The sequence below is a fragment of the Thamnophis elegans genome, chromosome 13 (genome assembly GCF_009769535.1).
Source record: "Thamnophis elegans isolate rThaEle1 chromosome 13, rThaEle1.pri, whole genome shotgun sequence".
NCBI classification, from domain to species: Eukaryota; Metazoa; Chordata; class Lepidosauria; order Squamata; family Colubridae; genus Thamnophis; species Thamnophis elegans.
The window spans coordinates 13872024-14147407 of NC_045553.1; the positions used below are offsets into that span (position 1 = coordinate 13872024).

The 275384-nt window shown below is 44.5% G+C and overlaps 1 protein-coding gene across 1 annotated transcript; it reads right to left on the bottom strand.

Moving 5' to 3' along the window:
* Positions 1 to 66354: 66354 nt before the first annotated feature.
* LOC116516812 (transmembrane protein 132B-like) lies at positions 66355 to 243074 on the bottom strand. Its single transcript, XM_032229438.1, has 9 exons — positions 243065 to 243074; positions 239914 to 240823; positions 215906 to 216052; positions 137995 to 138181; positions 96911 to 97054; positions 83001 to 83206; positions 72511 to 72784; positions 70981 to 71172; positions 66355 to 67473 (listed from the first exon to the last, which is right to left on the bottom strand). Exons 1-9 carry the CDS (start codon positions 243072 to 243074, stop codon positions 66355 to 66357), a joined length of 3189 nt encoding a protein of 1062 aa, XP_032085329.1.
* Between the last annotated feature and the right edge of the window lie 32310 nt (positions 243075 to 275384).

A 275384-nucleotide genomic window follows, 5' to 3' on the forward strand; every position in this document is an offset into this window, starting at 1 on the left:
AAAGAGGGAGTGTGTGCACAGGAGTGGGGATTTTCTAAAAGTCCCATTGAATCCAGAGGAGGAGTGTGTGTGTGTGTCTATGTTTGTGTGTGTGTGAGAGAGAGAGACTATCACTAAGTGTTGTAGCTTATGATCCTTGATGAATGTATTCTATTTTTTTTTATGTACACCGAAGACAAATTCCTTGTGTGTCCAATCACACTTGGCTAATAAATTATTCTACTCTACTCATTTCTATTTCAATTCTAATAAGGAGTTTAGCTTCTCTCTCTTGAAAATGTAAGCTAGCATAATGCAAGCTAGCTTTAGCTTTCAAACAGTTCATTTAGTGACCAAAGTTACAATGGCATTGAAAAAAGTGACTGATGACCATTTTTCACACTTAGTAACCATTTTTCACACTTAGTGACCATTGAAGCATCCTCATGGTCACGTGATCAAAATTTTGATGTTTGGCAACAGATTCATATTTATGATGCTTTCAGTGTCCTGGGGTCATGTAATCGCCTTGTGTGACCTTTTGACAAAATATAAAATTTTTAATCAAGCCGCCCCCCCCCGCCCCCGGTCAATGTTGTCCCTCTTTACCAATCTGAAAATCTGGTCACCTTAGCCATTTTTCACTCTCTTCAGGCTCCAGTAGCTTTATAGAGGCCTTCTGGAGGCTTCAAGAGCTTCCTTGAAGCCTCTGGAGCACAAAAAAACCTGCCCTATGGGCAAAACGGAAGTTCGGGAACGGAACTTCAGGAACGGTTTAAGCCCTCCGGAGGCTTCAGGGACCTTCAGGAGGCTTCCCCGAAGCCTCTGGAGGACTACAAACGACCCTACGAGCAAACCGGAAGTCCTGGTTTGCTCGTAGGGTCATTTTAAGCGCTCCAGAGGCATCTGGGAAGCCTCCTGAAGGTCCCTGAAGCCTCCAGAGGGACTCCGGGGGGTCAAGGGAGACTGTTTTCACCCTCCCCAGGCTCCTATAAAGCCTCTGGAGCCTGGGGAGGGCGAAAAAAGCATGCAAAAAATGGGGGGCTGTCATGTGTGCATGCACATTGGAGGGTTGTGCATTGCATTATGGGTGTGGCACGCCTGCGCATGACCCCCCTGTGCTCCCCCCACTTATGGCATGCGAGCCAAAAAGGGTTCGCTATCGCTGCCCTATCCCATTCCAAACAAATGTTTGTTCAATCTTTTTCACATACAACAGCTACAAATGTACGTATTTTTCAGAGTATAAGATGCACCTTCCCCCACCTAAAAGTGGGTGAAAATTTAGGTGCATCTTATAGACCAAATACGGGCATTTTTGGCCTCCTGAACCCTCTGTGTGTCATGTTGTTTCCCTCACCAACTCCCAGAAGTGCTCCACATGGCCCATTTTAGTGAAAATGAGCCATGTGGAGCGCTGCAGAGTGCTTCTGGGAAATTGGGTGGGCAAAAACACGATGCGCGGAGGCCAAAAATTATTTTTTCTTGTTTTACTCCTGTAAATTTAGGTGCCTCTTATAGTCCAGTGCATCTTATAGTCCGAAAAATACAATAATTGGGGAAACGAGATTGCTAATTTTTTTAACCACTTCAGGGCAGGGTTGAGAGACATTTCAATGGGGATTTTTACACCGTCACTGACATTACTCTCCACGGCCCCGTCTTCGTCAGCTTCCCCTACGCAAAGCTCACCTTTCAGGCAATCAAAATGGGAAAACAAAGAGGCAGCAGAAAAGAGGGTTGTGTGATGTGATGGCTCTTGTCAGTTGCTAATCGAATTTCTAACCATCTTCCTGTTTTGTGTCTCTCTGGATTTAATCATTGTGCAAATGTGGATCTCATAATTGGAGATGATGAAGTCCAACAAAGAAGGGGGAGTGAGAATTTGTCTGGAGTTCTTCCTGGATTTTATGGAAGAACAAAGACAAACATTTGCTGCGATCATTCAGGGGAAACATTGGAACTTGGCATTAATAGAGCAAGCATTTAATATGTTTTAGATATCTGGGGATATGTCTCAGCTCCTGTATTTCAGAGAGAAGGATCCAAGTCCTAATTCTCATGTTGTTGTTTTTTATTTACTAGCTGATAACCTGGTGTTGTCTGGGCATTTATTTATAGGGGGAAAATGTCTGGCCCAAACGTAATTTCCAATGTTGGATTTTCCCCCTTACCAGAGGGAGCCCCTTGTGGAGTACTGTGAAGCCATTACAATGGCAACTCCACTGCGCTGCACAGTAGAAGCCATTTTACAGCAGTACAGTAGAAGCCATTTGAAGGCACAACAGGCTGTATCATAACAAAACACACACTCTGAGGAGTGTTAGGGGTGTCTTACCCCCAGAGTATTTGTTTCCAGAGAGTAAGTCATCTGTGTACCAAGTTTGGTTGAAATTGCTTGAGGCATTCCAGAGTTATGCTGGAACATACACACACACATAGCCATTTTTATATCGATAACTTTTTTATTAATATAAATAGAAATAGCAACATGTTCAAAATCTATATAGACAGTGTGTTGTGTGGTGCCAATTCCTTTGAGTAATATTCATCATAGTAATAACAATAGCATTGTCTAATAATAATATAATAACAGTGTTTCCCCATAATATTAATACATATTATTTGTTAAAGCTAATCAAATTCAATAAGTTACAGTGATCAACCCTAATAATAAAATTATTCTTTCTCTTGTAATTTTATACATTCTAACTCCTGTTTCTCTTCTTTAATTCTCAGCTTTCTTGCAGGCTGGAGATACCTAAATAATACAATGGCAGTTTTGCATGTTTGAATCCTACCATTAGGAATTGTTATCTACGCCCAGGGTTGCATATATCCTGTGAATCAGGTCAGTGAAAAATCTCTGTCAGGCCTGCAGCCATCTTTTCTTTTGGGTCTTTGGCCTGCCACACTTTCTATTATTATTTTACTATGCATTTTCTATTGTGGGAAAATGGGAGGGGGGATTGTACGGAGTTAGATGCTATGTAGCCGTAACAAAATTCTTTCTAAAAAGCCAAGGTCATTTTTTGTCTCTGCACCTCTGCACTTGACTGGAACTGGATGGGTTGAACTGCCAGCATGGCAGTGGGAGATTGGACCATGGGATGGACTTGTGGGTGTTGGGGCAGGATCTTGAATTTTCAACTGGGTGTGGAAAACCGGGAAGCTGTCAGATTCGGGTTTTCCCAGATGTGCCAACATGGCTCTCTTAATAAATTGGAACTTTGAGCAATACTTTGCCTTGGACTCTGATTTACTTTTGGATGCCATTTGGAACCCTGACAATCTCCTTGCTTCATGAATATGGGGTTTTGATCTTTCTAAAGCACTCAACTCTGTTAAGGATTCAGAGGCTTTGGGAAGATGGCATCTCCCAAGGGCTACAGTGGGGTTGATTGATACCGTCACGTGGAAGGCATCCACGGTTCCACAGGAAAAAGCTCCAGCAAGACTGTTGCATCACTCCTGCAGTCGTCGTCATCCTCTTCCTCCTCTCCCTCCTTTCTGCAAATCTCACTCCCTTCTAGCACTGATGACATTACCTAAATGGGTAATGAAACATCTGCAAGAAGCTCAGAAAGCACCACAGTTGTCCTCCTCCTCCTCCTCTTCTTCCTCCTCCTCTTCTTCCTCCTCCTCCTTCTCCTCCTCCTCCTCTTCTTCCTCCTCCTCCTCCTCCTCCTCCTTTTCTTCTTCTTCCTCCTCCTCCCGCTCCTTCTCCTTTCTGCAAATCTTACTCCCTTCTAGCACTGATGATATTACCTAAATGGTTAATGAAACATCTACAAGAAGCTCAGAAAGCACTACAGTCATCCTCCTGCTCCTTCTCTTCTTCTTCTGCTTCTTCTTCTACCTCCTCCTCCTCTTCTTCTTCCTCCTCCTCCTCCTCCTCCTCCTCCTCTCCACAAACTCCTCTTCCTTCTAGTACTGATGATGTTACCTCATTGCATAATGAAACCTCTGCAAGAAAGCAACCAAGCTCAGAGAGCATCCGGGACTCCTCATTTGAACCCTGAGCTGCAAATCTTCTCCTTTATTGTCACCAGACTATATCAGGATCTGTGTTTGACCTTCTTAAGAGTCTTACAGATTAGCAGAATTGGAAGGAACCTTGTAGGTCATCTAGTCCAACCCCCTGCCCAAGCAGGTGACCCTACATCATTTCTGACAAATGGCAGTCCAGTCTCTTCTTGAAAGCTTCCAGGGATGAAGCTCCCACAGTCCATTGCATAAATTTCCTTACATTACTCTTCCCCATGAAAAACAACCCCCACGTGCCAAATATGCCTGGAGTTAAACTCTTGTAGGTTGTGCCTCTTCTGTATTTATTTATTTATCTATTTGTGGCATCGTTTTCCTTCATTGCACCAAAATCAATAGTATTCTTTTTCTCTCTGAAAGCCAACCATGATGCGCCGTTTCATCTCCTGAATTCCAATGGGGTCCGCTGACTGAGAATTAATCACTTCTGAGTTTGTTGGGAAAGTGCGGGGAGAAAATGTCACTTCTAAACATCTGGCTAGGGAAAAAAAGATATATCTATTCTAAGCTCAAAGTTCTCTTACGGCAGAAATTCCTGCGAAAAAAAGGAGTTTGTGGAATGTTCAAAAATCCCAGTTTAGATCTTGTTCTTTACACAAACTATTTTATGGGGTGTTCTAACAGAATAGCAGAGTTGGAAAGAACCTTGGAGGTCTTCTAGTCCAACCCCCTGCTCAAGCAAGAGACTTAGCTCTCCTCCTCCCTCTTCCTTCTCTTCCTTCTCCTCCTTCTCCCTTGCTTCTCCTTCTCCTTCTCTTTCTCCTCCTTCTCCTTCTTCCTTCAACCTCTTCCTTCTCCTCCTCCTCTTTCTCCTTCAGTCAGTTTTCACCAGCCTGTGCCAATATGCTATATCCAATAAAACTATTATTTGAGGAATCTACCTGCCTCGGACTTCTGTTTGCTGTGGGTGTATTACTTGGAACCCTGACATCTCCTCCTCCTCCACCTCCTCCTCCTCCTCCTCCTCCTCCTCCTCCTCCTCCTCCTCCTCCTCCTCCTCCTCCTCCTCTTCCAAACAACAGAATAACAAAGTTGGAAGGCACCTTGGAGGTCTAATCCAATCCCCTGCTCAAACAAGACAATATTTTCTCCTTCTCCCCCTTCTCCTTCTTCTCCTCCACCTCTTCCTTCTCCTCCTACTTCTTCCTTTCTCCTCCTCCTCTGAATAACAGAATAACAAAGTTGGAAGGGACCTTGGAGGTCTCCTAATCCAACCTTGTGCTCAAGCAGAAAACCCTATATCACTTCGGAAAAATGACCATCTCTTTTTAAAAAATCTCCAGTGATAGAGTAACCACACGTTCTGAAGGCAAGCCATTCTACTGATTCATTGGTCTAATTGTGAGGAAACGTCTCCTTAATTCTAGGTTGCTTCTCTCCTTGATGAGTTTCCATCCGTTAGGTCTTGTAAAGCCTTCAGGTGCTTTGGAGAACAGGTTGACCCCACCCATTGTGGCCGATATTGGAAGGCTGCTATCATGTCATCTCTAGACCTTCCCTTCATTAAACCAGACATACCCAGTTCATTAAAATAGATATGCCCCTACCCAATGCTATTCATGGCTGCCAGAAGGTATGCACCAGCATAAAGCTTAGCCAATGAACCTTGAGTGTTTTGCAAGGAGAACCACCTGACCCATGGATCCCATTCCAAAAAGACTCGGTGGAACTCAGAGGCCTGGGTGGGCAAAGGACTAGATTTCTGCTGACAAGAGTATCTATTTCTGTTGTGTTTCATTCTAAAAAACATCCATCCATTAGCTGCTGGCTCTGGACCAATGGTTCACCAGGACCCCAGAGTAGCAACTACATGATTGCAATGACTAGAGGGAAATGAAGTCCCCTCTTCCGTCCTAAAAGCATTTTTGAATGTTAGCCATGACATTCTGCCTCTCCTGCTCCCAAAGCTTGTTGGAGTTCTATAAGATAATTTGTTTTACCTCCGGAGATCATGATTTTCCTCCCGACATTGCGGATCCTTAAGCAAAAAAAACAAAATAATTGGAAAGGATGAATAAGCTTAGATGGCTGGTTTGAAGGTCAACCATGGCTAAAGAGTTGAGCTTGGCCAATACACAAAGTACATTTGTGTTCTGACCTAGGCTTGCAGAGAAAGTATAAGTCACAATCTTAGTCCCAAAAACTCTTTTTTATTGATATGGCTGTAAATTATGGTGATTCACAGCCCGTGAGGCTTCACCAACAGTCTGTGAAGGTTCCCACAGATGTCTGCTCGAGTTGCCAGAGTCTTTCAGGGGAATGTTGATAAACAGCCACCTTATCTCAATGTGAATGCTGCCAGAGACCTAATTGCCAAATGCAGAGCAAGGCCAAACTTAGCACAGAGTCAAATAGAACTTTTCAAAGCTTGAACCGACCAGATGAACTAATTGCTTCCTGCAAAAGCTCACATCCCATTCGCTCCTCTTTTATGTCTTATGGGAGGGGCCAATATCTCCAAGCCTTACTCCCAAGTCGACCCTGGTTTCTTAATTGTTCTTGCCTTCTGGCAGCTCTGAACATCTCCACACTGGGAACAGACCCCTGCTGTTCTTCTGCTTCACTGATGTCAGACTCCAGAGGCTCCAGAGGCAACAAATAACTACTAGATGGCCTTGGTCCCCTCTGTGCCTCAGATGCAGAGCCCTCATCTGGCCCTCCCCAGACTCCAGGACTGGCCCATGCTCCTCCCCCAACCTCCTCACTGTCCAAATCTGCTGCCAGCTCTGCTGCCCACTGGTGGGCCACAACAATTTGATGCTGAAGAACTACCAAGTTGAGGTGGTCATGTGCGCAGAAAAAATGGACTTGGTAAGTCCTGGTGGGGTAGAAAAGAAAGTAAGAAGGTGTCCGGAGTTCAAATAAGGAAATGGAAGGAATCAAATCAAGGAGACCTGCAATTAGATTCAGGGCCCAGCAGAGATTATACGACCTGAGACTTCTCAGGAAACAACGGAATGAAAAGCCACCGGTGACCTATTGCTGCACCATAGAGAGTATTTTAACTCACTGCATATGTGTCTGGTTTGCCAATTGCACAGGAGCAGATGGGACAGCACTCCAGAGGGTCAACGTCATTGCCCAGAGGACCATAGGATGCCCTCTCCCCTCTTTGGAAGAGCTTTATAGCTCCCGCTGCCTTAAGAAAGTCAAAAGCCTTCTTAAAGATCCACCTCATCCTGGGCACCCTTTTTTTTTGAACTATTACCATCTGGCAGCCAGTACAGGGTAATAAAAACAAGGACAAATAGGCTGAAAAAAAGCTTCTACCCCAGGGCAGTAGCTATATTGAATTCTACTGTATAGTGCAATATCAGGTTTTCATTTTCAATTATATAGCATGTGAAGGATGTGTGTTTGTGTTTTTATTTTTATAGTTCTAATGCACATTGAAGACAGCATTTAATTCCATTGTATCATGTGCAATGACAATAAAGTAAACTAACTAACAAAAGTGAAAGGTTAACTCCCTAGATAAATAAGAGTCTTTGGGAAATCTGGTAGGCCAACCCATGGATTTATGCAACAAACTTACTATGGCAGGAACTCTGCCTGATGGACACTCAAGATTTTACTGGGATGAGATCCGGCTTGCAAAATTTCACAGGAATTCTTCCACTTCAAAGATGATTTTCTATTTAATGCTTGGGACTCTTAAGAATCTCTGTGGAATCTCTCTCCTGGAAAAAGAAAACTGAGGAAATAAAGGTGTTGTGGCCTCTTGGCCGCCAGCCCCTCCAGCAGCCAAATCAGAGGAGGAGGATGAGGAGGTGTCAGGGAGTCAGGGTCAGCATCAAGGCAACCTGGAGCTCTGAAGGGGAAGAGGAAATGGAACTGTCAGAGAGAAAGAGACAGAGGCAGAGCCTGGGCTGTCCGTCAGCCCTCAGATGGAGAATCAACAGCCCACAGGTCTGGAGGTGGTTGATGAGAAGATGAACAGCTGGGTCCAGTGCCTGATGTGCAGATGCGCAGAAGACAGAGGAGAGGAGAGCAGTGGAAATCTATGGGCTGGTTCTTGGGACAGAAGAGCCACCACTCCTAGCTCTGGGGATAAAAGGCAGAGATAAATAGATGTGGCAGACAACTATTCATCTCCCAGCCAGATGGACTTGTTAGCCTTCAATGAGAGAGAAACTTTTTTGCGGACGCTCCTCATAAAGGAATCATTGATTTAACTACAGAGAGTTTGTCGTGTTTTTGGAACTGGGTGAGAACAAAAGGACTGTCCATCTCTCTTGAACGCATGTCTTGATGCTCCATTGAAAAAGTCTCGATAGATCATTGCAATCCATTTCTAGGAAACTTAAGGGGTTGAATATAATCTACCAGATTTTGCAACTTATCCAGGTTAGGGAAGAACTAGAAACTTTCCTTTCTAGGGTGACCTCTCCTTCCAAAACTGAAGTCCAGCATATGAATTGTGGATGCAAATGGCTCCTTGGAAGGCAAGCCATGACCAAGAATTTCAGCCACTCTCCTTCCAGGAATCCCACAAGGGCACAATAAAATTCCTTCGAATCTTGGCTGTTGGACAATACAAAAATAAATAAATGTATACCTTTGCCCCAAGCCACTGGGGAGGTGGCCACAGCCACCTTTTGTGGTCCGTTTGTGGGGCTGGCAGCAGAGTCAGACAGTGAGGAGGTTGGGGAGGAACATGGGTCAGTCCTGGAGTCTGGGGAAGGGGACTAAGGCCATTTGGTAGTTATTTGCTGCCTCTGGAGTCTGACATCACCGAGGCAGAAGAACAATGGGAGCCTGTTCCCAGTATGCGCAGAGCTGTCAGAAGGCAAGAACAATTAAGAAAACAGGATCGACTTGGGAATAAGGCTTGGAGATGATTGGCCCAGAGATGGGTTGCAAATCCCAGTGCTATTGGTTTGCTCATGCTCATGTGTGTGCTTGCGCACCACATTTCTGAGCATGAGCAGAAGCATCTGGGTGAGTAGGCAGAGTCTCCCGCCTCTGCCACTACTGGTTCACTCGATCTGGGCTGAACCAGGAGCAACCAACCTCTGGATTGACCCCCCCATAACACATAAAAGAGGAGCAGACGGGACATAAACTTTTGCAGGAAGCAATTAGTTCGTATGGTTGGCTCAAGTTTTGAGAAGTTCTGTTTGATTCTGTGCTAAGTTTGGCCTTGTCGGCATTTGGCAATTAGCTCTCTGGTAGCATTTCAAGGGAGATAAGGAAGCCTAAGTAGAACACCATAGTGAAAGAAGAAGAGCCGTAACTCCGCCATCATCTAGTTCTGAGTTCTGGAAGTTCTCTCTTGAGTTCCAGACCTTCGTAATATCTCTGAAAATCACGTCAGCAGCTCTGAAGAGCTGTTGTGGAAGGTGATCCCAAAATAGACAAGTCAAACGTAGGAGACACTTTCCTATGACTAATAATGGCGCTTTGTTTCCCTAATGGTAATGGCCAGAATAATTCTCTGCTTTACATTTGGGAGCCTATAGCAAAGATGCCCAATTATCTGTGAATCTGTAGGCATTTGCTTGGTGTCAGGAGCAGCTGGCATTTTTGAGGCAATCTTGTTGTTTTCTCTTCATTAGAAAGGAAAGGATTCTCTTTCCTTTATGTCCACACCAGAGGTGGTATTCAGCCGGTTCTGACTGGTTCTGACTGGCCTCATTCCAATCTATTCTCTGCCTCCCAAGTCCCAGCGGATTGGGAAAAAATGAGGATTTTGCAATAACCTTCCCCTGGAGTGGGGTGGGAATGAGGATTTTGCAGCATCCTTCCCCTGGAGTGGGGAGGGAGTGAGGAGGGAATGGAGATTTTACAGTATCCTTTCCTTGGACTGGGGAGGGAATGGAGATTTTGCAGTATCCTTCCCCTGGAGTTGGGAGGAAATGGAGATTTTACAATATCCTTCCCCTGGAGTGGGGAGGGAATGAGGATTTTGCAGCATCCTTCCCCTGGAGTGGGGAGGGAGTGAGGAGGGAATGGAGATTTTACAGTATCCTTTCCTTGGACTGGGGAGGGAATGGAGATTTTTCAGTATCCTTCCCCTGGAGTTGGGAGGAAATGGAGATTTTACAATATCCTTCCCCTGGAGTGGGGAGGGAGTGAGGAGGGAATGGAGATTTTACAGTATCCTTTCCTTGGACTGGGGAGGGAATGGAGATTTTGCAGTATCCTTCCCCTGCCATGTCTACCAAGTCACACCCACCAAACCACACCCACAGAACTGGTATTAAATACATTTGAATCAGGGGTGGGTTTCTCGGCGGCGTCCTCATGCACGCATGCGTACTAGCGTCTGTGCGATGCTCCAGCTGCTCCTGGAGGATCGCGCAGGCGCTGTATGCATCCTGCGCATGCGTGGAAGCGCAGAACTCGTCAAAACCGGGTAAGGAGCGCGGGCGGGCGGGTGGGACCTTCGCCGTTCCCGGAAGTTACTTACTTCCGGGTTCGCCGACCAACCGGTTCGCAGGGACTGCCGCGAACCGGTTGAAACCCACCCCTGATTTGAATCCACGCTCATGGTTTAATGGGAACCGATGAACACAGATTAAGGCTAGAAGGAGGCCCCAACTGGGGTTCGTGCCAGCTTTGGTTACTCAGAAAGGGGTGTAGTAACCTTGCCAAAGTGTTTTTGTTTGGAGCAATAAGAAAACAGCGTGTTGCCATGCCAAACCATGTCAACACTATTGCGATGCTGACCTATTGCCATTCTGAATATCAATGAACTCTGAATAATGTATAAACATGTAAACTTTCTCCAGCTGAGCTCAGCTCCTAGCAGCTAGTCCTGCTCTTATAACCGTCATTTAACCCGGAATTACAATTCTGAGTCACGCTGGTCATTAAGCGGGTTGCCCTGCAACCACACCTGATATTAGGATATTTTGTATGTGTGTGCGAATGCGTATGTGTATGTCTGTGTGTGGTGGCGGTTAAGGGAATCCATTGTCTGCAAGGGGTGTTACTTGCTAGAAACTGGAACTAAATATCTGTTTTGGGCAACAACAACAAAAAGTAAATTGCAATTATGTGATTGTGGGACAATGTGAATGGGTGGGAGGGAGGGAAGGAGAGAGGAATGAAAAAGAGATGGGAGGGAATGATGGAGGGAAGATAAAGAGTTGGGTGGCAAGGAGGAAGGAAGGAAAGAAAGAAGGAAAGAAGGAAAGAAGGAAAGAGAAAGATGTGAAAGAGGGAGGGAAGAAGACAGGGAGGGAGGAAGGAAGAGGAGGGAGGAGAAAGAGATGGGAGGGAGTGATCGAAGGAAGATAAACAGATGGGAGGCAAGGAGGGATGAAGGGAAGAAAGCAGGAAAGGAAAGAGAAAGAGATGTGAATGAGGGAGAGAGGGAGGGAGGGAGAGAAGAAGGAAGGAAGGCTCTTGGTATGTTCATCCAAATTTATTTCAGTGTACTTTATGGAAAATTTCTGTGCGCATGTATGCCCTGATCAAATACATCAAGAAAAGCAATATTGCTCTATTTGTAGTTGAGTTTCAACTTTATTTTTGCAAGATACTTTACTAAAATACAGATAGAGCACAAGGCTGAACGTATAGAATCTCACATGAGGAAGTAATTCTCATGCGAGTAATTTTTGCCCTGTTTATTAATGGTCACGTGCCTATTATTTTAAAAAATGTAAGAAACCCCAAGCCACAGGGAACTGTACCACACGGGGACTGCAGGGGAAAAAATGTATTTAAGTAATCTGTAAACCGGAATGCAATTATGAGCAGACAGTTGCATATTTCCAGATAATTCAGAGCTCTTATGCAAACACAGAGCCTGCAGAGCAAATGGTGCTTATTAGGGAGAAAAAAAACTGTGTGCAAATCTATATGCATAATTAGAAATAGCATATAATGTACTTTGGACCAAAGAGACTTGCCTGCAAAAAAAGGGGGTTGGGATATATTACGCATTAAAGGGGTCTAACTGGGTGAAATGCATGTGGAAAGGGGTAAAACAAAGGCAGGTTTTTCAACTATCATCAATGATACCATATACAGCAATAGCAGTTAACATTTGTGTTTTCCAGCCCTCTCTAAGCGGTTTACAGAATCAGCCTCTTAGCCCCCAACAATCTGGGTCCTCATTTGACTCACCTCAGAAGGACAGAAGGCTGAGTCAATCTTGAGCCTGGTGAGATTCGAACTGCCAAATTGAAGGCAGCCTTCAGGCAGCAGAAGTTGCCTGCAGTACTGCACTCTAACCACTGTGCCACCTGGGCTCATATCAGGCTTATTATAGTGTTTCCTAACCAGAAACTAAGGATTAAAAGTCCATTTCCGTTAGTCTGGAAATTCCCAACCTGCCACAGACATTGGAAGCTCTCTGTATCCAATCAATACTTCATTATCATCTTGGGACTATCAAGCTCCCGGCGTCATTAGAGAGGCTGTCACATTGAATCTTGGTAACGACTCGTCTTTGGATGCTTAATAGCAAGTTGGTTTAAGGAAAATAGCTTTACTAATTTTCTAATGATGCAGGTGGTTAGAGGGCAAAATGAGAGGGAAAGAAGGCCCTAAAGGGGGCGGGGGAGAGAGAAAGGATTCCCAGAGTTGATTTTAGGTAGGGAAAAGGGCACATTCGAAATTAAGCGATGATTTCTAATTCTTATGATCCAAACCCATGCACTCTGCTCACTGCTCTGTCTGCTTGTATGTGCACTTGCCTTCAAGTCAGGTGGAATGTTAGTTTTCTTGCAGGGGTTTTCAGAAGTTGAAGGGGTAGGAAGGACGGGAGGGAGGAAGGAAGGAAGAGAGAGGTAGGAACAGGGAGGGAGGGGGAAGGAAGGAAGGAAGGGTGGAAGGGGATAGGAACACAGGGAGGGAAGGAGAGATGGGGAAAGAAGGAGATAGGAATGTAGGGAGGGAGGGAGGGAAAGAGGGGGAAAGAAGGAAGGAAGGGGGTAGGAATGTAGGTAGGTGGGAAGAAGGGAGAGAGGGGGGAGGAAGGTAGAAAGGAAGGAAAGAAGGAAGCAAGCAAGGGGTTAGGAATGTAGAGAGGGGGAGGGAAGGGGGGATTAAGGAAAGAAGTTGAAGGGGTAGGAAGGAAGGGAGGAAGGAAGGGAGGAAGAGAGAGGGAGGAACAGGGAGGGAGGGGTTAGGAAGGTTGGTAATTAACCGCACTCAATTAACTGCACTCAACCTGTAGTCCTCAATGGAACTGTATCTTCATGGAGGGAAATATGCAGTGGAGTACCCTAATGCTCTGTTTTATGCCCAGTACTCTTCAACATCTTCCTCAATGATTTGGATGAGGGAATAAATAGGGAACTCATCAAATTTGCAGATGACACCAAGCTGGCAGGAATAGCCAACACTCCAGAAAACAGGCTTAAGATACAGAAGGATCTTGACAAACTTGAACATTGGGCACTATCTAATAAAATGAAATTCAATGATGAAGAGTAAGGTTCTACATTTAGGCAACAAAAACAAAATGCACAGGTACAGTATAGGTGCGACCTTGCTCAACAGTAGTAACTGTGAAAGGGATCTTGGAGTCCTAGTGGACAACCATTTAAATATGAGCCAGCCATGTGCAGCAGCTGCCAAAAAAGCCAACACAGTTCAAGGCTGCATAAGCAGAGGGATAGAATCAAGATCACGTGAAGTGTTCATACCACTTTATAATGCCTTGGTAAGGCATACTTAGAATACTGCATTCAGTTTTGGTCACCACGATGTAGAAAAGATGCTGAGATGCTAGAAAGAGGGCAGAGAAGAGCAACAAAGAGGATTAGGGGACTGGAGACTAAAACATATGAGGAACGGTTGTAGGAACTGGGTATGTCTAGTTTAATGAAAAGAAGGACTAGGGGAGACACGATAGCAGTCTTCCAATATCTCAGGGGTTGCCACAGAGCAGAAGGAGTCAAACTATTTTCCAAGGGACATAAGGGTAGAACAAGAAGCAATTTGTGGAAATTAATCAAGGAGAGAAGCAACTTAGAACTGAGGAGAAATTTCTTGACAGTGAGAACAATTAATCAGTGGAACAGCTTGCCTCCAAAAGTTGTGAATGCCCCAACACTGGAAGCCTTTAAGAAGATGTTGGATAGCCATTTGTCTGAAACAGTATAGGGTTTCCTGCCTAGGCAGGGGGTTGGACTAGAAGACCTCCAAGGTCCCTTCCAACTCTGCTATTGCATTGCATTGCATTGGTGTGTAGGAAGGAAGGAAGGGGGTAGGAATGGAGGGAGGGAGGGAGAGTAGGGGAAGGAACGAAGGAACGAAGGAGGTAGGAATGTAGGGAGGGAAGGAGGGAGGGAGGGAGGAAGGAAGGAAGGAAGGAATTTCCCACCTTTTTGTTCAGCGTGAATCTTTGATGCCCAAGTTTCTCCTGGTTCTTCCCCAGATAAAGAGTCCTTGGCTCCCCTCAGAAATCAGACAGGGCCTGGTGAGTGGGCTGGCATCCAATTATTCTTCCACCAGTTAGATTGAGGTGAACCGCAGCACGAGTGAGGTCAAGTGAGGGCAAGCAAGTGAGGGTGAAAGAAAGTGAGGGCAAGCAAAGGCGTTGGACTCAAGCACTCATGAACAGAATTTACCTCTTCCCTCCCCCACTTCCAAGAATAATAACAAAAAAGCAATTTTTCCCATCAAAAAAATCCCTGTTCCCAAATTACTCCCAAGAACGCCTGGCGTCCACATCAAGAAAATTTAGGAATACTTTTTTAAAAGATACCCTTTCCTTCTCTCATTGTGGCATCAAAAAAATGCTAAAAGGCTCAGGATGCTTGACATGTCAGAATTATCCACATCCTCCGGCATGAAAAGCAAGACAGAAAAAGATTTTTTCTCTAAGTCAAGCACTTAAATTGGTCCGATCCCCACCTTACCCCTTCCTCTTCTTTCTTTTAAAGGTGCTTTCTTTTCTGTTATACAAGCAATTATCATCAGGTAGTGTAATGCACCGAGAGAATAAAAAAGGAATGCCATTTGATACAAAAAGTGATTTTTCGGAGGCAAAGCTGGGTAATGAGCAGAGAAAGACGCACTCTTGAAACCCAAATTGCACTCCACGTGGACGAGTTAAGAAGACCAACTAGATGAGGCTCATCAAAGCAACAGGATGGCCAGGTTGTGTTGGAAATCTATTAGAGGCCGTTGTGGGAACAAACAGCTCGCTTGGAGAACCTGCTTCTGGGAGGGGGATATGTTATTGTGACCCACTCCTGCAAACCTGGATGGGCTTCCAACATCGATTTGGGGAGGGGAGAGAGGGTCAATTCCGAATGATGAGATGAAGAAAGTGTTTTTTTAAGAAAGAACACTGTAATAATTCACACTGGATAATTCTCCCCTCCCCCCATGCTTACAAACTGCATTCTATTGTTCCGAATGGATTTTGAGAAGAAGAGAATATTTGTATAGGTCAGAGGGTTGAATGGTGGAGTCCTTGGTGCTCTCATGACCCAACTAGGAAACGTTATGAAGAGAGAGGAGGAGGAGGAGGAGGAGGAGGAGGAGGGGGAGGAGGAGGAGGAAGAAGAAGAAATGGAGGAGGGGGAGGAGGAGGAGACATCTCATGACCCAAGTAGGGAACATCATCACTGCTAGAAGGGAGAGGAGGAAGAGAGGAGGAGGAGGAGGACTGTGTGGTCCTTGGTGCTCTCTGAGCTTGATGGTTTTCTTTCAAATGCCTCATGACCCAAGTAGAGAACATCATCAGTGCTAGAAGGAAGAGGAGGAGGAGGGCGACAACTCTGGAGTCCCTGGTGCTCTCTGAGCTTGCTTTTTCTTGAAGACATTTCATAACCCAACTAGGGAACATCATCAATGCTACAAGGGTGTAGGATTAGCTTCCTGTCTATATATGGTAGCTTCTCCTTTCAGTTTTGTTGGAAGGGTGATTATCTCCTCAGTCATTCCTTGATTAAGATATTGTTTTCTGCTGGATTGTTTGTCTGGTGTCAATCCCTGCTTATCTATTTATCAATTGCTGGTTTCAGGGCAAGCTACTGACTAATAAACATGAAGCAATGCCCACACTCCTTGCACTGGTAATGTTCCCTAGTTGAGCCGTGAAAGGAGAACTTTTGCCATGCAGCTGAATTGCCACGTTGAGGCTAATATCGAAGCCACCACCTTGGAAGGTTTTTTTTTGTGCCACCTGCATTTTCTGAGCCGAGTGTGACCTGTGTTGGCTCCCTGTTTTGAAAAACACAGACTTTTCCTAAATCTCTCCCCTCCCCTCTTTCCTCCTGCAGCCCCCTTTTTCTGTGCAAAGTCAAAGAACAGCCCCCTCCATTGTTCTTACCTCTCATTTGTTGCGGAGCTGCCAATGATTAGAACATCATATGAGTCTTCTGTTGACTTTCAACTGAGACACTCAAAAGAAGAGCAAGCAAATGAGCGGAAAGAACAAAGGTGTCTCTGGAAATGAGGAATATTTTCTGCTGGCAGGGCTTTGTCGAGGGTGGGGCGGCACTTGAATTTTGTAGAGAAGATGAAAGAATTATGAATAATGCAAAGGGAAGGGAAGAATCTGGTAGGAGCTGGCACATTGAGTCCAATCTCACTTTGACAGCCCCTACAAAGAAGGAAAGAGATGTAGTTCGGAGATAAAGAACTTAGTTTGCCCACAGAGGGTCCCATGTTCAGCTCTGGGCATCTCCAAGAAGACTCTCAGAGGTCAGGGACCGAATTATGAACATCAGAATTCAGGTCAAGCTCCTCAATTTCACAATTCAGTGTCTTTTTCTGCAAGGATTCCAAGCTCAGCCCTCTCTTAACACCTTAACACAGGGGTCCTCAAAGTTTTTAAATGGGGGGGGGATTCACAGTCCCTCAGACTGTTGGGGGGGAGGACTGGCTGGCTGGGTGTGGCTAGGTGGCCACTTGACTGGGTGGGCGTGGCCAATTTAGTCCATTTTGCCTTTGTCCTTATTCTACCTGTCCCTTCCCTACTCACCCACTGGCCCTGAGTTATATGGCTGTGAAAAAAACATCCCGAAAGGCTGTTTTAAAGTGTTTTTAAAAGACTTTTAAAGCACTTACTTTACAAGCTGGTAGCTGCTTTTTGAGCCCCTCCCCTACTCACCCACCAGCCCTGGATCATGTGGTTGCACTGGCGAGATCACCCCTCAGTCAGCTGGCCCTCCCCCACACCCTTCGGCAGCAGTGGTGTGATCGGAAGTGCAGCTCAACTGGTGAAATAACTAACCAGAAGTGCAGCTGGAGTGGATGCTCACTGGAAGATAATTAAGGCCGACGGTGAGGGGTGAGGGGGTGGGGCTGAATCCCACCACTCCGCGGGCCAGATTCTTTCCATTGGTGGGCTGTGTCCAGCCCGCGGGCCATAGTTTGAGGATCGGTGCCTTCATTAGGCTTAAGATACAGAAGGATCTTGACAGACTTGAATATTGGGCACTATCTAACAAAATAAAATTCCATGGTGAAAACAGTAAGGTTCTACATTTAGGCAACAAATTGTATGTAGTACCTGGCTCAATGGTAGTAACTGGGAGAGGATCTTGGAGTCCTAGTGAACAAGCATTTAAATAGGAGACAGCAGTGTGCAGCAGCTGCCAAAAAAGCCAACACAGTTCTAGGCTACATAAACAGAAGGAGAGATTCCCAATCACAAGATACCACTTTATAAGGTCTTGGTAAGGCCGCACTTGAAATATGGCATCCAGTTTTGGTCACCACGATGTAAAAAAAATATGGAGACTCTAGAAAGAGTGCAGAGAAGAGCAACAAAGAGGATTAGGGGACTGGAGGCTAAAACATATGAGGAACGGTTGCAGGAACTGGGTATGTCTAGTTTAATGAAAAGAAGGACTAGGGGAGACATGATAGCAGTCGTCCAATATCTCAGGGGTTGCCACAAAGCAGAAGGAGTCAACTTATTCTCCAAAGCACCTGAGGGTAGAACAAGAAGCCATGGGTGGAAACTAATCAAAGAGAGAAGCAACTTAGAACTGAGGAGAAATTTCCTGACAGTGAGAACAATTAATCAGTGGAACAACTTGCCTCCAGAAGTTGTGAATGCTCCAGCACTGGAGATTTCTAAGAAGAGATTAGACAACCATTTGTCTGAAATGGAACAGGGTCTCCTGCTTGAGCAAGGACTTGGGCTAGAAGACCTTCAGAAGACCTTCAGAAGTTGTGAATACTCCAACACTAGAAGTTTTTAAGAAGATGTTGGATATTCACTTGTCTGAAGTGGTGTAGGGTTTCCTGCCTAAGCAGGGGGTTGGACTAGAAGACCTCCAAGGTCCCTTCCAAACTCTGTTATTCTATTCTATTCTATTCTTATTCTATTCTTATTCTATTCTATTGGAACATTGCTATCATGTCACCTCCTTCCAGTCTTGTTGGAGACCCCGCCATATTTTTAGTCATAAAGTTGGCTTAAGAGCCCTGAGTGCTTCTAGTAATCATGGATTTCAGTCGAATAGTTTAGAATATCTATCAAAACAAGGTCTGATTATTGCCATCATTCGTCTGCTAATCCTCTTTTAATCAATTTTCAAAGTAACGTTCATGTTTTCTCATTTTTGGCTGCAAAGCCAGAGGTTGGTGGGAGGGAGTAGATAGACATCCTCCCAAAGCCCATTAATCTCTTGTAATAACTGTGTATAAAGATAGCATTTGAGTAGCTATGCGCTATCAGTTTTACGCTTCTCTTTTTATTTCCCCCAAATAATCCTTTTTCTTATCTCATTTTAAAGAAAGGTTGGAGGCATTGTTTTTTTTTTAAAAAAAAAAAAAGGCACCAGCATTTGTACCGCTCTCCACTTAAGTACAGATAACTAGCACAACCTTTTCCATTCCAGGGAAAAGTGGCTGTGTTTTCCCCTTATTTATTCATAATTAAAAGGTTCCCATTCATGACAGTGTTTTAAATGTGATTTGACATTTTTATAATCTTGTTAATATCTCAAAAGGGTTTTCCCCCCCTGAATTGCAGGATAGAGTTTATGCAAATGAGTTTTTTGGGGGAAGGCAAGAATGGGGGGAGAGGAAACAGAAAATGCCATCTCTCTGATTTTTACTTAATCATAAAACACCGAGAAAAAAAGACGATTGCTTTTATAATTATTAGGAGTCATGGGATTGCTTTCTCTGTCTTCTGTTCTAATTTTTTGCAATGGAATCCAGGCACATTTGTTACCATCGGTTTGCCGTGCTAGTGTTCGCTCTGGCTTTGTGCGCGTGCACCAACTTCATGGGCACATGTGCCCTAGTGATGGGATTCAAACTTTTTTACTACCGGTTCTGTGGCCGTGGCTTTGTGGGTGTGGCTTGTAAAATCTCCATTCCGTCCCCACTCCAGGGGAAGGATACTGCAAAATCTGCATTCCGTCCGCACTCCAGGGGAAGGATACTGCAAAATCCCCATTCCCTCACCACTCCAGGGAAAGGATACTGCAAAATCTCCTTTCTTTCCCCACTCCAGGGGAAAGATACTGTAAAATCTCCATTCCCTCCCCACTCCAGGGGAAGGATACTGCAGAATCTCCATTCTTTCTTGATCAGCTGGGACTTGGGAGGCAAAGATTAGATGGAGCAGGGCAGCCAGAGGTGGTATTTATTGGTTCTCCAAACTACTCAAAATTTCTGCTACCAGTTCTTCCGAACTGGCCCGAAGCTGCTGAATACCACCTCTGACATGCCCCTTCCACATATGCGCCTGGCATTCCATGCATGCTATTTGTTCATGCACATGACTTACATGCATGCACCCAGCCTCCAAAACATGCCTAAATAGGATGGCATAGAGCCAGGGTGGGTGTGCAGGTCCACCCTTGATTTCTGCTACCAGTCCGAACCGGCTGAATATCACCTCTTAATCTGGAGCCCAAAATCTCATCTTTAAGTTGTTGCCTCAACTACACAAGTTAACTAAGGTTGGCTGGTTCCATCTTTTCTTCCAGACTCCAGTTGCATGGAAGAACTGGTGTTCAACAATGAAATTCTCCTTCCAAATGTAAAATGAATTTCTCCATAGGGACGGTGGTAAAAGGAGAAACTACACATGTATGTTAAGCTTCTAAGAGGCATAACGCATGTATTAATTTGTCAAGACCCGAGCGCTCGAGAGGTTACATTAGTTGCCACGAAAAAATTACTGTCCGCCAGTGAAAACTGATTTTTTAGAAGGGATGGATAGCAACCAGAGAGAGAGAGAAGTATGGCTCATTTCTGTTTTAAAAGGGAAGTCTTTCCGATCACCAGTGTATTAGAATAGGAGAATAACAGAGTTGGAAGCAGAGCTGGCATTTAGCCAGTTTGGAAATTTTTTGAATTTGCAGTATCCTTCCCCTGCCACGCCCACAGAACCAGTAGTAAAAAAAACCTTTGAATCCCACCACTGGTTGTAAGGGACCTTGTACGTCAAACTCAATTTCATTGAGGGCCACATGAGGGTTGCGTTTGACCTCGGGGGGCCAGGGTGGGTGTGGCCAGGGTGGGCATGGCCAGGGTGGACATGGCACAATGTCACTGATGTCAGAGGCACCTGTGGTGGCCCAAGTGCACTGCCAGCGAAAACTGGCTCCCAAGCTCCATTTTCAGTTGTGACAGCTTCCTGCAACCCTCTGCCAGTGAAAATGGAGCTTAGGTTGCCTACCTGCAACTCTCCTGAGCTCCATTTTCATTGGTATAGGCACCGTGGGCCCCTGACCTGACAAATGTGCGCCTGACAACAGCATGCCGACAAAACCATGGCGATAAAACCGACAGTGCGCCCACAAAGGTGCACCGACAAAAGAGCGCTGACAGAAACGCGATTAGGGTTAAGGTAAGGGTAAGGGTAAGGGTTAGGGTTAGGGTTAGGGTTAGGGTTAGGATTAGGGTTAGGGTTCTTACGTTGTTTTCACGTTGTTTGTTGATGGCACGCTTCTGTTGGCGCTCTTTTGTCGGCGCGCCTATGTGGGCGCGATTTTGACATCGTGGTTTTCTTGCTGCGGTTTTGTCGACACGCTTTTGTCGCACGTGCATTTGTCGGTGAACCCCGTGGGCCAGTCCTTTGCTGTTTCCAGGCAACCCCGCGGGCCAGATTTAAGTGCCTTGAGTTTGACACCCCTGTTGTAGGTCATCTAGTCCAATCACCTATTCAAACAGAAGACCTTATGCCATTTTGTCCACTCTCTTCTTTAAAGTTTCCAGTGATGGAGCACCCACAATTTCTGGAGACAAGTCATTCCATTGGTTAATTTTTCTCACTCTGGAAATTTCTCCTTAATTCTAAGTTGGATCTCTCTTGATTGGCTTCCATCCATTGCTTCTTGTCTTCTGGTGCTTTGGAGAATAGGCTGACCCCCTCTTCTTTATGGCAGCCCCTCAAATATTGGAGGGTTCCTACCATGTCACCCCTAATCCTTCTTTGCTTTAAACTGACATTCCCAGTTCCTGCAACCGTTCTTCATATGTTTTAGCTTCCAGTCCCCTCATCATCTTTGTTGCTCTTCTCTGCACTCTTCATACAGTCTCATGTTCTTTCACTAAGTTGGATTCTATTCTCCTTACAAGCACATCTGAATTTCTCCCTGAAGCTGCCATAAGAAATATGCAGCCATGAATCAGCAAAAGGATATCCATCTAATCCAGAATCATCCTTGACAACGCATTGTGCATTTGGAAAAAAACACACACTGACATGCATTTTCTCCTAAGAAATTATTATTGTTCTGTGTTTTTTGCACAGCTCTCAGGATTATAACTGTAGCTAAGTTAACAGCCAAGAAATGATATATCTGCAACTTCATGTTTTCTCTTGCCAACTTCAGAATAACTCAAGTCCATTAGAAGGCACACAATTAGGCAGCAGACTGGAGTAACTACTAAAGTGGTATTTCATGTTTCGAGCAGCCTAAAATGCGCCCGTTTTAATGGCCAGTCATATTTCAAAAGGAGACTTAATCTATTTCATTCTATTTATATGAGTTTGCATCATCAATCAGGTGCCCCTCGAAAGCCCGAGTCTAAAATGAATTTAACGGACTTTATAAGTAATGGGTCAATCGTGAGTTTGTCATAAATTCATTTCAAATTTTGGATACCGGCCCAGGAGGCACTTTGGGGTATTGGTTTCTCACAAATCACCCATAATTCCGGAGTAATTTTGATGTACAAATGCAGTGACGAGACTTCCTTTTGTCAAAGGCAGGAGTAGATCTTGGGGACTCCATTACAGTTCGGGTCTGAATAATTAAGACAGACAGACATCTAAAACAGGGTAAATCCATATGTACCTTCCTCCTGTTGACCTTGGGAGAAATTAAATTAATAAATTCCAATTTAGCTTGTGAAAGGGTCTTGAGAATGCTAAGGGAAGATGCCTGAAAAAGCTAACCAGAAATGAAACACTTAGATCAGTCTTCCCAAAGCTCCTGGCGTCCAAAATTGGTGGGCTTTGGGGCTAATCCCAAACCTTCAGGAATTAGACTTGAGGATCACCTTTGAATAACAGAATAACAGAGTTGGAAGGGGTCTTGGAGGTCTTCTAGTCCAACCCTCTGCATAATCAGGAGACTCTATACCATTTCAGAAAAATGGTTGTCCAATTTCTTCCTAAAAACTTCCAATGATGGAGCACCCACATCTCTGGAAGCAAGCCATTCTACTGGTTAATTGTTCTCACTGTCAAGAAATTCCTTCTTAGTTCCAGGTTGCTTCCCTTCTTGACTAATTTCCATCTATTGCTTCTTGTTCTGCATTCAGGTACTTTGGAGAATAGGTTGACTACTTTGACTCTGTGACAGTCCCTCAAGTACTGGAAAACTACTGTCATATCACCTTTAGTCCTTTGGATTAACCAAATCTTTCTCTATAAAAGTGAAATACCACTTACGCATCATCATGAAATCTCCAGAACAATAAAGCCTACAAACTTGAAATTTGGCACACATGTCCCTTTTGGCTTCTAGGTGTTCGGTAAGAAATGATCTTTCTAAATGACATCAAATTATTAGCATTTCTTATATTATTATTAACACACTCTGATGCTAAGGAGTTAGATGTTCTACTCCCCCTCCCCACCTGAAAAGAATTCTGTTCCAACTGCCACATGGGCATGGGCATTGCCAGGGGGTGGCTCATTCGGCCTGCAGGCTGGGAGTTTAGACATTCTACTCCCCCTCCCCACCTGAAAAATGCTCTGATACTAAGGAGTTAGACTGAGGGAGAGAAGAGAATAAGATAGGAGAGGCCTCTGTGGGGCAAGCCTGAGGGAAAGAAGGGGATAGGAGAGGATCAATTGGGCCAACCTGAGGGAGAGAAGGAGATACGATAGGAGATGCCTCTGTGGGGCAAGCCTGAGGGAGAGAAGGGGATAAGAGAGGATCAATGGGGACAACCTGAGGGAGAGAAGGGGAAAAGATATAAGAGGCATCTCTGGGGCCAGCCTGAGGGAGAGAAGGGGAATAGGAGAGGCTGATTGTAACTAGTCATCAATTTTCAAGCTGTAAGTGTCGATTTATCAAGCCCGATCACATAATTTCACAGCGGAGCCAGCTAGTAACATAATAAAAGAATTGGAAAGAATCTTAGAGGTCTTCTTGTCGAGCCCTTTGCTCAAGCAGAAAACCTTATGACATTTCAGACAAATCTAGTCTCTTCTTAAAAACCTCCAGTGATGGAGTATCCATAACTTCTGGAGGCCAGTTGTTCCACTGATTGATTGTTCTCCCTGTCAGGAAATTCCTCCTTAGTTCTAGGTTGCTTCTGTCCTTGACTAGTTTCCATCTGTTGCTTCTTCTCTGTCTTCAGGTGCTTTAGGGGAATCGGTTGACACCCCTCCCCCCTCACGCTTTGAGGGTCTCGTACTCTCTATCTGAAAAGAATTCTAACAAGTTCACTGAGATTTGGAGCAGCAGAAGAAAACCCAAGTCGAGTATGGCTCCCTCGATTCAATCCCAGGGCTTCTATTACTTTTATGATTATTAACTCACTTGAGTGTACCAACTCTGATGCTTCATCTCCATCGCTTCGCCTCGTCCTTTCAGCAAGGAGGATGATGGATTTAGGATGAAGGGACCCTCCACTTATTTTTTCTCCCTCTCCGATGATCCATCTTGGTGGGCTGGCAGCTGTGACAGGAGTGACGGAGAAGGGGAGGAAATAGGAAACCAGCAGCTTGCATCAGAGATGTTCACAAACAGCAAATGGCAGATAAGCTGACACTTTTTAAAATGTCCAATTAATCATCTTTTCTTTTTCCTGGCCTGCGTTCAGCAGGGAAATGAAGCGATATTCAGGCTCATGAAAAGGAGGCTGATATAGCGAGGAGCAAAGGAATTTATGGCAGAGGATACTACAAGGATAGATAGATCCCCTACTTGGAAAGTAAACGGAAGTGCAAAATGCATTCTCTTATTATCTTGTCATGTAACGTGTACATGTAACGTGAAGCACCTGAAGGCAGGACAAGAAGCAAGGGATAGAAGCTAGTCAAGGAGAGAAGCAACCTAGAACTACAGATAAATTTCCTGATAGTGAAAACAATTAACCAGTGGAGCAACTTGCTTTCAGAAGTTGTGAATTCTCCAACACTGGAAGTTTTTAAGAAAAGATTGGACAACCATTTGTCTGTAATGTTGTAGGGTTTTCTGCTTGAGCAAGGGGTTGGACTAGAAGACCACTAAGGTCCCTTCCAACTCTGCTATTACGTTATTCGAGGTGGTGCAGTGGTTAGAATGCAGTACTGCAGGCTATTTAAGCTGACTGCTAGCTGCAGTTCGGCAGTTCAAATCTCACTGGCTCAAAGTTGACTCAGCCTTCCATCCTTCTGAGGTGGGTAAAATGAGGGCCCAGATTGTTGGGGGCAATTGGCTGACTCTGTAAACCACTTAGAGTGGGCTGTAAAGGCACTAAGTCTAAGTTCTATTGCTATTCGGTTAATCCAAAGGACTAGAGGTGATATTACAGGAATTTTCCAGTACTTGAGAGGCTGTCACAGAGAAAAAGGGGTTAACCTATTCTCCAAAACACATGAAGGCAGAACAAGAAGCAAGGGATGGAAACTAGTCAAGGAGAGAAGCAACCTAAAACTATGAAGGAATTTCCTGACAGTGAGAACACTCAATCAGTGGAATGACTTGCCTCCAGAAGTTGTGGATGCCCCAAAATTGGAGATTTTTAAGGAGAGATTGGACAACGATTTGTCTGATAGGGTATAGGGTTTCCTGCATGAGTGGGGGGTTCGACTAGAAGACCTGCAAGGTCCCTTCCAAACTCTCTTATTCTATTCTGTTCTCCAAAGCAACTAGGGTTGGTCAAGAAGCAACGGATAGAAACTAATCAAGGAAAGAAGCAACTTTGAATTAAGGGGAAATTTCCTAACAGTGAGAACAATCAATCAGTGGAATGGTTTACCTCCAGAAGTTGTAGGCACTTCATCACTGGAGATTTTTAAGAAGAGGTTGGGCATCCATTCATCTGAAATGGTATAGGAGCTCCTGCCTGAGCAGGATTTTGGACTAGAAGACCTCCAAGGTCCCTTCCAACTGTTATTCTGAATGTTTGCTTCTTCAAAAGGTCCTCATGGGTTATGTTGGGGTTGAGTAGAAGACTGGGAAACCAGGAAGACCATGGCACAAAGTTTGCCCAGTGATTGGTTGGGTGTTTGTATTTTGCTCCCCTTGGGCACTTACTCAATGCAGGTAACACCCTGCTCCACCCACAAACATTCCATCCAATCACCTCTTCTTTGGAGAAAACATCAAAGAAGACCAGTCCATAAAGTTCAACAAGAACCACAAATGGAGGAGAAAAATATAAGAGGAAATGCTTCTGCATGACACTCTCTGTTTTACATTCTATGGGAGATTCTCTGGTCTTTGTTTCACTCAAAATTCTTCCCAGGTATTCAAGCTGTGTGTTATTATCTTGCATTCCCTGAGCCAAAGGGCCAAGCATTCATCATTATGTCTTTCCCACTCTTTTATTTCCATTCTTTTTTTTTTCAGAGGGGAGAGCCCCTGTTTTGCATACCAAAAGTTCTCAGTTCAGTTCCCAGCAAGATAATGCTGGAGAAAACTTTGGCCTGAATTTCAGAAGATCGGTTGCGAGGTTAAGGGTGTTGAACTCTCTCCCAGATCCTGCTTTACATGCAGGTAAGACATGCGGACAGCAGCACTGAAAAGCAATGTCTCAGAGAGATGCTGAATCGACACAACTCATTAAAACACAACTTGACTACCTTCTGATAGAATCAGTGGTGAGAGTCAAATAATTTAACAACTGGTTCTATGCCCTAATGACCAGCTGGGTAGGTGTGGCTCGGTGGTCATGTGACTGTGTGGGTGTGGCCAACTCAACATCACTAAGGTCGATGGGTGCTTCACCTTAGCGTTACAATGGAACAAGGGTTAACCGGAGAGGCAGTTTCTGTAAGCAGGGCAATAAAGATTAGGCTAGAAACAACGCCAGAATGTTTCCTGCCTGCCTGCCTTCCTTACAGGATTAACCTTGTAAAGTGGGAAAAAAACAAAAGGAGATTTCTTCCAACAACTGTTTCTCCGAACTGCTTAGAAAGTTAACAACCGGTTCTCCCAAATAGGTGCGAACTGGCTGAATCCCACCACTGGGTAGAATGCACTAAGTGGATAGTTGATTGATGTCCAAGTAACAGTCAAAAAAGCCAATACAATCCTAAACTGCATTAACAGAGGAACACAGTCAAGCTCAAGGGAGATACTAATACCACTCTATAAAGCCTTAGTAAGACCACACCTAAAATATTGCATCCAGTTTTGGTCACCACACTATAACAATATGTTGAGACTCTGGAAAGAGTGCAGAGAAGAGCAACCAGGATGATGAGGGGACTGGAGGCTAAAATATATGATAAATGGTTGCAGGAACTGGGCATGGCTAGTCTAGTGAAGAGAAGGACCAGGGGAGACATGAAAGCAGTCTTCCAATATTTGAGGGGCTGCCCCAGAGAGGAGGGGGTCAAGCTATTTTCCAAGGCACCTGAAGGCCAGACAAGAAATAATGGATGGAAAATGATCAAGGAGAAATTCAACGTAGAAATAAGGAGAAATTTTCTGACAATGAGAGCAATTGACCAACAGAACACCTTGCCTTCTTAAGTTGTGGGAGCTTCATCCCTGGAGGCTTTCAAGAAGAGACTGGACTGCCATCTGTCAGAAATGGTGTAGGATCTCCTGCTTGGGGATGGGGGTTGGATTAGATGACCCACAAGGTCCCTTACAACTCTGTTAATCTGTAATCATATTGGTACTGGCAGGCCAAAGATGCAAAAGAAAAGATAGACTCTGATTTAATTTTGGATGTTATTTGGAACCCTGACAGGCACAGCTTCAAAGGAAAATCAAATTTAAACCCTTCCCGTGGTTACAGTATAATTAAACTAGGAAATAAGTTTAATGATACTAGAATTACAGGCCACCTTGGCCATTTTGGTTAATTGGCAGGCTCTTCAGGCACTCCTTCCCCAACCTTATTGGTTGCCCATAGAGATGACCTTGGTTCTCATGAGAAAGTTCTTTGTTTTGTCTAGTAATGCATTCCAACCACTTACTCCATCTCCCCGCCCCCATGTAGCCACTGACAACCAGAAAGATGCCAGGTTCAATTCAAAGTTGACAGCAGCCTTTAAAGAAAGAACAGAGGGGAAGACCTTCCTGTGGGATGCAAATTTTGCCCTAAGCTTTGCAGATTCTGCTTGCCTCCTCAAGTCATCCTTTCAAAATGATGCAAACTTTGCCAATTCTTTTCCACCAGCTCAGCAAGTTTCCCCTCTGTTTCTCCATCTCAGAGCTGTGCTATCTGCAAAGTCTCAGTCTCTTATGAAAGCCCTGAGTTCATCCCCCTCCCTTCCACAGTTTTCAAGAAACGTGGCAATCAGACATGAGCAATGCCTTTAATATATCAAATGTCAAAAAAGTTTGTTTCCAGGGAAACCATCCATAAAATGACCAAGCGTAGATCCAAAACAAATGACAGCTCATCTCCTCTCCTGGGCATTGACCGAGAACTGCAAACTGATGCATTCCATTGGATGGCTTAAAAAAAAGAAGAAGAGTGAGCTGAAAAGGTCCTCCTCAGATTGGTTCATTTCAGGACAGGAGGATATTTGGTTCCTCCCCATCCAGCATCATATCCATCAAGGGTTGTTCCTTCTAGCATGGTTTAAAAAATATCAGAGAAATCTGTAGAAAGATTTCTAGGGCATACAAAACCTTTGCCAGACCAATTCTCAAATACAGCTCATCTGTCTGGAACCCGCACTGCACATCGGACATTAATACAATTGAGCGAGTCCAGAGGTATTTCACGAGAAGAGTCCTCTACTCCTCTGCTCACACCAGAATCCCTTATGTCACAAATTTGTCCAAATTTTGGGCTTGGACAATCTGGAACTGCATCACCTGCAGTTGAACCTAAGCATAGTACACAAAATTGTCTGCTACAACATCCTACCTCTCAACGACTTCTTCAGCTTCAACCACAATAATATACGCGCACACAATAGATACAAACTCAAGGCAAACCACTCCAAACTCGATTGCAGAAAATGCGACTTCAGCAACAGAGTGGTCAATGCCTGGAATGCTCTACCTGATTCCGTTGTTACATCCTCAAACCCCCAAAGCTTCAAAACATCCTCAAACCCCCAAAACTGTCTATGGTGGACCTCACCCCATTCCTAAGAGGTCCGCAAAGGGGGCGTGCATAAGCACATCAGGATGCCTACTGTCCCTGTCCTACTGTCCCCATTCATTTGTATTCATTTCCTTTGTTCATGTCCTTATACCTGCTATCCTGTACATGTTTGACAAATGAATGAATGAATGAATGAATGGATGGATGGATGGATGGATGGATGGATGGATGGATGATGGAGGGAAGAAGCACAAAGATGAAGGAGGTTGGACGCTAAAACGTGTGATGAACAGTTGCAGGAACCAGGTATGTTTAGTCTAATGAAGAGAAGGATTAGGGGTGATATGATAAGAGTCTTCCAATGTTTGAGGAGCTGTCACAGAGCAGGAGGGATTGACTTGCTGTCCAAAGCACCCGAGGGCAGGACAAGAAGCAACGGAGGGAAACTAACCTAAGGATAGAACCAATCTAGAAATAAGGAGAAATGTCTTGACAGTGGGAAGAATAAATCAGTGGAATGGCTTGCCTCCAGAAGCTCCACCAAGCTTCTTCTGCTAAAATGTCTCGGGGGTCATTCCAAGAAGCATCTTCTAGTTAGTGAAACATAAATGGTCATCTGATTCTTTTTAACCAAAACTGGTCCATTAAAGGATGCTTAGATTAATTCATCATTAAGAACAACAGGTTTAATAGCAAAAGCCCTTAGACTTACGTATTTTTCAGATGATAAGACGCACTGGAGATAAGACACACCATGATTTTGAAGAGGTAAATTTTAAAAAAAGGTTTTTGCATTCTGCGGGATCCCCCAAACCTCTGCATGCCTCGTTTTTTCTTTTCTTTTTTTTTCTTTTTTTGAAAAAAAGGGGGGATTCAGAGCTTTAGGAGGCTGGTCGAGTGCTCCTGGGGCTGGGGGGGGGGGGGCAAAAATGAGCAAAAAACAACCCGTTTTTTGCAAAAATGGCCCAATTTTTGCAAAGAAAAGGGGAGCATGCAGGGCCTTTGGGAGGCTTGTAGAGTGCTCCTGGGGGCTTGGAGAGACAAAAATGAGCAAAAGCGGTCTGTTTTTTGTTCATTTTTGCCCTTCCCAGCCCCCAGGTTCACTTTGCAACCTTCCCAAAGCATATGAACGTCCATTTTTGCAAAGGCTGCAGGGTTTCGGAAGGCCAAAAATGCTGTATTTAGTGCATGACACACCCAGATTTTCACCCTCTTTTGGGGGGGGGGGGGAAATGGTGCGTTTTATATTCCAAAAAATATGGTATATACTGCTTCATAGTGCTTTCCAGCCCTCTCTAAGTGGTTTACAGAGTCAGCCTATTGCATCCAACAATCTGAGTCCTCATTTTACCCACCTCAGAAGGACGGACGGCTGAGTCAACTTGAGCCTGGTGAGATTCGATCTGCCAAGCTTCTTGCAGCCAGCAGTCAGCAGAAGTAGCCTGCAGTACAGCACTCTAACCATGGTGCCACCATGGCTCAATATGGAAGGAGAAGTCCAGCTTAGCAAGGATCTGGGCAACCAGTTGGATGCTCTCTGTTTTTTTTTATGGATTGCCAGCTACTTTAATTGGACATCGTGATATTAATTGCCTTGGTTTATAAATGAAACAGGTGCTTTAGCCACTCTTGAGCGCAATAAAACAAAGTGGTACTCGATCCTCTATTGCTGGCATCACTCAAACAATGGGACCTTGCCAAGGACGAACTTGGCTCATGTAGAGGACACAACGTTCATAAAATCAAGGTTTCATCCTGGTGGTCTTTCTGCAAAGATCTGGCCTAGAATCTTTGCAGCCCTGAGCTACCATATGGGAAATTTTTGAATTTGGTAAGGTAAAGGTAAAGGTTCCTCTTGCACATATGTGCTAGTCGTTCCTGTCTCTAGGGGGCGGTGCTCCTCTCCATTTCAAAGCTGAAGAGCCAGCGTTGTCCGAAGACGTCTCCGTGGTCATGTGGCCGGCATGACTCAATGCCGAAGATGCATGCAACATTGTTACCTTCCCACCAAAGGTGGTCCTTATTTTTCTACTTGCATTTTTTTTGCGTGCTTTCAAACTGCTAGGATGGCAGAAGCTGGGACAAGTAACAGGAGCTCACTCCATTACGCGGCACTAGGAATTCGAACCGCTGAACTGCTTTCTGGTTGTTAAGCTCAGTGTCTTAGCCACCGAGCATCAAAAAGTCCATTGAGAGGGAAAGTGAAGATGAGAAAGGAAACAGTTCGATTATGCCATTAAGCTCCCAGTGACGGTATTTGCATATTGTATTATATCCTATAATCTTTCGAACGGATTGTTCTTTTTCTTCTTTTCTTTTCTTTTTTTTCTTTTTGGCTAGGTCGTTAACTTTTCATCTACCCAGGGGAGGAAGGTTTGACATTTCCCCAAATGACATTTCTCTCTTGACAAATTTCACCCAGCTTGAATTGTAAATGTCAGAATATGTCTTAAGAACAGTGGAATTCAGGAGGTGGGGATGGAAGGAAGTCTTTCTCCACCAATTTAGCGAAAGGGGAAACATCTCCAGCAGGAGTGGGGATGTCATAGGGTGTGTGGGAGGTCTCACCAGTGGTGAAATCTTAATTTTTTTCCCTTCCAGTTCTGTGGGTGTGGCTTGGTGGGGTCATGTAACTGGATGGGTGTGGCTATCTAGTAATGTGACTGGGGGCGGGGGTCAAAAGACAGAAACTCACTTTAGCAATGTCCTGCTGGAGCAGGGGGTTGGACTAGATGATCTCCAGGTGCCTTCCAGCCTTGGATTGTTGTGCTCTTTCAAGGCATCCTCTGAAGTTGAGTCTAGTGCCAGGTTTGTAGTCCTCCCTCCCTCTCCTTTTCCCCTCCCTCCCTCTCTCTCTTCTCTCTTTCTTTCGCAGTACCGCCCCACCACTTTTTAAATCATTTTTCCCTGCCTATTTGCCCGAACCAGCAGAAAAAAAATGTGCTGTGGGGGGGAAGCTTCCAACGATCGTGTGGCTCATAGCTTTTTGCTACTGGTTCAAAGAACCAGGGACAATCATTCTTATTGGTTCGGCCAAACCAGGCCAAACTGGAAGGATTTTACCTCTGGGTCACACCAAAGTTGGCTGCCTTGGGAAGGCTGGACCTGGCTTTCAAGAATCGAGAATAAGATTCTGTCCATTTGAGAATCGAGAATCAGAATAGAGACGGAAAGGACCTTGGAGGACTTCTAATCCAGCCCCCTGCTCAAGCAGGAAATTCTATACGATTTCAGACATATGATGGTTCTGCCTGACCACTAAAGGACCATCATCCTTTTAACTGGTCCCAAAGATGCTTTTTCAGAAGCTAATGGGACTTCCTTTTTTTTTTTCTTTTGAAGACGTTTTGCTTCTCATCCAAGAAGCTTCTTCAGCTGACAGGATAGTTGGGAATGGAAGCAGTGGTGAGATTCAAAAAAAATGTTACTACCCATTTTGTGGGTGTGGTTTGGTTGGTGTGGCAGGGGAAGGATACTGCAAAATCCCCACTCCCTCCCCACTCCAGGGGAAGAATACCTCCTGAGTCCCAGATGATCGGGAGGGAATGGGGATTTTGCAGTATACTCCATTCCCTCCCCACTCCAGGGGAAGGATACTGCAAAATCCCCACTCCTGGGGGGAGGATACTGCAAAATCCCCATTCCCTCCCAATCATCTGGGAGGCAGTGAATAGATGGGGGCGGGGCCAGCCAGAGGTGGCATTTGCCGGTTCTCCGAACTACTCAAAATTTCCACTACCAGTTCTCCAGAACTGGTCAGAACCTGCTGAATATCACCTCTGTATGTAAGAATTTATATTCCTTGGAGACAGCTGGTAATTACCCGCTATCCCATTATCCTGTCAGAGCTGAAGAAGCTTCTTGGGTGAGAAGTGAAACGTCTTCAAAAGAAAAAAAACAAGAAAGTCCAGTTGCCTCTTGAAAAAGCACCTTTGGGACAACCTGGATGGTGGAGAATGTCTACAAACTCCCTTAACTTTGAACGAGGCATTCTGGCTCATTACATGATCACCCAAGTGCTTCGTGTTTATTTTCTGTTATTATGATTTTCATTTTATTTTATTATTTTTGAGATGGGTGGTAGAAAATAGCAATTTCAGAAAATAATTCTTTTCAATTTTTTTATGACCTGGCATCTTTGCATATTTGACTTTTCTCCCTCCATAAACTTTGATCATGTTGCTATCTGCCATTGCTGCTCTTTTTCTGTAACATTCCTAGACACACACACCCTCACCTTTTTTCTTCTAGTAAAAAGGGGAAAAGAAACCAAATAAGATGAGTGGATTCTTAACATGGACACCCCCAATGCCTGAAGATGCAAATTTAATATGTGGCTGAATGTTACAGGGAATTGAGTTGAGTTTTTACAAGGCTTCTGGAAAGTTTAAGCATAAAAGGATGTTCCTCTCTACAAATCATCAAAGGATTTACGGGGTGGGGAGAGAAAACAAGCCAAGCCAAGATCTCAACTATCAATAGTGGCTGGAGAAGAATCTTGAGAGAGAGAAACAGAGACAGAGACAGAGAGAGACAGAAACAGGCAGAGAGACAGGCAGAGAGAGAGACAAAGAGACAGAGAGACAGAGAGACAGAGAGAGAAAGACAGAGAGGGACAGAGACGGGGACAAAGAGAAAGAGAGAGAGAGACAGAGAAAGAGAGAGAGACAGAGAGACAGGGACAGAGAGAGAGACACAGAGAGAGAAAAAACAGACAGAGAGACAGACAGACAGACAGACAGACAGAGACAGAGAGAAAGAAAGCATTTGAGCTTCTCAAATTCTGGCTCTAGTCAAAGTCTCTTTTGAAAGCTCAGGAAAGAATCCTGTTTTCTTTTCCTAGTGGACCGAGGCCCAAGGAGATTGGATTGAAAGATCGTTTTGTACATCTGAATAAAAAAGATTGAGAAGAAACCAGCTCTGGCCAGTTCCACTATTAATAGCAATAGCAGTAGCAATAGCAGTAGACTTATATACTGCTTCATAGGGCTTTCAGCCCTCTCTAAGCGGTTTACAGAGAGTCAGCATATTGCCCCCAACAATCTGGGTCCTCATTTTACCCACCTCGGAAGGATGGAAGGCTGAGTCAACCCTGAGCCGGTGAGATTTGAACCGCTGAACTGCTGATCTAGCAGTAGCCTGCAGTGCTGCATTTAACCACTGCGCCACCTTGGCTCTTAAATGCCTTTGTGGCTTCTCCTAGAGGCTACAGGAAAGTCTTTTCATCTGCCTCAGGCAAACTGTGCCTCAAACATAAAATCTGGCCAGGTTTTTCTCTCATCACGGTGCCTGTTGGGCTCCCTCGACAGTAGCAGAGGGTTCAGAAACTTTGTGCTTGCTTCTTCATCCAGATCATAATGGATTCAACTTCATCGTTGTTTCCTCCTCAAATTTTGACTACTGGAGGAAAACTTTCTCCTCCTGGGAATCCAGAGTACATTCTACCACAGGAACTCTTCTCACCACAGGATATATGCCTAGACCAAACTGAGCTCTGTTCACTGCCACCTAGGGACCAAACCATGGAATGTCAGTGTCCACTGACATCTCTTCTTGAAGATAAGACCAACCACTGGCTCTTCTCTCTCTTCCTTAGTTGAAGTGGGGCAGAGGAGAAGAGCATTTTAAAACCATTTTTGCTGCACTCGATGAAAACTCCTTCTAACAGATAAAATGATGCTCTAAGGAGTCAGGATTCCCCCAGGCTGGAAGGAGGAAAAACAAGAGGAAGGAGGGGTAGGCAATTATGAGAACTGCAAGGTTTTGATCAAGAGCAAATATAAGAAAGACATTGCTTGCCGTGCCATAACAATTGGAGCGCCTCCCGCAGAAAATGCTGCGGGGGCTGGAAGAGCAAATAGAAAAAGGAAGGCTTCAATAAGAGAAAGGAGCCATTCCACAATAATAATAAAAAAAATCCAATTAAAACTATTGACTTTTCATTTGGCATGAAAAATGAGTGTTTGGCTTTTAAAAAAGAAAAGAAAATGTGATGTAACTTCCTTCACTCACCATCTGATGATTGCGTTTTATATGAATCCCGGTGGCAAATACATATAGATGGCCATTCTCTCTAAAATAAATAAAATTATTTGTCTTCAAATAACAGTGATAATAAGGCAACTATGTTTTTCTTTTAAAACTTTCTAAAAGAAAGTGTGTGTGTGTGTGTGTGTGTGTGTGTGTGTGTGTGTAGCTTTGTGATGAACTGACCTAAAGAAACTGCCCATGATGGGACAATATTACAAACTATACAACCCTAAGATTTTTGATGTTTGCAGAAGTGAATGGAGGATTTAATAGCAATAGCAACAGCACTTAGACTTATATACCACTTTTCACAGTGCTTTACAGCCCTCTCTAAGCAGTTTACAGAGCCAGCATCTTGCCTCCAACAATCTGGGAAGCATGGAAGATTGAGTCAACCTTGAGCCAGTGAGAATCAAACTGCTGGCACTAGGTACAGTTAGCCTGCAATACTGCATTCTAACCATTGTGGGAAGGAAGGGAAGGAAAGGGAAGGGAAGGGAGGGAGGGAGGGAGGAAGGGAGGGAGGAAGGAAAGAAGGAAAGAAGGAAGGAAGGAAAAGTAATAGTAGTAGCACTTAGACTTAGTTACTGCTTCACAGTACTTTACAGACCTCTCTAAGCAGTTTACAGAGTCAGCCTATTGCCCCAAATAATCTGGGTCCTCATTTTACTGACCTCGGAAGAATGGAAGGCTGAGTCAATCTTGAGCTGGTCAGGATTAAGCTGTTGGCAGTTGGCAGAGTTAGCCTGCAATACTGCATTCTAATCAGTGCACACCATGGAAGGAAGAAAAGAAGGAAGGGAGGGAGGGAGGGCAATAGCACTTATATACCACTTTACAGTGCTTTACAGCCCTCTCTAAGCGGTTTACAGAGTCAGCATATTGCCCCCAACAAGTTGGGCCCTCATTTTTACGCCTCTGGAATGCAGCCCCTGCCTTCTGGGAATCCACACTCCACTCCACCACATCTTGCTAGATTGAGGGCTCTACTGTCTGCCTCTACAATATACTCTGGGGGCTATTAGGGAGAGTCTGTCATCACCCTCTTTCACTCACACATATCTTTTGTTCCTCTGGAATACACTCCATCCCTTCTGAGGATCCATCTCCTCACTACATCCATCCCATCACCAGATTGGGAGACAGACACAGTGAATTTCCCACAATGCCACACCAACCATGTCTTCAATGTGCTGCTGAGTTTGATCTGGGCAGGCCTTCAAAACCCGTATTCTCCTCCTATAGCTGAAAGGGATAGAAGCATCTTTACACAACAAAGAATATTCTTTCTGCGCCAGTTCAGGAAGCTCAAACTGCCCAAGGAACTGCTGATACAGTTCTACAGAGGAATTATTGAGTCTGTCCTCTGCACCCCCAAAACTGTCTGGTTTGGCTCTGCAACCCAACAAGACAGACAGAGACTTCAGAGGAGAATCAGAACTGCAGGAAAAACAATTGCTACCAACCTGCCTTCCATTGAGAACCTGTACACTGCATGAGTCAAAAAGCGGGCTGTGAAAATATCTACAGACCCCTCGCATCCTGGACACAAATTGTTTCAATTCCTACCCTCAAAACGACGCTATAAAGCACTGCACACCAGATCAACTAGACACAAGAACCGTTTTTTCTCAAATGCCATCCCTCTGCTAAGCAAATAATTCCCTCACCACTGTCAAATTATCCACTAAGGCTGCATGACTATTACTATTAATCTTCTCATCGTTCCTATCACCCATCTCCTCCCACTTCTGACTGCATGACTGTAACTTTGTTACAAACTTTGTTGATAGTTTCCTAGTATGATTTGATTTCTTATTTGTACCCTATGACTCTCATTAAGTGTTGCACCTTATGATTTCTTTTATGTACACTGAGAGCATCAGCACCAAAGACAAATTCCTTGGGTGTCTAATCACACTTGGCCAATAAAGAATTCAATTTTATCTTTGTCCTCCTCCTTCATCTCACTCATTTGCTTCCAGGCTGTTTTGTCCATGTGTGGCTGTCAGCTCTAGTCCACAGGAAGCCATCTTCAATCTAAACCAACCCGGAAAACTTGCTATGTCTTCAGGTTATTCTTAGAAAAACAAAACAACGAAAAACTAAAAGTCGGTAAACAGCCAACAATGTGGCAATTATATAAGTCCACCTTCTGAAATGGCGGCAGTCCCAGCTCGGCATTCCATACCTATAATCATTTTGTAATGTAGGATATGATTATCTGCTGTCAATAGAAACTCCGCATTGGCTGAGTCAAAATGCATTTAACTCAACCCGAGAAGTTATTGTTCTGAGGCCAAAATGTCTCCAGTTCATATCTCTGCACCCGTTTTTCTTTTTCCTATATATGTAGGACATTAATTCTCTGCCTTAGAGTAGAGCAAAGCCTCCTGGCATCCGTGGATGAAAAAGCCATATATCTGCAGAGGGTTCCCTTGGCATATATTTTCATTCCGGTAACAGCAAAAACAAAATATTACCGCCTGAGCTTTATTTCCCCAACTAATCTCGTAAAGAATGGAGAATGTTCGTTTTGGGGTGCAGTGAAGTTTGCACTTTCTTTTCCAACCTTGATCCATCGTTTTCTTGATGGCCTCCCCCACCGAGGAAGCCGAGAAAGTCAATTGGCAACAGAAGAAGACAATCTGAACATGCTTTGGATGAGAAGTCCATGGTTCACAGGGAGTGGTGGAATCCTGCCAGTTTAACAACCAGTTTGGTCATGATGTGTTGCACGCACGCGTGTGCAGTTTTACCAAACCTACCTTCAACATTACTGCTTGGGCAGTAGTGCAGCAGAGGCGTGGCAGTCCACTCTGCCACGCGAATCAGCTGAGAGTATATAGGTAATAGCAATAGCAATAGCAGTTAGACTTATATACCGCTTCATAGGGCTTTCAGCCCTCTCTAAGTGGTTTACAGAGTCAGCATATCGCCCCCACAGTCTGGGTCCTCATTTCACCTACCTCGGAAGGATGGAAGGCTGAGTCAACCTTGAGCCGGTGAGATTAGAACTGCTGAACTGCAAATGACAGTCAGCTGAAGTGGCCTGCAGTACTGCACTCTAACCACTGCGCCACCTCGGCACAAGGGTGTGCAAGCCAACCTGATCATCGGAGCGAACCGGTTCATTCACAGCTGTTCGTTGGAGCTACTGGTTCACCTGAACTGGTCTGAACTGTCTGAATCTCACCCCTGTTCACTGGGCTCAACAGAATCTTATTGGTCTCTTCTGTTCAGTCACCAAATAGTTTTGGCACCCTGAGTTTTCACGCAACCTTTGATGTAGAGTCCCAAGAATTCCAACAGTAGAAATAAGCCCCCACTGGAGGCTGTAAACAGGACCATTTCCAGACTTCCAGAACTTCGGGGGGGGGCACTTTTCACCCTCCCAGAGCCTCCGTGTGGGCCCTGCACTTACCTGGCATCCAAAATGGGACATGTGGAGACTCCTTGGAGGTTGGGAGCAGCCAGTCCTTGTAATTGCCGGTTTGGTGAATCAGATGTAAAATTAGCATCTGATTTGCCTGAACCGGTCCGAACTGGCTGAATCCCACCAACTCAAAACAAAACAAAAAAACCTCCATAGAACCAACACTGAATCTCATGTGGTGATTTATGATAACTTTGCTCATACTTCAAAACTTTGGAGAATGTATCATTTTCGTCCTTGGTTCTTATTTCAGCCCAACTGTGGGGAAATTACCGTCCACTGTCACCCTTATAAAATATTCCCCTGGCGGGGCTTACTTTTTTTTATCACCCCTAGATGATTGTGATTGCAATTTTGCTTAGTGTTGGGTTCAGTTAACTACGGCCAGCCTTGAGAATTGTGTCAAGAATGGTTACAAACGAGGACACCGAGCATGGAGAAAAAGAATTTCTCTGTGTGCCACAAGTGCTCAGCTTTCTGGAAAAGAAAAGCATGCTTTAAAAAAAAAATCAGTATTTTTAATGAACCCATATTTATGGTTGCTTTTTAAAGAACATGCATGCTGTCTTCAAAGTAAAATACTAGTAGGAAGAGGAGCTCCTGAAAAAGATCAAGATAACAGCCTCTACATAAAATAAATCCCAAAAGCAGCTTTTTAAAAGCATGCTGTAAACTGGACAATTGCAACAGTTTCTAGACAGCAAAAATTAAAAAGAAGAAATAACGTTAATTAAAAGTCTCCACTGAAGCATAGCAGAAGGTTAACAGAATTGAGTGAATAATAATACCTTTGCCTAGAGCAGGGGAGGGAAATCCAATAATATATAAATGACATTTTAGGGAGGGCATTTTAGCTCTCAGTGGGGCATTATTGGGAAATCTTTTCCCCAATTATACATCAATGTGAGAAGACCATCCAAAGAAGAACTGTTGTTATTCATAAGACTAACATATGAATATATGGGAAGAACTTTTCATATGCGCTGTCTCCGACGTATTCTTGGCATCACCTGGCATGACAAAGTTTCAAATAGCGCAGTGTTGAAACATCCTGGAATTTCTAGCATGTATACACTATTGAAATAGCGACATCTACACTAGATTGGGCATGTCGTGAGAATGGCTGATGGTCGGATTGCAGAAGATCTCCTGTATGGAGAATTAATGCACCACAGAGAGAGACCCCAGCTGTGATATAAAGATATCTGCAAGAGGGATCTAAAGGCCTTGGGAATGGACATTAACAGCTGGGAAACCTCAACCTCTGACCGTTCAGCTGGGAGGCTAAAGACACAGCATGGCCTTCTCCAATTCGAAGGGATGCTTGTTTGGCAGGCTGAGGCAAAGAGGCAGTCCCAGAACCAGTGAAATCTGGACGCTGGGCAGGGGACAGAATATATCTGCCCTCAACGTGGAAGGGATTGCCACTCCCAAATTGGACTTTTTAGCCACACCAGATGCTGCGTTAGGAGCTCTTTCCAGAACATGATACCATAGTCTTTTGAGACTGAAGGATGCATTGGATGACATTGGGAAGAGCATCCTAAGGGTGGAAGGTACTGTGTGTGGGGGGGTGGGATGGGGTGGGGTGTGTGTGTAACTCACTGCAGCCAACTCATCACGTCCAACTCACTCAAGACAACTCGCCCTGGGACAAGAGTTACACTAATGTTGAAGAAATGGTGGGATACAATCGAAAGGATGCCAAAGGAGGGACAAAATGAAATGTGAAGGACCTTTTTTTTAAAAAAAGTTAAATTATTTTAAGTAATTAAATTTAATTGCTGGATCATTCTGCAGCAAGTTATCATGTGGCAAATTGGCAGGGCGAGTTGGCCAAGGTGATTGACTATGGTGAGTTGGCCAAGGTGAATTGGCTGAAGCAAATAGTTCCATTCCGACATTGGAAGTCTTCTAAGTCCAACTGCATGCCCAAGGGCTGGAGTCCTTCTACTAGGGGTGAAATCCAGCAGATTCTGACAGGTTCTGGAGAACCAGTAGTGGAAATGTTGAGTAGTTCAGAGAAACGGCAAATGCTGGCTGGCCCCAGAGTGGGGTGGGAATGGAGATTTTGCAGTAGCCTTCCCCTGCCATGCCCACCAAGGTATGCCCACCAAGCCACACCATGCCCACCAAGCCACGCTCACAGAACCAATAGTAAAAAAAAATGAATTTCACCACTGCCTTACACCATCATTGACAAGTGGTTGTCCATTCTTTTCTTGAAGACCCCTGGTGATGAAACACACTCACAACCTCTGGAGGCCAGCAGTTCCATTGATAGATTGTTCTCATTGTCAGGAAATTTATTCTTATTTTCAGATATTAAATCTTCCACTGATGAGCTTCCATAAATTGTTTCTTGTAGTATGGAGAATAAATAAATACTCTCTTCTCCTTAAAGGCCCTTCAAAGATTGGAAGATAATGGTGAATTCTTCCCTAAACCTTTTCTTAATGATTACTTTTTAGTGATTACTTTTTAAAGTTAAAACCATTGTTTTAACTTTAAACCACTTTAACCACTGTTCCTATTTGATAGCCTGCATCATATTTGCTTTCCAGAAGTTATTGCGAGCAGGAGCTTTGGTGAGGAATAGCCAAAGTTAGAAAAGCCAAATGTAAAGCTACATTGGAAGGAAATTTAGATTTTGAGACACATCAAGGTAAGGAGAGTTTCGGTAAAACGCAAGGGTTTTCCCCGAGAAGACCTAGAGGGATTGAACTAACGTTGTGCTGGAAGGAATTTTGGGTTTTCCCTTGTAGAGAATATTTTGTGCAATTTCTCTTCTCTGGGTATTGATAGAGCTTCCTACAATACTCAGAAGATTTCTGTACATCTTTGACACCTACATGAAATCTGAAGGAGGCATGAATATTATTCCTCAGGCAAAATATCCAAATAATGTTCAAGCAAAAGAGGAGAATACAAGTAAAATTAGTTTAATTTCTTGTGTATGTGGGGGGGGGGAGGAAGGAAAGAGAGGAGGGGAGAGGAAGGGGAAGAGGGGAGAGGAGGAGAGATGGGGAGGGGAGAGGAAGGGGAAGAGAGGAGAGCAGGAGGGAGAGGGAAGAGGAGGAGAGGGAAGGAAGAGCAGAGGAGGGAGAGATGAGATGGGGAGGGGAGATGAAGGGGAGAAGGCAAGAGGAGAGGAGGAAAGGAAAGGAGGGGAGGGGAGGAAGGGAGGAGGGGAGGAGAGGAAGGGGAGGGGAGAGAAGAGGAGAAGATGGAGAGTATCCAAATGGTTTTGCAGTTCATGCTGGTATGTTTTGCATTCTCCTAATCCTGCTTCCCCCTCCTCTGTTTCCATCAATCCTCTTTCCTTCAACACTACTTAATTTTAATTTCTTTCAAAGAGCTAAATTCATGAAACAATGGCTGTGTGGCAAGCAGAGAAGGTATGTTTTTAGGAAGATTAAAGTGGCGGTATAGAAGATTCTTATAATAACAGCAACAACCCCTGTCATAATCCTGAGAAGCCCAGGCTCTCTCGTGCCTCACTTAGGAGAGGAACATGTGATGGTCCACCTATACATTTCCTTTAATGATGGGTGGGCCACAATTAATGTTGTTAATTTTTCATCTTGAACACTTGAATAAATATCTTTGCAATGTTTCTACCCACACAAGATTGCTACTCAGGCCTTGAAAGTTGGAAGAGGAGAGAAGGCAAAGAAAAAAAGGAGGAAGAAGAAGAGGAGGAGGAGGAGGAGGAGAAAGTGTTTGTAATTAATCTCATTTATTACTCATTAATCTTCATGAATCATTAGCAAAACAAAGGGCTGTCATTCTGCAGAGCACCAAAGCCTTGTAACAAAATAGACTAACTGTATCCTGGATTGGACAACAGAATAATAGAATTGGAAGGGGCCTTGGAGGTCTTCTAGTCCAACCCCCTGCTCAAGTAGGAGACCCTATACCATTTCAGACAAATAGCTGTCCCATCGCTTCTTAAAAACATCCAGTGTTGGAGCATTCACAACTTCTGGAGGCAAGTTGTTCCACTGATTGTTCTCACTGTCAGGAAATTTCTCCTGAATTCGAGCTTGGTTGATTCTCTCCTTGATTAGTTTCCATCCATGGCTTCTTCTCCTGCCCTCGGGTGCAAAGCAGCTATTTAGACAGCAATCCCATCTTCGGTGCAAGAATCTAAATTCAACATCCCTAAGATAGAACTGTCCAGCTTCTCTATTGTCGTAGGAAAATTCTAATTAAAAAAAAAACAAAACAAAGATGAAACCCCAAGCAATAAATCTTACTTTAAGATCAGGGGTTTATTGTTTCTAATAATTAGGAACAAAAGAAAAAAGCCAGAGATATAACAACAACAGAAAACTCACGTTGTCAAACCATTGCAATGGGGTCCAATGAGACACAGCAGGTCCCACAGGGGCTGCTATTGGGCAAAGGACCCCATTCTCATCTCAAGCCACAATTCTTATACCTTCTTTTTTTTTTACTGAGCTACACATTCCATCGTTTCGCTTCCTTGTTCTTTCTTACTTTCTTACTGACAGTCACTTTCTGTAAAAACCCATGTATTTGAAGCTCTCAGACAGTTGTTACTTTCAGTTCCTCATTCCCCGCCGTCTTCCTGATCCAAATATATCCACACAAGTACAAACTTTGTGCAAAATGCAGCACCCAAGTCAGCACATTAGAAATATGTCTGGCACATTTTGTGATTATGTTAGTTTGAAACTTTGGTCCAGTGTGGCCTGCAAGCTGACTCCTAGGCCTTATTACCTGCAACTTTCCAATATTTCTCTTCTCTCACTATGAGCACATCAATAACTCCGTAAGTAACAGAGACCACGATCTGACCTCATTCAAAGGACGTTCTTCTCTCAAACGGTAGACTTGGGCTTCTCAACTTTGGCAGCTTGAAGATGGGTGGATTTCATGATGGCTGGAATTTGAAGTCCACCACTTTTAAAGTTGCCAAGATTGAGGGGAACTGTGGTTAGACCATGTCTCTGGATCTTGAGGTGAAAAGAGCTCTTGAGGACTCCGACGTCTCCTGCATCTTCTAACCTAAACAGACCTCATCTTCCCTCATAGGGTTTAGCTTTCAACCCCATCAATATCCTTTCACCTTTTTTTCTTTGAGTCCACTCATTTGTCTGCCATCCAAGTCTTCCCAAAGCTTTAATGTTCTCCACCTGTTTTTTGATTCAGCTCAGGGACTTTCATTCTCCAGAAAAGAATTGAGAATCACAGGATGTTTAACCAGCCACCACAACAAGACTTTGATGTATGTGGATCACAGATCGCAAAAGACCCTCGTGGTGTCTTCATCTGAAGAGTCGACTGAAGAAGACAAATATCTCTTCTTCTTCCCTTAAATGGCTTGAGAAGGAGCCAAAGGGAAATTGTGGAGGGGGGGAGTTCATGGATTCAGCCGCTTGGGAAAGTTGTCCCCTCTTCCTCCCTCGTCATGGTTTAAATAAATTGCGAGGGAGATTGCAAGAAGACACACACAAAAAATCATCAGGCTCTCCTCATTACAGGAAACAATCTCTTTCATTACTCATCGGTTCAAAGATGTATTACTCTGTGACGCAGTCAGGTTGAAGCTCGGCTGCTTTCGCCTGATGGCTGCTTAGGTAGACAATGGGAAACGGGGACATTTGCATGCATCCCCCCAAGAATCAGGTGACTTTCCAGACAGCTAGAAATCCATTTCATCATGCTCTCATGCTTTGATTTTTATTTCCATCTGGCCTGTCTTCCTCCATAGATCTTAAACACACCATTCCTTCTTTTTTATTATTATTAAAAAAGCTTTTTTATTTTTGTCTTTCAAATTCATTCAGAAATATTATTATTATTATTATTATTATTATTATTATTATTATTATTATTATTATACAATTTTATCATAGCGGCCAGTTGTTTCGCTGGATTTGGCATTGGTTACTAGTCGGGCCCCACCCAGGGGCCTAGGACGTCGTAACGTATTTTCGTAATATGCGTGCAGATCCAAGCAGTGCGGCTTTTTGCATTTGACTGATGGTGATTTTGTCAATTTTTAACTGTTTTAAATGTAATTCCAGTGCTTTTGGTATAGCACCCAGTATGCCAATTACCACTGGAATTACCACTGCTGGTTTGTGCCATAGTCGTTGAATTTCGATTTTTAAGTCCTGGTATCTTGCGATTTTTTCATGTTCTTTCTCGGCGACCCTGCTATCACCTGGTATTGCGATGTCTATGATTGTGACCTTATTTTTCTCAACCAGTGTGATGTCTGGTGTATTATGCGCCAGTATTTTGTCGGTTTGTATATGGAAATCCCACAAGATCTTGACCATCTGATTTTCTGTGACTTTTTCAGGCTAATGTTCCCACCAGTTTGTTGCTGTTTTAATATTATAATTTTTGCACAAATTCCAATGGATCATTTGTGCTACTGAATTGTGCCGCAATTTATAATCAGTCTGTGCGATTTTTTTACAGCAGCTGAGTATGTGATCAACAGTTTCATCAGCTTCTTTGCAAAGTCTGCATTTGGCATCATCAGAGGATTTTTCGATTTTGGCCTTAATGGCATTTGTGCCGATAGCTTGTTCTTGCGCAGCCAGGATTAGTGACTCTGTTTCTTTCTTTAATGTACCTGTTGTTAACCATAACCAAGTTTGTTCACTGTCCACTTTATCTTTTATTTTTTTCCAGAAATTGGCCATGCAGTGCTTTGTTGTGCCAACTCTCCATTCTTGATTTTATCACTTCTTTTCTGTATTCTTGTTTCGTCTGTTGGGCCTTCAGTAGATTTTTGTTCTTTACTTCGATTAATAGATGTTCTTGACTTTCTTTTAAATAATCAGCCAGTGCATGTTTTTCTTCTTCAACTGTTTGCTTCACTTGTAATAATTCTCTGCCACCTGATTTTCGGGGCAGGTACAATCTATCAGTATCACCACGTGGATGTAAACTGTAGTGCATTGTCATTAGTTTCCTGGTTTTTCGGTCCAAAATGTCCAAATCAGCTTGTGTCCAGTTAACTATACCAGCTGTGTATCTTATAACTGGTATTGCCCAGGTATTTATGGCCTTGATTGTATTTCCACCATTCAATTTAGATTTCAAAATTTTCCTAACTCTGTTGGTATACTCTCGCCTGACAATAGTTTTTACTTCTCCATGCTTGATGTTATCCAACTGCAGAATGCCTAAGTATTTGTAGGCTTCATTTTCTTTGCATTTAATTAATTGGCCATTGGGCATTTCAATTCCCTCACATGTTTAGGCTGTTAGGGACTGGATGGGGCTTAACAAGCTTGTACTCAATCCAGATAAGACCGAGTGGCTGGTGTGTTTCCCTCCTACTAATTGGCCAAGTGTTCCATCTCTCAGGCTGGGGGGTCAAAGAGTACGCCCCTCAGACAGGGTTCGCAATTTGGGAGTCCTCCTGGACCCACAGCTGACTCTTGAACACCATTTGTCGGCTGTGACCAGGGGGGCATTTGCCCAGGTTCGCCTGGTGCACCAGTTGCGTCCCTACCTGAACCAGGAGGCCCTCACAACAGTCACTCGTGCCCTTGTGACCTCTAGACTGGACTACTGCAACGTGCTCTACATGGGGCAGCCCTTGAAGAGTATTCGGAGACTTCAGCTTGTCCAGAATGCAGCCGCGCGAGCGATCGTGGGTGTACCTCGGTTCACCCACGTAACACCTATCCTCTGCGAGCTGCACTGGCTGCCTATTGGTCTCCGGATACGCTTCAAGGCGCTAGTTGTTACTTATAAAGCCCTTCATGGTATTGGACCTGGGTACTTGAGAGACCGCCTGCTGCCAATTACCTCCACTAGACCGATTAGATCCCACAGATTAGGCCTCCTCCGAATCCCATCCGCCAGCCAGTGTCAACTGGCGACTACCCAGAGGAGAGCCTTCTCTGTGGCTGCTCCGACCCTCTGGAACGAACTCCCCGTGGAGATTCGAACCCTCACCACCCTCCAGGTCTTCCGCAAAGCCCTCAAAACCTGGTTGTTCCGACAGGCCTGGGGCTAAAGAGCTGTTGCCCCCGTCTCGAATGGTATGACTGTTGTGAGTTTTAAATTATATATTGTTATGTTGTTGTTTTTAAATCTTTTGTCTGTATCCCCCTCCCCGGTTCGAGTTGTGAGCCGCCCTGAGTCCCCTTCGGGGGAAAAGGGCAGCATATAAATTTAATAAACTGAACATGCAGTGATTTTGCCCCTTTTTATGGATACAGTGGCACATTTTTCCATGCCAAACTGCATTGAAATATCGGTGCTGAATACTCGGACTGTGTTTGTCAATGATTGGATTTCTATTTCTGACTTTCCATAGAGTTTCAAATCATCCATATATAGTAAATGCGAATTTTTTTCAGCTTCTTTGGCTGTTTGGTAGCCTAATTTCATTTTTTTTAAGATTACTGATAGTGGGATCATTGCGATGATGAAGAGAAAAGGTGAAAGTGAATCACCCTGGAAAATTCCTCGCTTGATATTAACCATTCCGTAGATCTCATTCCCTACTGCCAACTCAGTTCTCCATTGTTTCATCGCCTTTTCAGTAAAGGATGTAATATTTTTGCTAATGCCAGTTGTTTCTAAGCATTTTATGATCCAACTATGTGGCAGTGAGTCAAATGCCTTTTTGTAATCAATCCAGACCATATTCAAGTTCGTTTTTCTGTTCTTACAATTTTCTAATATCATTTTATCAATTAGAAGCTGATCTTTGGTGCCCCTGCTCCTTCTTTTGTTGCCTTTTTGCTCTACTGGCAAGATGTTCTTTGTTTCCAAATAATCCATCATGTTATCTGCAATAATGCCTGTGAGTAATTTGAAGGTTGTTGACAAACATGTTATTGGTCTGTAGTTTTCAGGTGTTGTTCCTTTAGTTGCATCTTTCTGAATCAAGTATGTTTTTCCAGTTGTCAACCATTCATCAATTTGGCCCTTTTGTAAAATTTCATTCAGTTGCCTGGCCAATATTGCATGTAAACTGGTTAGATATTTGAGCCAGAAACCATGTAATTGGTCCTTTCCAGGTGATGTCCAATTCTTTACCTTTTTAACTCGATTTTTGACCATCTCAGTTGTTATTTCTAATACTTGCATTTGTTTGTTGCCAATGCTTTTCTCAAAGTCATGTATCCACTTTGCTTCCTTGTTGTAGTCCTTTGCATTTTCCCACAATTCTTTCCAGAATTCAACTGTGGCCTGTTTTTCTGGTTTTTCACTTTTGGTGTCACCATTCACATTAAGACTTTGATAAAAACGCCGTTGGTCTGATTGAAATTGCTGATTTTGTTTATATTGGATGATTCGTGCCTCATATCTTTCAATTTTTCTAGCTGTTGCTGTTATCTGCTGTTTTACAATCTCTACAGCTTCATTGATGTTTCTTGTATCCAATCTATATCTTCTGATTAGCCAATCTATGATTTTGTTGTTTTTAAGCCCTTGCTCATGCATGTTCTTTAAGTTACTAGCATCTGCCCTTAATTTTTTGATTTTTTGTTCTAAACGGATTTTCCACTTTGGCTTTGATGCTTTTTCTGTTGTGTGACTAGGTACTTTAATTTTAATGCCTAGTTCATTAGTGACTATTACAGCTGCACTGTAAATTAACTGGTTTGTTTCCAAGATGGATCCCGGTTCAATTGTTGAAAACACTGCATTAACCATTTTCATGATAGGGGTCAAAATTTTCTTAGGCACAGTTTTTAGTGATGGTAAACGTTGCCTTTCCTCATTAAGCAGAAAATGCTCCATGATCTTATCCTTCAATTCTTTTTGTTTTTGAGTTAGTTCATCAGTTGGTTCAGTGATAACTGGTTCTAGTGGTGGTGATATTATTTCCTCCCCAAGAGCTTCTTCTGGGAGTTCTACTATAATGTCTTTAGTTGTGTCTTGAATATCAGTTATTTCCGCTTGTGATATTGTTTTTTGGGTTTTGCAATTTGCCTGAATTTCCTCATGTTCAACTTCACCAAACACTTTATTCCGTATAATAAATCGCCTTTGATCTGCTAGTCGTCGTTCACTAACATTTGAATCTGGATATTGTTGTTTCCATAATTCATACATTCGCTTTAAATATCCTCTTTTTTCTGGCTCTGAGTTGTAGTAACAGGCCATTATGGCACGGTTTTCATCTGCACTATATTTTGGTCGTTTTGTTGGCTGGTCCACTTGTAGCCCACTTGTCGACGGATGTCCAGGGACCCCAACATCCGCCGCGGCCCTTGTTAACCCGCGTGACGACCGATGCGGTATGGAATTCTTATTTGTTTTTTTCACCATATTGTATGGGTTGGCAGGTGTTTTTTTACAGGACCAGATGCCAACCTGACCCCAACCCTCCTCCTTTCTCATCCGGGCTTGGGACCGGCAACGGCGGAGTTGTTGTTGTTATTATTATTATTTATTTATTTATTTATTTATTTATTTGTCTTGTATGCCGCCCACTCCCGGAGGACTCCGGGCGGCTCACAAAAGACAAGGGAAAGGGGGAAACGAGACAAAGACAACATATTAAAAACAAAACCAACATTCACAATTTCCGTGGAGGTAGATGCTTCTCAGCCCCCCCCCCCCCCCAGCCTGCTGGAACAGCCAGGACTTGGTGGCTTTGCGGAAGGCCGGGAGGGTAGTAAGAGTCCAGATCTCAGCAGGGAGATACATATACACACACAAATATACACTCTTATAGTTACTATTTAACATTTATCTATTCATCATTCATCTTTATCGTTATTTTCTTACAAATATATAGAATACAATTTGGGTCACTTTCTTGCCACCCCGTGCCTCCATTTTATTTCGCAAGAACCTTGCTCCTTCCATCTTCTCAACCTCTCTTCTCTGCCTTCTTCTTTCCTTTTTCCTTCTTCCTCCTTTATTCTTCCCCTCTCTTTCCCCCCTGCTCCTCTGTTCTCCTCCTCCTTATTCTCTCTCCTACGCTTAATTCCCCTCACTTACTTCTCTGGCCTTCAGGTGCTTTGGGAAATAGCTTGACCCCCCCAATCTGTGGTAGCCCCCCCAAATATTGACTGCTATCTCCCCTGATCCTTCTCTTCTCTTCACTAGACTAGTAATGCCCAGTTCATCGTATGTTTTAGCCTCCAGTCCCCTAATCATCCTGGTTGCTCTTCTCTGGTCAAGCCCACCTTCCATTACTATGATCAGTGCCTCTTGTACCTCCAGGGAATGCCCCGGGGAGACCCCACAAGGATGCCACACAATTCTGGGCCAGCCTGCTCTGCAAAGTAATAATTTAATCCCGCTGCAATGTTATATAGATTCTCCACCTGAGAAATGCCATGACCATACTAAGTATTCATCTGACAACTGATAGTGTTCTAGGGCAAATCATAGCATTTACCTTGTCAGGTAGAAATCAGGGAAATATTGATATTTTTCCTCTGTGGTCACCAAGTCCCATTAGTCTGCATTTATTCCCCCCATGAAGCTTTTCAAAAAATCAGGATGGAAGACATTGTCTCAGTAAAACTCCACCCCTTAGCTGCTGGGGAAGTCTTGAAAAGATGAAACTAATTAACGAGCAGAAATAAATGACTTCGGAAGGCAAAAACCACAGAAGAAGAGAGCAGAAGATGCTACTTAACCAACAAGTGCAAAGAAGATTGTTAGTTTTTTTTTTTGAAGTGGAGGAAAACAGTGTTGGTTCCTTAGAGCACTGTCTCAAAAAAAAAAGATGGACCACTACTAATTGCCTCTTAATCACTGGTTATAGTAATTATAATGTGTGCTTCCTACTCTATAGTTTATTACTCTGGGTTGGTTTTTTAAAAAAAGAAATAGAAGAGCTTAATGCTGGCATATAATTTGTGGAGTCGATGTTAATTTACGGAGCTCTTTGTTGGAAATAGCTGTGCTTTCTCCTTACGACCACAATGGAAAACATTTCCACCGCTTAAAACAAGACTGCCGTGAGGTGAGTTTTGCGCTGTTTTACAACCTTTCTTGCCACTATTTTTCAATGAATCACGGCAGCTACTAAGTGACTAACATGGTTGTTAAACAAATCTGACTTCTGCTTGTCAGAAAGTAGCACAAGGGGATCACATGACCCCAGGGCAGTGGTGAAATTCAAAGTTTGTTACTACCGGTTCTGTGGGAGTGGCTAGGTGGGCATGGCAGGGGAAGGATACTGCAAAATCCCCATTTCCTTCCCACTCCAGGGCAAGTATACTGCAAAATCTCGATTCCCTCCCCACTCCAGGGCAAGGATACTGCAAAATTTCCATTCCCACCCTACTCTGGGGGCAGCCAGAGGAGGCATTCGCCAGTTCTTTGAATTACTCAAAATTTCAGCTTCCGGTTCTGCAGAATTGATCAGAACCTGCTGGATTTCACCCCTGCCTCGGGGACACTACAACTGTCATAAATATGAGCCAATTGCCAAGCATCTGAGTTTTGATCATGTGCTGGAATTGTTGTATATGTGAAAATGGTCATAAGTCACTTTTTTAGTGCTGTTGTATCTTTGAACAGACACTAAATGCATCCACAACTTCTAGAGGCCAGCTGTTCCACTGGTTAATTGTCCTCACTGCCAGGAAATTTCTCCTTAGTTCTAGGTTGCTTCTCTCCTTGGTTAGTTTCTATTTGTTGCTTTGGGTGCTTTGGAGAAGGCAGGACAAGGAGCAATGGATGAAAACTAATCAAGGAGAGAAGCAACCTAGAATTAAGGAGAAATTTCCTGACAGTGAGAACAATTAATCAGTGGAACAACTTACCTCCAGAAGTTGTAAATGCTCCAACACCAGAAGTCTTTAAGAAGATATTAGATAACCATTTGTCTAGAATGGTATAGGTTTCCTGCCTAAAAAGGGGGTTCAACTAGAAGACCTCCAAGGTCCCTTCCAACTCTGTTAATTTTATTCTAAAGAGGAGGGGGCCAACCTATTTTGCAGGTTGGCAGGACAAGAAGGAACCGATGGAAACTCATCAAGGAGAGAAACAACCTAGAACTAAGGAGAAATTTCCTGACAGTGAGAACAGTTTAAAAAGTGGAACGTCTCACCTCCAGAAGTTGAATTACTCGCCATCTTTAAGGACCCATCTGCCAACTGGGTTATAAGACCTCTTCACCAAACTGAGTCCCCTCACTTCCATCTCTGCCTGAACCATGGTGGATTATTAATTTCGTTTTCCCGGATAATGTTTCCACTTGTAAAAAAGAAAAAAAGGAAAGCATCTTCTATTCTAAAGGGTCTCCCCAATATGTCATCCAGCCCTTGTTCCCCTGACAAGTGATATACGTGATTGCTATCTATTTATATCTCGTCTGATGCCTCCATGTTTTCAAGAGAAGTGCTTAGAAGTTAGGCTGTCAGCAAAAGTCTCGTTGCCTCTCTTGTGGTGCAATGAATCAAAATGAGTATATTCTCAACTTGACAGAACAATCTCATTAACAAAAGTAGAGAAGGGAGCAGGCAGAGAAAAGGAGGCAGAAAAATGGAAAGTGTAAGATCTGAAACTTCGGCACCCAACATATGAAGCCTGGTCTAAATAAACTTTCTCTCTTGGTGTTTTTTTCATAGATTGCAACCAACAGTTCTCCCATAGGGTAAAGAGTCTCTGGTCACTGAGGCTTCAGGAATTGGGCATGTCTAATCTAATGAAGGGGAAGCAGTGGCTCAGTGGCCAAGATGCTGAGCTTGTCGATCAGAAAGGTCAGCAGTTTGGCAGTTCGAATCCCTAGTGCCGCATAACAGAGTGAGTTCCCGTTACTTGTCCCAGCTTCTGCCAACCTAGCAGTTGGAAAGCACGTAAAAAATGCAAGTAGAAAAATAGGGACCACTTTGGTGGGACAGTAACAATGTTCGATGCACCTTCAGCATTTAGTCATGCTGGCCACATGACCACAGAGACGTCTTCGGACAGTGCTGGCCCTTCAGCTTTGAAACAGAGATGAGCACCTTGCCCTAGAATCGGAAACAACTAGTACGCATGTGGGAGGGGGGAACCTTTACCTTAGATTAATGAAAAGAAGGACTAGGCATGAGATGATATGTTACAATATTTGAGAGGCTGCCACAAAGGAGAGGGAGAGTCAACCTATTTTCCAAAGCACCAGAAGGGAGGACAAGAAACAAGGGATGGAGATTAATCAAGGAGAGAAGAAACCGAGAACTAAGGAGAAACCTCCTAACAGGGAGGACAATTAAACAGTGGAACAGAAGTTGCCTTCAGAAGTTGTGGGTGATCCATCACTGGAGACTTTTAAGAAGAGGCAGGAGAGGTCTTGAATAGCACAGGGTCTCCTGATTGAGCAGTGGTTGGATTAGAAGACCTTCCAGGTCTCTTCCAGCTCTGTTAATCTAAATCTAAAAACCATTATTCAGTGCGATCTTATTTCACAAGGTTATTAATATCCAGAGCAGGAAAGAAAAATGGGGATGTCCCTATGAATGTGGGATAAAAATATCCTAAATCATATGAATGGTACTATTCCTGGTCCTTTATAAGCTTTCTAAACTTGGCTTCTTTCCGACTACCTTATCTTCTCTACATTTGGGCCCCCAAATTCCTCTTCATTTCTCCACATCTGATGACCAAATTGGGTGTTACTGTTACTTTTATTTTACTTTTATGTGAAGAATAAAAGTAGGAACTAGTTTAATGAAAAGAAGGACTAGGGGTTACTTGATAGCAGTGTTGCAGTAGCTAAAGGGCTGCCACAAGGAAGAATGTCAGGATTCCAAGTAATGGATCCATTGCTTATTCAGATCAAGACTTTGATCTATTCAGATCAAGAGCTTGATCTATTCACATCAAGTTCCAGAACTTCAGTGTTGCCAGCTTCAGGGTTGACGAAGAGAGGGTGTACCTACTCTCCAAAGCACCTGAGGGTAGGACAAAAAGCAACAGATGGAAACTAACCAAGAAGAGAAGCACCCTGGAACTAAGGAGAAATTTCCTGACAGCGAAAACAATTAACCAGAGGAACCGCTTCTCTTCAGAAGTTGTGGCTGCTCCATCCCTGGAGGCTTTTAAGAAGATTACAGGTTGACAGAGTTGGAAGAGACCTTGTAGGTCATCTAGTCCAATCTCTTCTTGAAAGCCTCCAGGGTTGAAGCTCCCACAACTTCTGAAAGCAACTTCTATTCCATGGGTTGATTGTTCTCATTGTCAGGAAATTCCTCCTTATGTCCAGGTTGAATCTCTCCTTGATCAGTTTCCATCCATTATTCCTTGTTTGGCCTTTAGGTGCCTTGGAAAATAGTTTGACCCTCTCCTCTCTGAGGCAGCCCCTCAAATATTGGAAGACTGCTATCTTGTCTCCCCTGGTCCTTCTCTTCACTAGACTAGCCATGCCCAGTTCCTGCAACCGTTCATTGTAGGTTTTAGCCTTCAGGCCCCTCATCGTCCTGGTTGATCTTCTCTGCACTTTTTCTAGAGTCTCAACATCTTTTTTATAGAGAACAGACATCCATTTGTCTGGAATGGTATAGTGTTTCCTGTCAGAGCAGGGGGATGGACTAGAAGACCTCCAAGATCCCTTCCAACTCTGTTATTCTGTTTGATTGTTTCTTGGGAAGATATTTTAACACCAGGAAATATGGATTTGTGAAGAGGAAAGGTGAGGTTGATGCTCTGTTTCACAACATTAAGCGAGGTACACATTAAAATCAAAACTAAAAACTGACGGCCTGAGCCCATTTCTCTTCCATTCTCCTTTATTCCTTCTGTGCTAATTGGAGGGGGTAGTGTTACTCGCTTGAACTCTCCTGCTCGATGGACTGGCTCCGATTTTGCAGGCCAGCAAAGCGTGACTTTGTCAGAGTCATGTATTTTTTCCCTCCTGATTGAGGAAAGGAGATAATGCAGACAGGGAATTCTCAAACCATCTTCAAGGTGCCAAGCTGGATTCTTGCAGCAAAAACAGCATTGCACAATCCCCCAACACAAAAGCCCAGAGACTCTCTCCTCCCCTTGGATCTGAAACAGCACATGTGAAGTTTAGCCAAGTGAGTTTTGCCCCCAGAAAGCTTTGTCAGGCTGTCTTGATTGACAAGGAGGGAAGATAAAGGAGACTATTTGTAACTGAGGGTTGAAGTGAGGAGTCCTTGGTGCTCTCTGAGGTTGGTGGTTTTCTTGCAAACGTTTCAAGACCCAAACCAGGTAACATCATCAGAGCTGGAAGAGTTGGGTTGAGAAGAGGGGCGGGGGGAGGAGGAAGGCGACTGTGAGGTCCTTGGTGATTTCTGAGCTTGGTGGTTTTCTTGCAGACGTTTCATGATCAAACTAGGTAACATCATCAATGCTAGAAAGGTTGGGTTTTGTTGAGAGGAGGACAATGACGACTATGAAGTCCTTAGTGTTCTCTGAAGTTGAGTATTTTCCTGCAAACATTTCCTTACCCAACTAGGTAATATCATCAGTATGGAGGGAAGAACCTCACTATGGTGCCTTCAAGCTTTTAATAACTGGTGGGGTTGGTGGATGAGTGTCTTCTTTCCCTGATTTAATGAAGCCTACATGTGAGGGGATCCCATTGAGCTTCCCAAACCACATTCTCTGTCTTCTTGAGATGAAGTATTGCTGCTACATGTTTGATTGAGGAACAAGGTGTCACTTGGGACTTTCTATGGCTACTCAACCCAACTAGCTCTTCTGCCACGGTGGACAGCGGTTGTCTTCTTTTAGCTCCTCCAATCTGCCCCTCAAGTGAGACAGTCCTATCCATAACAGTCAAGACGGAGCTCCCTTGATAGTTGCATTTATATTTCATGGTGAATAAATTAAGACAGAGAAGTCAGGGGACATTAATTCAGAATCCTAAACACCCCATGAGGCCACAAAGTTTGGAGGCTTGTATGGTCAATGAAGCTTCTCCCTTCTCCGAAAACCTCCACCAAAAATGATCACACCATCTGGGGTGACTGTAACTTTATTGGCATGGGAAATAGAGAAGTATAAGTATAAGTATAATCTTTATTGTCATTGTACTTAAATACAACGAAATTGGTTTTAATTATAACAGAAACGAAAAAAGAAAGAAAAAGAAAAAACTAGTTTGTTCGTGGAGTGATTGTGATTGTATTTAAAAGTCTCACGGCCCAAGGATAGAAACTATCTTTAAACCTGTTTGTTTGGATGGCTATACTTTGATGCCTTCTGCCTGATGGTAGAAGTGCAAAGAGAGACTTTGCAGTCATGAATGAGCTTATTCGCTGCCATCCATAGCTCTAGTTCATCAGTTCTGTGGACAAAGGATCTAGAGTTGGTTAGAAAAAGGCTTGGTAATGCTGGTTTGTGAGGCTGCTTCCGTAATCGAACTGGCAAACCAGCTCTGCACCCCCACTTCTGCTTTCGCTCTCTTCGCCGCCTCCTAGGCCCAACAACGATCCATAGAGAGCCTGGCAGTCTTACTATGTCACTCGGTATATTATGAGACTGTTGGAAGTCGCTGGTAATATCTAGTCGACTGGAAGATGCAATCTTTAATAACTCCCTGCGGGTATAGACTAGTTTTTGCCTCTCTACTGTGGCACCAGGAGCTCAAAGCCTCAGCGTCTAAGTGCACCACCATCTTGAATGGGGGGGGGGGACTCAGTCATGTTCCTGTTTGTACCCCAATTTCTTATAACAGTGATGGCCAATCTTTTCAGCACAAAGTGCCAAAAAGGGAGCATGCACTCACATTGGAGATGAGACCCAGAAGATGAGGTGCCCGAATTGGGAACGTCTGGTTTCCAGCTTGTGCATGTGCATTGGGCAGATCCTCTTCTGGTTTCTGTCACACATGCGTGCATGACAATCAGTGTACGGCACGCATGTGCACACAAAAATCAGAAGACCAGCTTTTCCAGTTTCCGGCACTGCTGCATGCACGAAGGCTAGCTGATAGTCGCACACGCATGCATGCCAGAAACCCAGAAGAGCAACGGGCAAGGCTGTGTGTGCCGGGTGACATGGCTCTGTATGCCACTTCAGGCACGCATGCCACAGGTTTGCCATCATGGGCTTATAAGACCTTTCTGCAAACCCTCTCCCTAATTTATCCCTCTTTTGGTTCTCCCCACCCTCCAAAGTTTCAATCCAAAACTGAATTGAATTGCAGGGAGAGTTGACGAGATTCTCATCCTAAAACCTGAGGGCCAAACTCCAGCAAATCTGCCCAGCTCAGAGCAATTGTTCCTGTATAGGAAGCTTTCAAATCTTCTTTTTGAAAAAATAAAATAAAAAGCAGCAGGAGAACTAGAGTCCAGCCACACTTACTAATTTTGCACCTGGGATTCCCCGCTGTGTAGTTGCTAATTAGCAACTGTTTGTCATAATTTGGGGGGGGGGAGGTGGAACACCCATTTCCTGAAATTCATCTCCAGGAATCAAGAGATTTCTGTGGGATAGGTGTGTCAAACTGGATTTCTTCCAGAGGTTAAAAGGTTAAAGGTTAAAGGTTTATTGCATTTATATGCCGCCCTATTCCCGGAGGGACTCAGGGCGGCTAACAAACCCAGGGGGGCGGGGGGGTAGTACACACAAGGTAACACAACAAACAAAATACAGAGAAAGTTTAAAAACCCTCAACAGTCACACAATTCGAGCGGGGAAGGGAACTCATCAACCCCAGGCCTGCCGGAACAGCCAGGTTTTAACGGCTCTACGGAAAGCCTGAAGGGAGGTGAGGGTCCGAATCTCTGCGGGGAGTTCGTTCCAGAGGGCCGGAGCAGCCACAGAGAAGGCCCTCCTCTGGGTGGTCGCCAATCGACATTGGCCTGCGGATGGAATCTGGAGGAGGCCTAATCTGTGGGATCTAATGGGTCTTTGGGAGGTAATTGGCAGCAGGCGGTCTCTCAAGTACCCAGGTCCAATACCATGAAGGGCTTTATAAGTGACGACTAGCACCTTGAAGCGCATCCGGAGACCAATAGGCAGCCAGTGCAGCTCGCGGAGGATAGGTGTAACGTGGGTGTACCGAGGTGCACCCACAATCGCTCGCGCGGCTGCATTCAGCATTGTAGTTCTCCTCCACGGGCTGGCAGGGAGGGGCACGGGGAGATGGGACGGATGCCTCCTGCAGCACCCTGATGGCCAAAATGGGGCATGGGGGATGTGCATGCCCCCAGCCTCATTTTTGGCCTCCTCAACCTCCTGCAGGATCCTGCCAGCCAGAAACAGACCTCATGGGAACTCCGTGCTGCCCATTTTTAGCCAGGAAACTGGGGAGGCCAAAAGTGGGTCACACAGGGGCTGCATGCTTTGGCTGGCAGAGGCCTCATGGGGTGGTCCTTTGATATTTCCAGGCCAGCCACATGGGCCTTGAGTTTGACACCTTTGCTGTAAGAAAAAGACTGGCAGATCCTCAGGGTGGAGTCAAGAGAGGAGTCAGTCTGGAATCATGATGTTCCTACAAACTACCCTCCTTTGAATTCTGTTAACTCTTATGTAGGGCCAACTTAATGCTGACCATTAGTTGACTAGAGTCTTATATATAGACATGTGTCAGGTCTGCAAGCCATTTTTGGACTTCAGGCCTGCCACATTTTCTAGTATTCATTTTCTATTGTGGGGAAATGGGAGGGGGGATTATACAGAGTTGGGTGATATGTAGCCATAATAACATTCTTCTTGGAAACTCAAGGTCATCCTTTGTCTCTGCACCTGGCCGGAACTGGGTGGTTGGACTCTGCCTTTGTGGCAGTGGAAGATTGGACCATGGGATGGACTTGTGGTTGTGAGGGCAGGATTTTGAACTTTCAACTTGGTGGGGAAAACTGGGAAGCTTTCAGATTTGGGTTTTCCCAAATGTGCCAACATGGCTCTCTTAATAAATTGGAACTTTGAGGAATCCTTTGCCTCAGACTCTGATTTAATTTTGGATGCTATTTGGAACCATTACCACATTTGCATCCACTATGTTACAAAGTTGAGGGGTTGTCTCTCAAGTCCTACCCAGAATCTTAGGAAGCACCAGGCCTGTTATACGAATATTCAAGCTTTCCTGTGCGCTGATGGTTACGTCTTTTGATACACTCTCTAAATATACGTGGATATAATTCTTTACCCTCTTTTTTTAATTCTTTAAGAAATGATAAATCTCCTGTCTCGATGGTCATTCATTTTCTCTGCTTGCTGAGCCTAAACTCCATCTGCTGGGTGATGGATCAATTCTTGTGAAGACCCCTGCTGTAACAGTCAATGTAATCCTGTTGCCTTGCTGGGAAGTGTCTTCAGGGGTTTAATTCCCACCTTTCTGGTATTTGGATGTGAGTGTTGTGGCCTGCCAGTGGTCAGCAGAGCTGGCAGCAGATTCGGACAGTGGGGAGGTTGGGGAGGAACTTGGGCCAGTTTGGACAGTGAGGAGGTTGGGGAGGAACTTGGGCCAGTCCTGGAGTCTGGGGAAGGCTCTGATGAGGGATCTATGTCGGCGGCAGAGAGGGGGCCAGAGCTGTATGCCAGTTATCAGCTGCCTTCAGAGTCGGACATCACTGGGACAAAAGAACAGCTGGAGCCTGTTCCTAGTGTGCACATGCGCAGAGCTGCCAGATGAAGGGAACAGCTAAAGAACAGGGGTCGACTTGGGAGTAAGGCCACAGGTGGACGATGAATGGCCCTTCCCAGAGGGAATAAAAGAGGAGTGAAAGGGGAGTGGAGTTTGCAGGAGACCATTAGTTCACTTCATTGGTTCGTGACTCTCCAAGACACCTTGCCAAGTTCTGCAGATATCGGCCTGGCAGCTCTCCAAGTCAGATAAGGTCTGTGACTGTAAATCCTCCCTTGAAAGACTTTGCTGGATGTGAATGAGAAGAACTCTCAGTAAATTAATAAAAGGGGTTTTTGTTGGGGCAAGGCATTTGCTTCATGCTCTTGGGAAGAATAGGTCAGAACAGTGAATCTGGAGGCATTTTTAAGGTGTGAAATCCCTTTCATGATGAAAAAGATCTCTGAAGAATTCAGAGTTCTGCTTCTCCAATTCTTCTCTGTTCTAATGTACCAAAAAGGCGGAATCCCAAAGTAAAACCTGAGTTATGGATTGGTGACAGGACTTTTACATCGCAAAGTGTCAACAGCCTCATTGTGATTTCTAGTGGGTTTTCCCCCCCTGGTATACTTTAAGTGTGCGCCTTTGAACTCTGCATGTAATACGCCCTTCCAAAAAGCATTCTGAGATAGCTTTCCTAGGAAAAACTCTTTTTAGGAGAACAAAGCAACATAAAAGCTTTCAGTTTAGCTTCTTTTCAAGGCTTTGCTTTAAAAAAAAATCCCCATAATATACATGTTGCAATGGCTTTCCTGCAGCTTTGACAGAAGGCATTATCTGTTGGAAGAATAAAAAGTCAAGAAGATGGTCAGAATTGTGGGACAACTGTCCACCCTGGACATCTGGATCAATGGTGAAATTTTTAAAAAATTCCCTACCGGTTCTGTGGGCGTGGCTTGGTGGGCGTGGCTTGGTGGTCATGTGACCAGATGGGCAACAAGCAGGAACCTCACAGAGAGCTCAAAAACCAACTATCACACTTTACACAAAAATAACACAAAAGCTACACAACTGACACACACAATGCAAAAGCAGCTGGACTTCACCCACACAAAAAGGTCCCTACGATCGCGCTGCACAGCTGATTGTCACAGCCAGAACCTTTTAAAATGTTTTTTAACTTTTTGTCCAAAATGGTAGTAAATGCTTTAAAAAAAGTTTTTTAAAAAGTTCCAAAGATCACCTGTGTGACAATCAACTGGGCCACGCAATCATCAGAACTTTTTTATTTTTATTTTTTAAAGCATCTTTTTACTACCAGTTCGGGCCAACCAGTAGTATTTTTACTACTGGTTCGGGCGAATCAGCCCAAACAGATAGCATTTCACCCCTCATCTGGATTTTTCCCCATCTTCTCTCAACAGAATCCTCACCACTTAACAAACTTAACCCACCCTTAAAGTCTTGTGAGTCTTTTGAGTTCCTACCAAGCCCATCTTCACATTCCAACGTACGCAGAGGACGTCAGAATGCAAAAGTTTGATTTGTTTCTGAAAAGTTGGTTTTATTCATAATCTGCAGGCTTCTCAGAAGGTTTTTCGAAATAGAGTTAAACCAATCTGGTAAACTCTTGGCCCTTACTTGATAAATAACTGCTTAGCCAAGGGTTGACTGCTCCTTCCAAATTTTGGCAATTGAGTGGCTGAAGGTTGCTTGAATGGTTTTGATTTTGTGTTTACACAAAATAGATTACATCAGAAACCAAGCTCCGAAATGCAGATTTCAGGATCAGGGGTACTACGAGATAGCTTGGGCTATTTTTAAAAAAAATCTCTGCCCTTTTTCCAGATCATGATAAGCCCAATAAAGGAGAATATTTGCAGCTCAGGATTGAGGTGAGGAGTCCTTGGTGCTCTCTGAACTTGGTGGTTTTCTTGCAGATGTTTCATTACCCAACTAGGTAACATCATCAGGGCTAGTCTGATGATGTCGCCCAGTTTTGGCAATGAAACCACCAAACTCGGAGAGCACTAAGGACTCCTCATGAGAAGACTCAATAACCATGAGGGTTTGGTGGTTAGACTCATCCATTAGACTCCTGAAGGTGCTTTTTCAAGACGCGACTGGATTTCCTTGTTTTTCTTTTGAAGACATTTCGTTTCTAAGCCAAGAAGCTTCTTCAGCTCTGACTGGATGGTGGGGAATTGAAGGATTTCTATTCCTTGCAGGCAGCTGGTCATTTGCATCCTTTTAGAGAGTTGTTGAAACCACCTTGGAGATTTATCTGAGTCCTCAGGGTCACCTGAGTGGTGCAAATGATTCCTGTAGTCCGCAATTTATTTTCTCTCTGGAAAACAAACCTTCTCCCACACCATTCCAAGGGGGTTCATCTCAAATTGTATAGTCAAAGATCTGTAGATATGATTTGGGATAAACACCCTTGGAATGGTGTGGGAGGAGGAATGGATTTCCAGAGGAAAAAAATTGCAGACTACAGAAACCAGCAGCACCACTCAGGTGACCCTGAAAACTCAGATAAGCCTCCAAATGCTTAAACGACCCTCTAAAAGGATGCAAATGACCAGCAACCTTTTGCAAAGAATCAGCAAGGAATATAAATCCTTCAATTTCCCATTATCCTGTCAGAGCTGAAGAAGTTTCTTGGATGAAAAGTGAAACCCCTTCAAAGAAAAAACAAAAAAGCCTAGTTGTCTCCTGAAAAAGCCACATTGGGACTACCATAACATGAATGACCAAGAATCTCCACAGACTTTTAGCTATACAATTTGCAGTGACGTGCGGTGAAGTTTATACCTGGTGAGGCTCAGCTGGGCATCCTTTTGTGAAGCAGCGAAGCAGGGCAGCGGTCGGCCTCAGCGGGGGGGGGATTTGCATCATGGGAGCAGCCAAGCGCCCGGGTCTGCAGCAAAGGCGCTTGGCGGCTCCCGTGATGCAAAGTGCCCCGGCCTGCTTCTCCAGGCTCCGCCGCTGGAAGTCCCAGATCGCCTCTGGGGGAAGGCTGGGTGAGAAGCGGAGCGAAGCTTCTCTGCGGCCTCCCGGCGCTGCTCAGAGGCTCTTGCAGGAGCGCGTGCCAGCGGCCGGTGGCCCGGAGCGGCCCTGGCTGTGAGACAAAGCAGCTCTTAAAGCAGCTGTGCCACCGCCACCACCCCTCCTTCGCCCGCCCTTGTCTCGCAGCCAGGGCCGCTCCGGGCCACCGGCCGCTGGCACGCGCTCCTGCAAGAGCCTCTGAGCAGCGCCGGGAGGCCGCAGAGAAGCTTCGCTCCGCTTCTCACCCAGCCTTCCCCCAGAGGCGATCCGGGACTTCCAGCGGCGGAGCCTGGAGAAGCAGGCCGGGGCAGCGGGCGGGCGGCAGCATTGGGGATGGGGGGGCACTTTGCATCGCGGGAGCCGCCAAGCGTCCAGGTCTGCAGCAAAGAGGCAGCCTCCTCCTTCTCTTCCACTCCTCTCTCCTCTGAAGCACGCCCCGCCCAACGTAAGCGTGCTCAAGAAGACATGATTGGCTGCTTCCAGATCAGGAGGTGGGAGAATTAGTGCCTCTTTTCCATCTGAACTTCTTTGCCTTTTAACTCTTTATTAACTTTTAGAAGGTGAAAAATTCCTTATGGAAAAGAGGCCCCGAGTTCTCTCGCCTCCTGCTTTGGTTAACACTAAGCAGACACCAAGCCACTGTGACCTGGAATCGGGTAGCAACTATCTTGGCTTTAATTATTTTAAAAAATATATTTAAATTTCTTTCTTTTTCCTGAGGAGACTGGTGGGGCTCCGCCTCCCTTGCCTCTAGTGACTGCACGTCCCTGACAATTTGGGATGAATGCCCTTTCAATGGTGCAGAAGTATGAATGGATTTCAGAGGGAAAAATTGCAGGCTACAGGAACCATTTGCACCACTCAGGTGACCCTGAGGACACAGAGAAACCTCCAAATGGCCTCAGCGACCCTCTAAAAGGATGAAAATGACCAGCGGTCTGCAAGGAATATAAATCCTTCCATTCCCCACCATCCAAGTCAGAGCTGAAGAAGCTTCTTGAATGAGAAGCAAAACGTCTTCAAAGAAAAACCCAGAAAGTCCAGTTGCCACCTTGGGGACAACCATGACTTGGATGACTCAGAATCTCTACAGACCATCCATGAGAGGCAGGAGGGGGGGGTCAAAGAAACAAGATGGCAGCCGCAAATACATGCTCAAACCGTTTGACTCAAACCCTGTGGTGCATGTAAAATGGGTTGATCCTTGATCCCATGATCCAAGCCACCACCTTGCCAGGACCTGTGTTTAGAGGGTATGAGTGTAGCCACCCCACCACCACTATGGACCACAACTGCTTTAAAAAAATACCCCAAAGGGTTTGCTAATATTCTCTTACATTTCCCTCTCTTTTTTATTGTTTATACACTTCCCTTCTTAGAACATAAATCTTAGGTTTTAGGGGGTTTTTTTCCAAAGAAAGAAAAGGAAGCAATATCAGGCAGCTACAAAACCAACCTCGGGGAGAGGGGGGAGAGATACAAATCGGGGTTGCTCATAACACCTTGGAGAAAATGATGGTCCATCTGTTAGCAGTTAGCAGCAGTTAGACTTGTATACCACTTCATAGGGCTTTCAGCCCTCTCTAAGCGGTTTACAGAGTCAGCATATCGCCCCCACAGCCTGGGTCCTCATTTCACCCACCTCGGAAGGATGGAAGGCTGAGTCAACCTTGAGCCGGTGAGGTTAGAACCGTTGAACTGCAGATAACAGTCAGCTGAAGTGGCCTGCAGTACTGCACCCTAACCACTGCGCCACCTCGGCTCAGTGGAGTTAGGAGTTTTCATTGATTCATTCGTGAATGAATTGGTCCAGCATCTACGTTGCACACACACCGGGGGAAGGGGGGGTGTCAAAGAGGCTTGTTTGGAGGAAAACGAGGCACAGTTGCCTTTTTGAATGGCTTAGGAAAGGCCTTCACACCGAGCATTGGTGTTAAAAGAAAATTTGTGAGGAAGGACATTTGTGGCGACAGGGTGAGCACCTATATAGGCTTAATAGCAGTAACTGTGAGTGGGATCCTGGAGTCTTAGTGGACAACCAGCTAAATATGAGACAGCAGTGGGCAGTGGCAGCCAAAAAAGCCATTGCAATCCTCAGTTGCATTAACAGAGGGATACAATCAGGATCAAGAGAGGTACTAATACCACTCCATAAACTCCTAGTAAGACATAACTAGAATACTGCATCCAGTTTTGGTCACCACACTATAAAACAGATGTTGAGACTCTAGAAAGAGTGCAGAGAAGAGCAACCAGAACGATTAGGAGACTAGAGGTTGCAGGAAATGGGCAAGGCTGGTCTAGTGAAGAGTAGGACCAGGGGAGATAGGAGAGCAGTCTTCCAATATTTGATGGACTGCCACTGAGAGGAAGGGGTCAAGCTATTCTCCAAGGTACCTGAAGGCCAGACGAGGAATAATGGATGGCAACTGATCAAGGAACGATTCAATCTGGAAATAAGGAGGAACTTTCTGACAGTGAGAACCTTCAACCAATGGAACAAAAGTTGCCTTCAGACGTTGTGGGAGCTTCATCACTAGAAGCTTTCAAGAAGAGACTGGACTGCCATCTGTCAGAAATGGTGTAGGGTCTCCTGCTCAGGTAGGAAGTTGTACTAGATGACCTATAAGGTCCCTTCCAATTCTGTTAATCTATAATCCATCACTGGAGCTTTTCAAGTTAAGGTTGGACAATCGATTGTCTAAGGATGGCATGAGGACTCCTGCCCCAAGAAGAAGAGGAAGGGGTCAGCCCTGAAACCATTTTGAACATCTTCAGGGCTGCCACAGCAAGACCGATTGCAGCTGCCGGAATGTGAAGGTGAAGATAGAAATAACTGGGGGGGGGGGAGTGTAGCCAAAATAACATTCTTTCCCATGGGAGCCAAAGACGTCCCCACCAACTGGTTGGAAGGTGTGGACCAAAATGGAGCCTAGAGCATGTGGCCCTCCCGAGCTCTGTTTTTGCTGGCAGAGGCACCATGGGCTGGTCCTTCGCTGTTTCCAGGGCAAAACTATGAACTAGATCTAAGCACCCCACAGATCAGATCCAGCCCCATGCCTTGAGTTTGACACCCCTGATCTAGGTCTCCTGATTGAGTAGAGAGTTGTACTAGAAGACCTCCAAAGCCCTTTCCAACTCTGCTATTCTATTCTCTTGTCTGTTTCAATCCAGCACGGTAGAAGGGAAGGGAGAAGAAAGAAGAATGAAGAGGAAAGGAAAAAGAAGAAAAGGAAGGAATAGAAGAATGGAGGGAGGGAGGAAGGAAGATTATAATGAGAAGGAGGGAGGGCCTGAGGGAAGTCCTGCCTTAGCACTTCGCCACCACAGGTGCTCCTCACTCATCATCACTTGATGAGTGATGTCAAGCTGGACATGCCCCCCCTCCCCCGAGATCAAACACAACCCTGATGCGGTCCTCAATGAAATTGAGTTTGACACCCCGGAGCTAGAGACTGTAGCCTCAGAACAATCAAGCTCTACAAACTAACCAGTGGAGGGATTCATTTTTTTTACTACTGGTCCTGTGGGCGTGGCTTGGATGGCATGGCTTGGTGGGCATGGAAAGGAAAGGTTGCTGCAAAATCCCCATTTTCTCCCAATCAGCTAGGACTCGGGAGGCAGAGAATAGATGGGGGCAGGGCCAGCCACAGGTGATATTCGCCGGTTCTCCAAACTACTCAAAATATGTGTTACCGGTTCTCGAGAACTGGTCAGAACCGGCCGAATAGCACCTCTGAAACTAATCTTTGTTCAAAATCTGCTTTTTCACATATACAAACACCCCACAAAACATGTCAATCATCACAATCCCTTTTCCAGTTACCAAAGGAGGAAGGGAGGAGGCCTCTACCCAAATGGAACACGGGACTTTTATACAAACCAGTATTTTCTCCCCCCCCCCAAAAAAAACCCTGCTGCTTCTTTAATCGGGGCGCATTCATCATTGCTCTCAATCAGTACATTTTTTTCCTTTTTATTATCAATTAAACACGGTGCTGTCTTGATAGGACTATATTGCAGGATACTTTGGCACAACCAAGGTTGAAAAGTCTTCTCAAAAAAAGGCATATCATGTACTGGGAAATACCCCCATCCCATCTCCTCTGCCCACCCCACCCCACAATTCTTTTTAAAAAATCAAGAAAGCTCTTTAAACAATACTGCGAAACAAATGAACCGTATTAAAAAATGAAATTAAAAGGGTAGATTGGCCTGTGTTTGGACAAACAGGCCGTTTTGTTCTTATTTTTGTTTTTTTGTTTTTACAAGGAAGGTGGATTCTGGCTATGAAGACAGAATCTCGACTGTGCTTCTACAAAGATTTTCTAGAGCGGGGGGGGGAGAAAAAAATCAAGCCCACCCCATTCCAGTCTCCAAAATGTTTTTTTCCCCAACATGTGAAAACGTGACGGACCAATCCATCTTCTTTGTCTCGAGCTGAACAGGATTGGCTATCGCAAGTTTCTGGCGGCATACAAAAAAAGGGAAAAAAATGTTCGTTGTGTTTCTCCAAGATTTGTAGGTAGCTGTTTGGTATCCAAGGGAAAGGAACACAGCCGGGGTTCCAACTCACGGTTATTGTGAGCCCCCACCCCAGCTCTCCACAATCTGGAGAAGTGTCCCCCCACCCCATCGCTGGCTGCTTTTAGCAGCTCCATCATCCATAAAACAGAAGGCATAAAGGTGAATACAAACATTAAAAGATAATTGTGTTTTGTTTTATATATATATTTATATATGTATAGGTGTGTGTCTCTGTGTATGTTTTTGTGTGTGTGTGTGTGTGTGTGTGTGTGAGTGTGTTTTACATATGGTCCTGAAGTCTTTCCATATAGTCTCTAAATTCCTCGGACTCCCCTAAGTTCATATCTTGGCATACCCATTTGATGTTCTCATCACTGTCAAAGAGAATGGAGTTGGTGTAAGGGCCACCGTCTTCAGGCAGGATGGTGGTGTAGGAAGTGAATTTAACCCTCTTCCGCTTGGGCCCCGGAGGGTTTATAGGTTCACTCCTGAAGTCCTTGTCGCAATCGTATTCAGAAGACCGGAGGATCTGGTTGTGGAAGCTCTTCTGGGAACTCCCATTGAGGAGGAAGTTGCTCTCTTCAAAAAGCATTCCACGGTCCAGGATGGTGGTGCATTCGTCCGAGGGGAGAGAAATGTCCACGGGGCTCTCCAACAGCTCGACCTCGTTGCCCAGCCACACCCAGTCATGGGAATGGGGGATGTTGCCTTGCTCACTGATGGTGAACCGCTTGTGACGGTACTTCCAGGCAAATGCCACGCAGTTGATTAAGAAGACCAGGATGGCTAAGCAGAAGACACAAAGGAGGGCGTACATCCCAATCTCCAGGTCGGTTAGACCCCTGGGAACCAAGGTGAGATCGCTGGGGTTGTTTTGTCTTCGGACGGCCTCTTGGGTGGGGAAGCTTGTCGAGGTAAGAGAATCATTTTGCAGGTGTTCCTCTCCATGAGAATTAATTGGATGGACGGGAGACTTAGAGCTTGCGTTGGGGTTGTTCAACTCATCACGATTCATGGACCAGTCCGCCCCTGCTCTCTCCCCTTCCAGGGAGGTCTCTATCAAATTGCTTTTAAAACCACTCTCTGCATCTTTGCCGTTCTTGTGCTCAGAGGTCTTTCGGCCAAACTTCACTTTGATGTTCCCTTTCCCGACAGCCAAACTGCTCTTCCGCTTGGACTTCTGGCATGCCTCGCTGATCACCAGTTCTATTTTAATCAAGGGTCCTTGGCCCTCACCTTCAGCCACCACGGTCGGCCAGTCATCATCCTGCCTTTGATGGACGGACACCACCATTTCATCCAGGGAGGTGACCACCAGGGAGAAATCCTTCAGGTCGTAGATATCTAAAGGGGTCACGGTGCCATCACTAAATAAAATCCAAGTGCTGAGCACAGCTTCCTACAGTGAGAGAGAGAAAAAGGAGCAGAGAAATGTAAGAGGTAAAAAAGAAAAAGATAACTACACCAGGAGTATCAAACTTAAGGCCCTGGGGCCAGTTCTGGCCCATGAGGTGCTTAGATTTGGCCTGCAGGGATGCCCTGGAAACAGTAAAGGACTGGCCTGTGGTACCTCTGCCAGAGAAAATGGAGCTCACAAGGACCGCATGCAGTTCTCCCGAATTCCATTTTTCTGGCAGAGGGTTGCAGGAGGCTGTCGCAGCCTAAAACGGAGCTGGGAGCCCGTTTCTCTGGCAGAGTGCTCAGGCCACCACAGGCACCCCCAACATGAGTAACATCGAGCTGGCCATGCCCACCCCAGCCCCCAGATGTCAAACACAACCCTGGTGTGGCCCTCAATGAAATTGAGTTTGACACCCCTGCTCTACACAATTGAGTTCAGTTCATTATAACTGATGGGGAAAGAGTAAGGTGGAGTCAAAAGAGGAATCAGACTAGAATCCCTACATAGTCACAAGCAAACTAAGTCCAACCTCCTTTGACTTCTGTGGACTGTTCTCTAACTCCTAGCTGTTGCTGACCATGATTTGAGAAGGTTCCTGCACATAGTCTTTTAGCAATGAGTAGATTTAATTAGCCCTCCACTTTCAGTACCTGACATCGACCCAACTTTCTTGTCAGTTATGAATGAGATTAGGTTAGAAACAACAAAACTGTGGTTTTATCTCTTGGGGTGGGGTGGGGTTGAGAGACAGCACCCATCACAAGGGATGCTGAACAGATTTAGAGTTGGGGGGGGGGTCTCAAAGAGTTGGAAAAGCTTTGGTGGTGCCATTTGGGGTCTAATAGATGACCCATTTTTTTAATAAAAGGTTTTTTTATCTTTACTCTCATACATACATTTACAGGTATACATTCTCATAGTTATTATTCACATTGTGCATTAACACTTCTAAACAATGGGTTTTTTCCATATAAAATTAAAGTATATAATCAGGATTGCTTTTCTTACCATCCCCTACACCTATTTTATTTTACCACAACCCTACTTTTCTTTCTTTTTTCCCCTCCATTCTTCTGTACTTTCTTCTTTCCTCCTCTCCATTCCCTTTTCTTCTTCCCCTTCCTCTCCCCTACTCCTCTCCTCTTCTTCCCCTTCATGCCCTCTCTCCTACTCTTCCTACCCCTCTCTCTCTTCCTCTCCTTTCCTCTTTCTTCTTTCCCTCTCCTTTCCTCTCCTCTCCTCTTACCTTTCCTCTCTTCCTTTCCTCTTTCTATTGTTGTGATTGCCTATTTCCCTTTTCCATTCTAGATGATCCATTTGAAGGATCTGCTGTTTCTTCTCCTCAGGGGAATCAAACAGTCTGCTTTCATTGTCGGTCAAATCACACACAGGGGTAGGAAGTGAAGCAGCAATAAAACATTTTTTTTTGCATTATTAAAGTTTTAATCAAATGGAAATTATTCCTTCTTTCCTTCCCCACTGCCTCAGAACTGATTGTCAATGTGGTTGTTTTCACAGGATTGCAGAAAACACTGTCAGGCTTCTAAATGCTTTTATTTTCATTCACTTTGGGAGGGGAGATTCCACCGATAATGGAGCAGAATGTTTGCAGAAAGGGTATACATTTTTTTTAAAAAAACCTTTAGATTACGTGGAATAATAATAATACAAAATACAGTATACAGATGCTAAAGTAGATAAGATAGTGATCCCAAAGAGTATGCTACTCCTATTTGTTTTTAAAACAACCAACTGGAAATTGCTTTGCACACAAGTGGCTTTTAAAAGAATGAATGCTCCATTTGAACATAATCTTTCCATCTGTATGTCTCAGAATGCATTTTGCCTCTAAGCTATCCGTTGATTTGCATCCCAACCACTTCAATAAACGAGGCATCCTGAAATCAATCTGACCTCTTTGCCTGAAATTACCTGTGCAAATGTTGTTTTTCCTAAGCCTGCCTAATTCTTTGAAATAATGTACCTTTGGTTCCTCCCTTGATTTTTTTTATTTGTTTGTTTTTTAAGGCAATTATCTGAAAAAAATGGGCAAACATTTTCCCATTGATTATCCTGGCTTATTTCCAGTTTTCCAATTAATACACCTGATATACCAAAAATCCATATTCTTGTAGTTCTCACTCTATTTTATGATCGAATTTTGTCATTAGGGTGGAAGGGGAAAGAGCTTAGCAAATTTTTCCCTGCAACCCAATACTTGAGATGGTTTCACTGCAGCTCTGAACATCTCCCTGCCTTGTTTGTTAGTCAGAACTGTAAATCTAGAAAGCAAGTTCGGAAACAATTGATTGAGAAGGTCTAGATGATACATTTTAATTTTTTTAGATACTGTTTTCTATTTCAATGTTTTGTTGTATACTACCATTTGAGATGGGTGGTTTAGAACTATGATACAGAAGATAGATAGATAGATGATAGATAAATAGATGATAGATGATAGATAGATGGATGGATGGATGGATGGATGGATGGATGGATGGATGGATGGATGATAGATAGATAGATAGATAGATAGATAGATAGATAGATAGATAGATAGATAGATGTAGGTAGAGATTATAGATATGATACAAATGATAGATAGATATAGCTAGATAGATAGACAGACAGACAGACAGACAGATAAATTGATGATGGATGGGTGGATAGATAGAGATGAGAGATAGATAATGGATGGGTAGATAGGTAGAGATTATAGAGATGATATAAATGGTGAAGAGGGAAATACAAAATAGATAGAGATAGAGATGATAGATAGATAGATAGATAGATAGATAGATAGATAGATAGATAGATAGATAGATAGATAGATAGATAGATAATGGATGGGTAGGTAGGTAGAGATTATAGATATGATATAAATTATAGATAGATATAGATAGTTAGATAGATAGATAGATAGATAGATAGATAGATAGATAGATAGATAGATAGATAGATAGACAGACAGACAGACAGACAGACAGACAGACAGACAGACAGACAGACAGACAGACAGACAGACAGATCGATGATGGATGGGTGGGTAGATAGAGATGAGAGATAGGTAATGGATGGGTAGGTAGGTAGAGATTATAGAGATGATATAAATGGTGGAGAGGGAAATACAAAATAGATAGAGATAGAGATGATAGATAGATAGATAGAAAGATAGATAGATAGATAGATAGATAGATAGATAGATAGATAGATGATAGATAGATAGATAGATAGATAGATAGATAGATAGATAGATAGATAGATAGATAGATAGCAATGGTGGGTTGCAGGTGGTACAGACAGACAACATAATATAGAGATAGATGATAGATAAACAGAATCCAGTTCCATATCCACATTGAGCTGAACGATGTAGAAGTTTGTCCTTTGCATTAACACACCTGGTCACTTCAGACGTTTATCTTACAATCTCATTTTCAGAGAAATTGAGGAACATCCCTCTATCTTTCCAATGGATGGTGATGATCCCTAAATCCTTCCTACCTGTTTAGCGGCGTGAAGAATATCCAAAGCGGAGGCTGTGGCCACCATCAATCTCTTGTTCCCTTTATTTGTCTGGAGAGACAAAGACAGGCCCGCCACCAGTTGTACTCCGAGGTCCGTGATGGTCACTCTGTCTTCTAGCACGATCACAGTCTTCTCAGCCAGAATGGAATCGGACAGAGGAGAAAGGACCTTCAAATGTGGGAAAAGAGGGTGAAAACTCACATTGCTCAACCTAAGAAAGTCAGACAGTGATTTTAAAGCAAGAATTGGGATCTTCGGAGCCATCATTCAACTGGTCCACTGGAGAAAGAAGCAGATGGTTCTCCTCCCAATTAAAGTGGCCGTTGCAAAATTTCAAACTCTCCCAAGTGTTTCAATGCTGCCCTAAACCTATCGCAGGTTAAGCTTACAGAAAAGACAATGTTAATCTACCATCCTTACACGGAAGTCTCATTGAGTTGAACAGAACTGGCTCCCAAGCAAGAAGGTAGGATTTGGAGGCCTCCTTAGAACTTTTGAAAGTTAAGCACTTCTTAACTTTTTCCTGAATTACCCAACTTATCTTCCAGCCCCTCCAGCAGCCGAATCAGAGGAGGAGGAGGCTTGAGAGTCAGGGTCAGCATCAAGGCAACCTGGGAGCTCCCAGGGGGAAGAGGGAATGGAGCTGGCAGAGAAAGAGACAGAGGCAGAGTCTGAGCCGTCTGTCAACCCTCATATGGAGAGTCAACAGCCCCCAAGTCTGGAGGTGGCGGATGAGGAAGATGAGGAACAGCTGGGTCCAGTGCCTGATGCATGGATGCGCAGAAGGCAGGTGAGAGAAGAGCAGTGGAAATCTATGAGCCGATCCTTGGGACAGCCACCACTGCTACAGAACCTCCACCCTAGCTCTTGGGATCAAAGGCAGGGGGTGGAGATGAATAGATGTGACAGACAATTATTCATCTCCCTGCTGGACAGACTTGTTAGCCTGTGGTGAGAGAGAAACATTTTGCCGGGGCTGCTGGCCCTCCTAATAAAGGAATCTTTTGAGTTCACATCAGAAGGTTTGTCGTCTTTGGGGAACTGGGTCAGAACACTTCCAATTTCAGCCTTTAGACTTATTACCTGCAAACCTGCTGGATGCCGAGCCGAGGTGGTGCAGTGGTTAGGGTGCAGTACTGAAGGCCACTACAGCTGACTGTTATCTGCAGTTCAGCGGTTCTAATCTCATCGGCTCAAGGTTGACTCAGCCTTCCATCCTTCCGAGGTGGGTGAAATGAGGACCCAGACTGTGGGGGCGATATGCTGACTCTGTAAACCGCTTAGAGAGGGCTGAAAGCCCTATGAAGCGGTATATAAGTCTAACTGCTATTGCTATTGCTATTGCTATTACCTTAGCAGGATGCGGTTTCTACAATATCCCACAATTTCACAGCTCAACTAATGTGTCTTCATGGCTGCCCTTGGTTTGCTTCACCCTTTGAAGCTCCCCTCAATGTTCAGTCAGGTGTGGTTCATGTTCTATCAAGGTTGGGTTTTGCATCATACCTGAACCGTCGTAATCCCTTGCTCACGGCCGATCAAAACTCGCCCCCCTTGTAGCTTGGCTACTTTGGACTCTTCCACCTTCATGAAGTCAGCCACCAGGTCCGTGATGTCAAACTGCCATTCAGAGCTAAGCATGTAGGTCAGCTGTCCTCCAGGGTCAGATGATTCGGCCACAAACTGGGTCAGGACACGTACCATCGCATGCTGGTACTGGAGGGTGCAACCTTTGCCCTTCTTCTCGTCATCCTCTTCCTCATCGCTGTCACGGGTGGGCCTGTCAAGGCAGACACACACATCATGAGAAGGGTATCGGTTGTGTTGAAGAACAGCCTGGTTCCTCCCCCCCCCCGCCTTCCCCCTGACAGAAAGTCCTCAGGTTATGACCCCAATGGAGACCAAAATTTCCATTGCTAAGCAAGGCAGTTGTTAAATGAGTCATAGCCTGGTTTGATGGTTGTTTTGTCCATTGTTGTTAAGCAGTTGTTAAGTGAATCATGAGGTTATTAAGCAAATCCAACTGCTCCCATTGGCTTTATACTGCAGGAGTCAAAAATGAAAATATTTACAGACCCCTGACATCCTGGACATAAATAGTTTCAACTTCTACCTGCAAAACGACACTATAGAGCACTGCACACCAGAACAACTAGACACAAGGACAGATTTTCCTGAACGCCATCACTCTACTAAACAATTAATTCCCACAACACTGTCAAACTATTTACTAAGATTGTATTACTATTATTCTTCTCATCCTTCCTATTACCTATTTGCTTTTCTAGTTATGACTATAACATTATTGTTGTATTTTTATGATTTATATTGTTTTATTTAGTTTCCAAATATGATTTGATTGATTATTTAGTATCCTATGATTATCATTGTTGTATGTTACGATTGTTGATGATTTTTTTAATGTATACTGAGAGCATATGCACCAAAGACAAATTCCTTGTGGGTCCAATCACACTTGGCCAATAAAGAATTCTATTCTATTCTATTCTATTCTATTCTATTCTATTCTATTCTATTCTATTCTACTCTACTCTACTCTACTCTACTCTACTCTACTCTACTCTTTTCTATTTCTATTTCTTATTCTATTCTATTCTTTGCTTGTTGGAAACTGTATGGGAAGGTTGCAAATGGTGATCACATGACCAAAGGACTTGTTATGGCCCATCGGCTGCCAGCAGAGTTAACTGCAGAGTCAGATGAGGAGGAGGTGGAGGGAGTGCCTGGGCCGGTTTTGGAGTATTTAGAAGGCTCTGATAAGGAAACAGCATCAGAGACAGAGTGGGGGGCTTCCATCCTCCCCCAGGTAGAGAGGTGGTGGTCTTCGAGGTCTGAGCTGAAAGCGGGGAAGGGACAGATGGGGCCCAGCCCAGATGCACGTATGCACAGAGAGGAAAGGAGAGGAGAACAAAGGAAAGCAATAAGCCGGCTCTCAGGGAGAGACAAACTCAGATCACAGCCAGCCCCTCCCTGGCTGGGAAATAAACAGGAGGGGTTTGGGAGGGGCCAGTTGTCACAGACAACCATTCATTTCTAGTACACAGCAAGCAACTCAGATTCCTTGGCTAAACCCAGGTTTGTTGGGACTAATTCTATTTGATTTTTTTTCTTTATCCGTGTAAATAACAGACTGTTACTGCCCTGTTATGTTGTTTTACCTGCGAGTAAATATCTTATCCCTACTTATGGAGGTTGGGTCACAACAGGACAGTGCAACCATCATGAATACAAGACAGTTGCAAGCACCCCAATTTTGATCAGGTGAATGTGAGGATGCTCCAAGGGTCATCATCGTGAGGACAGATTTTAAGTCTTTTTTTTTAGTGCCATTGTAATTTTGAACGGTCGCTTAAAGAAACATAAGTCTAGGATTATCTGTACATCCAAAAATTAAACTCTTCAACTAATGACTGGGCAGGTGTAGGAAGTTAACACCCACCCACCCTCCTAGAGGAATGAAATATTTGAGGAAATATTAAAAAAGCAGAATATTATGCTTCCCTGGGCGAGAAACGGAGAAACGTGTTTTAAAGACAAAGCAGCTCCCTGCCTCCCTCTCTTCAGCTCCCAGGTGATGGGACAAAGACATGCTCCTCAGGACATGATAGGATTAGCCCTCTACCCATCTCACCCCATGGCACCTGTGATGATTACATCACCCAGCAAGGCTCAACCAAGCCTGGGATTCTGGACAGCCTATAAAGTTAGCTAAGACCATCACCCTTTGCCCCCTGGGAGTCTGACAACCAATGGGATACATTTCTTGTACAGGAACAGGAAACTCTAAGGCAGGGCCCAAGAGAGCATATAAATATATCCCTCTCTCCACTCCATGTGCTTTTTTGCCCAGAACCTCAAGCCATGTGGTTCTGTCCACCATTAGACCATCCTTCCAAGCAGCCTCCATGTTTCCAGTGTCTTTCTCCTTACTTGGAACTGAACCCAGATGGACATTTCTTCCAACACAGGGAAGAGCAAGCTTGCATTGATAAAAAAAAAATAGAGACAGGATTATCCAAATTCAAAGAGCGTAAAACTGGCTTTTTAGCCAGCCACGATCAAGAGTGAAAAGTTCCTTCTGTCTTCTCAGCTTTTGGCCTGCAAAGGTGATCCAGGAACTTTAACGAGGGAATAATTATTTTCTAGCCGTGTCATGAATCAAATTAAATATCCTTCTTCAGGCCATCAGTCTTAGCCTGCCTCACTCCCAACTCTGACTTGACTTTAATCTAAATGTATTTGTTTCATTTGCTGTGATCGGGAGAGCTCCAGTTCAGAAGCTGGTTTTTCTATTCAATGTGCACTGTAGTACATTAATTCTGAGCAGATATCTAATCAAATTTCCATCTAGAAAACTATCCTTGTGGGGAGTGCCATATTATCTCAATTCCACGTTTCCTGTCTCTTTCAGATCCCTCCTCTCTTAAGGTGTTGGGGCCCGCTGGCGACGGAGCTGGCAGTAGAGTCGGACAGTGAGGAGGTTGGGGAGGAACAGGGGCCAGTCCTGGGGGCTGAGGAAAGCTCAGACGAGGGCTCTGCAGCAGAGGCAGAGAGGGAGCTAGACAGCAATGAGGCAGAAGAACAGCTGGGGCCTGTTCCCAGTGTGCGCATGCACCGAGCTGCCAGAAGACAAGAACAACTAAGAAAGCAGGACTGACTTAGGAGTAAAGCCACACCTTGGAGATGATTGATCCCTCCCATAGGAAACAAGAAAGGAGCAAATGGGGAGGGGGCTTTTTCAGGAAGGAGTTCGTTCATTTGGTCGTTTCGAGATTGGAAAGTTCTGTTTGTGACTATAAGAAACTCTGTGCCAAGTGTTGCCTTGTCCTACATTTGGAAACGGAGTTATCTGGCACTCTCCAAGCGAGATAAGGTTCGTGTGGATAAACATTCATCGGAAAGACTGTTTGCTAAGCCTTGCTGACTGTGAATGAAAGGAATTCACAGTTGTGTAAATAAAAGGGGTTTTGCCGGGACCAAGACTCTGCTTCTTGCTTTTTAAGGATGCCTGGGTCAGAACATAACAGACTGGTATGATACGGGGAACCATCTTATGCTTGGTAGCTTTCCGTAATCTCATTGGAGATAAGGAATCCCAATCTTGATTTCCTTATTGCAGAATAGTGCATTTCCATGGTTCCAGGAAAGCAACTTGGAGACAATCAACTTGCATGTAGCTGGATCATTTCAGAAGAACCTTGGGAAAGAGACAGAGGCACGGAGGTGTTGCTCTAGACCTCACACTGGCTTTCTTGGCAATTGTAATTGCCAAGAGCTCTCCTGTGGGAACCAAGGTCATCCCAACAGATGGCAGTTAAGGAGGAGCAGGAGGGAAGAAGGCGGGGCTTAGCAGTGAGAAGATGGATTTTCAGGCTATTCCTGAAATTCCTCTATTCCGAAGGAAATTGGATGGTCCTTTTCGGACCCAAGCTGTCCCGGAGAGACAGTGAAAGGTAGGAGGAGATCCAGTGACCCCAGAGACGTTCGCAAAGTCCCTGGGGGGTTGGAATTTAACCTCCTTTGCCAGTGACCTCTGGATTAGCTGTAAGTTAACCGAAACTGCAGGTTGCCCCTAAGAATGGCGTGAGTGTTTCCAGCTGGTAAGGTGATTTTATTACTCAGAGAGACACGGTCCGCATAAAAATTTAAGCTAATTGAAACCAAAGAACAGAAGAATCTAGCGGCGAATTGGATCTCTTTATGGGTTCATGGACGGTGGTTACCCTATTTCTTAAATGTTTTAAATGCTACTTACATGGACAAAGGAAAGATTACTTCAACATCTCCTCTGACTCTCTGTAAGTGGGCTGTAAACCAATTTACTATAATTTGGCTCCCTACAACTTGACACTTTTATTGCTTGGCTGTGTTGGTCTAAGATCAGATAAGATTGCACAGCTCCCAGCTTGTTTTTACTTGCAAATACCTTAAAGCCTCTAAAGGAAAAATACTAACTGCGTCACAAATATGGCGTCTGTGCAAGTTTCAAATGATTCATTTCAAATGATTTTTTCTGCATTACAAAAGCTGTCTGACACGTATGATAGAGTTGAAAAAAACTGGACTATTTGCCATTTTTAACATCAAAATATGAAGAAAAAAGTGAGAATGTTGAATGTTTGAATGTTCCTGAAATACAAACAAAGGATGTCAGAAATGAAGATTCTCAATTTGCTGACATTCCGGGCATCTGGTTTAAAGATTCTCAATTTGCTGACACTCCGGGCATCTGGTTTACTTCGGAGGGAGAAAGAGATGCAACATTTGAAGGGGGGGCAGCCATACAGAAGATTTATTTCAAAAGACAGAGCGCAGGAGGAATGAGAAGCATTAAAGAATTTATACTTTATAAAACATCATTTGCAAAACTTTCGATACCACCACTGAGAATTAAAGACACGCTGAAAAGTGCAACAAGCGTAGGACAACGACATTATATGAGAGGCATCTTAAGCAAAAAGGTGCGAAGATCTTCTTGTTTGGACTTGCTTATAAAGACATTTGGAGAACTTGATCCACGAATGGCAATAGGATTAAGGAGGTTTTGTTATTGGAGAGACACAGGCTGATAGATGGAAGAATACAATTCAAAATTAGCTAAACCTAATTATTTTTATTTGTAATAGACATAGTTGAATAATAATTGATAATGATAGTAATGTATATAATGTGGAGTTGATATGATAAATAATAATTGGATATGAGAAGGGAAGGTTAGAAATATTTTTAGACCATATACAAAGGTTATTAATCACAATAATTATCACTATTAAAAAATAAAATAAAACTATATACAGTTAAATGTTAACTAATATGGGGAAAATGTTATGATATATGATATAATTACATAAAGAAAGGAGAATGATAAACTATATACATGGAAGATGGAATTTTTGGTATTAAATATTATGGATGTTTAGCTAAAACAGGATATGAGGATTTGATGTTAATAGAGGATTTTACAAACAAGTAAATGAAATGCTAGCATGTGGTTATGGATTAAATCTTTGGCATAGTTAAGGATGAAAGATGTTTAAATAACTGTAGTCAACTAAAAGTGGAGGTATAATGATGTCAATATGGTAAACATTTGAGTTAAGATATTTGAATTAATATGAATTAATGGAAGAGATGCACCAAAACATGTTGTAACCAGCTGATATACTTTTTTATAATATATACCTGTGTTTTTTGTTTGTTTGTTTTCTTTTGTTTTTTCTTTTTTTTCCCTGCCTTGTTTTTTGTTTTTTGTCTTTTTTGTGTTTTGATTTTTTCTTTTCCCACTGGTGTGGGTATGTGTTGTTTATGTAACAAAATAAAAAAAAATTAATAATAAAAAAAGGAGGAGCAGGAGTGACCAAGGAGCCTGCCAATCGCTTCTATCGCCCACCAATCGCTTCAATCGCTATGATGTGACCTGCGTCCTTTGGGAAGGGAAACTTTCACTCTGTTAGTTACACTATAACCATGGGAATTTTTAAGAGTTGGTTTTCACTAGCTGTGCCAATATGATGTATCCAATAAACATATTCTTTGAGGAACATGCCTGCCTCAGAGTTCTGATTTCTTTGGATGCGTTACTCAATGCTGACACTTGGTATGAACAGAAAACTGGATTATGGAATGAATCATAACAACAATCCGGGGACAAGATTGTCATGAGACAGGTGGGACTAGTGAGGACTTCCCAATGTGAGAAGTTTTCAAATGGGTTCCTGCACTGGCCAATGATTCAACTAGATAAGCGTTTCTAAATCTCAGCACCTTTTAAGATAAGTGAACCTCAACTCCCAGAATTTCCCAATCAAAATTCTGGAAGTTGGAGTCTACACATCTTAAAATTGCCAGCTGGGGAATTCTAGGAGTTGAAGTCCCTACGTCTTGAAGTTTCTGGGATTCAGAAATACTACACTAGATGTCCCAAAGGTGTTTTTTTCCAAAAGACAACTGGACTTTCTTGGTATATTTTTTTCTTGAAAACATTTCACATCTCATCCAAGAAGTTTCTTCACTTCATGGATGAGAAGTGAAACATTTTCAAAGGAAAAAAGAAAGAAAGCCCAGTTGCCTTTTGGAAAAAGCACTTAAGGTCAAAAGCGGGGGAAATCGGGAGATTCAGGCAGTTAAATCAGCATAAAGATGTATTGCAAACTTAAGCTCTCTACAAGAATCTGACCAACTGACAGTCAAGGGAAATGAGCGGGAGATAAGAGAGGCATTCAAGATGGGTTCTCTTGCAGGTGCACAAGGACTCGTGACTTATGACATGTTTGACCCCTCCCTCAGGCTCAGCCTGGTCAACCATGATCTGGATGATTGAGAATCTCCATAGACCCTATACTAGATGTTCCCCTTTCACCCTGACATTCTATGATTCCAACCCATTTGCTACAATCTGGGATAATTAAGAGTGTGTGTGTGTGTGTGTGTGTGTGTGTATTAATCTGGCATAATTTTAGGTATTGGAAGAGAGTTTTCCTACGTCCCAGGTTATTTTGGGGCAAAGTTAAAGTTAGTGAGTTTCTGCAATGCTTCTCTTGGCCCTAATCTCACTTCCCAATCCTCTTGATTGCTGAAATCGTTCTTGCTGTGCATTCTGAAACATCAAAACGGGATACAGGGGATGCTTTTTATATTTCTATTGAAGCTGCACTATCTGGAGCCCCAGGAGTTTAAGTTCTGGACTGATGCTGGTCTGTTTTGAAGACCTTAGTCCCTGAAATCCATTTATTTGAATCGTTTGGAACTGAAAAAAACCAAACTTCTGCAGGAGACTCTTAAAAGCGAGCGACAGACAGAGAGAGAGCAAGCTGGCAAACCACATTTAGCTGTCATTTCCACGCAGCTCTTTCCCATCTCTGCTTTTTGCCTGAACGACAACAAAACCCCAAACTTGGCGAAAAGACGTGCCCCGTGGCTTGGCATTAATCGAAAGAGCGGTTGGTGGGAACAGTTTACCAGCTTGAAAACAGCATAGCAAGTTTTCAACTGGCTCAGTCGATGCAAACCAGACGCCTCTCAGGGGTTTAAATTTTGAAAACGCGGCATCGTGTTGAAAGTTAGAGCACTTGGCAGCCAAATTGTACGAGCCAGGCTGGGTTTATTCCTGTCTTGGTTATCTCGCCACAAATGGGGCGGTCAAACATCTGCAGATGCAAACTTGAAACAAGGCGGCAGACGGGCAATCTGACGTGATGAAGCTTTTTCATCCGCCAAAGGGTATATTTTTCCTCTATTAAATTGTTGCCAGCCTCAACCGTACGCGCTCGGCTGCATTCAATGGCTTGCATGGAAGGCTGGCACCCATTTTGTTGATCTGTCCTTGCAGTGGGGAAGAAGTGGGACTCAGAATAACTTTTGCACGCAGATGGACCTGGGTTCTAATTCGGATAAAAAATATCCCAATTGAGGGAACAGACAGAAGAGATTACATTAGAAGAAGTAGGGAGGGGGATCTGATCTGGCAAAGTTGAACAAAATTAGGAAATACGTGTTGTGGCCCACCAGCTGGCAGAAGAGTCGGACAGTGAGGAAGTTGAGGCGGAACATGGGCCAGTCCAGGAGGCTGGGGAAGGCTTGGACGAGTGTTATGCATTGGAGGCAGAACTGGGGCCAAGGCCATCTGGTAGTTCTCAGCTGCCTTCGGAGCTAGACAGCAGTGAGGCAGAGAAACAGCTGGAGCCCAGTGTGCACATGTGCAGAGCAGGAGTGGGTTGCTGCCAACGTTACTGCTGATTTCCTTCGTGCTCACACGCCTGCCACACATTGCTTGTGCATGTGCAGTTGCCTGTAAATTATACTGCACATATGCAGAACATTATAAAATGACTAAAAAATATGCCAGCAATGGCATGGACAATAGGGGAACCTGTTCAGGGGCGTGGCCAGCCTGCCATCCCTACCAGTTCAGTGACCTAGTCGCATTTTCCACTACCAGTTCACCTGAACAAGTGTAAACTTGTAGCAACCCACCTCTGGCGCAGAGCTGGCAGAAGAAAACAACAACTAAGAAATCAGGGTAGACTTGAGAGTAAAGTCACAGGTGGAAGGTGATTGGCCCCTCCCATAGGAAATAAAAGAGGAGTGAAAAGTGGTGGTCTTTTGCGGGAAACAATTCGTTCATCCAGTCATTAGATTCATTTCAGGAGTGTGGAGATCTGCCTGTGGATCTCAGAGACTCTGTGCCCAGTCTTTCCTTGCACAGCACCTCATTTGGAAAATATTTACCTGGCAGCTTTCCAAGCTAGATAAGGTCTATGGTCATAAATTCACCTTTGAAAGACTGTTTACCAGGCCTTTGCTGAATGTGAATGAGGGGGATTCACATTTATTTAATAAAAGGGGTTTTGTTGGGACCAGAACTCTGCCTCCTGCTTTTTGGGGAATCCTAAGTCAGAACAATATGTCTGAAGTACAGCGAGATTTTCAGCATCCAAATCGGCTGTTCCTAATTCAAAATTATTTCTGGATGTATGACACAGTCCTGGTCTAAAACGGGATGTTAACTTTTTTTTTTTTTTGCATCTTTCAATTTAATTTACATCACTACAGCTTAAAATGCAATTCCCTGAGTTGTGAAATATGGCCATTAAAAAAAGCCAATTGCTTTCAACAATTTCTTGGGGGGAAAACCCAAATATGGAGATGTTTGTTTTGAAATCCTTTGGATGGGCTGTTTTCTCAATGCACAGAAGCATCCTGGATAAACGTTCTTGGTGGAATTACATTTAAAATTTCTTTAAGAGGGTCGTTTGCATGCTTCTGCTGATAATATTTGTCCATGGCAAGGAATTCAAGGACATGAAATATATATAAGGGGGGGGGGGGAGAAAAGATCAGGAACAATCAGAAACCTAATCGGTATCTTGCTGGCTCCAGAGTCTTGGAGATTAGCAAAAGAATTCCTTAAGATTTGTTGAGAGAAGACAATCCATAGCACATTAAACCCACTTCTTTAAACCAGGTTTGATCAGAGGTTGGTACACTCAACCATGTCAACTATCTTTATCCTTAGTTGATTCAAGTGATGTAGTGAATAAATAGTTCCTTCAATTGCCATCAACTTTGAGTCAATATGAATGCCCTTGTTGGGCCCTAGTCGTTTAATGCAAGAACCTATTAAACTATTCCAAGCAAAGACAAATTCCTTGGGTGTCTGCAGTAAGGAAATCAAGATTGGGGTTCCATATTCACCACTAGGTTACCAAATTCCTTGTTTCAACTGATAACACTTCCATCTACAAGAGGTTAAGGATTAACAGGCAGAAGAGAAGACTATCCTTAACAGGCAGAACCCTGAAATTTCTCCAAGGCAACTGGTTGGTGGTGTTAGTTGGTGGTGTTGTGGCCTGACAGCTGACAACATAGCTGACAGCAGACTTGGACAATGAGGAGGTTGGGGAGGAACGTGGGCCAGTTCTGGAGTCTGGGGAAGGCTCTGATAGATGTTCTGTGTCAGATGCAGAGATAGAGCCAGGGCCGTTCAACATTTCCCAGCCACTAGAGAGGCAGCTGCCTTTGGAGGCTGAAATGAGTGAGGAGTAGAACAGCTGGGAACTGTTCCAGATGCATGTATGTGCAGAGCTGTTAGGGGAGGTGAGCAATGGAGGACAAGGAGTTGACTCGGGAAGCAAAGCAAACGTGGACACTGAATGGCCCCTCCCTGGCTGGGGAATAAATAGAAGGAAAGGGGAGTGGTTGTCGTAGGAGACAACAGTTAATATTTCTGAAGATTTTGCTCATTGTGTTTCGTGCCATAAAGACTGCTTGCCAGAACTTAATTTGCAGCCTTTCAGCTGGGAACTCATGGCCTGGCAATTGTCACAAGGAACAAGAGGTAAATAATGAGGGGTTTTTTTGTGGCTAGGAGTCTGTTTCTTGCTTCTGCTAAGGCTGGGTCAGAACAGGTGGGATATTGCACCAGAAAGAGTATTGACTGATTCCCAAGAAAAATATACAAGATATGGTTCCAATACCTTTTGTTGGAGGTGACAGGAATTCTCCAACCTTTGATTTGGCTCAGTTCGGTATCAGAGATCTCAATTTGTAATGGGAGCCGTGGGACCCATACAGTGATTTCTAACTGAGTGGTAAAATGCTGGTATGTGAAGTTCACAATGGCGTCTACTTTGCTTTTCATTTCCTTCCCGTTCACAAAGATGGCGTCGCAGTCATCTGAGACCTGTGAAGGAAGAACACAAACAGACCCTGAAGTGAATAATGAATAAATCCATTATCTCAACGGAATTCCTTCCTAAAGCAAAAGCGCCACTACAGGAAATAACAGGATTTATGATGTCTTCGTTGCCTTATTAGTAGAAAAATAGCAAGAATAATGTACTTCCTTCAATATAAGAACAAGCAATTCTGTGTTTTGGGACTAAATCCTAGCAGCCATAGACAATACAACTAAAGAATGGTTGGAATAACAGTCCAAAACTTCTGGAAAACACCAGGTTCAGATCTTGGTTGGATGAGTCATGAGAGTAGCTGCCAACGTTGCCACAGGACTTACCTTGGTGACTTACACATGATGAGTTAGATCAGAGGTCTCCAAACATGGCAACTTTAAGACTTGTGGACTTCAACTCCCAGAATTCCTCAGCCAGCCATCAAACAATTCTAAGCTAATGACACGTTTAACTCCACCCACCCTAGCTCTTTCTGCTCTCCTACAATTAGTTTGCTATCCACTTTATATTTCCATTTCATTTAGAGGAAAAATACATGTGCCAGCAGAGAAGGGGGAGACATATTTTGATAATTCTCAAATAGAATAACCATTCCCTTTTTTAGTATGAAAAAGAGGGTAGGCATGTAAAACCCAACTGCCAAGAACCTTAGAATCATAACTCCATTCATATATTCCTCTAGGCATGGAGGGTGCACGTGTCTGAATTCTATTAGCACGGATTGACTCTGAACTGATCTTGCTTATTATACTTTTCTTTTAGACAAAAATTGAATTTGCATCGGTTTGTCATCCTGGACTGCATTTATTGGAAAACAAATCAGTCTGATTATCTTGCATTTTCAATTCACGCTGGGCTGATGGAAAAGAGAATTATTTTCCCTGTCCTCCATCTCTCCCTTTTCATAGAAAGGGAAGATATTGGAGAAATTCTCAGCTTTTTTTAAATCTCACTGGAAATTTAGCTTGTCCTTACTTTGGGGGGGATACAATGAAAAAGACATATTAGTAGGTTTTTGCCTGATTAGCAATAGCAACAGCACTTAGATTTATATACTGCTTCACAGTGTTTTGCAGCCCTCTCTATTCATATTGCTCCCAACAATCTAGGTCCTCATTTTATCAGCATTGGAAGAATGGAAGGCTGAGTCAACCTTGAGCTGGTCAAGATCAGTTAGAGGACAACAAGGATGTCTCCAAGTCAAGAACGTTACCTTACCTTACTGAATAAGAGTTGCAGGACATGCAGTTAATAAGAAAATAAAGCTGTTGAACTTTTAACTTTTAAGTAACTTTATCAATGATAGATGGAAGAGGAGTTTGTGGAAGAGAAGGAGGAGGAGGAGGAGGAGGAGGAGGAGGAGGAGGAGGAGGAGGAGGAGGAGGAGGAGGAGGAGGAGGAAGGAAGGAAGGAAGGGAGGAGATCTTTGATGCTTTCTGAGCTTGGTTGTTTTCTTGCAGATGTTTCATTACCCATCTATGTTGCGTCATCAGTACTAGAAAGGAGTGGAGTTTGCTCTTTGTTTTTACAAGTGGCTTGCTTTATTAGGGGACTGCTCAGAGTGAAATAAGGATTAATGACTTTGCAGCCAAGAGTTGTAGTAGGTCTTCTAGTCCACTCTCTCTTCAATGAAGACCCTATATCATCCCAGACAAATGGTTGTCCAATCTCTTCTTCAAAACCTTCAGCGATGGCACACCCACAACTTCTGAAGAGAAGCCATCCCACTGATCAATTGTTCTCAAGAAATTTCTATTTTGGGCCTCTCTTTGATGATCTTCCATGCATTGTTTCTTGTCCTGAGCTCAAGTGCTTTGGAAAATAGGTCGGCCTCCTCTTCCCTGTGAAGACCCCTCAAATATTGGGAAACTGCTATCATGTCACCCCTAGTCCTTCTCTTAATTAGACTAAACATACCAGGTTCCTTGCTTGTGTCCAAACATTTCACCAACACACCCAGTTCCATGCTGAATATTATGTCACCAGCCATCCCAAGGTAGCCAATCCTAATGTCGGGATTCTAAGTAATAGATCTATTGCAAGCAAAAACTCCGAAGTAGGTAGATTCCTCAAAGAATAGCTTTATTGGAAATATTGCATTGGCACATATCTGGTGAAAACTGACTCTGAAGGGTCCCTCAGTTTTCAAAGAGGAGAAGAGAAAAGAAGAGAGAAAGAAAAGAAGAGAAGAGAGAGAAAAGAAGAGAACAGAACAGAAGAGAACAGAACAGAACAGAATAGAATTCCTTATTGGCCAAGTGTGATTGGACACATAAGGAATTTGTCCTTATGAACGTTTTTGTGTGAAAGTGAAAGTTTTTTCTCCAATCCCAAACAATCAATCACATGACCCAACTATCACTCCTCCCTCCCTCTGCCCTGGTGTGATTCCCAAAAGAATGTTTTTATTTTGACTACATAACCCCAGCTGTCTCTAATCCCCCACTCCCTATCAGTGGTGGGAATCAATTTTTTTTACTATCAGTTCTGTGGGCGTGACTTGGTGGGCATGGCAGAGGAAGGATACTGCAAAATCCCCATTCTCTCCCCACTCCTGAGGAAAGATGAGTGCAAAATCCCCATTCCTTCCCCACCCCACTAACCTGCTTTTCAGCTCTGTTCTCCTGTTCAGGGCAACAAAAGAAGTTGGGAGGCAATGGGGGCAGGGCCAGCCTAATTGCCGGTTCTCCTAACCACTCAAAATTTCCGCTACCGGTTCTCCAGAACCTGTCACAACTGGCTGAATACCACCTGCTCTAGTGTGGTGAACTAGGACAGCCGCTGACATAAGCATGGCTTTGACAGCTGCTGTGCCCTCACCACACTCTACCATCCAGCTTGTAATGGCTGGGTGGAACATGCAGTCCGCTCAGCCAAAGAGGCCCTGGGTCAAATGGGCCATGGTGGTTGGCCGTACAAGGTCACGGCCTACCTCCTGGGCCAGCATTCAATCCCCTGCCCCATCTCCCACAAAAGCCCTGCAGAGCTGTTGATGGGCCACTGCCTATGGACTACCCTTGACTGCTTACATCCCCAATATGTCGCCCCGTGTCCTGAGGGCATAGGGGGCCTTCCTAGAATTTTCCAGGAGGGGGATTTAGTCTATGCAAGGAACTACACTGGGGACCCTAGTGGGTGCCTGCCACCATCACCCAAATAACCGGCCCCTGTTCTTATAGTGTTGGCTTCCCAGACAGGCGTGAATGGCGGCACCATGTGGACCAACTGAGGAGCGCCTACCAACTGAGGCCTTTCCCGAGTCAGGCCTCTCCTATGATGCTGCTGCCTGCCGGCCACCATCCAGTTGTCAGCCTCAAGCCAAGCCGCCACTGTTATTGGACTTACCTTCTCAGCCGCCGCCTGTCAGGGAGGGTCCTCCTGACGTCACCCGGAACTCAATTCCCGTGAGGAGCTACCACGGGCACATCCTGCCTCTTCACCTGCAGCACCACTACTGCAGCGTTCTGGGCGGGTCCGAAGTCGGCCCGCCTACTTAAGCGACTTCGCTTGTGCTCACATCCGCGCATGCACCCTCGCTGGCAGAGGAAGGAGTATTACGTCCTCTACTTGCGACCGGTCTTAAGTCCTTGACTTACGACTAACAGCCGGCAACAGCTGAGCTGCCCCTGATTGGCTAAGCACGGGCTGTTCTGCAATCTTATTGGTTGCCCTGCTTGACAGGTCTAGTATAAATAGCTGTCAAGCAGGGCAAGGTGCTGAAAGTATATAGTTGAAGTTACTTTGTGTTCTGTTAACAATAAAGCTGTTCTGATTACCTCAGCCGCTCCACGCCTCATCTGTCCCTCTCAGCTTCTAACACTGAGGCTCCAAGAATGGCTTCGGCCAGGCCACCTCACTTATATTTCAGAAGGAAACAGGTGGTATGAAATCACCCATCGTCATCATCATATCATCCCATCCGGATATTTGGGTAACAGTTGAAAATGAACTGCAAAGACCAACTTGCTACTGGGAGCTGGGGGGGGGGGATCAAGGGTATTTGCCTCCCTTTCCATCAAGACCATTGCTCACTCCAGACTAAGCAGTTTGATCCTTCAACTTTTTACAGATTAAGCCTTTCTGACAAGCGTTAGCTTAAGCAAACATCTGCATGGCTCTTCATTAAGAGCCAGGGTCCCAGACGGGATTAAGCATTGTTTACCCGGCGAATCCCCATCAGATGGTGCAGCTTTATTTCCCATCAATTTTTAATTGCAAATCCCAGACCAGCTCCGGGGGAATCGGCATTTCATTAGGTGGAACTAGCACAAATGTTGCGTCGCTAAGGCTTGGCTGTTTTGTTAATGCCTGGTTTCTCCTTCTCAGCTCTCCCTACCGACCTGCGCTCAGCAATGCCACTGGGTATAGGGGATTAGCAAGATGATGCTGGCAAAGCTGTCTCAACTTAGAAGATTTGTGGGGGTGAGAGGTGCATGGAGCATTGAGGAACCAGGAGGCTAAAACATAGGAAGAACCGTTGCTGGAACTGGGTATGTCTAGTATAGTATAGCTGTTATTGTCGTACAAAATAAATACAATGAAATTGGTTATGAAATCTGATGAAAAGGTTAGTCTTATGAAGAGCAGGATGACTCAATGACTTAGCCGAGGGGATAGATGGGAAACTCATCAAATTTGCAGATGACACCAAGCTGGCAGGAGTAGCCAACACTCCAGAAGATAGGCTAAAGATACAGAAAGATCTTGACAAACTTGAACATTGGGCACTATCTAATAAAATGAAATTCAGTGGTGAAAAGAGTAAGGTTCTACATTTAGGCAACAAAAACGAAATGCACAGGTACAGTATAGGTGGTACCTCACTCAATAGTGAGTAACTGTGAGAGGGATCTTGGACTCCTAGTGGACAACCATTGAAATAGTAGCCAGCAGTGTGCAGCAGCTGCCAAAAGAGCCAACACAATTCTAGGCGGCATAAACAGAGGGATAGAATCAAGATCAGGTAAAGTGTTGATACCACTTTATAAGGCCTTGGTAAGGGCACACTTGGAATAATACATCCAATTTTGGTCACCACGATGTAAAAAAGACATTGAGACTCTAGAAAGAGTGCAGAGAAGAGCAACAAAGATGATTAGGGGACTGGAGGCTAAAACATCGGAAGGATGGTTGCAGGAACTGGGTATATCTAGTTTAATGAAAAGAAAGACCAGGGGAGACATGATAGCAGTCTTCCAATATCTCAGAGGCAGCCACAAAGAAGAGGGAGTCAAGCTATGACAAGAAGCAAAGGATGGAAATTATTCCAGGAGAGAAGCAACCTAGAACTAAGGGGAAATTTCCCTTCAGTGAGGACAATTAATCAGTGGAACAACTTGTTTCCAGAAGTTGTGAATGCTCCAACACTGGAAGTTTTTCAGAAGAGATTGGATAACCAGTTGTCTGAAGTGGTGTAGGGTTTCCTATGTAAGCAGGGGGTTGGACTAGAAGGCCTCCATGGTCCCTTCCAACTCTGTTATTCTCATTCTAAACCTGATCTGAAATGTTTCATTTTAGAAGCTCTCGGGGCTGTCTACAATAAAACAAATTAGAAAATACAATCTGAGTAAGGAAAAAAAAACAAGTAAGAGTCTCAAATAGAATTCAAAATTCAGTGTCAGGTGTCCATTGAGAGTCTCAATCATCCAGGTCATGTTTATCCCAAAGGTGGTTTTCCAAAAGGCAAGGGGACTTTCTTGGATTTTTTTCCTTGAAAATGTTTCGATTCTCACCAAGAAGCTTCTTCAGTTCTGGATTACCCCGCAAAGTATTCCAAAGCAAGGAATTAGCAGCCAAGTACAAACTGGGACATGTTAACAACTGTCAACATCCTGACGCAAACACCTCTTCCTCAGTAGGGACAGACACAGCTGTTGGGGTACTTATCCACTCACACATCACAAGACCCGAGGATGTCTTTCCCCTTCTTTTAAACTGATGATTGGCACAATAGTTGCAAGTGAGCAGTTAAATGAGGAGACCCAAACTCATCTGTAGCCTCACACTGCAAAGAACAAGGATATGCATTCAATTTCACACTGCTACAATTGTTGGCCGAGAAGGGACAAAAGTAGAAATGATTGAAGCCTGGGAAAAGGGCCCCTTATCAGCCAACAGGAATGCTGATATCGCACCAGTAATCTAATTTTGTTGCCCACTGGTTCTGTGGGCTTGGCTTGGGGGGGGGGGGGATTGCCATGTGACTGGGTGGGCGTGGTCAACTTTTTTTCACTTTTTAAAGCATTTTTTTTCCTGCCGGTTCGGGTGAATACGAGGGGGAAATGCTTTAAAAAGTGGGGTGGGGAGCATCCGATGATCATGTGGCTCAGCTGTGAGTGCCATGATTGTTGGAAGCTTTTTTTAAAGCATTTTTTCCTGCCTATTTGCCTGAACTGGCAGGAATAAATGCTTTAAGAAGCGGGGGGGAGCTGCGTGATCCTCAGAAGCTTTTTTTTACTACCTGTTCACAGAACCAGGGACAATCGTCTCTACTGGTTTGGCTGAACTGGGCGAAACCAGACCGAACCAGAAGGGTGAGCAGGGTGGAATCCTCCCGGTTTGATTGCAGGGATGATTGCAGTGATGGGTACCAGATCCCGTCACAACCACTGTGATGGGGCCGGGCGTCCACCACATGCACAGGCGGTGCACACGCATGTGCACCCACCACCCTGTGATGCTCCAGCTGCTCGCGGAGTGTTGTGCAGGTGCTGTATGCTGCGTGCGTGTGTGCAAATGGCCCAGTTGGCTCAAATATAGGTAAGGGGCGCAGGCAGGCAGGTGGGCCCTCTGAAGCACCGTTCTGGTACGGGGTGCCTGCTGCTCCCAGGCACCAGTCCGCCCGTACTGGGACGTACCAGCCGGAACCCACCATTGGATGATTGTCCCTGGTTCTGCAAACCAGTAGTAAGAAAAAGTGAGGGTCACATGGCTTTTTATCCCGCTTTTTAAAACATTTTTTCCTGCCAGTTTGGGTGAATAGGCAATAAATACGGTAATGCATAAAACAGCCCAGTGCACATATTCTGGAGAGCAGAAGTTCCCCAAAACTTGGAATGATAAACCTTTGTTCCCAGTAGCCATCTCCAATTAGATCCTTGCAACAATATTTGCACCTCGTTGCAATCTTGGAGGTGGCCTGGCAATTGTTGAGACCTTCTGCTGCATAATTTAGTCAAAAGCAAAGAGCAATAGCTGCGGGAGCGGGGACTGTAATTGTTATGACATATTCCCCACAACTTCTGCATCAAAAGGGGGAAAAATGGAATTGGGGATCTGTCAAAGGCGAGAGCTTTTATGTCACATAAATTAGCCTTCGCTGCTTCAGAATGACATCTTCTTGTCAGACGGATGGCTGGCTGTCATCAGTGTCGCTGATGTGTCCCCAGGGAGCGCTTCCGCCAGCGGTATCACCCCAAAGCAGGTGTCGTAAATTAAGTCCCAAGCACTTTTGCTCAAGCAAAATCGAGGAGAATCTGATTAGAAGCCCCGTGCACAGAGCCAGAGCGAAGGGAATCTCACGGCTGATTGCAGCTCCTTGGAAGAGCAGATCAAATAACGGCAGCTGCAACTTCTGGCAAGAGATTAGGGAAATATTTGGAGGGCTGGGTCAAGGGAAGGGAAAGACAATGGGATCAGGTGGGATTGGAGTGAAGGGTTGGAAGTTTGGGGACCATAATGAGGGCAGATTTATGATTTGGCCATGGGGGTTCTCAAAAATTCCTTCCTTCCTTCCTTCCTTCCTTCCTTCCTTCCTTCCTTCCTTCCTTCCTTCCTTCCTTCCATCTTTCTTTCTTTCCTTTCCTTCTGCCCTTCCCTTCCTTCATCCTTTCTTTCTTTTCTTCCTTCCTTTCCTTCCTTCCTTTCCTTCTTTCCTTCCTTCCTTATTTCCTTCCCTTCCTTCCTCCTTTCCTTCCCTTCCTTTCCTCCTTTCCTTCCTTCCTGCCTTCCTTTCTCCTTTCTTCCCTTTCCTTCTTTCCTTCCCTTCCTTCTTTCCATCCTTCCTTCCTGCCTTCCTTTCTTTCTTTTCTTCCCTTTCCTTCTTTCCTTCCTTCTTTTCTTTCTTTCCTTCCTTCATACTTTCCTTTCCCTCCTTCCTTCTTTTCTTTCCTTCCTTCCTTCTTTCCTTCCCTTCCTTCCCTTCCTTTCCTTCCTCCCTCCCTTCCTTTCCTTCCCTTTCTTCCTTTCTTCTTTCCTTTCCTTGCTTTTTCCTTTTCTTCCTTCCTTTCTTTTTCTTTCTTTTTTTTTCCTTCTCCCTTCCCTTCCCCCCTCCTCTTCGTACCATGGAACCGAACCCATGCTTGCAAGGATGCCAATAGTTAATCGAGAAGAGCCTTTGAATCTTGGTCCACCAAGGTGGACACAAGACAAGCCAACACATGGGCTGCTCTTCCGGGACGTCAAGGAGGCCTAGTGTCAGGATTTCCAGGCACACAGACAAATCCGTTCCTCTCCTTTCCCAGAAAGGGCAGGTTTGACAGACAGCCCCCTGGCTCTTCCCCGGAGCATCGTCTTCCAATCTACTTCATCAAGATCAACTAAGCAGGCACCAGAGGTTAAGAGTGCCAGGCCATCCGTCATGGGCGAGAGGACTTGGCCCATCGCAGCAATTAGAAAAGAACAACCAGAGAGGAAATTAATGGGATAAAGAAGCACAGAATTAGGCAATTAGAGGCAACTTCCCTGATGGGGCTTATTACCAAAACTTCCTTGGCAAGGGGCAGGAAAGGAAAAGGCCAAACACCCCACAAGTAAAATGAGTGCCAGGATTCAAATGTTTGTCTACAATAATTGGGCCCTGGATTTACAAATCCCCAGATAATTTCTCTCTTTCTTTCCCAGCTACCTTTCCTATGTTTATCACAGCCTTTTTCTACTAAAGACCTCACTATTACACAGGTAGTCCTCGGCTTCTGGCCAGTTAGCAGTGGTGGGATTCAATTTTCTTTACTACTGGCTCTGTGGGCATGGCAAGGCTTGGTGGGTGTGGCTTGGTGGACGTGGCAGGGGAAGCTTACTGCAAAATCCCCATTCCCTCCCAATCAGCTGGACTCGGGAGGCAAAGAATAGATGGGGGCGGGACCAGCCAGAGGTGGCATTTGCCGGTTCTCAGAACTACTCAAAATGTCCGCTACCTGTTCTCCAGAACTGATCAGAACCTGCTGAATACCACCTCTGCTCAAAGTGACTGTTCGAAGATATGACAGATCTTCCACCCCCCAAAAAGATACTTGCAAACTGGATTCAAAGTTCCAATAGCTGCTGTCCCCCACCCCCAAGTCACATTATTGCATTTCAGGTGCTCGGCAACTAACCCATATGTCAGGGTCCCAAGTAACACCCCAAACGAAAGAAGACTCCGAGGCTTGAGTTTCCTCAAAGTTCCATTTTATTAGAGATTTCATATCGGCACATCTGGGAAAACCTGAATCTGAAAGCTTCCAGGTTTTCCCCACCCAAAAGAAAGTCAAAGATTCAACCCCTGCACCAGTGGTGAAATTCAAACATTTTTTACTACTGTTTCTGTGGGAGTGGCTTGGTGGGCGTGGCAGGGGAAGGATACTGCAAAATCTCCATTCCCTCCCCACTCTGGGGCCAGCCAGAGATGACATTTGCCGGTTCTCCAAACTACTCAACATTTCTGCTACCGGTTCTCTTAACTACTCAAAATTTCTGCTACCAGTTCTCTGGACTACTCAAAATTTCTGCTACCGGTTCTCCGAACTACTCAACATTTCTGCTGCCGGTTCTCCAAACTACTCAAAATTTCTGCTACCGGTTCTCTGAACTACTCAAAATTTCCACTACCCCTGTCCTGCACCCACAGGTCCATCACATGGTCCAATCAATTCACCATCCCGAATGGAGACAACCCCCAGTCACTCCCATCCAGGTGCAGGCCGTGTCCTTGACGCCCAGAGAAAGGAATGTTGTTATGGCTAATCCTCCACCAACTCTTTGCAAACCACCCGCACGTTTTCTCAGGCACTAAATGTGGCACTTCTGAAGCTCCAAGAAAAAGATGGCTTCCGGGATTGACACCATATTTATGGCAGCTTGCGGTGTTATTTCACCGCAATTTGTGGTATTTTTGGCAGAAACTGATGTTTACTTTCTGTTGATGGCAAAAAAAACAACCAACCCAATCATCGCAGACAATGGGTTTGCTTAACAGCTGCAGTATTTGCTGAACGATCACTACATTTGCTTAACAACGGCTGCAAAAAAAGAGAAAAAATAGTCATAAAGTCAGATCACATGGGTGTCTCAACTTATGGCCATCGTGACATCTGATGGAAAGTCCAGACTATCGTGGTTGTAAGTCAAGGACGACCTCTGTATGTTTTAAATGCTTGTTTCCAATGTTCCAAAAACATGTCTGTTATTATTCAAAAACATGCATGCAAACCAAAAAGTTTCACAAGTCTAGAAATGCAGCCATTCCCTCATTCTGCCAAGATATTAATATGATCCGGCACCTAATTCTTTTTTTAATAACATTTCCCGAGATGTTTAAACTCCGTGTTCAGTCACACCTGAATACACCAGGTTAAAAAAAATGTTAGAAACTCAATTAACACCACGAAAGGTCCACAGAAGAGTATCTCAACACATCCCTCGTTGCCGTAATGATGTGATGAGAGAAAGGGAGGGAGGGGAGACACGGCAAGCCAAGAAACAAATCAAGGGATAGATATTGAGTATCTATAGAGTATGAAAGGGACACGGTGGCTCAGTGGCTAAGACGCTGAGCTTGCCGATCAGAAAGGTCAGCAGTTCGGCAGTTCGAATCCATAGCGCCACATAACAGAGTGAGCTCCCATAACTTGTCCCAATCTTCATTTCAACCTAGCTGGTCATTTAGCTATTCTTTGTGAATCAGAGTCTCTGTGATATTATTCAGAGACTTTCATCAAGAGTGCAACACCAGCCCTAACCATCTGGCCTGGCTTTAAATTAAGCTTAGGAGAGATATCATTTCAGCCTAATTAAATTATTAATCGATCTACTCCCAGAGAGAACATGGTCTCCATTTTCACAAGCTCCAATTTGTTATTTTGAGCCCGCCAAGCAAGGCGACACTCATTGGAGTGATGAAGTGACCTAGAGGTGAGTTCTCACCTCACAACCAAAAGGCTGGGAATTCGATCCTAGGTAGAGGCAGATATTTCTCTCTCTGGGCACAATGAGAATATATCTGCTGAACAAAACTCCACATTGGCGACGGGAAGGGCATCCGGCCATTCAAACACTCTGCTAGCTCCATTCAGTTGCCCAGACTCCACCCTGCAAAGGATTATTATGGGGTTATTAAATGAAGATGAAGAGACGTGGTGGCTCAATGGCTAAGACGCTGAGCTTATCAATCAGAAAGGTTGGCAGTTCGGCGGTTCGAATCTCAGCACTGCATAATGGAGTGAGCTCCCGTGACTTGTCCCAGCTTCTGCTAACCAAGCAGTTCCAAAGCATGTAAAAATGCAAGTAGAAAAATAGGAACCACCTTTGGTGGGAAGGTATCAGTGCTCCGTGCGCCTCTGGGATTTAGTCATGCTGACCACATGACCACATCTTCGGACACTGGCACTTCGGCTTTGAAACGGGGATGAGCACCATCCTCTAGAGTCATGAACAACTAGCACATACATGCGAGGGGAACCTTTACTTTTACCTTATAGAGTATGAAAGAAAGCATTCTTGGAAGAAACTAAGACCAGCAGCTGAATTGTGAAGCAATGGAATATGTTGGAATGACACCTCCCTTTGCATTCAAGACCTCTTCATTCACTATGTCAATTTGAATCAGATAATCATATAATTAATTGATCAGTCCCCCATGGTGACAGACATCTACTCTGGAGAGAAAGTCTGGATGCAAATAATGAGTTTTATCGCCGTACCAGTGTCAACGCATGCACTTCTCTATGTCAATGAAAAGAGCCATTAGTTGCTGTTATCATCTTACCTCGTGAAGAATAGAGAACTTGCCATGTTTGCACACTATATTTAGACCTGGCTGGGATTAACAATGGAATTAGGTTTGTTAGCTGATGTGATTTCAATGTTGGGGGAGGGATGGGTGACATCCTTGGCTTCAAGAAATGCACGCTGGTTTCAGTAAAAGGACGAGACGTAGCAACAAATATAGTGCCTGGAAAAACAGGGTGGAAAAGATGGATGGAGAGACAGACGAATGAATGGACAGATGGATACTGTTTTGACCTAGGCTTCCTGAGAAGGCATAAATCACACACTTAGTCCCCAAAATCCTCTTTTATTTAGATGGCTGGGAATTATTATCATTCACAGCCTGTAATGCTCACAAACAGTCTGTGAAGATTCCGATAGTGTTTGCACAGTCGTTCAGGGTTATGTTGATAAACACCCACCTTTATCTCCCTTGAAACACTGCCAGAGACCTAATTACCAATTAGTTTTGCAAGGCCAAACGTAGCACAGAGTCAAACAGGACTTCTCAGAGCTTGAACCGACTAGATGAACTAATTGCTTCCTGCAAAGGCTCATGTCTGTTTGCTCCTCTTTTATGTTTTATGGGAGGGGCCAATCATCTCCAAGCCTTTCTCCTGAGTTGCCCTTTTTTTCTTAATTGTTCTTGCCTTCTGGCAGCTCCGCACATGCGCATACTGGGAACAGGCTCACACTGTTCTTCTGCCTTGCTGATGTCAAGACTCCGAAGGCTCCAGAGGCAGCACTTAACTCACAGACAGCCCTGGCCTTCTCTCTGCCTCTGACACAGAGCCCTCATTAGAGCTTTCCCCAGACTCCAGGACTGGCCCAGGTTCCTCCCCAACCTCCTCACTGTCCAACTCTGCTGCCAGCTCCACAGGCTGCCGTGGGACCACAACAGATATATACATACATGCACCCATGAATACAGATATACCTATATAATGTATAGAGTGGTGCCTTGGCACTCAACTGCTTTGAATCTCATTGAATTTATTGCTCAATACGTTTTGAAGTGAGGATTTTGTCCCGATACTCATCAGGGTTTTAGTATGCAACACACAAGCTAAAACTTGTCGGTGTTGGCTGACTTGTGATCCACTACATTATTCCTTGTGGGAAAAACGTGTTTGATACTCATCATTTTTGGTACTCATCATGCCTCCTGGAACCAGTTAACATAGAATACAGAAGTACCACTGTGAATGGATGGATGAGTTGGTGAGTGTGTTAGATAGATAGATAGATAGATAGATAGATAGATAGATAGATAGATAGATAGATAGATAGATAGATAGATGGATGGATGGATGGATGGATGGATGGATGGATGGATGATAGATAGATAGATGATAGATAGATAGATAGATAGATAGTCAAATTGAAGCTATCCATTTTGGAATGTGTATTGACTCTTCCCTAACTCGCTGCCTGTGAGATTCTTGGTGCTCATTGAGCTTGGTTGTTTTCTTGCAGACATTTCATTACCCAACTAGGAAACATCATCAATGGCAACGTTGCCAATATTCATGATGATGATAGCACCCCCTGCTAATTATATTTAAAAGCAGGAGAGAAGGTGGGTGTTCTCCATGAAGGTTCTAGAGATAGTGACACATCATCCAGTGGTTGGTTAAGCAAACTGTTGATTTGTAAGGCAGTTTTAGCCTTTGATAGCCACCTGACCAAACCATTCCTGGGATCTTTCCAGTTTCAAGGGGCAGCCTTACCTTGAGGACATCTTCATCAGCTGATTTGCATTCAGTGGAGTGGGAGATGTCTCTGATGGAGCCGTCTTCTTCAACCGCAACCACTTTCACAGGGATGGACACTGGCTTGCCCGTCAGAATGGCTGTGTTGAGGACCTCTGTATCCTGTTCAGGCACACAACAAAGAAGACAATAAAGGTCCATAACAAAGGCACCATCAGAAGAGTCAGATGAAGCAGGGACATAGTTAAGGCCCCCTCTATCCAATTTTCATCCTCACAATAATCTTGTAGAACACCTACTGTTCATAACGAAGGTGAGATTCAATCTCAGTATCTTCTGGTAGAAACCATAAAGACCTGGGAGAAGATTCTGGCAAGACCTGTGCTAAGACCCAGCAGGGCCCTCAACAAACTGGGAGACTCAACACCTCCAGAAAGTTGTCTATCATAGAAGTGGTGGGATGTTTTTTTAAAAGACTCTGTTGTACCACCATCAATATGTTGTGCCAGAAACAGGAAGTGCCACATTTTTCAGAGTATAAGGTGCACCTTTTTCCTTAAAAAAGAGGGTGAAAATCTGGTGCATCTTATACACTGAATACAGCATTTTTGGCCTCCCCAAACCCCACCCGCTTCATATAAATGGCTGTGAATAGCTTTTAGAGGCTTCCAGAGTGCTCCTGGGGGCTGGAGAGGACAGAAATGAGCAAAAAACAGGCTGTTTTCGGTTGGTTTTTGCCCCCCAGCCCCCAGGAGCACTCTACAAGGCTCCTAAAGGCTATGCATGCACTTTTTTTGACAAAAAATAAAAAATGGGCTGTTTTGTGGAGGTCTCCGGAGTGCAAAAACTTTTTTTTTAATTTGCCTCTTCAAAATCTTGGTGCATCTTATAATCCGAAAAATACGGTAGGTGTTCAAAGTAACTGTCCACAACTCTGCATCCTTCCATTGAGCTAGACTATAATCCTTTTAAGTTTCATCTCAGAAATGGTCTTTCCTGTGCCATATTTCCACCACCCTGTCAAGCCTGAAGCTGACCTGGCTGTGAGCGATCCCTTCTCATTGGGGCTTTTGTTTCTATTGGGATTTATTCTCACATGGCTTCAGGTTGACTGCTGTGGCCAACCAGCAGCCAGCAGAGCTGGCAGCAGAGTCGGACAGTGAGGAGGTTGGAGAGGAACATGGGCCAGTCCTGGAGGCTGGGGAAGGCTCGGACAAGGGCTCTGCATCAGAGGCAGAGACAGGGCCAAGGCCATCTGGCAGTGATCAGGTGCCTACGGAGCTAGACAGCAGTGAAGCAGAGGAACAGCTGGAGCCTGTTCCCAGTGTGCGCATGTGCAGATCTGCCAGAAGAAAAGAACAACTCAGAAATCAAGGTAGGCTTGGGAGTAAAGCCACAGGTGGAAGGTGATTGCCTCCCCCCAATAGGAAATAAAAGAGGAGAGAAAGTGGGGGGGGGGCTTTTGCAGGAAACAATTCGTTCGGTCGTTAGATTCATTTCAGGAGTGTGAAGATCTGTCCGTGAATCTCAGAGACTCTGTGCCCAGACTTTCCTTGCACAGCACCTCATTTGGGAAATATTTACATGGCAGCTTTCCAAGATAGATAAGGTCTGTGGTCAAAACTTCACCTTTGAAACACTGTTTCCCAGGCCTTGGCTGAATGTGAATGAGAATGTTTAATAAAAGGGGCTTTGCCGGGACCAGGACTCTGCCTCATGCTTTTGGGGGAAGCTGAGGTCACAACATTGACACAACCTGGAGCTGAAGGGGAAGGATAGGGATAAATGGAGTTTTGCAGCCGAAACAACACAGCTCTCTTATGAGTCAGAAACATTCCAACAGCTGGCTGCCCAGAGGAGGAGGAGGAGAGAAGTCACCAAGCAACCAGCCAGCATCCCAATTGGACAATGTGATTTATGTTTTGAGGAAAAACAAGAAACATTTGCTTTTAATGTGGTGGAAAGTGCAGGAACCTTCAGAGCTGGCTTCCTGCCAGTTTGTGCCAAGATGATGTATCTGAACAAACCTGTTCTTTGAGGAATTAGATTGCTTTCGGATTTCTGTTTGCGATGGGTACATTAATTGGAACCTGGCACGCCATCCATGGACAATAGTGCTAGTTTAGCTCCCACCTCAGTAGGATTCAGGATTACATAGGGCAGTTTCTACAGGTTGCCTATAAACCTAATCCTTATGGTTCTTTGGGACCAGATTATCTTTCAACCTCAGATTGCTGAAATGGCAGAATAGAATAGAATAGAATAGAATAGAAGTGAATAGAATAGAATAGAATTCTTTATAGGCCAAGTGTGATTGGACACACAAGGAATTTGTCTTTGGTGCATATGCCCTCCCACCACCTTTTCCTTCCTTCCTTCCTTCCTTCCTTCCTTCCTTCCTTCCTTCCTTCCTTCCTTCCTTCCTTCCTTCCTTCCTTTTGTCTCCTTTCATGAAAGAATAGAATCTTTAGTGGCCAAATGTGATTGGACCACACAAGGAATTTGTCTTTGGTGCAGAAGATGCTCTCAGTATACGTAAAAAGACAAGATGCATTCATCATGAATCATAAGGTGCAACACTTAATGACAGTGATAGGGTACAAATGAGCAATCAAATCATATGAGGAAACAATCAATATAAATCATAAAGATACAAGCAACAAAGTTACAGTCATGCAGTCATACAGTGAGTGAGAGGAGATGGGTGACAGGACAATGAGAAGATTAATAGTAATGCAGACTTACTAAATAGTTTGACAGTGCTGTGGGATTTATTTGTTTAGCAGACGTGAAGGCATTTGGGGAAAAACTATTCTTGCACCTAGTGTCTTAGTGTGCAATGCTCTATAGCAGTGATGGCAAACCTTTTTCGCCTAGGGTGCCAAAAGCACATGGGAGCACACTATTGCACATGCTTGCATGCTCACCCCATAATTTAACGTTTCCCCATGCTGTTCCCCCTGCGATGTGACACACACACACACACCCACGCTGCCTTGTGCATGCATGCAAGCTTTCTTGGAGCTGGGAAGGCAAAAACAGCCTCCCCCATCTCACAAAGGACCTCTGGAAGCTGGAAATGGCCCATTTTCTGACTTCCAGGGGGCCCAGTAGGTCCATTTTTTGCCCTCCCCAGGCTCCAGAGACTGGGAGAAAACAGCCCACATGAAACCAGAAGTTCGGGAATAAACCTTCCAGGTTGCCCATTGGGCCATTTTTCACCCTCTGGAGGGTGAAAATGGCTGAAAATCAAGGTCAAAAATCAGCTGGCCAGCAGGCGTATGCGCACTGGAGCTGACAGGGCAATGCCCCGCATGCCTCAGAATCGGCTCTGTGTGCCACAGGTTCACCCTCACGGCTCTATAGTGTCATTTTGAGGGCAGAAGTTGAAACAATTTATGTCCAGGATGTGAGGGGTCTGTGGATATTTTCCCAGCCCTCTTTTTGACTCATGCAGTGTGCAGGTCCTCAGTGGAAGGCAGGATGGCAGCCATTGTTTTTTTCTGCCAGTTCTGATTCTCCTCTGAAGTCTCTGTTCTGTCTTGTGGGTTGCAGAACCAAACCAGACAGTTATGGGAATGCAGATGACAGATTGATCACTTGCTTCCTATCCTCTCTCATTCTTTGATTTCTAAATTCTCCATGGCAGAAGTTTACCATCAAACCCCTTCCCTTCTCTGTAGAAACAGCGAGCAAATCTCTCATTCTCTTCGTCCAATCACCATGGTACCCACAACAACACCAGGGATACCAATTGCTAATTTTAAAAAAATACATATATTTTTTACAAATGCCACTTGGAGAGGTTCTCGGGGCCAGGAAGTCACAGATATATTTTTTCCTCCACACATTCGGAGAAGCCATCTTGCGTTTTTCAACACATTTTCAGATGCAGCCCGCTAATGAGTCCATTAACGGGGAATTCATTGACACATCACCATGGATGCCATTTGATTAATTACGCCAGCTCCCCCACTCTCACCATGACTGAGGCAGAAGGAAGAGAGGTGCAAAATGAAGGACAAGAATCCTCGAGGAAAAACTTGAATTAAGGCATTTGATCCAGGAAAGCAATATTTGCAATTAAGACGCAGGATCTGGATCTCGCGGTGACTAATGATTCTTTCGCAACTCGCTACAGCCGCATCAGTGGAGGTACACTTTATTTCAAGGACCATCTGCCACTGGAATGGGGGAATCAATCCATCCAGGTATTAAAGTTGGAAAGGAACAGCCCGGTTTATAAGAGCGCATTGAAACGCGTGCCAAGCCAGGCTCCGTTGCAGCATGTGTTGTGGAATCAATAAACAAGATCCTTGACCTCCATCGCTCCTCAGAATAAAATAGAAGTCTGGACAAAACATTTGCAAAACATGCATCCAGAAAGAGGTCGACATTTTGAGGAGGACGCCTGCAAATAAAGACAAGTTGCCAAAACACTTGAGGATCTTTCTGCTATGAGCGTAGATGTCAAGGTTCCGATAACGAGCCCAAGCCAATCAGAACTCCAAGGCTGGAATCTTCCTTAAAGAACTTCTTTATTGGGTACATCATATTGGCACACTTAAATGCAAAACCAACTCTAAATACTCCGTGGGGTTTCATTATAATTAAATAGTAAATGATCCCCCTCCCAAGTGTCACTGGTCACATTGTCCAATTAAGTTATTGGCGGGCTCCTTAGGCACTCCCTCCTCCTTCATCCAGCATCTGTGGAGATGACTTGGTTCTCACGAAATAGATCGGTGTCAGAATTGGGCCAATGCGAATGGCTGGTCAGAGTATGTGTGCATGCATGCAGCTCAACATGCGCCAGTGGCAGGCTGGCAGGCAGTTGTGATGTGTGTGCCAGTGTGTCCCTCATGTAAGTGGAGCTGCATGCATGCATGCCAGGCCGCCACATGTGCAAAGGCTGGGTGTGTGCATGTGCACCAGCCCAGTTCCCCTTCCCCTACCTTTGCCAAGTCACCGAGCTGCGAAGTTTGGGGACCGTTGGTCTATGGGTTTGTGAGAGTCAGACATGACTTAGTGACTGAACAACAACTTACATCAGATGTAGTTTTGTTTTTAAGAAAACTTATCCAGGAAATGTATATAACGTATTTTAAATTAATGGGGAAAAGCAAAAATGGACACAGAGAAAAGTGTCCTGGAAGTGGGGGAGAGTTCATTTTCCCAGGAAAAAGCACAGTCACTCATAAGTAAAGCAGCTATTCATTTATTATAGATGATACTGCATCCAGTTTTGGTCACCAGAGTATAAAAAGTTGTTGAGACTCTAGAAAGAGTGCAGAGAAGAGCAACCAGGATAATGGGACTGAAGGCCAAAACATTTGATGGATGGTTGCAGGAACTGGGCATGGCTAGTCTAGTGAAGAGAAGGACCAGGGGAGACAGGATAGAAGCCTTCCAATATTTGAGGGGCTGCCACAGAGAGGAAGGGTCAAGCTATTCTCCAAAGCACCCGAAGGCCAGACAAGGAATAATGGATGGAAACTGACCAAGGAGAGATTCAACCTGGAAATAAGGAGAAATTTTCTGACAGAACTACCAAGCGATGGAACAGAAGTTGCCTTCGGAACTTGTGGGAGCTTCATCACTGGAGGCTTTCAAGAGGAGACTGGACTGCCATCTGTCAGAAATGGTTGTAAGGTCCTCCTGCTTGGGGAAGGGGTTGGACTAGATGACCTACAAGGTCTCTTCCAACTCTGTTATATGTATGTCATTGATATTCTAGGAATAGGGTTTTTCAAATTGGATCACTTTAAAATGTGTGGACTTGAAATCCCAGAATTGCCCAACCAGCAAGGACTGGCTTCCAGAACCCCCCAGTCACTATGCCTTGTTTTGTTTGGCTGCTCTAGGAACATCTCTGTAGAAGACATTCAGGGAGATGCTTCCTACAAAATCAAACATCTCTGTAGCTCCAAAGCTGTTTGGTTAAGATGTTCCCATGACACATTAAGTTTAACATCTTAATCAGGCGCTGTGGCGCAATGGTTAGAGTGCACAGTAGGCGTGAGGTTAAATGGACTCCAGAGGATGGTAGAGGATAGGAAGGCCTGGAGGAACATTGTCCATGGGGTCATGGACAATAACAACAACTGCAAGCTATGTCTGCTGATCACCAGCTGCCAGCAGTTTTGGCAGATTCCGAATCTCACCTGAGTCAACCAGGTTGACTCAGCCTTCCATCATTCCAAGTTTGGTAAAATTGTTGGGAGATTGTTGGGAGCAATATGCTGACTCTGTAACCGCTTAGAGAGGGCTGGAAAGCACTATGGAGGTGCTATATAAGGGCTTTTGCTGGTGCTCTTCATTCATTCATTCATTCCTTCCCACAATAGTTAGAATGCAGTATTACAGGCTAACTCTACTCAGTGCCAGCAGTTCAATTCTCACTGGCTCAGGGCTGACTCAGCCTTCTATCCTTCTGAGGTGGGCAAAATGAAGACCCAGATTGTTGGGGGAAAGAGGCTGACTCTGTAAACTGCTTAGAGAGGGCTGGAAAGCATTGTGAAGCAGTCTATAAGTGTAAGCGCTATTGCCTACTGCTAAGCTTAACCCAGCTAAGCACATCATCTGAACGCAGAGGCTACACAATAGCTTTGAATCTTAGCTAGCACAAAATGCCCACTTGGATCCTTGGTCCCTCCACTTGAAGGATGAGGGAAGAGTGACAAGATGCTGGAGACATGAATGGCTTCCTCCATCGATCCTATCCGGGTCCTGCTACTCTGATCAACGGGCGCGCATTAACTTCACAGGCAGTGAAATCCACCTTTTGAGTTCCTTTCAGACACACTCCCTGCAATCTGCACATCATCATCCCCTCCCCCCACTATGCAGAAATGATTTCCAAAGGATTGAAAACATCTGGCTCCAGGCTGCGTATAAATAGGGATGAGCTTTGAAAAGAAGAAGGGTACAAGAAAGGGAAGCTAGGCATCTTCCCTCCGCATCTCGGAGGATACGAACCAGATGTTTTGGTCTCTTTCGATCTCCTCCGCCCCCTTCCCCCCTCCACCTTAAATGCATTATGTCATCAGGGCTTAGGGAGTTTAGCCTTCCCAGCTGACAGCTGGTGCCGAGAGGATAGGGGTTTTCTTTAAAAAGAAGAGGAAGAATGCAAACAAGAAATGCATCGCTATCAGCGGGATTGTTGTTCGCCCCGTTTTAATAGTAGTGGCAGCACAATAAAGAAGTTAGATCTGCATTTCTGTAAAATATTAATATGGTTCATTATCCAGGCATCCAGAAAGCACCATGTTTACTCTCCTAGCAGGTTGGTTTCCTTCCTTCTTTCCTCTTTCTCCCTTTCTCCTTCCCTTCTTCCCTTCCTTCTATCCTTCTCTTTTTCCCTTCCTTCCTTCCCCTTCCTTCCTTCCTCTTTCTCCCTTTCTCCATTCTTCTTTTCCTTCATCCTTCTTTTTCTCGCTTCCTCTTCTTTCTTTCCTTCCTTTCTCCCATTCTCCTTTCTCTTTCTCCCTTTCTCCTTCCTTCTTTCCTTCCTTCTGTCCTTGTCTTTTTCTCTCTTCCTTCCTTCCTCCCTTTCTCCTTCCCTTCTTTCCTTCCTTCCATCCTTCTCTTTCTTCTTTCCTTCCTTCCCCTTCTTTCCTTCATTCCTTCCTCTTTCTCCTTTTCTCCTTCCTTCCCCTTCCTTCTTGCTTCTTTCTCCACTTCTCCATCCTCTTTCTTCCTTTCCCCTTCCTCCTTTCTTCCATCCTTCTCTTTCTCCTCCCTCCCTCCCCTTCCTTTCTCTCCCAATCTCACCATCCTCCCTCCCTCTGTTTCTTTCTTTCTTTCTCCCTCCCTCCCTTTCTTCCTTTGTTCTCCGCCCCCTCCCTCATACACAAGTGGCACAGGGAGATAAGTAGTAAAAATTGAAAGATTATGTAGTTCTGAATTTGACTCCACATGAAAATAGGAGAAAGATTGAGTATGACTCATCCTCTCTTTGAAATGAAGTTCACGGAAGTAGTTCTACTTATGTTACAAGGCGCTCTCCAGGCAGCCTGCTTTCCCCTGGGAACAATCAGGTAAGGTTTCATGCCTCTGGAGGCTTATGCCTCTTATGGTTGCTCAGGAACTCCAGGCTAGGTCCCCACTTGACTCCTCCTTCCAGCCTGGTTGGCAATTTCCCAAGAGGATCCAACAAAGGTAAGGAAAGGGAGATGTTGTTAGAAAGAACTTCCTTGAAATGCAGAGGTCTTTCTAAAGCTTTCAGGGTTAAGATGGGGGAGCATCCAGAAAAGAGACTATCATTAAAGAAGAGACAAGCTGGGCAAGGATTCAAACCAGTTAGGAAGACGGATAATCTGAACAGCAGCACTTTGAACAGCATGCAAGTCGGGCTTTGAGATGCTGGAATCAAGTATCATGTCATCTCAGTAGGCTGACAGATTGTTTTCACAAACAAACAAACACAGCCTTGATCTCCAGATCTAGGAGAGAGGAAAAAAGAGAAAGAGGGAGGGAGACGAGAGAAAGGGGAAGAGAAAAAAACCTGTGGTGGAATTAGAAATGAATGCAAAGACTTTACAAAGTAGTCAAGTCAAAATATTCTTTTTGGTGTCTGATCTGGGCATGTTGGACATTCAGAGGCCTGGAATGGATCCATCTGTCCCAAGATAAAATTTAAGGTAAGGTAAAGGTTCCCCTCGCACATATGTGCTAGTCGTTCCTGACTCTAGGGGGCGGTGCTCATCTCTGTTTCAAAGCCGAAGAGTCAGCACTGTCCAAAGACATCTTCGTGGTCATGTGGCTGGCATGACTAAATGCCAAAGGCACGTGGACACTATTCCCTTCCCACCAAAGGTGGTTTTATTTTTCTACTGCATTTTTACGTGCTTTGAACTGCTAGGTTGGCAGAAGCTGGGACAAGTCACAGGAGCTCCCTCTGTTACACGGCGCTAGGGATTCGAACCACCGAACTGCTGACCTTTCTGATTGACCAGCTCAGCGTCTTAGCCACTGAGCCACTGAGTCCCTAAGATGACATTTAATTCACAGCATTTAGAGACTTGCAAGCCTTAACTTACAACATATCGTTGAACCCCTAATCCTTGCTTGGCTTTGTTCTGTCTATCCTGGCCTATCTCCTAACCCAGTTACCACCAGCTGCAAAACTCCTAAGGATCATTTCCCACCCACATAATGGATAACCTTGCAAGCCAAAACGCAGTTATGGAAAGGCCAAAGTTCAGGAAGTGACACATAAGAAAATCCCTGCTCTGTGAAAATGATAGGTGGAGGCAAAAAAAATAAAAAAGGAAAACAGACATCAGGGATGTCCCCAGATGCTTTTTCTGGAGGCAACTGGACTTTCTGTTTTTTTCTTTTGAAGATGTTTCGCTTCTCATCCAAGAAGCTTCTTCGGCTCTGACTGGAGGATGGAGGATGGGAGGATTTATACTTAGAAGCTTCTTGGATGAGAAGTGAAACATCTTCAAAAGAAAAAACAAGAAAAGTCCAGTTGCCTCCTGACAAAGCACCTTTGGGACAACCAGGACCTGGATGGCTGAGAATCTCCAGAGACTTTAGTTACGCACTTTGAGATGAAGACCCTTGGAATGGTGTGGGAGGAGGAATGGATTTCCAAGAGGAAAAAGTGTATCGACTATTGGAACCACTTGCACTTCAGTTTGAGTGCGGGCAACACCGACTCATTCACAATATCCTCTGCCTGTCTTCAACAATGAAGGGACACAGGACAGAAAACATCCTGCGGGAAGCACAGCTCCACAACATAGGAGTCCTTTCAGCAGTTCCAAGAAAGCTCCACACTCATTAGCACCACTCAGGTGACCTTGTGGACAAAGATAAACCTCCAGGTGGCCTCAATGGCCCTCTAAACGGATGCAAATGACCAGCTGTCTGCAAGGAGCATAAATTTTTCCTTTCCCCGACATCCAGTCAGAGTTGAAGAAGCTTCTTGGATGAGAAGCAAACATCTTCAAAAGAAAACAAGAAAATCCAGTTGCCTTTTGAAAAAGCACCTTTGGGATAACTATGACCTTGATGACTAAGAATCTCTACAGACTTTTGGCTATACTAAAGTAAGGTTAACATAAAATGTAAAGTTAAGCCGGACAAGAATGCCCGTTGAATACCTTATCTACCTGACTAGATCTAGGTAGGAAATTGGTAAGATTCTATCCTCATTAGGCAATCAAGATATCCTATCACTAGGGTTAATGTGTACAAAGCATACGTGACATGGGAAGAATGTGTATTTAGGAGAATGATCAATATCCTGTCTGATAAAGTATAAAAACCTGTAACAAACTGCCCTTTGGGGTTCGGATTCTGCTTGAGCTATCGCTGCTGAACCTTACGCAATAAACCTTTCTCTCTGACAAAGAGCTGGTCTGGTCTCATTTCTGCAACAACACAATTTGGGATGACATCCTTGGAATGGTGCAGGGCTGTGAACAGATTTCAAGAAAAAGTGGAGACTACAGGAACTATTTGCACCACTTCAGGTGACCCCTCTAAAAGGAGGCAAATGACCAGCTCTCTGCAAGGAGCATAAATCCTTCCATTCCCCACCATTCAATCAGAACTGAAGAAGCTTCTTGGATGAGAAGCAAAACACCTTCAAAGAAAAAAAAAACAAGAAAGTCCAGTTGCCTCTTGAAAAAAGCACCTTTGGGACAACCATGACCTGGATGGCAGAGCATCTCCATAGACAAACCAGCAGGGATTTTTAATAGAATTTATTTGAACCGAAATGGGCTGGAGATGAAATCCATAAATCCAAACTTTGCAGAAGACATGTCCCACGTGTGAGTGAGAAATCACAGTGATGTTGTTCCAACGTTCTATTTTTCCATAAAATGCACACTTGAACATGGGTTTTTCCTCTCGTCAGAAGGAAGCAGACTTGCTCTGTCCTATGCTAGTAATGACCTCTCTGCTTATCCCTCATTTTTCCTCTGAACGGGGCTAGATTAGTGCTTCACTGGCCTCTTCTTAATTACAACTGTAACCCGCTAATGATATTGCTTTGTTGTCTGAAGGCACCTACTTCGGATTCAGCCTGGGCTCCATTAAAATTTAATACAACAGCAGGTCACAACAGAATGAGGAAGCCAATGACAGCTGCTTAATTAAAACCTAAACTGATTAGACCACCGAGAAGAAAAACGCTACAGGAAGAATTGGAACTAGAGAGAGCCGCAGCAGGGAATAATGGCTTTACTTTAAGCCTTTATGGGCACCTGAAGATGAACTGACTGTCAGGTGGCTGCTGTGGTCAATTGGTGGCCAGGAGGTTCCCCCCCTAAAAGCTTTGCTCAAATCCAAATGTTGATCGCTTCTCTTCTTCTCCATTAACACAATGGATGGATCAGCCAAGAGTCGGGATTATCCACAGTATTTAAACAGGATATTAATGAAGCTACTCTATTAAATCAGCAAGTGTGGCACCAGGCCCAAGTAATTAGGCTTTATGGAGTGTTGATGGACAAGGGGGATTCTGCAGTAGCCGTCCCAACAACAGGTGGAGACTTTGCACAAAGTTTGCCAGGTGGACTACAACGTAACTCACAACAACAAAGATTAGCCTGGTTGTACAAGCAAATGTTGTACATGCAGAAGGACTAAGGGTCAAATCCTGATACCTCCTCCCAAAAACACTAGGAAGGAAACACTTAATCTAATAAGATTAGATTAGATTAGATTAGATTAGATTAGATTAGATTAGATTAGATTAGATTAGATTAGATTAGATAGATTAGATTAGATTAGATTAGATTAGATTAGATTAGAGAAGGGACCTTGTAGGTCATCTAGTCCAAAACACACATACTGCCCAAGCAGGAAACTCTACATCATTTCTGACATGGCATTTCTCCAGTCTATTCTTGAAAGTCTCAAGTGATGGAGCTCACACAAGTTCCGAAGGCAACTTCTGGTCCATTGATTGATTGTTCTAATTGTCAGAAAGTTCCTCCTTATTTCTATAGATATTTCTATATCTCCTTATTCAGTTTCCATCCATGATTCCTTGTGTGGCCTTCAGGTGCTTTGGAAAATAGCTGGACTCCCTCCTCTCTGTGGCAGCCCCTCAAATATTGGAAGACTGCTCTCCTGTCTCCCCTGGTCCTTCTCTTCACTAGACCCCATGCCCAGTTCCTGCAACTGTTCATCATATGTTTGAGCCTCCAGTCCCCTCATCATCCTGGTTGCTCTTCTCTGCACTCTTTCTAGAGTCTCAACATCTTTTTATAGTGTGGTGACCAAAACTGGATGCACTACTCTAGGTGTGGTCTTACTAAAGCTTTATAGAGTGGTATTAGTATCCCCCTTGATCTTGATTGTATGGTGGTTGGGTCTGACCCACAAGTTGGAATGTGTTACTAGACACAACACAGAGCTTTCTCCTGAGAACCAAGGCCATGTCTACTGGAAACGGATAAGGTGTGAGAAGGAGTGCCTGGAGAGTCCGCCAGTTAACCCAATTGGCCAACGTGATCTGTGACAATTGGGGATGGGATTACTTCATAGTTAATGTTGTGGCCCATCAGTGGCCAACAGAGCTGGCAGAAGATTCAGACAGTAAGGCGGTTGGGGAGGAACCTGGGCCAGTCCTGAAGTGTGGGGAAGGCTCTGATGAGGGCTCTGTGTCAGAGGCAGAGAGGGGGCCAGGACCATTGCCAGTTATCAGCTGCCTTCGGAGTCAGACATCACTGAGGCAGACAAACAGCTGGAGCCTGTTCCCAGTTTGTGCATGCACAGAGTTGCCAGATGAAGGGAACAACTGAAGAACAGGGGTCAACTTGGGAGTAAGGCCACAGGTGAACAGTGAATGGCCCCTCCCAGAGGAAATAAAAGAGGAGCCAAAGGGGAGTGGAGTTTGCAGGAGACTATTAGTTCACTTCATTGGTTCATGACTCTATGAGGCTCCTTGCCAAGTTTTACAGATATCAGCCTGGCAGCTCTCCAAGCCAGATAAAGTCTGTGACTGTAAATCCTCCCTCAAAAGACTTTGCTGAATGAGCAGAATTCACAGGCAATTAATAAAAGTTTTTTTTGTCGGGACCAGGAGTTTACTGCATGCTCTTCGGAAGCCTCAGTCAGAACAGTTTAAAATAATGAAGCCACGGGAAAGATTTAGAATTAGTTTTCCATCAAAGCTGTGCCAATTTGATGTATTCAGTAAAGAAGACCTTTTAAAAGGAGCTCAGTCTCAAGAGCTCTGATTTCCTTGGGTCCGTTACTGAGAGCTTTGACAACTACCGTACTACAAAGGCATCTCTACAACTCGACTTTACAACTTGAAGAAGTTACTAAAATCAATTAGCGGTCAGATTAAAAACCCAGATAAAACTATTGCCCATCAAGAAAGAGAACAGGAGACCTCCCTTATTCAGCTGGCAAATTCTACCACAACGTAAAATAGGTTTGTTTGTATGTTTTATTCAAAATAGCTGGTGATGAAGGGGCCTAATTGATCTGGATTATTTATGTCTTACTCCTTTAGAGAAAAATAGAATTCTTTCTCCACTGTCACATTGACCTATTTCTGTTACGATGGGCCTTTTGTTCTGTAAGGTGTGTGTCTAACAAAATGTAAATATGCTGCTTTGTCAACTCGCTGTTCAGACTTTCATGAGACAAGTTCTCAAAATGCAAATGATAGAGGAAGAAGTCTGTGTGCTTGTGTAGGGTGTGTGTGTGTGGTGTGTTGTGTGCTCAACTCCCTTCTTTTACTCAATTATTCCCTGCCCTCTGCTCCCCACTCCTGCACCCCTCACATCCCAAGAGCAAAGCAACATACATCTGTTGAGCAAACTTAATATCTAAATTAGATGCTTTGCTAAAATGATTATAAGCCACCGTAATTTCTCTTTAGCGTATTTTCTCCTCTGGGCTGAATGGCGTTTTCGGGATTCAAATACATATTAATGAACGGCAATTTTGAGCAAAAACTTAAAAAAAAACTATGTTTATTTTTCTGCCACTCTGGCCATTGTGAGCTGGGTGTGGTGTGTACACATTTTCAACGTGCTCCTTTGGCCTCTGCCTTTAAACAATTTGCTCTTGCGTGCTGCCAAGATGCAGTTTAAAGGTTGCCACATTTATTGCCAATAATTGGGAAATTTATAAATGAGATTATGCATTCATGAAATGAAAAGAAACTTTCCCCCCCAGTCAATGGTATGAAAGGGGTGGGGGGGATATCTGGTTTAATTGCAAGGCATTAACTCTGGATGCAGCCTACAGAGGCAAAGAGAAGCCAAAACTGAGTACCAACCAACAGGCTTGGCAGATTAATTACAGGGAAGCATCTGTCTGACTTCAGCCAATCTTAGAAAACTCAGCAAATTCGGAATTGGTTAGTACTTGAATGGAAGACCATGCAAAAATCCTAGGCTTGCAGGATAAATAGGAGCTCAAATAACCTGTCACTGGAAGAGAATTAGAAAACACCATTCAAGAAAACTAGTGATCCGTGCATGAAGTCATCAAGTGTTGAGATCATTCTTTTCCGAAAAATTGCAGACTCAGGAACCATTTGCACCACTCAAGTGACCCTGAGGACATAGATAAACCTCCAAGTGGCCTCAATGACTTTCTAAAAGAAAGCAAATGACCACCAGCAAGGGATATAAATCCTTCCATTTCCCACTATCCTATCAGAACTGAAGAAGCTTCTTGGATGAGAAGCGAACCCTCTTCAAAGAAAAAACAAAAAGTCCAGGTGCCTCCTGAAAAAGCCCCATCGGGACAACCATAACATGGATGACCAAGTATCTCTACAGACTTTTAGCTACACAATTTGGGATGAAGACCCTTTGAATGGTTTGGGAGAAGGAATGGATTTCCAGAGGAAAAATTGCAGACTCCAGGAACCATTTTTACCACTCAGGTGACCCTGAAGACACAGATAAACCTCCAAGTGGCCTCAACGACCCTCTAAAATTATGCAAATGACCAGCTGTTTGCAAGGAGTATCAATCCTTCCATTCCCCCCATCCTGTCAGAGATAAAGAAGCTCCTTGGAAGAGAAGTGAAATGTTTTCAAAAGAAAAAAACAACAAGAAAGTCCAGTTGCCTCCTGAGAAAGCACCTTGGGGACAACCAGGACCTGGAGGGAGCGAGAATCTCTAAAGACTGTTGGAGATCAGAGTTAAGGAGAAACCATCATTTTAATCGCCTTTGCTTGGAGAAGATTTCACATTCAAGATCATTGAGACTTCCCTGAAGTCCCCTCAGGAAAAGGGCAGCCTATAAATAAACTCAACTACTACTACAACTCTTGAAAGAATGACATGCTGGGAGGGGGGTGTCAAAATCCCCTCCTTCTGGAAGTTTGAAGAAAATGAATCTCAAGAAAGGAAGCTCCAGCAGGACAAGAAGACTTTGAGATTCAAGGCACTTTGCTGAGGGCATCTCCACAGCTTCTTTAATAAATGCAGGCAGCTTGGTTACTCAGGGGCAACTTATAACTCTCCTCGCAGAATAGAATAGCCCAACATCTTGCCGATGTGAGATCACTTCCCTAAGTAGGCAGGTTCTCTTTTAAAAGCAGGTCTCCTGATATAGTTGGGGACATTTTATTAGATGAGAGCTGAGCAAGCCAGCAATACAGGGGACATCATTACATTGCCATTGTTTTCTAAGTGTTCAAATCCATAGTATCTTTGGATTAAGAGCCCCTGTGGCGCAATGGTTAGAGTGCAGTATTGCAAGGCTATTTCTGCTGACTGCTGGCTGCGGGCAATTTGGCAGTTTGATTCTCACCAGGCTGAAGGTTGACTCAGCCTTCCATCCTTCTGAGGTGGGTAAAATGAGGATCCAGATTGTTGGGGCAAGAGGCTGACTCTGTAAACCGCTTAGAGAGGGCTGTAAACATTTGGAATAGTTTTGTTCTCTGTCTATCAATCAGAATAGAGCTGGAAGGGACTTTGGAGGTCTTCTAGTCCAGCCCACTGCTCAAGCAGGAGAACCTATACTATTTCAGATAAGTGGCTGCCCAGTCTCTTCTTGAAAACCGCCAGTGATGAAGCACCCACAACTTCTGGTGGCAAGCCGTTCCACTGATTGATTGTCCTCACTGTTAGGAAGTTTCTCCTTAATTCCAGGTTGCTTCTCTCCTTGATTAGCTTCTATGCATTGTTTCTTGTCCTGCCCTCTGGTGTTTTAGATAATAATTTGACCCCCCTCTTCTTTGGGGCAGCCCCTCAAATACTGGAAGACTGCTATCATGTCACCCCTAATTCTTCTTTTCTCTAGACGAGCCAAACTCAAATCCTGCAATCGTTCTTCTATTGGACTTTTTCTTACATTCCCCCTCCCATTTTGGGGTGATTCTGGTTCTCTCAATTTTTTTGTAAGTATCTCCCCTCTCATTACCTTTATGGAGGAAGGTGGCCCAACTGTATTATCTCTTTGCAGGCTTTATTTGCAGGTTAACTGCGAGTATTCTACAGCTAAATCAATCCCATTAGCCGAAGGGTGACTTCCACCTGAAATAACACTGTAATCTCCCTTTGTAAGATCCACTCCTATGAAAGGAGCCTAAGGGAATAGAATTGATCTCTCCCTCCCACTCTCCCTCCTCCCGCCCCCTCCTCCCTTCTCTGTCTTTCTCCCTCCTCTTTTCTCTCTCCTCGTGCTCTCTTCTCTCTCCCCCGTCTCTCTCTCTTTCCCTCCTCTTTTCTCTCTCTTTGCACTCCTTTTGTCTCCCTCTCTGTCTTCTGCCTCTCTCTGCCCCTCTCTCCCTCGCCTCTCTTTCTCTTCTGTCTCTCTCTTTCTCTTCTCTCTCTTCTGTCTCCCTCTCTCACACTTCTGTCTCTCTTATCTCTCTCCCTCCTCTCTTTTCTCTCTCCTCACACTCTCTTTTGTCTCTCTTCTTCTCTCTCTCTTCTCTATTCCCTCTCTTCTGTCTCTCTCCTGTCTCTCTCCTCCCCTCTCCTCTCTCTCTTCTTCTCCTCTTTCTCTTGTTTCTCTTCTATCCCTCCCTCCCTCCTTCCCTCTCTCTTTCTCTCCAAGCATGATTTAATATTAATCTTGCTCTTGCAAGAGAAATCCTCCCCACCTGTTATACCCCAGAAGGATCCCAATGGGAAGGCAAGCAGGGGAAACATGACGCCGTGAAGGGCTGACCTTTCCTTGGGAAATTGTCACCTGCAATATTTTGACGATCCAATCTGTTGAGTCGGATCCCTCTCCGTAATGAGGCACCATTTGGACAAGCGAGGAAGCCAGGAAAGCAGCAGGGAAGAAAAGGCAGGAAGTTTGAGGTGGACCATCTGATCTCTTTTCAAAACTGTTGTACAGGCATGAAACAGGCAAATCTATCGGTGGGCAGATTCTGCCCTTACGCAGCTCCTTGAAACATTAGCTGCAAAAACATGGATTATTTCTTTATTCGGTTTATATGCCTCCTGACTCCCAGGGATTCTGGGCAGTTTTAAAGTGTCCAGGAAAAAACAAGAAAACAACATAAAAAGAAAAAGAGCAAAAGTGGAAAAGATAACAATCCTGGTGGTTAAGAAAGAAGCAAATATTTTAATTATGTTTGAAGAAGGAAGGAAGGAAGGAGGGAGGGAGAGAGAGAAAGAAAGAAAGAAAGAAATGAATGAATGAATGAATGAATGAATGAAGAAAGAAAATTATTGGAGGAAGGAAGGAAAAGGGTTAGGAAAGGTGAGAAAAGGAAAGAGAGAGAGAGGAGGGAGGGAGGGAAGGGAGGAAGGAAGGAAAATTATTGAAGGAAGGAGGAAGAAGTTAGAAGGAAGGGTGAGGGAAAGAAGAGAGGGGAGGAAGGAAAGGAAGGAAGGAGAAAGAAATGGGAGGGAGGGAAGGGGAGGGAGGGAGGAAGGAAGAAGATAAATGAAAAGGAGGGAGGAAGGAAATTATCAGAGGAAGGAAGGAAAGAGTTAGAAGGAATGGTGAGAAAGAGGAAGGAAAGAGAGAGAATGAAGGAAAGGGAAGGGAGGGAGGGAGGGAGGAAGGAAGGAAGGAAGGAAGGAAGGAAGGAAGGAAGGAAGGAAGGAAGGAAGGAAGGAGGGAGGGAATTGGGAGCCAGATTCTGCTCTGTTATCATTGCAAGCTTAAAGCAAGCAAGCGCATCTCTGGATGGAGCCCCATAAGCCAGTGGGGAATATTGGCTGAGATGTTTACTTGATCTCTCCTGCTGGCAGATGCTCTTATCATGCATTCCATCCCCCCCTCTCTTTCCCTCTAATGCTAAACTAATCCAAAGTGAGATGATGATCATGATAATTTGTTATTGATAGATATCTTGCTCTTCAGCAGACAGATTCCCTAAGTGGTTTTGTTCCAATAGCCAGGATTAAAATGAAAACTCGGGCGACCATCAAACTGTTGACAGGCTGAAATAAGAAAAGAGGTGGCCTGATGGGAAATCCGTCTGGTGAGGATTTGGGGGAGGGGGCAGGGCAAGAAAGCCTCCCCCTGTTAAATCCCCTCCCTTTTTCATTCTCTCCCCACCTCCCTTCCAGCCTCCTAGGACAAAATATTAATGCCAAAGCAGGTAGTATGGAGGCAGGAAATCCTTGAAGACAGTTAGCACCCACCCCTCTTAGAAGAATGAAATATTTAGGAAATATTTAAAAGGCAGAGTATATATTTCTCTCTAAAATAGAAATGGAAAACTCAAGGGAGACGGAAACTCAGCGCTTCAGGCTCCCTGCTCCCAGCAGATATTTTGGTGCCCATTGAGAAAGACTTGGCCATCCTATCTACAAGACAAAAGACCTCCAGTTCCAGGGTGATGGGATTAAGACATGAGCCTCCTGGACATGATAGGATTAGGTTAGAATATTCATGACTGAGAGAGGCATGATAACAAGGTCAGCCAATGAATAGGCATAGCAACGAAGTCAGCCAATGGGAGCTTAAACAGATATGTGCTGAGAATCGAAACTGAAACTACTCTGTCAGCTCTGAACTCTGAAATGAGACTAACTGTTTCTCTCCTGCTTGTGTTCTGCTTGTAATTTCTACCACATTGAAAGCATCTACTTTGGTATTGTAATTTATTCATCTGTTAGGTAAAGGTTCCCCTCACATATATATGCTAGTCATTCACAACTCTAGGGGGCGGTGCTCATCTCCGTTTCAAACCAAAGAACCATCGCTGTCCGAAGACATCTCCGTGATCATGTGGCCGGCAGATTCAATGCCAAAGGCACACGGAACGTTGTTACCTTCACACCAATGGTGGTCCCTATTTTTCTACTTGCATTTTTTACGTGCTTTCGAACTGCTAGGTTGGCATCTGTTATTATGTATATAAAGAAGTTAATGAATCCAGCTGAATCAGTTATCTGTGAAGCTTTGTGATTTGGTTTTTCTGCAACAAACAGATTATCTAGTAGCAGAGCTCACCACATGGCACAAAAAGCCCCTTCATACATTGCCCAACAAGGTTCAACCAAACTCGTTTCAGGACAAAACATGACTCCACATGGGAGTAGGACAACCAATAGGATACAAGCCCTTGCCACAGGACAGTAAGCTCAAGGCCAAAGCCCAAGAGAGGGTATAAATAATAGTCACTCTCCACTCCATGTGTTCAGCTGCCCAGGACCTCAAACATATGTGGGTCCTGTCCATCATTAAACCATTCTTTCCAAGCAACCTCCATGTTTCCAGTGTCTTTCTCCCAACTTGGAAACTGAACCAGATGGACCATTTCTCCCGACACCTTCGAAAGCAGCTGTCGCGCTGCCTCAACTGGCTTTTATTTCTTTCATGACATGAATGCATCTTTTTACCCTTTATTTCTGTTTCTGGAGGCAGTTTATGAGAATCCTTTAAAAATTTATATAATAATGATTAGGTGGTCTCCAAAGCAATTGCTGTTCCCGACGGCAACCGTCCAGAGGAAAAGTGCCAATGAAATCAAAAGAACGCAGCCGGTGCAAATTGACTTTGCAAGAACAGAGCGACTTTTCTCCCAGGCAGACTTGGATTGCATTATCCACCCCCGGAAAGGACACCTGTAAACACCGTCGCCCACTTCTAAATCCTGGCCAGGCTTTTCCTTCCACCTTCGCAGCCTTGCTTTGCATGGAAATTCTTTTTTCTCTTATTTACTTTCACTGCAAATCTTCCACCTGCTTGTTCAGGCCTATTTCTCTGCTGGATTTCTTCCTTCCTTCCTTTCCTTCCTTCTTCCTTCCTTCCTTCCTTCCTTCCTTCCTTTCTTTCCTTTCCTCCTTTCCTTTTCCTCCTTTCCTTTCTTTCCCTTCCTCCTATCTTTTCTCTGTTCTCCCTCCCATCTCTACTCCCTTCCTTCCTTATTCTATCTGTCTTCCTACTCTCCCTCTCTCTTCCTTCACTCCTCCCTCCTGCCCTTCCTTCCTTCTTCACCTTCTCCCTTCCTTTCTTTTCCATCCTTTCCTCCTTTTTCTTTCCCTTCTTTCATCCTTCCCTTTCCTTCCCTTCCCTTTCCTCATTTCCTTTCTCCTTTTTTCCTTCCCTTCCCTTTCTTTTCCTATCTTTTCTTTTCCTGCCTTCTTTTTTCTTGTCTCTTCCCCTCTCTCTCCCTTACTCCCTCTCTCTTTTATGAAAAATGACTCAGTCAGACCACGACATGCTATTATTATTCTTTTCTGAAATGATTTTTTTTCCTGCAAACTTCAGTTATACTCGTCCCTGCTTCAGAATTTGGTCTCTCTGGACTTCATTTTTTTAAACCCAAGGATGAATTTGCCCGATTGAATCAAGCCCAGGCTTGCTTCAGTGCTTTTCTGCATCCATCTCATTTTTCTTTTAAAAGTGCATAAAATGTATATTCTATCTCAAGATGATTCCATATAAGTCGTTCCTAAGAGGTATTGTTGGATTTGTAAGGCAACACAATGGCCTCCAAGGAGGCTTTCTCTAACGTGTTCATCCCCCCCATTATCTTCTCTCCTTGCACCAAGTTAAGCTTGGAAAGACAGGATGAAAGAGTTTAAAAGGACGGGACATGTTCTTCACCAAACTGGCTTTGTGCCCAACCACTGAAAAGCTATTCTATGGCCCAACATCTTTCCCTTGCTATTTCCCCCAGCTACTTCAAACCCATGTTGGATAATTGATAAAGTTAAAAAAGCCACCTTACACACACACACACCACACACACCCCCTCAATATGTGTTTCATCAAGGTTTTTTAAAAAAGGCCTTTGATTGTGTAAATGCATCAAGGACAGAGGTTAGTATCCAGCAGGTTCTAAACAGTTCTGGAGAACCAGTAGTAGAAATTTTGAATAGTTCAGAGACCTGGTAATACCACTCTGATTGGCCCTGTCCCCATCTATTCTCTGCCTCCAAGTCCCAGCTGATCGGGAGGAAATGGGGATTTTGCAGTAACCTTCCCCTGCCACACCCACCAAGCCATGCCCACAGAACCGGTAGTAAAAAATGTTGAATCCCACCACTGGTCAAGGGGTAGAATGTCCTTTGTTTTTTAAGCAAACTTAAGCATAAGACAGAAAGCCACAGTCCAGAATAACAAAATAGCAGAATAACAGAGTTGGAAGAGACCTTGGAGGTCTTCTAGTCCAACCCCCCTGTTTGGCAGGAAACCCTATACTATTTGAGACAAATGGCTGTCCAATCTCTTCTAAAAACCTCCAGTGTTGGAGCATTCACAACTTCTGGAGGCAAGGTTTTTCCACTGTTAATTGATCTCACTGTCAGGAAATTTTTCCTTAGTTCTAAGTTGCTTCTCTTCTTGGTTAGTTTCCATCTGTTGCTTCTTGCCCTGCCTCAGGTGCTTTGGAGAAGAGCTTGACTCCCTCTTCTTTGTGGCAACCCTTGATATATTAGAACACTGCTACCATGTCACCCCTAGACCAGTCTCTTTTCATCAAACTAGACATACCAGAGAGAAAACAGTGGGCAACCAACTGGCTCCAGGTTGACAAAGTGAGAGGAAGGATGCATTCTCTTCCTTATTTATTCAAACTAAATGCTGGGTGTGTGTGTGTATATATATATATATCAAAGGAAGCTTGATTGGAAGAAAATGTATGTGCTATTAAAATTGGGAGTTAGGCTTATCTATCATCTGTGCTCTGCTAATTGCACTATTCTGATGGAATGGAAATGATTTGTGAGCCTCATAATGAGAGACGCAAGGAGCATGGTGGGGAAAAAATATGGGACTAATATAATGAAGGTCAAATAATGACAATAGGTATAGCAGTCAGCCTTAGAAAATATTGGAGTGGCAGAAAGCATCTGCATTTGATAATCGATGATCAATGTTCAAGATACTAGCAACCAAGAAATACACTGCCAATTAGCACATGGGAGGACAGCCATTAAGGCCTGGGAGGGGGATATATATTCAGCTTCTGTGCTGCATTTATATCCACACAAGCAATGGTTTTCTCTGTGGTTTCTTCCATGGAATGGAAAGAAGGACTTTGAAGACACAAGATAGGTGAGTATGGTGTTGAATACTCTTCTGCGTGCCATAGACAACAAATAGATCATAGACCTAATTGATCCACTGTTTATATTTCCAAAGTCACTTTTTCAAGCTCCAAGTGTAATCCTGAATTTAAATTGCCTAGTCCAAGCAAATAATGTTGTTGTAGTTGCAAAGTTGTGTCCAACCCATCACGATCCCATGGACAACATTCCTCCAGGCCTTCCTGTCCTCTACAATCCCCTGGAATCTATTCAAGTTCACACCGACTGCTTCAGCCACCTCCTTCTCTGTTTCTTCTTTTGCCCTCCATCATTCCCAGCATGAGGCTCTCTCCAGGGAGTCCTTCCTTCTCATTAGGTGGCCAAAGTACTTAAGTTTCCTCTTCAGAGCTGGCCTTCTAAAGAGCAGTCAGGGTTGATCTCTCTAGGACTGACCGGTTGGATCATCCAAGGGACTCGCAGGAGTCTTCTCCCAGCACCAGAGTTCAAAGGCCCTCATTCTTTGGCGCTCAGCCTTCCTTATGGTCCAACTTTCACAGCCATCCATTGCAACTGGGAAAACCATAGCCTTGGCTAGATGCACTATTGTTACCAACTCTCTTCTGTTGGTAACACAACGGAATCATATGCCGGTGGATTTCAAGGAGACCTATCCAATAAAGCAGCATAGGATTGCAATGCAAATCCGGGCATATTATTCAGAAGTCTCATGTCATAAGCTGCTGTAAGCAATCTTGAAGCTACAAGCACTTGTCCGTATTGACAGAGAACTGCAGAAAAGAATCCCTCCATTCCCTCTCTCCATTTCCTTGAGCATCGTCTGCCTTCTTTCTTAAGTAGAAGCTGTTAACAGCATTTACTTGGGGGTACTACAGATGGTGCTGAATTCACCCAGGATAAAATCCCAAAAGTCTTGGAGAAAACGTACTGTAACCCTTTTAGAAGGCTGTGTTTTGAAGTGCTTTCTAATATCATCCAAAACAAGACATGAATAAATCCAAAAGAATAAGACAATCATGGCAGGCATGTCAACAACAGCTGGCTTACTTCTGAAATTTAAATTCAACTCTGAGCCTATCGAGGGCAAAACCCAACACAATCCTTAAAAAAGACCCAGTGAATTCAATAACAAACCTTGGGGGGGATTATTATTCCTTGCCGATGTCCGATATGTGTTTGATCTCCTTCTGTATCAGCATAAATGCTTTATCGCGTTGGAGATGTTAGAAGATCTTTTCCGTTACTAGATCTAAAGAGTTTATCTTAAAGCAAAAAGGTCAAAAACACTGTCAGGGAATCGGATGCAGCTTAGAAGATCCCCCTTTGATGGATGACATGTAGGTTCAAAACAGACCAAAGCTCTAAACATTGTCTCCGGGCTTCAAATGAAGCAGCCAGATCAGGAGACGGGCACTGAAGGGACGAGAATCAAGGGCTGGATGAAAGGAAGGGGAATTTCACTAAAACTTTAGGGGAGAGAATCCAACAGAAAAAGCTCTTTCGCTAATACAGAATCAGTTTTCAGAGGGGCAGGTGAAAATGTGTTTTAAAAGTACCCAACCATGCAGGTAGCTCTTGCCTTATAAATGCTGAGATGCCACCTTTTTCAGCCATAAAGCAAATAGAATAACAGAGTTGGCAGAGGCCTTGGAGGTGTTCTAGCCAACCCCCTACTTTGGCAGGAAACCCTATACTATTTCAGACAAATGATTTATCCAATCTCTTCTTTAAAACTTCCAGTGTTGGAGCACCCACAACATCTGGAGGCAACATGTTCCACTGATTAATTATTCTGACTGAAAATTTCTCCTTAGTTGCTTCTCTCCTTGATTAGTTCCACCCATTGCTTCTTGTCCTGCCCTCTGGTGCTTTGGATAAAAGCTTGACTCCTTCTTTGTGGCAGCCCCTGAGATATTGGAACACTGCTATCAAGTCTCCCCCGGTCCCTCTTTTCATTAAACTAGACATACACAATTCCTGAAACCATTCTTTATATATTTTAGCCTCCTGTCCCTTAAACATCTTGGCTGCTTTTCTCTGCACTCTTTCTAGAGTCTCCACATCTTTTTTATATCATGGCAACCAAAACTGACCAAACTAAAGACCTTCCTTCCTTCTTTCCTTCCTTCCTTCCTTCCTTTCCTTCCTCCCTCGCTCCCTTTTTTTTCCTTTCTTCCTTTTCTTTCTTTCCTTCCTTCCTCCCTTTTCGTTATTTCTTTCCTTCCTTCCCTCCTTCCTTCCTTCCTTCCTTCCCAGGAAGATGGTAACGTAATACTCTGTTTTTTGTCAGATCTCTGTTTCAGTCGAGGTTGCAGGTCAAAATGTCACCATGGCAAATACCCCCTACTCACAGTCACACCCGTGTCCTAGTCACTTCTCGTCCTGACTATTGCAACGCGCTCTACATGGGGCTGCCCCTGAAGAGCTTCCAGAAGCTCCGGTTGGTGCAAAACGCAGCAGCTCGCATGGTTTTGTGCAGACCCCAGTGTGCACATGTCTTACCTCTCCTGCAGGAGCTGCATTGGCTGCCGATTTGCTTTTGGGTGCAATTCAAGGTGCTGGTTTTCACCTTGAAAGCCCTGCATGGCTTGGGACCAGGTGATCGGAGGGACCGTCTCTTGCCGGTCATATCTATTCAACCTACTAGAGCAGGGAGGCAAGGAATGTTGTGGCTCCCATCCCCTAGAGCAGGGGTGTTGAACTCAAGACCAGCAGACTGGATCCGGCCCATGGGGTGCTTAGATCTGGCCCTGAAAACAGCGAAGGACCAGCCCGCGGTACCTCTGCCAGCAAAAGCAGAGCTCAGGAGGAAAATGGAGCTCCATTTTCACTGGCAGAGTGCTCACGCTACCTCAGACACCCCTGACACGAGTGACGTCAAGCTGTGAATGCCCACCTGCCTGCCTCCAACATCAAACATAACCCTGGTGTGGCCCTCAATGAAATTGAGTTTGACAGCTCTGCCCCAAAGAGATACACTGGGTGGGAACCAGAAGAAGAGCCTTCTCTGTGGTGGCCCCCTCTCTCTCTGGAACATCACCCCCCCCCAAGAGATTAGAACAGCCTCCACTCCATGGCCCCCATTCCAGTGGTGGGGTCCAGATCCCGTTCCAACCGGTACAGTTGGAACGAGCCCAGCGGCATCCACATGGACGCACGCAGAATGTGCGCACATGGGCATAGTGCACGCATGTGTCTTAGCGCCTCTGTGAGCCTCCACAATGCTCCAGCTGCTCATACATACGCATTGTGCGTATGCAAGGAAGTGCCGAAGACTTAAAAGACCGATAAGGAGCTCGGGCGAGCGGGTGGGCCCTCCAGAGCACCGTACCGTAACGGTATCCAGTGCTCTGGGCAGGCTGTAGTATGCCCGTACCGGGGCGTACCGCCTGCAACCCACCACTTCCTTGCTCTGAATGTTATTGTCAACTCCCCTGTTTGTCATGGGAGACAAGGAGGGGCAGTGCATTCCACGCATACTGTCAGATGGAGTCAGATCTCAGATTACTGCAGCCGGCTTGGGAGGGGTGGATCTTATAGGGGAATGGGATCTATGACACAGACTGAATGGAGGGAAGGAACAGGGGTAAAGGTCAGAAATAAATCAAACAAAGCATAGGCTTGACTGCGAAAGATCTTGCCTAATGGTGCTCCTAATAATGACTTGTTTTTTGTATTGAACCTTGGCTCGATGGTCATGAATCAATTAGGGCATTTTTAGGCAATCTCACAGTTATAATTAAAGTGTTGGAGTGTGCAGAGATGGACAAATTTACGAAAGAAATAAAAGGAGAAAACAGAATATTACGTGGGATGGAACGAGGGGTGCAAATGGCTAGAGGGCAGGTGTAAAGCTTAAGGAAAGACTAAATGAAGAAGGCACAGGAGTTAGAAATACACAATGTATAGGCAGAGATGAACAAACGTGTATACATGGAAAGAAGGATTGTAAATTAAGGACTGTGTATAATATAGTATCACATGTATAGACAAAAAGAAACTGAAATAAGGGTGGGGGAGTACATTTGCAATGGATGTATACCAAGGTGGAAATGTTGTACAGAAGGAAATTGCAAAAATATTTTTTCTTTTTGTCTTTTTTTTAAAAAAAAAACTGTTCAATATAATATTTAAAAAAAACAAGAATGGCGTTGAAGACCTGGTTCTGCCAGTGGGCTTGGGGAACCCAGAGCAGGATGGAGCCCATTCAATACTCATGTGATCTGCTGTTGCTGGGTGCGGGGGTTATTTCATTATATTATTTCATTAATTTATTGTATGATTTATTCACTTTTATTAGCTTTATTTTTTTTATATAGGAGGTTTTTTATATTCTTGCAAGCTGCCTTGAGTCGCCATGTGCAAAGAGGCGGCAATGCACATTTCCTAAAATAAATGAATAAATAAATAATAACAGAGAAAACCAATGGCAAGCAGATTTCCCATTTACACACACACACACACACACACACACACACTTTAGCATGGCCAGCGATTGGAAAAACAATCCAGAGACATTGAAGTTCTTTGCTAGTCTAAAGCAGCTGCTTTGTTTATCTTCTGAGCGAGTTTGCTTTCTCCTTACCGGCAAGTAAAGTGGGCCACAGGGAATTAAAAAGGCTTCCAAAATTCTATTTTTAACATCAGATTCATCAGCGTGCAATTTACCATCACAGCATCCCTGTCTCTTGACACTTGTTATTTCTATTTTGTGTGCATATCCTGATGTTTGACGTGAACGATTTGATTCTACTTTTACTTGTATTAGATTCGGAGGGGTGAAGAGGGGGGGGAGGGGGGAGAGAAGTGACTTTGGGCTCAGTCGGAGAAGACGGAGTGATTGATGCTCAAAGTGGGGAAATTATTATCTTTATTCCTTGGGACGTATCCCCAGTTTGCCTCTTAATGATTCATTGCATTGGTGGTCGTATTTTTTTCCCTCCCTCTGGAGTTCAGGAGAACTTGGTCTCTTTTGCTCCCCAAAATCTGAAAGGTAGATTGGATTGAGAGATCTTTTCACAAGCCCATGTTTGAAATTGCAAACAGACTGACCCAATAGCTACATCAAACCCAACATTAAAATATCCCTTCCAAATCAGAGTTGAGATAGTGATGCGTCTGGAGAAGAAGCTGTTGTGGCCCAGCAGCGGCCAGCAGAGCCGGCAGTGAGGAGGTTGGGGAGGAAGATGGGCCAGTCCTGGAGTCTGGGAGAAGGCTCTGATGAGGGCTCTGTGTCGGAGGCAGAGAGGGGGGCAGGGCCATCCAACAGTTTCAGCTGCCTTCAGAGTCAGATATCAGAGAGGCAGAAGAACAGCTGGAGTTTGTTCCCAGTGTGTGCATGCACAGAGTTGCCAGACAAAGGGAACAGCTAAGGAACAGGGGTTGACTTGGGAGTAAGGCCACAGGTGAATGATAAATGCCCCCCCCCAAGAGGAAATAAAAGAGGAGTGAAGGGGAGTAGAGTTTGCAGGAGACCATTAGTTTGCTTAATTAGTACCTGACTCTCCGAGGCTCCTTGCCAAGTTTTGCAGATATCGGCCTGGCAGCTCTCCAAGCCAGAGAAGGTCTGTAACTGTAAATCCTCCCTCGAAAGACTTTGCTGGGTATGAATGAGCAGAATTCACAGTCAATTAATAAAAGGGGTTTTTATCAGGACAAGGAATTTGCTTCATGCTCTTGGGAAGCCTCGGTCTGAACACAAACATTAGGCTGAAATATTCAAGGAGCCAAGAAAGAATTCTTGACAGTGAGAACAATTATCAAATGGGATAGATTGCCTCCCAAAGGTGTCCATCACTCCAAAGGTCTCCAAAAAAATAACTGAACAGCCATTTGTCCAGATGAAATAAGGTTTCCTGTCTTGGGTGGTGGGGGCTGGACTAGAAGACCTCCAAGGTCTCATCCAGCCCTATGATATGGACTTCTAGGACTTTGCATTCGTGCTGTTATTTTATCACCAATTTCTGAGCTTGCCAACAGCCTATGATGGATAGGATGCCTTAAAAGAACAAAATCTACCCCTCCCCTAGACACCACACACACACACACGCCTACCTCAAAAAAGAAGATAATGAATAAGGCATTAGAGACATTAACCTTGGGCAGCTGTTTGAAGACCCTGGATGGGAAAAGCTCTCAACTAGACCAATATGTTCAAACAGCTGCTCTGATATTTTTAAGATAATTGTATTTGGCAACTTTATGATTTCGAAGGTGACTGTTCTGAAAATTTGGCACCTACCAAAAAAAAAAAGTGGGGAATGCTTCCAAACTATCTATTTGGAAGATGTAAATCGTCTTTCCTTCAGACTAGCATGAGTCCCGACCCCTGATATTTTCCCATATGCCCAACTGCTGTTCCACATCTGGATCCATCCCCATCCGCAAGTCTTTTGTGAACGCGTTGGGAATAAACAATCGGTTTCCAGATTCAGTGCTGGTTTTGAATTAAAGCCCTACGAGACATGGGTGATTTGACTATTATGATAATGGTTATTATAATGATTATTATTTGACCACGTCTCCTTTTAAAAAAAAAAGATATGTTTTAATATTTTTTATTCCTTTTGCATCGCAAATTCCACTTCTATATTGAACCATGCGCTTTCTAGGTATCCAAAGTGTTAAAATATAAGCATCATCATAATCGTTATAATCATATCAACATACAAACATAGATAATATTGATGGTTATTTAAAAAGGATACTATCTTCCATATTGACATCAATTATATAACCATCAAAGTATTTACTAATCAGGTTTACTTTCCCATGTAGTCTTTATTTTCACATAAATCCACTCATCTAACCTCTGCATCTGTTCACTAGACCCGTGATGGCAAACCTGTGGCACAAGTAGCACGCACAAGTACCTCTCTGCGGGCACACGAGCCATCGCCCCAGCTCAGCTCCACTCTGCATGCATGCACATCTCCCGCCAGCCAGCTGATTTTCAGGTCTCTGCCGCACATGCGCAGGGAGCAAGGCGCATGCGGAAGATGTATGCACATATGCGGGGAGTGTGGGGGAGCACGGGGGAGTGTAGGGAGGCCTACTAGACCCAACATGGGGTACAGGATGGTGCGGTGCCCCCCACCCCCCTCACGCCTGTTTCTGCTCCCAGGAGGTTGCAGGGAGGCCTACTAGTCCAGGGGTCGGCAACCTTAAACACTCCAAGAGCCATTTGGACCTGTTTCCCACAGAAAAGAAAACACGGGAGCCACAAAAACTCCTTCCAGTGCCTGATTATTTCCTGAGCAGCCACGAAACTAGCCTATGTAGTTGAATTAAACACTTCTGTTTTCTTCTGAAACTTTTCTTTTCTTGAATTGATCCAGGGTTGGCCTTCCGGGGTCAAATAACTCCGTAAATCACGTTCTGGCGGGTGTCGCACATTGGCAGGTGTGATGTATATTTTAAACAACAGGGAGCCACAGCAGAGGGATGAAAGAGCCACATGTGGCTCCAGAGCCGCAGTTTGCTCACCCCTGTACTAGGCCAAAAACAGGGCAAGGGGGGGGAGTCATGCGCAGATGTGGGGGGGGGCTTGGAGGAGGGTTGTGTGTGCATGCGCAGGGGTGCAAGGTGCGGGGTGTGTGGCATGCGCATTGCATTATGGGTGCAGCCATGATCGTGTGCTGTCTCACACGCCTGCTTTTGGCACGTGGCAACAAAAAGGTTGGGTTAGCCATCACTGAACTAGACATTTGTAAAAAAAAAAATGCCCATGTCATAAAATATTCCGAGTCTTCCTTTTCTTGATTTTTAGGGTTAACCTATCCATGTGGTGATGTCTACCTGTCACTTTTGACCTTCTGCAAGTCTCTTAAGACTTGACTGCACTGAAGGGGAACAGTATAAAGGTGTTGCAGAAAATGACAGGCTTTAGACTTCTCAGGATACAGGAAAAGTTTATTTGGCAGCCAGGTTCAGAAAGTTAGCGAAATAGCTAACATTGCAAATTCTGAACAACCTTCATTATCGAAGCGCACATTCTTATACATTCTCAAAAGCAGCACAACACGGAAATACTTAACTCATTTCTTATGGGTTATTTTGGGGGAAAAGCCTTATAAGTAGATGGGAGTCTTAATTCTCCTTTTGTTCTTGGGACACAGGTATGGACTACGTGTCATTAACGAACTTTATCTGAACCTTGTGGTTGGACTTTTGACATACGGACGTTGCCTAGAACATCTTGTGGTTAGAGGCTGATGACATTTCCTTTAAGCAGACTTCTAACTGTCCCTCTTATGCCACGTTTTCATTCTTATATTTTTAATCCATATTTTATTCTACTTTAAAGGGGAATAGTAACAAGGATACAAACTTGTTGATTAGTAGAAATAATTGTTTTCTGTAACATACATATATTATGCCTTGTATTTGTAACATATAAGCTTGCATGCTGTAAGTGCATTTTGTTCCCTGCAACTGGCTTCCTGTGGCCCTGTTATTAAGGTCTGTAGAATATCTGGCAAATGTCAAAATGTGTGATCCTTGCCATTTGAACTCTTGTCAAGCTGCAATCTATGGGCATTGAACTTATCCTGGAATGGAGCTGTAAAGACCTGTAAAACTGACACCTTTGATATGTCCCCCTTCTGCCTGAGAAGGTATCTCACCTTTGATCTGTGCCCTTCACAACAGGGGGCCAAATAGCCAATCCTGGGAACAGAGGAAAGAGATAATGCTGATAAGGCTAGGGAGGAATATTGTAAAGCCAGAATGTTATTTAGTGATGTCTCTAACTGTATAAAAAGGAGCTACACCTTCTCTGAAGGGGAGTTCTTCCCTGCATATCTTTGGGGTATGTTGGGAACAACTGACCATCATGTCTTTAAACTTTTGTTGGAAGGTTTCAAATCTTCCTTTGCTAGGTTCGAATTTCCTGCCGGGAAGCGTGAAAAATAATTTGAGCGGAACAGCTGCGTGGAAGCCAGGTATTTTATTTTTCAGGAAGGAGGTACAAGCAGCAAGGACACCATTCCTGGACTAGCTACTAAACTGGGATTGACTAGATATTTTATACTCTTTTTTACCTTTGAAGTCTGATATAAATATTTTGTAGCTTTGTGCTAATGATTCTGGCTTTTGCGTGATTCCTGTGTTAATGGTTTCATTCCTGCTTTGCTCTTTGGTTTGCTAGTTTGTGTTTGTAATTTTTAACTTTATTTGCCCCAAATATGTTTCCCAAAACTGATACTATCTTCATAACCTGTCTTCAGCACCTTTTTTCTTCCTTCCTTGTCATCCTGGCCTGTCTTTAGAACCTTTTGCTTCCCCCTTGTCACCTAGCCCGATCTCCTCTTGTATCTGCATTTCCTAATTTTCCTCCACTATATCGGAATTTTAATTACTTTGGTCTTCCTTCTTGGGCTATCTGTTTCTATGGGGGTTTTAAATGATTTTGTATTCCAATGTTTCCTGGTTTTCCTAAAAGCTTCTAGTGGTGCCTTTGTTTTAGGATTTATCCTTTTTTTTTTTTCTTTTAGTGGTGGTAAATTCCTCCCATTTCCTTCCTACACTTTGATCAAAGATTAAATGCTGATTGTTATTCAAGCCTCCGTTTAAGTCTCATGTTTGACAAATTGTGACATGGATGTGTTTTCAAACTTCTATGGGTCTCAACATATTCTCAAACCTTGCAATACCATCAGGTCTGGGTACCCTGAGGGACTGTGGAATAATTGAGTTGCTTCCCTTCTTGTTAACTCTCCTCATCTAATAGTTCTTGTTTATCTTGGTCTTTTATGTGGAGTTTACAGAGAGGAGAAGGATATTTTCTGAGCTTGGTGGGTTTCCTTGCAAAAGTTTCCCTCCCCAGCTAAGGAATACCATCAGTACTATCAGAGAGCTCAGAGAGCACCAAGGACCTCACAGTCCTTCCCCTCCTCTTCCTTCTCCTTTTCCTCCTCCACTCCAAAAACCCCGCTCCCTTCTAGCACTGATGATGTTACCTACTTGGGTTATGAAATGTCTGCAACAAAACAAGCAAGCTCAGAGAGCACCAAGGACCCCACAATCCTCCTCCTCCTCTCCTTCTTCTCCACTCTGCAAACCACATTCCCTTCTAGCACTGATGATGTTACCTAGTTGGGTCATGAAATGTCTGCAAGAAAACAACCCAGTTCAGAAAACATCAAGATCCCCTCATTTCAGTCAATCAAAATAGAGCTATATCCTGCTTGAGCAGGGGGCTGGGCTAGAAGACCTCCAAGGTCCCTTGAACAAATATTCTCCTTTGTGAGTACGGGCTGGTTTAAATGCACAGCTATTAGAGTTTATATGAATCTGTGTCAGAGGCTCCCTAACACTTCCTATAAAAATCTCCCTTCTAGCACTGATGATGTTACCTAGTTGGGTTGTGAAATGCCTGCAAGGAAACAACCAAGTTCAGACAACACCAAGCACTCTCATTTCAACCCTGAGCTACAAATATTCGCCTTTATGAGTACAGGCTGGCTTAAATGAATAGCTATTACAGTTTATATGAATCACTGTCAGAGGCTCTCTAACGCTTCCTATAAAAATCTCTGCACAAATCAATACTATTACGGGCCCATATATGTAGCTTTTGTTTTATGAAGAGCGCGGTGCCTTCAAAAATGTAATAATGGAGAAACGGCTCCCTTCATCTTTTAATTCCGAAATGCAGGAGGAGACAATTAGCCCTTCCTAATAAGGTTTACACACTGTCGCAGATAAGACAGAATTGTCATTTTTACTGCCTGCTCTGTTATTTTCCAAGCCGGATTTAATTCACAAATAATGTCGTAATATCTGCAATTTCTTTGCCGGTTTACAAATAATACCCTTTTGATGAGACCTCGGGTTCAGATTTCTGCCCTTTGCAGCTGAGCCACAGAAGCGGAATGCCAGGCTAATTGGCAATAAAACTAAAAGCAACTGTCCAAAAATTGCGTAGGGAGAAATATTATCCACACAGCACCAGTCAAACTCTCCGCCAACTGTTAAGAAGTGCAAATATTTAGGGGGGGGGGGATGGGAGAGAAAAGCTAAAGTTTGGGCTCTTAAATGAGTTTTTTTCTTTTTCCTTTTGACTGTTCATTTTGTTTTATTAAGGGAGTGGAGTGTCTCTAATATAACAGAAATAATGTTCAGCCGAGGTAGCACGAAGGGTAGCTTAGCCAGTAAAAGGGACACCCCCTCTCTCCCCGTAAGAAGGTCAGGCAGCCAAAATTGGATCAAAATGAGGGTTTACACAGGCTAGTAGAGAGGTGGTGGGGTTTGCATCACGGCCTCATTTGGTTCGCAGCTCTGGTAATCGTACTCGTTTTATGGGCTGACCAACCCAATCAGACGCGAACTCGCGCAAAGTCATTAGGAAGGCCAAAAGCAAGATAAACTTTTCCCAAACGGTTGGGTAAGGATGGACCCAGGGGAAATTAGACACAATGAACTCGCCTGATCTGATGCTAGACAGCGCATCAAATGAGAATCTGGGCTGGTGCCACGAGAGAGAGGAGGGCAATGAGAGAGAGGGGGGAAGGAGGGAGAGAGAGAGGGGGGGAGGGAGAAAGAGAGTTGATAAACAGGCTTGGATAGACTGATAGAAGAGAATATTTGTAGCTCAGGGTTGAACTGTGGGGTGCTTGGTGCTCTCAGAGCTTGGTGATTTTCTTGCAGATGTTTCATGAATTTCAGGGAATATCATCAGTGATTAAAAAAGGGAGTTGGGTTGGCAGAGAGGAGGAGGAGGTCTGTGAGGTACTAGAAGAAGAAGGAGGAGAGGAGGAAGAGGAGAAGGAGGTTAGCCTGTGGGATCCTTGATTATTTTCTTGCAGACGTTTCAAGATCCAACTAGGAAATATCATCAGAGATAGAATGGAGTGGGATTTGCAGAGAGGTGGAGGAGACCTGTGGGTACTTGGAGGAGGAGAAGGACATGAGGAAGAGGAAGAGGAGAAGGAGGAAGCCTGTGGGGTCCTTGTTTATTTTCTTGTAGACGTTTCATGACTCAACTAGAGAACAAAATCAGTGATAGAAGGGATTTGAGTTCAGGAGGAGGAGGAGGAGGAAAGGATGAAGGAGAAGGACTGTGGAGTCTTTCGTGCTGTCTGAACTTGGCTGTTTTCTTGCAGACGTTTCATGGCCCAACTAGATAACATCATCAGTGTTACAAAGGAACAGGGTTTGCTCTCTTACAAAGAAGTCTTGGAAAGAATCTTTGAAAAAGGAGGCACATTCCCACATTCCTGTTGTTCCCCAATGCGGCCAGGGGTAAGCTATGTACATGCCTAAGTCATCCTGTCTACCATTTTGAATAAACCAAATGAAACAAGGAAAAAGAGGGGGGAAATGCTGGGATTAGGAAGAACATTGCAGAAATGAAAACAACTTTCTGTAGAAATGTCTCCGTTGGTTTTGGACCAAAGCCTGCCACAGCTAGTAACCCGTTTTCATACTCGCTCTGCCTATATATCATTGGTGAAAAATATTCTCCAGGGGCTGCATTACCCCCTGAACAGCAATACCTAGAAGCATTTTGGCTACTTCTGCCCAAATATGCCGAAATTGATGTACTCAGCATTTCCCCCCTCCCTCTCAAGCTTGAGTTATTGAAGGCGGCTTCTTTTAAAGCGCCATTTTTCCTGGTTGTTCTTGTCAGCAGTTCAGCCTTTGGGCAGCATAGAATGGAGTGGAGGGAGAGGGGCAGAAATACCATTATTCAATTTCTCATTTAAAAAGGAATCTTACTGGAGTCTGTGTAAGACCATCCACAGTTCGAAGTGATTCACAATGTTAGCCCACCATTACTCAAAAGAAAGAGTGCATTTGTAAGGGGGAAAACAGGATTTCCAAAGACAGGGATGAAAAGATTTATCTTTGACATACGACCACAATCGATATGAGAATTTCCCCATGCTAAACAAAGCAGGTGTTAAGTCAGTCCTGCCTGTCTTTATGACCCTTTTTTGCCCAGGTTGTTAAGTGAATCATGCATTCTTAAATCAGCATTTTTTCTTGACTTTTCTTGTCAGAATCCAGCTGTACTGACCGGGGCTTCCCAAGAGCACGAAGCAAACTCCTTGTCCTGACAAAAAAACATTTTATTAATTGACTGTGAATTCTGCTCATTCACATCCAGCAAAGTCTTTCAAGGGAGGATTTACGGTCACAGACCTTATCTGCCTTGGACAGCTGCCAGGCCCATATCTGCAGAACTTGGCAAGGAGCCTCGGAGAGTCACGAACCAATGAAGTGAACTAATTGTCTCCTGCAAACTCCACTCCCCTTTTGCTCCTCTTTTATTTCCTCTGGGAGGACCATTCATCATCCACCTGTGGCCTTACTCCCAAGTCAACCCTGTTCTTTAGCTGTTCCCTTCTCCTGACAGCTCTGCACATGCGCACACTGGGAACTGGCTCCAGCTGTTCTTCTGCCTCACTGATGTCTGACTCTGAAGGCAGCTGATAACTGGCATACGGCTCTGGCCCTCTCTCTGCCTCCGACACAGAGCCCTCATCAGAGCCTTCCCCAGACTCCAGGACTGGCCCATGTTCCTCCCCAACATCCTCACTGTCTGAATCTGCTGTGAGCCCTGGTGGCCACTGGTGGGCCACAACACCATCTAGGAAAGTCACAAACAGCAATCCTGGGTGTAGATGCATCCAGTGAGACCAACATGCATCATGCTTGTAGTAATCCAGGCCTGGAGCACAAATAATGCTTCATGAATGTGCACGACACACTTGCCAGGAACACCTTAATGCAGGTGTGTCTGCTCGTCACACTTTGGGTGGAAGTACAGCTTCGTGCCACTTGTCTATCCTGAAACCATGGTTTTTATGCCGGATGATTTGAGGCTGACTGTCAACATGTCTTCTAAAAATAAGTCAAGAACGCTTATTGGCTGACAAAACATCGGGCACAAAATTGCCCTTTGCAGTCTATGGGATAATTGCTAGGCTGGGATATTGCAACTCCTTGGGAATTGATCGTATGTGGGCCCCATGCTAAGAAGATTGGAAAAGTGCTTAGTGTGTTAATAATGGCATGTAAGTATCCGGCAGGAGGCAGACCATTGAGCTGTTAACTCTTGGCTGGCCAACTCGGTCTCTTGTTATTCTGCAGCGGAGCCATTTCTGCCAGGATTCAGCCCAACTGCGGGTGTGAGAGTTAATTTCTCAAACAGGTGGCAAATAACAGCAGGATGGGAGATCTGACCGTTTCAAAAACAAAGGAGAGATGGAGGCAGACTGGCCAGCTCAAAAGCGAAGGGGAAAAAACACAATATTATTGCTCAGTGGAGATTCTCCATTGCGTCACAACAGGAGTTGAATTTTCAGGCATTCAGGTTGCTATATCCTTTCAACAAGTATTACTTATCTCTAATTTCTGGATATATATTTTTTTTATCAACTTGGCTTCTTCTGTCTGGCCTATGACATAAAGGTTGATGGAAGTTTTTGAACCAAAGACTTTTGAAATTGCCAGCTAGAAAGTTGGAGGATAGCCGACTTAGATGGAACAAGGTCTACGATATACAGAAGGCGTGCATAAGCACACCAGCGTGATTAACATCCCTGTTCAGGTTTTGTTTCAACTATATGGACCAGAAACAGCCCATCTTCACACCCCAAACTGTTCTAACCGTGCCAAAGCAACACAGATGAGGAGGGGACTGGAGGCTAAAGCATATGAAGAACGCTTGCAGGAAGTGGGTCAGAGGTGGGTTTGATAGTATAGTCTTCATTGTCATTGTACAAAACAAATACAACAAAATTCCTACTGGTTCCTACTGGTTCGGACCGGTTCAGCTGAACCGGTAGTAGTTTGGAGGCCTGAGTCGCTGGAACTGGCAGTGACCCAGGCCTGCCATGCCCTCGAACCACTTCTCCTATGGTGGCACCATTTTGATTTTCAGTTCTGCGCATGCACAGAACAATTTTCATTGCAGAAATGCATTTTTCCCCTTTTTAACGTTTTGCGCATGCACAGACCTTTTTAGGTGAAAATGCGCACGGACACGGAGCAAAGTTTTTTGCGCACCAAACCGGGAGTAATGCCGGCACCAACCCACCTCTGAATTGGGTATGTTTAGTTTAATGAAGAGGAGGACTAGGGGAGACATGATAGCAGTGTTCCAATATTTGAGGGGCTGCCCCAAAGAAGAGGGAGTCAAGCTATTCTCCAAAGCACCTGAGGGAGGGACAAGAAGCAATGGGTGGAAACTAATCAAGGAGAGAAGCAACCTAGAACAAAGGAGAAATTTCCTGACAGTGAGAACAATTGATCAGTGGAACACCTTGCCTCCAGAAGTTGTGGATGCTCCAACATTGGAAGTCTTTAAGAAGAGGTGAATGGCCTTTTGTCTGGAATGGTATGGCGGTCTCCTGCTCGAGCAGGGGCTTGGACGAGAAGACCTCCAAGGTCCCTTCGAACTCTGCTACTTTGCCACTTGATGTTTGAAGGACCAGATGGCAAGTTGAAAAGACTTTCAGAAACTCTGCACTTGACTCTTTCTGGAAGACAAGTGGCTACATTTGTTCGGCTGACAATTAGCATTTGCTGGCACACCGACCCTTGCTTGAGATGGCAACGTCTGTTGCTCTGTTCCTGGGCAACTTCATTGCTTCTCTTTCTTGGCAGCCAACTGTCCCTAATAATTGATTCTTTCAACATCTGGTGCACAGATTAACATGTGAGGTCTAATGGTCCCAAAATGGAACGGCAATTCATTTTCATTGGGCTTAATAAAATAACCAAGTCAGGTGAGGAATGCAGGGTGTCAGGAACACTTAAAAAAACAGTTCCTTTCTCCTCCTACAAAACAGCAAAGAACCCACTGACTACATTATGGATGATGACTCGGCCAAAAGGACTTGCTTCTCCAGAAAGATAATTAAATGTGTAGCTAACAGGGCCAATTTTCTAGCTTACGAACTCATGAGAAGCCAGGTTGATCTCTTCCCTCAATAAAAACCTACTGCAACTTGTCTCTCACTGTTCTGACCTAGGCTTCCTCAAAAGGTATGAAGCAGATTCCTGGTCCCGACAAAACCCCTTTCATTCAACAAATGGGAATTCGTCTCTTTCGCATTCAGCAAAAACCTGGCAAACAGTCTTTCAAAGGAGTAATTATGACCACAGATCTTATCTAGCTTGGAAAGCTGCCAGGTAAATATTTTCCAAATGAGGTGCTGTGCAAGGAAAGACTGGGCACAGAGTTTCTGAGATTCATGGACAGATCTTCACACTCCTGAAACGAATCTAACGACCAAAAGAACAAATTGTTTCCTGCAAAAGCCCACTCCCATTTTGCTCCTCTTTTATTTCCTATGAGAGGGGCCATTCACCGTCCACCTGTGGCTTTACTCCCAAGTTGACCCTGATTTCTTAGCTGTTCTTGTCTTCTGGCCGCTCTGCACATGTGCACACTGGGAACAGGCTCCAGTTGTTCCTCTGCCTCACTGCTGCCTAGCTCTGAAGGCACCTGATCACTGCCAGACGGCCTTAGCCCCCTCTCTGCCTCCAACGCAGAGCACTTGTCCGAGCCTTCCACAGACTCCAAGACTGGCCCATGTTCCTCCCCAACCTCCTCACTGTCTGAGTCTGTCACCAGCTGCGCTGGCAGGCCACAACACTCACAACATCTATCCGTTCACCTGTAGGACACCTACCTGACATTGTGGAAATGGTGCTGGGTCAGAAGAATTCCTTGTCAGGTTGCAAGTAACACAACCATCACAAATTGAACTCGGAGGAATTCCTTTTCTCAAAGTACACATTTATTTAGGTACACCATAATGACACTAATTGGTGAAAAAAAAATAAAGCCGCCATCCTGGGCCCAACCTTTGGGAAGCCAGGCTCTGTCTGTCTGTCTGTCTGTCTGTCTGTCTGTCTGTCTGTCTGTCTGTCTGTCACAAGCCAGGACAAAGGGTGAGTGATGGAGGAGTAACACCTACTTAAAAAACCTTGGTCCGGCTGGCCCGACTGGTAGCACCTCATAAGGGCCCCTTTCCAGGGTTACAGGAGAAGATGGTCAATGGTTTTGAAGGTGGAAGAGGGCTCTACGCCCCAACTGCAGATAAAATAGCAGAACCATCTTCTAGGAGAAGGGAAACTCTGATTACAGACCTCCACTGTCTTGTGGCTGCATCCACTACTGGAAAAGGCTTCAGGAATCAACCTCGAGGCAAAATCCAGAGCCGGAATCCTGGAAGCAGTTCATGACTGTGTACAACCACGTTCTGGTAACTCATGTGATGCAGCTGGAACCAACCGTATCGGCTCCGCCGTTCCATTGGACTATTTCAGAAATGTGGAGAGGGGGGATCTGCTGCTTGGGTAACAGTCTATCCTCCATATTAATCTACCCAGGCCTCGTGCTCTGGAGAGGACACTCCAGCTTTGACCTCTTTCCAGAGCACAATACCCTTGTCTTTTGAGACTGATGGATGCCAATGAATGATGATGAAAAGCCAATTCAGAGGTTCTCGGGATTTTCACCAGTTTCTGTTTTCTCAAGTTTCCAAAACAAGAGTCACATTGTCCAACCAAGATGGGAACTGGTTGCTCAGCAACGTTGATTCCCTCCTCTCCTCCTCCTCTGGTCAGCCAGACATTGGAATGTGGCTGACACATCAGTTAGGAATGATGCTTGGACTAGCTCCATCACCCCTCAGCTACAACCTGTGTTGAACTGAATTTATGTCAGAATACCCAAGGAGACAAACAATCTACCACCCCAATCGAATTCAGGCTTGACATTCCTCCTTTTGATGTTTCTCACCATCAAGACGTTCTTTTTCTCTAGAGGAGGGGTGTCAAAACTCAAGGCCTGCGGTTCAGATCCAGCCCACAGGGTGCTTAGATCCAGCCCATGGGACCAGCCTGGGTAAAGCAAAAAACGTAGCTCGGGGGATGTGCATGCCTCTTCCACACCCTATTTTCGGCTGCGATGGCCTCCTGCAGCCCTCAAAGCGAAAGGAGATATGTTTCCCTTTTGCATTTGAGCTTACAAGAAGGAAAGGAGAAAGGGAAAGAGGAAAGACAAAGAAAAAGGAGGCAAGATGGGAAGGGATCAAGGAAGAAAAATCAGGGAAGAGGGGAAGGAAGAAGAAAGGAGAAGAAAGGAAAAAGAAAAAGAAGAGAAGGAAGGAAGGGTTTGACCTTTGAAGGAAGGAAGGAAGGTTATAATGAGAGTGAGGGAGGGTCTCATGGAAATTGTGCACTTGGCCACCAAGGGTGCCCCCGACACGAGTCCCGTGTCATGCCCACCGCCAGTCATGCCCACCATGCAGTGGTAAGATTCAGCCAGTTCGTACCACTTCAGGAGAACCGGTTGTTAACTTTCTGAGCAGTTTGGTGAACTGGTTATTGGAAGAAATCATAAGGGCAGAGAACCGATTGTTAAATTATTTTTATCCAACCACTGCCACCATGGCCACACCCACCATGGCCACGCCCCCAGACCTCCGAGGTCAAACACAACCCTGATGCTGCCCTCAATGAAATCGAGTTTGACACCCCTGCTCTAGAGAAATAGTGTTGAGGGAATGGAAGCCTTGTGAATCTTCCTGGTTGTCCAAGAAGATCTGGATAGGGACAATGTCACCATAGACCAATGCAATATCATTGCTTTCATTTCCTAACCGGGTAGCCTCATCAGAAGGGAAATTGGCAGAAGCTTAACAGGGAAACGTTGGTTGAAAACAAAACGCTTACCATCGCGAGGGGAACAATTCCCAGGAACATGGATTGGCTGACAAAGATCTCGGAGACCACCAGCTCACTTGCTGCCTCATCTCGAGGATACTCGACCTGCCAGGTAATTTGTTGTGCTCCAGCCAACTCACTGCTGTTGTCGATTTCAAAATCCATTTGAAAGATCTCATAAGAAGTTATGTTGATCCTGGGAGGGGGGAAAGAAACCAAAGGTGACATTAGGAACTTCAGGTAGGACCTTGTTTCTGTATTCTTTTCTTTCTTTTCTTTCTTTTCTTTCTTTTCTTTCTTTTCTTTCTTTTCTTTCTTTTCTTTCTTTTCTTTCTATTTCTTTCTTTTCTTTCTTTTCTTTCTTTTCTTTCTTTTCTTTCTTTTCTTTCTATTTCTTTCTATTTCTTTCTTCCTTCCTTCCTACTTATCTATCTATCATTTATGAGTATATCTATCTATCTTATCTATTTTTATCTACCTATGTATATCTATCATCTATTATCCATCCATTCATCTATCGATCTATCATCTATATTTATCTCGCTCTCCCTCCCTCCATCTCTCTCTCTCTCTCTACCCTATCACTTATCATTTATCACCTACCTGTCTATCATCAATAATCCATCTATCTATCTATCTTTCTATCTATCTATCAACTATCCATCCATCCATCCATCCATCTATCTATTTGCCAGTCAACTCACGGTTCACAAGACTGAATTTTATAGAAGTCCCATTTATTTATTTTATTATGTCTTTTATTCATAAACATGAAACTCAGTCAACTGAACATTTAAAAATGTGTCACAAATACTACTACTACTACTACTACTACTACTACTACTACTACTACTACTACTATTATTATTATTATTGGCTATGATGTGGCAAAAAAGAGAAAAAATTTCAAGTTAAGCTCCCCAAAATGATGACTTTAGAAATGCAATTAGGATAAAAATAAGAAATATAAGAGCATCTCTCTTGCATGGTTCTTATAGAGGCAAAGTCAAGAGTCTATAAGAAAGAGAATTAAAGAGGTGAGGTGTTTCCCACCAGAAGATCCAAAGAGACAGCTGGGAAAGTCCATCTAGGAGTTGATATGGACTTGGTAGAACCTTTTCAACCAGAAACAGTCATTATGTAGAAGTCCCAGATTTTGGAAATGAGATATTCCGTGAGTTCTCCTCCCACCTCAGACCTCGCTTTAAACGGACACCTCAGTGTTCAGGATGCTTCCCTGTTACTTTTTCTTTTCAAGACCACATCCATAAGCCCAGCCATGACACAGAAGAGAATTGAAATTCCCAACAGGATACAGAATGATCCAGATCAGGAGAAAAAGCTTTCCATATTTTTCAATACTCATTTGATGACTCTAGTTGAGTAAGAACAATAGTGATACATTCCTGATGATTCCAGCTTTAAAGTGCTGGATTATCTGTGCCCTTCTCTCTTTCTCTCTGCAGCCAATTTGCAGATACTAAGCACTGCTGGTGAGAGAGAGAGAGAGAGAAAGAGAGGCAGGCAGGCAGGCAGACAGACAGATAGACAGAGACAGAGACACACAGAGACACAGAGAGAGAGAAAGACAGAGAGAGAGAGACAGAGACACAGAGAGAGACAGAGAGAAAGGCAGAGAGGCAGAGACAGACAGACAGACAGACAGACAGACAGAGAGAGAGAGACATACAGAGAGACAAAGAGAGAGACAGAGACACAGAGCCAGAGAGAAAGACAGAGAGACAGAGACAGAGAGAGAGACACAGAGAGGGAGAGGGAAAGGGAAGGAGAGAGAGACAGAGACAAAGAGAAACACAGAGAGAGATTAGTGCATCCCTTTTGTTCTAATCTCGCTCTCTCTCTTTCCCTCTCCCCCTCCTCTCTCTCTCTCTCCTTCCTGCTGCCAGGAAGGGGAGGAAATGCTGTTTTCACCTCTCAGAGCAATTCTCTGCTAATTAGATATTGTGTTAGAGAATAACTACCTTGACCTTCTGTTTTAAACCAGAGACCTGATTCACAGATTGAGCTGGCCTAGGAAGCGAAGCTTTGGCCACTGAAGAGCGGATGGGGGTAGTTCTTCCATCGGAGGTCCTTGTTTCCATCCATCTATTCTGCAGACCAATCATTTAGGCCAAGTGTTCAGGAACTGGGACACAACATCCCCCAGCCACAACACAGAGGGAAGAGGGGAATCAATTTGGGCTCTTTGTTCCATATAGTTTCCCAGGTTGTGGCTATAAAAAAACAAGTGCTAAAAACTCTTCAAAGTTTGTTTGTTCCTTCCTTCCTTTCTCATGCTCCATACCTTCCTTCCTTTTTCCTCTCTCCTTCTTCCTTCCTTCCTTCTTCTTTCTTCTCCTTCCTCTCTCCCCCCTTCTTTCTTGTGCTCTATGCCTTCCTTCCTTCGTTCTTCTCCCTTTCTTATCCTTCCTCCCTTCCTTCTTATGCTCTATGCCCTCCTTCCTTCTTCTCCCTTTCTTCTCCTTCCTTACTTCCTTCTTTCCTTCCTTCCTTCCCTCATCCCTCCCTCTCTATCTTTCCCTCTGCAGCTTAGTTTTTTTAATGGCTCCTTAGCTCTAACCATCACCCCTTGACTCAGGTCCTTCCTAGAGTATTAAGAATGATGGCTTCTTCCACCTCTGGCTTGGTAGGTAATTAACTGTCAATTCAATTCAGGCCTATTGCCAGCTTGTCTGGGAGCCCAGCAAAACCCTTGAATTCAAGAGTGACCTAGAGAAGGAAAAATTGGGGGGAAACTGAATTGCCTTCATTCTGATGTTCAAGGAAGGTGAAGAATAGCACACACCAAAAGCTCTCTAATGCCAGTAAAGATGTTATTACAATCCACGAAAAAGCTGAATGTGTGTGTTCAGAGCCATCCTGGCATATGTCAAAGGAACAAAGGATGAAGATGATATTTTTTGGTTGACCGGAGCAGAGAAAAAAGTACAGGATCCTCTTCTTTCTCTCATAGGAAAGGTTCACTCTTGAGAACAGAACAACTTCTTCAGGGGTAGAGTAGCCGAGACACCCAAGGATGAGCAACAGCTTCCTTCTACAGCATAATAGGGGAACATCTCACTTGGTTGGAGCTCTCCAAGGTCCTGTTTCTTTTGCTTTCTCCATTGCACGGATGTCAAACTTTCCACATCACATTGCTGTCACGTGGCATTTCATGATATTTTCCCCTTCGTGGAACCAAAGTGAGCATGGCCTGTGCATGATGCATCTGGCCTGAGGGCCACCAGTTTGCCACCCCTGCTCTATTGCCTTATTCCTAGAAAACCCTACTTTGACCTCATATGAAATATTTGATTTCTCCTGCAAGAACAGCAGAACATCTGAAGAGTTGTCAACTTCAATATACACCTTCTAGCTAGTAAAGAATTCTTAGCAGAATAACAGAACAGAATAACACAATAAGACAGTTGGAAGGGACCTTAGAGGTTTTCTAGTCCAACCTCCTGCTCAAGCAGGGAACTCTATACCATTTCAGACAAATGGTTGTCCAATCTCTTCTTTAAAATCCCAGTATTGGAGCACCCACAATTTCTGGAGGCAAGCTGTTCCAACGATGAATTACTTTCCATGACCCGTCAAAACCGCGGTCGACAAAAGCGCGCTCGACAAAAGCGCGTACCTGACGTCATCAGCAGCGCGACGAAAAAATTAAAAAATACATTAAATTAAAATTAAAATAAAATTAAAGCAAGCCGATTCACATAAAGGTAAGGGTTAGGTTTAGGGTTAGGGTTAGGGTTAGGGTTAGGTTAAGGGTTAGGGTTAGGTTTAGGGTTACGTTAAGCGTTAGGGTTAGGTTTAGCATTAGGTTAAGGGTTAGCGTTATGTTTAGCATTAGGTTAAGGGTTAGGTTTAGGGTTAGGTTTAGGGTTAGGTTAAGGGTTAGGTTTAGGGTTAGGGTTAGGGTTAGGTTTGGGGGGGTTAGGGTAAGGTTTTCGCTTTAATTTTAAATTTACCGCTCACAGCGCGATGTTTTCGTCGCGCTGTGATGACGTCACGTACGCGCTTTCGTCGAGCGCGCTTTTGTCGACCGCGGTTTTGTGGTGGAACCTTACTTTCACCATCAGGAAACTTCTTCTTAGATCCAGGTTGGTTCTCTCCTTGATTAGTTTCCATCCATTGTTTCTTGTTCTGCCATCGGGTGCTTTGGAGAATAGGTTGACCCCCTTTTCTCTGTGACAGCCCCTCAAATATTAGAAGACATCCTTTTTCATTTATTATGCAAATCTTGCTTTGCAAAGCTAGTTCCATTGTAAAACACTTTGTCAGCTTTCTCTGAGCTAGAGTAAATATTCTAAATAAATAGCAGTGTTTCAATATCTCAGGGGCTGCCACAAAGAAGAGGGAGCCAAGCTATTCTCCAAAGCACCTGAGGGCAGGACAAGAAGCAATGGGTGGAAACTAATCAAGGAGAGAAGCAACTTAGAACTATGGAGAAATTTCCTGACAGTTAGAACAATTAATCAGTGGAAGAACTCGCCTCCAAAGTTGTGAATTCTCCAACACTGGAAGTTTTTAAGAAGAGATTGGATAACCATTTGTGTGACGTGGTGTAGGGTGTCCTGCCTAAGCAGGGGGTTGGACTAAAAGACCTCCGATCCCTTTCAACTCTGTTATTGTATTCTAAATGGGGCTCCTGTAGCCCCACCCACCAAAACAGGGGGGGAAACCCAACCTATTACTCTGAGTGTTGGCTCAACAGTATGCTCCATCTACTCAAAAAATCTTGCAAAGCATTTTTGTAAATCACAGATCTCCTTCAACCCTCCCTCTTCTGCAAACTTAGCAGAATCCAAGTGTCCTTTTGAAATAAAGAAGAAGAAGAAGAAGACAAAATTTTGGTGGGGATAAAGAACTGAAATCTCCACGTGTGCCCAGACCCATTATTCCTTCCAAGCGATAGGATAAGGCCTTATAATTTCAGGCAGCTGGCATGCTTGCTAATAAGTCCATTTCTATGGAAATGAGTTCGTAACTATTAATTTCGCCTGCTCCTGATCTATTCTTGATGCGCTTTTCAAATTTAGAAAAGCGATTCATGATTCTCTCAATTTGGTAATTACTGACTCCCTTTGATAAATCCTATCCAGTGTTTCAGCCATGAGACATTCATTAGACATATTTCTTTTGGTTGGAGGGGTGGGGTGGGGGATGGGGTGGAATAATAAAAAGTGCCACTTAGCTTTATTGCTTCCCCACAGCCTTGATTGAACAGCTCCCCCAAACAAAAGCCCAGCCGTAAAATTCGGATGTTCGGTTATAACTTTTCACTCTCCCCCCCCCTCTGAAAATTTCTGCAGAGTTGTTAGATTTTTTTTGACAAAACTCGGGAGTCATCAAGGCAAACCTTTGCAAAGGCATTAAGGAGGGGGTTGGAGGAACTGTTCTGTAAGCTCCCCGTTGGGAGAGCGAGTGCGTCGAGAAAAGCATTGTGAGAGTTGTGTTGGAGAACACACAAACCAGCATACAGAGACACTGCAGAATGTTTGTGCTCAATTCCAGCTGTTCTTAACATTGTTTGGAATTTATAATTGGTAAACTCCGTCCCATTATCAGTAACTACAGTAATAACCTTGGCTTTCATCTTTCTCTCTGCAAACCTCAGCCAATTAAAGAAATTCTGAAACATTTCTGTTTTGTTTTTCATTAAGTTACAGAAACCGTATCGTGAATAATGATCCATGATATTCAAAACATACAACTGAGGAACAGAAAGCTTGGAAAGATGCAATGGAAAAGGAATTAAATTCATTGCATAAGCTAGAGGTGTATGAAAATGTAAAGTTACCACCAGGTAAACATGCCATTGGTTGTAAATGGATTTTCAAACTTAAAAATAGTGTAGATTGGTCTGTAACCCGTTAGTTGCACAAGGGTTTGCTCAGTCAGCCAATGACTATGATGAGGTCTTTGCACCTAGTTTAAAGGCTACAATGTTACGTGCAGCATTAGTGTGGGAAGCTAAAAATAAATATATAGTTAATCAGTTAGATGTAGAGACAGCATATCTTCATGCACCGTTGCAACATACTATATATTTACAGAAGCCTGCAGGATTTAAAACTGATAGTAAAACTGATTGCTGGAGGTTGAAAAAAAGTCTGAACGGCTTGAAACAATCAGGATATGAATGGAATCAATGTATAGTTAAAGAATTAACTAAGACAGGTTTTAAAGCTGGCATGGCTGATCCATGTTTGTTTAAGAAAGAAAGTAATGGTGTGATTTAATTGTTGCTATTGTTTACTGATGACATAGCATTAATCACTAAAACTGAGCAAGAAGCTAAATCAGCTATCATATTTCCACCTTTCAGAAGTTGTGCCCTAAACAGTTTGCGTGTAAGATGTATGTGTTCACCTACAGTGTCACATACATAAATCCTCTTCAAATTCTCCCAACATCTTGCAGCAGAATTTTCTCCACGAATATTGGTCAGTGTTAGACCAATAATACAGAACGCCCGTTCATTGCTTTGCTCAAAATCTGCTATCTTCTGGGCATCATCATCGTTATCTGGATTCCAAGCAGTTACATCTGGTGGATTCTGTACAGCATCCCATAAACCTTTCCTACGCAGGAGTAGACTGCATTTCATAGACCAGGAAACATAGTTTGTTCCATCCAACCAGGTTATCATTGATAGGCTTGATGATGGGTCGCTCGTCATCTTCTCCAGGATAGTACAATCACTAAATAAACAGATGTCTGTATGTGGTATTGTGTATTAACACCAACTCTCCTTTAGCTACGTCTGGGCCCATAACTAGTGTTCGGTAAGCTCCCCGTTGGGAGAGCGAGTGCGTTCAGAGAAGTGTTGTGAGAGTTGTGTTGGAGAACACACAAACCAGCATACAGAGACACTGCAGTTTAAATAGGCTTTTACTTTCGTGGAAATAGAGGTATCAGAGTCCATCAAACAGTCCAAGTCATACACGGATAAGACAGTCAGTCATCAATGTCTTTTAGTTAAGGGATAATCCAAATAATATAGTCCATAAACATACAAACAGTCCAGCACTCAAAGGTTGCTAGCAGTTGCAAAACTTACAATAGTTCACGGCACTTTCTAACAGCCAGCTTCCAAAAAACACTCAGATCAGATCAGCCCAGCATCTAACAAACAGAAAGCTAACAGTCATTCTGGCTCCCTCTTATGGCCGATTGAGGAAAACAGCAACCAATCACATTTTACAGTATGCTTTAGAGAAACAGGTACAATATTGTTATATGATTTATATACTGCCAACCCAACCGTTAGATTATATTCCTAACAGGAACAACGCACATCGAGTGCCTCCCAAAATGGGCATAAACCCAAGAAAGATGGTATTTGGCCTGTACCACTCTGGAAAACAAATCTGGCTATGGAGGAGCCTGTTTCACAGGTGGATTGCTACCGGTTCGTGCAAACCAATAGTGGAAATTGGGATTGGGTCACCGAACCGGTAGGGATGGCAGGCTGGCTAGGCCCCCGAACCAGTTCTCCATTCACCGCTGACGCTGCCGGCTTGGTTTGTTCTACATGGGCAGAACAATATACACTCAACTGTGCATGTGCAACCAAAGCAAACTGACAACAATGCCGGTAACAACACACCCTGGCCTGTTTGTGTCTTTGTCGGTATTGTAATGGCAGCTGGAAGAGTAAAATGGCATCTGGCAAGAAACAGAGAGATTCAAGCAATGTGGTGTTCAAAGTTTGGCCTTGCTGGTGGCAACTCTGTGGGCGTAGCACTATTTCTTTCTGGACGGCCCACAGCAGCCTACACCTTTTTGCAGACTGGCAGATATCCAGCATTCTTAGCCATGTTTGGGGGAAAAAATACCACATTTCGGGAACAGGAATACCTCTCAGTTGGCCTCATGGCAAGCTGAAAAAGCCGGGCAGTAGGGCTTTGGATCACATTCCAGAAAGGCGGTTTTAAAAAGGCAGCAAGGCAATCCTGGAAAAAGACACGACTGCTTTAAAGAGTTGGAGATAGGGGTTACATTTGTACCATGATAGGGTAGGAAGCCTCTTTTTAGAATTAAATGCAAAGCATTGCACAGTCACCTGGACCCTGCCTGCATCCCTTCCTCTCCTTCTTTCCTTCCTTCTTTCTTTCCTTCCTTCCCTCCCTCCCTTCCATTCATCTTTCTCTCTCCTTTCTTCCTTCCCTTCCATTCATCTTTCTCCTTCCTTCCTTTCTCTCTCCTTCCTTCCTATCTCCTTTCTTCTTCCCTCCCTCCCTTCCATTCATCTTTCTCTCTCCTTTATTCCTTCCCTCCCTCCCTTCCATTCATCTTTCTCTCTCCTTTATTCCTTCCCTCCCTCCCTTCCATTCATCTTTTTCTCTCCTTCCTTCCCTCCCTCCCTCCCTCCATCCTATTCACACCTCTCTCTCTCTCTCTTTCTCCCTCTCTCTCTCTCTCTCTCTCTCTCACACACACACACACAAACACACATCTCATCAAACTTTTCTCTGAGGAAGAATTCCAGCTTACAGACCTGTGAAGAATTACAGATTAAACTGAAAGGAGGAGCCAGAGTTTCACTTGACCAGTCACTGTTTTACTGCCAGAACAAAAGGCAAATATTAAAGAAAATAAATATTTTTTTCTAAAGTACTACTGCACAACGTTAGTTAATAAATTACTTTTGATACCAGAATAATACCAGCCTCCTGGTATGATTAATAAAGGAACAGGATCTTACAAGTGGCGAGATATGCTTCATAGGCATCTGTCATTAATAAACAAAAGAATGAAAAAAAACCTGATGGAAAAAGACATCCGTTACAAATCTACTGAGAAGGAGAACAGTTGGCTTACAGCAACAATGACAAGAAGAAGAAAAAAACAAAGTTACAACAGCTGTATATTCAAAGGATGAAGGTTGCCTAGGCTTTCAAACAAAAGTAAATTGAATAAATGATTTATAGCAAGGTGGTGAGGATTTTAGGTTTTCCTGGAGTAAAAAGAGAAAATCCTCAGTAGATTCTATTTGGCCACTCTGCAAATGTTTTGAGAGCAAAAGAAGGAAATAATTCCTCCCTCCTTTTAAAATTCACAGGGAAATCTGCAAAGCTGAGTTTGGACGAAACTCGCCAGGAGTTTCTTTCATCCATCCTTGATAGTTGGGGCAAATCTTTATTTTTCCCCTCCCCAACAGCCTCACAAGAAGAACAGTTTCCAGCAGCAATCTGTCAATATTCTAACTTGGACATCCAGGGGGGAAAGGTGAGAGCTCCATCAACAGCCATAGGTAGGAGGATCTTAAGTTTAAACATTCACAGAGTTGGAAGGGACCTTGTAGGTCATCTAGTCCAATGCCCCGACCAATCAGGAGAACTTACACCAGTGATGGCAAACGTTTTTGGTACCAAGTGCCCAAACCAGAACATGTGCATGTGTGCATGCCGGACAGCTGGTCTTCATGCTCAATGGTGCACAGAAACCCGAAGACTAGCTAGCTGGATTGCACATGTGCACTGACCAGCTGGTCTTCAGGTTTCCGGTGAGTGTGAACACCAGCTGGCCAGCATGCATGCACATACTGGAAACCAGAAGAGCAGCTGGTGATGGCACATGTGCCCACAGAGAGGGCTCTGCATGCAACCTCTGGCACATGTGCCATAGGTTCACCATCACAGCCCTACACTATTTCTGACCAATGGCAATCCAGTCTCTTCTTGAATAACTCCACTGATGAATCTCCCACAACTTCCGAAGGCAACTTCTGTTCCATGGGTTGATGGTTCTCACTGTCAGAAAATGTCTCCTTATTTCTAGGTTGAATCTCTCTTTAATGATCTTCCACCTCTAACTTTTTCACCTCCCCTCTGATATGAATGACTCCCCTCTTGAATATAATAGATTAACAGAGTTGGAAGGGACCTTATAGGTCATCTAGTCCTATCATCCTCCAAGCAGGAGACCATACACCATTTCTTCCAGATGGCAGTCCAGTCTCTTCTTGAAGGCCTCCAGTGATGAAGCTCCCACAACTTCTGAAGGCAACTTCTGTTCCTTCTGTTGATTGTTCTCACTGTCAGGAAATTCCTCATTTTCAGGTAGACTCTAATATATAGTTTCACAATGTTGTCAAGTTGTGTGGACTTCAACTCCCAACATCCCATGCTAACTGAGGAGACAAGTTATTAAGGATGTCTTGGGTTTTTTTTTTTAAAGCATTCAGTTGGCCTGGACCAATATTTCTTAGGATTGGCAATGTGAAGATGCGTGGACTTCAGCTCCCAGAATGCCAAGCTGGTCAAGGAATTCTGGAAGTTGAAGTCCACAGATCTCCAAATGGACAAGTGTCAGCCAGATCTCCAGCATGGGTTTTCTCTTGGATGCTTGCTTACTATCGGCTGCCATAGTAATGGGGAGGGGGGGGGCATGCCATTGGGGCTTGGGGAGAGAGCTGGTGTGGAGATGACCCATGTGAAGAAAAAGGAAGATTTGCTCTCACAAATTACTGCCCTGCTGAATGGAGTTGTTTTCATCCAGTAAAGGCCAACCGCCCTAGAACTCCAGATGGACAAAAGCACCTGAAGATGTATCCCACATGACACTTTGTGGGACAGGGATTGGGCATTCAGTCTGGGTCCCTAGGGGCAGGGATTTGGGGAAACTTTCACTATGTAAGGGACATGGTGGCTTCAGTGGCTAAGACGCTGAACTTGTCAATCAGAAAGGTTGGTAGTTCAGCAGTTCGAATCCCAGCACCGCATAACAGAGTGAGCTCCCCTTAATTGTCCAAGCTTCTGCCAACCTAGCAGTTTGAAAGCATGTAAAAAATGCAAGTAGAAAAATAGGGATCATCTTTGGTGGGAAGGTAACAACATTCTGTGCACCTTTGGCATTTAGTCATGCCGGCCACATGACCACGGAGATGTCTTCGGACAGCGCTGGCTCTTCAGCTTTGAAACGGAGATGAGCACTGCCCCCTAGAGTCGGGAACGACTAGCACATGTGTGCGAGGGGAACCTTTACCTTTCCTTTAACTCAATATATAACTTTCGTGCTTTTTGGCTTAGATCTTGCCTTGCTTTCCCTGCTATCATTTCAACCTCAATCAAAGGACCTCTTCTCTCCTTCAATGGAGTCAAGGGTTTTTCTTTCTTGGGATTTGAACAGAGGCAGGCCTGACAACAAGATTGAGAAACACTGCCCTAGTAGGTCTTACAGTTTGAGGACAAAAGAGGACCTGAAGAAGCAATAGCCAAGAAGGTTTTTTTAAAAATATTTTTGGGTTGGCCAATGGCTTTCCCTCTATACTCTGCTGTGATGTTGTGAAAATACCCTACACAAAGATTCCGGAACTTAATTGTTGTGTAAGCCACGAGATGATCCTGCCTGAACAGCCCAGGGATTTAATTCTCAGATGTATAGCTGCAAAACCAGACTTAGACACCTGGTGTGTGCTCAGCTGATGAGGAGACCCTTCCTCGCACATGAAAATAATAAATCTGGGTAATGAGAAAACATCTGAAGCATCCCAGACTGGCTGGTGCTGCCAATTCGCTTCCATTTTTCTTACTAACAACTTGCAATAACTTCCCGTTTATTTGATTTTATCAGCCTCGTCGTGACAAGCCAAGAGGGAAGTAAGACAATTGCCTCAATTATTTTTATTTGCTTCCTTCAAAGGGAGGGGGAAACTGTTCTCCCTGCCAGCCTCCAATGCTGTTAAACTTCAGTTGAAAAGATGATTCCCAGAAGGGGACTTGGAGAGATGGAATTCCGGTAAGAAGTCAGGATACAAGACTTAAGGGCAAATCAGAAGAGGGAATGAAGGAGAACCTCAAAAGTCGAGGTCAGTCAAGGGTCCAGAAATCAAGAACAGCTCAGGATCACCTTGTGGTCTCTGCAAAACTTCACCCAAACCCAGAAAGCCTTTGGTTATTTCCTATTCCAGAGAAACAAGAGGACTACAACAGGCAGAAATGATCCAACCTTTGAAGAGAAATTCAGTCCCTCAACAGCAATAGCTAGCAGCTATTCCCAATACATGGAGGTGTGTTACTAGGGGGAAAGGTTGGCAAAATGACAGCAACTATTAGGTTGGAGAGGAGAGGAAAAGAGAAGAGAAGGAAAGGGAAGAAAAAAGAGAAGAGAGGACAAGAGAAGAGAGGGGAGGGGAGAGGAAGGGAAGGGAAGAGAAGGAAGGGAAAGGAGAGGAAGACACAGAGAGAGAGAAAGAAAGGGAGGGAGGGAAGAAGGGAGAGAGGAAGGAAGGAACAAACGAACAAAGGAAAGAATTTCACAACAGAGTGAATTGTTCTAATCAGGGGGTGCTTCGACAGTTTTGCCAAAGGACACATTCACTGACTGCCACTTGATCCTAGCAAAAGTCCAAACCTGTTACTGGAAAAGGGGCACTGTGTTTTTTAAACACTGTGTTTTCCGTCTCTGTTTGTGTGTCTGTGGGTGTTTGTGAGTGTTTCTAAGAACCTTGGCCAAAGCCTGGAGTTAGAGCCTGGCCCAGGTGAGTTGGGGAACCTAGTCAAACAATCCAATTAGACAGGAAGCAAAGACTGGGGCTCAGCAAAGCGCCAAGCACCCAATCAATAGCTTCCTCTTACAAAACTGGGCCTTTTGTTCTTTAAACTTTGACAAGCCAACTGAACATGGATGCCTGCAGGGGGGCTTATCTTGATATTCCTGACCCCCACCCACTTTTCTCCCTCCACCCCAGATATCCTGAGGCTAAATGTAAATGATGCATCAACCCAGAAAGAAGGGAGAGATTTTCCCAGCCGTTCATGTTACCGATGCTATCTTGTTAAGAGCTGCGGTGGCACAGTGGTTAGAGTGCAGTACTGCAGGCTACTTCTGCTGATCACCAGCAGTTTGGCAGATCGAATCTCACCAGACTCAAGGTTGACTTAGCCTTCCATCCTCCCAAGGTGGGTAAAATGAGGACCCAGATCATTGAGGGCAAGAAGCTGACTCTGTAAACTGCTTAGAGAGGTCTGCAAAGCACTGTGACACGGTATATAAGTCTAAGTGATATTGCTATTCTCCTTCCTTCCTTCCTTCCTTCCTTCCTTCCTCCCTTCCATGGTGCACAGTGGTTAAAATGCAGCCCCAGATTGTTGGGGGCAAGAGGCTGACTCTGTAAACAGCTTAGAGAGGGCTGGAAAGCAATGTGAATCAGTATATAAGTCTATGTGCTAAGTGCTATTACTATTGTCAACACAGCGAAATGGGTTGTGTGAAAACCTAATGAGACAGGGGGTGCCAATTTTATTTTATTTATTTTTTTAATTTACTGATGCTGAGATGACACTCCAGCTGAAAGTGAAACCTTGGGGTGGGGAGCATTTATTCAGCAGCATTGAGAAAGCTGCAGCACCTCCATCCTCCTTGTCTTCTGGAAATCATCACGGGCAGGGACTTCTTGCATAGCTGAGCGAAAATTATATTCATTTTCATTTCGGAGCCTTTTGTGCTTCTTCAGACAACGTTGCCATTCATTCCCCTGACCCCGGAGACGTATTTCGTTCGGAACGGTTATTACAGCAACCGCTTACGTCAATGAAAGCACAGAGCAAAATGCTTGGCTTTGTGTTCAAGACGCTAACCTTGCAAATTGCATCGAGAAAGGAGAGAAGCACTGAAATTCGGGTCAGAAATATTCAACGGGGAGCCTTTAGAACTTGTTGCCAAACAAGGCTCTCTCGAGGCCTGGATCTTTGCACGGCGGAGATGCGCCAGGCGGTGTTCGCTGTGGTTTTTGCAACTCCCAGGGGTCAGTTGTTCCGTCCAGAGAATTTTGTGGGGCTGGGTGTCTTCTTGAAGGAGGTGTTGTTGTGCCAATTATAGACAAGGCAGGAAAAGACTGAAGGAGCCTCATTCAAACACAGGAGAAGGGAAGGAAGTGGAAAGCCAGCATTCCATGGAAGACACAGCTGAGGGATGCCTTGCAAACTCTTGCAAACCCTTGCAAAAAACATCATGTGAAGAGTTACCACTTTATAAGGCCTTGGTAAGGCCACACTTGGAATATGGCATCCAGTTTTGGTCACTGTGATGTAGAAAAGATGTTGAGACTCTAGAAAGAGTGCAGAGAAGAGCAACAAAGAGGATTAGGGGACTTGAGACTAAAACATATGAATAATGGTTGCAGGAACTGGGTATGTCTAGTTTAATAAAAAGAAGGACTAGGGGAGACATGATAGCAGTGTTCCAATATCTCAGGGGCTGCCACAAAGAAGAGGAAGTCAAGCTATTCTCCAAGGCACCTGAGAGCAGGACATGAAGCAATGGATGGAAACTAATCAAAGAGAGAAGCAACTTAGAATTAAGGAGAAATTTCCTGACAGGGAGAACAACTAATCAGTGGAACAAGTTGTGAATGCTCCAAAACTGGAAGTTTTTAAGAAGATGTTGGATAACCATTTTTCTGAAGTGGTGTAGGTTTCCTACCTAAGCAGGGGGTTGGACTAGAGGACCTTCGAGGTCCCTTCCAACTCTGTTATTCTATTCAACTTATGATCTAGATGCCACAACAAATGAGGAAAACAGGATGGAAGAGGGACATGGCAGAAGTTTGTGAAGGTACAGCAGTTCAAGTAGCAGAATGGCATGGTTGCTAGCTAGTTATGGTGGACGCCCATTTTGCCCTCTGTAAGTCGGAGAGGCTTGCTTCTTTCCAATTATTCTTCAGGACAAGAAAAATGGAGAGAAGCAAGCATTTCAAAATTGGAGAAGACCAAATGGGCGTCCACCAGAACTAGCTAGCATTCGAGATCTTGCTAGAATGGCACTGTTGTGGCCTGTAAGACGCTGACCCCTCCAGCAGCCGAATCAGAGAAGGAGGAGGAGGCATGGGAATCAGAATCAGCATCAAGGCAACCTGAGAGCTCTGAAGGGGAAGAGGGAATAGCAATAGCAATAGCAGTGGACTTATATACCGCTTCATAGGCCTTTCAGGCCTCTCTAAGCGGTTTACAGAGAGTCAGCATATTGCCCCCAACAATCTGGGTCCTCATTTTACCCACCTCGGAAGGATGGAAGGCTGAGTCAACCCTGAGCCGGTGAGATTTGAACCGCTGAACTGCTGATCTAGCAGTAGCCTGCAGTGCTGCATTTAACCACTGCGCCACCTTGGCTCTGGAATGGAGCTGAGAGAGAGGGGGGCAGAGCCTGGGCTGTCCGTCAGCCCTCAGATGGAGAGTCAACAGTCCCCAGATCTGGAAGTGGCTGGTGAGGAAGAGGAGGAACAGCTGAGTTCAGTGCCTGACGTGCGGATGCACAGAATACAGAGGAGAGGAGAGCAGTGGAAATCTATGGGCCAGTCCTTGGGATGGAAGAGCCACCACTCCTAGCGAAGCCCCACCCTAACTCTGGGGGGGAAAGGCAGCGGGCGGAGACGAATAGATATGGCAGATAACTATTCATCTCCCTGCCAGACGGACTTCTTACTCTGCGATGAGAAACTTTTTGCTGGGGCTGCCGGTGCTCCTAATAAAGGAATCATTGCTTCAACTACAGAGGGTTTGTCGAGCTGGGTCAGAACGGGGACCTTCCTATCTGCTCAAGTTTTCACCTGGGGTTTTCAGGGTGCAAAACCTTGGCTCCCTCTCAGCATGATGGGTTTTCCCACTTGAAGGTGGATTTCTGCAGCTGATTCTGCCTTCCGTTGCTCAAGAGTCCCATGTTGGACCGAGCTCAGCCACCCACGAAGGTCATTAACCCAGTCAGTGTTAAACCCTCATTGAAATTCATTTAGTGTTAGGTTAATTTTTTTCCCCCTTTCCTTCTCTACGATTTTTTTTAAAGGCTTCCAAAGCTCCCTCACCCCATCCCTACCTCAGCAGCATGATAAGACAATAGTTAAATGTCGCCTGATTGGAGTAATTGCATCTAACTCGGTGTTGGAAAAGTCTCGCATTGTATTTCTATGTCCTGATAAGTGCATTCACAACATGATTAACGGCCTGCAGACAAGAATGGCTATTATGTTTAACAGAGTGATTAATGAGTGACGGGCACGGCGGAGGGAAACTCTACACTGGTGTAAATTGCCTCTTTTTGAAAATTACAAGCACCCCCCTACACACAAATCTTTTCTCCCCCCCCCCCCCCGCTCCCCTTCCACTTGAATGCACAGTTCGGTTCAAGGAAGGTGGGGACCGAAAGACAAAAAAAAAAAAAAAAACAGGCCGACGTTTATCGGCTCAGCAGGATGAGAAATGCTGTGTTATTTCTTTTAATTGCCTCCATGCAATTAAGCCGACGCATATTTTTCCCCCTAATTATGTCAGAACTGGTTACAACCATCAGTTTTACAGCATGCTAAGGAGGAACTCTTCATAGAAGGATTCTCCGAATTCCCTTCTTCCTCTTCTTCTTCCTCTTCTCCTTCCCCTTCCTTCCTCCTCCTATTCTGTTCTTTTCTATTCTATTATTCTACTCTACTCTACTCTATATTCTTCTATTCTCTCTTCTATTCTACTTTGTTCTATTGTAATGTATTGTTGTTCTGTTCCGTTCCGTTCCATTCCATTATTCTATTTTGTTCCATTTCATTCCATTACTCTATTCTGTTCTGTTCTGTTCTACTCTACTCTATATTCTTCTATTCTCTCTTCTATTCTACTTTGTTCTATTGTAATGTATTTTGTTCTGTTCCGTTCTGATCCATTCCATTATTCTATTTTGTTCCATTCCATTCCATTGTTCTGTTCTATTCTATTCTATTCTACTCTATGCTACTCTACTCTACTCTACTCTATATTCTTCTATTCTACTTCGTTTTATTGTAATGTATTGTTCTGTTCCATTCCGATCCATTCCATTATTATATTTTGTTCCATTCCATTATTCTGTTCTGTTCCGTTCCATTCCATTCCATTCCATTATTCTGTTCTATTCTATTCTATTCTACTCTACTCTACTCCATTCCATTCTATTCCATTCGCAATTTCCTCCTCCTCCTCCTCCTCCTCCTCCTCCTCCTCCTCCTCCTCCTCCTCCTCCTCCTCCTCCTCCTTCTCCTCCAATTTTTGTGGCTGCTCATGTCAAATACAGGACTCTGGGTGGCCAGAGAAACTCAGTCAGCTTTATACTTAAAAAAGGATTTGAACCCTCAACCTGAACTATTTTTACTTCAGTATAATATCAGATAAACTTGATAAGAAAAGTATGTATTTAATATGGCACGTCTTGACAGCAGTGAGGATTGTATTTGCACAATGCTGGAAAAAGGAAGAAGCACTATGAGATGAAGAGATAATTAAGAAGATACCAGAGGGTGCAGAAATGGACAGACTGACATTAAAAATGAAACAGAAAGAAGATACAGAATATTATCAAACATGGAGTCTATTTTATCAGTGGTTGGAAAAGAGGAGTGGGAATTAAGAATGTAATATGTATTGTTGAACAAATTAAATACCCAGCCAACACGATAATTTTCTGGCTGGATGCCCTTCCTGTCTCCAATGCGGAGTTTTTGTTTGGCAGATATATTCTCATTGTGCCCAGAGAGAGAAATATCTGCCTCTACCTAGGATCGAACTCCTGATTGTGAGGCAAGAGCTCCACCTCTAGGCCACTGCACTACTCTTGTAAAATCCTCAGATGGTTCTTCAAATTTGACTTTGGGTGTTCCTCCTGGGTTCTTTAGATCAGGGGATCCCAAACCCTCAATGCCTCCCCCCGGGCCATGGCCTATCCACAACTGGGCTCTTGACTGACACAAACTCGTTCGTGCACAGCTCAACTTGTGCGAGCAGTGTGCACACACATGTGCATGTAGCTCAAGACTTGCAGTCCAACTACGTGTGCATGCACACCAGCCCACCGTTCGCATGAGTGGAACAGAGGTGGGTTGCTCCCGATTCGGCCCAGATTGGGCAAACTAGGAGTGGTGGCAGCAGGAGGCTCTGCCCACCCGCGCACGAACCAATAGTAAAAAAAAAAGTGGAAACCCACCACTGGAGTGTAACTGCATGCATGCCTATGTGTGCCAGCCTGCCGCTTGTGTGGCCCAGTTCCCCTCTTGTCCCCTGCTGGGCTGCTAAGCCACAAAGGTTGAGGGACCATTGCTTTAGATCAGGGGTGTCAGACTCAAAGCCCCCCTTCCCAGCCAGAAAACACTCAGCTCCATTCAGTTGCCCAGACTCCACTCCACAAGGGATTATAGGGTCATGAAATGATGTTGATGATGATCTGAGGATTTTACAGGGAAAACCCTCCCTCTCACTCAGTTGGTAAAACATCCAAATTTTCTCAAAACAGGATGGTTCTGATTTGCACCTTCCCACAGAGACCCTTTCTTCTGTGGAATGCAAGTCCATTTTTTTTAAAAAAAGAAATCCTAATTAATATGCTGCCTCATTTGCATGCGATCAAAAACGTGGGGGAGAAACAGTGACTCACAACGGATGATTATGAGCGTTCTCAGCTCACAGGTTGCTTGCATTGTGTTCAGATGGTGTTTCTTAAGATGATTATGTGATATGAAGACTAATTACAGGAATAATATTCCCATTCACAATGGAGAGCAAGGGAAAGGAGAAAAAAATGGGAAAGTGCCTAAAGATGGATCAGAGGCCAGGCCCTGAAATATAAATCCCTAAAATATAAGGAAGATTTTATCTTTCCTCAATAGAGATTTGCAAAGATGTTTGTATATTCTCTGGCAGTTTTTCTTTATATGGATGTTTATTTATTTCCAAGGTTAAAATACAAGATCAAGAAAAGCAAAGAAAAAAATTACAATACAAAACGGGGGGGGGGGGATAAAAAACAGTGTATCAAATAAAATATCAAGCATACATGCAAAATACCCCCACTGGTTGAATACTGATAAATATATTCCAGCAACGACAATTGTCCCCCTGCATTACAAAACAGGTCCATAATCTATAAGCTTCTACATCTATATTTGCAAAATTGCTATATATAACATTTTTAAAAATCACGATTATAGAAGTCTATTAACAATCAAAAATTCGATCTTCCATTCATCTACTGGTAGTGGAAGATTTCTTAGAATGCAGCATTGCAAGCTAACTTACTGTTCACTGCCAGGAGTTCGATCCTGAGGGGCTCAAGGTTGACTCAGCCTTCCCTCCTTCCAAGGTTGATAAGATGAGGACCCATATTGTTGAGGGGCAATATGTTGACATTTGTAAACCGGTTACAGATGGCTGTAAAGCACTGTGAAGTGGTACATAAGTCAAAGTGCTATTGTTCTTCCTTCCTTCTTTCCATGATGCACAGTGGTTAGATTGCAGTTTTGCAGGATAACTCGGCCAAGTTTAAATCTCACCAGGCTCAAGGTTTACTCAGCCTTCCATCCTTCCAAGGTTGGTAAAATGAGGACACAGATTGTTGGGGGCAAGAGGCTGACTCTGTAAACCGCTTAGAGAGGGCTGGAAAGCACTGTGAAGCGTTATTTAAGCTATTGCTCTTCCCTTTCCCCTTTCCTTCCTTCACAGTGGTTAGAATGGAGTTTTGAAGGCCAATTCTCCCGCCTACCAGGAATTCAATCCAGGAGTTGACTCATTCTTCCATCCTTCCAAGGTGGGTAAAATGAGGACCCAGATTGTTGAGGGCAATAGGCTGACTCTTTAAACTGCTTAGATAGGGCTGTAAAAGCACTGTGAAGAGGTATATAAGTCTAAGTGCTGTTGCTAGTGTTAATATATGTATGTATGTATGTATGTATGTATGTATGTATGTATGTATGTATGTATGTATGTTGCATTTGTGCTGATAAATAAAGAAAAGAGAAGCAGTATGCTCCCTCCAGCATACCAGGGGTTGGGCATACCAGGGGTTGTGACACAATACACACACACACACACACACATTCACAGTATGTATTTATATATTAAAGGGAACAGATTGCCCCAATCTCAAAGCTAAACCTCAGTTTTCTGAGATTTTCTGACGTTTCAAAGGGAAGACATTCTGGTCTACTTACTATGCCTTCTCATAACAAATTCCAAATCCATGAAGGAGATTAAAACAGAAACAAAGTCAAACCCAGGTCGAAACACAAACACACACACACACACACACACACACACACACACACATACACGGCATAGATTTAACCTGCAAAAATTGTGGACGTGTCCAAGGTACTGAATGATGATGACTTTCAGAGCTAAGACTCTAAACCCCAAAAGATCATCACTGCATTCAGGTTTAGCAGGGAAAGCCCACATCGATACACTGCGCAAAGTAGTTTTAAATACCAAAGTGCTGCACACCTTTCCCCAAATAGACTATACCCTCGTTGAAATCACACCTAAATCTTTCTATATAAACGCAAAAACACTCATGCAGGAATCACGAAATCTCCAGAATCTTAAAGCCTACAAACATGAAATTTGGCAGGTATGTTCCTCTTGGCTTCTAGGTGCTCACTAAGAAAGGATTTTCTGAAATGACCATTAGTATTTCGTATATTATTATTAACACGCTCTGATGCTAAGGAGTTAGACGTTCTATTCCCCCTCTCAACCTGAAAACTTGGATGTGGGTCATCGCCAACAGATTCATAAAACGGACATAAGTCCTTTTGTTCAATGCTGCTATCAGTTCAATTCCAACCACCGAACTGCTGACCTTTCTGATTGAAAAGCTCAGCGTCTTAGCCACTGAGCCACCGCGTCCCTCTCAAAGAACACTAGTTCCTTAATATTCAATATATTAAGAAATATTCCAATTTAAACTAACTCTTTTAGGGGCTTGTTTGCAAGGGACATTTCCAAGACAGCAACCCCCTCCTCCCCCCCCCCCCCCGACTTATCCATTTGCATGCAAATGTTGATCAGCCCTAACCCTTCATCCCAATTTTAAAAGGAATGCAGAATTTAAAAAGACAGGCCAGGCTTTTTCCACCCAGTCACGGTAGAAAAACACCACTCTCGGTGAAAGATTTCAAAAGTTGTGTCAATAAGGCCAGATATCATGGCTGGATTGCTTCTGCTACATTTCCCCGTATCTCTTATTTGCAATGTTATTTTTACACAATTGACTTCGGCTTTCCCGGACCTTCCTGTGCAGTCACGCTTGGCTAGAGTTAGAGATAGCCTAAATGTTACTCGCAACAGATTTCTTTTTTTCAGTCTTGTATCTGGAAGGGGGAAAAGAATACTTTGACATTTTCAGGCCATGAACTAAATGTTGCTTTAGAGAATACGTCAGGAGTTGCTGGACTCCAGAAAGTGGGCCAGGGAAATAAATATAGACAGGGCCATCTCAGAAAAATTCAAGGTCCAGGGCAGGGGTCAGCAAACTGAGAATCTGGAGCCGCATGTGGCTCTTTCCTCCCTCTGCTGCGGCTCTGTCACCGGTCGGCGGCACAATTTTGAGAGGAGCTTCCAGTAGGGGTGGAGGGGAGAAGCACAGTGCACCAGGAGAAGACTCTTTGGCAAGGGGAGGATTTTCCAGTTGTCTCCACAATTGATAGGGCTTTCGGTTATGACAGGTAGAGGAAAAAGTACGCCACACTAGGATGAGACTCTATGGTGGGGGAACTGAACTTCCGGTCAGTTCCAGAATTGAACAGGAGGCTTCCAGTTAGGACCTTTGTGGCTCCTGGTATTTTCTTTTCTGTGGGAAACGGGACCAAATGGCTCTGAGTGTTTAAGTTTGCTGACGCCTGGTCCAGGGAAATAAATATAGACAGGGCCATCTCCGAAAAATTCAAGGTCCTGAAGAATTGTTTTTTAAAGAGGAATTCAAAGCATTGCCCCATAAAGCGCCCTTTTGCCTTAAAAAATTCCAAAACGAATGCTCCATTTTTAAAAGAAATATCGCTCTGGGTGTTCTGGGGAAGGAAAGGCGGTTTAAAAATCTACTTAATTGTCTGTTGGTGTCTGATTAGTTTTGTTGCATGCTCTTCTTAATGTATAGGGATGCAGTGGCTCAGTGGCTAAGATGCTGAGCTTGTTGATCAGAAAAGTTGGCAGTTCGTTGTTTTGAATCGCCGCGTAACGGATTGAGCTCCCATTGCTTGTCCCAGCTTCTGCCAACTAGCAGTTCAAAAGCACGTAAAAATGCAAGTAGGAAAATAGGGACCATCGTTGGTGGGAAGGGAACAGCGTTAGTTGCACCTTCGCCATTTAGTCATGCCCATGAGAGACGTCTTTGGAAAGCGCTGGCTCTTCGGCTTTGAAATGGAGATGTGCACTGCCGCCTAGAGTCAGGAACGAACTAGCACATATGTGCGAGGGGAACCTTTACCTTTAAAGGAAAATATAGAGGGAACCGCAAGGATAAATAAACAAACAAACAAACCTGCTCTTTGAGCTGACTGCAGGCAGCTGGCCTTTTGCCACCAGAAGCGTAAGGCTATTGTGGGAATTTTCATCTGATTTAATTTTCCTCTCCCAAGTGTTGTTTTTAAAATATTTTTAATGCTTTTCTGTGGTTTTACACACTGGGGTTAGTGAGCCGTTGGCCTCCCTAAATGTATTTCACTCTTAGCCCTTTGGACTTACTGTCCTTCACACACTCTCTCCCTGATTTTCATATTTTTCATGTTAAGCCCTCAAACGTCATCGCAAATATCTTCACTATCAAATGCCAGATTCCCAGGAGATCTTGCTGGCTGCGCGATGCATACTAGATACCCAGCTCAGAGGGCACCGGGGACCATACACTCCTCCTCTTCCTCTTTCTCCTCTTAGCACTGATGATGTTGCCTAGTTAGATCATGAAATGTCTGCAAGGAAACAACCCAGCTCAGAGAGCACCAGCTGTCCTCCTCCTCCCCTCTCCTCCTCCCTGCAAATTCCACACCTTCTAGCACGGATGATGTTACCTAGTTGAGTCATGAAACGTCTGCAAGAAAACCATCAAGCTCAGAGAGCACCAAGGACCCCACAGTCATTGTCCTCCTCCTCCTCCTCCTCCTCCTCCTCCTCCTCCTCCTCCTCCTCCTCCTCCTCCTCCTCCTCCTCCTCCTCCTCTCTGCAAGCCTCCTCCCTTCTAGCAGTGATGATGTTACCTAGTTGGGTAATGAAACATCTGCAAAAAAGCCATCAAGGATCACACAGTCATTTTCCTCCTCCTCCTCCCCCTTCCCCTCCTTCCTGCAAATTCCACTCCTTCTAGCACTGATGATGTTACCTAGTTGAATCATGAAACCAGTGGCGGGATGGCTTGATGGGCGTGGTGTGGTTTGATGGGCATGGCTTCATGGGCATGGCAGGGTAAGGATACTGCAAAATCCCCATTTCCTCCCGATCAGCTGGGACTCGGGAGGCAGGGAATAGGTGGGGATGGGGCCAGCCAGAGGTGGTATTTACCGGCTCTCCGAACTACTCAAAATTTCCCTTACCGCTTCTCCAGAACTGGTCAGAACCGACTGAATACCACCTCTGAATGAAACCTCTGCAAGAAAACCACCCAGCTCAGAGAGCATCAAAGAACCCTGAGCTACCAATCTTCTCCTCACCCGGTACCCTTGCTTTTCCTTATCTCAGCTGAAGATTGCTGGTTAATTGGAGCCAAGTGGAAGAGAAGAAGGAATGAGATCATTACTCCATGCCAACGAGCAGGGCGTCTGCAACTCTGGGCTCCAACTTCCAGGAATGGATGACCTTCAGAATGGAAATTTCAGGAGGACACATCAGCTTTCCCGATTGCTCTCGTAAAAGTCTCTGTTTTCCCACGGAATGTCTTTGTTCCTAATGTTGTTTCATTTTGTTCCTCCTGTCACTATACATTGCCATTCTTTTCTTTTTTCTTTTTAAACTGCACAAGAATTTTTGGCCATTTTCATGTGTATTTCGTAGCTCCTGATGGTTTTCGCACTGGCTGTTGTGCTGAGAATGGCATTGTAATGTCTAGGGAGGGAAACAAGCTGTTTTCCCACCTGCAGGATTTGGAATGTGAGAATTTAAATAAAAAAGCTCTCCGCAAAATACAAGCTGAATTATCATCTTCCCCCTTCCCCCTCACTCCCCATCCCTAAGCAAGCTGAATTAAACTTTTCGCAGTTTGATTCAATCCAGTGAGACGTCGACGAGACAGAAACAATGATTGTCTGTCTGGCTTCAGGAGGAAATTAACGGAACAAAACTCAGAAATGTCAGTAGCGTTGGGACTGTTCACTTGTAGCTATTTAGCATGTTCGTTAAAGCGAAACAAGGCCGTCTTTCTGAATGTGCTTGTTCTGACCTAGGCTTCCCCCCAAAACACAAGGCAGATTCCTGGTCCCAACAAAACCCCTTTTATTAAACAAATGTGAATTCCTCTCATTCCCATTCAGCCAAGGCCTGGCAAATAGTCTTTCAAAGGTGAATTTATGACTACAGACCTTATCTATCTTGGAAAGGTGCCATGAAAATATTTTCCAAATGAAGTATATGCAAGGAAAGACTGGGCACAGAGTCTTTGAGATTCACAGAGAGATCTCCACACTCCTGAAATGAATCTAATGACCAGACGAATGAATTGTTTCCTGCAAAAGCCCACTCCCCTTTCGCTCCTCTTTTATTTCCTATGGGAGGCACCATTCACCATCCACCTCTGACTTTACTCCCAAGTCGACCCTGATATCTGAGTTGTTCTTTTCTTCTGGCAGCTCTGCGCATGTGCACACTTGGAACAGGCTCCAGCTGTTCCTCTGCCTCACCGATGTTTGATTCTAAAGGCAGTTGATAACTGTCAGACAGATCTGGTCCCCTCTCTGCCTCCAATGCAGAGCCCTCATCAGAGCCTTTCCCAGACTCCAGGTCTGGCCCATGCCCCCCCCCCCCCCCCCGCAAACTCCTCACTGTCCAATTCTGCAGCCAGGTCTGCTGGCTGTTGGTGGGCCACAACGGTGTTGTGATTCTGTCTTTCCTAAAGAAGTCACAATGTCCAATGTTAGGAATACTGGGAGTCAGCAACTGGAACAGGTGCTTCTTAATTGAGCCTTGCTAAAGCTTCTTGTGTGGACCAAGATGGAATCCAGAAGAAATATAAACTCTCTTAAGTATAGATAACAGATTAACAGAGTTGGAAGGGACCTCGTAGGTCATCTAGTCCAAGCAGGAGACCCTATTCCATTTCTGACTGATGGCAGTCCAGCCTCGTTTTGAAAGCCTCCAGGGATGAAACTCCCACAACTTCCAAAAGGCAACTTCCGTTCTATCGGATGATTGCTCTCACTGTCAGAAAATTTCTCCTTATTCCCAGGTTGAATTTCTTCTTGATCAGTTTCCATCCATTATTCCTTGTCTGCCCTTTGGGTGCTTTGGAAAATAGCTGGACCCCCTGCTCTCTATGGCAGCCCCTCAAATAGTGGACCACTGCTATCATGTCTTCCCTGGTCTTTCTCTTCGCTAGACTAGCCAGGCTCAGTTCCTGCAACCATTCATCATAGGTTTTAGCCTCATCATCTTTTTTACTTTTCTCTGCCCTTTTTCTAGAGTCTCAACATCAAGTTTTAATCCAGGGCAAATTCTTTAACTGCAAGTTTTACAAAGTGGTGTTCAGAGTCTGAACATTGATTGAAACACATACTGAATGAAAGGAATGGCAGCATTCAGTTCTAATCAAATATAACCCCAGGCACTGTTGCTCGTGAAGTAAGGGAGTAACTGTGCAGAAGGGGGAGAGAGTGTGTGTGTGTGACAGAGAGAGGCAGGAGGAGAGAGAGACAGAAACAAGAGAGACAGAGAGAGACAGAGGGAGAGAGAGAGTGATAGAGAGAGAGTGATAGAGACAGAGAGAGGGGGGGACAGAGAGAGAGAGAGACAAAGATGGAGAGACAGAGTGGGAGAGGGAGGGAGAGACAGAGAGAAGAGAGAGAGACAGAGACATAGAGAGAGACACAGAGAGAGGGAGGGAGGGGGAGAGAGAGAGACAGAGAGAGAGAGTGATAGGGACAGAGAGAGAGACAGAGACGGAGAGACAGAGAGACAGAGTGGGAGAGGGAGGGAGAGACAGAGAGAAGAGAGACACAGACAGAGACACAAAGAGAGGGAGGGAGGGGGTGACAGAGAGACAGAGAGAGAGAGACAGAGACAGAGAAGAGAGACAGAGAGAGACAGAGAGAGAGTGATAGAGAGAGAGTGATAGAGAGAGACAGAGAGAGGGGGACAGAGAGAGAGAGACAGAGACAAGAGAGGGAGAGACAGAGAGGGAGAGGGAGGGAGAGACAGAGAGATGAGAGACACAGACAGAGACACAGAGAGAGACACAGAGAGAGGGAGGGAAGGAGGAAGGGGGAGAGAGAGACAGAGAGAGACACAGAGAGAGAGACACAGACAGAGACAAAGAGAGAGGGGGAGGGGAGAGGGAGGGAGAGACAGAAAGAGAGACAGGGACAGAAAGACAGAGAGAGGGAGAGAGAGGGAGGAGGGGGAAGGAGAGAGAGAGACAGAGAGAGAGAAGAGAGACAGAGAGAGAGAGACAGAGCGATAGAGAGGGAGAGAGACACACAGAGACAGAGACAGAGACAGACAGACAGAGAGACACAGACAGAGACACAGAGAGAGTGAGAGAGGTAGGAGGGAGGGAGAGACCTGAATGTTAGCTTGGTCCTCAGCCAAGCAAAAGGGCTGCAAGACCTAAAGACCAGGTTCCAGGGACAGTTGATATTATAAGCCAAGAAAAACGGGGTGGGGAGGCTGGAAGGGGGTGCATTTCTATATTTAAAAGCCTGCAAGATACGAGCAAAATCAGCAGCAGCTCCCACAGACCCAAGGGTGCCGTTGGCAAAGTCAACTCATATGTGTCCAGAAGAATTTTGAAGAGCAGCCAGGTGTGAAATAGCACTAGATCAGAATTCCATTCACATAAAGTCATTGCATGGATTTATTTTTATTTTTATTTTTTTCCCCTCCAGGACTGATAGCAGCCCAGGTGTTGATTTTGCATATCTGGCCACTGCAGAAAACAAGTTGGTTAGCAATAAAGTCAACCTGTGGTTGCTGTTCTTGTTTTTTCAGTGAGGGCTGGTGTTCCTTCACCTCCCTGTAAGGTCTAGTGGACATTCTGAGGAAATAAAGTAAGAATAACGCTGGTGGACAGCAAAAGCAGCCTTTGAAATTTATTGCACTGCAGTGCAAACCAGCTCTTTAGCTCTCAAAGGAGTCCCTAAAGAACCAGGGAGTCTATATTTTTTTTTAAAAAAATGGTCAGGGACTCTTCAGACCCAAAGAGTGAATAATGATGGACAAGGATTGCTGTACAGTAGGCCTTAAAGGCATCCATGGGTGGAAGGTGGGTTGGGCTAATGCTGAAGGCCGGTTGGGATGGAACAGCGTAGAAAAGCTAGCGGTATATTAAAATAAATAAATACAAATATATGAAATGAATAGAAGACAATATTTGCAGCTCAGAGTTGAATGGGAAGGTCCTTTGCATTCTCTGAGCTTGGTCGTTTGCAGATGTTTCATGGCCCAACTAGGTAACATTGTCAATGCTAACAATAAAAATAGCACTTAGATTTATGTACCGCTTCACAGGGCTTTCCAGCCCACTCTAAGCAGTTTACAGAGTCAGCCTCTTGCCCCCAACAATCTGGGTCCTCATTTTACTTACCTCGGAAGGATGGAAGGCGGAGTCAGCCTTGAGCTCATCAAGATTGAACTGTTGGCAGTGGGCAGAGTTAGCCTGCAATACTGCATTCTAACCATTGTGCAAAGGAAAGAAGGGAGGAACGAAGGAGAAAAGAAAGAGAAATAGCAACAGCAATAGCACTTAGACTTATATATCACTTTCCAGCCCTCTCCAAGTGGTTTACAGAGTCAGCCTCTTGCCCCCAACAATCTGGGTCCTCATTTTACCCACCTCGAAAGGACGGAAGGCTGAGTCAGCCTTGAGTTCGTCGAGATTGAACTGTTGGCAGTGGGAAGAGTTAGCCTACAATACTGCATTCTAACCACTGCATCAGTATGTCTAGACGGGAGACCGGTTTGCAGGGAGGAGGAGGAGGAGGAGGAGGAGGAGGAGGAGGAGGAGGAGGAGGAGAGGGGGGAAGAGGAGGACTGTGGGGCTCCTGGTGCTCTCTGAGGTTGTTTTCTTGCAAAAGTTTCATTACCTGACTATGTAAAATCATCAATGCTAATGATGATGCTGACGATGATAACCAGATGATGATATTGAGGGTAGCTTGATGTGTTCTAGCTGGGTCATCAAACATCTGCATGAAAACAACCAAGCTCAGAGAGTACCTAGGATCCCATAAATCAAATGACTTCATCAATTTACCACTGACCTCAAAGGCTCAATGAAAGAGAAACTCTCTGCAGAGGGCTGAGGAGTCGTAAGGTAAAGGTTGCCCTTGCACTAGGGATGGGTTTCAGCCGGCGTTACTGCTGGTTCGCTCATGCGCACGTTTTGCGCGTTTGCATGCACAATTCAATGGAAATTATTATGTGCGTGCACAGAAAAAAAATAGATAGCGGTGGCGACAACACCAATGGTGACGACGGCAGCGACTGGGGAACCAATTCAGGGGCGTGGCCAGTCTGGGTAGCTGCCGGTTCTGCGACTCAGGCTGGCATACCACTACCGGGCCAAACCAGTAGAAACCCACATCTGCCTCAAACATATGTGCTAGTCGTTCTGACTCTAGGGAGAGGTGTTCATCTCCATTTCAAAACCAAAAAGCCAATGCTGTCCAAAGACGTCTCCATGGTCATGTGGCTGGCATGACTAAATGCCGAAGGCACCCAGAATGCTCTTACCAAAGGTGGTCCCTATTTTTCTACATGCATTTTTATGTGCTTTCGAACTGCTAGGTTTGCAGAAGCTGCGACAAGTAGCAGGAGCTCCCTCCATTACATGGCCCGTAACTCATTCCATTGCACAGTGCTAGAGATTGGAGTCATAGCAGATCCCAAAGAGGAACTCATGCGGTGAATCCTCCTTCACAGACAACACACTCAGCTTGTTGTGAAGCAACGCACCGATACCTTACTTGGTAACCACGTTCTTCCCTCATTCGTTGCAGAAGGAGACTCAAGGTCACCATGGGGAACTGAGATGAATGCCAAACCTTTGTTGTTTCGCTTCCTGTAACATGATCATCCGAGAAACAAATTTCGCCGAGCCAAGGCCAATTTGGAATTCTAATAGTTTGCTTCAAGGAACTGGTGGCCCTCCAACCTATTTGCCACTGGCAAATAAATCAGTGCATTTAGATGAAGCTCCTATTTACCAATAATATGACCCTTTGTCTTCTAAATTTACACTCCTACCCCGCTGCTCATTTGCTAAGTGACACTAACTCTCGCAACCTCTTATTTATCATCCCGCTTTCGCCTTCCCTTGTTTCATCCCTCGCCCATCTAAAAGAAGGGCTTAAGAGAAGCTATTAAGATATAAGCTCATAAAGAATCCTCTAGCCAGCAGCTCATGTCGAGAAAGTGTTCTCGGTGACACAAAGAAAGATTACACTTGGGTTCCATTTATATAATCTGTAACGCAGCCTTCCCAAGCAGTCGTGTATGTCCCTGGGCATTACAGGGAAAATAGGATTCCTGACCTGGATATACATTTTGAAAATGGTGATTGAAAGCTCAAATAAATGAAATGTCAATGTTTAGGAACCACAAAGCTGTTTCAATTGTCACAGTGAGCAACTTTTGTCTCCCGTTTCGGGGCCGGGGAAAATTCAAGCTGTGTTCCAACTATTACTTGGTTTCTCTCCCTCCCTCTCTCTCTCTCTCTTTTTTTTTTTTTTTGCTTCTTATCCAAGAAAGATCTTTGAATCCAGAGCCTGTTGAAAACAGAGTTCCTCTTATTCACAGCCACTTAGCATACAGTCTGGAAGGTACCTTGGAGGTCTTCTAGTCCAGCCCCCTGCTCAAGCAGGAAACCTTATACCACCCCAGACAAATGGTTGTCCAATCTTTTCTTGAAACTTCCTATGATGGAGCACCGGGAGGCAAGCGTGATAATTCTTGATTGATAGTTCTCACTGTCAAGAAATTCCTTTTTATTTCTACGTTGGGTCTCCCTTTGATGAATTTCATCACTCCTTGTAGTCCATCTTTCCTAGATCAAGGACTCCCAATTTTGTACACAAAAGGTATGCAGAAGTGAACACAGTGGTGGTTGCAACCAGAGTTTCCTTCCTCCAGTTTATCTGGAGACTCAAACAAAGGGCAGGAGATTTCTGACTCTCAGCTGAGAATCCATCCTGACTTTGTTGAATTGTTTATTGGGCTAGTCCAGTTTGATTCAGATTTCTCTAGAATTCCCAGTCTCCTGGCTCAATCACCCAGTCAGCTTTCATGCCTAAGGCAGGACTAGAACTCACTGTCTCCAGGTGTTTGGCCCAAAGTCATCCAGCCAACTTCAATGCCTAAGGTAAAGCTAGGATTTGTTCTGACCAAGGTCTCCCAAGATCATGAAGCCGACTCCTCATCCTGATAAAGTCTCTTTTTATTTAGGTTACAGTAAATTCCTCTCCAAGTCCCAGCCAACAGTCTTTCATGAGATTTCATAAGATGAGAGCTGTGAGTGCCTCCACCTGTGTACTGGACCCGTGCCCCTCCTGGCTGGTTGCTAACAGCAGGGAGGTGACACGGGGCTGGATCCAGGCGGTTGTTACCGCCTCCCTTCGGGAGGGGGTCTTTCCCTCCGCACTTAAAGCGGCGGTGGTGAGACCCCTCCTGAAGAAACCATCTCTGGATCCAGCCGTTCTTAACAATTACCGTCCAGTCTCCAACCTCCCCTTTGTGGGGAAGGTTGTTGAGAAGGTGGTGGCCTACCAGCTCCAGCGGTCCTTGGAGGAAGCTAGCTATCTCGACCCCTTTCAGTCCGGCTTCAGGCCTGGTTACAGCACAGAAACCGCTTTGGTTGCATTGACCGATGATCTCTGGAGAGCCAGAGATGGAGGCCACCCCTCCATCCTGGTTCTCTTTGACCTCTCAGCGGCTTTCGATACCATCGACCATGGTATCCTTCTGCGACGACTGCGGGAGGTGGGGGTGGGAGGCACTGTCTTGCAGTGGTTCTCCTCCTACCTCTCGGACAGGTCGCAGTCGGTGTTAGTTGGAGGGCAGAGATCGACCCCTAGGCCCCTAACATATGGGGTGCCGCAGGGTTCGGTCTTATCCCCCCTACTTTTCAACATCTACATGAAACCGCTGGGCGAGATCATTCGGTGGCACGGGATAAGATACCATCATTATGCGGACGATACCCAGCTGTATCTGTCCGCCCCGTGCCAACTCAATGAAGTGGTGGACGTGATGAACCGGGGCCTTGAAGCTGTTAGGGACTGGATGAGGGCTAACAAGCTTGTGCTCAACCCGGATAAGACCGAGTGGCTGTTGTGTTTCCCTCCCACTAACTTGGCTAGTGTTCCATCTCTCAGGCTGGGGGGTCAAACATTACACCCCTCAGACAGGGTTCGCAACCTGGGAGTCCTCCTGGACCCACAGCTGACCTTTGACCACCATTTATCAGCTGTGACCAGGGGGGCATTTGCACAGGTTCGCCTGGTGCACCAGTTGCGACCCTACCTGAACCGGGAGGCTCTCACAACAGTCACTCGTGCCCTTGTGACCTCTAGGCTGGAATACTGCAACGTGCTCTACATGGGGCTGCCCTTGAGGAGCATCCGGCGACTTCAGCTAGTCCAGAATGCGGCCGCATGAGCGATCGTGGGTGCACCTCGGTACACCCACATAACACCTATCCTCCGCGAGCTGCGCTGGCTACCTGTCGGTCTCCGGGTGCGCTTCAAGGTGCTACTTACCACCCATAAAGCCCTTCATGGTAGTGGATCTGGATACTTGAGAGACCGTCTCCTGCCAATTACCTCCTCGCGACCCATTAGATCACATAGATTAGGCCTCCTCCGAGTTCCATCTGCCAGTCAGTGTCGACTGGCAACTACGCGGAGGAGAGCCTTCTCGGTAGTAGCTCCGACACTTTGGAACGATCTCCCCGTGGAGATTCGTACCCTCACCACCCTCCAGACCTTCCGCACAGCCCTTAAAATCTGGCTATCCCGTCAGGCCTGGGGTTAAAGAATGCAACTCACCCCCACCCGAATGGTATGAATGTTGTGCTCTATTTTTAATTATGTATTGTTCTTGTGTGTTATTGTTTGTATCCCCCTCCCCATGAGTTGTGAGCCGCCCTGAGTCCCCCCAGGGAAAAGGGCGGCCTATAAATAAATTTTCAAATACTCAAATACTCAAATACAGACCTTTATCAGGCTTGGAGAGTTGCCAGGCCAATATCTTCCAAATGCCACGCTGCAGCAGCAATTACATGGCAAGGAGTCAGGAACAGATCTTCACAATAATCAATTGAACTAATTGTCTCCTGAAAACTCCATTCACCTTTTGCTCCTCTTTGTTCCCTCTGGGAGGGGCCATTCACCCTCCACCTGTGGCTTTACTCCAGAGTCGGCCCTTGTTCCTTAGCTGTTCCCTTCTCCTGGCAGCTCTATGAATGCGCATACTGGGAACAGGCTCCAGCTATTCTTCTGCCTCACTAATATCTGACTCCAAAGGCAGCTGATAACTTTCACAGCCCCAGCCCCCTCTCCGCCTCCTACACAGAGCCCTCATCAGAGTCTTCCCCAGACTCCAGGACTGGCCCATGTTCCTCCCCATCCTCCTCACTGTCTGAGTCTGCCACCAGCTCTGCTGGCCAATGGCAGCTACAACAGGATTCACAGTCTCTCCATTTCTGGCCTGGTGCCTTTAACCACTAGACCTGGGGTATCAAATTCAAGGCCCGTGGGCTGGATCCATCCAGCAGAGTGCAGTCACCCTGCAGGACTGACCTGGGAACAGTGAAGGAGCTGCCCAAGGTACCTCTGCCTGCAAAAATGGAGCTCCGGAGGGCTGTATGTGGCCCTCTCAAGCACCATTTTTGCTGGCAGAGGGTTGCAGGAGACAAATGCAGCTGAAAACGGAACTAGGAAGCCCATTTTCACTGGCAGAGCCCTTGGGTCACCAGAGGCACCCCCGACATGAGTGACGTCGAGCTGTCCATGCCCACCCTGGCCCTACCAAGGTCAAACACAACCTTGATATGGCCCTCAATGAAATCGAGTTTGACACCCCTGCACTAGACCAAACTAGCACTTGCTCCTCCCGTCTCCTCAGGAAAAAAAAAAACACCAGTAAAAACTCATGAAAATTTGGGCCGCATCAGTAATTTGGGACAATTTGCCACCGTGGTCTCTCTCTGCCAGCTTTTTGAAGCTGAGCGCTCGAAACCCCAGGATGAAATCCAAATCGGTCTAGCTCAGGAACATCAAAGAGCCCCAGCCACTTACAAAGCAGGGCGCATTACTCTGCATTCATTTGCTTCTGCTTGTACTAAACTAAACAATCACCTCTTCCCCATTAGTGACAAAGTGGAAAATTGCTCTCCCTCCCACCTCTCCGCCACCCCAGCCCAGCGCTGCACAAATTGAAAAAGGCAGGGCATCTTGACACGCAACACAACCCAGCCTGCATTTTTCTGGCCATCTAAATTAAGCGGGCTGCAAATGCGACTTCGTATCCCGCGGGTGTGGGGGGGAGGGAAGCGGCTCGGTGATGCTGGTTTTTGTTTATTGACAGAGACACATTGACTGCAGAAGGGCAAAAGAAGAAAATAAACTACACCAGGGTTTACTTAGGCAAACCTGCAGGCTGATCAAGGAGTCCTTTGGAGCTAAATGTGGAAATAAATGGTTGAGTAAGCTGAATGAATGGAGAGGTCAGAGGGGAGCTGGAATGCTGAAGCATTGAAAGGGACAGGCGGATCGGAAAACAGCTTACTTTTTACAGTTAAATCATGTACTACTCAGAGTTTCACGGTTCCGGCATGGAGCAGCAGGAAGGGGGGGGGGGGAAATTGTCGTTTATTCAGTCCGAAAACTCATCTAAAACCCCGTTGCCAAAAGTTATACATGTCCACAGGCACAACAGACAGATTGAAAGAATGTTTTATCAGTGTTTGGAGGGCAAGAACAGGAAGCTGTAGTAGTTTTCAAACCACATGAGTTGTTTCCATGTAGTATCTATCAAGATTCTCAATCACCCAAGCCCAGGATGGAGAACCTATGGCACGCATGCAGAGCCCTCTCTGCGGGCACATCAGCCGTCACCCCAGCCCAGTTCCACCACGTATCCATGCACGCATCCTGGTGACCAGCTGGTCTTCGTGTGTCTGCTGCACATGTGGGGGGTGGGGAGCATGTGCGGGAGGTGCTCACATTGTATTTGGGGAGGTTGTGTGCATGCGCCCCCCCATGCCCAATTTTGGGCTTGGAAGGCTCTTGCACCAACTTGGAAGCCAAAACAGGGCACAGGTGTGATGTGCAAGCCCTCCCCTCGTGTCCCATTTTGGCCCTGGAAAGCCTCCTGCACCCATCTGGAAGCCAAAAGTGAGTGGGGAGGCGGAGGCACATGTGCAGGAGGGAGGGAGGGGCATATGCATGGGGGGTGCTCACATTGTGTTTTGGGGTTTTGCGTGTGCATCCACATTCGGCACTCAGCGCCAAAAAGATTAGCCATCACTGACCCATGGCCTCTTTCTTGGGTTTTTTTTTTTTTCATTTGAAAACCTTTTGCTTCTCATCCAAGAAGTTTCTTCAGTTCTAAAGAAAGGTGGGGGATTCTTCAGTTAGAACAGAAGCTGAAGAAGCTTCTTGGATGAGATGCAAAATATTTTCAAAGCAGGAAAAACCCAGAAAGTCCAGTTATCTTTTGGAAAACACCCTTTGGATTTCCAATAGTAGAGAGGAAAGGGTGAGAAGTCCATCCAGAGAAGATCTACATCAAGATCTTCTGTTATCATGAAGAAGCCAAGACTATATCATGGATACAAAAGGAGTTAAAATATTAGGAGGATTCTAATAAAGTACCCCTTATGCCAGGGATGTCAAACTCAAAGCCTGGGGCTCAGATCTGGCCCCCAGGGTACTTAGATCTGGCCTGCAAGGCTGCCCTGGAAACAGCAAAGGACTGGCCTATCATGCTTCTGTCAGTGAAAACAGAGCTGCAGAGCATGCAGGAGGCTGTGGCAGCCAAAAACGGAGCTCAGGAGCCCATTTTCACTGGCAGAGTGTTCGGGCCACCACAGGCGCCCCCGACATGAGTGACATCAAGCTGGCCATGCCCCTCCTTGCCACGCCCCCCCCGGCCCCTCCAAAGTCAAACACAACTTTGATGCAGCCCTCAATGAAATCGAGTTTGACACCGCTGCCTTATGTGGAAGCAACTTGTCTTTTGTTTTGGTTGCTGTCCTTGGTCGTAAAACCAAAATCTACTTCGCTTGGTTGTAAATTGGCCCAAATTCTGAGGATTCTCAACATAAAATTAAACAGATCCTTCTTCTCAGATCAATCATAAGGTTTTCATCTTACTCAGTTCCATGGAACTTAGTCCCGGTTAAGCAAAGAAAATATTTCATCCTAACCAGGGTCTTCCAGATGTTTCAGGACACACCACCTGTCATTTGCGGTCAGGGATAAAAAGTTGGCACCTAAAAATAATCTGAAGCATATAAAATTAGGCAAGACAATTTTAGAAGACACAGAACTTCACCACTTTCTGCCTTCAGAGAATCCTTTCCTGCCAGTGTGTTGAACTAGCAGATGTTTACACTGAATTAAAAATGAATCTATCAAACCCAATATTTAGGACAATAAAAACATTCACCAGTAACCTTAATTATTATGAAAAAGAGGTCTCTGGTGGCATGTTCATTGGGGAAGGGGAGGGCGAGAAAAGAAGCATTAAGAGGCTTTCTATTTATATCAATTTTTTTCTAAACTAAAGAGAAAAACAAGCAAATCAAACCCTCTAGTACACATTTATTATCCTCTGTCTAGGGAGGGCTATGAATCATTTTGTTATTCATTTAATGTGTTTCATTTACATATCAGAACTCAAAACAAGGGCAACATTATTAGATCACATTCCCTTTAGTTTTTATAACCTGCGAAATGGGCCTTTTTTGTTTAGCCGTAACCATTAATTTAATTTATTCCACTAAGACAAGGCTTTTGATAAGGTCGTTTGTCAACAAACGGCCAGGATAGAGACTAATGATATGCGGATGCTTGCCCAACCAATAGCCAAAGCAGGATGTGGTTTTTCCATTTTCACCCAATTGTGACCTTCAGTTTCTATGGCTCTACTTTAGAGCAGGAATGTCAAAGTCAATTTCATTGAGGGCTGCATCAGGGTTTTGTTTGACCTAAGGAGGTTATGGCCATGGCCAACTCAACATCACTCCTGTTGGGGGCACCTGTGGTGGCCAAATGCTAAGGCAGGATTTCCCTCAGACCCTCCCTCAGTCTTCCTTCCTTTTCTTCTTTTTCCTTCCCTCTTCATTCTTTCTTCTTCCTCCCCCTCTTTCCTTATTTTCCCTTCCTTGCTCTCTTCCCATCTTTCCTTCTTTTTCTTTGTCTTTCCTCTTTCCCGGTCCTTTGTTGTTTCCAGGCCTGCCCCACAGGCCAGATCTAAGCACCCCAGGAGCACAGGCCTTGAAACTGACGCTCCTGCTCTAGAGCATCACCAAAATAAGAAAGAGGCATTGACTTGATGACTAACCCAATTTCAAAAACTTAAAACAAACAAAATAAAAACACATTATTACAAATTACAATATTCAGATCTTCCTTTATGGTCAGAAGGCCTAGAAACATGACCCCAAGGGGTTTGAGGAGAGGAGGAGGAGGACTATGAGATCCTTCATGTTGTCTGATAACTTGGTTATTTTCATGCAAACTATTCATGACCCAACTAGGTAACATCATCAGTGCTGGCTGATGTTACCTAGTAGAGTCATGAAACATCTGCCAGAAAACCATCAAGCTCACCGAGCACTAAGAACCCCACAGTTCAATCCTAGGTACAAATGTTTTCTTCTAACAGTATACCAAATTTTCAAAATTTTGTTATTAGAGCCCCATAATAAAGGGTAAGTTCAGTATTCCCAGAGAATTGATTCCCTGGTTTGGTTTACCTTGTGAATCTGATATTGGTTGAAAGTAAGGGAGTCAATGAGATCAACATTCTTGTTTTATGCCATGATTAAGTGAAGAAGCAAAACTTTCCATAGAAATAGAAATCCCTGTTCACTCACACACACACACACACACACACACACACACACACACAACCCCCTGGTCCCCCTCTCTCTTTCTCTCTCTTTTTCATGCTACCCCTGGACAGGGGGGAAAAAATCTTCAAATAGGAGGCAAAATGCTGGCTCAAGGCCCAAACATTTTAGTGAGTTAGGATTGTTTTAATAAACTCACTAAAAAATAAAGGTAAAAGTTCCCCTTGTAAATATGTGCTAGCTCTTCCTGACTCTAGGGGGCCGTGCTCATCTCCGTTTCAAAGCCAAAAAGCCAGCGCTGTCCGAAGATGTCTCCGTGGTCATGTGGCCAGCATGACTAAATGTTGAAGGCACATGGAACACTGTTACCTTCCCACCAAAGGTGATTCCTACTTGCATTTTTACACGATTTCGAACTGCTAGCTTGGCAGAAGCTGGGACAAGTAACGGGAGCTCACTCCGTTACGTGGTGCTAGGGATTCGAACCGCCGAACTGCTGACCTTTCTGATCAACAAGCTCAGCGTCTTAGCCACTGAGCCACCGCATCCCTAACTAGCTCGCTAGAATATGATTTTATTACCACTGTGTGGATTTGCATTTTTTCCCCCAGGGGGAAGGGAGGGGGAGAGGAAGGAGGGAGGAGGGAGGAAGTGGTGGAGTGATCAGAGACCCCTGTCATGTACACATTTCACTGGTGCTGCTCCAGCAATGTTCATTGTCCTCACCACCGGGGCTAATTTGCAAAGATGATTTAAAAACAAAAGACACATTAGCCGATATTACAAAAGTGTGCCTTTTGCAAAAGCTCATTAAAAGCAATGCGCTGACGCGAACATTGTAGCAATTCTATTTCACTGCTAAACTGCTGTAATTAAACCGTAGCTGCGCTGTGTTATTTAGCAAAGTAAATAATTGCACCGGGCCCCCAGGGGTTTTGTCTGAAATTTGCGATGTCAAGAAGCAATCGACCACTGTTAAGGCTGCAGTCCATATTTTTAGGGTGGCTTCGTCCTTTCTGATTGCCCTGGATTAAATTGGCATATAAATTTGATAAATAAATAAATAGAAGATAGTAAAACTTTGAAAAGGAGAAAAAAAAGGAGCAAGACCCAGAGATAGCAGCCGAGGTGGCGCAGTGGTTAAATGCAGCACTGCAGGCTACTGCTAGATCAGCAGTTCAGCGGTTCAAATCTCACCAGGCTCAGGGTTGACTCAGCCTTCCATCCTTCCGAGGTGGGTAAAATGAGGACCCAGATTGTTGGGGGCAATATGCTGACTCTCTGTAAACCGCTTAGAGAGGGCTGAAAGCCCTATGAAGCGGTATATAAGTCTACTGCTATTGCTATAGAAGAACAGTTTCTAGGACCTAAACTAAAAATCTTTAACAAATTGGTGACGTTAACAGACAAACAGAGTTGGAAGGGATCTTGTAGGTTATCTAGTCCAACCCCCTGCCCAAGTGGGGAGGTTGGACACCATTTCTGATGGATGGCAGTCCAGTCTCTTTTTGAAAGCCTCCAGTGATGAAGCTCCCACAACTTCCAAAGGAAACTTCTGTTCCATGGGTTGATTCTTCACACGGTCAGGAAAATTTCTCTTTATTTCTAGATTGAATCTCTCCTTGATCAATTTCCATCCATCATTCTTTGTCTGGCCTTTGGGTGCTTTGGAAAACAGCTTGACCCCTTCTTCTCTGTGGCAGCCCTTCAAATATTGGAAGACTGCTATCCTGTCTCCCCTGGTCCTTCTCTTCACTAGATTAGCCATGCAACTAGTTCCTGCAACCGTTCATTGTGTTTTAGCCTCCGGTCCCTTCATTATCCTGGTTGCTCTTCTCTGCTCTCTTTCTAGAGCAGTGTTTCTCAACTTTGGCAACTTGAAGATGTCTGGACTTCAACTCCCAGAATTCCCCAGCCAGCATTCGTGAATGCTGGCTGGGGAATTCTGGGAGTTGAAGTCCAGACATCTTCAAGTTGCCAAGGTTGAGAAACACTGCCTTAGAGGTACTTTGTGTGTATTTATTAGGTAAGGAATCTTTTTTTATATATGTATATATCAAATTTTTCATTTTATATTGTTTATAAAACTGCAGGAATGGTGTGATACCCAAGTATCATACATTTCAATACTAACATAGTATTATTACTTATAGTTATTATATTTCATTTTCATTTTCATATTATTTACCCATATCTTTTACTATCACCCTTCAGTTCTAAACCTTCCTCTTACTCTTTCATATATCTTAATATATTGATATACATATACTATATTTCCCCTTTTATTTCTATCTCTGTTTTAACTTTTTTCCCCCTCCTATCACTGTTATTTTCAAAGACACAGTAATGACATTTCTTTTCTGTTTCCCATCTCCCATCTGTTTTGTTCCATTTTCCATTTGTTCCATTTTGTTCCATTTGTTTTCATTATTTAGCTCTTCACATCTGTTTATATTAAAGTTCCATCCTTTCTTTTTTTTTCATTATTCAATATCTCAATATACACGTCTGGTACCAATAGCAATCATTTAAAGCATTTCAAATATATCTATTTCATGTTTTTATTTCTAATATCATCATTCAAACTTTAATTTTCAATTAAAACTTAATTCTTATTCATACATCTATTCATGTTCTTTCCAATCCTCTAGTTCATATAAGTCTATTAGAATTATATAAGTATATGATTAGTAGTGAAACATTAGAATTAAACAAAAGGTGATGAGAGAAATGAATGAATATACTTTCGTGTAAACATGTGCATTAGCAGTAGAACTATATAGACGAGAGGACAGGAATCTTAAGCCTCTTAGAAGGAACCTGAAGGAAGATGCAGTCTTGAGAAATTCAGATCGCTTTGAGCTTTGGGAACCAAAGACCTCCATCCTTCTGAATCGATGCAGTTGGGTAACCAGTTTGAAGCTTGAAATGTCCAGGAGATTCAGGAAAAGGCAGATTTACATAACCCTTCAAAGGTCAAAATGGACCTTTGGTAGCAGGCAAGGTGGCTTGATCTCCATTCATGCAGTGTCCTTTGAAAGCAGCTATGTCATTTTTGGCCATCACAACCACTGCCTCTTCAACCTGACCTTGGGATGAGAAGGTCTTGATAGTGCTTCATCTCCAAAAGCTTGGTTCTGCAGTCCATCTGAGGTGCCCAGAAGTTGTAAATGCTCCAACAGAGATTAGATAACCATTTTTTTCTGAAGTGGTGTGGGGATTCCCTGCCTAAGCAAGGGGTTGGACTAGAACAAGGGTCGCCAACCTTTTGGATCTCAGTGACCACTAAATTCATAATTTTAAATCCCGCGGACCACTAATATCATCTGCCTAATGACCGGCTGGTTGGGCGTGGCAAGGTGGTCATGTGACTAGGTGGCCGTGGCCAATTCAATTTCACTCACATTGAGGGGCGCCTTGCCAGCCTCTACTCATCACTCCTCACTTGACCACCTGGGCTCCTTAGGGCCCCAACAAGAAGCTGTTGCTGGAACTAAGCAGCCACCACGAGAAAGAGTTGGCAAAACAGCTGGCTCAGTTCAAACTGGATCTGACCGAGAAGGGGGCTCAGCAGAAGCACCTCACTGAGGATTACAAGCATAGGCTTTCCAAGCAGAGGGAAGACCTGCGGGAGTGCAAGACCCGGTACTGGCGCCTGGAGGCACAGTGGGCTGAGATGGTCAGCCAGTTCCAGGCCATGATGCAGTCCCACTGGAACGAGGCCCTCTGACTCTTTGCCACCAGCGGCCCTTCCCTCCAGCCTTCGCCCAAAGCCCCAGGAGGCTGAAACTGACCCTGAGTCGGAATTTCTGCCCCCCCCCCGCGACCCACACAAAAAGACCCCAAAGGGGGAGACTCTCTGCAGCAACACAAATGTTCATTGCACAAATGTTCATTGCACAAACTACAGCCCAGGGGCCGTAATTTGAGTGATTTAGTACAATATAAAAAATGCAAATAATTTTTCTGCGGACCACCAAACTTTTCTCACAGACCACCAGTGGTCCACGGACCCCCAGTTGGTGACTGCTGGACTAGAAAACCTTCAAGGTCCCTTCCAACCCTGTTATTCTATTCTAATTTAGTGAGCGTTGCTTCATGAGCGTTGCTATTTCTTAGTTCCTTGTAGGCAACCCCCAAAGTTAGGATCCCTTCTGAGTAAAACTAGTTAAAGAGCAAGTTTTTTTCCCCTGTTGCTGTTCACCTTTCCTCCTCAATTTTATTACATTCTCTCCCCTTTGCGGGGTTTTTCTTTTCCTGCAGAGGAATTTAATTTACTCAACCGTAGTAAATGATTAGGGTACACTTTACAGTTCAATGTGATTATGGAATGTCCAACATTGAGTTCTCTTGTAGGTGGCATTTAATTTTTCGGCTGTAATAAATCTCTGCAGATTAAAAGGCAGAAAGAAGAAGAGAGAAAGAGGGAGGGAGGGAAGGAGGTGAAATTTTTCTTTGGCTGTGCGGGGAGCATGAGGTAAATATTGTCATTCTTTCAATGTGGCTAATTAGTTCTTCCTCAAATCATCCGACTGCTCAATGACATTTTAAATTGCTTCCTGGACTTTTGGCATCTGTATAGAAGAGACTCAGTGGCTTGGAGCCATCGTAGCTATGCTAGAAAATTGACAAAAGTTGTGATCTATTAGGTAACAAAGGAAAGAGATAACTAGCAGCTCTTGGTTTAGTTAACAGGAAAATACATGCAAGGTGATTCTTCTACCTCCTGTTTATTGGGGTGGAAATAATGCAGTCAGAATAATCCTAGCCGGTCAAGGTTTTCAAGACACTTAGAACCTAGAACAGTGTTTCTCAACCTTGGTGACTTTAAGTCCTGTGAACTTCAACTCCCAGAATCCCCCAGCCAGCTAACAAACACTGACCTAGAAGGATAGGGCTGGAACGGACCTTGGAGGTCTTATAGCCCAATCCCTAGCTGAAGGCAGGAGACTTTATACCCGTGATGGCGAACCAATGGCATGCGTGCCACAGGTGGCATGTAGAGCCCTCTCTGCGGGCACGCAAGCCCTAGCCCCAGCTCAGCTTCACCGCGCATGCATGCGCGCCTCCTGTTGGCCAGCTGATTTTTGGGTCTCTGCCATGCATGCACGGGGGGCGCATGTGATAGATGTGTGTACATGTACAGGGGGGCAGGGGGTAGCATGCCCCCACAAAGCCTGTTTTTGCTCCCAAGAGACTGCAGGAAAGCCTACTAGGCCCAAAACAAGGCATTGGGGGTTGCGCACACATGCGCGGGGGGAGCTCAAGGAGTCGCATGTGCATGTGCAGGGGACACGGCGCATGGGGGTCATGCATGCATTGCATTATGGCTGTGGGCTTTCGGCCCGTGACAATGAAAAGGTTAACTGTCATTGCTTCATACCATCCTGGACAAATGGCTGTCCAATCTTTTCTTGAAGATTTCCAGGGATGGAGCACCCATAACTTTGGGAGGCAAGCTTATTCCACCGATTCACTGTTCCCATGGTCAGGAAATTCTCTGTGTTTGAAGTCTCAGGAGACCCAAGGTCAAGGATGGACAGCATTGGGATGCAAGAACCACGAGACCTCCCTGGTCTTCTAGAAGGATGTCCGATGCCTTCTGGTGATGCCCTCACATGGCTGGATGGGACCTGGACAATTTGGGAGCCTGTTTTGTTCTTCTGACGTCTCTAGATTGAGAATCGGAAGCCACAGGAAGGCAAAACACTTGATTTCTGCGGTTGCCATTTGGACAATATGTTTTGCAGACTTTGAGGGGGAGTAAAGGGGAAGAACCAATTCTATTGTCTGCCTTGAGATTGTTGGGGCCAAAAAAAAAAAAATTTAAATCCATTTTCATGCCAAAGCCTGAAATCTGCTGGTGTTGTGGTCCACCGGCAGCCTGCAGAGCTGGCAGCAGTTGGACAGTGAGGAGGTTGGGGAGGAACATGGGCCAGTCCTAGAGTCTGGGGAAGGCTCTGATGAGGGCTCTGCGTCGGAGACAGAGAGGGGGCCAAGGCAGTTATGTGCTGCCTCCGGAGCCTCCGGAGCCTCTGGAGTCTGACATCAGCGAGGCATAAGAATAGCGGGAGGCTGTTCCAAGTATGTGCAGCACAGAGCTGCCAGAAGGTAAGAATAAGTAAGACAAAAAGGGCAACTTGGGAGTAAGGCTTGGAGATGATTGGACCCTCCCATGAGGCATAAAAAAGATGCAAATGGGACGTGAGCCTCTGCAGGAAGCAATTAGTTCATCTAGTCGGTTCAAGCTCTGAAAAGTCCTGTTTGACTCTGTGTTACGTTTGGCCTTGCAAAACTAATTGGCAATTAGGTCTCTGGCAGTGTTTCAAGGGAGAGAAAGGTGGGTGTTTATCAACATTCTCCTGAAAGACTGTGGCAGACTTCTGCCGGACTCTTCACAGACTGTTTGTGAATCATTATGGGCTGTGAATGACCATGATTCACAGCCATCTAAATAAAAGAGGGGTTTGGGGACTAAGATTGCGATTTATGTTTTCTCAGAAAGTCTAGGTCAGAACAGTTGGTTCTCTGACAAACAGCAAAGCCCAGATTTAGATTATGTTAAAGGCCTGAAGTGTTTTTACTCACCACTTCTCTCAATATTATTTCCAACCTAGCTTCACCCAGAGCCCAAAAGCTCTGCCCTGCACACTCCATCTCAGAGAAAATATGAGATTTTATTCCAGATCCGTCTCTGAGGATTTCCAAGATTCGCAATAAAAGACTTTATACCATCCTGGACAAATGGGTGTCCAATCTTTTCTTGAAGAGTTCCAGGGATGGAACACCCCAGGGGTGGGTTTCGACCGGTTCGCACCGGTCCCTGCGATCTGGTTGGTCGCCAAACCCGGAAGTAAGTAACTTCCGGGAACGGCGAAGCCCCCCCCCCAGCACACCCGCGCCCGCTCCTTACCCAGTTTTTACGAATTCTGCGCTTTCCACGCATGCGCAGAACGCATACAGCGCCTGCGTGATCCTCCAGGAGCAGCTGGAGCATCGCGCAGACGCTAGTACGCATGCGCACACCGCATGCGTGCACATGCGCGCCGCGTGCGTGCGCGAGGGCGCCACGTGTGTGCAAGAGGGCGCCATGTGCGTGCGCGAGGACGCCGCCGGCCTCGTTCCAACCGAACCGGTTGGAACGGGGCGAGAAACCCACCCCTGGAACACCCACAACTTTGGAAGCAAGCTACTCCACTGACTCATTGTTCCCACTGTTAGGAAATTCCTCCTTGATTCCAGGTTGCATCTCCCTCTGATAAGCTTCCACCCATTGCTTCATGTCCTACCCTCATGTATTTTGAAGAGTAAATCAATCCTTTCTTCCCTATGACAGCCCCTCAAGTAGTGGGAGACAGTTATCATATCCTCCTAAGCTTTCTCTTCATTAGTCTAGACCAGAGATCAGCAAACCATGGCTCTGGAGCCACATGTGCCTCTTTCATCCCTCTGCTGCGGCTCCCTGTTGCCAGTTGGCAGAGGGAAAAGGACACCATGCTAGGAGAAGACTCTATGGCAGGGGAACCGGATTTCTGGTCAGCTCCAGAACTGAACGGGGGACTTCCAGTTAGGATCTTTGTAGCTCTTTGTTTGTTGCTGACCCCGCTAGACATACTTAGTGTTGTGGTCTGCAAAGTGCCAGCAGACTTGGACGATGAAGAGGTTGGGGAGGAACTTGGGTCAGTTCTGGAGTCTGGGGAAGGCTCTGATGGATGCTCTGCATCGGACACAGAGATAGAGCCGGGGCCTTTCGACATTTCCCAGCTACCAGAGAGGCAGCAGCCTTTGGAGGCTGATATAAGTGGGGAGGAAGAAAAGCTGGGGCCTATTCCAGATGCCTGTATGTGCAGAGCAGTTAAGAGAGGAGAACAACGGAGAACAAGGAGTCAACTCGGGAAGCAAAGCACACTTGGACGGTGAATGGCCTCTCTCTGGCCAGGGAATAAATAGAAGGAAAGAGGATTGGTGGTCATAGGAGACAACAGTTCATATTTCTGAAGATTTTGCTCATTGTGTTTCATACATCAAAGACTCCTTGCCAGAACTTAATTTGCAGCCTTTCGGCAGGGAGCTCACAGCCTTGCAATTATCACAAGGAACTGATAAGGTTTGTACTGCAGTTAACTCCTTGCAGGACTATTGCCTGGACTTTGCGGTGGGTGAATGCCATTAATTCACAAGAGGTAAAATAAAGAGGGGTTTGGTTTTTTTTGTGGCCAGGAGTCTGTTTCTTGCTTCTGCTACGTCTGGCTCAGAACATCTGGATTCTTCAATGGTTCATCCTGCCATTCTAATCACACTGGCATAAATAAGTCCTCTTATGTTAATCTCACCACCAATTTTGAGTATTCAGTAAGCGAGGCTGGGAGAGGAGCAGGCTAGCCTAGTAGGCGGTGGACTAGCTCAACACCTCCCTTCATTTCCGGTTGGGTGTTGCTCAGCCGACAGCAATACAGGTAGTCCTCAACTTACAACAGTTCATTTAGTGACCATTCAAAGATACCAGGGCACTGAAAAAAAGTGACTTATGACTATTTTCCACAGCTGCAACCTTTGTAGCATCCCCATAATCATGTGATGGCAAAAGCTCAGTGTCTTAGCATGTACTGGCATGTACTTATGACGGTTGCAATGTTCCGGGGTCACGTCATTCCCCTTTTGCGACCTTCTGACAAGCAAAGTCAATGGGGAAGCCATATTCACTTAACAACCTGGTTACTAATTTATCAATGATTCACTTATGACCACCGGTGGCAAGGATGGTCATAAAATGGGGCAGAACTCATTGAACAAATGTCTCCCTTAAAAACAGAAATTTCAGGCTCCATTGTGGCCATGAGTCGAGGACTCTGGCTGACTGTTGAGATGGTGAAGCTAAGGAGCATCTGTAGTAAGGAGCATCATGCAGTAAGGATGAAGACACTAGAAGTCAAACTCGACTTGATGGAAACTCTACTTTTTACCTTGTGGCACAATATTGCCACAATCTCTGGAGTTTCTTCTCCAATATAATGTCTTTTATTTAGGGAAAAACTCCATGTTTTGCCTTCCTTAACTCAGCTAAAAAAAAACTGCAGGGAGAATGATTGATTCTAGACCACTCCAATTTTCCAACATGAAGGTTCTCCTGATGTCTTCCTAAAATTGCCTTCCTTATCCTCTCCTCCCCCCCCCCAACCTTTATTCTAGGCCTGCTTTGTTTCTCACCAGGCAGACCCTGGAGGGGATGCTGAAATCCCACCTGAGCTATTAATATTTTTAATGGTTTCCCAACGCAGCCTCTTGACCAAGAATTACCGACTTCCCTTCGTGATTTTATACAAAATCTATTAGGTTGATAGGGCTGTGCATCACCCAAACAACAGGCGTCAGAGTGCTCCTTAACGGGAATAAGGTTTCCATCGATCGCTCGGATCTATTCTTCAAGCTTCCCTTTCTTTAAAAAATAGACAAGAGACAGACAGACAGAAACAGAGAGCAAGAGAGAAAGACAGAGACACAGAGACAAACAGAGACAGACAGAAACAGAGAGACAGACAGAGAAAGAGAGAGAAACAGAGAGAGAGAGAAACACAGAGAGAAAGAGAGACAGAGAGAAACAGAGAGAGAGAGAAACAGAGAGAAACAGAGAGAAACAGAGAGAGAGACAGAGACAGAGACAGAGAGATAGAGACAGGGAGAGAGACAGAGACAGAGACAGAAAAAGATAGAGAAACAGAGACAGATAGAGAAACAGAGACACGGAGAGAAACAGAGACAGAGACAGAGAGAGAAAGATAGAGAAACAGAGACAGAGAGAAACAGAGAGAAACGGAGAGAGAGACAGAGACAGAGAGATAGAGACAGGGAGAGGGAGAGAGACAGAGAGAGGGAGAGAAACAGAGACAGAGACAGAAAAAGATAGAGAAACAGAGACAGATAGAGAAACAGAGACATGGAGAGAAACAGAGACAGAGACAGAGAGAGAAAGATAGAGAAACAGAGACAGAGAGAGAGAAAAGAGTCAGAGAGAGAGAGACAGAGAGAGAAACAGAGAGAGACAGAGAGAGAAACAGACAGAGAGAGAGACAGAGAAAAATAGAGAAACACAGAGAGAGAGAGAGAGAGAGAGAGAGAGAGAGAGAGAGAGAGAGAGAGAGAGAGATGGAGAAACAGACACACACAGAGAGAGAAACAGAGATAGAGCCAGAGAGAGAGGCAGAGAAAGAAAGAGAAACAGAGAGAGAGAGGCAGAGAGAGAGAGAGAAACAGAGAGAAACGGAGAGAGAGACAGAGACAGAGAGATAGAGACAGGGAGAGGGAGAGAGACAGAGAGAGGGAGAGAAACAGAGACAGAGACAGAAAAAGATAGAGAAACAGAGACAGATAGAGAAACAGAGACATGGAGAGAAACAGAGACAGAGACAGAGAGAGAAAGATAGAGAAACAGAGACAGAGAGAGAGAAAAGAGTCAGAGAGAGAGACAGAGAGAGAAACAGAGAGAGACAGAGAGAGAAACAGACAGAGAGAGAGACAGAGAAAAATAGAGAAACACAGAGAGAGAGAGAGAGAGAGAGAGAGAGAGAGAGAGAGAGAGAGATGGAGAAACAGACACACACAGAGAGAGAAACAGAGATAGAGCCAGAGAGAGAGGCAGAGAAAGAAAGAGAAACAGAGAGAGAGAGGCAGAGAGAGAGAGAGAAACAGAGAGAGAGAGAGAAAGATCGAGAAAGAGACAGAGACAGAGACAGAGAAAGATAGAGAAACAGAGACAGAGAGAGAAACAGAGACAGAGAGAAAGATAGAGAAAGAGAAAGAGACAGAGACAGAGAAACAGAGAGAGAGAGACAGAGCGAGTGACAGAGAAAGATAGAGAAACAGAGAGAGATAGACAGAGACAAAGAAAGATAAAGAAACAGAGAGAGAGAGAGAAAGAGAGAGAAACAGAGACAGAGAGACAGAGACAGAGCAACAGAGAAAGATAGAGAAACAGAGACAGAGATAGAGAGACAGAAACAGAGAAAGACAGATATACAGAGACAGAAAGAGAGAGACAGAGACAGAGAATGAGAAGGAAATAAAGCATATTCTTTTGGGGGTCTCTTCTGTCATACAGAGGAAAGGTTGAGGCCAAGGATGAGCAACTTTTGATAGCCAGAGAAGCGCTTAACATTTAAGAGAGGTGAGTGAAGGCCAAATGCTAAGAAAAGCGGGTTCATCACTGATACAAATTGGGTTGCATTTTGAGGGTGCTCCATGTTAAAAGGTGGAGATTAGCCCACCTTTGAATTCTGATGGCAGATAATAATCCAAGTCAGGTATGAAAGGTTGACTTGGGTCCGGCAGATGTGGGGGCATAAGAACAAGCCTCGTATTGGGTCTCTAAGTGAATAAAATGCCTGCAGTCAGCTCAAACTGCAGATTTGTTTATCTATCTATCTATCTATCTATCTATCTATCTATCTATCTATCTATCTATCTTTTATCTATTCTTCTAGATAGATAAATGATAGATAGATATAGGTAAAGGTAAAGGTTCCATTCGCACATATGTGCTAGTCGTTCCTGACTCTAGGGGACGCTGCTCATCTCCATTACAAAGCCAAAGAGCCAGCACTGTCCGAAGACGTCTCCATGGTCATGTGGCTGGCATGACTCAATGCCGAAGGCGCACGGAACGCTGTTCCCTTCCCACCAAAGGTGGTTCCTATTTTTCTACTTGCATTTTTTACGTGCTTTCGAACCGCTAGGTTGGCAGAAGCTGGGACAAGTCACGGGAGCTCACTCAGTTACACGGTGCTAGGGGTTCGAACCGCTGAACTTCTGACCTTTTGGATCGACAAGCTCAGCATCTTAGCCACTGAGGCACCGTGTCCCATTAGATATAAATATATAAATATATAAGAGTGTGTGAGTGTGTGTGTGTGTGTGTGTGTTTGTGTGTGTGTGTGTAAAAGGGGAGGAAAATTTACTCTTTTTTTTACCAGCTTCCAGCCGGGGTGGATTCTATATGTTAAATGTTAAGTTTATTTGCTATTTGGATTATCTTTTTCTCTCCTTTTTTTTGTACACCATTTTTTGTTGCTGTTGTTAGTGCTAGATGTATGTTTTTGTTTTGCTTGTTTGTTTGTTTGTTTCTCTGTGTATTTTACCTTGTTTTTGATCAAACAATTTTTAATATATATTTTACTTTACAGGGTAGAACAAAATAAATATACTGAAGCTAAATCAATGGCTGTAAATCAAGATCCACCTATATGGTAAAGGAGAAACTGTTTTCTCCTGGTTCTTCAAGTTGGCAAAACTTTCCCCAGAAGATTTTGATTTTCCGAAAGGGAAAAGAGGAAAAATAATTGCCTCCTTCTGCCCCACCCTCTAGATATTTAACAGCCAGATCTTTTTTGCTATTTGTTTTTTGTCATGCTTGTCATTTTTATTTGAATCTGTCACATTATGCGCAGGGACACAGTTGTTTATCACTCAAGCGATGGAATCACATGAGCCGGAAAAAGCCAGGTGTGTGCCAAAACTCAAAAAATCAACATAATCAGGAGGCTGGGAAAATTGCTTCTAATTGTGTGTTTACACAGGCAATTCTCCTAAATTATTTGGGCCGGGAGGTTGCGGATTTGATACTCTCCAAAAAATCTGCAGAAAAACTTTTATTTCCTGGGAGGAAGATGCGCTTGGCCTCACATTTAAACTAAAATATCATTTTGAATCAAGTGTGTAGGGAAGATGCTTCCAGCTGAAAATGAGAAAGAATAGAGAATAGAGAGTAGAGTAGAATACAAATACAAATACAAATACAAATACAAATACAAATACAAATACAAATACAAATACAAATACAAATACAAATACAAATACAAATACAAATACAAATACAAATACAAATACAAATATAAATAATGAATAGAATGGAATGGAATGGAATTGGAATTGGAATGGAAATAGGAATAGGAATGGGAATGGGAATGGGAATGGGAATGGGAATGGGTATGGAAATAGAAATAGAAATAGAAATAGAAATTAGAAATAAAAATAGAAATAATGAATAGAGTAGCATAGCATAGCACAGAACAGAACAGAATAACGGTTGGAAGGGACCTTGGAGGTCTTCTAGTCCAACCCCCTGCTTAGGCAGGAAACCCTACACCACTTCAGGCAAATGGTTATGCAGCATCTTCTTAAAAACTTCCAGTGTTGGAGCATTCGCAACTTCTGTAGGCAAGTTGCTCCACTGGTTAATTTTTCTCACTGTCAGTGTTCCTTCTCTCCTTGATTAGTTTCCACCCATTGCTTCTTGTCCTGTTTCAGGTGCTTTGGAGAATAGCTTGACCCCCCTCTTCTTTGTGGCCGCCCCTGAACAACATCACTAATTTTAGACCAACAAGGGGTAACCCAGATCCTCACAACCCAGAGAGGCTGAAGATTTAGTAGTCTGCATCTTTTTTTTAAAGCCACATCTACAGCATAAAAGGGGAAAAAATATTCAAATCTCCCACAAGTCCAGTTCAACATCTGCCAACTTCACGGATGCTTGCAGGAATGCATGTTTTAGCAGAAGAACAGAAGGTTTTTGCTATTGCCTCATCCTGGGGCACGTTTTGAGCCGCTGCCAACTTTTGATGCAGACCAAGAAAGGTTTCTGCTCCTCTTTCCTGCTGGAAATTAATTCTGGATGTATATGGTTTGTTGACCCGAAGCTATAAATCGTGGCTTACAATCCCAATGGGTCTGTTAACACAGCACGCTCCGTCAAAACCAAAGCAACCGCTTTAAAGTGTGTCGAAAGACATGACCCGAAGAAATGAGACCGAAAACCTAGGAATGGTCCACAGGGCCCACTGTCAGATCTGGGAACGGAAGCAATGAGGATTTCAAAAAAGTTTCCTCCGAAAAACAAAATCTTAAAAGCCTTCTCTCTGCTCCGTCTTATACCAAACACAATCAGGATGAGGTCACCTTGAGTTTCTTCCCTACCCTATTTCTTTCTCCAGGCTGAATTAGCTTTACTCATCCCTTAAGAGTCCCTGCCTCCATCCCAAGGTCATTCTTTTACACCCACTTCTTAGAGGTTGAGTTTAGACTTCTTCAGCTGGCACAGAAGGGCCCGGAAGACAATAGAAGACAATAGAATAACAGAGTTGGAAGGGACCTTGGAGGTCTTCTAGTCCAACCCCCTGCCTAGGCAGGAAACCCTACACCACTTCAGACAAATGGATATCCAACATCTTCCTAAAAACATATTTTGTATAGTGTGGTGACCAAAACCGGATGCAGTACTCTAGGTGTGGTCAATTACCATGTGATTCACTTAACGGCAGCTGTATAAATTGTCGTAAAATCAGACCTAACTCAACTCAATCAGAATAGAGTTGGAAGTGACCTTGGAGGTCTTCTAGTCCAACCCCTTGCTCAAGGAGGAGACCCTGGCCTATACCGTTCCAGACAAATGGCTATCCAACATCTTCTTAAAGACTTCCAGTGTTGGGGCATTCACAACTTCTGGAGGCAAGCTGTTCCACTGATTAATTGTTCTAACTGTCAGGAAATTTATCCTCAGTTCTAAGTTACTTCTCTCCTTCATTATTTTCCACCCATTGCTTCTTGTCCTCAGGTGCTTTGGAGAATAGCTTGACTCCCTCTTCTTTGTGGCATCCCCTAAGACATTGGAACAGTGCTATCATGTCTCCCCTGGTCTTTCTTTTCATTAAACGAGACATCCCCAGTTCCTGCAACTGTTCATCCTATGTTTTAGCCTCCAGTCCCCCGATCATATTGGTTGCTCTTCTCTGCACTCTTTTCAGAGTCTCCACAAACTTTTTACATCCTGGTGACCAAAACTGAATGCAGTATTCCAAGTATGGCCTTACCAAGGCCTTATAAAGTGGTATTAACACTTCATGTGATCTTGATTCTATCCCTCTGTTTATGCAGCCTAGAACTGTGCTGACTTTTTTGGCAGCTGCTGCACACAGCTGGCTCCTATTTAAATAGTTGTCCACTAGGACTCCAAGACACAGTTCCTCTTTTAAGCTACATGGCTGGCCAAGTAGAATAGCACAACCAAGCCTAAATTTCATTTCTCTCTCAAATTTAACAACAAAGACATATCAATTTCTTGACTATTGCAACATGCCCTACATGGGGCTGCCCTTGAAGAGCATCTGGAAGCTCCAGTGGGTGCAAAATGCAGCGGCCCACCTGGTTTCGTGCAGATCTCAATGTGCCCATGTGTCACCTCTCCTGCAGGAGCTGCATTGGTTGCCAGTTTGCTTCCAGGTGCAATTCAAGGTGCTGGTTGTCACCTTTAAAGACATTCATGACTTGGGAATAAGTTTTCTAAGAGCCATGGTGGCGCAGTGGTTAGAAGGCAGTATGGCAGGCTACTTTCTGATGACTGCCAACAGCCTGCAATTTGGCAGTTCGAGTCTCACCAGGCTCAAGGTTGACTCAGCCTTCCCTCCTTCCAAGGTGGGTAAAATGAGGACCCAGATTGTTGGGGGCAAGAGGCCGACTTTGTAAACTGCTTAGAGAGGGCTGCAAAGCATTGTGAAGCGGTATATAAGTCTAGGGCTATTGCTATTGTCTCCCGACCTTCCTTCCTTTGTTCATTCATAAATCTGCCCAGTGCCAGGAGTTCAATCTTGATTGTTTCAAGGCTGACTCAGCCTTCTGTCAATCTGAGGTGGGTAAAATTGTTGGGGGCAAGAGGCTGACTCTGTAAACCGCTTAGAGAGGGCTGGAAAGCGCTGTGAAGACTAATTGTTTTTGCTATTATTATTATCTGAGGGACCAGTCACATTTACCCCACCCACCAGATCAGGGAAGCAGGAAATGTTGCGGGTCCCATCTGCTAAGGCAGCAGTCACCAACCAGTGATCCATGGACCACTGTTGGTCCGTGAGAAAAAGTTGGTGGTCTGCAGAAAAATTATTTGCATTTTTATCTTGTACTAAATATTTATCTTTTTAAAAAATCATATTAGTGATTTAAAATTATGAATTTAGTGCTCCGAAAATTTGGTGACCCCTGCCCTAAGGAGATACCCCTGGTGAGACCCAGAAGAAGGACCTTCTCCATGGTGGCTCCCTCTCTCTGGAACATCATCCCCCCCCCCGAGATTAGACTACCCCCCCAACACTTTTTCAGAAGGCGCTGAAGGCATGGGAACCCAGAGTAGGTTGCAGCCAGTGGTGGGATTCAGCCGGTTCACACCTATTCAGGAGAACCAGTTGTTAACTTTCTTAGCAGTTCGGAGGACCGGTTGTTGGAAGAAATCTTTCCCACTTTACAGGGCTAATCCTGTAAGGAAGGCAGGCAGGAAGGAAACATTCTGGTGTCATTTCTAGCCTAATCTTTATTGCCCTTCTTACAGAAACTGCCTCTTCAGTTAACCCTTATTCCATTGTAACCACTAAGGCAAAGTGCCATCTACCTGAGTGATGTTGAGTTGGCCACACCCACCCAGTCACATGACCACCAATCCCCGCCTACCCAGCTGGTCATTAGGGGCAGAGAACCAGTTGTTAAATCATTTGAATCCCACCACTGGTTGGAGCACATTAAATGGATAGTATGAATGTGTGTTGTTGCCAGGATGCAAGGGATGGATAGTTATTATTTTATTATTTTTAGTTTTTATCCTTTTTATTTCTTCTTTCTGTCCTTATAAACCACCTTGAGTCACCCCGTGTGGCAATATAAATTTCCTAAGTAAATAAAAGTCTCCAGGTCTGGAAAAATCAGTTTGTTGCATTAAAAATGGCAATTTGAGAAGCGTTTTGAGGTCAAGGATGGATAGCATTGGGATCCAAGAACCACAAGGCCTCTCTGGTCTCCTAGAACAGCAATGGCAAACATTTTAGAGACAGAGTGCCTAAACTGCGGGCACGCGCATGTCCATACTGAAAGTTGAGAACGTGCACATCACCATTCTGGTACGGTGCTCTGGAGGGGCCTCCCACCCGCCCGAGCTCCTTACCTGTCTTTTAAGGGTTCTGCGCTTCCGCACATGGCACATAAAGTGTCTGCGCGAAGCTCTGCTGCCATGTGGATGCCGCCGGGCCCGTTCCAACCGTACCACTTGGAACGGGATCCGGAACCCACCGCTGGTGCACATGCATGGACGTGTGTGCGCACATGTGCAGATGTGCGCATGTATGGACATGCTCACATGCATAGCAAAGACTGAAGACCAGCTGGCCAGCGGGAGGCGAGGGATCTCAACAACACCAGCAGTGCGGCAAGATGTAAGATCTTTTTCTCTCGTGAGCTTCTGTTTCGTCATTTGCAGGGAAACAGAATCTCATGGAAGAAACGCCAAGGAGATCTGGCCTGGGCCGAAAGCATGCATGACACGCGTGCCATAGGTTTGCCATCACAGTTCTAGAAGCTGTTCAATGCCTTCTATTGATGCCCTCAAACCATTGGATGGGAGTTTGTTTGGCTTCTGCCTTCTCTTAAATACTGTTTTATCTTTTCCTCTGCCACTGTCTCTTGTTGGTATAGTTCCTCATTGTAATTTTCCACTATTTTTTTTTCCTTTTCTTCCTTTTGGTAACAAATATCCCCTTCTTGGTCTAATAATTGGTTTATGATTTTTTTTTCTTCTTTTCTCTTTTTTCATCTTGTACGCCAGCCATCGTCCTGGTTTATTTGCAGAGAAATAACCTGGTTTGTTTTCAAAGAAATTTCATTTTGTTAATTTTATTTTATTTGCCACTTCTTCGTTTTCCATTAATTAAAGGCCCGTTTGGCTTCTGAGGTCTCTAGAATGAGAATCGGAAGCCACGGGAAGGCAAAACACTTGATTTCTCCAGTTGCCAATTGAACAATATGTTTTGCAGACTTTGAGGGGGAGTAAAAAGGGGAAGAACCAGTTCTATTGTCTGTCTTGCAATTGTTGGGGCCAAAAAATCCATTTTCATGTCAAAGCCGGAAAGTTGCTAGTTTTTGGAGTCTGGGTTTACATTAAGTTAAAGGCCTGAAGTGTTTTTACTCATCCACTTCTCTCCATATTATTTTCCAATCTAGCTTCACCCAGAGCCAGAAAGCTGTGCCCTGCACGCTCCATCTCAGAGAAAATATGAGATTTTATTCCAGACCTGTCTCCGAGGATTACCAAGATTCGCAATAAAAGCAACTCACAAGGGGCGGCAGGAGGAGGAGGGGGCGAGTTGGGAGGAAAGAAACAATAATAATTAACTGAATTTATGGTGTTGGAAAAACCTCTCCTGTTAACATTGGCTTGGCTCCCAGTTTAGAAGCGATTAGAGGAAGCGGTGGAAATATTAATTAACAGAGCCAGGATCGCAGCACCGATAGGATTCGTGTTAATGGGGTGTTAACAAATCGAGGGCCATCGCATTTGGCAGGCTAAGAGTACTTTAAGTGGAGGCTAAGAAATCAAAACCTGGTTTCGTAAGGGCAGATGTGATTCCGGCAACTTTGGAGGAGAAAAAGCCCACGTGGGCTGCCCCATGAGTGATTGGCCGATCCTGAAAAAACACCTGAAGGACAGGTGTTTTGCTTATCAAAGAAATCCCCATCAAAATATTGTCTTCGCATTTGAATTTTGCTCCTGCAAGTCGAGCCTATCACTGCTTCTCCAAGGAAGGTTTTTTTCTGACCTAGACTTCCTGAGACAGTAAAAATCACACGCTTGGTCCCCCAAACCCTCTTTTTATTTAAACGGCAGTGAATTATCACAGCCCGTAATGATTCACAAACAGTCTGTGAAGAGTCCAGCAGATGTCGGCCACAGTCTTTCAGTGTAATGCTAATAAGCACCCATCTTTATCTCCCTTGAAACACTGCCAAAACCTAACTGACAATTAATTTTGCAAGGCCAAAGGGAGCACAGAGTCAAACAGAGCTTCAGAGTTTAAACCGACCAGAACAAAGTTGCTTCCTGCAAAGGCTCACGTATGTTTGCTCCTCTTTTATGTCTTATGGGAGGGGCCAATCATCTCCAAGTCTTACTCCCAAGTCGCCCCTTTTCTCTTAACTCTTCTTGATTTCTGGCAGTTTTGCATATGCATGCACTGGGAATAGGCTCCTCCTGTTCCTCTGCCTCGCTGATGTCAGATTCCAGATGCTCAGCATATAACTCCCAAATGGCCCTGACCCCCTCTCTGCCTCCAATGCAGAGCCCTTGTCCAAGCCTTCCCCAGACTCCAGGACTGACCCATGTTTCTTCCCAACTTCCTTACAAATGTCTGCGGCCAACTCCGCAGACCGCTGGTGGACCACAACCAGTTTTCATTGGTGTCAAGATGAAAGAGAAGCCCAGGCATTTTCCTTCTCCTAATCAGGCAGTTCTTCAGAGTCAACTTAGAAATGTATGCAAATCAGCCGCCATCTGCCTTTATTTAGTAAAGGCTAAATAAAGTCAATGAACCTCTTTTATCCTGAGAAACATCTTCTTCCAAACCTGTCTCATCTGCAGAGACACCAACATGGCCATCCTCTAGGAGTGGCACAGTGGTTAGGGTGCTGCAGGCCACTTCAGCTGACTGCTATCTGCAGGTCAGCGGTTCAAATCTCACCGGCTCAAGGTTGACTCAGCCTTCCATCCTTCCGAGGTGGGTGAAATGAGGACCTAGACTGTGGGGGCGATATGCTGACTCTGTAAACCGCTTAGAGAGGGCTGAAAGCCCTATGAAGCGGTATATAAGTCTAACTGCTATTGCTATTATATTGATCATCTATGGAGATTCTCAATCATTCAGGTCAAGGTGGACAACCAGCTAAATATGAGCCAGCAGTGTGTGGGGGCAGCCAAAAAGCCAATGCAATCCTAAATTGCATTAACAGAGGGATACAATCAAGTGAGGTACCACTACCACTCAATTGAGCCTTAGTAAGACCACATCTAGAATACGGCATCCAGTTTTGATCACCACATTATGAAAAAAGAGATTGAGATTCTAGAAAGAATGCAGAGAAGAGCAAGAAGTATAATTACTTCTTACTAATTACTCCCCAGAGAGGAGGGGGTCAAGCTATTCTCCAAGTCACCCGAAGGCCAGACAAGTAATAATGGATGGAAACTGAACCAGGAGAGATTCAACCTGGAAATTAAGAGGAATTTTCTGACAGTGAGAACAATCAACTGATGGAACAGAAGTTGCCTTCAGAAGTTGTGGGAGCTTCATCATTGGAAGCTTTCAAGAAGAGACTGGACTGGACTGGATCGGTCAGAAATGGTGTAGGGTCTCCTGCTTGGGCAGGGAGTTGGACTAGATGACCTACAAGGTCATTTCCAATCTGTTAATCTGTAAAGGTTGTCCCAAAGGTGCTTTTTCAAAAGGCAACTAGACTTTCTTCATTTTCCCTTGAAGCCATTTCACTTCTCATCCAAGGAGCTTCTTCAATTCTTCACAGAAGAAACTTCTTGGGTGAGAAGCGAAACATCTTCAAGGAAAAACAAAGAAGGTCCAGTTGCTTTTCAAAAAAAACCCTTTGGGACTTTATATCAATCAGAATCTATGAACAAGATTGTTCTCCACATCACCTTCTTACCATAGATCAAAAGAATTTATGAAGGAATTTCTTTGGACTTTTTGTGCAGTGTAAATATTGGTGGCTGTTCTGACCCAGCTCCCAAAGCACAACAAACCCTCTGATGTGAACTCAAAAGATTCCTTTATTAGGAGTGATGGCAGCCACAGCAAAATGTCTCTCTCTCTCAGGCTTACAAGTCTGTCCGACAGGGAGATGAAATGTTGTCTGCCACACCTATTCATCTCCACTTCCTGGCCTTTATCCCCAGAGCTAAGATGTGGCTTCGCTAGCAGCAGTGGTTCTTCTGTCCCAAGGACCGGCCCATAGATTTCCACTGCTCTCCTTTCCTCTGCCTTCTGCGCATCCACACGTCAGGCACTGGACCCAGTTGTTCCTTCTCTTCCTCATCAGGCACCTCCAGACCTGGGGGCTGTTGATTCTCTATCTGAGGGCTGACGGATGGCCCAGGCTCTGCCTCTTTCTCTGCCAGCTCCATTCCCTCTTCCCCCTGGGAGCTTCCAGGTTGCCTTGATGCTGACCCTGATTCCCATGCCTCCTCCTCCTCCTCTGATTTGGCTGTTGGAGGGGCTGGCAACCAACAGGCCACAACAGAAGTAAGAACTTTTCTATCCCAACCAACATCTGTTAAGGGGGCCATCTTGGAAAACAGCACCTCACAGATTAGCCTAAACCAGTGTTTCTCAATCTTGGCAACAGTAAGACATGTGGAGAAGGTAAGAGAAGGGTTCCTGATTGGACTAAATGACCTCCATGTCCAAGAGGCATTCCATGTCCCTCTCTGGCTTCTTGCGGGACCTCTAAATAGGGAATGGAAGACTTGCCAGGCTGCAAAAGTTAAAGGAATTTTGCCAGGTACACCAAAGAACTGAAATCCCAATGCCAGGTTAAGATTAGCCCACCTTTGGAGAGTCCCAGGAGATGGTTAACAAAAGAAGGAAACGGAGCAAGGAGAAGAAAAGAACACAGGAAAATGGGGGAGAATTTAGCTGTATACAGGTATCAGCATGAGCTGCTAAAAAAAAAAACCAATTCCATTCTTTGGGCCCTGGAGAAATAGATTCAGCCGCAGACAATAAGAAACGAAACCAAGCATGCTAAAAATACATTGAGGGATTTGCAATTTTTTTTTCCCAGAGAGAAAAAAGGGATATCTTTTTTCTCCTTTTATTTAAAAACTGTCAAAAGCATTGTTATTTTAAAAAGCAAGAGCCAGACAGGGGATGGACGGAGGAAAGGAAAAAGAAAGGCTTAAAGAAGCCATGGAGGTTTAGAAGCCGAGTTGAGCCACATAACTAATGAGATCATAGGATCTTAAGGGACCTTGGAGGTCATCTAATCCAACTTCCTGACCCATACAGTAATAGAATAACAGAATCACAGAGTTGGAAGGGACCTTGGAAGTCTTCTAATCTAACCCCTTGCACAAGCAGGAGCCTCTATTTCATTCCAGACAAATGAATGTCTAGTCTTTTCTCAAAAACCTCCAGTGATGGCGCACCCACAACTTCTGGAGGCAAGTATTTCCACTGGTTAATTGTTCTTGGTGTCAGGAAATTTCTCCTTAGTTGTAGGTTGCTTCTCTTCTTGATTAGTTTCCACCTGTTGCTTCTTGTCCTGCCCTCAGGTGCTTTGGAGAATAGCTTGACCCCCTCTTCTTTGTGGCAGCCCCTCAAATATTGGAACACTGCTATCATGTCTCCCCTGGTCCTTCTTTTCATCAGATTAGACATCCCAGTTCCTGCAACCGTTCTTCATGTGTTTTAGCAGATTCTGTATTCCTAATCTGATTGCTTCAGTTAATTCCATCATTGATGTACATTTGTCTAACATTGCTTTCACTGTTTCAGATATTTTAGTTCCGTTTTTTCAAACTATTATTTTATCTTCTGAAATTGACTTTTGGACATATAGGTTATTATAGTAGTTTTGGATCACTTTTCTTTTATCATCATTTTGATGGTGAATATTTCCTTCATTATCCACTTATTTATGTAACAATTTCTTTTTTAATTCTATTCTATTCATTATTTCTATTTCTATTCCATTCCATACTCTACTCTATTCTGTTCTATTTCTCTATTAAATTCCATTCCAATAGCTATTCTATTCTATTCCATTCCATCCCATCTCATCCCATCCTAATGAATACTCCAGACAGCCTCAAAGAGCTTTGTGTTTTTTTATTTTTTAATCCACCCTAATTCCAGCAAGAGCCTTTGCCTTCTCCATTGCTTCAACCACGGTTGAGTGATCCATTCAAACCAATTAGCTTGGCATGTTAGCTATTTTTGCATGTGCACACATATAAAACATGCTGTCTGCGGAAACCGTTTGTTGGCTTTAATTTTGCATTTTCTACATTTTGCCTGTCTCTTACTTTGTTTTATCTCTGGGGCTGGCCCATCGCCATAACAATAACATCTAATTTAACTATAATAACTGCTGATAGTGCTTTAATCACAGCCGTGTGATGTCCCGGGAATTTGTGCGAGGGTGTAAAAGAGACATGTGGGTATTGTTTGCTGAGGAGTTAAATGAGGGAAAATAAATAGCAAGCAACAACATTTGGGGGCAAGGAGGCAGCAAGGCATCTTTCCTGCCAAGTGGAGAATTCTGAGAGTTGAAGTCCACACCTCTGAAAGTTGCGAAGGTTGTGTTGTGGCCCACCAGTGGATCTGGCAGCAGATTTGGACAGTGAGGTGGTTGGGAGGAAGATGAGCCAGTCCTGGAGTCTGGGGAAGGCTCTGATGAGGACTCTGCATCGGAGGCAGAGAGGGGGCCAGGGCTGTCTGACAGTTCTCAGATGCCTTTGGAGTTGGAGATCAGTTGGGCAGAAGAACAGCTGGAGCCTGTTCCCAGTGTGCACATGTGCAGACCTGACGGGAAAAGGGAACAGCTTAGGAACAAAGGCCAACTCTGGAGTAAAGGCACAGGTGAATGGCTCCTCCCATAGGGAATAAAGATGAGCGAAAGGGGAATGGAGTTTGCAGGAGACAATTAGTTCAGTTCATTCAGGTGAAGATCTGTTCCTGACTTCTTGCCAAGTAATTGCTGCTACAGCATGATGTTTGGAAGATATTGGCCTGGCAGCTCTCCAACCCTGATAAAGGTCTGGAGTTGTGGAATCTCTTGAAAGACTGTTGGCGAGGACTTTGCTGGAGAGGATGACTTCGTGCCGATGACTTTACCTAGTTGGGTAACGAAATGTCTGCAAGGAAATAGCCAAGCTCAATGAGCACCAAGGACTCCACAGCAATGTTAACAACGATCACTCCCCCGTTCCTACCTCATCCCCAGAAACACACAACAGAAATGGAAAGAGGAGTTTCTAATTTCCATCTAGATTTCCTGTGGCAAACTAAGGGCGGGGTGCAAATTCCAGTAAATCAACGGCTAAACCATTGCAGCGTCTTGCAAGATCCTGAAGCGATGGCGGCTCCTTCAACATGCAAGGCCTAAGGAAAGCGCAGCTTCCTGTAACATACGAAGGCCACCCTGGAGACCCTGGGAAAACCAAGCAACATGGGGACACAAAGATTCCTGTGTCCTTGTAAATTCAGGTTCTCAAACGGTGCCAGTAATTATTGCAGAATGAATATGATTTGAGGTTGGCAAGCTAGAGTTTGGGGGTGGGGAAGGTAAAGAGTAAGCAGTGGGAGACCCTTCTTGGCTCTTTCACTGCAGGTGACCCTCTCCATGTTCTCCTCCAATGATACACACCAAATCTATTCTGCCTCTTTATTTACTCTGCTGTTCATGATTTGCAGTGCTAATTAAATGGGATTGAGCAAAACGCAGGGGTTGCGGGGGGGGGGGTTGTCGCTCTCTTTCAAATGCACACACAAGCATTGCAAAAGGCCACAAGGGCACCTGAGGCTCTGGAAAGCAGGAACACAAAAGCTGCAAAACATAGGAGAAGAGACCTCCCAGCATACAGGAAGTCCTCGAGGTATAACCGCAACTGGGAACAAGATTGCCTGCTGCTAAAGCAGAGGGATTGTTAAGTGGATCGTGCTTGATGTTATGTCCTCTTTTGGGGGGGGGGGCATGGATTTTAAGCAAAACACTGCGATTGTGAAGTGAATCATGTGGTTGTGAATTGTGCGGTTGTTAAGTGAATTGTACGGTTGTTAAGTGAATATGGCTTTTCCCACGGACTTTGTTTGTTGGAAGCCACCTGGGAAAGATGCAAGGGTGATAGCACTTAGCACTTAGACCAGTGTTTCTCAACCTTGGCAACTTGAAGATGTCTGGACTTCAACTCCCAGAATTCCCCAGCCAGCATTCGCCAGTTGCCAAGAGCTCAAATTTCAACAATGCGACAGTGGGAATGCTGCAACAGTTGCAGCTGCAACCGGTCATTGCTTTTTTATCAGTGCCATGGTAAACTTGAATGGTCACTAAATGAATGGTTGCAAGTCGAGGACCAGTTGTGGTCTGGGAATGCAATCCTCTGTTGGCTTCCCATGTATCTCTGCTTCCATCTTGCTTTGATCTGAACAAATGCAGAGAAGAGCAACCAGGATGAAGAGGGGACCGGAGGCTAAAACCTACAATGATCAGTTGCAGGAACTGGGCACGGTTAGTCTAGTGAAGAGAAGGACCAGGGGAGACATGAAAGCAGTCTTCCATTATTTGAGGGGCTGCCCCAGAGAAGAGGGGGTCAAGCTATTCTCCAAGGCACCCAAAGGCCAGACAAGGAATAATGGATGGAAACTGACCAAGGAGAGATTCAACCTGGAAATAAGGAGGAATTTTCTGACAGGGAAAACAATCAACCGATGGAACAGAAGTTGCCTTCGGAAGTTTTGGGAGCTTCATCCCTGGGAGCTTTCAAGAAGAGACTGGACTGCCATTTGTCAGAAATGGTGTAGGGTCTCCTGCTTGGGCAGGGGGTTGGACTAGATGACCTACAAGGTACCTTCCAACTCTGTTAATCTGTTATTATTCTATTATTCAGAAGTTGTGGGAGCTTCATCCCTGGAAGCTTTCAAGAAGAGACTGTACTGCCATCTGTCAGAAATAGTGCAGGATCTCCTTGTGTGGGGGTTGGACTAGATGACCTACAAGGTCCCTTCCAACTCTGTTAATCTGTTAATATCTGTTCAAATGCTCTTCTAGAACTGCACTAAGGCCGTTTATGGCACCACAACATTGTACAAGAAAAGCAATTAAAAGCCCAAAGAAACTTCAAGGTAATTACGGTAAGTCCCGCCCGAAGGGTGCCAGGAAGCCATTTGACCTGTCTTAGTGATGCATGGCTAACGAGGATTTTAAATGATGAGGCATCCTAGAGAGCAGTAACTAAAGATGATGAGATTGAGGAGAAGCTTGACAGTGATAGAAGAGGGTCTGTCTTTGTTATTATTAGCTTTAGCCTCCTCCTCACCTGAAGAAAGAAGGGATCTTTGTTCAACAAAAATCCTAAACAGTAACACTTGAGAGTAACAACTCTCTGTTGCACAGAGTCCAAAAAAATGGGTTCTTATGCTACTATTAGCCCTGCAAGGTAGACTAGACAAGAAGCCCAACCAGAGGACTAGCTCTTAACTTTATGGTAGGTCTACATCATGGGCGTCAAACTCAAGGTCCATGGGCCGGATCCAGCCCGCGTGGTGCTTAGATCTGGCCCACCAGGCCACCTTAGAAACAGCAAAGGACCAGCCCATGGTGCCTCTGCCAGTGAAAACGGAGCCTGTGTGGCCCCCCCTGAGCTCCGTTTTAGCCAGCAGAGGACTAGCAAAACAAACCAAAACCAAAGGAGAAACGTTTCCCCTCTTGCATTGGAGCATGGAAGAAGGGAAAGGAAAGGAGAAAGGGAAAGAGGAAAGAAAAAGGAGGAAAGATGGGAAGAGAGGAAGGAAGGAAAAATAAGGAAAGAGTAGAAAGAAGAAGGAAGGAGAAGGAAGGAAGGAAGGAAGGAAGGAAGGAAGGAAGGAAGGAAGGAAGGAAGGAAGGAGAAGGAAGGAAGGAAGGAAGGAAGGAAGGAAGGAAGGAAGGAAGGAAGGAAGGAAGGAAGGAAGGAAGGAAAGATGGGCATGGAAGAATGAGTGAGTGAGTGAGTGAGTGAGTGAGTGAGTGAGTGAGTGAGTGAGTGAAGGAAGGTCATGGAAGAATGAGGGAGGGAGGGAAAGAAGGAAGGAAGGAAGGAAGGAAGGAAGGAAGGAAGGAAGGAAGGAAGGAAGGAAGGAAGGAAGGAAGGAAAGATGGGCATGGAAGAATGAGTGAGTGAGTGAGTGAAGGAAGGAAGGAAGGACATGGAAGAGTGAGTGAGTGAGAGAGTGAGTGAAAGAAGGAAGGAAGGAAGGAAGGAAGGAAGGAAGGAAGGAAGGAAGGAAAGAAAGAAGGAAGGAGAGAGATTATAGTGAGAGTGATGGAGGGTTAGAGTGAAGTCCTACTTTAGCATTTGGCCACCACAGGCATCGCTGACATGAGTGACATCGAGCTTGGCATGCCCTCCCCTCCCCCCAAGGTCAAGCCCAGCCCTATGCTGTCACTTACCTGTTCATCCCCTAGGCAGCATCTCTTCTCCCCATCTCCCAAGGTCTCTCTCACATACCATTATAATAGTCTAGAGAAGAAGTCCAACCAGAAGGGCTAAATCTACCTTTATATTAAGGTTGACTGAAAATATTTCTCCTCTCCTTCTCCTCCTTCTCCTCCTTCTCCCAAGGTCTTTCCCACATACCATTACAATAATCCAGACAAGAAGTCCAACCAGAAGGGCTAAATCTATATTTATATTAAGGTTACATTTACACATTCCTGCAAGACTGAAAGTATTTCCCCCCTCCTTCTCTCCTTCTCCCAAGGTCTTTCCCACATACCATTACAATAGTCCAGACAAGAAGCCCAACCAGAGGCTAAATCTATCTTTATATTAAGGTTACATTAACATGTTTCTGCAAGGCCTGTATTTCTTCCCACCTTCCCTTTTACTCTCCAGGAAACTAGGGAGGGTCCCTTCTAATACGTTTCCAAGGCCTTCCCTCCTCCTGTGGACTGAAATACCATTTTTACTCCCCGGTTGTCTAGTCTACGTTTCTCTCTCTCCTCTCTCCCCTGTATATTGTTTATGAGTTCATAATTTAATCACCTGGCTGGCTGGAAGCGTTTAGCTCCCATGTAAGATTCTAGGATGAAGATGTTTTTCCTTGCTTAGCCATCAAAGTATTGCTACACAAAAGCTAACCGCCACTTTATTAGCCCTTCTGCCAGGATTTAAACCCTTTTGATGATCACACGATGCTGCCGTCAAGATTGGTGAGCATTTAAAAGCTGTTGCTTTGAATTATTTCGACCCCCAAGATGCCAGATATATTTCTTTTAATAAAACAGCTCAACCATTCGCTTCCCATAAATTAATCTTGTTCTTTTAGTATTGTCCTGGCAAATATTCATCATGTACTCTCTCTCTCTCTCTTTTAATGATTTAAAGAGCTTGAGTCAAATGCAGAATCAATATGGAAATTATAAATATAGGCATTCTCAAGTTATGAACACCATTGGGAGCAGAAATTTTCACTGGCTAAGCACGGCAGTTGTGCCCACTTTTACAACTTTTTTAGCCACGGTTAAACAAATCACTGCTATTGTTGAGTGTATCACGCGGCCGTTAAGCGAATCCGGTTTCCCCATTGACTTTGCTTGCTGGGAACCCAATGAGAAGGTCGCAAATATACTGGTTGCCAGCATCCAAATTTTGATTGCGTGACCATGTTGCAACAGTCGTAACTATGAGGATCAGTTGTCAGTCACTTTCATTAGTACAGGTAGTCCTCGAATTATGACCACAATTGAACCCAAAATCTCTGTTGTTAAGAGACACATTTGTTCAGTGAGTTTTGCCCCATTTTACGACCTTTCTTGGCACCACTGTTAAGTGAATCCCTGCAGTTGATAACTTACTAACCTGGTTGTTAAGAGAATCTGGTTGTGTGTCCCCCCCCCAAATTGACTTTGCTTGTTGGAGGGTCGCAGAAAGGGATCACATGATCTCAGGACACTGCAACGGTCGTAAATATGAGCCAGGGGCCAAGCATCTGGATTTTGATCACGGGATTACAGGGAATGCTGCAAAGGTCGTAAATGTGGGAAATGGCCATAAGTCACATTTCTCAGTGGTATTGTAACTTCAAACAGTCACTAAATGAATGGTTGTAAGTCAAGGACTTGCCTGTTCCACCAAGAATACTACTACAGAGAAATTTCCTGACTGTCAGAACAATTAATCAGTGGAACAACTTGCCTCCAGAAGTTGTGAGTGCCCCAACACTGGGAGTCTTTAAGAAGATGTTGGATAGCCATTTGTCTGAAGTGGTGTAGGGCTTCCTGCCTAAGCAGGGGGTTGGACTAGAAGACCTTCAAGGTTCCTTCCAACTCTGCTATTCTATTCTATTTTACTTTACTCTATTCTATTTTCTATTCATTTCATCCTATTCTATTCTACAATTTCCTGACAGTTAGAACAATTAATCAGTGGAATAGCTTGCCTCCAGAAGCTGTGAATGCCCCAACACTGGAAGTCTTTAAGAAGATGTTAGATAGCCATTTGTCTGAAACGGTATAGGGTTTCCTGACCAGGCAGGGGGTTGGACTAGAAGACCTCCAAGTTCCCTTCCAACTCCACTATTGTATTGTATTGTATTCCTTATTCTATTCTATATTCTATTCTATTCTTATTGTTTTTGTCTCTATTCTAGTCTAGTCTAGTCTAGTCTATATGGATGTGTCCACCTAGTCACTAGGAGACAACCTCATTCAAACTTGTCTTGACTTTCATCATCGTATTGATGAAATACGTTGATGGAACCACATTGTCTGCAGTTGAGTCAACACAGTTTACAAAGCCAGACTCAATATAGCTTTGTGTATGGGGCAAACCCCTTTGTAGTTTGTTCAGTCATGTATTGTTAAGCCCATTGTGGCTTGTGTGGATGGAATCCTGACCCAAGGAAAGCCTGAAGTTTGTCTAACTTACGTCTGTTGGGAAACACATGATGGGAATCAGCATCGCTTCCTCCAGATTTTTGGTTCCTCTGATTTTTTTCATTCCTCTTTAAAACTTTCTGCAAATCTCAGGATTTGTCTAAGACAGACAGACAAACAGTCAAAGCTGGCCATGGAAAGTCTCCAGAGACTTCCTGTGAATGTGTTTCCAATGAATGAGAAGGTCCCTTTGAATCCATTTCAAACTTATCCCTTTTTCCACATCAATCGCCAGCAAAACAGCCTCACGGAAGCAAGATAGGTGTCAGCTTCTAATGGATGCCTGAATTAAATCATGAGGCTCGAGCCAAGCTTCAAAATAAATCCAGTTATTTATTAGGAGCAATATGTTGGCCAGCTCTTCCCCCATGTAATTTACAGCCCAACTATGACCCTGTTTTCCCCTTCCTCCCAGGATGTGCCATAAATCACATTCTCCAATGGAGCACTTTTGAGGGCTGTAGAGATTATGCCCCTCTGGCTGTTGCAGGTATCCTGATATACAGCCTTGAGAAAGGTATGTGTGGGATGTGCTTCTGTTTGTGGCTGCTGGGCTGCTCTTTCAGTTTTCCCCCCTCCTGCCTATGACAACTCGAGAGCAGGCCAGGGATGCTTTGCGAGTTGACATTAGATCTGATAGCTCTATGGAAACTGAGGAAGGCCATAATCAGAGCTGGGAGAGGAATCAATCCCCTCTCATTTTCATTCAGCCCTTGAGTCAGAACACCTGGCATTAAGAACTCCTTCTGTGATAATTTCAGTACTCCAGTTTTACATGGAATAGATTATTGATTGATAAGGTATGAGACAGAGAGAGAGACAGAGAGAGGGGGAGGGAGGGAGGGAGGGAGGGATAGGGGAAGAGAGAGGGAGGGATGGGGGAAGAGAGAGGGAGGGATAGTAGATAGATGTAGATATACTATAGGGAGATGGATGGGTAGGTGGATAGATGGATGGAGATATACTGTAGATGGACAGAGAGAAGGATGGGTGGGGGGTGGTGGATGGATGGATGGATGGATAGTAGATAGATTTAGATATACTATAGATGAATACAGAGGGATGGGTGGGTGGTGGGTCGGTAGGTGTACATATACTGTAGACAGAGAGATGGATGGATGGAGATATATTATAGATGGACAGAGAGAGATGGATGGATGGATGGATGGATGGATGGAGATATACTTTAGAGGGACAGAGAGATGGATCAATCGATTGATTCATCAATCCATCGATCGATCGATATATACTATAGATGGAGAGAGGGATGAGTGGTGAGTGGGTGGGTGATAAGATATAGATATACTGTAGATGGAGAGGGATGAGGGAGAGAGAGAGAGAGATGCATGGACGGATGGACGGATGGACAGATGGGCGGGTGGACGGATGGATGGGTGGACGGATGGACGGATGGATGGATGGGAGAGAGATGGAAATGTGGATGGAAGGCATAGGAAAAGAATTCTCCCAAAGTTCCTAGTAGTCCAGCAGACTCAAAACTGACATCCTCCAGGATGTTGGAACTATAGTTCCTATTAAGCTGAATCTTTTTGGAGTTAAATTTTCCCCTGAACCTGGAATTAACAGTGAGGACAATTAACCAGTGGAACAGCTGGCCTTCAGAAATCATGGGTGCTTCATCACTGGAGGTTTTTCAGAAGAGATTGGACAGCCACCTATCTGAAATGGTGTAGGGACTCCTGCTTGACCAGGGGGTTGGACTAGAAGACCTCCAAGGGTCCCTTTCAGCTCTCTTCTCATTGAAGATCGAAGGTCTATGAAAGGATGCTTCATTTCTTTCCAGCTTGGCCCCCTGCCACCAAAACAGGTGAATTGCAGAAGATAACACTGGGACAGCAAACTCTTTTTATGGGAAGGGTTGACATTATTTTCTACCAACGTCTCTCCATGGGTGAGTTTGTTTGTGTTTTGACGCTCAAGTTTGGAGCCACAGCCACGCATCGGCGAGGTGCACCTTCTTGTTGCAGGCTAGCCTACTCTGAAATAATTTTTAAAAAAACCTCACAACCCCTCTTCTTCTTGTGAGCTGCCTATGAAATGCCTCCCCTCCCCTCTTCTCCTCCACCTTTGCCCCAACAGCTCATGAAACAAATTAAAAAGTCAAATTGAAATGCAAATCTTTCCTGCAAATAATTAATCCCAAGGTTTCTCAAACGCTAATATTTAATTCTGCGGGTGCTGATGGGGCAGGAATTGAGAGCGGGGTATTTTTAATGTTGAGGTTGTGTCATACTAGGCTGCCTCGATAGATGCTTTGTCTCGGGTTGTGAAGAGTTTTACACAGGAACAGCCTCAATGGAGCAGGCCTGGGGCTATCTATCTCACCCAGCACAGGTTGTCCTTGACTTGGCCACTAAGAGTCCGTTCCTAAGCAAGTTGGCTAGAAAATGAGCCGCGCCCAATTTTTGGACCTTTTTCGACCACTGTTGATGAGCCAATCCCTGCAGTTGTTAAGTGAATTAGGTGGTCACAGCAAGCCTGTGAGGTAGGTTGAGCTGAGAGGGAGGGACCGGCCCAGAGTCACCCAATCAAGTTTTATGGCTAAAGTGGGACTAGAACTCACTGTCTCCTGGTGATTGGCCCAAAAGTTAGTCAGATGACTTTAATGCCTAAGGTGGGACTAGAACTGTCTCCTGGTGAGTGGCCCTAAGTCACCCAGCCAGCTTTCATGCCTAGGGTGGCACTAGATCTTTCAGTCTCCCACTTTCTAGCCTGGTGCCTTAACCATTAGACCAAACTGTCTCTAAAGTAAGAGCCAGGGAACCCCATGAAGTCTCCCCTCAACACGAACATGTTAGGGTTTCTTTTTCTTTGTTCTTTCTCTCTCCTCCTGCCACAGAAGGTGAGCTGCTGATCCAATGACATCTCCAGCGGAGACCAAGTCATGGTGATCCCTGACTGGTGTGGGTTGAATAAACGACTCTTTTGTTGGCTGTCAGTGCACCCAGTTGGCAGCTGCCCCCACTGGTTGTGCCCACTCAGAGCTGGGCCTGTTGCCTTTCCATTGCCTGCCCTCCTGTAGAGGCTTGTTTAGGCATCCCTAGGCTGGTTCATTACAATGGAAAGGAGCATTTGATGAAGTAATGGAATAAATAAAAAAGAACCCCAGGGGCTGGAAAGGGAGAGCCTTCAGCCCCTCTGACAATATGGAGTAGAAATTCCACCATCCCACCTCCATGCTCCATTTTGGCTGGCAGAGGGCTACCAAAACTAACTAAAAACAAAACAGAAGGAGAAATGTTTCCCCTTTTGCATTTGAGCATGCGAGAAGGAACAGGAAAGGAGGAAGGGAAAGAGGAAAGACAAAGAATAAGAAGGGAAGATGGGAAGAGAGTGAAGAAGGAAAAATAAGGAAAGAGGGGGAGGAAGAAGAAAGGAGAATGAAGATGGAAGGAAAAAGAGAAGGCAGGAGGGAGGAAGAAAGGAAGGAAGGAAGGAGGGAAGGAAGGAGGGAGGGAAGGAAGGAAGGAGATAATAATAAGAGTGAGGGAGGGTTTCAGGGAAGTCTTGCCTTAGCACTTGGCCACCACACGAGTGACACAGGGATGGGTTCCGGCTTCTTCTACTGCCGGTTCGCTCAGGGATGTGCTTCAGGCATGTGCAAGCTTGATGTGTGCTACATGCGCATGCGCAGTAGTAAAAAAACCAAAAAAGAAGCCTGTGGTGCCACCGATAGAACCGGTTTGGGGATGTGACCAGCCAAATTACTACCTACTTATCCGAACCAGTCTGAACTGGTAGGAATGGAATAATGTTGAGCTGGCCATGGCCACCATGGTCATGCCCCCAGCCCCCCATCCAGCCCTCTGAGATCAAACACAACCCTGATGCAGCACACAAGGAAATGGAGTTTGACACCCCTGGTCCAGACCATTGTTGTTTTCTACTGGATTCCTTCGACAGCATCTAATGGAACTGAGGTCATGGCCCCCATGTTGGACTCAGAGTCTGAAAAATCAGCAAGGGGTTTCTTCAGAGAGTTGCTTTCAGCCACCTGTCCAAATGAAGCTTGGAGATCACGTTCAGGTCGACTGATCACCCATCTTTTCCATGGGAACCTCTTCAACAGCTTAAAACAGCTCCTCGGCAGGCATCGGGAGAGTTAAAGCACTTTGTGAAACCCTACGAGAGCGGAGAGAGTTTGTTCCTGCCTGTCAGGATTTTGATATCTGCCATGTTGGTTTGCCCATGGATATAGTTTAATTTCAGGGAAGGGTAGTCTGTAAAATTAAGGTTGCAAGAACATGTCAGCTGTCACGGGTGAAGGAGGGAGGCTGTGGAAGAAGAGAGTGGAATGAATGACATCAAATCCATAGTATGTTTAAAGGACTTGCCTGGGTGCATGTAGAACGCCTCTTGATGAGAAGCTGAACGTTACCAAGATAAATGTGACCAAGAAGCCTTAAGTTTCCTGGAAGAGGCCCCTGAATTTGGTGGGCTCTGGAGTTAGATGAATTTCCTGACAATGCACAGTGTATGTGTTGTGGCCCGCCAGCGGCCAGCAAAGCTGGTGGCAGACTCAGACAGTTAGGAGGTTGGGGAAGAACATGGGCCAGTTGTGGAGTTTGGAAAAAGCTCTGTGGGTGGCTCTGCATTGGAGGCAGAGAGGGGGCCAGGGCTGTCCGAGAGTTACCATCTGCCTTCAGAATCAGAGATAAGTGAAGCAGAAGAACAGCTGGAGCCTGTTCTCTATGTGCACATACACAGAGCTCCCAGGAGAAGGGAAGAGCTAAAGAACAAGGGCTAACTCAGGAGTAAAGGCACAGTGGATGGTGAATGGTCCCTCCCAGAAAAAATAAAAGAGGAGCAAAAGGGGAGGGGAGTTTGCAGGAGTTCAATTCATTCAGGTGAAGATCTGTTCCTGACTTCTTGCCAAGTAATTGCTGCTACAGAATGGCGTTTGGAAGATATCGGCCTGGCAGCTCTCCAAGCCTGATAAAGGCCTGTAGTTGTGAAATCTCATGAAAGACTGTTGGCTGGGACTTTGCTGGAGAGGAATTCCCTTTAACTTAAATAAAAGGGTTTTTATCAGGACGAGGACTCTGCTTCATGATCTTGGGAGGCCTAGGTCAGAACAGAATGGACAAAGACCAGAAATTTCCTAACAGTGAGAACAATCAATCAATGGAACAGCTTGCCTCCAGAAATTATGGGCACTCCATCACTAGAGGTTTTTAAGAAGAGTCTAGACAGCCATTTGTCTGAAATGGTTCTCCTGCTTGGGTGGGGTGAGGTGGACTGGAGAAGGACCTCCAGATTCTGTTCCCTTCCAACTCTGTTATTCTGTTTTGTTCATCTATTCTTCTTCCTATGATCACATGTATTATCCATCCCATCAAGCCCAAAGATAGTCCAGAATCGTTTACAATCTCCTGCCATGGTCCCTTCCAACCCTAGCTGTGGGGGTGAGTATAGGACTTCAGGCTATCTCACTGGCTCAAGGTTGACTCAGCCTTCCCTCCTTCCAAGGTTGGTAAAATGAGGACCCAGATTGTTGGGGGCAAGAGGCTGACTCTGCAAACCGCTTAGAGGGGGCTGTAAAGCCCTGCGAAGTGATATATAAGTCTAAGTGCTATTGCTCTTCCTTCCTTCCTTCCTTCCTTCCTCCCATCCATCCATTCATGTTGCACAGTGGTTAGAATGCAGTATTGCAGGCAAACACTGCCAACTGCCAGCAGTTCAATTCTTTAGCAGGTTAAGGCTGACTCAGCCTTCCCTCCTTCCGAGGTGGGTAAAATGAGGACCCAGATTGTTGGGGGCAAAAGGCTGACTCTGTAAACCGCTTAGGGAGGTCTAGAAAGCACTGTGAAGTGGTATATAAATCTAAGGGCTATTGCTATATAACAAAATGAACATGCAATGTCTCCCAAGATCAGACAAGAACAAGACCACTCTGGCTCTTGCTTTTGTTCCTTGAACATCAGGTATGGTTGGCTGGGCCACCCCACGTGCGAAACAATAGTTTGCAAACCCCGATATCTGGCTTTGCCCAGCCTGCTGTGACAAATCTAAGCTACAAAGTCCAGCTTCCAGATAGCCAAGCTAAGAATCCTAGGTTTAAATGGGTCCATAAATTGCAGCCCTCGTGAAGGGACTTGTGCGCAATGGGGATTTTTTTTTAAAAAAATGCCAGCCATGTCTGCTCATTAACGAAGATTTATCATTCCTACGCTTTGCAAGCGCAACTCCATTCTGACATCCAACCGACGAACCAATATCCATCCAGCTCGCAAGTTATTTTGAATTTTAACAAAGGAATCGCCCCTCTAATCCCCTTTATGCTCAGCGCGGCTTATTAGAAAACGGCCCTCTGATAGCTCCCCGTCACATTCTCATCTGTAAAATTGCCTATTCTCTCTTGCTCTGCCCCCTAAATGGTCTGTGGGAACAAAAGGTTTCCATTTTGCCATCACAGCAAGCTTTTATGTACTTTAAGTTGCTGGGCAACAGTCCGTTTTGCCACCCACAGGTATTTGCCTTCAGATGGGCTGAGAAGCAAAACAGAGACAAAGGAAAGGAATAATAAAGCAATTTGCACGGGTTCCTTAAGGGGCTATTAACATTCACAGCCCCCCCCCATCCTGCCTTTAACGATTCTAAGCTCTTTCAAAGCCCACTTAACTCTTATCCAGAGCTTCCCTTAACTCAGGTTCAATCAATAAGAATAGAGCTGGAAGGGACCTTGGAGGTCTTCTAGTCCAGCCCCCCTGTTCAAGCAGGAGAGCCTAGACCAGTGGTTCTCAACTTGTGGTTCGGGACTCCTTTTGGAGTCAAATGACCCTTTTACAGGGGTCGCCAAAGACGATTGGAAAACACATATTTTTGAAAAAATATGGAAAACATAAAATAATCTTATGGTTGGGGCTCACCACAACATGAGGAACTGTATTAAAGGGTCGCGGCATTAGAAAGGTTGAGACCCACTGGCCTAAACCATTTCAATCAATCAATCTGAATAGAGCTGGAAGGAACCTTGAGGTCTTCTAGTCCAACCCCCTGCTCAAGCAGGAGATCCTGTACCATTTCAGGCAAATGGATGTCCAGTCTCTTCTTGAAAACCTCCAGTGATGGAGCACCCACAACTTCCGGTGGCAAGCTGTTCCACTGGTTAATTGTCCTCACTGTTAGGAAGTTTCTCCTCAATTCCAGGTTGCTTCTCTCCTTGATTAGCTTCCATGCATTGTTTTTTGTCCTGCCCTCTGGTGCTTTGGATAATAATTTGACCCCCTCTTCTTTGTGGCAGCCCCTCAAATACTGGAAGACTGCTATCATGTCCCCCATAGTCCTCCTTTTCTCTGGACTAGCCAAACCCAAATCCTGAAGCCATTCTTCATATGTTTTAGTCTTCAGGCCTTTGATCATCTTAGTTGCTCTTCTCTGCACTTTTTCCAAAGTCACAACATCTTTTTTGCAGTGAGAACAATTAACCAGTGGAACAGCTTGCCACCAGAAGTTGTGGGTGCTCCACCACGGGAGGTTTTTAAGAAGAGACTGGACAGTCACTTGTCTGAAATGGTATAGGGTCTCCTGCCTGAGCAAGGGGCTGGTCTAGAAAGCCTACCTGGTCCCTTCCAGCTCTATTCTACTTATCCCCAGATCTGATCCTGCTTAATTTTTTGAAGTCAGTTAAAATCTGAACTAAAGTGAACTCTGATGGTCTGGTTTTGGAAAGTGACTTTCTGAAAACACAAGATCAAGCTCTCACCATCCAAAGATTATTAAAAGGCAACACTTGTGATATATATCATTTTACTCTGGATGATTTATTCAGGGGAAGGCTGTTGGGGGAGGGGGTGAATCTTCTAAACTTGTAGCAAGCTAAGGAGAGCTCTGAAATGAAATAATTCCCTCAATACTGTCAAGCTATTTACTAAGTCTGCATTGCTATTACTATGAATCTCCTGATTATTCCAATACTACCATTATCACCTTCCACTTATGACTGCAGGACTGTAACTTTGTTGCTTGTATCCTTATGATTTATATTGTTTCCTAGTATGATTTGATTGCATATTTGTACCCTATGCCTATCATTAAGTGTTGTACCTTATGATTTGTGATGAATGTATCTTTTCTTTTATGTACACTGAGAGCATATGCACCAAAGACAAATTCCTTGTGTGTCCAATCACACTTGGCCAATAATGAATTCTATTCTATTCTATTTTCTATTCTATATCCCTATAATATTCTATTCTTCATTCTATTCTGTTTTCTATTCTGTATCCCTATTCTATTGTATTCTATTTTCTATTCTATTGTATTCTATTCTATATTCTATTCTATATTCTATTCTATATTCTATTCTATATTATATTCTATATTCTATTCTATATTCTATTCTATATTCTATTCTATATTCTATTCTATATTCTATTCTATATTCTATTCTATATTCTATTCTATTCTGTATCCCAATTCTATTTTATTCTATTCTATATTTTATTCTATTGTATTCTATGAAGAACGGTTGCAGGAACTGGGTATGTCTAGTGTAATAGAAAGAAGGACTAGGGGAGACATGATAGTAATGTTCCAATATCTCAGGAGTTGCCACAAAGAAGAGGGAGTCAAACTATTCTCCAAGGCACCTGAGGGCAGGACAAGAAGCAATGGGTGGAAACTAATCAAGGAGAGAAGCAACTTAGAACTAAGCAGAAATTTCCTGACAGTTAGAACAATTAACCAGTGGAACAGCTTGCCTCCAGAAGTTGTGAATGCCCCAACACTGGAAGTCTTTAAGAAGATGTTGGATAGCCATTTGTCTGAAATGGTATAGGGTTTCCTGCCTAGGCAGGGGGTTGGACTAGAAGACCTCCAAGGTCCCTTCCAACTCTGTTATTGTATTGTATTGTATTATTCTATGGTATTCTATTCTATTCTCTATTCTATTCTATTCTCTATTCTATTCTATTCTCTATTCTATATCCCTATTTTATTCTGTATTCTATTCTATATTCTATTCTATTCTCTATTCTGTATCCATATTCTATTCTATTCATTTTCAGGGAAAGGCTGTTGGGGAGGTTATGGGTGAATTAAATCTTCTAAATTTATAGCAGGGTAAGGAGGCAGATCAAACATAAATATTTATTCTACAGGCAACAATATTTGCTATTGTGAAACAGATCTTGTGGTGGTCTGTTTTTTTTATTTACATTGTTAATCAATCCAAAAACAATTAAACTAACCTCATCATGGAAAAGGGTCAGAGTGTTAATTAACTCGAAATTCATTTTGGGTAGCTTGAGACAAGGCAGAAATTGCTGCTTCTAATGTCTAAGTTACTGTGACAACTCGGATTTTCACAGATTAGCAACATTTCCTGCATTCTCACCAAGTTTACGACTGACTTAAATTTTGCAATGCACTTTGATTCAACCTTTTTTTTTTCCCTTCTTGTCTGCCAGATAAAAATTACATTTCGGTGCTGCTTTAACCCCAGGAATTTGTTTTTATTAGTGTCGGGGTTTGTTTTTTTTTTTTTTTGTGATGCAGCTCTAAACAGAAATGTAAGTCGCATAAACAGAGTCTCTGTGAGCCTGCCAGTATATCTACATTTAAATTTTCATCATCAGAAACAGATCATAAATTTGCCTTTGAAACCAGAAAGTATTAAGATTCATTGGCCAGCACAAAATACTATCTATTCTTTTCACCCAAAGTAAGCTATTTCTTTTAAGGATGGAGAAAACCTATGCAAACTCTATTGGTGTTTGAATGTTGGATGGATTTCAGTCAAAAACCAATCCTTTTGAATCCCAAGAGCGTAAAACGTACATATTGGCTTTAAAGTAATGCTGCATTCCTTGTTGTTCCCATTGTGCATTTGTTATTTTGCTTGCCTTCTCTTCTCTATTCTCTTTTGGCAGAGAATAAGTAAGGAAATAAGTAAAATTCCGTTGCATTCAATTCTCAGCTAGAGAAATTGCTTTTAGATGTGCTGCTTTAAGGGAGAAAACTCTCAAAGCTCTGGGAATCATATCATTTCTCTACGTTGTCTTTGATAACGAGGAGAATATCTTGCCTCTTTGAGTGGTGGCTGCTTGGTGGCTGGAAATTTTCAAGAAGGGATTGGATAGCCACTTGTCCACGATGCTACAGTTCTACAGATGCTGTAAGATAGCCAGAGGATGAGATAGAACATAGAATCATAGGACCGCAGAGGTAGATACTGTGAAAATATCTACAGACCCCTCACATCCTGGACCCAAACTGTTTCAACTTCTACCCTGAAAATGATGCTATAGAGCATTGCATACCAGAACAACTAGACACAAGAACAGTTTTTTCCCTGAATGCCATCACTCTGCTAAACAACTAATTCCCACAACACTGTCAAACTATTTATTAAGACTGTATTACTATTATTTTCTCATCCATCCTAGTACCTATTTCTCCCCACTTATGACTATAACCATGCTACTTGTTTTTTACAATGTATATTGTTTTGTTTCCTAGTATAATATGATTGCTTATTAGTAACCTATGACTATCACTAAGTGTTGTTATCTTATGATTCATGATGAATGTATTCTATTTTATTTTTCTTTATGTACACTGAGAGCATATGCACTAAAGACAAATTCTCTGTGTGTCCAATCACACTTGGCCAATAAAGAACTCTGCTCTTTTCTGCTCTGCGCTGCTCTATTCCATTCCACTCCACTCCACTCTACTCTATTTCTACTTTATTCTATTCCACTCCACTCTATTTCTATTCCATTCCATTCCATGTTCTGTTCTTCTATTCTATTCTATTTTATTCTATTCTATTCCATTCTATATTCTGTTCTGTTTTGTTCTATTATATTTTATTCCTCCTACAGGATGTTGAGAATCAGCTCAAAAAGGCATAAGATGGAGTGATTTGCTATACTTTGTAAAACAATGAGTCAAATTGGCCTCTGGTCATGCTTCCCGCATTTTCTCTGAATCGTGAATGAAGCATGAACAAGTCTCCAACAAACATCTGGGATTCCAGTACAAAAATTCCACATCTGAAGGCACCTGCTAGTCAACACCATCCACGGTGACAAAAGTACAGTCAAGTCACAGAATCTTGGTGAACTGAAGCTCAAAGCCAACTTCAAAGTAAACAGCGGTCACTAAGGATGCTTTGTGCATACCTGGTTTAAGTCTTACACAACAGATGTTTCCAAAGGTGGGATATGGAGAGACCATTGTTACAAATCACAAAAGGAAAGCCATGTCGGATACGTCAGTTCAAGACAAAGCAGACCGACACATCGATTAAAAGTTGCTCTTCTCCCCAACTCAGACACAGGCCCCCACACACAGTCATGCAGACATGCACACCGAGTCTTAATGAGAAGAGACACCTCTGGCTGCACACAAGCACACACGCACACCCAGGCGTTCTTACCAGTTCTCGGTGTGTGGATCAATGCGCTCGCACACAATGGTAGCAGTCGTCTGCGTCCGTCCATTGTCAACATCTTGTTGAACTTGCCACCGGTGTGGATCGATGACGCGAATGTCGATGATCTTCACACCTGGGGCAGCCTTAACTCTGCCGGGAAAGCAAGAGAGATGGGTTTTACTCCTGAACAATTAAGGCAAAGAAGAAAGAGAGCAACATTTCCAAGCATTAACAGATCTTTGTGTCCTGAAGGCCCCAGACCAAGAGCTGGATGGAGCTTTGGTGTGTCCCTCATATGTGAGAGAACATGGGACAATTTGTCCAAAGAAAATGAGGTCCTTCTCCCAAGCTTCTCCTAAGGTCCTTCTCTTTCACCTGGAGGCTCAGTTGTGAGCTCCTGTTCTACAGCAAGGCTGTATATTTCCAGCTCAGGTTGTCCTAAATTTCCCTTTGCAAAGCATTTATTTGGATATTTTTAAAGTCGATGCAAACATGAATGAAAGATGAACTTCCCTTTTTTTCATCCTACACTTTAAACCCAATGACTCTTTCAAGGGCAGCAGAGAACAGCTCAAATGGGACCATGAGATCCTCACTCAAGCAGGAGCAAAATCCTCAGCCTCCCCCCACCCATTTTTTTCAAGGGTTGTGGAGTGGGGGGGAAGATTAGAAGGATTTTAAAGGTCAAAAGGGATGCATCGACTGCCCTGGAGGCTTAAGACCTTCATTGTTGCTCATATGGGGGGGGAAATAGGTTAAAAACTGGTGGGTTTGCAACTAATTTTCCATGTTCACAACCAGTCACAATGTCCCAATTTATTAAGAGAGACATGTTGGTACATCTGTGGAAATCCGAATCTGAAAACTTCCTGGGGTTTCTGGAGGATAGCTGGAAGATTATGATACTGGCCAGAAAGACTCTTTTAGTCTACACGTTCAAAAATGCCTTAGATCCCAAACTGAGAGAAGCTTGCTGTATAAGGGGGCGGGGGGATCCCAGAACGTATCCAAGATTGGAATGCCACTGCAATCATACTAGGACACACAGTGTGTCAGCGTTCCAAGTAATCATCATCATCATCATTTAATGATCCCATAATCCCTTGCAGGGTGGAGCCTGGGTAATTGAATGGATCTGAGTGTTTATTGGCTGGATGCCCTTCCCTATTGCCAATGTGGAGTTATATTCAGCAGATATATCCTCATTGTACCCAGAGAGAGAAATACCTGCCTCTACCTAGGATCGAACTCACAACCTCCTGATTGTGAGGCAAAAGCTCCACCTCTGGGCCACAACACCACTCTACTCAGGGTTCCAAGTAATGCACCCATAGAAATCAGAATTCTGAGGCAGGCAAATTCCTCAAAGAACAGTTTACTGGATACATCCTATTGGCACAACTGGTGAAAGCCGACTCTGAAGGTTCCTGCGGATTTCACTTAATTAAAAAGTAAAAGTTTCCCCTTTCACCCCAGGTCACTGGTCACACTGTCCAATCCAGTTGCTGGCCGGTTGCTTGGTTACTTGATTCCTCCTCTGGCCAGCCACCAGAGAATGTCCTTGGTTCCTAAGAGAAAACTTTTATTGTTTTGGCTACAAAACTGCATCTAACTATTTTCACACACCCCCCTCCCTCCCTCTGTTGCGTGGCAACCTTGAAGCCTCCAAGATGAGTCAGTTGGGTTTATTTTCTTCACCAACTTCTCCACCAGTCTGTTTGTTCCAAACATTTGGTCCTCTGGGGTTTTTATTATTATCATTATTATTTTCCTCCTGCTATTTATGTTGACATAGTAAGGATGTAATAGCTTATTGAAGCTCGCAGTCCAGGAAAACTAGCGTAACCTGGGACCAGGAAAGCAACAAGCATCAGACAACATTTTTAGGAAAGCGAACAAGCAGAAACACTGTTAACAACTGTCATGCTTCACTTATCAACCTTACTGGAGCTCCGGGTAGGAAATTAAATTCTAGAAAAACATCTACTCGGGCTGGGCAGATGAAGGGTATGTACCTGAAGGTGTTGTTGCATGCCAATGGAGCTGGCAGCAGATTCGGACAGTGGGGAGGTTGGGGAGGAACTTGGGCCAGTCCTGGAGTCTGGGGAAGGCTCTGATGAGGGCTCTGTGTAGGAGGCAAAGAGGGGGCCAGAGCCATATGCCAGTTATCATCTGCCTTTAGAGTCAGACATCAGTGAGGCAGAAGAACAGCTGGAGCCTGTTCCCAGTGTGTGCACGCGCAGAGCTGCTAGGAGAAGGGAAGAGCTAAAGAACAGGGCTCGACTTGGGTATAAGGTCACAAGTGGATGGTGAATGGCCCCTCCCAGAGGAAATAAAAGAGGAGCAAAAGGGGAGGGGAGTTTGCAGGAGACCATTAATTTGCTTCATTGGTTCGTAACTCTCCAAGGCTCCTTGCCAAGTTTTGCAGATCTTGGCCTGGCAGCTCTCCAAACCAGATAAGGTCTGTGACCATAAATCCTCCCTCGAAAGACTTTGCTGGAGGTGAATGAGCAGAATTCTCAGTCAATTAAGGTTGTTTGTCGGGACAAGGAGTTTGCTTCAGGCTCTTGGGAAGCCTCGGTCAGAACTGAAAGAGCCAAATTAAGAGATCAAGACAATCCCACCGTTGTTCTTTGCATTCTGCAAACTCAATAAATAGACACAAATTCACGAACGAGGGAACCCTCATGCATGGAAGTCAGCCCGAGGCAGGATAGAAGCAGGACCTGAGAGGAGCTGATTAATTCTTCTGGTCCTCCAGCAATTTTTAATGAATTCCTTGTTACAAGGATGTGGGGGGAAAATCCCAAGGCTTAACAGATTTGCTTTCCCAACCAGAGTTTATCATGGAGGAAGTGTGTGTGTGTGTGTCTGTGTGTGTGTCTGTGTGTCTGTGTGTGTCTGTATGTGTGTGTGTGTGTAGAAATGGGAAGATCTATTTCTGAAGACCTCCGAAGGGATCCCTAAACACCAGCTATTGTTGATGTGCTTTACTGGGACATCCGCCTAAAGAGAAATTTTGACATGAAAGTAAGTGGCTGGAAACAGACTGTTTAAATTTTTATGAAGCATCGGCTTTACATTTGTGCACAGAGCTTCGGCTTGTACGAGCTTGTTTTTACATTGGATTTTGAGAGGATGGTGCATTTCTTTCCAGCTGGAATTTTTTTTTATCTGCATGGCTTAGGGCCAAAACAAAACAATTGAACTGAAGCAAGAACTGGGAAATCAATCAGCTAGTTGACAATGCTAACAGGATTAAGGCTGCAATCTGGTGTCCGTTTACTCTTAACAAGGAGACCCACTGGGTTGGAAGCTCACTTACTCCCAGGTAAGGGAGTAGGTTGCAGCCATTTATCTATTAATAAAGCAGTTATTTGGAAAGGCAGAAGCCACTATGGAAAAAAGTACTCTTTCTAAACCATGAAAAGCAAATGGATTTTTAGGGAGGTCTTTTTTTTCCCCTGCTAAGTTTTAACTTCACGTTATAGTTACAGGAGGACAGCAAGAACAGAACAGAACAGGGGTAGGGGTAGGGATAGGAGTAGTGGGTAGGGTAGAGGAGCAGAGAAGAGAAGACAAGACAAGAGAGAAGAGAAGAGAAGAGAAGAGAAGAGAAGAGAAGAGAAGAGAAGAGAAGAGAAGAGATTTTGATTTTGAGACTGTCCATCCCTGCTGTCAATCATACAGAGAACAAGGGGGAATTAACCTTGGCCTAAGTTAAAGGTTCGATTTCAGAGCTCTTTGATGTCACCACAATCCCACCACATGGGACAACTCATTCAGAACAATCAGATGAAGCCCTCTTAGGCATGGCACAACACAACTGCAGTAATGCATCCAAAAACTGAGGCTGTGTTTCTGCCCAGCCCATTAAGTACGTGAGCAACGTCCAGACCAATTAGTATAAAATGGCATAACAAAACTTCCAACATTAGATTTGATGTTCTCTCTCCCTCCTCCCTCCCTCCCTCTCTCCCCCTCTCTCTCTCCCTCCCTCTCTTTCATGTGTGTAGGAATTAGGTAGGTAGGGAGAGGGAGAGAAAGAGAGAAAGAGAGAAAGAGAGAAAGAGAGAAAGAGAGACAGAGAGAAAGAGAGAAAGAGAGAAAGAGAGAAAGAGAGAAAGAGAGAAAGAGAGAAAGAGAGAAAGAGCGAAAGAGAGAAAGAGAAAGATAAGTGGTAGAGACAGAGACAGAGAGGTATAGATGTACAGATAGATATATGCAGATAACTTCATTAAAGATTTATTACACTTTTAACATCTAAATCAGGAGGATTCTGTCCTATAAATTGAGACTGTTCTGAGGTAATTTAATAGGAAGTTGGTTGTCGAAACATATAATCACATTTTTAGAACAATGTAATTACACTGAGTGTAATGTGATTTCTTGCCAGTGGGTTTAAAAAGTGCAACATTCACCAATCTTGGGGTCTTGCATCAAACATGACAACCACAGCAAAATTAGCTTTAGGAAGGATGATAGAGCATTCAATTAATATAAAAAAGGACATTAGAGTGGTTGGGGAAAAACAGCAGGACACAGCAGAAAATGCAATGACTGTATGCTGACAATGAATGAGCATCAGTAAGAAGAAAACCTTGCCAAGCAAATTGGGATATTTTGTGTATTTTAAACATGAGCTCTTAAAAGCTGCCCTTTAGCCTTTGAAACATGAAGCATGAAGCAAAGAAGCTGTTACCGATATTGATGATTTTAAAACTGATTAATGGTAGAAAGAGAATGCTTTGGATCTACCTGCTGTGATGGAGGGAGGGAGGGAGGGAGGGGGGAGGGAAGGAAGGAAGGAAGGAAGGAAGGAAGGAAGGAAGGAAGGAATCTAAAATCCATTGTAGGAGCTGTCTGAGGTGCTGAAACTTTGTTACAGTACAAGGGTAGTTTGCTGGACAGGTAGGTAGAAATTGTTAACTTATTAACCATAAATGGGGCAAGTCTTGGTCAATCTGTTTATTTCACTTCAGCCCAAGAAAAATATTTTCTTCTTTGGCAATTAGAGGAAAAACCATTTAATCCTCTTACATTTCTTCAAGGAGAACTGGATAGTTGCAGTGACAAAGATTCTGAAAGGTATAAAACCACTCTCCTTCCTTCCTTCCTTCCTTCCTCCCTCCCTCCCTCCCTCTCTCCCTCTCTCCTTCCCTCTCTCCCTCTCTCCTTCCCTTCCCTCCTCCTGCTTCTCCTCCTTCTCTGCTCCTCCTCTCTTCCCACTCTTCTTCCCTCCTTCCTTTTTTTCTTCCCTTCTTTCTCCCTTCTTTCCTCCCTCCCCTCCTTTTCTTCCTCCATTCCTCCCCCCCCTCTCTCCTTCCCTTCTCTTCTCCTCCTGCTTCTCTGCTCCACCTCCCTTATCACTCTTCTTCCCTCCTTCCTTTCTTTCTTCCTTCCCTCCTTCCTTCTTTTCTCCCTCCCCACCTTTCCTTCCTCCCTCCCTCTCTCCTTCCCATCACTCCTCCTCCTGCTGCTTCTCCTCCTTCTCTGCTGCTCCTCCTTTCTTCCCAATCTCCTTCCTTCCCTCCTTCCTTCCTTCCTTCCTTCCTTCTCCCTTTGTATTTTCAAGCCTTCCAAGTTTAACATAAGATGCTTCCAACGAGCTCAGGAGAACATGTGCAAATAAGCAGAATTCCTTCTCTGGATCTGAGTCATCTAACTAGATATCTTTTGGTTTCAAACCGTTTATTTAAAAAAATATCTCTGGTTAAATATGCACACCAGCACAACAGTGACACTCCTCCACTAATGATAAAAGAGGGTGTTTAGCCGTTCGGCGATATGTCAGCAAGATTTACCATCAGAAGGGGAGGGCTCTGGGGTTGTCAACAATTCCCTGGAGGGCCACGTCAACATGCCATCCTTAACCTCACACCTGGTGGTCTTAATATCTCCTGGCAGAATTGAATTCTCCGTCCTTCTGCAAGCAACTCTGAAGGGAGAGGGGAGGCCCTGCTATTCCCCCAGCCACATGTCCAAGTGAATTGTCACAGCTGATCATGTCCATTTCTTATTCCCAGCGGTCCTCTGTCAGTCATGCTCAACAAGAGTGTGGAAATTCAATTTGTCAACTGGTGATCCTTAAGTGATCGATAATTACCTGTAATTAAGCTGCAATCTCAATGCTACAGCAGAAGAAGCGTTGCCTAGAATGAGAAATTGAGGGCAGAAGGCAGAGCCTGGGAGATCCCGTCCTTCGAATCAATTTCCCTGCCTCCGATCAGTTAAAAAATTGGGTTGTGTTCAGCAAACCTCAAGAAAGGCCATTTCTCCCACAAGAGAAGAAGGCTGTGTGTGGACTTAGAATGTTAGATTTGAGAAAATTTATGTAATGGAGAAGATTGCAGAGACGCAGTCATTAAATATGTTTCCTGGTGGAATTTATATTAACAGCTATAAATCTGGGGAAGAGTTGCTTTTTTAAAAAAAAATCTGTCTGCTTGGAAAAACAGAGGAAAATGGTTGAGAATGGTGGACTAAAACATTGACCTATTAACCAAGAAAATAACACCACTGCAATCCTATATCTAAAGGTTCCTGTCGCACATATGTGCTAGTCGTTCCTGACTCTAGGGGGCGGTGCTCCTCTCCGTTTCATAGCTGAAGAACCAGCACTGTCTGAAAACGTCTCCGTGGTCATGTGACCAGCATGACTTAACGCCAAAGGTGCACGGAGCACTGATACCTTCCCACCAAAGGAGGTTCCTATTTTTCTACTTGCATTTTACATGCTTTTGAACTGCTAGGTTGGAAGAAGCTGGGACAAGTAGCAGGAGCTCATTGCATTACGGAGCGCTAGGGATTCGAACCCCCAAACTGCTGACCTTGTGATCGAGAAGCTCAGCATCTTAGCCACTGAGCCACCACGTCCCTTAATTAATCCTATATCTACTAACATAATGAATCCAGGTTAATTTACCTGTAAAATATTTCCTTGTACATGTTGGTAGGATTGAACTGTAACAAATATCTCCTTACTATATTATGGGTCCTATCCCAGACACACAGCTTACAAAACGTGTCTTTTCTTCATGGCAAAAATTGCAAAACTTGTTTTAAGGGCATTTCCATTAACTAAACATGTTAATGCATGGTGGGGGGGGGGACCTGGGGTGTCACTTAGTATACAGAATACAGAGGTGGGCTTCACATAATTTAACAACTGGTGTAGAACTGAAAAAGTGAGTGCACGCACCTTCCACACTTGCGCGCAGCTTCAAACACACAACAATTTTATGTGTGCGGCTTCCAGCACACCTTCTCAGGCACCCGTGGTGAGCACAGCGGATCAGGCATGGAAATCAGCTGGGCTCCATGTGCAGGGCAAGTGAGCCAGAGAATGAGATATAAAGGACGGGATAGTACCGGGCGGGTTGGCAACCCAGCCGGTGGTGAAAACTACCAGTTTGGGCAAACCGGTCCGAACTGGCAGAAGCTCACCACAGGTAGCATATCAATGCTACTTTACCATTTTTCTGTTTATTTTGTTTTCACCCCCACACAGAGTGATTCAGCAGGGTTATTCCATGTCTATGTAGGAGAAGAATAGGCAGAAATCGGGGCAGAGTCAAGAGAGAAATCAACCTGGAGTCATTACGTTCCCATGAAAGTCCAACTGTCAGGCCTGCAGCTATATTTGCTTGTGGATCTCATGCCTGCCACATTATTCTACTATTCTACTATGCATTTTCTATAGTGGGAAAATGGGAGGGGGGATTGTATGGAGTCAGATGAAATGTAGCCAAAACAAAATTCCTTTTAGAAAGCCAAGGTCATCCTTTGTCTTTGCACTTGACCGGATCTGGATTGGTGGAACTGTCAACGTGGCAGTGGAAGATTGGACCATGTGATGGACTTGTGGGTGTGGGGACAAGATCTTGACTTTCAACTGGGTGGGGAAAACTGGGAAGATTTCAGATTCGGGTTTTCCCAGATGTGCCAACATGGCTCTCTTCATAAATTGGAACTTTGAGGAATCCTTTGCCTCGGACTCTGATTTACATTCGGATGCTATTTGGAACCCTGACATCAACCTCTCTTGAATTCCATTAACTCTTATTTAAATTAATGTCAGGAAAGAAGACTCATAACCATACATGACATTCTAGTTAATCTAATTGATTGCTCCTGCCTATATACAAGAGTACAAGAGTCGATGAATGGTCAGCGCTAAATTGGCACTAGATAAAAGGAATTTAAGAAGAGTTCGACTTAGACCATTTGTGAGCATGTAACAGCTCCTGGCTAATTTCTCTCTTGACTCCACCCCAGGCTCTGTCTGTTCTTCTACAGTTTATTATAAAGGGAAAAAAATACCTAGTCTTCCATGCTCAAGAACAACTCTTTAAATAATAAAAAGCCACCATGTTTTTAAACTTAGCTATAAGTTTTACTATCAGGAATGCAGTGGCTCAGTGGCTAAGATTCTGAGCTTGTTGGTCAGAAAGGTTGGCAGTTTGGCGGTTCGAATCCCTAGCGCCGCATAACGGAGTGAGCTCCCATTACTTATCCCAGCTTCTGCCAACCTAGCAGTTCGAAAGCATGTTAAAAATGCAAGTAGAAAAATAGGGACCAATGTAGTGGGAAGGAACGTTCCATGCGCCTTTGGCATTGAGTCATGCTGGCCACATGAGCATGGAGACGTCTTTGAACAGCGCTGGCCCTTCGCCTTTGAAACGGAGATGAGCATCGCCCCCTAGAGTCAGGAACGACTAGCACGCATGTGCAAGGGAAACCTTTACCTTTACCTTATAAGCTTTACTACAGAATCCCATGCAAATAAAAAAAAATTAGGGACCAAAACTGCGAGCAGAAACACTTGTTGGAAGAAGCTTAGAAACACTTTCTTTCCATTAAATTGGCCCTCAAAATAAGGGTCATGTCTTTTTTTTTTTTTTTTGGCTGAACATTGGAGATGGAAAGTGCAAAATTTATTAATGCTGCTTGAGCAGTGAGGGAAGGGGTACTTTTTAAATTATTTTTTAAAATAAGTCTCACCCCAAAAGGTCAAACCATAACATTTTTCAGGCAGGATGGGGGTGGGGAGGGGAGGAATAGCAATCTCTATTAAAATGTAAATATCATTCCTTGCCCAGATTAAAAAAATGAAAATGACAGCTCTCGAGCCCAGAATGCAAGATCATCTTCCATGGCAAATCACACCCTGGCTGTTCTGACCCAGGCTTCATTAGAAAGCAAGAAGCAGAGTCTTAGTCCCAACAAAACCTCTTTTATTTACATGACTGTGAATTCCTTTCATTCACAGTCCGCAAGGCTTAGCAAACAGGCATTCAGAGGAATGTTTATCTACACGAACCTTATCTCATTTGGAGCGCTGCCAGATAACACAGGGCAAAGCAAAAGTTGGCATACTTATAGTTACAAACAGAACTTTCCATTCTTGACACGACCGAATTGTTTCCTGCAAAAGCCCACTCCCCATTCGCTCCTCTTTTGTTTCCTATGGGAAGCGACCCTGCTTTCTTAGTTGTTCTTGTGTTCTGGCAGCTCTGCGCAGGTGCACACTGGGAACAGGCCCCATCTGTTCTTCTGCCTCACTGCTTTCTAACTCCCTCTCTGCTTCTGATGCAGAGCCCTCGTCTGAGCTTTCCTCAACCCCAAGGACTGGCCCATGCTCCTCCCCAACCTCCTCACTGTCTGACTCTGCTGCCAGCTCTACTGGCCGCCGGCAGGCCACAACACTGGCAAAGAAGAGGTTAGTTAGCCAATCCATTTCTTTCTATGCTTCAGGTAATAAATCTCCGATCATCATCATCATTTAATGACCCCCATAGTCTCTTGCGGGGTGCAATGAGAATATATCTGCTGAACACAGCTCCGCACCGGCGACAGGCAGGGCATCTGGCCATTAAGCACTCTGCTAGGTCCATTCAGTTGCCCATGTAATAAACCTCTGATGGTGGAGCACAACTCTGAATATAATAAAACAGGGCTGAGGGATCTGTGAGTCTATTAATTATATCAGCAAGTAGGGAAAGCGACAGGTCCATTCATGGTGCTTCATTTCAGAACATCTGAAGAGGTTTGCCTGATCTTCTCCAAAGAAGTACAATGAGGAGCATGGAAATAAGAAGACTATGTAGAGCAGGGGTGGGGAATGATGGCCTTTTTGTGGACTTCAACTCCCATGCGGGCTCAGATATTCTGGGAGTTGACGTCCACAGGTCATAAGAGGGCCATCGGTCCCCACCCATGATCTGAGAGAAAGACTTGGTGTTCTCTTGAATCTCCTTTTCTACGTGGATTTAAAATATAAAGAGGGCAAGACAAGAAACAATGGTTGGAAACTAATGAAAGAGAGAAGCAACCTGGAAATAAGGAGAGATTTTGTAACAGTGAGGACAACACCTCCAGTGGAACAGCTTGCCTCTAGAAATCGTGGCTGCTCCACCACTGGAGGTTTTTAAGAAGAGACTAGACAGTCACTTGTCTGAAATGATATCGGTTCTCCTGCTTGAGCAGGGGGCTGGACTAGATGACCTCCAAGGTCCCTTCCAGCTCTATTCTATTCTAAAATGGATTGAAACCTTCACACATTTCTACTTGGACTAAACAAGATCCAAAATCATTCTGTTCCAAGAGGACACCAGGCCCAAACAACACAGTTAGCTATTGGTCATTCAACTGTTGACTAAAGTCTGTAAGAATTTACATGTGTCCAGTCTTTATCCTGGCCCCATTGGTTGAACACCACAATTAAATCTGAATCGGATGCAGAAGGAACCCAATTTTAATGGCGGAATTGTGGTTATTTCTGTCAAAAGATGAAGCTAGATGGTTTGGATTTGCATTTGTTTCTTCAAACTGAGTGGTGTGGTGGCCTAGAGGTGGCGCTCTTGCCTCAAAGTCAGGAGGTAGAGGCAGATATTTCTCTCTCTGGGAACCATGAGAAATATATCTGCTGAACAAAACTCCGCATTGGTGACAGGAAAGGCATCCGGCCAGTGAACACTCCGCTCCGGTCAGAGGCCCATACTCCACCCCACAAGGGATTATGGGGGTTGGTAAAAGATGATGATTTGTTTCTTGAAACTAAACTGCCTCACAATAATGTTGGGAAGAGAAAGTGGGAGGCTAAGCACCAAACAGGCTTTTTCGGAACCCACAAGAGGGTAGTTTGAAAGTGTAAACAATAATAATAATTTTAAAGTGGGGGGGGATTAAACTCAATTTGTCCCTCTATCTCCTCTGGATAGAATTAGATTCTTGTTGTTGTGGTGGTGGTGGTGGTGATGGTGGTGGTGGTGGTGATGGTGGTGGTGGTGGTGGTGTGTGTGTGTGTGTGTGTGTGTGTTTAAAAGAGAGACCAATAGTCATTAGCTTCCGTAAATAAGGTCATTTTTACACCAAGCAGTTCTGTGCATTTTAATTTCCTTCTCTTCAAAAGGGGGAGAAAAAAAAGACAAATAGCAATGGGACTAGAAATCTAATCTCCTGGCAATTTTAAACTTTTAATAAGTGTGGTTACGCTTCGATCTGAACTAGCTGGTGGGGAAAGTTTGTGGGTTGCCTTGTGAAGAAACACAATGATGTGGTTTGAAATACAGAAATAGCCATCTGATACTTTGGCAGGTCCTAGATTCTTACTGAGCCTTTTAAAGGATACTATTTATGTTATATGCAACTTATTTTTACCCCCCACGCACATGCGCCTCCCGCAAATGCACCCAACCTTCTGAACATGCATTTTGTTCATGCATGTGCCTTCCACGCATATAAGATAAAGGTAAAGGTTCCCCTCACACATACGTGCTAGTCATTCCTGACTCTAGGGGGCAGTGCTCATCTCCGTTTCAAAGCAGAAGAGCCAGCACTGTCCGAAAACATTTCCGTGGTCATGTGGCCGACATGACTAGACGCTGAAGATGCACAGAACACTGTTCCCTCCCCACCAAAGTTGGTACCTATTTTTCTACTTTTTTTTACATGCTATTTTACGCATTTTTATGTGCTTTCGAACTGCGAGGTTGACAGAAGCTGGGACAAATAACAGGATTATGTTATGTGGTGCTAGGGATTCAAACTGCCAAACTACCGACCTTTCTTAACAACAAGCTCAGCGTTTTAGCCACTGAGCCACTGCATGTGCCCAGCCTCAAAAACGTAGCTAAATAGGACTGCATAGAGCCAGGGTGGGTGGGCAGACCCACTTGAGATCTCCGTTACTGGTTTGTCTGAACCTGTCCGAACCAGCTGAATACCACTTCTGATATGCAGCCTTGCATAGATCGTAAGATCCTTGTCAAAAAAGAAAAAAACACTTCCAGCTCTGTCCAGACATATGGACTTCATCCGGATGGCTAGACAGACAAACAGACACACAGAAAGGCAAATAGATGGAAAGATGGAGGAATGGACAGCCAGGCAAGTGGATGGACAGACCCATGGGCAGACAGAGAGGCGATAGACAGACAAAGAGGCTGATTGATGGATGGAGAGGCAGATGGGTTGACTAACAGATGGATGAAGAAACAGATGGACAGATAGACATCCCTGTCAGCCTCCCTAGTGACTCCCCCAACCGAAAACTGGATGTAATTGGAGATTCGTCATCTGTCAGATTCATCCAAACTGTCAAACTTTTCTTTGAACCAAATACAGTTGATATAATGTTTATTTTATCAAACCTTGTTTTTAGGTCACTTTATTATTAAAGCCATTTTCTCATGTCTAGACTACTTTTCTTCTAAATAATTCAAAAGAGAAGATCTACTACTCTTCAAAAGGAAGCCACAGAGATTTTGGACAGATTTTTGCAAAGCTAAACTCTGGTTGAAAATTTTGTGGGCAAATCCTACATTAAGCATCTGTCTTGTTCTTTGGATTTTTAAAAAAATATTCATTGGGAATCTTTTCGGGGACAGAAATGGTGAAGGGATTGGGGGTGGGGATAGCTTCGTCATTAATTCTGCATATTCCTTCAAAATAATCTGGACTAAAAATCAATAGGAATGATGAAGAATCTAGAACCTTCTAGCAAAGGAAGGAAAGAAGGGAAGAAGGGAAGGGGATGGGGAGGGAGAAAGAGAAAGGACTGTGGGGTCTTTGGTCCCCTCTGATCTTGGTTGTTTTCTTTCTGATGTTTCATTACCCAACTAGGAATCGTCATCAGTGTTAGAGGGGATTTGGGATTTGCAGAGTAAGAAGAAGGGGAAGAGGAGGGAGGAAAAGAAGGAAGAGAAGGAAGAGGGAGAAGGAAGAAAGAGGAGAAAGAGAAGAAGGAGAAAGAGAAGAGGGAGGGAGAGAGAAGGAGAAGCAGGAGAAGGAAGAGGGAGAAGGAAGGAGAAGGAGAAGAAAGGGAGAAGGAGGAGGAGAAAGAAAAGGAAGAGGAAGGAGAAGAAGAAGAGAGGGAGAAGGAGGAGAAAGAGAAGGGAAGGAGAAGACGGAGAAGGAGCAGGAAGAGGGGGAAGGGGAAGGAGAAGGAGAAGAGAGGGAGGAGGAGAAAGAGAAGGAAGAGGAAGGAAAAGGAGAGGGAGAAGAGAGGGAGAAGGAGGAGGAGAAAGAGAAGGAAGAGGGAGGAGAAGGAGGAGAAAGAGAGGGAGAAGGAGGAGCAACAGGAAGAGGGAGAAGGGGAAGGAGAAGGAGAAGAGAGGGAGGAGGAGGAGGAGGAGATACTTTAGTAAGGAGAAGGAACTTTTTAGGAACCACCAAGGGGCTACGTTGGTCTAGCTGCTGTTTCCCATCCAGAAGGGGGTCTTGCTTGCTGAGAAATGAACCTGGAAGGTGCCTTAACTTGGGGGAACCCATCCACACAACCGCAGCTAATCGGAAACCTCAAGCATGCCGCGTACCTCCTGGATTAGAAGACCTTTCTGGTGGATTTCTCTCCCTGCTGCTCAGGGGTTGTTTGTCCTCCATCTTCATTTTTCTCGACCCCACCCCCAGAAAACCTCCAATACCAAATTAATTTTTTTCCCAATCAAGGCCATCTGCCTCGTGGCAGACCTCTCATTACCGAAGCAAAATCAAGAGGGAGAAACTTCGCTGGATAATACTATTTTTCCCTCCCCCTGCTGTCTTGCCACACGCATCTTTATCCTTTTGGCATACGGGGCTCATGTTGGTGAATATTAATTTGTAATACCACCCCTCCCTCCAGACTGGAGCGATGGGTACAAGCCAGCACCCTTGTAATAGTGGGCATCTCACATTAATTTGGTGTAATCTATCGCGCCGAAGAGGGAAACGGCGAAGAGGTTCCGTTTTACACAGTGCCGTGCCGGGGAGACCGATGGCTAATGAGATGCCGGTAGTAAATATTGAGTAGTAATAGATAAGGCAAGCACGCCTGGTTTTCTGACCTTGCAAAGCAAGGGTACAATCCCTCCCGCACCACAGAAGCTGCACAAACATCTGGGCTTTTGCTACGACCTGCCAAGAACTGCCATCCTTAAACTAGGAAAGGAAGAGCTGTCTCCTTGGATCAGACCAAAGACGCATCTAATACAGCTTCCTGGATCCTTCAGGGGCCATTAAAGTGATTTCGGGATGATCCCAAGAATGGCTAATGGTATTCTCTTCTTCCATGACGGGTCTCCAGTGGGTGTTTTAGACAGCCTGCCTCTGAACCTAGACTTTGGGCCCATCCGTCGACTTCATTCTCTGAAGCTTCTTATTTTTTAAAAAAAGCAAGTGAATTTGAAATTATGAGGCTGTCACCCAAAAAGTCCTGTGGCCTCAAGGTTTTCAGGTTGAACTTCAGATGAAAGTGCTCATCTGGAAGAGTGGATGAGGAATTTGGGTGAAAATGGGGATTGTTGGGGAAGGGAGAGTTTAAGGAAAGGGTTGGGGTTAGGGTTACGGGAGAGAGGAAGGGGTGGAAGGGAGGGAGGAAAGAATAAGGGATGAGGAAGGGAGGGAGCAGAAGAAAGGAAGGGACGGAGGAATAGAAGAGGTAGGGAGGAAAACGGAGGGAGGGAGGAGAACAGCGGGAGGGGGGAGGAATAGGGGATGAGGGAAGGAGGGAGGGAAGGAAGGAGATGGGACAAGGGAGGAATGGATGGAGGAAGGAAGGAAGGAGAGAGATGGGACAAGAGAAGAATGGATGGAGGGAGGCAGGAAGGAAGGAGAGAAATGGAACAAGGGAGGAATGGAGGAAGGAAAGAAGGAATAAAGGAGAGAGATGGGACAAGGGAGGAATGGAAGGAGGGAGGGAGGAAGGAAGGAAGGAGAGAGAGAGAGATGGAATAAGGGAGAAATGGAGGGAGGGAAGAAGGAAGGAAAATTCCAAGCCTTGCCTTTTTCCAAAAAGTGAAGAAAAGACCGCACCTTCCTTTTTCCCCCGCCAACCCCCACCTGTCCTCCCCTCTACCTCCTGACAGAGTTACATCCACGGCAAGAGGACAAATTACCCTCGGAGAGCCGAGGCCCATCATTCACATCGTTTCCCACCACCCTCCCTGCCAGCAGGCACCAAAGAGACAAGTTCCCCCTGCAGCGCCTCATAAAAGACAGCGACTCCGTCCCCACCCGACCCCCCAGGAAAGCCATTTGCATTTTTATCGCTTCCGTTCCACCTCATCCCGCATGCAGGCGGCATTATATATTTATAACCGCTGAACGGTTCCAGCCAAGGAGAGTTTGCAAACCGTTTCTGCATGTTCATTAACATTACAAATATTTGACTGTTATTCCATACACCCTGGTCTGTTCACTGTGGAGCATCCTAATGGGCCTAGTGTGCTTTGGAAGGCTCCCAACAGGGATGGTGTTTTTCTTCTTCTTTCTTCTTTTCTGTTTCTCCTGTTCTCCCTGAGTCAATATATTAATTTCCCAGATTTTATTTTAAATATGTAAGCACCCAAGCGTTAACGACATGAGATACCAGTTTGATTCACCTTCTTCCGAAAACGAATTCGGGGGAGGGAAGAAAAGACGCCCTGGGTGTATTTTTCATTGCAAAATTTACAGACAAGGAGATCGATGGCATCGCGGCTTCTAGTTCTCATTAACTCGGCAATCTATGGTCTTGCCCTAGAGAGAGACGTGGCCTTTGGTGTAGAAATATTTTTCAAGCGGAGTAACTCAACGGGACATATATTTGAGGAGGGCCGTCGGACGTGAAGGTCATCCCATGACCTTTGGAGCTGAAATGGGATTATGATGTCCGGTGGCTGGAATTCCCTGAAGGATGTTGGGCATTGTATGTGTTTGGCAGACGAGGAGGAAGATGGAAAGAAAAAAAGAAGGAGAAGGAAAGGAGGAAGGGGGAGAGGGGAGAGGGGAAGGAGGAAGAGGAGGGGGAACGAGGGGAGGAGGAGGAAGAGAAGGAAGGAGAGGAAGGAAGGGGAGAATAGGAGGAGGAGGAGAAAGAAAGGAGGAAGAAGAAAAGGGGAAGAAAAAAGGAGGGAGGAGGAGGAGCAAGAAAAAAGGAGGAAGAAGGAAGGAGGAAGAAGGAAGAAGAAAGGAGGAGAAGGAAGGAGGAGGAGAGGAAGAGGAAGAGAAGGAAGAGGGAGAGGAAGGAGGAGGAGAATGGGAAGAGGAGAAGGAAGAAAGGAGGAAGAGAAGAGGAAGAAGAAAGGAGGAAGGGGGAAGAAAAAGGAAGAAGAAGAAAAGGGGAAGAAGGAAGGAGGAAGAAGGAAGAGAAGAAGAAGAAGAAGAAGAACTACTACTAATACTAATACTACTAATACTACTACTAATACTACTAATACTACATCACATACATGTGCAACCCATGACCAAAGGGCACAAACCCCACTTCTCCAAAACCCACCCTGCAGTAACGCCCAAGCCATAAACATGTACCAAGACTGAGGGAGGGGCTCTTCCTTTGCTTTGACCGTTAATCAGACACTATTTACTGAGAAACAGCTACCAACTCATAGATTATTTCTATTACACACACACACACAAAAAAAAAAACCAAGGAAAGAAAGTGGGGATGCAAATCCCTTGCTCTGTATAAAGGAGGAGGAGGAGGAGGAGGAGGAGGAGGAGGAGGAGGAGGAGGAGGAGGAGGAGGAGGAGGAGGAGGAGGAGGAGGAAAACAACAGGCGGAGGTGAGGAGAATAAAGCAAGATCTCTAAGCATCTGACAGCTTCCTTAGTCAGCAGCCCAAAGTTTGCAACTGGACGGTTTTGCTGATTTGACAGGCTTTTCATCTTCCAATGATAAATATTTGTCGGGAGAAAGTACTGGTACGTCAAAGTAAATCATTTGTGTCTACAGAATGGGCACCCTCCTCACTGCCCCTTCTTGGGATGTGGCTCATTTTTGTTGGGTTGGCTGCTTTTGTTGACTTGGCCACTTTGTTGGCCAGGTCCAAAGGCCAGGGGTTCAAATGTACTGATTTATTGCTGAAACTTACACATGGGAATCGTCTCAGTGAAAGGTTTGCACCTGGGTAAACCAGAGAAGGTTCAACGGCATTCAAGGAGGGATGCACCTTGTTCTTTTGTGACCACGTAAGGACTCTAAGCTGATTCCTTGTTTGACTCTCTCCTGCATCCCCAAGGTCTAGCAGGGCAAAGCCAGGGGAGACATCAGATGAGGAATCAGCTTAGAGCTATGCCAGGAGAGGCAAACTCAAGGCACACAGGCCATGGGGTCCTTAAATCTGGCCCATGGACCCTTGAAACAGTGAAGGACTGGCCATCTGCCAGTGAAAACTAAGCTTGGGAGGACCATGTGCTCACGCTCTCCCCACCCCAAGCTCTGTTTTCATTGACAAAGAGTTGCAGGAGGCCACCCCAACCCAAAAATGAGCTTCCAAGGGCCACATGCACCACCACCCCCTGAGCTCTCTTTTTATGGGCAAAGGGTTGCAGGAGGCCGTCCCAGCTGAAAACTGAGCTTGCAAGGGCCACACACACACCAAACTCCGTTTTTGCAGGAAGAATGTTGCAGGAGGTCATCCCAGACGAAAATGGAGCTTGCAAGAGCCACCCAGGCCATTTTCACTGGCAGAGGATTGCAGGAGGCCATCCCAACAGAAAATTGAGCTCGGGAGCCCGTTTTTGCTGGCAGAACGCTCAGAGTGCACAGCAGAGGTAGGTTCCAACTCGTAGGTAGCAACTCGGCTGGCCACGCCCCTGAACCAGTTCTATCGGCAGCACCATAGGTGCCACCAACTTGTTTTTGCTTCTGCACAAACACAGAAGCATTTTTTTACTACTGTGCATGCGTTCTTAGCAGGCATTAAGCGCACATGGGCACAAAGCACCTCCCTGAGCGAACCAGAGTAGAAGAAGCCAGAACCCACCACTGCACCACAGGCACCCGCAACACGAGTGACGTCCAGCTAACCCTAACTCTAACCCTTCCCCCGCAAGGTCAAACACAACCCCGATGCAGCCCTCAATGAAATCGAGTTTGACACCCCTGTCCTACAAAGTCACAAGAGCAGTGGTGGGTTCCGGAACAGCACCTGGTGCTCCCAGCATGCACCGGTACGCCTGTACCAGTTGTAACCCACCACTGCACAAAAGGACAAGGTCCAACTCCCCCTTGAACGCCATTGAACCTTGTCTAGTTTCACCTGGGTGCAAACTCTTCGCTGACACGATTCCTATGCTAAATGGTTTGAGCAATCCATCCATCAGTCATTCTGAAGCCTTGGCATTTGGACCTTGGTTCTTTGTGCCCGACAGGAAGCTTGGTGTTGAAATTAAAGCCATACATTTAGATCCTTATCTACGGGGCCCAACATCCAGACTGCGCAACACAGTTGCGTGGCTGCAGAATGCAAAGATGCCGACAGCAATTCTGAGCCGGTGGTGGGGAAGGGAGGGAGGCGAGAGAGGGGAGAGCGAGACTCTCATTGCTATACCCCATGCAGCAAAATCTGGGGAGGGTGGAGAGACATTAATTGATGATGATGATTATGTTTTTGGAAAGATTTTTTCCCAGTAGAGAAAAGAACAGAACAGCAAAAGGAGCAGAAGAAATCCTTGTGAATCCTTGGTTGTACTGAGAAGTGACATCTGTCAATACAATCTGGCGTGAAGCTCACCATTCCCTGGGAAACAGTTCTACATCTTTTGCAGATCTCATGTCTGCTTCGTTTCTGATTCTTTTTTTCTTATTACTACTAAGAAAAACCCCCACCGTCCTCTTATATCCTAGGAGCAAGGCATGTTTCAACAAGTCGATTGGCAAGGCTTATCTGCATTGGTTTTATTTCAGAGACATACATATAAATATAAAGAAGAAGGACAGGCCCAAACGTGTTAGTAGGGGGGGGGGGGAAGTTTGCTGAAAGAAGGAGATCGTTTTGCAATTTTCAACTTTTGAAGCTTGTGTACCAAAAGACACACAAAGGTAATCCTCGACTTACCGCAGTTTGCTTAGCAACCATTCAAAGTTACAACGGTACTAAAAAAAAGTGAACTTACAGCCATTTTTCACACTTATGACTATTGCAGCATCCCCTGGTTACATGATTTACACTTGGAAGCTTAGCAACTGAACTCACATGTATGATGGTTGCTGTGTCCCCCTTTTGTGACCTTCTGACAAGCAAAGTCAATGAGGAAGCCGGATTCCCTTCACAAGTGTGCTACCCACTTAATGCCCGCAGTGATTCATTTAGCAACTGTGACAAGAAGGGTTGGAAAATTGGGCAAGACTCACTTAACAAATTTCTCCCTTAGCAGCTTACATTTTAGGGCCCGTTGTGGTCGTAAATTGAGCAGCACCTGTATTAAAAATGTTTCTTTGCCCATTTGTAGGGGAAAAAAATAAGTCTGTTTTTGTGTTTGGATGCAAATCTTTTGAAATCTCAAGCAGATGAGGACCTAAGATGAACAGAATTTAAGAGAAAGAAAGAAAGAAAGAAAGAAGGGAGGGAGGAGAGGGGGAGGGAGGGAGGAGGGGGAGAGGGAGGGAGGAAAGGAAGGAAGGAGGGAGGGAGGGGAGGGGGAGAGGGAGGAGGAAAAAAGGAAGAAAGAGGGTGGGAGGGAGGGAAGGAATGAGAGAGAGAGAAAGAGAAAGAAAGAAAGAAAGAAAGAAAGAAAGAAAGAAAGAAAGAAGGGAGGGAGGGAGGAGAGGGAGAGGGAGGGAGGAGGGGGAGAGGGAGGGGAAAAGGAAGAAAGAGGGTGGGAGGGAAGGAATGAGAGAGAGAGAGAAAGAGAGAAAGAAAGAAAGAAAGAAAGAAAGAAGGGAGGGAGAGAGGAGAGGGAGGGAGGAGGGGGAGAGGGAGGGAGGGAGGAAAGGAAGGAGGGAGGGGAGGAGAGGGGGAGAGGGAGGAGGGAAAAAGGAAGAAAGAGGGTGGGAGGGAAGGAATGAGAGAGAGAGAGAAAGAGAGAAAGAAAGAAAGAAAGAAAGAAAGAAAGAAAGAAAGAAAGAAAGAGGAGGAAGGGCTGCGGGGGGAGGGAGGAGGGGGAGAGGGAAGGAAGGAAGGAACAAAGGAAGGTAGGAAGGAAGATGGAGGGAAGCGTAGGGGGAGGGGAGGGAGGAGAAGGAGGAGGGGGAGGCAGGGAGGCAGGGAGGGAAGGAGGGAAGGAAAAAAGGAAGGAGAGATATATATAAAAAAGAAGAAAAAAGGAAGGAAGGGTGAATGAATGAATGAATGAATGAATGAATGAATGAATGAATGAATGAATGAATGAATAGGGAAGGGGGAGGGAGGGGGGAAAGGAGGAAAGGAAGGGAGGAAAGTAGGTGGGAGGGAGGAAGGGAGGAAGGAAGGGAAAGAAAGAACCCTAAATAACAACTCTTTTTCTACCTATTCCGTATCTGAAACATACTTATTCTTCAGCGTTTCTTCCATGTCTTTTTTGCATCTTGCATTTTTGCATTCTTTCTAAAAGAAAACCCATTGGGTGAGATATTTCTGCCTAAAAACCCTGATGAGGAACAAAGATAAGGACCTCTTCAAAAGACAGACTTTTGCACTGTAGAGAAACAGACATGGGGGGTGGGGGAACCATACCCTATTTTGATTTATAAATTCATGTTACTCAGCGCGGAATATATGACACCCCACTTACAAGCCAACGTGATTGTTATATTTGGGAAAGCAAGAGGAAAAAACCCGTGTCTCCCAAGCCAAGGCCCATCTATCTGTCCAAAAGACAAGAGAAAATTTAAACATAAAATACCCCCTCGGCCTGTAGAAACATTAATAATGGGCTGGAAACAAATCAGTAGAGCAAGTAAGAAAACTTGTACACATTTGATGCCAGAGTTCCAATGATATTTATTTCCCTCTGTGTTAATTCGGTGCTAGATGTATAAACTCAAGAATCAAATAAATTAATCCCGATCAAGTTAACCCTGAAAAGCCTCAGGAGAGATGCTGGTGCACTCACTGCTTTTTAGTGCAGCCAATTTCAAGACTTTGGACAAATCTCAGTCATTAGAGGGAGATTTTACTGGTCACAAATTGAGCATTATGCAGTCACTATGGGGTCGCTGGTTTTTACTGACTTCTTGGATGAGAATCGTGGTGGGATTCAAATAATTTAACAACTGGTTCTCTGCCCCTAATGACCAGCTGAGTAGGCGGAGCTCAGTGGTCATGTGACTGGGTGGGCGTGACCAACTCAACATCACTCAGGTCGATGGGCGCTTCACCTTAGTGGTTACAATGGAACAAGGGTTAAGCGGAGAGGCAGTTTCTGTAAGCAAGGCAATAAAGATTAGGCTAGAAAAAACGCCAGAATGTTTCCTTCCTGCCTTCCTTACAGGATTAGCCCTGTAAAGTGGGAAAAAAACAAAAGGAGATTTCTTCCAACAACCGGTTCTCTGAACTGCTTATAAAATTAACAACCGGTTCTCCTGAATAGGTGCGAACCGGCTGAATCCCACCACTGGATGAGAAGGGAAAGATCTTCAAATAAAAGCAAAAGAAATCTTGAAAAAGCCCATTGGAACAACCATGAACTGGTTGACTGAGAATCTCCAAAGACATATTGACGGTCTCATAACCTGAGATCTACTAATCGTGAGCAAGTTAGGCACATTTTCATTAACAAATAAGGAGAAAGTAACTGAAGATCAAGAAAAGGAGAGGCTTACCCTGGATACAAAACTGAAAAGGAAGACCATCTAAACAGACAGAAGGATGAATTAAAAGCACCCCCCCAAAAAAGAGGCTACATTTTATAGACATTCTAATGAGGGACCTCATCTTCAAAATTACCAAGGAAACACAAGCAAGTTTTTCAATGAAGCCATTAAAATGGGGTCAGGACTGTTAAAGGATGCTGATTTAATCAAGTACATCTCTTTTTTTATTATTAGGAGGCCTCATGAAGATGAATGGTAGATTGTATTAATCAAGTAGCTATAAAAATTGAAGGCAAACGAGGTCCAGGCAGAAGAAGAACCTCATGGCTGCAAAACCTAAGGGACTGGTTTGGACAAAACTCAGGAGGAGGAAGAAGAAGAAGGGGAGGGAGGGTGAGGAGGAGGAGAAGAAGGGAGGAAGAAGGAAGGAGGAAGAAGAGGAGGAGGATGGGAAGAGAAAGAAAAGAGGAAGAAGAAAGAGAAGGAGGAAGAGAAGGAGGAGAAGAAGGAGGAGGAGGAAGAGGAGAAGAAGGAGAAGAAGAAACTATCAAGTTACTCCAGCTTTCTTCTCATGGTTTTTGATAAAGCCAAGGTGTTTCTACAGGTTGTGGTTGTGGGACTTCACTGACAACCATTCCATTGGACTTCGACCAAGAAAATAAAGGTCATCAGGTAGTCCTCAACTTACGATCACAATCAAGCCTAAAATTTCCTGTTGCTAAGTGAGACCATTATTACGTGAGTCTTGCCCCATTCTACAACCTTGCTTGGCACAGTTGCTCAATGAATCCCTGTTGTTGTTAAGATAGTAATCTGGTTATTAAGTGAATCTGGCTTCCCCATTGACTTGGCTTACCAGAAGGTTGTAAACGGGGATCACATGACCCTGGGACACTACAACTGTCATAACTACATGCCAGTAGCCAAGCATCTGAATTTTGATCACATGAGCATGAAAATCCTGCAATGGTTGTAAATGTGAAAATGAGTCATAAGTCACATTTTTAGTGCTGTTATAACTTCCAACAGACACTAAAAGAGCTGTTGTTAAGTTGGGGGCTACCTGTACTTCTAAGGGGTACACCAAGGATGGGTCCTGTTCACCCCTGCAGAGCCCAAGTTCATATCTCACTTTTTGGCGATGAGTTTCAAAAGAAAATTAACACTGAACAAGTTTTCAAATTAATAGCTAGTGTTGTGGCCCGCCAGCAGTCAGTGAAGCTGGTGGCAGACTCAGACAGTGAGGAGGTTGGGGAGGAACATGGGCCAGTCCTAGAGTCTGGGGAAGGCTCTGATGAGGGCTCTGTGTCGGAGGCAGAGAGGGGGCCAGGGCTCTCTGACAGTTCTCAGCTGCCTTCGGAGCTAGACAGCAGTGAGGCAGAAGAACAGCTGGAGCCTATTCCTGATGTGCGAATGCCCAGAGCTGCCAGGAGAAGGGAACAGCTAAAGAACAAGGGTTGACTCGGGAGTAAAGGCACAGGTGGACAGTGAAAGGCCCCTCCCATAGGGAATATAGAGGAGCGAAAGGGGAGTGGAGTTTGTAGGAGACAATTAGTTCGCTTAGTTAGTGTGGAGATTTGTTTGTGACTCTCAGAGACTTCTTTGCCAAGTATTTTCTTCTACAGCGTTGCATTTAGGAGATACTGGCCTGGCATCTCTCCAAGCCTGATAAGGTCTGTGGTTGTCAATTCACCCTTGAAAGACTGTTTGCTGGGACTTTGCTGGATGTGAATGAGAGGAATTCACATTAGCGTAATAAAAAGGGGGGTTGTCGGGACAAGGAGTCTGCTTCATGATTTTGGGGAAGCTTAGGTCAGAATAGCTGCAATAGATTACTTCTTGTTTCTATAAATTTGGAATTCCAAGGCAGACATGGAGCTGAACATTTTGGCCTAACATTCAAGGAAAACAGTGGGCCAACAAGATGGCTTTGATTATCTTGGCTGCTTTGATTCACCCTCAAAATGACCACATCCACCCATGACATTCAATTCTGTCAGTCAATTTCTAAAGCACACACTTCTAACGCTTACCTTAGTGTAAACTGATCTGCTAGCGAGCCACTGGTGAGAGAGACGTGAAACATGACAAGATCTCCTTCCTTGACTGGGCCACGTGGCAAACAGAGGACAAGGTTATTGTCAAGCTTCAGGGATGATTTCTTGAGCTTGTCTGGAGTCGGAAAAAGAATAATACTGCCAACTTTTTCCATTGAGGATATGGGCCCTTGGGCCTCCTCTTGGCCTCCTGGATGAAAGAAGCTCTCCAGATCTGGATCTCCTGAAGGACAATCTTCTTCCGCTTCTGCGTACATCCAATAGAAAAGCTCCACGGTGATCCCTTCCCAGGAGTCCTCCATCTCTTGGTACTCTGAAGACAACGGGGTCAACGGAGTGGACAGCTCTGAGTTGAACCAAGCCGGTGGGAACTCCAGCTCTGCGACACATAACCCCAGAGGACCTTTCAACCGACAGTTGCCAACAACTACTCGGTCCTCCCGGGAAGCCACCAATTGGACACAAGGTAAGATCTCAGCCAGATCGTGGTCTTCCCAATCTTTGCCAGCCACGTAAAACAAAACCTGGACTTTGGGCCTATTGGAATACACCGAGTTGTCCAGGACGCGGGATTGTAACTTCCAATGAAAAGTGAACTGGTCAGGGAAACCGAACAGAGGAGAGGTCAGCCACAGGTGCGGAGGCATAATCTGCTCCACAGCAAAAGGGCCGTAAGTAGCATTTAAGACAGGCAAGCGGGTGGTTTTGTAAACCAGGAAAGGCTCCGTGCGGGATTGCAAGCTGGCATTTCTCACGATCTCTTGGTTGGTCTCTTTGAGGAAAAAGGAAGCCTCAGTGTTGGAGAGGTGGTAATTCACCGGGAGATAGACTGGCGAGCTGGCGAATCTTTGCAGGCTGTCGACAGTCCCGCCTCGGCTGTCCACCACTGCAAGTAAAAGGGAGAGGAAGGTAACTTAGGTGTAGCATTTGCCTTATCCTTCAGACTGTCCCACTCAAAAAGAAGACAACCAATAACCTAAGCCAAAAGCTGACAGGCACTTTGTGGCCTCCAATCCATTATTTGCTACCATTTAAACCAGATTAACATCCAAGAAGCTGGATGTTATTCTGGAAATGACCTTGGAGGTCTTCTAATCCAACCCCTTGCTCTAATAGGAGACCTTCTACCATTTCAGACAAACAGTTGTCCATTGTCTTCTTTAAAACCTCCAGTGTTGGAGCACCCACAACCATCTGGAGGCAAGTCATTCCACTGACTAATTGTTCTAACTGAGAGGAAATGTCTCCTTGTTTCCAGGTTGACTCTCTCCTTGATTTGTTTCCATCTACTGTTTCTTGTCTTGCCTTCTGGTTTTTGGAAAGTAAGTTGACCCCCTCTTCTTTGTAGCAGCCCCCAGATATTGGAACACTAGTATCATGCCACTCCTAATCCTTCTTTTCATTAAACTAGACCTTCAAAATGTCGGTCAGGCCTGTAGCCATCTTTTCTTTTGGATCTTTGGCCTGCCACACTTTCTATTATTCTACTATGCATTTTCTATTGTGGGAAAATGGGAGGGGGGTGGTATGGAGTTAAATGCTATGTAGCCAAAATAAAATTCCTTTTAGAAAAACAAGGTCATCCTTTGTCTCTGCACCTGACTGGAACTGGATGGGTGGAACTGCCAGCATGTCAGTGGAAGATTGGACCATGTGATGGACTTCAGGGTGTGGGGGCAAGATCTTGAACTTTCAACTGGGGAGGGAAAACTGGGAAGCTTTTCAGATTTGAGTTTTCCCAGATGTGCCAACATGGTTCTCTTAATAAATTGGAACATTAATCAATACTCCGCCTCAGACTCTGATTTAATTTTGGATGTTATTTGGAACCCTGACAATATCTTGCAGTAAAAGATCTCCATGGCTAACCACCACCGTCCCAAAGGCTCGGCCCACTCCCTCCCATAAAAACCTGGCATGTAGAAATACCATTAATAAATGTCCATCCATCATGGATGGACCCATCGGTCACCATTAGAATTGTCAGCTTCTCAAATCAGCCAGGTTACCAGTAAGTTGGACGAATCTAGTGTGGGAGAATTTTAGGCACCAGAACTAAAACCTCTAACCCAGAGGTGGTATTCAGCCGGTTCTGACCTGTTCTGGCAAACCAGTAGCAAAAATTTTAAGTAATTCGGAGAACCAGCAAATACCACCTCTGGCTGGCCCCACCCCCAATCTCTTCGCTGACTCCCGAGTCCCAGCTGTTTGGGAGGGTCTTTTTTTGTTGCCCTGCACAGGAGAATGGAGCTGGAAAACAGGCTAGTGGGATGGGGAGGGAATGGGGATTTTGCAGTATCCTTCCCGTGCCACACCCACCATGCCCACCAAGCCATGCCCACAGAACCGGTAGTAAAAAAAAATTGAATCCCACCACTGCTCTAATCCCAAGACACTTTCCCAAGGAAACTAACCTTGGATAGAAAAGTAAAGATCTAAGACTTCACACCTTCTCAAAATAAGAAAAAAAAACATAGCTGCTGGGCAGTAGCTAATATGAGAAAGGGAGATTCAGAAGTTGAAGGCCAAACTGGTTGGAGAAAGAAGTCAACTTTTCAAAGACGGCTGCCTTTCCATTGTATACAAACTGCCACACACTACTTTCACACTCACTCCAATATCATTTTGTTTCCACTCCAGGTTCATTCTTTTTTATTGCTATTATTATTGTGCATCACAGTCAACCAGTTGTTCAGACTGGATTTGGACTTTTTGCCTATCCATTGAGTCCTTTTCAAGGACCTGGGGAGTATGATGGTCTTACACTATTAATATGATTGGCTTTTTGGATGATTAATTGGCCCGTTTATTGTCAATCGCCCACCTAAAAGCTATTTCTCCTTTCTAGATATTTCTCCTATCTACTGAGGCAGACATCCTCAGTATCCCTCTTCCTGCCCTTCTTAATAAGACATTTTTTAAATGTCTAAAAAAGATCCTCTGGAATGAACTAATGAGAACTTTCCAAGATGGGGCTGAGAAAAGAAATTTATTTTTCAATGCAATCCATAGACTCTTTGGAACAAACCCCTTTTGTTACAGGTTGTAAGGCCCCGCAACTGCAGAACAAGGAAGTGGTAGTCCCATGGACTGTCTTTAATGAGTCATGCCAAGAATTAGAGCTTACGGTTCAACATCTTGATACCTGAACCCTCAGCCTTCCTTTATGAGCGAGTTTGCTAAGGCAGGGGTCAACAATCTGCAGCTCTGGAGCTGCATGTGGCTCTTTTCCCCCTCTGCTGCGGCTCCATCACCGGTTGGTGACACAATTTTGAGAGGAGCTTCCGGTGGCGGGGGGAGAGAAGCACAGTGCGCCAGGAGAAGACTCTATGGCAAAGGGAGGGTTTTTCTGGTTGTCTCCACAATTGATAGGGCTTTTGGTTATGACAAGTAGAGGAAAAAGTATGCCGCCCTAGGAGGAGACTCTATGGTGGGGGAACTGAACTTCCAGTCAGCTCCAGCATTGAACAGGGGGCTTCCGGTTAAGACCTTTGTGGCTCCCAGTGTTTTCTTTTCTGTGGGAAATGGGTGCAAATGGCTCTTTGAGTGTTTACATTTGCTGACCCCTGCGCTAAGGTGTATAGCCTTTCTGAAGTTTTTGAATGTCTTTTTCCCAGAACACGATGGCAAACCTATGGCACATGTGCCGTCACCAGCTGCTCATCTGGTGCGCATGTCTTTATGGGCACCAGAGTGTCAGAAAATGGCCTGAAAACAGCCCCAAAATGCCCCCAAACCAGGCTATTTTGGGGCTGTTTTCAAGCCTTTTGGGGGGCATTTTCAGGCCATTTTCAGCTACTTTGGGGGTGTTTGTTTTTTGGCATTTTGGGGCCATTTTTCAGCCCAGAAAATGGCCTGAAAACAGCCTAAAAACACCCAAAACACAGGCATGTGTGCACCAGCCAGCTGGCCTTCAGGTTTCCAGTGCTCTGGCGCGCAGACATGCATGCACATTCCAGTTTGGGCACTCGGTGCCGAAAAGGTTAGCCATCACTGCCCTAGAAGGTAAACAAGATTAACAGTGTGGTATTTAGGTGGCATTAAGCCGGTTAAGACTGGTTCACCCAAACCAGTAGCGGAAATCACGAGTGAGCCACCAGAGATGGGTTACTAATTGTTTTACTACTGGTTCAAGGGTGCACACATGCTTGCTTGCGCAAATGCGCATGCGCAGAAGCATGCCTCCAGCCACCACTACAACCAGTTCGGCTGATCCGGGCTGATCCGGCAGCAATCCACTTCTGCTGCCCACCCACCCTGGCTCTATGCAGTCTTATTTAGGCACATTTTTGAGGTTAGGCACATGCACGGATGATGCGCGCGAGAGTAAAGTGTATGCATAGGTGATGTGCATGCATCCGCGAAGCGAGCGTGTGCACACGTGGGAAAACGACGGTAACAAAATGTGAAACCCACCTCTGTGTGTGCCTGGGAAGCCTGTAACAGGATCTCCAAGTTCCTAATTATTTGCTTTAAAAGAGAGATTCCCTTTTCTTTCCCAAGCTGACAAGTTTGTTCTAATTTTGGGTGACAAATAGAAGGAATTCTCCAAGAGGTCCAAGAATAAATAGGCTTTTAAAGAAACATCCCTATGGAATTGGACAGCATCTCCACCAAGTTTCTGAAATCAAACTGATTTCCCAACTGCCTATCTGGGAAAGAGTTAAATGAAATTAAAAGTATTATCTTTCATTAAGAGTAGCTCCTAGGTCTGCTAATTTGCCTATTTATTGTATTTCCCACTTTTATATTATGTCTTTCCTCTAGAGCAGGGGTAGGGAATGGCTCAGGAAGTCCACAAGTCATAAAAGGGCCATCGTTCCCCCCCCCCTACTCTAGAGCAGGGGTGTCAAACTGGATTTCTTTGAGGGCCGGATTAGCATTGTAGTTCTCCTCCATGGGCTGGCAAGAGGGGCAAAACAGGCCGAAAACAGGCCAACAACACGTGTGGGGCCTCAAGGGGCCTGTTTTCAGCCTGTTTTCAGCCAGCAGAGTGCTGCATGAGGCCATGGAGGGTGAAAATGAGGCACACCTCATTTTGGCCAGTAAAGTGCTGCAGGAGGCTGTTCATGCCGAAAACACATGCTGTCTGTCCCATCTCCCACGTCCCTCTGCCCTGGGCCCGTTTTCAGCCTGAACAGCCTCCTGCAGCACTTTACTGGTGAGCATGAGGCGTGGGGGAGCCATGCACGGCTCCCCCATGCCTCATCTTCACCCTCCATGGCCTCCTGCAGCATCTGCTGGCTGAAAACGGGCTGAAAACAGGCCTCCCACATGTTTTTGGCCCATTTTCAGCCCGTTTTGGCTCAATATCAGTGGCAGAGTCACCATGGGCTGGTCCTTTGATATTCCCAGGTCAGCCCTGGGCCTTGAGTTTAGACAGATCAAATCAACACCCACAAAGGGGAGGGATTTCTTTTTTATATTATCCTGACAATAATAACCTTGGCATTTGTTGCGGTTAGCGACCTCAATATCTCCAACACCCAGGGGAGACCCAAACCCAGGATTGTCTGTTCCAATAAACCACTATAAACCCTCATTTGAATGAGCCATTTGGTCAGATGGCACCTCCATTCCTAAATGTCTATTAAACCCACATTAACGTCGCTGGCACCATGGCATAATGCACCAAACGGCACACTTTGCATCGCTGCCACCAGGGTTTAATTACTCCAGTAATGCAAAATGTGACATTTGGGCCCCAACGTCTTGACTCACATGCCATCAAGTGACATGAACGACATAGATTGATATAAATAACACAAAGCATCCAGACAGACTTCTTCAGTTAAATGAGGGCAGCTTTCCAATGGAAGACTTGTCCATTGTATACCAAGCCCCCTAAACTGACGTCCAGCAACTAAGAGTTCTCTGTTTTGTGGGGGGGAATAACACATCGCAAATTCAGGCACAGAAATCCCATTAACAATTCATTGCTATTTATAGAGTTCTTTGGTGGGACGTGATACTCTGAAGAGCTGAATCTCCAATCCAAGTAGATCTCACCAACTCAAGCCAAACTGCTTCTTGGGAAAAACTTTAAACAAGGGTGAAACAAGGGAAATGAACAAGGAAGTATATTCAGATTAACAGAGTTGGAAGGTACCTTGCAGGTCATCTAGTCCAACCCCCCACTCAAGCAGGAGACCCTGCACCATTTCTGACAGATGGCAATCCAGTCTCTTCTTGAAAGCCTCCAGTAATGAAGCTCCCACAACTTCTGAAGGCAACTTCTGTTCCATCGGTTGACTGTTCTCACTGTCAGAAAATCCTCCTTATTTCTAAATTGAATTTCTCCTTGGTCAGCTTCCATCCATTATTCCTTGTCCGGCCTTCGGGTGCCTTGGAAAATAGCTTGACCCCACCCTCCTCTCCGTGGCAGCCCTTCAAATATTGGAACATGGACAGTATTTTATTTAGTGAAAACATCAACTTCAACAAGCACGCAAATACTCGTGAATAACTAAATAACTAAATTCTATTAGCCAGGAGAAAAAGGTTCACTTAAACATTGGGTGAAACTCTAATCTGTTAGGGCAGTGTTTCTCAACCTTAGAGACTTTAAGTCCTATGGACTTCAACTCCCAGAATTCCCCAGCCAGCTATGCTGGCTGGGGGATTCTGGGAGTTGAAGTAGACAGGACTTAAAGTCGCCAAGGTTGAGAAACACTGTGTTAGGGGGTTGATTTGGGAAGATCAACTTTGTTATGTGCCAGATAAAACCTCTCAATCCAATCCTTGGAATAAACCTTACAGGTGAGACTCGGGCACACTCTGGGTGTGATGACTCAACAAGCACAGTTGAAAGTATGGGTTTCAACAATGCTTTGCAAATGCCTACTCCTCATTTGTCTCCATTCGCACATTTGCTTGTTCGGCAATGAATTTGGAAGGATAAAATATTTTTTCCCCAAGTCATAGCTGTTCTTAAGCTACTAAGAGACAGAAATATATTTGCAGATGGATTGTACTTGGAAGGGGGAAGAGAGAGGAAGGGAAGGAGGGAGAAGAGAGAGAGAGAGAGAGAGAGAGAGAGAAACACACTACCAATGGCTCTTAACAGAGCTGTCACGCGTTCCGCAGGGTCAGCAAAGCCCGGCTAAGCTTCCTAAATAAGTAATATCCATTAAGCATATAAACAAATCTCTTCCTAAATCCACCTAAAGAGAAAACGTCACCATCAATGTCTCGTTTAGCAATTGGCTCCATTCCTTGTAATTGCTATGTTAATGAGTTCCTTGAGAAGGTCCCATGCTACATGGGGAAACGCCGGTAAATTGTGGAGGGAAAAATTTGAAATATTCACCTTGACTACTCTTTATGCCTTGGTTGGGGCATCAGCCAAGTACCTGGTAGCAGTGGGTAGAGTCTTATTTCAAGAAAGAAGAAATAGATCTCATCCTAATTTCTTTCACAAATCTCAAAATCTCTCTCTGTCTCTCTCTCTCTGTGTGTGTGTGTGTGTGTGTCTGTCTGTCACTCTGTCACTCTGTCTCTGTGTGTGTGTGTCTCTGTTGTTTCTGTGTGTGTGTGTGTGTCTGTCTCTGTCTGGCTCTGTCTCTCTCTCTCTGTGTCTCTCTCTGTGTGTGTCTCTGTCACTCTGTCTGTGTGTCTGTGTGTCTCTCTCTGTCTCTGTCTCTGTCTCTCTGTCTCTCTCTCCATCTGTCTGTCTGTCTGTCTCTGTTTCTCTCTCTGTCTCTGTCTGTCTGTCTCTCTCTCTCCCTCCCTCCCTCCCTCTCCAGTTTGGTCTAATGGTTAAGGCACCAGGCTAAAATGAAGAAGAAACTGAATTCAAGTCCCACCTTAGGCCTGAAAGTTAGCTAGGGGACTTTGGACCAATAACCAGAAGATTATGAATTCTAGTTCTGCCTTAGCCATGCAAATCAGCTGGCTGACTTTGGGTTAATCACCAGGAGACGGTGAATTCTAGCCCCACCTTACAAATAAAAACCAGCTGGGTGACTGGGCCAATCACCAGGAGACAGTGAGTTCTAGTCCCACTTTAGTCATGAAAGCTGACTGGCTGACTTTGGACCAGTCCCTCTCTCTCAGCCCAACCTACCTCACAGGGTCATTGTTGTGGAGAAAATAGGAAGAGGAAGGTGTCGTTGGAGATGTTTGCCACCTTGAGTTTTTGTAAAAAGTAATAAAGGTGGGAGACAAAAATGTAAATATTTACAATCTCTAATATGATATTATTATACTTCCTTTTCTTTTTATTATTCAGGTATTTCATGTTCTGGTTTTGCAGTCATCTATAAAAGACCCCGCTTCTCTGCTCCGTGCTAACAACTCAGCCTACCTCTGGAAAACGAGGGATGAAGCTAGCGAATCTCAGAATACCGTTGAGTCAAGTAAATGATGTACAATTTTTGTCATTTATACAGTGAGCCATAAACCCCAAGTGACAGCTTGAGGTTTGTCCCAGAATTTGCCTGCAACTAAATGCGATCTCTGAATATAGCAGCATTTTATGAGGCCCTAGGAAACTTTTTAAGGATGCCATCCATCATCCCTGGGGAGACAACCCTCCTCCCTTCCAATTCCAATTTGGAACACGTCTGCATGCAACTCCGTGGGGGGAAAAAAAGCAGTGGAAAATTAAATGCGGGCAAAGGGTTGGAAAGCATGATGAAATGTTCATTAAATCAGCTGTTATGCTAACAATGGCAGTGCTGAATGACGAAGATGAAGGGCCATCCGTCAAGCCTGTGCTAAAGCAGTCAAAAAGAAGCTCCCGCAAGAGCAATACAATAGCAGAGTTGGAAGGGATTTTGGAGGTCTTCTATTCCAACCCCCTGCCTAGGCAGGAAACCCTACACCACTTCAGACAAACGGCTATCCAACATCTTCTTAAAGACTTCCAGTGATGGGGCATTCACAACTTCTGGAGGCAAGCTGTTCCACTGGTTAATTGTTCTAACTGTCAGGAAATTTCTCCTCAGTTCTAAGTTGCTTCTCTCCTTGATTAGTTTCCACCCATTGCTTCTTGTTCTACCCTCAGGTGGCTTGGAAAATAGTTTGACTCCCTCTTCTTTGTGGCAGCCCCTGAGATATTGGAAGACTGCTATCATGTCTCCCCTAGTCCTTCTTTCTATTAAACTAGACGTACTCAGTACCTGCAACCATTCTTCATCTGTTTTGGCCTCCAGTCCCCTAATCATCTTCGTTCCTTTTCTCTGCACTCTTTCTAGAGTCTCCACAGAGGTGGGTTCCTACAGGTATGGTACGGTTCGGCTGAATAGGTAGTAACTTTGGCGGACACGTGACTGTACTGGTTCTATCATTGGCAGCACCCTCTTGATTTTCTGTTGTGCACATGCACAGAACAATCTTCATTGAAAAAAAATGTAATTTTTTCCCTTTTTAATGTTGTGCACGTGCGCAGACTGTTTTAAGTGCAAATGCGCACACGCATGGAGCAAAAATTTTCAGGTGCCGAACCAGTAGTAATGATGGCAGGAACCCACCCCTGCATGGGAGAAATATCGAGCAACTTTGTTTAAGGCAGAGAAAGACACTTTAGGCATCAATGCAGGGAGCAGAGATGTTCTATTCTCAAAACAAGGTGGTGGGCAGCCATAAAAGAATTGCATCCTGAAGCTTCATTCACCTTCTCCTTCTAAAGTGGACTTGCTGGGCCAAGTAGCAATAGCAATAGCACTTAAACTTATATACCACTTCACCGTGCTTTAAGGCCCTCTCTAAGCGGTCACCAGCTGCCATTGGACCTGGCGGCAGACTCGGACGATGAGGAGGTTGGGGAGGAACTTGGGCCAGTTCTGGAATCTGGGGAAGGCTCTGATGGATGCTCTGTGTCGGATGCAGAGATAGAGCCAGGACTGTCCGACATTTCCCAGCCACCAGAGAGGCAGCTGACTTTGGAGACTGAGATAAATGGGGAGGAAGAACAGCTGGGGCCTGTTTCAGATGCATGTATATGCAAAGCTATTAGGAGAGGAGAACAACAGAGGGTGAGGAGTCGACTTGGGACGCAAGGCACACATGGACACTGAATGGCCCCTCCCTGGCTGGGGGATAAATAGAAGTAAAGGGGAGTGGCGGTTGTAGGAGACAACAGTTCAGATTTCTGAAGATTTGGCTCATCGTGTTTCGTGCAACACAGACTGCAACTAGCAGTCAGCAGAAGTAGCCTGCAGTACTGCACTCTAACCACTGCACCACCATGGTTCAAGTATCTGCTCTACTCTACAGCAGGGGTCTCGAAACCTGGCAACTCTAAGACTTGTGGATTTCAACTCGCAGAATTCCTCAGCCAACATGCATGGAGAGATCAGTTAGTAGCCAAGCTGTGACTAAGCCATCAAGTGAAAGCAACTAGCTAATACCTCTTGACACCTCTGGGGGATATCCTATCCTTCTTTTCCTTCCCACAGTCTCAACACAAAGGATCATCTAGAGCTGGAGTGTCAAACTCAAGGCCAGATTGGGCCTGCAGGGTGCTTAGATCTGGCCCAAGGTGCCACCCTGGAAACAGCGAAGGACCAGCCTGCAGTATCTCTGCCACTGAAAATGGAACTCAGGAGGGGAGTGTGGCCCTTTTGGGCTCCATTTTCAGCTGTAACAGCCTCCTGCAGCCCTTTGCCAGCAAAAACAGAGCTCAGGCAGGCTGCTGATGGCCTGCTCCTGCTCCATTTTTTGCCATGCAGCTTCCCCCAAGCTCAGTTTTCACTGGCAAGGGGTTGCAGGAAGCCATCACAGCCAAAAACATAGCCTGCAAGGGCCGTGTGTAGCCTCTCCAAGCTCTGTTTTCGCTGGCAGAGGGTTGCAAGAGGCTGTCGGGCCAAAACCAGAGCCCCAATGAGTGACGTCAAGCTGGCCATGCCCCCTCATCGCCCCCCCCAGGTCAAATACAACCCTGATGTGGCCCTCAATGAAATCAAGGTTGACATCCTCTACACAACCTGTAGAGGTGTGGATCTCTAAGCTACGTCTGAAAATTGTGCTAGTTCTCACAATGCGTCAGGCAGGCACAAAGGATCAGGATTCAGGGCCATCTGTTAGTTTGCAGCACTAAAATTTATTCAAGACTCCAGTCCACTCAACCTCAACACTAAGATGATGCCGGATAAAGGTCAACCAAGTTCAAGAGGGGTTGGACTTGGATTCTTTGTGGGAACACAACGATGCTAAGCTAATGATTCCCTTAAGTCTGCCCTCCAGCTCTGCTTGCTCTTGCTGAACACAATGCAGGTCAGCATTTTTGTAGAGCTGAGCATTGAAACAGAATCCGTGACTCAACGAGCAGCCCCAACTCTTTGCAATCATTTGACAACGAATCTTCGACTAACCAAAAAATACTTCATACTTCACTTTTTTTTTTTCCTGGTAGAGAGTTACGCATTTAGCCGAGTGGTACAATTGCTAGATTTTGCATGATCAAATCCAAGGATCAACCCCCATGATGGCAAACCTATGGCACGCGTGCCACAGGTGGCATGCAGAGAGCCCTCTCTGCGTGCACGTGAGCCATTGCCCCAGCTCAGATCCACAGTGCATGCACACGTTTCTCCCACCGGCCAGCTGATTTTCGAGACTCTGCCACACATGTGGGGGGGAGGCAGAATGCATGTGACAGGCGTGCATGCATGTGCAGGAGGCATGCATGCACCCAGGGGGTGAGGGCAGTGCAGGGGTTCCCCACCTGATTTTACCCTCAGAAGTCTGTAAGGAGCCCCCTCCCTGCCTTGCAGCCCGTTTTTTGCAGTAAGCCTACTAGGCCAAAAACTGGGTGCAGGGGGATCGTGGTACATGCACGGGGGGTGGAGGGAGCAGGGGGGTCATGGGTGCATATGGGAGGAAGGAGGAGGACAGGGTGTCAGGCCTGTAGTTATATTCCTTTTAGGATCTTTGGCCTGCCACATTCTCTTTCATTTCATTGTGCTGTTTCATTAGTGTAATAGTTGGGAGGGGGGAATAGAAGGGAGTAGAATTGTGGAATGTGTATGCCTTTCTAGAAGCCCAAGATTATCTTTTGTCTCTGCACCTCTGCACCTGACCGGAACCAGCTGGGTGGAGATGCTAGCATGGCCGAAGAAGATTGGACCATGTGTTGGATTTATGGGTGTGGGGATAAGATCATGAACTTTCAACTGGGTGGAATCCTGGGAAGCTTTTAGATTTGGGATTTTCCATAGATGTGCCAACATGTCTGTCTTATTAAATTGGAACTTTGATGAAAGTTTTGCCTTGGACTCTAATTTAATTCTGCATAATATTTGGAACACTGACACGGGGCGGGGGGGGGGGTCACATGCACATTCGCAGGGGAGCGGAGGGAGTGGGGGAGTCATGTGTGCATACAGGGGCAAGAAGGAGGACAGAGGGTCATGTGCACACAGGCATTGCCTTATGGGTGCGGGTGCACATTATTGGCACACAATGACAAAAAGGTTAGCTATAATGGATCTACACCTATCTATTCCAATAGGAAGTTGCAAGGATCAATAAAAGAAGGAAAAAAAACAAAATAAAAACCAGCCACTGATCCAAGGAAGATAGATAAGGGAGAAGGAACCGAATCACCAAGATATAAAAAAAATAGTGCTGTTTAATGGCAGATCATTAAAAAAAATAGATACCAAGGCAGGGGGAAGAAAGAATGATAGCTCGGGGCTGCACACGAGAGGAGATCGGGGTCTGAATGAACAAAGAGACAGGGATGAATTGAACAGACTCGTCTAGCAAGCCAATTTTAAGCTTTTGTTGTAGGGGAGAGGGAAAGAAACAGAGGATTTCTTCCTGCTAAGTCAGTGTTTTGAACTTGCGTAACAGCAGGCAGGAAATTGTTGATCACCGTTAATGACATTTAGCAGAGCCTGGAGTGGTTATGAATTCAAAGGCTGTTAATGGAACGATGGACATAATTTAAACTACATGGCCCATCCTGCTTAACTGAATTAAGGACTGTGCTTGTGTTAGTTTGCTCACTGTAGGGCAGGGGTGTCGAACTCAAGGCCCATGGGCCAGATGCGGCCTGCAGGGTGCTTAGATCTGGCCAGGGGGCTGCCCTGGAAACAGCAAACAATACGTGCGGACCTGCTGACCTCTACTTTTGCTGTCAGAGGGTTGCAAGAGGCCATCGCAGCCAGAAACGGAGCTCATAGGGGCCACACATAGCCCTGCTGAGCTCCATTTTCGTTGGCAGAAGGTTGCAGGAGACCGCCACAGCCAAAATGGAGCTCAGGAGCCCGTTTTTGCTGGCAGAGTGCTCAGGCCACCACAGGCGCTTCCAACACGAGTGACAGAGAGCTGGCCAGGGGTCTAAACCCAACTCCTGAATTCTGTTGACTCTTATCTAGCAACAATTTAATGCTGACCCTTGGTTGGCCAGATTTGTCTGTATAGGTGTGAGCAATAAAACTTCTTAACTAATCCTTCACCTCTGAGACTCTCAGAGTAAGGACCAAAGGGTCTACCCATATTCACATATCCTCAGTGGTTAATACATTAGGACAGCAGGATATGAGGTTAATTCTGTTTTCTTTGTGATACTATCCTACCCTATCAATTATAGGATCGATGTTGTGGAACAATCATTCATTGGAATTGAGGAGAGAGAGAGAGAGAAGAAGGGAGAGAGAGAGAGATGAAGGGAGATAGAAAAGGGAGAGAGAGAAGGAGAGAGAGTGAGAAAAAGAGAAGGGAGAGAGAAGGAGAAAGGAGTGAAAGAGAAAGAAAAGAGAGAGAGAAGGAGAGAGAAAGAGGAGAGAGAGAAAAAGAAAGAAAAAGAAAAAGAGAAGGGAGAGAAAGAAAGACAGAAGGAAAGAAAGTGGAAAGAGAAAGAGAAAAAGAGAAAAAGGGGGAGAGAGAAGGAAAGAGAAAGAGAAAGAAAGAGAAGGAGAGAAAGAGAGAGAGGGAGACAGTGTGTGTATTTAGAAGACTTGAAAATCTATTTGTTTGTCCCGATTTCTGTTTTATGTATTTTAATATTCAGATTATTTTAAATGAATTGAGCTTTTTTTTTTCAATGTGTTTTGCTTTAAATATATTTATACAGGCCTCTCTGAGCCACTTAGAGAGTGGGTGGCATATAAATACCTACAGAAAATGAATACAAGAATAAAATCTGCCATTTATTCCACATATAACAACATCTCAAATCCTTCACAAGATATAAGATGACAATGAAGACACAATATCATTTTTCTTCAGAGATGACAAGGAGCTGCCTCAAATTATAATTTCGTTGAAGCTGCAGATAAATAATGCAACTGTATGAGATTACTATGAAGCTTTTAAAATAATGATAATGCCTACTGAATTGGAGAGATTAATTTGAAAGCATTTTTTGGTTGTATTCTTTCTTGAATGAGCTCCTTTCACAGGGGGGGGGAAACTAACACAACCCCCAAAAAAGGAAATGGGAGGATTCCAACTAATGCAGAAATGCAGAATAGTTGACCAATTTCTGCGATGTTTTGTATTCCTCAACACAGATGTCAACTAAGCAATAAGACTGACAACACCGAAGCAAGACTTTTTGCAGGCTGATCTCTCTCTCTCTCTCTCTCTCTCTCTCTCTCTCTCTCTCTCTCTCTCTCTCTCTCCCTCCCTCCCTCCCTCCCTCCCTCCCTCCCTCCCTCATTCTCTCTCTCTCTGTCACAGAGATAACAATGCCAAGAAAGTGCTTTTATCAGAATCAGTCTTCAGTTAATAGATATGGATCTAAGCGGCTAAGGTTGAAAGCATGATGTGCCAGGGTCTCCCCCCAAAAAGTCAGCCTCTGATAAAAATTACAAATCACTGGTTACAACATGCCAACTCTAGGGTATCCATCAGAAGTTCTCAAAAGCACCAGGCATTTGACAAGATAAACTGGAATCTCAGGAACGATAACAGCACCAAGGACAGAGGCCTTTCAGCACCAGGGACAGAAACAGAACAATAGGCCCATATGCGACAGAGAGGACTGTTTTCAAGCACAGGTTAATGATGGCTTACAATTCCAGGAAATAGCCCTCCATTTCATTTCTACTGATGGCATTGGGCCACGAAAGCTTCTGTGGTAAGAAAACAAAAAGAACTTTCTGCAACAGAGGGAGAAAAAAATCAGAATAGCATCTTCATAGGATCATGTTCTTCAGACACAGGCCCAAAAGCCACCTGTTGGAAGATATTCTAGTTAGATCCTGCACCCAAAAGCAGGTGGATGAGGAACTCAGCGATCCTAATCCACCCAATTGGATCAATTTATGGATCAGACCACTGTGAGAACTCAAAACAGGCTCACACGGAAATCTGTAGCGTTCCAATTAATGCACCCATGGAAAGCAGAATTCTGAGGCAGGGAATTCCTCAAAGAACAATTTATTGGATACATCCTATTGGCACAACTGGTGAAAGCCAACTCTGAAAGTTCCTTAGCTTTCACCTAATTAAGAAGTATAAGTTTCCCCTCCCCCCCAGGCCACTGGTCACGCTGTCCAATCCAGGTACTGGCCGGTTGCTTGGTTACTTGACTCCTCCTCTGGCCAGCCACCTGAAGGAATGTCCTTGGTTCCCACAGGAAAACTTCGTTGCTTTAGCTACAAAACCCCATCTAACTATTTCGCCCCTCCCTCCCTCTGTTGTGTGACGATTCTGAAGCCTCCAAGATGGCCTCGGCCAGGTTCACTTCAGGGTTGTCAAAACCAATATAATAATGTTTTGTGAACGTAGTTATCTTAGGCATCTTTGCTATATAAATCTGATCTGGTTTACCGACGTTTATCCATCATCAGGTTAAAAGGATGTGGTGGGTGCCAGATCACCTCTCTTTTTAAAAATCATCACCCTGTCTCTGCCTTAAGGATCCCGAGGAAATACAGACAGTCCTCAACTTACAACAGTTCATTTAGTGACTTGTTCATAGTTATGACATCATTGTAAAAAGTGACTTACTTTTTTCCCACTTACGGCCACTGCAGCATCCCCATGGTTATGTGATCAAAATTCAAGACGCTTGGCAACTGGTTCATATTTATGACGGTTGCAGGATCCCGGGGGGAGGGGGGGTCACGTGATTCCCTTTTGATGAGCAAAATCAATGGGGAAGCCAGATTCACCTGTGTTACCAACTATGTGGGTTTAGATTTTAGATTTTTTTTTTAGATTTTATTAACATTTGTAGGCCGCCCTTTTCCCTGAAGGGACTCAGGGCGGCTCACATAAAATCAGGGAGGGGAAGTACAAACAATGACATAGACACATATAATAAAAGTAATAAGCAACATACATTCATCATTCGGGAGGGGTAACTATCCTTGTCCCCAGGCCTGACGGGCTAGCCAGTTCTTGAGGGCTGTGCGGAAGGCCAGGACGGTGGTGAGGGTACGAATCTCCACGGGGAGTTCGTTCCAAAGGGTCGGGGCTACTACTGAGAAGGCCCTCCTCCTTGTAGTTGCCAGCCGGGTTGCCACAAAGAAGAGGGAGTCAAGCTATTCTCCAAAGCACTTGAGGGCAGGACAAGAAGCAATGGGTGGAAACTAATCAAGGAAAGAAACAACTTAGAATTAAAGAGAAATTTCCTGACAATGAGAACAATTAATCAGTGGAACAGCTTGCCTCCAAAAGTTGTGAATGCCCTAACACTGGACGTTTTTAAGAAGATGTTGGATAACCATTTGTCTGAAGTGGTGTAGCGTTTCCTTCCAAGGAAACTCCAAGGTCCCTTCCAAGTCTGTTATTCTATTCTATTCTGATAATGGCCATGATTCACTTAACGACTATGGCAAGAAAGTAAAATGGAGTAAAATTCACTTAACAACTGTCTTACTTTCTGACAGAAATATTGGGCTTCAATTGAGAACTGCCTGTACTTACATCTCTTGCCTTCAACACCACCAGTTGACTAGGAGGTGCCCTGACTCCCAGGCTATCAAGTTGCAAACATTAACTGGCTAATCCACCCCTGTTGCTCCGTCCCAAGCATTATCGAGTTGTCACTGCCGCTGTGAAGAACCCACATCCCTATTATGCTTTGCAGATTAGCCAAATGAAGATCGATGCCCCTATAAAATCCAATGGCATGTTAATGCAAACCTTAAAAAAGATAAAATGCCCTTTATCTCCGTCTTAGGAAAACCTAATAAAGAATTAACAGTCCATGAAGCCATGGAATTTTACTCAAGGCTTTGCTTTATACTAGGACTCTCACCTCATTAATTTCTGACAGACAGGGTGCCTACCCACCTTACGTTTCTTAGAGCAGGCTGGTTACTATTGTGTATGTATGTATGTATGTGTGAGTTGAGAGAGAGGAGGAGGAGGTGGTGAAGGAGAAGGAGAAGAGGAGGAGGAGGAGGAGGAGATGAGGAGGAGGAGGAGAAGAAGGAAAAGAAGGAGGAGGAGGAGGAGGAGGAGAAGGAGAAGAAGAGGTAGAGGAAGAAGAAGAGGAAGGAGGAGGAGGAGCAGGAGAAGGAGAGGAGGAGGGGCTGTCTATAAGTATTTAAAATCTAATGTATATCTGCTTTCGGAAGACCAGATAAACTCGGAACATGCCAAAAGCGACTGCATGCTAATGTAGAGCAAAGGCCTGTCTGTTCTGTAAGAACCAATGGAATCCTTCCAAGAATATGATGGCATCTTTTCAAGCTATTTTCCTCACAGAAATGGGAATATGCTAGACAGCTGAAGGACAGTATGATCTTTCAGAGTTTGGTTGGTTGGTTGATTGATTGGTTATGTGCCACCAAATTTTCAACTTGTAGCAGTCACATACATAGATGATCATAGATGATCCATGATGATCCATCCCTAATCTGTTCTTCAAGTCTCCCAACAGGGCACTCAACATCACTGTAACTGAGTCCATCCACTTCAATTATGGTCATCCTCTTCTTCTCTTTCTTTCCACCTCATCCAGCATGTCCATCTTAGTCCACAGCAATTGACCTCCAGGACTGACAGCTATGACTCAAAATCTTTCAGAGATCATTCAGATTGTGGGAATTGCCAATTGGCACAAGAGAACTCCAGCAAATATGGCAACATTGCAAGTCCTCACCACGACTACCGAGCCACAGCCAAAGACAACATTTTATGAGAAGCTGCTGCAGAGAATCAACTTTCAAAAACCTTGAGAAGATGACAATGTATCGCTTTTATCACAATGTACCTGGGATGTACAACGAATATAAAACCTAATGGGCATATTTTTTTAAAAAAATATTTGCATGATGAAGAATTTGGCTCGGAGAATTTGCTGCATTAACATTTACAGCTGGCACTGTGATAGCACACAGAGAGAAAACCACAAACTGAGAGCTGAATTTCTTTTTTTTACACATGATGCAGTGAAAATATTAGTGTAGGAGGCCTCAATTCAAGACTTTACTGAGAGTCATCACTCCACACAAAGCTTTAGCTTAACCATGGTTTGTCGAGTTTAAGATCGGTAAAGCCATAAACTAGGGTTGCTTTAAACCAGAATGATTGGAAGCTAGCAAAAATGTTTAAAAACATATCTGCTAAATGTTGGAAATGTAACCAGATACCGGGTTCTTACTATCACATGTGGTGGACATGTCCAAAAGCAAAAAAAAAAAAAAAAATGAAAATACATACATGGTTAGAGAAAATGTTAAAGCAACATAGAGATTTAAAGCCAGAAATATTTTTGTTACTTATACTACTAGAAAAATATGAAAAAGGGATATATATATATATTAGATTTTTTACAACCCCTGGTAAGCCCCAATTATGGGAGGAAGCTAACTGCTTCCATCATCTGTCCTTCAGCTCGTCACAAGAGTCCATCACGACAGAAACCCAATATTTTTACTGTTGCCTTTAAATAAACACACACACACACACACACACACACACACACACACACACATATATATATATATATATATCCCTTTTTGCACAATTGAAATTCTCGCTGCTATCAAGACATGCAATATTATATATATATATATATATAATATTTATGCTGATAAATAAATAAAGGGAGACTAGTATAGATCTATTTCAAGCTATTTAGCTCTCATCAGCTAGCCATACCCTTGTTGGGAATCGAACCTGTGCTCTATTGCCTCTTAGGCAGATGTGTTAACCATTGAGCTACAGGGCTCGACTCCTTATCAGCGAGGCCAGGGTGAAAGGTATATATTTAAATTCACAACCCCTGGTATGCCCAAATATGGGAGGAAGGTCACACTTCCACTCTCTGTCCTTCAGCTCGTCACAAGAGACCATCCAGACAGAAACCCAATATTTTTTACTGTTGCCTTTTTGTCTGTAGCTCAATGGTTAACACATCTGCCTAAGAGGCAATAGAGCACAGGTTCGATTCCCAACAAGGGTATGGCTAGCTGATGAGAGCTAAATAGCTTGAAATAGATCTATACTAGTCTCCTTTTATTTATTTATCAGCATAAATATAACAAATGTAACAAAAAGGCAACAGTAAAAAATATTGGGTTTCTGTCTGGATGGTCTCTTGTGACAAGCCGAAGGACAGAGAGTGGAAGTGTGACCTTCCTCCCATATTTGGGCATACCAGGGGTTGCGACTTTATATATATATATATATATATATATATATATATATATATATATATGTGTGTGTGTGTGTGTGTGTGTGTGTGTGTGTGTGTGTGTGTGTGTGTGTGTGTGTGTGTGTGTGTGGCATACCAGGGGTTGCGACTTTATATATATATATATATATATATATATATATATATATGTGTGTGTGTGTGTGTGTGTGTGTGTGTGTGTGTGTGTATGTATGTATATATATATATATATATACTTTAAAGTCACAACCCCTGGTATGCCCAAGTATGGGAGGAAGGTCACACTTCCACTCTCTGTCATTAGGCTCGTCACAAGAGACCATCCAGACAGAAACCCAATATTTTTTACTGTTGCCTTTTTTTGTTTGTTACATTTGTTATATTTATGCTGATAAATAAATAAAGGGAGACTAGTATAGATCTATTTCAAGCTATTTAGCTCTCATTCCCAAAAACTTGGGTATGGCTAGCTGATGAGAGCTAAATAGCTTGAAATAGATCTATACTAGTCTCCCTTTATTTATTTATCAGCATAAATATAACAAATATATATATATATATATATATATATATATATATATATATATATATATATATATATATATATATATAATATTGCATGTCTTGATAGCAGCGAGAATTTCATTTGTGCAGTATTGGAAGAATGATGAAATTCCTACAGATGAAAATATAAAAATATAAATTTAAAAAATATTAGAATGTGCCAACAGAGATGGATAGATTAACAGTAAAGATAAAAGACAAAGAAGATACAGAATATTTTTTAACATAGGATTTGTTCTATAAATGGTTAGATAATAGAGGTAGAAGTTAGAAGTTGAAAATTTATTAATATGTATAAATAAATAAATAAATACTATTATTACTACTATTACTATGTATAAGTAAATTGACCCAGATAATACACTGTTTACCAAACACCAATGTATGTTAAAAGAAAAATGTATAAATAAAATGTATAAAATAAACCAGAATGATTGGGTTGAGGCAATATATTAAGCCCATGCCAAATGAGCCATTGATAGAATAAATCTCATGTTAAAAAATATTCTGTATCTTCTTTGTCTTTTGTCTTTAGTGTTAACCTATCCATTTCTGCACAATCTAATATTTTTTAAAGGATGTGTATTTGTGTTTTCATTTTTATAGTTTTAATGTACACTGAAGATGGCATTTAATTTCGTTGTATGATGTGCAATGACAATAAAGTAAACTAAACTAAGATAAGCTAAACAACTCATTGATCAATTGATCAAAGTAGATCTGGAACAGCTAAAGGAGTATGTTTCTTTTCATAAAATGCATGGCTAATGTACAACATCTGTTGTGCTGAAGACCCATTGATGATGAAGGACGAAACGTAACGATAGCTAACCAACACTCTGTCCATTTCCAAGACTCCAAGGGGAAGAACTGTAGATTTTAATTTTCGTTCCATCCAATTTAAGAGGGAAAGAACCAAACATCAGGCAGGGCTTAGCATCAGGTGCAAATATACTTCTCTCGGTGAATCATCTTCTCACTGGTGATGTGTAATCTCCAGGGCTTCTCTGCTTTTGAACGCCTTCAATTTTTAGACCAGAAGGTGAGAAGAGAGGCAGAAATGCATATCAGCACTAGAAGATGGGGGTCTATGCAGAGGGGGTGAGCTAGCAACCTTGTTCACTGGTTGAGACTCAACGAAGCAGAGAAGCAATCTAGAACTCATCTCTCAAAGAGAGAAGAAACCTCTAGAACAGGGGTGTCAAATTTCATTAGTGATTTCATTGAGGGCCACATCAGGGTTGTGTTTGACCTGGGGTGGGGCATGGCCAGGGTCGGTGTGGCCAGTTCAATGTCACTTGGAACCGAGGTTGTATAGGGGTCGTTTACAATATTTAGTTCATGGAAAAGGCTTTTTATGATGCTACCTGGGTTAAGAGTTACAATGTGAAGGCAGACAGATTGATTAAGTAATTCCTGTGGAGGCCTGAGCACTTTGCCAGCAAAAATGGGCTCCCAAGCTCCGTTTTTGGCTCCAACAGCTCCCTGCAGCTCTGTTTTCAGCTGCAACGGCTCCCTGCAATCCTCTGCCAGCGAAAACGGGCTCCCAAGCTTTGTTTTCAGTTGAAACGGCTCCCTGCAATCTTTTGCCAATGAAAATGGGCTCCCAAGCTCCGTTTTCAGCTGCAACGGCTCCCTGCAGCTCTGTTTTCAGCTGCAATGGCTCCCTGCAATCCTCTGCCAGCGAAAACGGGCTCCCAAGCTTTGTTTTCAGTTGAAACGGCTCCCTGCAATCTTTTGCCAATGAAAATGGGCTCCCAAGCTCCGTTTTCAGCTGCAACGGCTCCCTGCAGCTCTGTTTTCAGCTACAATGGCTCCCTGAAATCCTCTGGCAGCGAAAACGGAGCTCGGGACAGCTGCATGTAACCCTCCTGAGCTCTATTTTTGCTGGCAGATGCTCTGCAGGCCAGTCGTTTGCTGTTGCCAGGCTGGCCCCGCAATCCAGATCTAAGCACCCTGTGGGCTGGATGCGACCCCTGGGGCCTTGAGTTTGTTCTAGAACCAAGGAGAATCTTCCTAACAGTGAGGACAATTAACCAGTGGAGCTGCTTGCCTTCAGAAGTTGTGGGTGCTTGTCAAAAATGGTATAGGATAATGATGGTGAACCTATGCTACATGTTCCAGAGGTGGCACGCAGAGCCCTCTCTGTGGGCACACACACGATCGCCAGTTGCTCTTCTGGTTTCTGGTGTGCACATGTGCGCCAACCAACTGGTCTTCGCAGGTGCCAGAGCACTGGAAAATGGCCTGAGAATGGCTCCCAAAATGTCCCCAAAACAGGCCATTTTGGGGGCTGTTTTCAGAACATTTAGGAGCCATATTCAGCCTGAATAATGGCCTGAAAACAGCCCAAAAACCAGCCAAAACCAGCCCAAAAACAAGCATGTGAGTGCGGGCCAGCTGGTCTTCAGGTTTCCAGTGCTCGGGTGTGCGCACATGCGCACATGTTCCAGCTTGGGCACTCGGTGCCCAAAAGGTTTGCCATCACTGGCATAGGATCTCTTGCTTGAGCAGGGAGATGGACTAGAAAACCTCCAAGGTCCCTTCCAACTCTGTTATTCTCTTAAGCGCTGGACCAAGAGCCATGGAGATTCTAAAGAATTCAGAGTCACATCCAACTTATCTGATTCGCAATTGCTTGGGATATTACAGCAGCTTCTTTCCAAGATAAAATGTAAAGAAAGAAAGATCTGGGGTTTTTTTTAAGGTGGGAAAAAAGAGAGAGGAGAAAAATGGCACCCCGTGAAACTGTTCTCCCTCATGCTATCTCTGGAGAATTTTACCCAAACACCCAAGAGCAAACACTTATCAGCAGTGGAGTACAAATGAAAGCTCTCTCTGTGCCTTCAAATTCATTCTCTCTCTCTCCATCCCTCCCTCCCTCCCCCCGTCTCTCCCCAATCCCAGCAATTCTGTGACAGATGTGGGAGACAGGAGCTTAAATACCGAAGGCCAACTTGAACAGAGGCGTCCAGCTCGTCAATCAAATCACCAAAGCAAGGCCACCGAGGTGCCACTTTGACCTTGGGAATGACCCTTAGGAATGAAGCAGGACTCGATTGGCTGTCATCTGGACAGTTTGAAGGACAAGGCCATGGGCTGATATCAACCACAACTCAGGCAGAAGACCCACCTGTTCCCCGCAAGCTGTGACCGTGGCCGGCAGAGTTGAGGGTGGAAACTGAGACTTGGAGCATCTGCTGATACAAGCGGGAAGCAAAGAAAAATAGCCTAGCAATCTAAGAAAGGATTTCTCTCTTTGCAAACAACATCTCCTTGGGATGTAGCCTAATACTAGCCTGTTTCCCTGAAAATAAGACCTCTCTGTATAATAAGCCCAATTGGGCTTTTGAGCGCATGCCCTGAAAACAAGCCCTCCCCTGAAAACAAGCCCTCCCCAAAAATATTGCAACACAGCAGCAGCCATGAAGTGACCATGCTCGCCGCCTCCTGCACCTCAAAAATAATAAGACCTCCCCTAAAATAAGGCCAGGCACTTATTTCGGGAGTCAAAAGAAAATAAGACCGTGTCTTATTTCCGGGGAAACATGGCAACAAAGGAAAAAATGTTTGTATTTCCCCACACACACACACACACACACACACTAAATGAAGGTGCTCGGAGTGAAGGAAAATGTTAGAAGGAGAAGCAGGGGGGGATATGAGGCAAAAGGACTTGAGGACTTAATTTGCAACATTGCAATAAAAGAGGACCATGAAAATTACAGACCCCTCACATCCTGGACCTAAATTGTTTCAACCCCTATCCTCAAAACAATGCTATAGGGCACTGCACACCAGAACAACTAGACACAAGGACAGTTTTTTTCCCGAATGCCATCACTCTGCTAAACAAATAATTCCTTCAATGCTGTCAAACTATTCACTAAGGCTACATTACTATTACTATTAGTCTTCTCATCATTCCTATCACCCATCTCCTCCCACTTCTGACTGCAGGACTGTAACTTTGTTGCTTGTATCCTTATGACTTATATTGTTATTGATTGTTTCCTGACTGCTTATTTGTACCTTATGACTATCATTAAGTGTTTTTCCTTATGATTCTTGATGAATGTATCTTGCCTTTTTATGTACACTGAGAGCTTTTGCTCCAAAGACAAATTCCTTGTGTGTCCAATCACACTTGGCCAGTAAAGAATTCTATTCTGTTCTGTTCTGTTCTGTTCTGTTTTATATGAAGTGAAAGGGCTTGGGGGCTTAATTTGCAATATTGGGCTTGAAATTCCTGAGCTAAATACACACTGAACATTTCTATTCCTTTTATTCTAATATTCCCTAATCAAAGCCCTCCATGTATGAAAATCACAATTAATTGGAACAGAACTTTTCATCTGGGCATTTTGAGTTATACGTTGAGTACTTTTTTTTTTAATAGACATTTTATTAGGATTTATAGGCCGCCCTTTTCCCTGAGGGGACTCAGGGCGGCTTACAATCATAGGGAAGAGGGTGCAATACCAAAAACAAACAATATGTGAGCAAAATTAAATTAATAAAACACAACTTGCATTCAACAGTCAACATTCGGGCGGGTAAATTGAGAACCTATCCCCAGGCCTGATGGGATAGCCAGGTCTTAAGGGCCGTGCGGAAGGTCTGGATGGTGGTGAGGGTGCGAATCTCAACGGGGAGGTCGTTCCAGAGGGTCGGAGCTACAACAGAGAAGGCTCTCCTCCGTGTTGAGCTTTGGTTGTACATTATTTTTAAATGGTTTAAAAAACTAAACATTCTGTGTAGCCCTAATCTCCCCCCCAAAAAACAGCCTGATTTGTTGAGTTTTAGACCCAATCTGATTCAGGCTGGTTTCCTGAATGTGTAACTGAATAACTTCACTGAATAACTCACAACTGGATTGTGTTAATCCAGCATCTCTAAACCATAAACCACCATGGTGGATTCATATAACAAACCATGGTTTATATAACATGTGAATCAAATCCATTTGGACCAATCTGGGCAAAGAAAGTAGGAAGCAGCAATCCCTTTGTAGATCCTACATCCATTGGTTTAACAACTTCAAAATAAATAAATAAAAACTTTCACTCTCTTCTTCAGTCAACAGACAAAATCAAGAGGCTTGAAGGAAAACAAGCATACAGTAGATGTGTGTGGGTGTTAAAAAAGGTATTCATCTAAGCTCACTGCCTACATTGACTCAACAATACTTTTTCTCAAGATCTGTGTTGGCTTATTTAACGCATGAAATGATTGGAAAAAGGAAGGAGGGAGGGAGAGGGGGGGAAGAAAGGAAGGAGGAGAGGGAGGGAGGGAGGGACGGACAGGGAGAGAAGGAAAGAAAGAAAGAAAGAAAGAAAGAAAGAAAGAAAGAAAGAAAGAAAGAATGAAAGAAAGGAAGGAAGGAAGGAAGGAAGGAAGGAAGGAAGAAAGAAAGAAAGAAAGAAAGAAAGAAAGAAAGAAAGGCAGTGGGAGAGAAGGAAGGAGAGAGAACAAAAGAAAAAGGGAGGGAGAGAGAAAGAAAGAAAATGTTTGTGAAGAGGAGAAAGAGAGAGGGAGGGAGGGAGGGAGGGAGGGAGAAAGAAAGAAAGAAAGAAAGAAAGAGGAGGAAGAAAGGAAAAAATGGGCAGAATATCCCTGCCTCAAACAGTTTTACAGATTAAATTAGACAAGGAGCACATCAGGTAATTCTGAATATATTTCAACAAATGGATTTCCCCCCTCTTTCTTACTATTTTTATTTCAGGAACTTTTTGTCACATTATCCCAAAAAGTCTATCAGACACACTGAAAGAAAAACTCTGAAGCTGGCCCTCCGGCTATTTTGCAACAGCTGCTGGTTTCTTTTCCTTTCTTTCTTTCTTTCTTTCTTTCTTTCTTTCTTTTTTTCTTTCTATTTTTTTAAATCATGTTATTCACTCCTGTCCCCAAAGCCTGACTTACCCTCCGAGAAATTTTTGGGATGTATCTAAAGACCCACAGATCTCTTGCAAGTTCCCAGGGGGGAAATGTGCCGATGGCTGTAACCTTGCAAGCAAACGAAGCTCTCTGCAGTTTTAAATGGAAGGATTTGAAAAATGCAGAAAGGACATCAGGCGTCGAGTGAGGATCAGTTCCAACCCAGCTGTCAATCAGGGAAAGTGGCTTCTGATGGCTGACAGGTTCGGTATAACTAATCAATTACGGACTGGGCTGTCATGGCGTATGGGTAGTCCTCGACTTATGTCCACAATGTGGACTGACCAGGGGTGGGATTCAGCCAGTTTGGACCGGTTCAGGTACACCGAATGTTAATTTTCATCTGGTTTGCTGAAACAGTAGTTGCAAGGACTGGCTGGCCCAGCCCGCCCCTCTCTCCCAGGAGTCTCCACACGGCCCGTTTTGGATGCAAGGTAAGTGCAGGGTCTGCGTGGAACCTCGGTGGGGGCAAAAAACGGGCCTCCTGGAGATTCCGGAAGTCCAGAAATGGACCTGTTTCGGCTCTCCGGAGGGCCTCCTTTTCACCCTCCCGGAGGTTTGAAAAAAAACTCCGAAGTCTGTGAAATGCAAAAACACCCCACACACCCACACACCATGGTGCAGGAAGGCAACTAGGCCATGCCCCAGAGGTGGGTTCCTACCGGTTCAGCCCAGTTCAGCCGAATAGATAGTAACTCAGCCGGACACGTAACTGTATTGGTTCTATCCTTTATTTTCTGTTCTGCACATACGGAGAACAATCTTCATTGAAAAAATGTAGTTTTTTCAGGAACAGTCTGCAGGCTTCAGCAGGGCTGAGGGAAGGCAAAAATGCCTCCTTTGTAGCGAAAAACGGCCTGTTTTACAGCCATTTTTTGCAAAGTCGAGGGTGTTTTTGCCTTCCCCCTGCTGAAGCCTGCAGAGCTCTCCTGGGGGCTGGGGAGGACAAAAACTTTTTGTTCTCACTGGGTAGTTTGCATGCGCTCCCTTAGCTCCAGCGAGGCTGGAGTCTCCCTCCCCCCCCCCCGTCAAAACATTTTGCCACTGTTTCAGTGGGCATGGCTTGGTGAGGGGGTCATGTGACTGAATGTGTGTGAGTGACATCATGTTGGCCATGCCCACTCAGTCACATACCCCCATCTAGCCATGCCCTCCAAACCAGCAGTAAAAAAAATTGAAACCCACCCCTGCCACACACCCCTGGCCACACACACACACCCTTTTTTCAATCCCACCCCTGGGACTGACCTTTCCCTCGCTAAGCAAGGTGGCTTTTGTGATTTGAAACCATTGATTTTGCCATGATGGTTAATTAAGCCGAAGAGTGCCATTGTTAAGTGAATCGGGAGGTCATTAAGTGAATACGGCTTTTCCCCCACAGCCCCCCCATCGATTTTGCTTGTGGGAAGTTGGCTGATAAAGTTGCAAAGGGAAATTATGGGGCCCCAGGATGCTGCATTCATTGAAAATGCAGGTAGTCCTCAACTTACGACAGTTCATTTAGTGATAGTTACAAGTTACAATGGCATTGAAAAAAAATAACATGCCCATTTTTCATAGTTACGACCTTTGCAGCCTCCCCAGGATCATTTGCTCAAAATTTAGATTCTTGGCAACTGATTCATACTTACGACCGTTGCAGTATCCCAAGATCTTGTGACCCCCTTTTGCGACCTCGTCAATGTGGGAAGCCAGGTTCACTTAATAACAACTAGGTTACTAACTTAACCACTGCAGGAGTTCACTTAACGATGGTGGTGAGGAAGGTCGTAAAATGGGGCAAAACTTACTTAACAAAGGTCTCACTTAACAACAGAAATGTTGGGCTCCATTGTGGTCATGAGCCAAGGACCCACCTGGTTGCCAAGTGCCTGAATTTTTAAGTGGCGATGGTCCTAAGTGAAATCGGGGTACAATGATTAAAAGGTAAATGTTCCCTTCGCACATATGTGCTAGTCGTTCCAGACTCTTGGGGGCGGTGCTCATCTCCATTTCAAAGCCGAAGAGACAGCACTGTCCGAAGACGTCTCTGTGGTCATGTGGCCAGCATGACTCAACCCCAAAGGCATACGGAACGCTGTTCCCTTCCCACCATTATTTTTCTACTTGCATTTTTTACGTGCTTTGATACTGCTAGGTTGGCAGAAACTGGGACAAGTCACGGGAGCTCACTCCATTATGCAGCGCTGAGGGATTTAACAATAATTAAACACCCCTAAAGACCCACTTCTCCTTCCCTCTGTTCCTTCTATAGCTACATTTCTATCTATCTAGCCTAAAGTCTGAAATCCATGAAGGTTGGCTTTGAACACACTTTAAAGATGCAGGTCATTGACTCTTTCCTAAAACACACAGAGAGAGAGACACACACACACAGCTAAACACAAACACACACACAACCCCAAGTTCCATCTTTGCTAACCCAAGCTGAACTCAAACATCTCCAATCCAGCTTTTGACTCCCTGGGCCGCAACCGGAGGGATTTGAAATCCTTCACAAGGTTGATTCCACACACACACACAAACACACACATGTAATAAATTCGACAACCCCCCTGGCTAGGCGTCTGCCTGTGTCTTCCGACGGGAAAGAAAAGCTGTCTCTCAGATCTGTCCTTTGAACGTCGCTAGACAGCCTTCCTTCCCTCCTCTGCCTCTCTGCGCAAGCCAAATGCTTAGATCATTTCTTTATGCCTTTTGACAGTCGGCCCATTATGACTGCTTTGGCAAACGTCAATCGCCCAAATATTTCCCGGATAATTTGAGGCTTTGGAGGAAGAAGGGGAGGAGAGGAGAGATGGAGAGGAAAGGCTAGCATTCAGCCAGACCGCTTACCATCGAGGGAAAAAATCATTTTTTAAAAAACAGGTTCCTTCTTTGAATATTCCCTTCCTTAGCTTTCTACATTCTATGTCTTTTGGGTCCATAAATGTAGGATAGGATAGGATAGGATGAGAGGAGAGGAGAATGAAATGAAAATGGAATAGAATAAAGAATGAAATGAGAATGGGATGGGATGGGATGGGATGGGAGAAGAGAAGAGAAGAGAAGAGAAGAGAAGAGAAGAGAAGAGAAGAGAAGAGAAGAGAGAATGGAATGGAATGGAATAGAATAGAATATGAAATGAGAATGGAATGCAACAGAACAGAAGAATAGAATAGAATAGAATAGAATAGAATAGAATAGAATAGAATAGAATAGAATAGAATAGAATAGAATAGAATAGAATAGAATAGGTGAATGGAATGGAATGGAATAGAATATGAAATGAGAATGGAATGCAACAGAACAAAAGAATAGAATAGAATAGAATTCTTTATTGGCCAAGTATGTTTGGACACACAAGGAATTATTTGCTCTCAGTGTACATAACGTGCTTAGCTTGACTCTGCTGGGGCATCATCCCCTTCCTCAAACTAAAGAGAAACAATCCTCTATCTCACCCCATCCAGGATACCTAAAAAAAATTGGGACAACTTCTGGAGGATTCGGGGGCCATGCGAGAAGAGCATACCAATTCTCACATGGCCTCCACAGCTGCCAAAAAATGTCCCCAAATGCTTTTTGAGAATAGTTGTCGGTGAAAAGCTGGCGTGTCACCCAAAATGACGTGGCGTGTCATTTTAACACATGTGTCATAGGTTCATCATCACTGCAGTAAAAAATATCCCGCTTGCCCCCCATCCTCTGAAAGGGTGTCTGGTCGTTGCAAGAGAGGAATAGCAAGGAAGCGGGGATCTGTTGACTAGCTCGTCTTTTGGGGGGGATGATGAGTGTTTAAAAAATGTCCCTTGTAAAATGCTCAGCAGAGAGATGGAGAAATGATGGAAGCAGCAGAGAGAACCCAAGCTGTGGTTTGCTTTTTTTCCTCTTTCTTTCTCTTTTTATCCAAATGCTCTTTCTGAAGAGGAGGGTACCAATTTCCATGACAACAATTCAATTAAATGTAGAAAGTAAAGCCTGTGTCAGAACCAAACTGATGGGGGGGGAACGGTGGGGTGAATGTGTGCTTTGCGAAGGAAAAAATGTACCAAGAAAAGGAAGAAAAGGAAGAGGAGGAGGAGGAGGAGGAGGAGGAGGAGGAGGAGGAGGAGGAGGAGAGGAGGGGGGAGGGAGTGACTAAGTAAAACGAACTAAGTTTAAATGCAACAGCTCAATTATTAAAAGTGAATCGGGCGCTCTGAAGCAGGTCTCAGAGAGAAAGGAAAACAGGTGGGAAGCAGGTGGAAGAAAGAAAGTCATGTGGCTTTCTCCTTTGGAGTTTCAATTGCCAAGGTCACCCTCAGCTCCAAAAATGTGCTGGCGTGAAACCTGAAAGAAGGCACATTGAGAGGAGGAGGAGGAGGAGGAGGTGGAGCTGGAGGGGCAGGAAGGGAGGGAGGGGAGAGAGAGGAAGGGATGGAGGGAAGGAGGGGAAGGGGGGAGGGGAGGGGGAGGGAGGAGAAGGAAGGGGAAGTGATGTTCAGATTAACAGAGTTGGAAGGGACTGTGTAGGTCCAACCCCCTGCGCAAGTACGAGATCCTACACCATTTCTGACAGATGGCAGTCTGGTCTCTTCTTGAAAGCTCCCAGTAATGAAGCTCCCACAACTTTTGAAGAGAAACTTCTGTTCCATGGGTTGATTGCTCTCAATATCAAAAATTTTCTCCTTATTTCCAGGTTGAATTTCTCCTTGGTCAGTTTCCACTCATGATTCCTTGTGTGGCCTTCAGGTGCTTTGGAAAACAGCTTGACCCCCTCCTCTCTGAGGCAGCTCCTCAAGTATTGGAAGAAGCTCTCCTGTCTTCCCTGGCCCTTCTCTTCACTAGACTAGCCAGGCCCACTTCCTGCAACCTTTCATCGTATGTTTTAGCCTCCAATCCCCTCATCATTCTGGTTGCTCTTCTTTGCACTCTTTGTAGAGTCTCCACATCTTTTGTATAGTATGGTGACCAAAACTTGCTAAGGTATTATAAAGCGGCATTAGTACTTTGAATGGTTATAAATTGGGGGTGTCCTATAAAAGAGAGAGGGGGGAGGGAGGGAGGGAGGGAGGGAGGGAGGCCAAGCAAAACTAGCCTGCATAGCTTTAGCCCAACTCATATTCCAAAATGGAGGCGCTATCAGCATGAGCTCCGATTCAGCAGGTTTAAAGTTAGTAAAAAGTAACAGACCACTCTCAAAGGACAGACCCCTCCTCCTCGTCCTCTTCTTCTCTCTCTATCTCTCCCTCTCCCCCTCCCCTCTCCATGCAGGAGTCATTTAATAAGGCAAAAACTCATTTCGTTGCTCCTCCGCGTTCAGGGCCCCATCGCCATGGCGACAGTTGGTGAATCAGATATCAGTAGAAATAGCCGCTTGCGCTGTGGCACCATGGGCTTTTCTGATCCCTTGCCAAATAAATAAATAAAAACGCCAAAAATCCTCCAGATCCTGGCTATTAGCAATCCGGTGGTACTGAGCATAGGCTCCCCTTGGTTTTCTAAGAGGCCAGTTTTAAGAAATCCACACCCGGAATGGCTCACGTATTTAGGATAATCAATATGGTTTTATTTTATTTTTATTTTTTTCTGACTGCTGCAGGCAAGAAGATCAGCAGATCTGGAAATCCACTGGCTTCCCTTCCTCGAAGGCCAGATGTGCTAGTCGAACTGATCAGCTAGACAGCTACCTTCTTCAAATTGCTTGGTTACTCTTCAAGGAAAGATTGCACAACTGATTGCAATCTACTCAAGGGGCCCCTCTTAAAATGGGCAACAGACAATGCTTGAGTTAATATGAGTTATGTTTGTTGACCGTGGAGGAGATGTACCAAAGCTTGTCTGTAATCGATTGATACACTTTTTACAGATGTAAAGAAAGATGCTGTACTTGTTTTAATTAAAATTAAAAAAACATTTATTAAAAAAAAATGGGCAACAGACAATCTCCTCAATGCAACAATCATCATCATCTTCTTCTTTTAATGACCCCATAATCCCTTGCGGGGTGGAGTCTGGGCAGCGAAATGGAGCTGAGTGTCTACCAGCCGGATGCCCTTCCTGTCACCAATGAAGAGTTATATTCAACAGATATATTCTCATCTGTGGCATGAGAGAGAAATATCTGCCTCTACCTGGGATCAAACTTACAGCCTCCTGATTGTGAGGCGAGAGCTCCACCTCTAGGCCACCGCACCACTCCTCCACTCCAAAACAGTCCCTGCCAAAGAAGGGGTATTTTTCAGAGTATAAGGCGCACCTTTTTCCCCAAAAAAAGAGGGTGAAAATCTGGTTGCATCTTATACACTGAATGCAGCATTTTTGTCCTCCCGAAACCCCACCCCCTTTGCAAAATGGCCATGCATAGCCTTTAGGAGGCTTCTAGAGTGCTCCTGGGCTCTGGGGAGGGCAAAAATGAGAGAAAAAAGGCCGCCAGCCCCCAGAAGCACTGTATAAGCCTCCTAAAGGCTATGCATGCCCTTTTTTGACAAAGAAAATGGGTCATTTTTGGAAGGTCTGCAGAGTGCAAAAACTTTTTTTTAAATTTGCCTCTTCAAAATCTTGGTGCGTCTTATTCTCTGGTGCATCTTATACTCTGAAAAATATGGTAATTCCTTATAATAATAATCATCCATGCTTTCCCACTCTCACCCAAATCAATCAATCAGAATAATGTTGGAAGGGGCCTTGGAGGTCTTCTAGTCCATCCCCCTGCTCAAGCAGGAGACTATCAAGCTTTAATTTGGCTGTGATATTAACCCAGGACAACATGGGTAGTCTTAACTTATGACCACAATTGAGGCCAGGGTTTCTGCTGCTAAGTGAAAAAAGTTTTTTGGGAAGTTTGGCCTCCTTTTACATCCTTTCTTGCCACGTTTGTATACAGATTGTTGTGGCCCAGCAGGATCCGGTTGAGCTGCTGATGGACTCGGATAGCAAGGAACCATATGAGTCTGCCATGGAAGATGTGGAGGACTCTGGGCAGGGTTCAGACTCAGAACAGGGACCAGAGAGGCTGGTTGGCCACCAGGAGGCGCCTGAGGAATGGAGCAGTGGGGAGGATCAAAGGCAGTTTGTCCCTAATGCTAGATTATAAAGGGCTGAGAAACAGAAGCAGCAACTACATAGGCAGACTCATAGATGATAATTACACACAGGTGGTTGTGCCTGGGCCCCTCCCAAGAGGGTTTATAAGTGAGGCATTGGGAGGGGACATTTGCAGGAAACAACCGTTCAAACTAGTATTTAAGAAATCAGCATTCTAGCCGTGTCTTGTGGAATTATCTGCGTTGCTTTCTTGGAGCTTCTGGGTTGCTGCCAACCTATTATCTTGAACGTGAGTTGTCTGGGCCTTCAGCCAAAGGAGTTATTATCGCATTCATTAAATAGTGGCAAACAGCCAAGCCTGTGTTCTGGTTTATTCACAGGCCCAGGTGGGGGTGGGGGGGTGGGGAGTGTCAGAACACAGATAGTCTGCGATTTACAACCACAATTGAGCCCAAAATTTATGTCATTGAGTGAGACATATTATTATTATATATTATTATTAATAATATTATTATTAAGTGAGTTTCGCCCCATTTTACAATTATAATTGCCACAGCTGTTAAGTGAATCACAGCATTTGTTAAGTTAGTGATACAGCTGTTAAGTGAATCCAACTTCCCCATTGACTTTGCTTGTCAGAAAGTTGCAAAAGGGACTTTCCGTCATAAGTCCATGCCAGTTGCCAAGCTTCTGAATTTTGATCATATGACCATGGGATATTGCAATGGTCATAAGTGTGAAAAATGGACATAAGTCACTTTTTTTCAGTGCTGTTATAACTTCAGTGGTTAAACAAATGCTTGTAGGTCAAGTATTGCCTTGTATTCTCAAATTTTTACCATTGGTTTTTAAAACAGTCAATAAAAAAGGCCATAAATTATAAAGAGAGAATCAAGGAAATGTTAAGACATGCCTTTTAGATACATTCATCCTAGGGACACAGTGGCTCAGTGGCTAAGACGCTGAGCTTGTTGATTAGAAAGGTTGGCAGTTCGGTGGTTCGAATCCCTAGCGCCACCTAATGGAGTGAGCTCCCAATACTTGTCCCAGCTTCTGCCAACCTAGCAGTTCGAAGGTACATTAAAAAATGCAAATAGAAAAATAGGAACCACCTTTGGTGGGAAGGGAACAGCATTCCATGCACCTTTGGTGTTGAGCCATGCTGGCCACATGAACACAGAGACGTCTTTGGACAGCGCTGGCTCTTTGGCTTTGAAATGGAGATGAGCACTGCCCCCTAGAGTCAGGAACGACTAGCAGACATGTGCGAGGGGAACCTTTACCTTTCTCCTAAAATGAAAGGCAGAATTGCAACCAGGATGGGAGATGATAGTTCAGATCTGGGGAGATTTCCATTAGTTTTCTATTTTCTTTTTTTTCTTCTTTTTTTTTAAAGATTTTTTTTTTACTACGAGAGAGGAAAAAGCCGAGAAGGGCCAGAGAAGATGGCATACGTGCATTGATTACTGGTGCATATATATATTTCCTGAGCAAAGATGACAGCACTATAATAAAACAACAATTCTCCATGGCTTTCGCACCCTGGAAGTATGACTTGACTATTCTTATCTTTATTCAGATATATATTAGCAAGAGAGAGGGAGAGAGAATGCTTTATCATTCGAAGAGACAGTAATAGGATGTGTTGAATCAGTAAATAAATCCTGTCTGTTTAATCAATGTTGGGAGGGAAATAGCGTTGCCTGGTTTCTGCGTGTCGGTGGATATGTGTGTGTAGGGATGTAACCGCAATGGTTCAGCAGCCGAAATGAGGAACGCCAACAGACATCCCTGTTCTTTCTGCATTCCTCTCACCTGTTGTGGCCCACCAGCAGCCAGTGAAGCCAGCAGCAGACTCGGGCAGTGAGGCGATTGGGGAGGAACCTGGGCCAGTCCTGGAGTCTGGGGAAGGGTCTGAGGAGGGCTCTGTGTCGGAGGCAGAGATGGGGACAGAGCCGTATGCCAGTTATCAGCTGCCTTCAGAGTCAGACATCAGTGAGGCAGAACAGCTGAAGCCTGTTCCCAGCGTGCACATGCGCAGAGTTGCCAGACGAAGGGAACAGCTAAAGAACAGGGTTAGGTTGGCAGTTGGCAGAAGCTGGGAGAAGTAATGGGAGCTCACTCCATTACGCGATGCTAGGGATTCGAACCACCGAACTGCCGAGCTTTCTGACCGACAAGCTCAGCATCTTAGCCACTGAGCCACCATCCCCATTTACAGGGTACATAAAGTCTACATAAATCAGCAGGTTCCTTCAAAATCCTGGAAGCCTGTAGATCTGGACTCATTCAAAGTCAGCAGGCCTTCTCCAACTTTGTCTTTCTCCAGTTCAGGGCAAAATCCTGCTCTTTCACAACTGCCTGGTGGAACACACACACACACATACACAACACACTTCTCAAAGAAGAATTA

Coding starts and splice junctions, on each gene's coding strand:
- LOC116516812 (XM_032229438.1), bottom strand. Junction 97,055..137,994: donor GAATTGTTCCCCTCGCGATG/GTAAGCGTTTTG, acceptor GTGCCTGAACAG/GATACAGAGGTCCTCAACAC. Junction 72,785..83,000: donor CCTGTCACCTCCAACAAAAG/GTATTGGAACCA, acceptor CTGCCTTGACAG/GCCCACCCGTGACAGCGATG.